At 42.7% G+C, this 288358-nt stretch overlaps 3 protein-coding genes and 1 pseudogene across 6 annotated transcripts; 3 read left to right on the top strand and 1 right to left on the bottom strand.

Moving 5' to 3' along the window:
• Positions 1 to 3345: 3345 nt before the first annotated feature.
• On the top strand, positions 3346 to 19281 carry LOC106578728 (cyclin-dependent kinase 13). The gene is made up of 15 exons (XM_014157856.3): positions 3346 to 3447; positions 3725 to 5319; positions 11996 to 12556; positions 12659 to 12829; positions 12982 to 13121; positions 13840 to 14010; positions 14193 to 14382; positions 14601 to 14657; positions 14824 to 14925; positions 15070 to 15147; positions 15827 to 15943; positions 16063 to 16194; positions 16780 to 16979; positions 17121 to 17564; positions 17735 to 19281. The coding sequence occupies exons 2-15, from the start codon at positions 4181 to 4183 to the stop codon at positions 18418 to 18420; spliced, it is 4188 nt and encodes a 1395-aa protein (XP_014013331.1). The 5' UTR covers positions 3346 to 3447; positions 3725 to 4180; the 3' UTR covers positions 18421 to 19281.
• A 21639-nt stretch (positions 19282 to 40920) lies between these two features.
• Positions 40921 to 62112, top strand: LOC106578727 (uncharacterized). The gene is made up of 15 exons (XM_014157855.3): positions 40921 to 41064; positions 46886 to 48109; positions 48375 to 48533; positions 48867 to 49028; positions 49137 to 49218; positions 49457 to 49664; positions 53959 to 54026; positions 54229 to 54322; positions 54588 to 54735; positions 55088 to 55225; positions 55452 to 55605; positions 57198 to 57312; positions 60528 to 60679; positions 60822 to 60908; positions 61160 to 62112. Exons 1-15 carry the CDS (start codon positions 41003 to 41005, stop codon positions 61361 to 61363), a joined length of 3057 nt encoding a protein of 1018 aa, XP_014013330.3. The 5' UTR covers positions 40921 to 41002; the 3' UTR covers positions 61364 to 62112.
• An 11766-nt stretch (positions 62113 to 73878) lies between these two features.
• On the bottom strand, positions 73879 to 270890 carry LOC106578655 (transcriptional activator GLI3). Of its 4 annotated transcripts, none has more exons than XM_014157694.3 (15): positions 270495 to 270890; positions 234583 to 234756; positions 186165 to 186416; positions 171267 to 171372; positions 132258 to 132463; positions 128465 to 128620; positions 120314 to 120515; positions 91037 to 91310; positions 89835 to 89948; positions 88438 to 88578; positions 82515 to 82664; positions 81442 to 81606; positions 80678 to 80956; positions 78799 to 79213; positions 73879 to 78154 (listed from the first exon to the last, which is right to left on the bottom strand). In XM_014157694.3, the coding sequence occupies exons 2-15, from the start codon at positions 234713 to 234715 to the stop codon at positions 75720 to 75722; spliced, it is 5028 nt and encodes a 1675-aa protein (XP_014013169.3). In that variant the 5' UTR covers positions 234716 to 234756; positions 270495 to 270890; the 3' UTR covers positions 73879 to 75719. The 4 variants fall into 4 exon arrangements, with proteins under 4 accessions (XP_014013169.3, XP_045558177.2, XP_082821832.1 ...); XM_045702221.2 differs by having other exon boundaries at positions 91091 to 91310; XM_082965706.1 differs by having other exon boundaries at positions 128465 to 128608.
• Positions 270891 to 274749: 3859 nt separating this feature from the next.
• Positions 274750 to 274897, top strand: LOC123729074 (uncharacterized; annotated as a pseudogene).
• Positions 274898 to 288358: the final 13461 nt, after the last annotated feature.

Raw genomic sequence — 288358 nt, 5'->3', positions numbered from 1 at the left:
AGAACATAGAAATAGAACACATAGAATAAACCCCCCTGTCACGCCCTGACCTACTCTACCATAGAAAATAACAGCTTACCATGGTCAGGACGTGACACTGTTCTAATGTTTGGTACTGTTAGAAGCAAATCAGAATGGGACCGTAATTTATATTTATTTACTGACCTGACTAAAAAAGAGCAGAGATAAAATGGCATTTTACCCAATATGGCCTTATAAATCAGTGTATACCAGTGTTTAAGCCTACGCAAGATCAATGACGATCAGCCAACAGCACTGTAGAGATCACAATGATGTGTTAGACGTTTCTGATTTGTAATGAACCTGAGTGCTGCATGATACACTGAATCAAGTGGTCTCAGGGTAGTGGCTGAGGCCTGCATATACAAAACATCACTAAAATCTAAAACCATACATACATACATTTAAGTCATTTAGCAGACGCTCTTATCCAGAGCGACTTACAAAATGGTGCATTCACCTTATGATATCCAGTGGAACAACCACTTTACAATAGTGCATCTAAATATTTTAAGGGGGGGGGGGGGGGGTTAGAAGGATTACTTTATCCTATCCTAGGTATTCCTTAAAGAGGTGGGGTTTCAGGTGTCTCCGGAAGGTGGTGATTGACTCCGCTGTCCTGGCGTCGTGAGGGAGCTTGTTCCACCATTGGGGTGCCAGAGCAGCGAACAGTTTTGACTGGGCTGAGCGGGAACTGTGCTTCCTCAGAGGTAGGGGGGCCAGCAGGCCAGTGGTGGATGAACGCAGTGCCCTTGTTTGGGTGTAGGGCCTGATCAGAGCCTGAAGGTATGGAGGTGCCGTTCCCTTCACAGCTCCGTAGGCAATCACCATGGTCTTGTAGCGGATGCGAGCTTCAACTGGAAGCCAGTGGAGAGAGCGGAGGAGCGGGGTGACGTGAGAGAACTTGGGAAGGTTGAACACCAGACGGGCTGCGGCGTTCTGGATGAGTTGTAGGGGTTTAATGGCACAGGCAGGGAGCCCAGCCAACAGCGAGTTGCAGTAATCCAGACGGGAGATGACAAGTGCCTGGATTAGGACCTGCGCCGCTTCCTGTGTGAGGCAGGGTCGTACTCTGCGAATGTTGTAGAGCATGAACCTACAGGATCGGGTCACCGCCTTGATGTTAGTGGAGAACGACAGGGTGTTGTCCAGGATCACGCCAAGGTTCTTAGCACTCTGGGAGGAGGACACAAGGGAGTTGTCAACCGTGATGGCGAGATCATGGAACGGGCAGTCCTTCCCCGGGAGGAAGAGCAGCTCCGTCTTGCCGAGGTTCAGCTTGAGCTGGTGATCCGTCATCCACACTGATATGTCTGACAGACATGCAGAGATGCGATTCGCCGCCTGGTTATCAGAAGGGGGAAAGGAGAAGATTAATTGTGTGTCGTCTGCATAGCAATGATAGGAGAGACCATGTGAGGATATGACAGAGCCAAGTGACTTGGTGTATAGCGAGAATAGGAGAGGGCCTAGAACAGAGCCCTGGGGGACACCAGTGGTGAGAGCGCATGGTGCGGAGACAGATTCTCGCCACGCCACCTGGTAGGAGCGACCTGTCAGGTAGGACGCAATCCAAGCGTGGGCCGCGCCGGAGATGCCCAACTCGGAGAGGGTGGACAGGAGGATCTGATGGTTCACAAAAACCGACAGTAATGTACATCGTACCAGCTCCTTCCTGGCCTCAAAAGAAAAACAAGCCTTATGCCGGTAATAAAATCCTATTTTCAGCTTGAGCTTCCTTATCAAGTTCTCATCATGCACAGTGAAGCTCAGTTTATCATCAACCCACACACCCAAATATTTGTACACTTTAACTTGCTCTATAGAATGTCCAGCCAATTTAGCAATGACATGATTTGTAACATGCCTGTTACATACCATGCATTTTGTTGTACCCGAATTTAGAATCAGCTTTAAATCATACAGATTCTGTTGTATGATGTTAAATGCTCTTTAGGCATTTTCAAAAGCTAAAGATAAACTACTACCACTTGAATAAAGAACAGTATCATCTGCATAAAAATGAACATCCGCTGTTTCAATAAGATCCCCAATGTTGTTGATATACAAAATGAACAACAGTGGGCCCAAAATAGAACCTTGCGGAACACCTGAGCACACCTCTATGGACTCAGATTTACAACCATCCGCCATTACACAATGTGTACGATTTGATAGGTAATTTATAAACCAATATAGAGCATGACCAGTCATTCCACAACATTTCAACCTTTGCACTAACACAGCATGGTCCACGGTGTCAAAAGCCTTCGACAAATCAATAAAAACAGACACACAATGTAACTTCTTATCAAGAGCACAGTGGATGTAATTTAAAACCTTCAATGTTGCTGAAACAGTGCTGTGGTCAGACCTAAAACCTGATTGCGGTCAGAGGCTGAGCTGTTGCCATACCAGGCAGTGATGCAACCCGTCAGGATGCTCTCGATGGTGCCACTGTAAAACCTTTTGAGGATCTGAGGACCCGTAGCAAAAAAAAATTGTCTCCTGAGGGGAAGTGGGTTGTGTTATATTTTATCCTGTACGAGCTTTTGTGCTGAATACGTTACGTTATTACAGGTATCAAGTATGTGGCAGCAGTGTATAGGACGGAGGTTCCTAGGTGTGAGAAGTGTGCAGAGACAAAGGAATGTGTAGCATTGGGGAAGGTAGTGGCATGTGTTAATTGTAGGGCTGCCCATAGGGTTGGGATCAGAAATGTCCTGTGCGAGAGAGGCAGGTTGAGGTTTCCAGGGTTAGAGTAGTGTGGAAGTTGTCATATGCTGAGGCAGTTAAGAAAGTAGAGGAAGATGGGTCAAGTGGGAGGGATCTTAAGAGGAGTGGTGTGAGTATTAGATCTGTACAAGTACAGAGGGTTAAACTAACAAGTGATATATGTTTCATTGAGATTGATAGGATTTTTTTTTGCATTGATAGCAATGGTTATCAACTGTACTTAAGGGATGGAATGTAAGTCGCAGGCAATTGAGGTTGTGGTGGCAGCTGCAGAGAAGTATTTTGGGTGTGCAAGACTTTACGTCAGAATAGTTACAGGGTGTGTTAAGTGGTGGTGTCCCCTCCTTTCAGTCTGTTGGCCTGAGGTAGGACTAAATAGATTTAAATAGTGGAGAAGGGTGGTGTTCTTTTTTATTATTATACATTTTTTTGTGAGTGTAGTGTTAGATGGTAGGGTATTTGTTTATTCATTTTTTCAAGCAAAGTATAGGGAGTTGTACTCCAGTCTTGTAGGTGGGGGTAATGCAACATTCATTGGATGCCAACCACCCTTAAATCTCATCGAAGAAGAAGTAGTAGTAGTAGTCGTAGTAGTAGCAGCAGCAGCCCTTCAATTTGAAAAATGGAGGGCCCGGCAATCTAACGTTATCTAGTTGACGAATTATGTTCCGTGCATATCGGTTATAAAATGTAATTATATAACCAATAAAACTCTAAATATAATATTTGAATTTATCTAAATATATGATAATACGGCTATCCACTAAGATACGTAAACTGTCCGTGGATTTTTAAAATTGTTTTGTTTTATTGAATCTGCAGGAGTTGATTTCAACTCCAAGGAGAAAGAAAGCTAGCATAGTGATGCGTGCTAGCCACTTCCTTGTTCGTCCAAACTGGATTGTTATGGCAAGCGTAAAGAAATGTCATTACTAAAAAGTAAAACGTTTTTATTTCTTATTTTCAGCACTTTGGGAATATATTTTTAAAGCCGACCTGAGCTGCGATTTTCTTCCAAGAAACATTTCCTTTCAAGCAGGAGACATCGGGCCTGCTACACTCAACATGGAATGCAGTTACAAGACACTGCCTAGCTAGCTACAGTTGCTAGCTAGCTCTGGCTAGCTAGATGGTACATCTTTGGAATCTTACAGTCTGGGATTATAATCATTGATTTATTTGACATATTAAATTAATTTCATCGAGGCAAACATTAGATTATGGATTTTTTGGAGATGATGAATGCGATGGATTAGCGTTTGTAATAGCTCACTGCTAGTTACTGTCTGACTAGCTAGTTATATTAACTTGTTAGTGCTAGTTTGCTAGCTAGCCAATTTGTTGCAAATGTTTTGTGTACCAAGGAACATAACACTGAAGACAACCAATGTTACCAAAAGTATATATCACATATTTTTGATAAATGCCTAACTCGGAGGTAATTCGCGAGGGTCGGGGAAGAAGCCCATCCGCACAGAGAAGTGCCAGACCGGAGCGGCGCAGTAGCGTTAGAACTATAAGCGGTGCTACTCAGCAGCGAGAGAAACACCGGGAGAAGAGGCTGTCGTCTAGTAGAAAGAAACACAGTCACGCTAGGGAGAAAGAACCATGGCATACGCCAGATGAACCAGGCAGTGAACGGAGACGCACTCTCGAAAGAGAAGGTGAACCTCGGACTTTGGTGGAATATGACGACGTGAGTTCCCAATCAGAACGCTTTTCTGGGAGCCCTTCACCTAAACCAGAACCGCATGCTCGGATTTCGGCCGATCGATTTAGCAAAATTGAGTTTACAGACATCAACGGACCGACATCCCGAGGGAGATGGTCTCGGAGAGACCGGGATATAGTGCATCTCAGGAAGGATGAACAAACCAGTGGTTCATCCGAGAGGAATAGACAAGAGAAGGAACCGAAAAGAAAGGAACGCCAGAGCAGTGAGAGGGGGACTTCGAAATCTCGTGGCGGGAGTAGCCTTAGTGCCACCAAAAACAACCGAGATGGTGCGAGAAACAGTGACAGTAACGGCAAGAAGACGTCTACAACATTGCCGTCCATGTCTTTGGATAAAAGGGAGTCTAAACGGCACAAAAGTAAGTCACGGTCTGAAAAAGAGGCCTTGTCTGCATACAGGGATGCACCACAATCATACCGAGATGACTGTGAAGAACTCGGAGCCTCCAGAAGAAGTCCTGGTTTCAAGGCAGAAAGTCCACATGGGACAACTTATTCCTATGGATACCAGTCTCCCAGTGGTAGTTATAATAAACAGTTTATATGTAGAAGTCCCAGTTATGAGAACAAAAGGCTGTCCCCTAGTTTGACATACTACAGCCGAGATGCTGAGGTCTATGGCGCCTACAACATTTCAAAGTCGCCCAGTTCATACTCAAGCAACAAAAGAAAGCGGTCACCAATGAGCCCATTCAACAGGCGCAGTTCTCCAAGCTATGGCCGACATAGTCCATTTGAACAGGGAGAACTTGTCTCAAGTCCCTACGGTACCAGTCGGCGATCACGAAGTCCATACCGAAAGTCACTCAGCCCAAGTCCAGTCATAAGGTAAGCAGTCAATCAGATGGTACTGTACCTGTATTAAAGTCAAAGATAACACGCCTGGTATAATTTCAGGTGTCAATTGTCTAACTACCTGCCTGACTGTCTGATTTGGACCATTGTTTTAGCTACTCTTGTGTGATCATGTTCAATATTGTGTTTTATGCCCTTGGATTGCTGAGTTAAGAACGTGCCGTAAGCACACTGCACAGCTAGCTTGAAATGTTGCAAATGGAGCCATCCAATCTGCACCCTTTGGGTGGCTCAACCCATTGGAATGTTGTCAAGGAGGCCGGTTACATGGGTTGTGAAGCAGAGCATCACTGGTTCGAGCCTAGTATGGACAGTGGAGGAAGCTAAGCTGTTAGCAGCACACTGACCCCCATTACACATGCTTCCTCATTATGTAAATATGATTACACAGAAGGCCTTAGTTTGGAAGAGAGGCCATCTCCTTTTCAAAATGCAAGATGGCTTAAGACAACAGAACGCTTACAACAGATGGCCTATGAAGTGTTGAATTAACTTGGCACACGGAAACTGTGACAGTAACAGCATGCACATTTGGCTTATCAATAGTAAGTAAGCCCTTGACTGGTACTCTGTCATGGGGCAGCTAGGTGCTTTAAATGCTGCCTGCCATTGTATCAGTACCCAAATGTACAAGTGTAATGTATCTAGATACCCATATCCATTAACGTATTGTAACATGATAAAAAATGTTAGCTAGCTAGTCACTTTGATGCATTCCATACATTCTGACTGATACATTATTTCTGCTGCTTGTCATGTTGTGTGCAGACTTCATCCACAGGAGCCACTGGAAGACACCAGAGTTTCAAATTCCTTTGCTTTGGTTGACTAACTTATGCAACACTAAATTACATGGGAATGGTTACAAAGTTAATATTTTGAATCATCCATTTTCTTTGTTTTTATTTACTAAAGTTTCAATGTTTGAAATAAGATTTCACATTGGACTACACGTGCCACCTCAAGGCTCCAGACTACAACCATTTTAGTCGCACCCTTTGACTTGGTTGTGCGAGTAAAAATGTTAATTGGTTGCATCAGTGCAAGCTGCACATTCTACATGGTCACCTCACTCAAAACTTCCTATTTTTTAGGAGGCTAAAATCCTCATGATTCCAGTAATGAAAGTGTCTGCCTGTCGCGGTACATGTTTCACTAGGGTCTGCTGCTGTGTTGAGGTAGCCTCTCGCTCCTTTCCCGGGGGAAAAATGGTCTGATTGTATAATATTTTAAAATCCAATTGCTGGCAAAGCACTGCTCTCCTGTTGACAGCTTTCTGTAGGTATACTTTTATTTCTCAGCTCTCAATTTTTAGCTGAGTAGCAATTATTTACAACCACAATATTTTATATTCATGTTTCCATATTAAAGGACCCATGAGCACCAACGTGAAGTAAATAGAAGTATGTCAAATGAAAGCTGAGTCTATTTAAAATAATTATTAAGGCATATATATACTAGGGATCTGACAAATTGATCATTTTAAAGTTTGCATTTCCTTCTCATTTAACTTCTCAAAATATTGCCATACAAGACTCCGCTGCTGTCGTTTGCATTTCTCTTTCATTTTTCCAACTGTTAACGACAATGATGTAGTGGTGGAGTTTTCGCCAAAGTAATTGATTCCTCGACTCCTTGCACGTCGACTCCCGGTATCGAGTAACATTTGTGTGTCAAGATTCAATTTCCACTTCGAATTGACTCCTAAGATTCAGTATTTTTGGAACGGAGTAGACTGATTTAGTTACGGTACTTACGAGAAAACAAACACACATCTTTCATAGTGAGCTAGTGAGGGATGGACAGAGGGGAGGAGCACAACCAGGGTGGGAAATTCACTTTTTGGTCCAAAAGGCAGCTACTGTGGCAGGTAATGTAAAAACACAACAACAAATCTACCAGCTCCAATTTTTTACCAGCCAATAATGTTCTCTCCATATTTACACAAATGTTTTATAAAAAATACAAGGGATGAGCATGCTTTCTAATGTTTCTAAAACAGGTCATGTATTACTAGTAAGAAGTAATGGGGTATATTACTTAATTTCATTTGTCACCTGCGCCTTTTTAACCAATGTATGTTTAAAATCATTTAGATCCAATAATAACTGATAAACAGTTCCACAACTGACCATCAAGAATTAACAAAGTGCCTGCCCTGCCACAAAATGCAGAGTGACATATGTATTATAGACTGGGTGGTTCGAGCCCTAAATGCTGATTGACTGAAAGCTGTGGTATGAGACTGTATACCACAGGTATGACACATTTATTTTTACGGTTCTTATGTTTGTAATCAGTTTATAATAGCAATAAGGCGCTTTGTGGTACATTGCCAATATACCACAGCTACGGGCTGTATCCAGGCATTCCTGGGTCGTACATAAGGGCCTTATTGTTTAACTATAGTTCAGGGCTCTACGCTGACATTTTTTACAAAGAGTACATGATGTGGTCTAAAGTAGAAATGTAGAAGCACACAAATCTACTAAAAGTTCATAAATATAAAAGTGCAATCATTGGGCGAGACATGTTCCGCTGGCCCTTTTTAAGGGACAGATCATTACTGCTCTAACTTGGGCACTCACTTGTCTGTGATTTAAAAAATATATATATATCAGACTTTGATGTCTTCATACCAGACTATGTGAGCGGAATTGAGCGGTCGGAAATCACGCTCCGTGCTCAAGGAGTGATTCCTCGACTCCTTTTCCAACCACTCAGCTAAAAAACACCCCATGCTCACAGGGGAGAAAACGTCTGCTCCAAATTCGCTCCATTCATTAAAATCACAATTTAACCAACACCCATCTATTTTTCGGACTACCTGGATCTATCACTTGGTTTTGAAGTATTGATTGAATTGAATTTATTTTTGGTTACAGACATATACAACAAAATGTACAATGTGGACCCAGAGGACTTCACTTGAAAGTATTAATTACCCACGCTTTCCAAAGTGGTCCTCGATGGTAAAAACAAAACCATATGATTTGAATGAAAAGTATTTTTAATAAACATGAAAAGGTGAATGTAAGAAGCAAACATCATTTCAAGTAGGCTACATGTCATATTAAACAGCATATAGATCAGGAGCCAGACAGGGAGCCGAAAATGAATTATTTAGGCTATATTATTTCAAGGATATAGCCTTCAAAGAAAGACATTGTGAAGCATTTGCAAGTGCGACACAATCGGCTGGTAGGGACGTAAAGCGCTCAGAATTTAAACAACATTTTGTTGTATTAAATCATTATAGTCTATAAATTGAGCATATAGGTAGTGACCCTGTTCACTCATGATTGCACGGCCAGGCACGACTCAAACACCATCATTAAGTTTGCCAATGACACAACAGTGGCCATGCTTCCTGCCATCCAGGACCTCTATACCAGGCGGTGACAGGGGAAGGCCCTAAAAATTGTCAGACTCCAGCCACCCTAGTCATAGACTTCTCTCTGCTACCGCATGGCAAGCGGTACTGGAGTGCCAAGTCTAGGTCCAAGAGGCTTCTAAACAGCTTCTACCCCGAAGCCATAAGACTCCTGAACATCTAGTCAAATGACTACCCGGGCTATTTGCATTGCCCCCCCTCTCCACACCACTGCTACTCTCTGTTGTCATCTATGCATACCGTAATTTCCGGACTATTAAGCGCACCTGAATATAAACCGCACCCACTGAATTTAAAAAATATATATTATTTTGAACATAAATAAGCCGCACATGTCTATAAGCCGCAGGTGCCTACCGGTACATTGAAACAAATTAACTTTACACAGGCTTTAACGAAACACGGCTTGTAACAAAGCAAAACAAAATTAGCAGTAAGCTTAAGTTGTCTTTTTGCACTGAGTCAATTCCTCACGCTGCTGTTTCCAACGTCTTATCATTGACTCATTAAGACCAAGCTCCCGTGCAGCAGCTCTATTTCCTTTTCCAACAGCCAGATAAATCGCCTTCAACTTGAAAGCTGCATCATATGCATTTCTCCGTGTCTTTGCCATGATGAGGGTGACAAAATGACTACCGTAATCAGAATGATGGGAAGTTTGAGAGCGCTCGATTTAATCTAAACAGTAAACCAAAAAGTTGTTTGATCGTAACCCGTTCGGCAATTTCATTGGTCTAATGAAAGCTTCATGCCGCCAAAAAAGTAAGCACGTCACAGAATGTGTTTTTTTTGGAAAGCGGGAAAAATCCATATATTAGCCGCGTCATTGTTTAAGCCGCGAGGTTCAAAGCCTGGGAAAAAGTTGCGGCTTATAGTCCGGAATTTACGGTAGTCACTTTAATCAACTCTACCTACATGTACATACTACCTCAACTAACCGGTGCCCCTGCACATTGACTCTGTACCGGCACCCCCCTGTATATATTTATTTTTTTAACAATTAAACCGCAATAGTACAGTTTGACCATCTTGAGACTCAGGAGCCAGTATACACTTCCCCAAAATAGTCTGAAAATTCTAGAAATCTGGCATGAAATTTGATGTTTTTGTTGATAAAAAAAGTGCTTCTCGTTGAATGACAAACACTTTATTAACCCTTAGCCTACAATTTCTGCTGCCCCGTGGAAATCGATTTAATAACATCACCATCAAAATTCGTCTGTTTTTAAGATTGGGAGATGTTTTTTGTATGGGCTGCCTCTCAATTCATTGTCTGAAGGTCCCCAGTACCAGCAACACAAAAAAATGAATGGAAGTATATATGGAGATAGTTTAATTAGTGAATCTGTTCAATTCGTTTCAATTGGATAATAGCAGTAACGCCAAATTGAGTGTTTCATCAAGGGGCGCAGACTCAATAGCCTTGGTTTCTCAAATGACTGCCTTGCCAGGTTCACCAACTACTTCTCAGATAGAGTTCAGTGTGTCAAATCGGAGGGCCTGTTGTCCGGACCTCTGGCAGTCTCTATGGGGGTGCCACAGGGTTCAATTCTCAGGCCGACTCTTTCTCTGTATATGTCAATGATGTCGCACTTGCTGCTGGTGATTCTCTGATCCACCTCTACGCAGACGACACCATTCTGTATACATCTGGCCATTCCTTGGACACGGTGTTAACAAACCTCCAAACGAGCTTCAATGGCATACAACACTCCTTCCGTGGCCTCCAACTGCTCTTAAATGCTTGTAAAACTAAATGCATGCTCTTCAACCGATTGCTGCCTGCACCTGCCTGCCCATCCAGCATCACTACTCTGGACGGTTCTGACTTAGAATATGTGGACAACTACAAATACCTAGGTGTCTGGTTAGACTGTAAACTCTCCTTCCAGACTCACATTAAGCATCTCCAATCCAAAAATAAATCTAGAATCGGCTTCCTATTTCGCAACAAAGCCTCCTTCACTCATGCTGCCAAACATACCCTCGTAAAACTGACTATCCTACCGATCCTTGACTTCGGCGACGTAATTTACAAAATAGCTTCCAACACTCTACTCAGCGAATTGGATGCAGTCTATCACGGTGCCATCCGTTTTGTCACCAAAGCCCCATATACTACCCACCACTGCGACCTGTATGCTCTCGTTGGCTGGCCCTCGCTACATATTCGTCGCTAAACCCACTGGCTCCAGGTCATCTATAAGTCTTTGCTAGGTAAAGCCCAGCCTTATCTCAGCTAACTGGTCACCATAGCAGCACCCATCCGTAGCATGCACTCCAGCAGGTATATTTCACTGGTCATGCCCAAAGCCAACACCTCCTTTGGCCGCCTTTCCTTCCAGTTCTCTGCTGCCAATGACTGGAACGAATTCCAGCTTACCTGTACACAGCCCATCTGTAAATAACACACCCAACTACCTCATCCCCATATTGTTATTTATTTTTTGCTCTTTTGCACCCCAGTATCTCTACTTGCACATCATCTGCACATCTGTCACTCTAGTGTTAATGCTAAATTGTAATTATTTTGCCACTATGGCCTATTTATTGCCTTACCTCTCTAATCTTACTACATTTGCACACACTGTACATAGACTTCTCTATTGTGTTATTGACTGTACGTTTGCTTATCTCATGTGTAACTCTGTGTTGTTTTTGTCGCACTGCTTTGCTTTATCTTGGCCAGGTCGCAGTTGTAAATGAGAACTTGTTCTCAACTGGCCTAAATAATTAGTTAAATAAAGGTGAAATAAAATAAAAAGGGGTCTTAAAATTCAAAATCAAATAGCTAAATTCTCCTTGGTATGACCATGATAAAACAATTCTATATGTTAGCTTAGAATCTGTCATCACGCCCAGCATTTTATCCACAACAAGTCAATTTGATGGAAACGCATCTCTTGTGGGGAAAAAGTGCATATTGTCTTCATGCTGATTAAAAAATATATATATATTTGCATTTATCTGTCGCCAATTGGATGGAAACCTAGCTACTCAGAGACATTGGTGTAAATATGAGGTCAGGGTGGAATCTGGATCGCCTGAGAGAGCTCTGCTTTGTGAAACGGTACGACTGTTTTACTAGATTGTGATTAAGGTTGTAATGATGCTTGTAATGGCTCTGAATATAAATGTCCATTTCAGTAGTCTGCTAGATTAGGTAGACACTAGGTAGACATTATGCACCTTTTTAATGAGAACTTTTCTCCTGGGATAAAGGTTCATCATACAACCTGTCTCTCCTTTCTCCAGGCGATCTGGCAAGTCTCGAAGCAGGAGCCCGTATTCCTCGAGGCACTCCCGCTCACGCAGCCGCCACCGCCACTCTTGCTCCCATAGTCGACCTTCCAGCCTCTCCCCCAGCACTCTGACCTTCAAGAGCAGCCTAGCGGCCGAGCTCAGCAAGCAGAAGAAGGCAAAAGCTGCCGAGGCAGCCGCCCGGGCCAAGAGCTCCAGCAACGCCTCCAATTCCACCAAGGGCCCCTCTACAGGCTCCCACCAGTCCAGCCCCAAGGCCAACCCCACCATCAAGAAGGGCCGGCCCCCTTCCCTGCCGCCTCCCGATAAGGGTCCCAGGACCCCTGTGTTGAGCCAGCCCCAGTCCCCTGCAGACAGGACCTCCAAGAGGAGCACAGAGCCCCATCAGCCCAGCAGGGACAGAGAGCGGCACCCCTCGGTGCAACGGGACAAGAGGAAAGCACCAGCATCCGGACAGGGCAAAGAGAAGGGGCGAGTAGCTGCCCCGACTGCCTCTACACTGACATCTCTACTCCTGCCCCTTCACGTCCTCGAGCACTTAGATGGAGCAGACAGGTAAAGGGAACGTAATAGAAAAGAGCTTTTATCATTTTCATCACTCCACCTCTCTGTGCAGTTTCATAGCCTAACTTCTCATTCTCTTCTTCCCCTGTGCAGCTTGAAGGAGGTCTTACCTTCGCTCTCAGGGAAGAAGCCAGCAGAGCATCAGAAGGCCTGCCACCTCCTTGCCGACCTGCCCCTTCCTCCTGAGCTCCCCGGAGGCGGCGCCTCCTCCCCCCACAGCCCATACAACGAGAAGAAGACCACCACACTTCACCGCCGGCCCAAGTATGTCTGGGCCCCTTGGCCTTCCGTGTCTGCTCTGTGGAACCATTATACTCACCCTACCTCTTCCATGGCCTATGCTCCTTGAGTCTCAACTGCCTGGTGTTGACCACCACTGCTTGACCTAATCTCTAGTTGGTTTGTTTGTCTCCCAGGATCTGCGGCCCACGTTTTGGGGAGATCAAGGAGACTGAGATAGACTGGGGGAAACGGTGCGTGGACAAGTTTGAGATTATTGGCATCACGGGAGAGGGCACCTACGGCCAGGTGTACAAGGCAAAAGACAAAGACACAGGTGAGGACTACTTAATGCTTTCTTTTCTCAACATTTCATGTAGATCATAGGCTACGCCCTATCTTCCTGGTAGCTCATATTATAATAATTATTTGACTATCAACATTTTAAAGCAAAAACTCACTCTACTCAAAATGGATGTCTTTCTATGCCCTGTGTATCTATTATGTATGAACTTGTTGTAGCAGGATCAAGGGTGTGGGGTTTCCACGTCACCAAGTTCAATAACAAAACAGGCACCAATAGCCCAAATAGAATGCAAAGGGGAAGTTTATTAGGGATTTTGGTACACGGGTGAATTCCCCCTTCTTTCCCCATCACCTCACAGTCCATAAGCCGTTCCGTTTTCCAGGGGTAATCCTCACACTCAGGTTCTCAGCCAATCTGGTCTGGTACATGGGGGGTAGTCCAACAGTCCAGGTCACAACGGGCAATCACACAGATTTTGCTGTCGTTTCTCTCACTCTTCATACCTCTCTTGTCTCACCTCTGCCCCTTTGTGTAGGCTGCTCCCTTCTTTATCCCCAAGCACTCCCTGGCTTAACAATTCAGTCTTGCCTCTTTGGGGCAGGAAGTCCATATAAGGCTTGTGGGTAGAGCCAGCGACCTGCAAGCTATCTTTCCTCAATTACCACTCACTCCCCTCACCTCTCCCTGCCGTCTGCCACAATGTATTTTATAATATACTCTGCCCTTTATCTCTATCCCCATGGTGTAGCTGAGATGGTGGCCTTGAAGAAGGTGCGTCTGGACAACGAGAAGGAGGGCTTCCCTATCACCGCCATCAGGGAGATCAAGATCCTCCGGCAGCTCAACCACAAGAGCATCATCAACATGAAGGAGATAGTCACCGACAAGGAGGATGCCCTGGACTTCAAGAACGACAAAGGTCCATATGACAAACCCTCTGTATTAGCATGTCCGCACTCCATTCCCTAAATAGTGCACCACTTTTGACCAGAGCCCTATGGGACCTGGTCAAATGTAGTGCACTATAGGGAAAAGCAATGTATCTGCATTGTTTGTCTATGCATCTGTTTTCCTTCTATATGATCCATCCTCCTCCAACAGGTGCATTCTACCTGGTGTTTGAGTATATGGACCATGACCTGATGGGCCTCTTGGAGTCAGGCCTGGTCCACTTCAACGAGAGCCACATCAAGTCCTTCATGAGGCAGCTGCTGGAGGGCCTTGACTACTGCCACAAAAAGAACTTTCTGCACAGGGACATCAAGTGCTCCAACATCCTGCTCAATAACAAGTGAGTACTCCTCAGGATAGCTAGCCTGCTGGTCCCATATCTGTCGGTGCTGTCTTGTCAACTCCTATGGTCGTTGTCACGCCAAAGCACAAGCAGCTCTGGGGCCAGGCTAAAGGATAGCCAACGTCAAAGAACCTATTTCTATCCACTACGGTGGCAGTGTCTGACAGAAAGGGTTTGGAAGTCAAGTTAAAGCAGTGTTCTGTTCTCTCCACCAGGGGTCAAATAAAGCTGGCAGATTTTGGACTGGCTCGACTTTATAACTCTGATGAGAGGTACGTGTCCCGATATGGCTTACAGTTGATTACTGCCCATAGTTATTGGATTTTCAGATGTATTACTCTATATATGTTTCATCAAACATATAGGTGTCAACTGTTTTGTTGTGGATGACATTATTGACACTGATGCATTTGTCATTTTTCTGTCCCTGTCTTGTAGCCGCCCGTACACCAACAAGGTGATCACCCTGTGGTACAGACCCCCTGAGCTTTTGCTGGGGGAGGAGAGGTACACACCTGCCATTGACGTGTGGAGCTGCGGGTAAGAGACACATACATTGTGTTGACATTCGGTGTGGTGTTTCACTGGCTTATGAGATTCATGATTCTTGAACCAAGGACAGATGATGGGTCATGGTTCTATAAAGATGATAATGTATTCATTCTGTTTTTGTCTGAAATCCAGGTGCATTCTGGGGGAGCTGTTCACAAAGAAGCCCATTTTCCAAGCCAACCAGGAGCTTGCCCAGTTAGAGCTGATCAGGTACGTTGTGGTCAGAGGAAAAGGGTACTATAAATCTGTCATTGTCGTATTCGTTTAAAGAGTCACTATTAAGAAATTGCTCTGTCATTTCCTGGTTGCTAAAATTCTAATTTCAGTATGTGACAAAACAAGAAAATAGAGTAGAGCAGGGCTCTCCAACCGTGTTCCTGGAGAGCAACGGTCCAGTAGGTTTTTGCGCCAACCCTAATCTAGCGCACCGGACTCTAATAACTAGTTGATTGATAAGCTGACTCAGGTTAGTTACAACTGGGGTTGGAGCGAAAACCTACAGGAACAGAGTTGGAGAGCCCTGGTGTAGAGAATCATTGTACCATCTGAACTGCTGTGAAATATATTTTCCATAACCAAAAATATAATATTTTCAGCTGTTTGAAGCTGGTGTACAAAACTGAAAGTAAAAGACGCAAAAACAAAACTTGAAAACAAGAAGCATAGAAATGGCGCACACACAGAACAGATCTACCACTTCTTAGATTTGCTTTCGATGATTGACCGATCTATAACTCACATTTCTATGTGAATTTTGTCAGGTCTCCCAGAAATGTACCTATTGCAGTTTTAACTGTCTGAAAGGCCTTCAGCTATCTCGTTTGATAGTCTTCCTGATGGGGCACAATATTGAACTCTAGGCCAAACTGATGGCTTCTCTCCCTTCCAGTCGTATCTGTGGCAGCCCCTGCCCTGCCGTGTGGCCAGACGTCATCAAGCTGCCCTACTTCAACACCATGAAACCAAAGAAACAGTACCGGCGGCGGTTACGAGAGGAGTATGCTTTGTGAGTTAATCAGCTTGTTTGAATTCAGTAAATGTGTTCGTCATTGACGTATAAAAAGAATACATAGCATTATCCTTTGGCTGTGTTTGACTAATCACTTGGTCTTTCTCTCTGGTCAGTATTCCACCCTCAGCCCTGGACCTGTTTGACCACATGATGTCCCTGGACCCCAGTAAGCGCTGCACGGCCGAGGCGGCGCTAAGCAGTGAATTCCTCAAAGACGTGGACCCAACCAAGATGCCCCCACCAGAGTATGTTTGGGAAAAGCCATTACACCTCAGTGTCTGTGATCCATCACTGTAGAATCTACACTACTGTTCAAAAGTTTGGGGTCACTTAGAAATGTCCTTGTTTTTTAAAGAAAAGCTAAACATTTTGTCCATTAAAATAACATCAAATTGATCAGAAGTCCAGTGTAGACATTGTTAATGTTGTAAATGAATATTGTAGCTGGAAACGGCAGATTTTTTTTAATGGAATATCTATATAGCCGTACGGAGGCCCATTATCAGCAACTATCATTCCTGTGTTCCAATTGCACGTTGTGTTAGCTAATCCAAGTTTATCATTTTAAAAAGCTAATTGATCATTAGAAAACCTTTTTGTAGTTGTTAGCACAGCTGAAAAATGTTGTTCTGATTTAAAGAAGCAATAAAACTGACCTTTAGACTAGTTGAGTATCTGGAGCATCAGCATTTCTGTGTTCGATTACAGGCTCAAAATGGCCAGAAACAAAGCACTTTCTTCTGAAACATTGTCGTTCTGAGAAATGAAGGCTATTCCATGCGAGAAATTGCCAAGAAACTGAAGATCTCGTCCCCATTGCTCTTTTCCAGTCTCCCCCTGTGGCAGGACTGCCACGAGTTGTGGAGTAAGAAGCGGCGGAAACAGAAGCAAATGCCAGAGGAGCTGTCAGCTCCCAAGGCCCCCCGTAAGGAGCTGGGGCTGGGAGATGACAGTCGTAGCAACACCCCCCAGGGCTTCCCACCACCCGGGGGGCTCAAAGCCCAGCCTGTGGCTGCCTCGGCCCTAATGGGTGAGTGAATGGGTCTGTAGTCTCGTACCGCAAAGTCAACCCACCATACTTGCCTCATGCCTTGTCAGTTACACACTAACAACAACTTGGAGTGACTTAAGTTACTTTTTAGTAAATCATGTTTTCCTTTGTCTCCCGTAGACCCAAAAGGTCCCAACTGCCAGCTGACCCAGGAACAGCTGGCGGTCCTCATCAAGCTGCTTGGCCAGTCCAAGAGCACTGTCAACGCAGCCCAGATCGCAAAGGTCAACTCTGAGACACTGCAGCAGCTCTCCAAGGTCCTGCCACCAGCGCCCTCCGACTCCAACCAGCCCCCAGAGCCACCACCTCCGCCCAAGCACCCTCTGCTGGGTGGAGCACCCCGCACGCCCCCCATGCCCAAGCTCCCATCACCACCTCCCTCGTCGGTTTCGCAGGGGAAGCCTGAAGGTGAAGCATCGTCAGCCACCCAGACGGCGGTCACCATGCTGCTGGCCCAGCTCCTCCAGGCCCAACAGAGGCAAGAGGCCAGGGACGAGGCAGTCGGCAGAAACCCACTAGCAGGACGGCCTCCGCCACCCCCAGAGCCCATCCCTGTCTCACCAGGTAACTACACTCATATATAGACATTTTGCAAGTTGTGACTGTTGTGACCATCCAGTAGGCTTATCTGGCTCTAATTTCTATACACAATGAATTTAATGTTGGATAGAACTCCAACTAGAACTATCCCTTTGCATTGAATTAACATCATGTCTTGTGCTTTTCCCCCTTAGTGTCTGAGAGGAGTGGAGTATCCTCCAGACCCATCCTACCCCCAGACCAGAGACCCCCTGAACCTCCAGAGCCCCCTCCCTGCTGCGAGGACCTGGACTACCGGCAGAAGATGGAGCCCAAGGCTGGCCACCTGCCGCCCATGCTGACCTCAGGTGAGGGAGGAAGGTTCCCGGAGCAAGTTTACTCACCACACCCCGGCGCAGAAGGACCGGACTATGGCGGTGACTACAGCCGCCCACCCCCTCCACCCTTCCCTCCTGCAGGTTTTGGCGACAGCTACATGGGCCACATGCTGGGGGGTGGCTTGCCCCCCCACGCCCTGAGGGAGGTGTTCACCAGCAGTGCTCCGACCCCCGGCTCGTCCTCAGCTGCCGGGTCCCTGGCCCCCTCGCTCCAGGAGCCCTACCCTTCAGGCACAGGGGGAGGTAGAGGTGGCAGTAGCATGGTGTTCAGCGGGGACAAAGACCACCGTTTTGAGTACAATCAAAGCCCCTCCTTGCTTGTGGAAGGGCAGGTCAACCCCACCACCATCCAGCTCTACAACCATGCCACCCCTCCCCCGCCCATCCCACCTCCGGGCCAGTCCTGGGGCTCCCCTTCCCAGGCCGGGGCCCCATCTATGCCCCTTGGCTTCAACACAAATGTGAACTCAACAGCCATCCGAAGGCGAGGCCTCCCCTTCTGATTGGCTGTGGCATAGTGAACAGGGCGGGGTGTGACGATGGAAACACTCCAGACTTGAGGACTCAAAAGAAGCTGAGCCCAAACCCTCTCAGGCTGACCAGAGAGATCTGGAAATGCACACCTGATTTGTAATCATTTAAAAAAAATCTGTGTCAAGCATTGTAGTTCTAATTTATCTGGAATGTGGGGTATGTTGCGGGGGCTTTTCTTGCTCGTACCATTTTGTATATTTTTTTGTAATCTATTCTGCTTCTGTCTTTTAAATTAAACACACCTTTTTCGAGTGTACATTTACCAGGCTAGGTATGCGTTTTAAATATGTACTTTAGCCGTTCTTTAATTACTCCCGAGCAGACTATTATTAATATTTTTTGCACTACTGACTAAAGAAGGCGAGAACAATTTAGGTATGAAATGAATGAAGTGCTATATCTGCACAATTATAAAAAGACCAGTTATGTCGTTTTTTGGGGTTAAGAATATGTTGCAACCAGGAGGTCTCAATTGATAGGGCTTCTTTGGGCTTGTATTTGATGAAAAGTTAGTGTTATTGTCACATCCACAAGTACAGTAAAATGCTTAACTTGCAAGCTCTACCCAACAGTGAAGAGATCATTGGTTCCAGAAAGACTGGTAGCACTTGGGTGAATGCAGTAAAACTGATAGCCACTGAATGACTTGATTGAAGGTTGTGTTCACTTTAAATTCCACAAGCCCTCTGCCAATTGCCATTGTAAAATCATATGTAAAACAAAAAGAGATGTAACCCAAGTTCAAAAAGGAGACAAGAAACTATCCTTTTGTACTAAAATGTGATTTTTTTTCTCCATTTGGCAAATGTTTATTAAAAAAATGCCAACAATGCTTTCGTTGAGTGTACTTTTTTGATGAACGACAGTCATGAGGTATCATCAGTTTCTGTAAACACAGTTGCAACATCGCAGGACTTACGTGAATGTTTGCTAAACAGACCAGGCCGGGGTTTGAGAAGTCAATGTGAAAATTCTTCCTTTTTTATTTAATTTTCTCAGTCTAAAGGCACAACCTAGATTCCAGTCAATGTATTAAATCGTTGAACATGTTATTACTACAACCTTGTGAAAGTGACAAACTAACATTTTAATTTTCATGAACTTTTATATCAAACGAGTGTCTATGATTTGAAAGCCTGCACTTGTGCAGTTTGGCGCGAGACGACCGTTTGACCTGATGACGTGTTTCTATGCATGAGCTTAGCTAGCCGACATCGCCTACATGTGTGATCTGGGATTTCTATTGGAGAAGTAGTTTTGGCCTGTCTTCATACTGTACTGTCTTTGTTATCATACCTGAACATAGTAACCACTGGAGTGCAGTGTAAGTCAACCAACAACTGAGCAAAAATTTGACAGTTGACTGAGAAACAGACAATTTAAATTCATAGCCTAGAAAAGACAAACTGATGAATGACTGATTAGATGCTCGTTGATTTTTCTATACAATACTATTTTGGGTTGGAAGTTTTGCTGCCAAAAGAAGGCATGGATGAATGACGATGAGATGAAGGCAGGAAACACCTGGGATGAAGTCAAGAAAGCCACCCAGGACAGAGTTCACTGGAGATGCACCGTTAAGGCCCTTTGTTCCACTAGGAGTAAGTCAAGACTTTGGTAAAAATGTCTACATATCCAAGGCTGATGGCCTGTGTGAGAAGGAAAGACTCATTAAACACAACTGTGGCTTCGGTTGTGTTTAATGACTAAATGCTAGGTGGCAAGGCGGCAAGCGGTACCGGAGTGCCAAGTCTAGGACCAAAAGGCAACTTAACATTATCTATGCATAGTCACTTTACCCCTACCTACCCCTGCACATTGTCTCGGGACCGGTACCCCCTCTATATAGCCTCGTTATTATTTTGTTACTTTTGATCATTTTTACTTTAGTTTATTTGGTAAATATTTTCTTAACTCTTTCTTGAACTGCGTTGTTGGTTAAGGGCTTGTAAGTAAATATTTCATGGTAAGGTCTACACCTTTGATTTGATTTGCTGCCTCTTGTGCAGGTGCTATAGCAAAAAGGCAGACTATTGTTGTTGCCACCCCCAGGGCAGTTACTATAGCACAAGGGCAGATTATATTGATGTTACTGCCCACGAGGTAAGTACTTTTGATGTTACTGCTCCCGGCGCAGGTACTATAGCATAAGAGCAGATTCTATTGATTTTGCTGCCATTGGGGTAGTAACCATAGTAAGTGCAGAAACTACTCATGTTGCTGCCTCTGGGGCAGGTACTATAGTGTATGGGCAGACACTATTGATGTTTCTGCATCTGGGGCAGTTACTATAGCAGAAGGGCAGATACTGTTGATGAACTCAAACTGTCTTGTATTTTTTTGTATGAACTGTTTGTCATTGTGGCCATCGTTGTGACTACCCAGCATTTTTCCATTTATTGAATGAAAGGTGACATTTTTGAAAATTATTAAAGGAAGCTTAATATAATTTTTTAAAGATACAGCATCTATATTTAATTGCTAGCAAGAGTTATTTTCTTTGTAGGGCAGAATTGCCTAATACTTCTATCACATGTAAAATAAGTACAAGGCTAGGGAAATTACAAGACTTGCCGGCTTTAAAATAGACATGAACAATCAGACATGAACGACCAAAGGAAATTGCAGAAAGACACAAAGTACTGCATCCACTCTTCGAAGACAATAGACTAAAAGGGAGACGTGTAGCTCTCGTAGTCAACAAGCTGTTGATGAACAACTGTTCCGAGACACCAAGACCACTCCATGGCTATTCTAACACCATTAATGGTAGGGATTGTAATAAATAAAAGGAAATGACACAATTCAACAATTAATAAACTATAAATACACTATACTATTCAAGTTTATGTATAGTATTTATAAATAGATAAAAGATAGGACATTTCATGAAATAATAAATCCCCAAATACAAGGAACTGGAACACAAAAGTACCCAAAGCACGAAATTAGGCAGGAATCAACAAGGTAGAAATAAAAACATGACAAACAGATTACATAAAAAGCACAGTATGTGGGTATGTAAGGGTGTATATGTGAGGGGAGTGAACACTCTCGCTTTGTCACAACTCCTCTTCCCACACACACATTCCAGAGCCCATGTGTGTGTGGGAACAGAAGTTGTGACAGAGCGAGTGTTCACTTTTGCGCAGACATGGGATATACATTTTAAAATTAAAATATATAGTTTGTTTGTTTTTGTCCTATCATGATTGTGCCAACCCTATATTCTAGACACCGACCTGAGCGACTCACCCACTAAGGAGAAGTCCAGATCCGTTTTATAGGCCTGCTGAAAGTAGCCTACGCAGCCATGACAGAAAGGTGAACGCAATCAGAGACACACTAAAGCAGCACCGCCCCCTCATGAATCTGAGCCTTGGTCCAAAAGCTAAAGCCCCCGGATGGGTGAGCATCATGTACAAGGATTTTCTCAAAGCTGCTAATGAGAACCTTGACGACCTCATAACTAGCCAGTAGGAATTCCGATGGAGTACCCCACCCAGGTAGTGGCAGTGCTGGTAAAACTGACTGCAGTAACCCATGGGGAGGGAATCACACTCGAACAATCAGAGAGGGGACATATGATTGTGGCCCTGGCGGCACAGAATATTCAAACGGTTTGACTGCACAGAGGTGCTTGGGAAGATGGGTCACAACGGGGGACCAGCTTGTGTGGGTATTGGGGGGAAGGGAGGTATCCGGGCTCCATCAACTAGGACTAGATATTGGTTAATCAAATCTTCCCATTTCTGCTCAATTTGGCATGCCTTCTTAAACAGCCCAACTGTATACGCATTCACTCATCAAGTCTTCTCATAAGTTGTGCTCGGGGATTTGAATTTCTGCTTTTGTGTTGTTGTTGTGTGTGTGTGTGTGTGTGGGGGGGGGCATCCCACAACTGTTGACAGAAATCTAGAATTCCTACTACCGGCTGTTGTTATGGGTAATAATCCTTCGTAGAAGTGCTTATATTAGTAAGCATACTATTCGACAATTGTGGAAATCAATATATCATGTTAATATACAGTACCAGTACCACAATAACATACGCACTATACACACACATAGATTTAGAACTGTAGATATATGGTAGTGGTGGAGTAGGGGCCTGAGGGAACACAGTGTGTTGTGAAATCTGTGATATGTATTGTAATGTTTTTAAAATTGTATAAACTGCTTAAATTTTGCTGGACCCCAGGACCCAATGGGGATCCATAATAAATCCAAATACCAGTCAGAAGTTTGGACAAACCTACTCATTCCAGGGTTTTTATTTATTTTTGCTATTTTCTACATTGTAGAATAATAGTGAGGACATCAAAACTATGAAATAACACATATGTTGAGCACTTGTTGCCTGCTTTTCCTTCACTCTGTGGTCCAACTCATCCCAAACCATCTCAATTGGGTTGAGGTCGGGTGATTGTGACTCAATTATTATGGTGGGAGATTATAATACGGTTTTAAGTACCTCAATGGACTGTAAAGGAAATCACACACGGGCTCCCGAGTGGCGCAGCAGATTAAGGCACTACATCTCAGTGCAAGAGGTGTCACTGCAGGCTCCCATAGGGCGGTGCACAATTGGCCCAGCGTCATCCAGTTTTGGCCAGGGTAGGCCTTCATTGTAAATAAGAATTTGTTCTAAACTGGAGTGCCTAGTTAAATAAAGGTTAAATAAAATGTTTAAATAAATTGTGGAGTCCAGGTCATCTGATGCATCACTCTCCTTCTTAGTCAAATAGCCCTTACACAGCCTGGAGGTGTGTTTTGGGTCATTATCCTGTTGAAAAACAAATGATAGTCCCACAAAGCGCAAACCAGATGGCATGACATATCGCTGCAGAATGCTGTGGTAGCTATGCTGGTTAATTGTGCCTTGAATTCTAAATAAATCACAGACAGTGTTACCAGCAAAGCACCCCCACACCATCACACCTCCTCCATGCTTCACGGTGGGAACCATACACACAGAGATCATTCGTTCACTTACTCTGCATCTCACAAGACACAGTGGTTGGACTCATGAAACCAAAGGACAGATTTACACCAGTCTAATGTCCATTGCTTGTGTTTCTTCACCCAAGCAAGTCTCTTCTTATTATTGGTGTCATATAGTAGTGGTTTCTTTGCAGCAATTCAACCATGAAGGCCTGATTCACGCTGTCTCCTCTGAATAGTTGATGTTGCGATGTGTCTGTTACTTGAACTCTGTGAAGCATTTATTCGGGCTGCAATCCTCTGGGTCTTCCTTTCCTGTGGCGGTCCTCATGAGAGCCAGTTTGATCATAGCGCTTGATGGTTTTTGCGACTGCACTTGAAGAAACTTTCAAAGTCCGGATTGACTGACCTTCATGATGGACAGTCATTTCTCTTAGTTATTTGTGCTGTTCTTGACATAATATGGACTTGGTCTTTTACCAAATAGGGCTATCTTCTGTATACCCCCCCTACCTTGATACAACACAACTGATTGTCTCACATGCATTAAAAAGGAACTTTTAACAAGGCACACCAGTTAATTGAAATACATTCCAGGTGACTACCTCATGAAGTTGGTTGAGAGAATGCCAAGAGTGTGCAAAGCTGTCATCAAGGCAAAGGGTGGCTACTACCAATATTTTTGGTTACTACATGATTCCATATGTGTTATGTCATAGTTTTGATGTCTTCATTTTTATTCTACAATGTCCAAAATAGTAAAAATAAAGAAAAACCCCTGAATGAGTAGATGTGTCCGAACTTTTGACTGGTACTGTATATAATAATTTATCGAGCTTAGAGGCAATACATGATTCAATTATTATGGTGGTAGATAATAAAACAGTTTTAAGTACATCAATGGACTTTAAAGGAAATCACACTACAAGCTATCACCCTCATGCACTTAAGGAAATTACTAATATTATTGATATATTGGAACTAGTGGACATATAGAGGCTTAAATATCCTGACCTAGTGAGATATACATGGCGGAGGCTCAATCAAGCTAGTCGTCTTGGCTATTTTCTTATGTCATTTTTGCTGGCACCAAAAGATAAAATAGTATTGATAAGGGACAGAATGCTGTTGGACCATCAAATAATTGGTATACACATTACTCTTACAGAATTTCGGTGAGGACGAGGATATTGGAAATTTAATCAAAGCCTACTGGATGACAAATAGATTTTAACCAACGCAGAAGAATTCCTAACTGCCTTTTTCCTACATAACGTAGGTACAGCAGATCCCTTTATTTTATGGGACACTTTTAAATGTGTCTTTAGAGGCCATGTAATTCAATACTCATCTTTAAAACAAAAACAATTTAGGTCAAAAGAGTTCATCTTAAAACCTCTCTGGGGTATGTGGGACGCTAGCGCGGGACACCCTAACAGCCAGTGAAATAGCAGGGCGCCAAATTCAAAACAACAAAACTCCTCATAATTCAAATTTCTGAAACATACAACTATTATATCCCATTTTAAAGATACACTTCTCGTTAATCCAACCACATTGTCCGATTTCAAAAAGGCTTTACGGCAAAAGCATAACATTAGATTATGTTAGGACAGCACCTAGACAAGAAAAACCACACAGCCAAACCACAAGCAAGGAGAGGCGTCACAAAAACCAGAAATACAGCTAAAATGAATCACTAACCTTTGATGATCTTCATCAGATGGCACTCATAGGACTTCATGTTACACAATACATGTATGTTTTGCTCGATAAAGTTCATATTTATATCCAAAAAAACCATTTTACATTGGCGTGTAATGTTCAGAAATGTTTTGCCTCCCAAAACTTCCGGTGAATGAGCACATCAATTTACAAAAATACTCATCATAAACGTTGATAAAATATTCAACTGTTATTCAAAGAATTATAGATACACTTCTCCTTAATGCAACCGCTGTGTCAGATTGCAAAAAAGCGTTACAGCGAAAGCACACTTTGCAATAATCTGAGTACGGCGCTCAGTCACAAAACCAAACCCGCCATTTTGTGGAGTCAACAAAACTCAGAAATAGCATTATAAATATTCACTTACCTTTGATGATCTTCATCGGAATGCACTCCCAGGAATCCCAGTTCCACAATAAATGTTCATTTGTTTCGATAAAGTCCATCCTTTATGTCCAAATACCTCCATTATGTTCGCACATTCAGTCGAGTAATCCACTGCTTGCGCAGTGAGTAGAGACGAAAAGTAAAAACAGTTATATTACAGTTCATAGAAACATGTCAAACGATGTACAGAATCAATCTTTAGGATGTTTTTATCATAAATCTTCCATAATATTCCAACCGGATGATTCCTTTGTCTTCAAAAAAGAAAAGGAACACAGCGAACTCTCACATGAGCGCATGCCACTGAGCTCATGTCATTTTCTCAGTCATCTGATTCCAATGGCTCTTATTCTCTCCCCATTCATAGTAGAAGCATGAAACAACGACCCCACAGACACTGTATATTGGATAGGGAATCACTTGAAAAACTACAAACCTCAGATTTCCACACTTTCTGGTTGGATTTTTTTCTCAGGTTTTTGCCTGCCATATGAGTTCTGTTATACTCACAGACATCATTCAAACAGTTTTAGAAACTTCAGAGTGTTTTCTATCCACATCTACTAATAATATGCATATCTTAGCTTCTGGGACTGAGTAGCAGGCAGTTTACTCTGGGCACCTTCTTCATCCGGACGTCAAAATACTGCCCCCTACCCAAGAGAGGTTAAAAAAAGGAAATAGACGAAATAACACTACCGATATAGATAGCAATAAAAACTGTAACATAGAGGCACAGAATAAGTTAGAGGAAAAACAAAAAGAAATGGAGGAACTTATTCAAGAAAGATCACGTGTAATATATTATAAAAAATAATCCGAACTGGATGGAATATGGGGAAACATCGGCCAAATCTTTTTTTTAATCTTTTTAATAATTTACAGAAACTTGTTACAAATGACATCATTTGTAACAAGTCATCCATGATTCACCAAACAATATTTTGAAAGAGGAAGCGAAATACTTTAAGCCAGTGGCGACCCGTCACCTGTTTAGCAAAAAAAAAACATTTTAAATATTTTTGTTGCTTGTTTTGCATGTTATTTTGGCATTAATACGTGTCACATATCAGTTTGCAAACAATGTAAAATGAAAATGTTTTTGAGTTAATAAACATGGTCTCTTTTTTGCTTTCCTGCTCCAAAAGCTCCAAAATGCAGGTGTTTCAGCCTAGCTCAGAGTTTTCTGTGGTGGAGGGGCAGCCAGCAGAAAATAGAGTGTAGGAGTCGGTAATCTTCTCTAGTTGCGCCGGGATTGGCTCAGTGTTCTGTCACTCATGAGGACACGAACTCACCGCAAAATCTACAGGGAGAGCTAAAAAGTTCAAGCCCCCTTGGGTGCTGCCATAGATTTACATTAGAAGAGCCCATCCAAGAAGGCTCAAGGTCATTGGCCACAGATAAAATGATGTCAAAATCCGTTATATCTACCGTAGCTTTGATTGGACTGATCATGTCAACATCATACTTTCAAAATCTTCGCTAGCAAGCTACACAAGAAGTCATCATCATAAATCACATCAACAGTCTACTGTCAAATCCTTTTTAATCCTTGTCACATGAAAATAAATTATAGAAATGATAGAAATATAAGATGGCGTCGAAGAGGATGGGTGACATTTTACATGCTCCTAACCAACTATGCTATTTTGTTCGTTTTTTGCGTTGTTTGTAACTTATTTTTTTACTTATTTTGTACATAATGTTGCTGCTACCATCTCTTATGACCAAAAATAACTTCTGGACATCAGAACAGCGATTAATCACCATGAACTGGAAGAAGTGTTTTCCTTTTACGAGTCCGATGAGAAGGATATACTGCTTTCCCGGGAACAGGCCCAAATGCACTTAATTTTATCGTGAAGAAAAGACGGAGGAAAAGAAGACGCAGATCGGGCTGCCTTCTGAGTAAACTACTTGCAGTCATTGGAAAATAAAATTGATGACTTACAATTATGATTATCCTACCAACGGGACATTAACCTGTTTGGGATAGGGGGCAGTATTTTCACGGCCGGATAAAAAACGTACCCGATTTAATCTGGTTACTACTCCTGCCCAGAAACGAGAATATGCATATAATTAGTAGATTTGGATAGAAAACACTCTAAAGTTTCTAAAACTGTTTGAATGGTGTCTGTGAGTATAACAGAACTCATATGGCAGGCCAAAATCTGAGAAGATTCTATACAGGAAGTGCCCTGTCTGACAATTTGTTCTCCTTCTAGGGCATCTCTATCAAAAATACAGCATCTCTGCTGTAATGTGACATTTTCTAAGGCTTCCATTGGCTCTAGGAAGGCGCCAGTAAGTGCAATGAGAGCTCTCCAGTCTCTGGGCGAAAAACAGCAGGGGTTTTTGTGAGTGGTCCTGCTGAGAACAATGACACTGAGGCGTGCGCACGAGACGACTCCATGTTTTTCTTTCAGTGTTTGAATGAACACAACGTCGCCTGGTTGGAATATTATCGCTATTTTACGAGAAAAATAGCATACAAATTTATTTTAAACAGCGTTTGACATGCTTCGTAGTACAGTAATGGAATATTTTGAATTTTTTTGTCACGAAATGCGCCCGCGCGTCACCCTTCGGATAGTGACCTCAACGCACGAACAAAACGGAGCTATTTGGATATAACTATGGATTATTTCGAACCAAAACAACATTTGTTGTTGAAGTAGAAGTCCTGGAAGTGCATTCTGACAAAGAACAGTAAAGGTAATCCAATTTTTCTTATAGTAAATCTGAGTTTGGTGAGGGCCAAACTTGGTGGGTGTCAAATTAGCTAGCCGTGATGGCCGGGCTATCTACTCAGAATATTGCAAAATGTGCTTTCACCGAAAAGCTATTTTAAAATCTGACACCGCGATTGCATAAAGGAGTTCTGTATCTATAATTCTTAAAATAATTGTTATGTTTTTTGTGAACGTTTATCGTGAGTAATTTAGTAAATTCACCGGAAGCTGGTTTTTGATATAAATATGAACTTGATTGAACAAAACATGCATGTATTGTATAACATAATGTCCTAGGAGTGTCATCTGATGAAGATCATCAAAGGTTAGTGCTGCATTTAGCTGTGGTTTTGGTTTTTGTGACATATATGCTTGCTTTGAAAATGGCTGTGTGATTATTTTTGGGAGGGTACTCTCCTGACATAATCTAATGTTTTGCTTTCGCTGTAAAGTCTTTTTGGTAGCGGAACGTCTGTCCCTAACAGGTTAAAAACTGTAATATCTTATGTTTCACCGAGTCGTGGCTGAACGACGAAATGGATAATATAGAGCTGGCGGGATTTTCCATGCACTGGCAGAACAGAGAAGAAGCTACGTCTGGTAAGACAAGAGGTGGTATGTGTGTCTTTTTGTCTATAACAGCTGGTGCGCGATGTCTAATATTAAAGAAGTCTCGAGGTATTGCTCGCCTGAGGTAGAGTACCTTATGATAAGCTGTAGACCACACTATCTACCAAGAGAGTTCTCATCTATATTATTTGTAGCCGTCTATTTACCACAACAGACCGATGGTGGCACTAAGGCCGCACTCAACCAACTCTATAAGGCCAAAAGCAAACAAGAAAATGCTCATCAAGAAGCAGCGCTCCTACTGGCCGGGGACTTTAATAATGCAGGGAAACTTAAATTAATTTTACCAAATTTTTACCAGCATGTCACATGTGCAACCAGAATAAAGAAACTCTAGACCACCTTTACTCCACACACAGAGATGCATACAAAACTCTCCCCCGCCCTCCATTTCGCAAATCTGACCGTAATTCTATCCTCCTGATTCTTGCTTACAAGAAAAACTAAAGCAGGAAGTACCAGTGACTCGCTCAATACGGAAGTGGTCAGATGACGCGGATACTACGCTACAGTACTGTTTTGCTAGCACAGACTGAAATATGTTCCGGCATTCATCCAATGGCATTGAGGAGTATACCACCTTAGTTATCGGCTTCATCAATAAGTGCATCGACGACGTCGTCCCCACAGTGACCGTACGTACATATCCCAACCAGAAGCCACGGATTACAGGCAACATCTGCATCGAGCTGAAGGATAGAGCTGCCGCATTTAAGGAGAGGGACACTAATCCGGACGCTTACAAGAAGTCCCGCTATGCCCTCAGACGAACCATCAAACAAGCAAAGTGTCAATACAGGATTAAGATTGAGTCCTGCTGCACAACCTCTGACGCTCGTTGGATGTGGCAGGGCTTGAAAAGTATTACGGACTACAAAGGGAAACCCAGACACGAGCTGCCAAGTGACGCAAGCCTACCAGACGAGCTAAATGCCTTTTATGCTTGCTTCGAGTCAAGCAATACTGAAGCATGCACGAGAGCACCAGCTGTTCTGGACGACTGTGTGATAATGCTCTCGGAAGCCGATATGAGCAACACCTTTAAACAGGTCAACATTCACAAAGCCGCTGGACCAGACGGATTACCAGGACGTGTACTCAAAGCATGCACAGATACAACTGGCAAGTGTCTTCATTGACATTTTCAACCTCTCCCTGACTGAGTCTGAAATACATGTTTCAAGCAGACCACCACAGTCCCTGTGCCCAAGGAAGCGAAGGTGACATGCCTAAATGATTACCACCCTGTAGCACACACGTTGGTAGCCATGAAGTGCTTTGAAAGGCTGGTCATTGCTCACATCAAGAGCATCCACAGCAGATCCACAGATGACGCAATCTCAATCTCACTCCACACTGCCCTTTCCTACCTGGACAAAAGGAGCACCGATGTGAGAATGCTGTTCATTGACTACAGCTCAGCGCTCAACACCATTGTGCCCACAAAGCTCTTCACTAAGAACCCTGGGATTAAACACCTCCCTCTGCAACTGGAACCTGAACTTCCTGACAGGCCGCCCCCAGGTGGTAGCAACATTTCTGCCACGCTGATCCTCCACACTGGGGCCCCTCAGGGGTGTGCACTTAATCCCCTCGTGTACTCCGTTCACCCACGACTGCGTGGCTAAACACGACTCCAACACCATTATTAAGTTTGCTGACAACAACAGTGGTAGGCCTGATCATGACAACGATGAGACAGCCTATAGGGAGGTGGTCAGAGAACTGGCAGTGTGGTGCCAGGACAACCTCTCCCTCAATGTGAGCAAGACAAAGGAGCTGATCATGGACTACAAAAGGCGGGCCGAACAGGCCCCCATTAACATTGACGGGTCTGTAGTGGAGCGGGTGGAGAGTTTCAAGTTCTTTGGTGTCCACATCACCAACGAACTATCATGGTCCAAACACACCAAGACAGTCGTGAAGAGAGCTTGACAAAACCTTTTCCCCCTCAGGAGACTGAAAAGATTTGGTATGGGTCCCCAGATCCTCAAAAAGTTCTCCAGCTGCACCATTGAGAGCTTCCTGACCGGTTGAATCACCGACTGGTATGGCAACTGCTCGGCATCTGAGCTTAAGGTGCTACAGAGGGTAGTGCATACGGCCCAGTACATCACTGGGGCCAAGCTTCCTGCCATCCAGGACCTATATAATAGGCGTGTCAGAGGAATGCCCATAACATTGTCAGAGACTCCAGTCACCCAAGTCATAGACTGTTTTCTCTGCTACCGCACAACAAGTGGTACCGGAGCGCCAAGTCTAGGACCAAAAGGCTCCTTAACAGCTTCTACCCCCAAGCCATAAGACTGCTGAACAATCAATAAAATGGCCACCGAACTATTTACATTGACACCACCCCTCCTCCATTTGTTTTGTACACTGCTGCTACTCACTGTTCATTATCTATGCATAGTCACTCACCCCTACCTACATGTACAAATTACTTCAACGAACCTGTACCCCCGCAGACTGTCTCGGTATATAGCCTCGTCATTGTTATGTTATTGTGTTACTTTTTATAATTTTTTCTTTTTTACTTTTGTTTATTTGGTAAATATTTTCTTAACTCTTCCTGAACTGCACTGTTGGTTAAGGGTTTGTAAGTAAGCATTTCACGGTAAGGTCTACACTTGTATTCGGGGCATGTGACAAATAAAGTTTGATTTGATTTGAGAAAAAAACATACCGATGCGCATCGGCCATTGAACATAAACATTACACAACAAGTTGGAAATCGCAACTTGAGTGTCAGGAGGTCTATGTGTAGCTGGTGTATAGGAGTCAGCAGCAGGACAGCAGATAAGAGTAAATAAACATATTTTACTCAACAATTAATAAATCCAATACAAAAACAGAGCCCACAATAATGGATCTACCTACATAGAAACAATTACTCACAAACAAACATGGGGGAACAGAGGGTTAAATAATGAACAGGTAATTGGGGGATTGAAACCAGGTGTGTAAGACAAAGACAAAACAAATGGAAAATGAAAAGTGGATGGCTAGAAGACCGGTGACGTCGACCGCCGAATGCCGCCCGAACAAAGAGAGGGACCGACTTCGGCGGAAGTAGGAACATTGAGGGTATCTTTTCCAAGCTTAAAATGATAAACATTCACACGCAACACCATGGGCCAGAAAAGGATGACTATATTGACCGTGCTGTCAATCCAGCATGACTTCTGCCGCGTTCAAAACAACTGGAAACTCTTAACTGAGAAATCTCAGACTTCAGCGATGTAACGCCCTGGCCATAGAGTGTTTTTTTGTTCTTTATTTTGGTTAGGCCAGGGTGTTACATTGGGTGGGCGTTCTATGTTCTTTTTCTAGGTTTTTGTATTTCTGTGTTTTGGGCCATGTGTGGCTCTCAATCAGGCACAGCTGAAGTTCGTTGTTGTTGATTGGGAGTCACACATAAGGAGCATGTTTTTCCTTTGGGTTTTGTGGGTAATTGTTTCTGTTAGTGTTTTGTACTTGACAGGACTGTTTTGCTGTCGTCTTTTGTTTATTTTTGTAGTGTTCACTTTTTCATAAAAAATTCTAATGATGAACACATCCTCCGCTGCGTATTGGTCCACCTTTTCCGACGATGACTTCTCTATTTCATCTGACGACGAAGACAGCCGTTACAGAATTACCCACCAACAACGGACCAAGCAGCGGAGGAAGGAGAAGCGCCAGGAGAGGAGCGTTCAGGATTCGTGGACTTGGGAGGAAATCCTTGACGGGAAAGGACCATGGGCTCAAGCTGGGGATTATCACCTCCCGCAGTGGGAGATTGAGGCGGCGAGAGCTGAGAGGCGCTGGTATGAGGAAAGGGAGCGCAGCAGACACGAGAGGCAGCCCCCCCCCAAAAATTGGGGGGGAACACGGGGAGATTGGCGGAGTCAGGCGGTAGACCTGAGCCAACTCCCCGTGCTTACCGGAAGCAGCGTGGTACTGGTAAGACACCGTGTTATGCTGTGGAGCGCACGGTGTCCCCAGTGCGCGTGCATAGCCCGGTGCGCTACATACCAGCCCCCCGCAAGTGCCATGCGAGTGCAGGTATCGAGCCAGGGCGGATGGTGCCAGCTCAGCGCGTCTGGTCTCCAGTGCGCCTCCTCGGTCCAGGTTATCCTGCGCCGGCGTTGCGTACTGTGTCTCCAGAGCGCTGGGAGGGTCCAGTTCGCCCAATGCCTGCTCTCCACCCGTGCCGGGCCAAAGTGGGCATTCAGCCTGGAGTAAGCATATCGAGCGTACATACCAGAAGTCCAGTGCTCCCCCACAGCCCGGTTTATCCTGTGCCTCCTCCTCGGTCCAGGCCTCCAGTGGGTCTCCCCATCCTGGTCCGTCCTGTGCCTCCTCCTAGGTCCAGGCCACCAGTGGGTCTCCCCATCCTGGTCCATCCTGTGCCTCCTCCTATGTACAGGCCACCAGTGGGTCTCCCCATCCTGGTCCATCCTGTGCCGCTTCCTAGGTCCAGGCCTCCAGTGGGTCTCCCCATCCTGGTCCGTCCTGTGCCTCCTCCTAGGACCAGGCCACCAGTGGGTCTCCCCATCCTGGTCCGTCCTGTGCCACCTCCCAGGACTAGGCCTCCAGTGGGTCTCGCCAGTCCGGAGCCGCCAAAGCTGCCCGCCAGTCCGGAGCCACCAGAGCTGCCCGCCAGTCCGGAGCCGCCAGAGCTGCCCGCCAGTCCGGAGCCACCAGAGCTGCCCGCCAATCAGGAGCCGCCAGAGCTGCCCGCCAGTCAAGGGCCGCCAGAGCCGCCCGCCTGTCCGGAGCCGCCAGAGCCGCCCGCCTGTCCGGAGCCGCCAGAGCCGCCCGCCAGTCAGGAGCCGCCAGAGCCGCCTGCCAGTCAAGGGCCGCCAGAGCCGCTACCTGTCCAGAGCTGCCCGCTTGTCCGGAGCCGCCAGAGCCGCCCGCCTGTCCGGAGCCGCCAGAGCCGCCCGCCTGTCCAGAGCCGCCAGAGCCGCCCGCCTGTCCAGAGCCGCCAGAGCCGCCCGCCTGTCCAGAGCAGTCAGAGCCGCCCGCCAGCCCGGTGAGTCCTGTGCCTACGCCTAGGGCCAAGCCTCTAACATGTCTCCTCAGCCTGGTGAATCCTGGGTCAGTGCCGCCAGAGCCGCCAGGGCCGCCCGCCACCTGGGCGCAGCCATCGCCGCCCGCCAGCCGGGCGCAACCAGGGTCGCCCGCCAGCCAGGCGCAGTCAGGGTCGCCCACCAGACCTTCGGCGCGGCCAGGTGCGCCACCTAAGAGGGCGACGCCGAGGGTGGAGCAGAGGCCACGTCCCGCACCTGAGCCGCCGCCATAGGAAGGCCCACCCGGACACTCCCCTTCAGTGTCAGGTTTTGCGGCCGGAGTCCGCACCTTGGGGGGGGGGGGGGGGGGGGGGTACTGTAACGCCCTGGCCATAGAGAGGGGTTTTTTGTTCTTTATTTTGGTTAGGCCAGGGTGTTACATTGGGTGGGCGTTCTATGTTCTTTTTCTAGGTTTTTGTATTTCTGTGTTTTGGGCCGTGTGTGGCTCTCAATCAGGCACAGCTGAAGTTTGTTGTTGTTGATTGGGAGTCACACATAAGGAGCATGTTTTTCCTTTGGGTTTTGTGGGTAATTGTTTCTGTTAGTGTTTTGTACCTGACAGGACTGTTTTGCTGTCGTCTTTTGTTTATTTTTGTAGTGTTCTCTTTTTCATAAAAAATTCTAATGATGAACACATCCTCCGCTGCGTATTGGTCCACCTTTTCCGACGATGACTTCTCTGTTTCATCTGATGACGAAGACAGCCGTTACAAGCGAGTACAAGACAACTGGGAAAAATGAGCCCCAACTGGGAAAATACGTTTTGAGCGGTCATCCAACTTGGAATTCCGAGTGGGGAGCTCTGGCCTCTTTCTTGAGATCCGACCTGCAAATAACTGACGACATGATTTAACCTTGTTTTTTCAGAGTTCCCAGTTGTCTTGAAAGCACCATAAATCCAGAGAATGACAGACTTTGATGACAAAGTTTCATTATAAACATGTGCCCAGATGAAGGACTGCCGCACCACATTCCTGTTCAAGTGAGCACAGCACAACGGTGAGTCCAAAAATGTATTGTATGCTGCTGCATAAATGATGCCAGGGAGATATGTATGTATACTATAGCTAAGAAACTAATACTAAGTGTATGTTGTGTAGTAAGCTGTTACTAGCCTATGTGTCTCACCCTAATAATTTGGTATTTTTCCCCCTCATAACTTAGCCTACGGTTCTGACTTGATACTGCACATGTAGACTATAGCCTTTTAGAGAAATGTCATCATCGAATATAATGACAGCAAGAGCTGTCATTGTCTGCTTAGATGTCCCCTTTATTTATCCTACAGTTCTGATTTGGTGTACAGGGAGAATACTCCACATTTCAAAAGTGCTGAACATATACTTACAGTTGAAGTCGGAAGTTTACATACACTTAGGTTGGAGTCATTAAAACTCGTTTCAACCACTACACATTTCTTGTTAACAAACTATAGTTTCGGCAAGTCGGTTAGGACATCTACTTTGTGCATGACACAAGTAATTTTTCCAACAATTGTTTAGACAGATTGTTTCACTTATAATTCACTGTATCACAATTCCAGTGGGTCAGAAGTTTACATACGTTGACTGAGAAGTTGACTGAGAGGTTTACATACGTTGACTGAGAAGTTTACATAAGTTGACTGTGCCTTTAAACAGCTTGGAAAATTCCAGAAAATGATGGCATGGCTTTAGAAGCTTCTGATAGGCTAATTGACATAATTTGAATAAATTGGAGATGTGGATGTATTTCAAGACCTACCTTCAAACTCAGTGACTCTTTGCTTGACATCATGGGAAAATCAAAAGAAATCAGCCAAGACCTCAGAAAGAAATTTGTAGACTTCCACAAGTCTGGTTCATCCTTATGAGCAATTTCCAAACACCTAAAGGTACCACGTTCATCTGTACAAACAACAGTACGCAAGTATAAACACCATGGGACCACACAGCTGTCCTACCACTCAGGAAGGAGACGCGTTCTGTCTCCTAGAGATGAACGTACTTTGGTGCGAAAAGTGCAAATCAATCCCAGAACAACAGATGCTGGAGGAAACAGGTACAAAAGTATCTATATCCACAGTAAAACAAGTCCTATATCGACATAACCTGAAAGGCCGCACAGCAAGGAAGAAGCTACTGCTACAAAACCCTCATAAAAAAGCCAGACGACGGTTTGCAACTGCACTTGGGGACAAAGATCATACTTTTTGGAGAAATGTCCTCTGGTCTGATGAAACAAAAATAGAACTGTTTGGCCATCATGACCATCGTTTGGAGGAACAAGGGGGAGGCTTGCAAGCTGAAGAACACCGTCCCAACCGTGAAGCACGGGGGTGGCAGCATCATGTTGTGGGGGTGCTTTGCTGCAGGAGGGACTGGTGCATTTCACAAAACAGACGGCATCATGAGCGAGGAACATTATGTGGATATATTGAAGCAACATCTCAAGACATCAGTCAGGAAGTTAAAGCTTGGTCGCAAATGGGTCTTCCAAATGGACAATGACCCCAAGCATACTTCCAAAGTTGTGGCAAAATGGCTTAAGGACAACAAAGTCAAGGTATTGGAGTGGCCATCACAAATCCCTGACCTCAATCCTATAGAGAATTTGTGGGCAGAGCTGAAAAAGCGTGTGCGAGCAAGGAGGCCTACAAAACTGACTGTTACACCAGCTCTGTCAGGAGGAATGGGACAAAATTCACCCAACTTATTGTGGGAAGCTTGTGGAAGGCTACCGAAAACGTTAGACCCAAGTTAAACAATTTAAAGGCAATGCTACCAAATACTAATTGAGTGTATGTAAACTTCTGAGCCACTGGGAATGTGATGAAAGAAATAAAAGCTGAAATAAATCATTCTCTCTACTATTATTCTGACATTTCACATTCTTAAAATAAAGTGGTGACCCTAACTGACCTAAGACAGGGAATTTTTACTAGGATTAAATGCCAGGAATTGTGAAAAACTGAGTTTAAATATATTTGGCTAAGGTGTATGTAAACTTCCGACTTCAACTCTACCTAGGGATAGCGTGTTCCTTTTTTCAGTTGGACTTCTGCCTATTTAGACACATTGAATGCACTACATTTATTTAGACTACATGGTGGTCAAATCTCTAAGTGAGAATGTCCCCAAAAAAACTTTGAGAAAGCTAAAGAAGCTTGGGATGGCGGGACTGGAGGGGGTTAGTAGAGACAGGCACTGATTCTCATGTAGCCCAAGCTGGGATGAATACTCTGTGGGTGTTTCTCAAAATGTATACTGCCTTGCTCCGAGCATGCAAATTGGAGAACTGGAGGGTCGGAGTATGAGTCCAAATCAAAGTATGCGAAACGGTGCATGGAGGACACTTCTCGATTGCATACTCTGTTTGTACATATTTTGAAGCATGCATCTACCTTGGATGACATTGGTTTTAGGTCATTTTTGCCTGTTAAATCATCTGATTAGCTACATTATTACAATTCACATATACAGTATCTAGCTGATAATTATGAAGTAAAATGGTTACTTTGTGTATATATTGTTTCGTCTCTATTGTTGCCTTTGTCCTGGCTGGAAGAAGGTTCGGTGAATGGGGAGATGCAGCGTGAGGTAATACAGTAGGGGGAGTGTGAGCGCTTCTCAAATGAAATGTTTTAGTGTTCTCCACACTCTCTTCCTCACAACAATGTACTTAAGAGAACGTCCTCTGAGAATGCACTTGGAGCATGAGCGTGTGGAACACAGTAGTATGCATATTGAGAAACATCCTGTGTCTCCGTCTCCTCTGCCCTGCAAGCATCACCCCAATCCATAGTTCAACTGGATACCATGTATTGTTGAGGATGGATTAAAGCCTATATGAATTGGAGCAGCAGTGTGTTTTTTTTATTGGGTTTTCAATAATGGATATGGAAAGTAAGCATTCGAACCCCATTGGTTCATGGCCATTCAGTGTTATCTTGGGACTTTTTGGGGAACAGCTCTGAGATATTTCTCTTATAGTTAAGAAGTGACCGAGCTTATTTCAAGATTCTATTCTTTTCACTTCCAGTTTTTAGGAAAAGGGAACAAAAATGATTTAGTAGTATAGTGCCCTAATGTACTCACACTTCCACTACGGTATAAAATTTGTTTCATTTGCTACACAGCTTTTTTAGTCAGTCAAACACATCTCATAGAGAATGGGGGTCAGTCTCCCAGAGTTGCAAGTGGGACTGTTAGATTATAGGTCTATTTTAGGTATTGTCTGTTGGCCTATAATCAATCAAATGTATTTTATGAAGCCCTTTTTACATCAGCAGTTGTCACAAAGTGCTATACAAATACACAAGGCCGCAGGGCAAGTCCGTTTTCCAGGACGTGTACTCCGAGAATAAGCTGACCTACTGGCAACTGTCTTCACTGGCATTTTCAACCTGTCCCTGACTGAGTCTGTAATACCAACATGTTTCAAGCAGGCCACCATAGTCCTTGTGCACAAGAACACTAAGGTAACCTGCCTAAATAACTACCGACTGTTGCCATGAACTGCTTTGAAAGGCTAGTTATGGCTCACATCAACACCATTGTCCCAGAAGCCCTAGACCCACTCCAATTTGCATACTGCCCCAATGGATCCACAGATGATGCAATCTATATTGCACTTCACACTGCCCTTTCCCACTTGGATAAAAGGAACACCTATGTGAGAATGCTATTCATTGACTACTGCTCAGCGTTCAACACCATAGTGCCCTCAAAGCTCATCACTAAGCTAAGGACCCTGGGACTAAACACCTCCCTCTGCAACTGGATCCTGGACTTCCTGACGGGCCGCCCCAAGTGGTAAGGGTAGGTAACAACACATCCGCCACGCTGATCCTCAACACGGGGCCCCTCAGGGGTGCGTGCTCAGTCCCCTCCTGTACTCCCTGTTCACTCACGACTGCATGGCCAGGCACGACTCCAACACCATCATTAAGTTTGCCGATGACACAACAGTGGTAGGCCTGATCACCGACAATGATGAGACTTGTGGTACCAGGACAACAACCTCTCCCTTAACGTGATCAAGACAAAGGAGATGATTGTGGACTACAGGAAAAGGATGGCCGAGCACGCACCCATTCTCATTGACGGGGCTGTAGTGGAGCAGGTTGAGAGCTTCAAGTTCCTTGGTGTCCACATCAACAACAAACTATCATGGTCCAAACACACCAAGACAGTCGTGAAGAGGGCACGACAAAGTCTATTCCCCCTCAGGAGACTGAAAATATTTGGCATGGGTCCTCAGGTCCTCAAAAAGTTCTCCAGCTGTACCATCGAGAGCATCCTGACTGGTTGCATCACTGCCTGGTATGGAAACTGCTCGGCCTCCGACCGCAAGGCACCACAGAGGGTAGTGCGCATGACCGAGGCCACGCTTCCTGCCATCCAGGACCTCTATTCCAGGTGGTGTCAGAGGACGGCCCTAAAAATGTTCAAAGCCTCCAGCCACCCTAGTCATATACTGTTCTCTCTGCTACCAAACAGCAAGCGTACCGGAGCGCCAAGTCTAGGTCCAAAATAGTTCTTAACAGCTTCTACCCCCAAGCCATAAGACTCCTGAACAGCTCATCAAATGGCTACCCAGACTATTTGCATTGCCCCCCCCCCCCCTTTTACGCTGCTGCTACTCTGTTTATTATCTATGCATAGTCACTTTAATAACTCTACCTACATGTACATATTACCTCAATTACCTCAACTAACCAGTGCCCCCCCCCACATTGACTCGGTACCGGTACCCCTGTATATAGCCTCGCTATTGTTATTTTACTGCTGCTCTTAAATTATTTGTTACTTTTATCATCATTTTTTTTTCTTAACACTGCATTGTTGGGCTTGTAAGTAAGCATTTCACTGTAAGGTCTACACCTGTTGTATTCGGCGCATGTGACAAATAAAATTTGATTTGATTTCAAATACCCAGCCTAAAATCCAGAAGAGCAACCAATGCAGATATAGAAGCAAAGTGGCTAGGAAAAACTCCCTAGAACAGCAGGAACCTAGAAAAAAAAAACCTTGAACCTACAGATGTAGGATTTTAATTTGATCACCCTGTTGCAGGGGAACTTTCTTGCAATGTAGGAAATTTAAAGTGGCACTCCAGTCTTTCCTGTTTTGTTCTCTATTGCTCCTCTATTGTTCCTCAAGCAAAGGGGAAGCTGATGACATCACTTTTTTTTTGTTACATTTACGCTTTCCTATCAGACCAACTCATTGAATGCCCTACTCCTTGAAGTTTGCAGTTGTCTAAAAAACAATATTTTGCTCAAAACATATACATGTTTTACCTTTTAGTGTGTGTACTTTACTGTATTTATACTTGGGATATTGCTTTTCAACAGTAAAAGTTCAAAAATAGCTGAAGGACTTCTTTAAAACTGGTAGTGTATTTGAGGTTAAAGGCTTCTGACATTTGTAATTTTCACTTTACTTGAGACCTGATTTTTTCTTATGAAAAATGTATCTACCCCTACAAAAATGTCCATTAACTATAATCCACATAATAATTCACATTTACTGTTGCTGCAGGATTATTTTCCTGTTGTAACAACCTGGCTCAAATTAAGATCATATATATGTAACATCAAACTTAGACTATAACTGTCCTGTGAACGGTGCTTAACTTGGGCAGGAGCTCACCAGAACTGAGTACCGACACCTTACTACTTTAGTTCCTGCACATTGTGTCAATTGTGTGTCAATTGTGTTGGGCTTATATTATTAGATCAGAGATGGATTGTGAGTGACAAATCCCAGTGGTGGGAACACCTGAGAGAATACCCTGGTCTTAGGTTTCTACTTTTAAACAATGAAAAACTATAGCTGGGAATAGACCAACACTTGTGTAAAGTCAAAGGCTAAGACTAGTAGAGAATGTACCTCCTTCTCCTTGTCACTGTCAGCATACTCTGATACATCACTGTCCCCTGGTGAACAAAAGTAGAACGTTCGCATTTTCAGTCAACACAGGTACGTCGCCGGTGCTGTAGAGGGCAGATGTACAATTTATTGCAGTTGTGTGTACAGTGTACAATACTTTGAAGGAAGGACCCCCGCCTGCCCCGGCTGAGGAAAATGGCCGACGTAGAGATGGAAATCGAGTCTACAAGAATGAATAATAATGGGAACAAACACGTGTAAGACATTTTAGAAGATTACACAGTCATGCAATATATTTGTAGGACGTTTATCCGGCTCAGTGATTTTTGGCAAGTCGACGTTGTGGTCGTTGTATCTGTTTTCTTCAGCATTAAAACAGTACTAGGCTAGCTAGCTGGCTAACTATATAGAGCTAGCCTGCAATCTCGACTTAGCTAGCACCGAGTGGTCGAACGTGTTTGCCGACATGTTTACATGTTAGATATAAAGATAAACCACAGATAAACTATACCATAAACCAAACCCTAGTGCCATAACATGTGACTTTATATTCTAGCTATTTTGCTCGCTACCTATCTAACTAACAATACCTATTGCATCAGTATGAAGTTAACGTAGCAAGCTAGCCAGTGTTTGCGAGCAAGCTAACACGTTGAGTAATTCTCACAAAACTTGACATTTGACCAAACAATTTTCATTTTTCACGAAATGTTATATTGGATCAGAGAGATTAGGATCTGTACTTATCTATTCATAATTATGCTTATGTTTTTAGTTATTTTTTTACGGTTATGCATTTTACCACAATTTCCACAACTAACGTTACCAATGCAAAAATGCTCATTACTGTAACGTTACACTAACAGTTTTCAGTCAAAAAAAGTAAAACAAATCCATTTCTAATATTTTTTTACATTGATCCCGTAATGAAAAGGCCTGAGTTTAACATAGCACTGAAAATAAAAATATAAAAATACAATTACTTTTATGTATTTTGTAGTTTCTCATTACCATAACATAGCGGTTTTAATATTTTGTCATCACTTGTGTATACATTTTTATTTTTATGTACACATATTTGGATAAAGAACAAAAGTAAAACTTAGATTAAGCCAAAGTTTTATTTTTCCTAATATTTAAATAAAAAAATTGTGCATTATGGTAATGATGAGCAGGTTTCGGAGACTGCATGTTTCGGTAATAAGCGTTGCATAGTTTGCCATTGAAAAACTGTACTGATCTCTCTGAGATTCAGTAATTTGTTAATCGCAAATGATTTGCATAATACTAAAATCACTATTAATGCAATTTACTAAAATACCCCTTAATTACAGTATAAGTACTGTAATTACATGCATGTATTTTCAAAAGTAAAAAAAATAAAAATCTAAGGTCTTTACAGGTAGTATTGCTGTATTTGGACATTTGTGGTTGTAAGGCATTTAAGATGTATTTCTGGATTGAATGGGATGGTAGGGGCAAACGGCATAACACAATGTGTCTATAAAGTATCTAAATACATGAGATATGGACCAAAAACTGTCTTAGCATATTAAAGGTAGACTCAGCGATGTGACGTAGCTGCAGAAAGTAAACAGCATAGGGGGTCAATTTCCACCACAGCTAAGAGCGTTGAAGCGCAAACCCCAACTTCTCCGCTGTTTTGGTGCCCTGACTACCATGCTGTGAACAGCGTGATGCGAACCCATGCACAGATACTGTGTGTGACTGTTTTAGAGCTAAGTCTTGCATCTCGCTCATCTCAATATCTGCGGTACTGCTCGTGGCAATGTCATTTTGCTGAGTCTACCTTTAAACAACAGTATACAGTGGCAAGAAAAAGTATGTGAACCCTTTAGAATTACCTGGACTTCTGCATAAATTGGTCATAAAATTTGATCTGGTCTTCATCTAAGTCACAACAATAGACAAACACAGTCTGCTTAAACCAATAACACACAAACAATTATATGTTTTCATGTCTTTATTGAACACACCGTGTTAACATTCACAGTGCAGGGTGGGAAAAGTAGGTGAACGCTTGGTTTTAATAACTGGTTGACCCTACTTTGGCAGCAATAACCTCAACCAAACATTTTGCGGATCAGGAGGAATTTTGGACCATTCCTCTTTACAAAACTGTTTCAGTTCGGCAATGTTCGTGGGATGTCTGGTGTGAACCACTCTCTTGAGGTCATGCCACAGCATCTCAGTCAGGACTCTGACTGGGCCACTCCAGAAGGTGTATTTTCTTCTGTTGAAGCCATTTTGTTGTTCATTTACTTCTATGTTTTGGGTCGTTGTCCTGTTGCATCATCCAACTTCTTTTGAGCTTCAGCTGGCGGACAGATAGCCTTACATTCTCCTGCAAATTGTCTTGATAAACTTGGGAATTAATTTTTTGGTTGATGATAGCATGCTGTCCAGGCCCTGAGGCAGCAAAGCATCTCCAAACCATGATGCTCCCTTCACTATACTTTACAGTTGGGATGAGGTTTTGATGTTTGTGTGCTGTGCCTTTTTTTCTCCACACATAGTGTTGTGTGTTCCTTACAAACAATTCAACTGTAGTTTAATCTATCCACAGAATATTTTGCCAGTAGCGCTGTGGAACATCCAGATGCTCTTTTGCGAACTTCAGACGCGCAGCAATGTTTTTTTTTGGACAGCAGTGACTTCTTCCGTGGTGTCCTCCCATGAACACCATTCTTGTTTAGTGTTTTACGTATCGTAGACTCGTCAACAGAGATGTTAGCATGTTCCAGAGATTTCTTTAAGTCTTTAGCTGACACTCTTAAGATTCTTCTTAACCCCATTAAGCATTCTGCGCTGTGCTCTTGCAGTCATCTTTGCAGGACGGCTACTCCTAGGGAGAGTAGCAACAGTGCTGAACTTTCTCCATTTATAGACAATTTGTCTTACCGTGGACTGATGAACATGAAGGCTTTTAGAGATACTTTTGTAACCCTTTCCAGCTTTATGCAAGTCAACAATTCTTAATATTGGGTCTTCTGAGATCTCTTTTGTTCGAGGTATGGTTCACATCAGGCAATGCTTCTTGTGAATAGCAAACTCAAATTTAGTTTTTTATAGGGCAGGGCAGTTCTAATCATCATCTCCAATCTCGTCTCAATGATTGTACTCCAGGTTAGCTTTTGGAGAAGTCATTAGCCTAGGGGTTCACATACTTTTTCCAACCTACACTGTGAATGTTTAAATTATGTATTCAATATAGACAAGACAAATACAATAATGTGTGTTATTAGTTTAAGCAGACTGTGTTTGTCTTGTTGTGACTTAGATGAAGATCAGATCTAATTTTATGACCAATTTATGTAGAAATCCAGATACTTCCAAAGGGTTCACATACTTTTTCTTGCCACTGTAGGTAAGTGTGAAAACAAGTACAGATGTAAAAATGGGGGATATCCTACTTTAAGTGTTTGGGTTGCTCTTTGCTGAAACAGGAACTGCCGATTGTGGCTTAAAGTAAGTTAAATGGGGTTTATAGACCCCATATTTCTTGTACGTAATCAAATAAATTTTGTTTTTACAAAGAAAATCAAGGTTTAAGGAATGGGCCTAGTAAATAGATATAGTTTCCAGTACAGCTCACCCATTGACTATAAATGAGACTTAACTTATTATCATTACCGAAATTAAGGTTCTTATTACCTAAACTGACCTAAAAATTATGTTGTAATGAGAAATGTGTGTTTTGGTAATGAGTACCTTAACTCAATATGCAAATAATAGACAGCCATTATGAGTCAGAAAACAATTGACGACATCACTAAAGCCCATTGATGCCTCCATGTTGGTATGGTAATGGTTCTGATTTTTTTTCACAATTTGAGCTTTTTAGCCGTGCTGGTAATGAGAAGTCCAAGTGGGTTAAAGGGGGTGTTTGAGAATAAGAATCTCATTTTGAAGGCATCTAAGTGAATAAATTAACAACCTGTGCTCATCTAAGGACTACCCCTCTAGATTAGTGGTTCAGAAACTGGGGGGATAATATTTTGGGGGGATAGAAATGCCCCCAAAAATGTGGGAAAGTACTGTTTCCTCATGGCTAACTACCAGGAAGTTTGAAAAGACAGACTGAGTGGGCGGGGAGCTTATATTAATGAGGTCGCCTTGCCTGACAGCTCTTTGAAATGCCTATGTCAAGAAACTAGGATCTAGTGAGCAGTGTTGCAGTAAAATCATCAAGCTAATTTGTTGATATACAAAGCAACTCAAACAATTGCATCAATTATGTCCCAATTTCTTTTACATCTCCCGTTTGGCATGTCTCTTGTGATGCAGTTCACAGCAGCACTGACAGATGTGTTGACATGACAACTGCGTCAGAGTTTTGAACTACCCGTCCCCCAATTTTTATTCCATGCTGGCTGAAGACCTAGCTAGCCAGTAACTGTCTAACACCAGACACAGATGAACGGGGAGACATATAACACAGGAGGTTGGTGGCACCTTAGATTTGCCGTATTCATTCATGATATTTGCTGACACCCTACAGTCAAATGTTGGCACCAGTAGAGTAGCTACAGTATCTAGCTATATAAACCACGCCCCTCTGCAAACACGCCTTCTCTGATGTTGGTTACAAGGCTGTACTTATTTAAAATCGATAAGAGAATATCATGTTACCATTGATGTATTAAAATGAGAGTTGGGGTGATGTCACCCATTCCCCTTAATATTCCCTCCTCCTGAATCCAAGTGTTTGACATGGGGGAGAGGACAAGTAACTTTATGATCAAACTTTATCGATGTAGAAGCAACAGTTATTTTTCATACTTTGGTAATTATACTTACTTAATACATTTAAAAAAAAAAAAAATCCTTTATTTAACTAGGCAAGTCAGTTAAGAACAAATTCTTATTTACAATGACGGCCTACCCCGGCCAAACCCTCCCCTAACCCGGCCTTCCCTGTGGCTCAGTTGATAGAGCATGGTGTTTGCAACGCCAGCATGGTGTGTGCAGCGCCAGGGTTGTGGGTTCGATTCCCACGGGGGGCCAGTACAAAAAAAAAAATGCATGAAATGTATGTATTCACTACTGTAAGTCGCTCTGGATAAGAGCGTCTGCTAAATGATTAAAATGTAAATGTAACCCGGATGACACTGGACCAATTGGGACTTTATTCTGGTTTCATCCAAATATCCAATTTCATGAAAAACATGATTTTTACTGTTCATGACCTTTAACAAAATTTCAACTTACTCCTGAAAGTTGTAATAGTAGAATGCACCAAGGTGCAAGTTTTAAATTGGGTAGTGCATCATCAGTTTTCCTCTTGTCATGTCAGTCATTACAGACCTATTTATAACATTTAATAAATGTACAGATCAACTAGCCCATTTCGTTGTAATTGAGTTACTCAAATATCACATGAACACACAAGACGTGTAGAAAATGTGTAGAATTGTAGGAAATTGGCTTTAAAACAGCAACAACAACAAAAATATGCACCCGATGACAAAATGTGTAGAATTGCAGGAAATAAGCTTTAACCTGCAACAAAAATTATCCACCAACAAGAGGGGTGCGGTAATGAGACGTCCACAGTCAGTGTTTTTACGTAATAAATATTATAGTTTAATGTAAACTTCAACGAGTATACCATTTTTATGATTTATGGACAAAATTCGGCAACATATTTAGTGTTTTATTCAAGTAAGTTAGGTTTTTCGAAAGTAACATTTTATAAAATGTTCTGTGAATTTAATCCGAACGCATTTCAGTAATGAGAATTTGGGGTGAAAAATGTGCATATTAATTTATTTAAAATAAGACACTGGCAAAAAAGTTGACATCTTAGTCTTCAGAATGATAGTGGATTTTTGCATATGCATCATAGTTTTGTAACACAATTTTATACAGATATGTTTAATACTGGTTTCATGAGATTCACCCAGCTAGCAGTAGGCTAAGTAACATTAACTATGGCGGTAAAGTCAGGAAGCAAGGATAGTAATGTTTTGGTAGATGAATGTTGTAACTAACCAAGTTACAAAAAAGTTATTGGTTTAAATTATATCTTTGACCAATCTCTTTTTATCTCCACAGGAAAGAAGATTTGGAGAGCAATGAGAAGAGTGGGAGTGAGGAGGAGAGTGCTGAACATTCTGAAGAAGAAGAGGACGATAAAGAGGTCGGAGAGGAGGAAGCTGAAATGAATGGAGAAAAGACAGCAGAGGGGTCCAAACATTACAGCGGTGGCAGCAAACACAAGAAAAAGAAACACAAACACCGCAGCAAGCACAAAAAACACAAACACGCCTCTGAAGAGGACAAGGACCGCAAGCGCAAACATAGACACAAACACAAGAAACACAAACGTAAAGATGGCTCCTCTCCATCCGCCCCTGGCATCAACAGCTCCTCTAGCCACAGAAAAACAGACATATCCCCTGTATCTGATGACAAGGCTTTATTGGAGGAGTTGGAGAAACAGAGGGCCATGATCAAAGCAGAGCTAGACAGCCAGATGATGGAGGGGGGCAAGGTGCAGTCAGGCATGGGCCTCATCCTACAGGGTTATAACTCTGGCTCTGAGGAGGGAGATGGAGATGGAGATGGGGGGGTCCGGAACGGGGAGCAGCGGCAGAGGAGCAGCATGGCAAAGCCCCCCTCCCCCAGGGGTAGGAGTGGTAAATCCAGACGGGACACCACAGAAGCAGGCAAGTCCAGCTCCAAGTGCCACAGTCGGAGCAAGTCCAGGGAGAGGACAGGCAAGGAGTCCAAGTCAGACAAAACGACCAAAGGCACCAAAAACACCGCCGCCAAAGACCGTGGCCGCAGCAAATCAAAAGAGAGGAAACGCTCCCGGAGCAGGTCCAAAGAGAGAAGCAAGAAGTCTCCTTCCCCCTCCAGCAGGAGATCAGAGCAGAGGGGCAGCCGTTTGGACAAACGCTCCTCGCCACAGAACGATGACAGACCAAACGCGGTGCACGGCAGCCGGAGGTCCAGATCACGGGAGCGCCCAGGGCGATCGGAGGTGGAGAAAGAGCCAGACAAGAGGCCGACCAAGTCCCCGTTTAAGGACACCTCGTCAGGGAAAGAGAATCGCTCTCCCCAAAGGCGAGGAGGAAGGGAGCTCAGCAGCCCCCAGAGGAGACGCAGCACCTCCCCACGCTCCACCAGAGACTCCCAACGGGCATCAGCTTCAGCCTCCACCTCCAAACAGGGCTCTCCTTCCAGAGCAGCCAGGTCCCCAACAAGGAGAGGCAGCAGTCGCTCCATAGACGCCAGGAGGAGGGATGCTGACAGACAGGGCTCCTCACCACTAAGGTCTGTTACTATGGAATAACCTGCAGTCCACCCCCTATTTCTCCAACTTTGAGTGCCAATGTTTTTATTTTTTTAAATGAGCCATCATTTATTTAAGCCTATATTATTACGAAATGTTTATGCAGTGCCTGTTTCTTGTCCCGTACTGAACAGCAGTAGAGGTCTGTACATGGCAAGGGCAACTATTACTTTTGTGATTTAGGATTGGGCATTAAGAATGTGCTACTATCCACCACTGATCTTCTAAGCTATCTCTCTCCTACAGGAAGCGAATACGGCCAGAAGCAGGACCAGGGGGTAGAGCGAGGTCACGGGAGACCAGCCCCAGAGGTGCTCCCCAAGGTCGCAGGATGAGCCGCTCTCCCTTCAGAAGAAGGTCTCCCTCGCCCTTCCGGAGACGGAGTAGATCTCCACTGAGACGCAGGTTAGACGAGACAAGCTGAAACTTTGTGTGTGTGGATGAGCTGGGCAAAATGGAATCTGCAAGAGTTCTTCCTCAAGCCTACAGAAATGTATTGAGATGATGCCTGTAAATAATTATAGTAATAGTAGTAATACTGTATTATTATTAGATACTGGACTCGTATAGCTAGTTCCTTTCCGACTGATTCCCTTTCAGATTCTATCTGGCTCTATTGATGAAGCTTTAGTGATGTCAGAGTAGGAGGCTCATAAGCCAAGGTTGTCTAAGGGTTTGTTAAGTGTTTAACAAACCATTCAGAAGAACACAAAGTGTTTCCTTTGTTGTGCGCTGCAGGTCACCAGAGAGGGACAGGTATGGCCGTCTCAGACAGTACGGCAGGCGCTCCAACTCCCGGGACCGGGACAGGAGGAGGAGACATGGCCGGGACGAGGACAAATTCAAGGGCAGTCTCTCTGAGGGCATGAAGGCCGACAAGGAGTCCTCCGAAGAGGAAGTGTGAGTAGAGGGAGAACACACACACACACACACAAATGCTATACTCGGCAATATGGTAATTCTCTGGGTGATTGTGTGTTCTTGTAAGTGGGTTTATTTTGTGCTCAGGTTCGAGGACTTTGACGGTGAGGAGGTGGATGAAGAGGCCCTCATAGAGCAGCGCCGCCAGCAGCGCCTAGCTATCGTCCAGGTCAGTTCCTCTCTCACTCTGCTGTTGGACTGTCCATAGCTGTTTCAGGGATCCCCAAGTCCAGCGTTTCATATATTTAGAGACACATCGCCTATTTTTTCTACTCAGATATGGGAATTTTCATGATTTGATTTTTCATGATACACCGCTGAAATTGTCCCACATCCAAACCAATATCTTATTTTTCCGGATTTCCATTGTTGTGACCTGTATGCCTAACACCTTTCTCCCTGCGCAGAAATATCGTGGTGGCAACGAGGACAGCATGACGTCTATGGCGTCGGATCCCAGTAGCCCCCAGAGCAGCACGCGGAGCCGCTCGCCCTCACCAGACGACATCCTGGAGCGCGTGGCGGCCGACGTGAAGGAGTACGAGCTGGAGAACCTGGACACGTTTGAGGAGAACATCAAGGCCAAGCAAGGCCTCATCACACAGGAGAAGGACGGTGAGTAAAGGGTTAGGCAAGGTGAAAATATATGCGCCCTATTTCCTACAGTAATGGTTGATACAACCATCCCAGCTCTGCAGATTTTGCTGTGAAGAGACAGAATCATTAGATTATTTGTTTTGGTACTGTCCATATGTTGCTTGTTTTTGGTCGCATGTCCAGGGATGGCTGTACAATTGCAACATTTACTTGGAGCTAACTCTGCAGATAGCGCTACTGGGTGATCTGAAATGTCATAGTCAATCGATCAATAATATAATAATACTTTTAGGAAACATTTTTATCTTTATTTACAATCTGTAGGAACTATGAGAATAGAAAGGTTCAGAACTTTTGTGAAACATCACAGCACGAAAAATAATTGGCAAATAGAAATCCAATATGGATGGTGTTAACCTCTGGGGTATGTGGGACGCTAGCGTGTGTTAGGACAGCACCTAGACAAGAAAAACCACACAGCCATTTTCCAAGCAAGGAGAGGCGTCACAAAAACCAGAAATACAGCTAAAAATGAATCACTAACCTTTGATGATCTTCATCAGATGGCACTCATAGGACTTCATGTTACACAATACATGTATGTTTTGCTCGATAAAGTTCATATTTATATCCAAAAACCCCACTTTACATTGGCGTGTAATGTTCAGAAATGTTTTGCCTCCCAAAACTTCCGGTGAATGAGCACATCAATTTACAGAAATACTCATCATAAACGTTGATAAAATATACAACTGTTATTCAAAGAATTATAGATACACTTCTCCTTAATGCAACCGCTGTGGTCAGATTTCAAAAAAGTTTTACGGCAAAAGCACACTTTGCAATAATCTGAATACAGCGCTCAGACACAAGAAAAAGCCATACAGATACCTGCCATTTTGGAGTCAATAGAAGTCACAAATAACATTATAAATATTCACTTACCTTTGATAATCTTCATCGCAATGCACTCCCAGGAATCCCAGTTCCCCAATAAATATTTGTTTTGTTTCGATAAAGTCCATATTTATGTCGAAATACCTCCTTTTTGTTCAGTCCAGCATTCCAAATCCACTGTGCTCGCGCAGTAAGTTCAGACGAAAAGTCAAAAAAGTTATATTACAGTTCGTAGAAACATGTCAAACGATGTATAGCATCAATCTTTAGGATGTTTTTATCATCAATCTTCGATAATATTCCAACCAGACAATTCCATTGTCTTCAGAAATGAAAAGGAACACACCTAACTCTCATGGGCGCGTGCCTGTCTGAGCTCATGTCATTTTCTCAGTCATCTGATTCCAATGGCTCTTATTCTCTCCCCATTCACAGTAGAAGCATGACACAACCTTATAAAGACTGTTGACATCTAGTGGAAGCCTTAGGAAGTGCAAAATGACCCCACAGACACTGTATACTGGATAGGCAATCACTTGAAAAACTACAAACCTCAGATTTCCCACTTCCTGGTTGGATTTTTTTCTCAGGTTTTTGCCAGGCATATGAGTTCTGTTATACACAGACATCATTCAAACAGTTTTAGAAACTTCAGTGTGTTTTCGATCCAAATCTACTTATAATATGCATATCCTACCTTTGGGCCTGAGTAGCAGGCAGTTTACTACGGGCACGCTTTTCATCCGGACGTCAAAATACTGCCACCTAGCCCGATGAAGTTAAACGACAGATGGGAGGGGTTGAATGGAGCTAAAGGGTGGGACTAATAACAAGGTAACTAATGTAAAATATACTGTGTCCGTAAAATGCATATACAGTTGAAGTCGGAAGTTTACATACACCTTAGCCAAATACATTTAAACTCAGTTTTCACAATTCCTTCCATTTAATCCTAGTAAAAATTCCCTGTATTAGGTCAGTTAGGATCACCACTTTATTTTTAGAATGTGAATTGTCAGAATAATAGTAGAGAGAATGACTTATTTCAGCTTTTATTTCTTTCATCACATTCCCAGTGAGTCAGAGGTTTAGTATTTAGTATTTGGTAGCATTGCCTTTAAATTGTTGAACTTGGGTCTAACGTTTCGGGTAGCCTTCCACAAACCTCCCACAATAAGTTGGGTGAATTTTGGCCCATTCCTCATGACAGAGCTGGTGTAACTGAGTCAGGTTTGTAGGCCTCCTTGCTTACACACACTTTTCCAGTTCTGCCCACAAATTCTCTATAGGATTGAGGTCAGGGCTTTGTGATGGCCACTCCAATACCTTGACTTTGTTGTCTTTAAGCCATTTTGCCACAACTTTGGAAGTATGCTTGGGGTCATTGTCCATTTGGAAGACCCATTTGCGACCAAGCTTTAACTTCCTGACTGATGTCTTGAGATGTTGCTTTATTATATCCACATCATTTTCCTGCCTCATGATGCCATCTATTTTGTGAAGTGCACCAGTCCCTCCTGCAGCAAAGCACCCCCACAATATGTTGCTGCCACCCCGTGCGTCACGGTTGGGATGGTGATCTTTGGCTTGCAAGCGTCTCCCTTTTTCCTCCAAACATAATGATGGTCATTATGGCCAAGCAGTTCTATTTTTGTTTCATCAGACCAGAGGACATTTCTCCAAAAAGTGTGATCTTTGTCCCCATGTGCAGTTGCTAACCGTAGTCTGGCTTTTTTATGGCAGTTTTGGAGCAGTGGCTTCTTCCTTGCTGAGCGGCCTTTCAGGTTATGCCGATATAGGACTCGTTTTACTGTGGATATAGATACTTTAGTACCTGTTTCCTCCAGCATAGATGGGAGGGTTGAGGGTAGCGAAAGGATAGGTGTAAAAACAAACAACATATAACTATTGTAAAATAGATTGTGTCCGTAAAATATATATAGTATGTATGAGCTGGAAGTAGAAGCCTAAGTGTTGTTCATTAGTTTAGTCCAATTAGGGGAGGGGTCATAGGGTTAGTGGAAAATAAAGGAAAAATATAAGAAAAATACAACAAATAAAAAAGAACTGTTCCCAACCACTGTCGCGCAATGTTATTTTAGGTGTATGTGACACAGCTCACTTGCCAGCCATGGTCCCAGCAATTTTCCGCCCAATGGGCAATATCAATTGTGCAAAAATACCTTAAGAAATAGGTTGAGATTCTCACGTGGCCCATTATATTAGGCTTTCTGTATTACTGGGGTATAACAGTCATATATGTAGTTTGAAGAGAGCAGACTTACTTTCTTTTGAGCTATTTTTAATAGCCTAACTTTTAGGAGTGAAACATGATGATCAATATTTATTTCCAGGCAATGTAGTGAACTATAGCCTAATCATATTTAGGAAGTACATTTCCTTCAAAAGATAACTGCCCCGTGTTTCTGCGACCATGCATAGGCTATAGCCTACTATACTTAATTCAGACCACACGCGCACCTGATCTCGCAGGTATGGCTACTGAACTGGAAGCAGCAAGAATGATGACAGCCACACTTGCTACGCTTTGCATATAGGATATAGCCTACGTTTTAGGAGGACGATTTGCAGGCAGAGACAAATAAATGGGTAATCAGTACTCATTGAAAATGAAAAGGCGCAACACTCGCTCACCATAGTAGCCTAACCTATGTGCGCGTTGTGCCTTTCTTTTCAATGATGATTCCATTTCTTGATTGCACTTTGACTCACGTTGGTTGAGCGCCCTCCACTTCTTTCCATTATCAGTATTTATTTGCGGACACTAGTAAACTACAGTGTAATCATATTTAAGTTAACTGCCACGTGATTCTCTGCTCGTAAGACAGCCTACTCTATTTCCATGAGACCACACATACTAGGCGTGTTACTAGGGAGGTAGGCTACTGAATTTGAATAATGCGGAAAAATGTGCTTTTAATACAATTCCGTAGGATAACGCATACAAATCAGATAGACGACCGTTTCCAAATAATCTGGTGGACAACAAAAATATTTGCCCGCTCCCGCCCGCAGCAGGAAAATTGCTGATGGTGCCGTAATGATTTTATTGTGTAGTTTCTGTGTTTTCATGTACCGTCTTTTTAAGCACATGACCAAATGAATTTCCCCCTAGTGGGATAATAAAGTTGATCTGAATTTGAATCTGTCTGTTTGGGAGAAAGCTGACAATGCAGTAGTGACGTAACACATACGACTAACATTGACCAATGCAGGGGTTGTAAATTAGTCTTCGGTCTGTAAGTAAGTGTTTGGGTCCCCTATGGTCATTCAGTTGCATTCCTTCAGGTCATATTTTTAGGCCAGAACGTGTGCCAGTCGGAGCATGTTTTCACTAATAACTCACAAATGTAATTTTTTTTTAATCTTGTTTCCTCCTCCCTCTTTCCGTTAGGACCCAAAAAGCCCTCGGCCCCGGATATGTTTACAGAATCGGACGACATGTTTGAAGCAGCCATTGATGTAAGTCTTACAGGAGCCTCATTCCCCTCCACTGATTTCAAACCATGTTTGTATCTCTGATCTTTAGTGCAACTCTGGACTAGACACGCAAGCCCGTCCTTATCTTCTGAATGATCTGTCTTTTGCAGTAGTTCATTATGTGAGTGTGGTTGAATGTTTGGTCATGTTGTGGTTGAACCATTGGTCGTATATATTTCTACAGAGTGCCAGGATGAGAGCAGCAGGTGTGGGGGGGAAGGACTTCAAAGAGAACCCCAACCTCCGGGACAACTGGACCGACGCAGAGGGTTACTACCGTAAGTGCCCTTGACTGTACACTGTACAAATGTTACTGTCATTCACTAATTCATCGATTAAAGGCGGCAGAGCTTTTTTTTCTCTCTCTATAAATCAGCCCTGTTTGGAAACAAGTCTTACAGTATTCAGTGTGGTCCTTTGATTTCACGATCATTCAATATAGTGCTATTTTAGGCCTGGAAACTGGATATCTCATTGAGAAATGTCCAACACTTTATAAACATGCCCCTCATCTCTTCCCTCTGTGTGCCACCTGTATGTTAGGTGTGAACATCGGGGAGACGCTGGACAAGCGCTACGACGTGTATGGCTACACAGGCCAGGGAATGTTTAGCAATGTGATCAGGGGCAGGGACACGGCCCGCGCCGGACAGGATGTGGCTGTCAAGATCATCCGCAACAACGAGCTCATGTAGGTCCTCAGGCAGGCAAGCCTCAGGACTCAAATGGCAACCCATTCCCTATATAGTCTACTACTTTTGACCAGCACTCTTGACCAGGGCCCATAGCTCTCTAGTCAAAAGTAGTGCACTGTATAGGCAATAAGGTGCCATTTGGGTTTGTCTGGTCTCTGTTTCACTTATTGTTATGGGAGCATATTGCCTTTACCACCCATACATTTGAATGTGCACTCTCATAAGTATTCCATCTACATCTATGTGAAGCGTCCAGGGTTTCCTTGGATGAGGGGAATTTATCAGATTTATTTATACAAATAAAAAACAATCAATGCTTACCTTGCTGATTTTGTTTTGGGTCTCCAGGCAGAAGACTGGCCTGAAAGAGCTGGAGTTCCTCAAGAGGCTCAACGACGCCGACCCCGACGACAAGTTCCACTGCCTGCGCCTCTTCAGACACTTCTACCACAAGCAGCACCTGTGTCTGGTGTTTGAGCCCCTCAGGTACTGGCTACAACTACTGCACTGTCACCACACTATGGCTATGTATTAAATGGCGACCTATTATAGGGCACTTCTGGTCAAAATTAATGCAATTTAAAGAGAATAGGGTGCCATTTCAGACACACCGTATGTCCTTAGTGGCATTATACGCTGCAACGCGTTTGTCATCTAGCACACAGCTTCACTGGCTGTAACTCATGTCTTTCTGTGTCATTTCTGTACCCAGTATGAACTTGCGCGAGGTGTTGAAGAAGTATGGTAAGGATGTGGGCCTCCACATCAAGGCTGTCCGCTCCTACACCCAGCAGCTCTTCCTGGCCCTCAAGCTCCTCAAACGGTGCAACATCCTCCACGCTGACATCAAGCCCGACAACATCTTGGTACGAGGCCCATACTATCATTATATTAGGGATGTGACAAATGGAACATTTTGCTTAACTTTTAAACTGCAATTTTTTTTACGGTTTTCAGTAAAAAAGAAAAACAATCATAAAATTCCACATTAATTCACAATGCAGAATAATGGTCCTATTACGCATGTATGGCCGCTAGGGACCAGGCAATAAAGTTATATCTTCCGCTGTCAGATATACCCTTGAAAGCGCATCTGTTACGCTATGTTTGTTTGTAAGGGTACTCTACGGCTTTTTTAAATGCCAACACGAAACCTTCTCTGGAAATAGTTTCGAAACACCACTGAACGGGCATTTTACTTATCTGTAAAGGAATGCTGCTTCTGAAGCGGGACCAATGTCCATCAATACGCGACCAGAAGTTACAAGACCCAGCTCACAGATCACTGCACCTGTACATAGCCCAACCAACTACCTCAACCCATACTGTATTTATTTATTTATCTTGCTCCTTTGCACCCCAGTATCTCTACTTGCACATTCATCTTCTGTACATCTACCATTCCAGTGTTTAATTGCTATATTGTAATTACTTCGCCACCATGGCCTATTTATTGCCTTACCTCCCTTATCCTACCTCATTTGCACACACTGTATATAGACTTTTGTCTACTGTATTATTGACTGTATGTTTTGTTTATTCCATGTGTAACTCTGTGTTGTTGTATGTGTTGAACTGCTTTGCTTTATCTTGGCCAGGTCGCAGTTGTAAATGAGAACTTGTTCTCAACTAGCCTACCTGGTTAAATAAAGGTGAAATAAAAAAATCTTGACCTGTCTGCACGCAGACCACTCTCTCCTAAAAATGTACTTCAAAGTTTGTTAAATACCGTGACTTAACAAGACATTCAGTCTAAAGTAAATTCATCTTCTGTAAGGAACCGACTCCTAAGATTCAGTCATTTTGGAACGGCGGAGACTTATTAATTGCTGTACTTCCAAGAACACAAACAATCGCATGTTTCATAGCGAGGGACGACGAGAGAGGGGAGCTTCACAGTATAGGCAGGTCGGCCACCAGAGTCAGAACCGTGCACTAGGCCTATCTATCGACAATCAAAAGCTGTATCTCGCAATGGAATGCTGTTCTTTGCCATTTCTTGGCATGCAATGTCTCGCAAATTCAGTAAAGCAGGGCCTATCATCAATGAATAGGCTAGGATATTCTACACACAACAGACTCGCATCATTAGCGAAGAGAAAGAGCAGGCTAGCCAACTGCACTGTGATTAAGATTTTCTGGGGGGTAAAATACAAAAATTCAATTAGGGATTTTTCTTAACGTTACGGATCCCTATTTTGTTTATAAACGTTCACACCCCTACATTTATATATATATCATCACATGACTGTTAACCACTGCACTGAGGCTGGGTCGTGTTCATAAGGCACCGAATGAAAGAAAGCGGACTGAAACAGGGAGGGACTGCCTGGATTCGTCCTATAAGAATCACTTGTTTTTTCGATTTCTGTATAGTTTTTTTTTAAGCGTTTTGCTACACTGCCCTAATGAATAAGACCCTGGTTTGATAGTCTGTTTTTCTGTCTCTCCCCACAAGGTCAATGAGTCGAAAACCATCCTGAAACTCTGCGATTTTGGCTCGGCGTCCCACGTGGCGGACAACGACATCACGCCGTACCTCGTCAGCAGATTCTACAGAGCTCCCGAAATCAGTAAGTTGTTGTTTGTTGACTATAAAGATTTTTCTGTAATAATCAGGGATTTAAACTCGTCACTTTAAACCTGCTTTGATCTCAAAATATTTATATTTTTATTTAACCTTTACTTAACTAGGCATGTCAGTTAAGAACAAATTCTTATTTACAATGACGGCCTACCAGAAGGCAAAAGGCCTGCTGGGACCGGGGCTGGGATAATAAAACAAAAAAATTGATATATAGGACAAAACACACGTCACGACAAGAGAGACACCACAACACTACATAAAGAGAGACCTAAGACAACAACTTTGTATGGCAGCAGCACAAAACATAGTACAAATATTATTGGGCAGAGACAACAATGTATCACGCGAAGCAGCCGCAACTGTCAAATCAAATTTTATTGGTCACATACACATGATTAGCAGATGTTATTGCCAGTGCTTCTAGTTCCGACAGTGCAGCAATGTCTAACATGTAATCTAACAATTCCACAACAACTACCTAATACACACAAATAAGTAAAGGAAAGGAATGGAATAAGAATATATACATATAAATACTGTCAGTAAGTATCCATGATTGAGTTTTTGAATGAAGAGATGGAGATAAATCATCCACGTGAATTGTGTAGATCTGTCTGACAAAAAGTTTGTATCACCCATTGAGCTATAAAATAGGCGTGAACAGATCTTCTTGACTTCTTCTCCCTGTGCAGGGCCTGTTCCAGTCATAAGCGGTCGCTTAGTGCCCCAGCCCAACACATGATGGGGGGGCAACCAAATCTTGCTATAGCCAGCCCTGTCCCTGTGTGATCACAAAATAATGTATGTTTCTCATATCAAAATGAATTACTGAGCACAGAATGCATCCCTATACGTCAACTACAAATTGAAAAATAATATACAGTATGTCATATCAGAATGAGTGCTTCATCTAATATCACGTGTGACAGCTGTGAGCCTACTCAACTTTTGGGAGGTGTGTGTGTGTAAAGTTGTCTGATGAGTAGGGTGAAGATGGTTTCAAATAGGCCTAGTGTGTTTTTCCCTTAATGCCACAATGAAAATTAAGATCATTATGCATTTATACTCCTTTCTACATTCCTCCTGCCCAATCACAGGTAGGTCTTTGGATATGAGCAAATCAGCCATTTTCTGCAGTAGCCGATTCTATTATGCACTAAAAAGTGTGAAGTTAAATTCAATGTGTTGTATTGGTGTGAATATCAGGGACAGGTTTGTGAGCAGAACATATAGAACATGGGAACAGGGTGGTAGGGCAAACCCTGTGGTATCACAATACTAGTTAGTAGTGATGCACCGATATTACATTTTTGGCCGATAGCGATAAATTCCTCGCCAAAAGAAACACAACCGATATTAAAAATTTTAGCGGCCTTTTAAGCATTCTAGTACAATTAAATAGTTAACACACACACATGGACGCAGCGGTCTAAGGCACTGCATCTCAGTGCAAGAGGCGTCATTACAGTCCCTGGTTCGAATCCAGGCTGTATCACCTCCGGCCATGATTGGGAGTCCCATATGGCGGCACACAATTGGCCCAGCGTCGTCCGGGCCGTTATTGTAAATAAGAATTTGTTCTTTACTGACTTGCCTAGTTAAATAATGGTTACACACACACCACTCTAACCAAGAAGTTATTTTGTTGGCATTTACGTACGTCCCCATTACCAGTAAAACATAATCAAAACCTATTTCTTTCACTTACTGTGCTGTTTCGTTGTTCATTTGTTCAGTCGTTTCATTCAACCATGATTTCGATGGAACGCCTTTTGAGTCTTTGCATGTCAAAAAAGATACACGTCATAATCTGTTTCAGTAGCTATAGTTAGCTGCCTAACTATATAGCTAGGTGTCATCATCTAAAAGAACCCTAATTTAAAAGACCGTTCTTATTTGATTAATGGTGGTCGGACCCATATGTGAAGCTAGCCACAATAGTGGATTTTGCAGTTAGCCATCAAAATATTTGTATTTATTTGCATCACTGTCAATGATATACTTTTATTTTGAAGGCAAACCGGAAATTCCACTATTGAACCTAATTCTTATTGTGGCTAGCTTCACAACACAGTCATGTCAAGCCTCACTAGCCAGGTGAAGCTAGCTGGCTGCTTATAAAATTAGCTTTGGGCAACAGGGTTAAGTAGCTGGCTAGCTATTTATTTTCATGAACTGAAGTTCAATTTCAAAGGGGAACAAGTGGCATCCCAGCTAATACTTACTCACAAGGATTCCTAAATCATTGCTAAGAATAATGAAAATGACTACAGTTTCTACTGGTCATTGTTTTCAGGCTGGTTGTATTGGTGCTAGCTAGGTACCAAGCTAAAGCTAGCTACCCCAGAAGTTGCGGTAGAACAAATGATGCTTTATTACCCACACAGTATTGTAAACACATCGTTTGTGGCTGGTGTTTGCTTGTTTGCAGACTTTTTTGTACAGCCTTGACAGTGCTACTGTATCTTTTTTTGACACACAAAGACCCAAACAGCATTGCATAGTATGTATGTCGTGACGCTAATAGCAGTGACGCTATTACTGTGTAACTCCAGTAGGGCAACATCTAAAAATAGCGCACTTGGTAATGTGTACCGGTGCTCGACCAGTCGGCCAAAGCCAACATCACCCATGACAGAGAACAGTTGATTGTCAAGGGCAATGAATTCCATTATTTTGGCTTTAATGGATTTCACCTTTGAGTTGTATCGCTGAAAATGTCTTACTCTTTCAAATGACTGCTCAATCCACACAGCAGACATTGTGGGCTAGGTTAGAAATGCTGTGTTGCACGTGTAGCGCAACATTTTACGTGGCGTTATTACGTCATGTACCTACGTTATATAGGTTTGCGCGGTAGCTTTGACATTGGTTTTTAACATTGGCGTTAAACTAGACATCGGGCCGATACCGATGTTGCCATTTTTAGCTAATATCGTCCGATTCCGATATGCTCACTGATATATTGTGCATCCCTTCCAGTTAGTATCGTGATACTTGACCTGGTATCACATCGTTAGTGAAATGTTGGTGTTGTAATAACCCCACTCTGAAAATGGGGACGTTTACACAGATTTTTTTGCGTGTTGCCTTGCAGATTTGTTTTTTCTTCACTTTATTGGGCCCTCACCAGTTTGCATCCCTGAATGATGGTCTCACATATTTAGATCACATTCTTTATGATGTCTCTCTCTGTTACAGTCATTGGGAAGCCATACGACTACAGCATAGACATGTGGTCGGTGGGCTGCACCCTATACGAACTCTACACAGGCAAGATCCTGTTCCCCGGCTCCTCCAACAACCACATGATCAAACTTGCCATGGACCTCAAGGGCAAGATGCCCAACAAGGTAAACTGTCCACATTACTGGACCTGGCTGGTTTCTTAGCCTCAACCTTTTTCTCAAAGTTAGATTTTGAGAGGAAGTCATAACCTGGGGCATTGTATACTGTGCTGTAAGGTACATGTAATGTTTCTTCTTTTCTTCTCAGATGATCCGGAAAGGCCTGTTTAAAGACCAGCACTTTGATCAGAACCTCAACTTCCTCTACATTGAAGTAGATAAAGTGACTGAAAGGGTTTGTATATGTTTTACTTTTCACCTGCTACATTTTCATGAAACAATCTAAGAAAGAGGGCAAAGCGGTTTCCCTGATTCTATCGATCTTCAGTCTGTGGTTCAAGCATAAATAACTTGCTAGGTTTGCCAGGCTAATCATGAAGGCTCATTCAGATGGTTAATGGTTTTTGAATGGTTCCACTGTCTTACAAAAAATCTCACTTCTGCTTCCACCCCCCTCCATTCCACCCCTCACCGTCCCATCCACAGGAGAAGGTGACAGTGATGAGCACTATCAACCCCACCAAGGACCTGTTGTGTGACATGGTGGGGGGCCAGCGGCTGCCCGAGGAGCAGAGGAAGAAGGTCCTGATCCTCAAAGACCTGATCGACGGCACGCTGATGCTGGACCCGGCCAAACGCATCAGTATCAACCAGGCCCTGCAGCACCCCTTCATCCAGGAGAAAATCTGACCTCAGACCAGCTCACACTATACCACTAGCCTGGTTCCAGATCCATTTGTGCTGTCTCGCCAACTATGGTCATTCTGATGTCAATTGCATGACAACAACAGTTGGCAAAACAGCACAAAACAGATCTGGGACCAGGCTACTATACCACCACCACCCAGAGCAGCGATGTCAGGTCGAATACTGCAGTATGGCAGTCAAAAAGACAAGACCAGACTCCCCATTAAGAATGTTATGGATGTATATTTTTCCCTCCCCCTATTTTGATTATGATGGGTACTATAACCTGGTATCTAGTTTTATTGTAAATAGGTCATTGAAAATTGACATTCAAAAAAGTGTTTTAACTGGCAATGAAATGACAGACATTGAAAGAATATAATTACTGTAAATATGTCTATTGCGTTGTTGGAAGAATCAGAGTGTTGATCGGTCTAGAAATTTGGGTCGTGTACTAGTCGCATCAAGAAGATGATACATAATGGCACATCTTCTGCAGTTTCTTTTTTATGATTACAAACATTGTTCATTCTGCTACGTGCATGCTTAAGAATGTGCACTCTTTCGTTGTGCCCTAGACGTGTGTAGCGCAGGCCTGTGTAATGTAAATGCTCTGTGTGTGTAGCAGCATTTATGTCCCATATGTAATGGCAGCACAAGCCCCATTTCACAGGTCCCAGGCCTGTGCTTAAGGAATGGACTCAACAGTAGTACTGTACTCCCCTCAGAACAATAGGAATGTTCCATTTCAAGCACGACCATTGTGTTATTTTACAGACCAGCCACAACTTCTCACTTTTTCTCTCTCTCTGACACAGTCCTGGCTATAGCCTCGTGCATGAGCCTTGTGTGTAAAACACAGAACAATGCCAGCTTGTGGAAGCCACCACTCTCCCTCATTGTTCTCCTATGTTGTGTACACCCATGTAGTACCGGGTCGGATCCCCCTTTGTCTCCAGAACAGCCTGAATTATTCGGGGCGTGGAATCTACAAGTCTGAAACGTTCCGCAGGGATGTTGGTCCTTGCTAACGCAATGGCATCACACCACCGCCACCAGCCTGTACCGTTGACACCAGGCCGGATGGGTCCTGCTGCTTATGCCAAATCCTGACCCTGCCATCCGCTTGACGCAAAAGGATTCGTCAGACCAGGCAATTTTTTCCCACCTCTTTTTATTTATTTTTTTAACCCCTTTTTCTCCCCAATTTCATGGTATCTAATTGGTAGTTAGTCTTGTCTCATCGCTAACCTTGACAACGCTGGGCCAATTGTGCACCGCCCCATGGGTCTCCTGGTTGCGGCCGGCTGTGACAGAGCCTGGACTTGAACCCATAATCTCTTGTGGCATAGCTAGCACTGCGATGCAGTACCTTAGCCCACTGCGCCACTCGGGAGGCCCTATTTTTCCACTTCTCAATTGTCCAGTGTTGGTGATCGCGTGCCCACTGGAGCCTCTTATTCTTTTTAGCTGATAGGAGTGGAACCCTGTGTGCTCATCTGCCGCAATAGCCCAACCGTGACAAGAATCGACGAGTTGTGCGTTCCGAGATGCCCTTCTGCACACCACTTGTACTGTGCCGTTATTTATCTGTTTGTGGCTTGCACGATTATTGCCATTCTCCTTCGGCCCCTCACCAATGAGCTGTTTCCGCACCATTCTCGGGGACACCCTACACACTGTTGTGTGTGAAAAGCCCAGGAGGCAGCTGTTTATGAGATACTGGATCCGGCGTGCCTGGCACCGACGATCATATCACATACAAAGTCGCTTAGGTCACTCTTTTTGCCCGTTCTAACATTCAACCGAACAGTAACTGGATGCCTGTCTGCCTGCCTGCTTTATATACAGTCATGTCCAAAAGTCTTGAGAATGACACAAATATTAGTTATCACAAAGTTTGCTGCTTTTGTGTCTTTAGATATTTTTGTCAGATGTTACTATGGAATACTGAAGTATAATTACAAGCATTTCATAAGTATCAAAGGCTTTTATTGACAATTACATGAAGTTGATGCAAATAATCAATATTTGCAGGGTTGACCCTTCTTTTTCAAGACCTCTGCAATCCGCCCTGGCATTCTGTCAATTAACTTCTGGGCCACATCCTGACTAATGTCAGCCCATTCTTGCATGCTTGGGGTTTGTCAGAATTTGTGGGTTTTTGTTTGTCCACCCGCCTCTTGAGGATTGACCACAAGTTCTCAATGGGATTAAGGTCTAGGGAGTTTCCTGGCCATGGACCCAAAATATCGATGTTTTGTTCCCCGAGCCACTTAGTTATCACTTTTGCCTTATGGCAAGGTGCTCCATCATGCTGGAAAAGGCATTGTTCTTCACCAAGCTGTGCATGGATGGTTGGGAGAAGTTGCTCTCGGGGGATGTGTTGGTACCGTTCTTTATTCATGGCTGTGTTCTTAGGCAAAATTGTGAGTGAGCCCATTCCCTTGGCTGAGAAGCAACCCCACACATGAATGGTCTCGGAATGCTTTACTGTTGGCATGACACAGGACTGATGGTAGCGCTCACCATGTCTTCTTCGGACAAGCTTTTTTCCGGATGCCCCAAACAATTAGAAAGGGGATTCAGAGAAAATGACTTTACCCCAGTCCTCAGCAGTCCAATCCCTGTACCTTTTGCAGAATATCAGTCTGTCCCTGATGTTTTTCCTGGAGAGAGGTGGCTTCTTTGCTGCCCTTCTTGACACCAGGCCATCCTCAAAGTCTTCGCCTCACTGTGCGTGCAGATGCACTCACACCTGCCTGCTGCTATTCCTGAGCAAGCTCTGTACAGGTGGTGCCCCGATCCCGCAGTTGAATCAACTTTAGGAGACGGTCCTGGCGCTTGCTGGACTTTCTTGGGCCCCCTGAAGCCTTCTTCACCACAATTGAACCGCTCTCCTTGAAGTTTACATTTACATTTAAGTCATTTAGCAGACGCTCTTATCCAGAGCGACTTACAAATTGGTGCATTCACCTTATGATATCCAGTGGAACAACCACTTTACAATAGTGCATCTAAATCTTTTAAGGGGGGGGGGGGGGGTTAGAAGGATTACTTTATCCTATCCTAGGTATTCCTTAAAGAGGTGGGGTTTCAGGTGTCTCCGGAAGGTGGTGATTGACTCCGCTGTCCTGGCGTCGTGAGGGAGCTTGTTCCACCATTGGGGTGTCAGAGCAGCGAACAGTTTTGACTGGGCTGAGCGGGAACTGTGCTTCCTCAGAGGTAGGGGGGCCAGCAGGCCAGAGGTGGATGAACGGATGAAGTTCTTGATGATCCGATAAATGGTTGATTTAGGTGCAATCATACTGGCAGCAATATCCTTGCCTGTGAAGCCCTTTTTGTGCAAAGCAATGATGACGGCACGTGTTTCCTTGTAGGTAACCATGATTGACAGAGGAAGAACAATGATTCCAAGCACCACCCTCCTTTTGAAGCTTCTAGTCTGTTATTCGAACTCAATCAGCATGACAGAGTGATCTCCAGCCATGTCCTCGTCAACACTCACACCTGTGTTAACGAGAGAATCACTGACATGATGTCAGCTGGTCCTTTTGTGGCAGGGCTGAAATGCAGTGGAAATGTTTTTGGCCGATTCAGTTCATTTGCATGGCAAAGAGGGATTTTGCAATTAATTGCAATTCATCTGATCGCTCTTCATAACATTCTGGAGTATATGCAAATTGCCATCATACAAACTGAGGCAGCAAACTTTGTGAAAGTTAATATTTGTGTCATTCTCAAAACTTTTGGCCACGACTGTACAGTGCTTTCAGAAAGTATTCAGACCTCTTGACTTTTTCCACATTTTGTTATGTTAGTCTTATTCTAAAATACCCCATAATGACAAAGCAAAAAGTGTTTTCGAAATTGTTGTACATTTATAAAAAATCTAATTTTAAATATCACATTTGTATAAGTATTCAGACCCTTTACTCAGTACTTTGTTGAAGCACCTTTGGCAGCGATTACAGCCTCGATCTTGCCCTCAATTCTGACTAGCCAAAGAGTTCCATCTTGGTTTCATCAGACCAGAGAATCTTGTTTATGGTCTGAGAGTCCTTTAGGTGTCTTTTGGCAAACTCCAAGTGTGCTGTTATGTGCCTTTTACTGAGGAGTGGCTTCCGTTTGGCCACTCTACCATAAATGCCCGATTGGTGGAGTGCTGCAGAGATGGTTGTCCTTCTGGAAGGTTCTCCCATCTCCACAGAGGAATTCAGGAGCTCTGTCAGAGTGACCATTGTGTTTGGTCACCTACCTGACCAAAACCCTTCTCCCCCGATGGCGCAGTTTGGCCTAGTGGCCAGCTCTAGGAAGAGTCTTGGTGGTTCCTCTATGTTCTTGGGGACCTTCAATGCTGCAGACATTTTTGGGTACCTTTCCCCAGATCTGTGTCTCAATCAATTTAATTATAGAAACATCTGAAGGATAATTGATGAAACAGGATGCACCTGAGCTCAATTTCAAGTCTCACAATACTTATGTAAATAAGGTATTTCAATTTTTAATACATTTGCAAAAAAATCTGTTTTCGCTTTGTCAGTATGGGGTATAGTGTGAGGATTTTTTTTTAATTTAATCCGTTTTACAATAAGGCTGTAACGTAACAATGTGGGAAGGGGTCTGAATACTTTCCAAATGCACTGTATCAAGCCACTGCCACACTGTCTATAGGCACGATCCATTTTCCTGAATGGGTGGTGTACCTAATAAACTGGCCGGTGAGTGTATATTCTGTTACCATCGTCTTTCCTCATTTTAAAGATTTTCATGTTTGATTCGTTTGTTTTTTCACGGAGGAAAAAATGTGTGATTTACGCAAAGAATTGAGTTTCAGCTGATGTAAAAAGAGCACCTTCAGTGTACCACAACTTTTAGTAATAAAATATTTCATATTCAATACTGTTTTGTCACTCCTTTGTGCTGTACATTTGTATTGTACTTGAGAAGTGTATTTTCTCCCATATCCATTTCCTGTATTGAGCATTGCGTTGTAAATATTGATGTTAGTGGTGCTGTGGCTAAGGAAAATCGATAACTGGATAGAGGGCTTGTATGCAAGACTAGTTGAGTTTCTCTTAAGGTTTGGATGCTGACTGAGGAGACTTGTGAAAAGATTAACTCAGATTGACAGGTATCCCCATTTCTCTCTCCATTTAGCATTGAAGTTCTTGCCCTGTGAGAGCAGGGCCCTGACAGGCTGGCCCCTGACACACCCCTACCATTTCAGTCAGACAGTCTGAGGAAAACTAGAGCTAGAGTCAAAAGGGGATAGAAATGTCTCTGAAGGGAACTGTTCTTATCTGAAACATTTGCAGCCTGGGAGCTTCAAAGTCAAAGAGCCCATCTCACGTGTCCAGTTGGAACGATTTAGCTCCTCTTTATTTTCTGATGCTACGTAGTAGGTACCCTTTTGAGAGTCCTCCATTTCATCTCGGTGATTGCCGTGTTCAGTCACTGTGGCTTCTAAAAGGCAGAGAGCATTTAGGAAGTCTTACAACAGTCCAGGTGAAATAAAAATGAAGCCTAGCTCTACTTATGTCAAGGGCACCTAAAGGACTTGAAATGGGTGCAAATGGGTTGAGTTGCCATGTTAAAGGATTGGGTAAATTATGGGCATTGTGAAATGGCAGATGGCGAGGAGGTCAATCAGAGAGTCTCACAAGGGGACAGATGATCCATTACCTGTGATCTCTGGAGCCACAGAAAATCTTCAGAGGGAAAACCTTTGGTTAAAATACAAGAATTTCAGTGTATTAGAGAAGATTAGGGATTTTCTACCAAGACTATTCCATATCACAATATGGCTTAAAAATCCTTCTTTAATCTGTCCCCTCCCCTTCATCTACACTGATTGAAGTGACACCAATAAGGGACCATACTGTAGCTTTCACCTGGTCAGTCTATGTCATGGAAAGAGCAGGTGTTTCAAATGTTTTGTACACTCAGTATAGGTCAACCTCACTGACTGGGGCCTACCATATGGGTGTCATCCCAGATTTTAGAAAATAAAATACTTATAATTAATGTGTGTGTTACCCATTATGACAACCTGAACCTCCTTGCCATCCAAGTGAGAGGATAAACCCACAAGTACACCACAGAGTACATGGCATATCTGCATAAGTAAAATTAGATAAAATGAAGTGTAACATCTAGTAATGTAGCTAAATACTGTGTATCTTGAGGGGTATTTACTTGTAATTAATGTGTGCTCCTCAGAGGAAGGAGAGGACCATCCTCAGTGAATTTTATAAAATGTTTAACTATAAAACATTTAAAAATGTATCCATTTTAGATAAAACTACACTAAATATAATTGCGTCAAATAACTGATTAAAACACTTTCGCAAAAGTCTACAGTAGCCTCAACAGCACTCTGTACGGTAGCACCGTGGTGTAGCTGGAGGACAGCTAGCTTCCGTCCTCCTTTGGGTACATTGACTTCAATACAAAACCTGGGAGGCACATGGTTCTCCTCCCCTTCCATAGACTTACATAATAATTATGACAACTTCCCGGAGGACATCCTCCAGCCTATCAGAGCTCTTGCAGCATGAACTGACATGTTGTCCACCCAATCAAAGAAACAGATAATTATTCTAGTACTGAAGGCATAAGCTACAGCTAGCTAGCACTGCAGTGTATAAAATGTGGTGGATAGTTGACTCAAAGAGAAAGACAATAGTTTAACAGTTTGGAACAAATTAATTTCTTCCAAAATGAAGGAGAAGCATTTTTTTTCATTTTCAGTTTCACTTACTTAGCTAGCAAATGCAGCTAGCTAGTTTATCCTACTGGAGCTCAAACAGAGGGTTGCTGTGTTAGCTAGCTGGCTATGACTTTCCAACACAACACTGGTATTCTTCCAAGTCAAGGTAAGCTTTTGGTATTACTAATTTATTGCCACCGGGGCCCGTCGGTGTAACTGCTTACGGACTGTACACTGTAACGTTACTGCATGATTGTAGCGGGTTTACTAACGCGTTAGTTCCATTAGCTATGCTGACGATGACGTTACCTTAGATAATATGGTGACAACGATGTAGGCCCTGTGTAGCGGTTTGGCTTGGAAATGTTTTTTCGCCTGTTCACATACAGCTGATGTGTTGTGCATTGAAGTCCACAAGCGAAGGGAACTGGTTCAGTCTGGTGAGAGAAGGAGAGCGCATGGATGCGAAAAGGAATACAACGTGGCTGCCATGAAAGTGAACTGTGTTTACGCATGATCAGGGGTGTATTAATTTAGCCGATTCTGTTGAAAACGTGTCTTAATACGGAAGCAAACGGAACAAAATCGGTACAAACCCCTAAATTTGTCCAATAGAAACTCTAATTTGCAACTGTTGGACTTATGATTACACCCTTATATCAGATAGATGCCGGCAAGAGTGTGCAAGGCGGTATTGAATGTCACTGTCTGTCCGTCTGTCACCTCAAATTTGTCGCTCGACCTGTGCGCACCTATGTTGTAATCTTTCATTCTTCATTCATAGGCTAGATTATAGCAACCTCATGATGGGTATAGGGAAAATTGGAGTATCATGTAATAGCCTAAACCTATCGCTGTTATATTGAACTGGGTGAATGGAATATGAATGAGAGTCATCTGATATGCTGTAATAGAAATAAGGCCATGCTCATGAAAAACAAAATTGTCCCCCCTCATCTTAAACGGCACTGACCGCCACTGGTACTTATTATTTTAGTACATTACCCATCCTAACAACCTGGCCCTTATGTTAAAGCTTCCGGAAGCAGCATCCAAGTGTGAGGATAAACAAACTAGTACACCACAGAGTACATGTAATATCTGTACAATGCAATTACAAGGTGTTACACAGGACTTAACTAGTTAAAATGAAGTGTATCTTGTGGGGTACTTACTTGTAATTAATATATACTTACCTATCCTGACAACATGGCCCTAACTTTAAATCTTCTAGAAGCACCATCCAAGTGATAAAATAAACATATTAGTACACCACAGAGCACATTCAATATCTGCATAAGTACGTAATTACTAGGCGTTATTAAGGATTTCGCTAGTTAAAAGTCCTGTGTATCTTGAGGTGTACTTACTTGAAATTATTGTGTACCTACAAAGTACATTACCCATTCTGACAATCTAACGTCAGCTTCTGAAAGCGTCATCCAAGTGAGAAAGTGAACACACTAATACACCATAGAGTACATATCAGTAATATCATCATAAGTACAAGGTTGCCGTAAGTTACACAGGATTTAAAGTGTAGTTTTATAGTTAACTATGAGCAATTTCTATATAATTACTTATTATAAACTGGGTGGTTCGAGCCCTGAATGCTGATTGGCTGACCGCCGTGGTACGACAAAACATTTATTTTTACTGCACTAATTACGTTGGTAACTATTTTATAATAGCAATAAGGCACTTCAGGGGTTTGTGGTATATTGGCCATATACCACACCTCCTCAGGCCTTACTGCTTAATTACCAAGTGAAAATACCTACAAACAAAACATGAGCTTCTACCTTAGTCAACTTTAATGCAAAACGTAAATTTCTTAGATTCATAATTAGATTAAACAAAGATATAGGCCTACTAAATACCATAAAAATAACTATTCTAGTGGTGAGTCAAATATGTAGCCTAAATAGTATGGTGAATAACCTAGATCAGTGGTTCTCAATCCTGGTCCTGGGGAACCAAAGGGGTGTACATTTTTGTTTTTTCCTTAGTGCTACACACCTGATTCAAACCGTCAACTTATCAGGCTTTGATTATTTGAATCCAGTGTCTAGTGCTAGGGCAAAAACTAAAACGTGCACCCCTTTGGGTCCCTAGGACCAGGATTAAGAACTTTCAGGTGTAAAAATATGCTTAACAAGTCACATAATAAGTTGCATGGACTCACTCTGTGTGCAATAATAGTGTTTAACATGATTTTTTATGACTACCTCATCTCTGTACCCCACACATACAATTATAAGGTCCCTCAGTCGAGCAGTGAATTTCAAACATATTCAACCACAAAGACCAGGGGAGGTTTTCCAATGCCTCTCAAAGAAGGGCACCGATGGGTAGATGAGTAAATAAAAATAGACATTGAATACCCCTTTGAGCATGGGTAAGTTATTAATTACACTTTGGATGTTGGTATCAATACAGCCAGTCACTGCCAAGATACAGGCGTACTTCTTAACTCAGTTGCCGGAGAGGAAGAAAACCATAGTTTTGGGGGGGAATAAAAAGAAACAGAATAGAGCAAAGTAAAAACAAAATCCTAGAGGAAAACCTGGTTCAGTCTGCTTTCCAACCAACAATGGGGGACAAATTCACTTTTCAGCAGGACAATAACCTAAAACACAAGGCTAAATATACACTGGAGTTGCTTACCAAGACGACAGTGAATATTCCTGAGTGGCCTAGTTACAGTTTTGACTTAAATTGGCTTGAAAGTCTATGGCAAGACTTGAAAATAGCTGTCTAGCAATGGTCAACAACCAAATTGACTGAGCTTGAAGAATTTTTTAAAGAATAATGTGCAAATATTGTGCAATTCAGGTGTGCAAAGCTCTTAGAGACTTACCCAGAAAGGTAATTCTAACATGTATTGACTCAGGGGTAATGAATACTTATGTAAATTAGATATTACTGTATTTCATTTAAATATATTTGCAACATTTTCTTAAAAGATGTTTTCATGTTTTTAGAAAACATCTAATCTGTTGCGCAGATGGACAGATCTTGACACGATGCCTTTATCCTGGGACACTTAAATAATTGCACCAATCCATCCCATCCGAAAGGGAGAATGTTCCTCAACAGTGAAACCCTTGCAAGGTTACATGATGGATTAAGAGATTGTCTTGTGACCATTTTAAGTGCATTTATAAACCATTCTTCAACCAAGCTTAATAGGCTTACAATTTGGCAAGCACAAATGACTAGCTCACAATTTTAATCATAACTGTTTATTAATGTGTCCAAAAAAGTGATGGTTAAAGTAATTGACCTACTATCAAATGCACAAATACATGATTTAACAATTTAAAGTATTTATTTATGTGAACCTGTTTTTGCCATTGGGCCTAGACATCTGACTCCAGATCTTCATTACAGAGTTGTGTCAGTGAGGTGGTCGGTTTTCAATTGGCTAACACTTCGCGTGGTTTGTGCAGGCTGAAATATGTTGCTTTGGGATGCCATCGGAAACTTTAACATTTGTAACAAGCATGATAACAAACATTCGTTGTTACACCCCTGTAAATGCAGACTGCAATGTAACAATAAATTATTACAATAATTACAATACGTGTTAGTGTAATTACATATGTAATTACCAATGACATACACTACCGGTCAAAAGTTTTATAACACCTACTCATTCAAGGGTTTTTCTTTATTTTTACTATTTTCTACAGTGTAGAAAATAGTGAAGACATAAAAACTACGAAATAACACATATGGAATCATGTAGTAACCAAAAAATAAATATATATTTTATGTTTCAGATTCTTCAAATAGCCACCCTTTGCCTTGATGACAGCTTTGCACACTCTTGGCATTCTCTCAACCAGCTTCATGAGGTAGTCACCTGGAATTCATTTCAATTAACAGATGTGTAAATTTGTTGAATTTCTTTCCTTCTTAATGTGTTTGAGCCAATCAGTTGTGTTGTGACAAGGTAGGGGTGGTATACAGAAGATAGCCCTATTTGGTAAAAGACCAAGTCCATATTATGGCAAGAACAGAGAATCGACAGTCCATCATTACTTTAAGACATGAAAGTCAGTCAATACGGAACATTTCAAGAACTTTGAAAGTTTTTTCAAGTGCAGTCGTAAAAACCATCAAGCACTATGATGAAACTGGCTCCCAAGAGGACCGCCACAGGAATGGAAGTTACCTCTGCTGCAGAGGATAAATTCATTAGAGTTACCATCCTCAGAAATTGCAGCCCAAATAAATGCTTCACAGAGTTCAAGTAACAAATACATCTCAACATCAACTGTTCAGAGGAGACTGTGTGAATCAGGCCTTCATGGTCGAATTGCTGCAAAGAAACCATTACTAAAGGACACCAATAAGAAGAAGAGACTTGTTTGGGCCAAGAAACACGAGCAATTGACATTAGACCAGTGGAAATTTGTCCTTTGGTCTGGAGTCCAAATTGGAGATTTTTGGTTCCAACCGAAAAGCAGCCAACAAGTACTCAGCATATGTGGGAACTCTTTCAAGATGGTTGGAAAAGCATTCCAGGTGAAGCTGGTTGAGAGAATGCTAAGAGTGTGCAAAGCTGTCATCAAGGCAAGGGTGGCTATTTGAAGAATCTCAAATATAAAAAAAGTAATCTTTTTTTGGTTATTACATGATTCCATAGTTTTGATTATTCTACAATGTAGAAAATAGTAAAAATAAAGAAAACCCTTGAATGAGTAGGCATTCTAAAACGTTTCACCGGTAGTGTATATACACTAAATAGGGGGCGCTGTGTTGAAGCCACTGTGCCTCCATCTTGGCACTCCCCCGCCATTGTAAAACACATTTTGGAAGCTATAGAAATGAATTTATTAATGACTATATTCATTTTTGACACTTTTTTTTGTATTACAGACACCTTAATGAATACTTAAATTATATTATGTCATGAATACAGTACTTTTACATTTTATTATGTGAGCTAAAAATTTAAAATAATATCTTAAAACATTGTCCATAAAGTCAAATCAAATGTAGATGATTAATGTTACTGTCCCCACTACAAAAATACATACACAATCCAGGGTTTATATACGTCACTGGTAATTACAATGTAAAAAGGACCCCTTAAAATGAAGTGTTACCCACAATATTTCTACATTTTCTTATATATACACATTTAAAAGCCAATTGAGGAGAAGATATGACAATATTTTTGGACAAACCTGAAGGTAATACATCTATTTTTATGTTTGTGAATAGGCACTGGCTTGTGGTCTGAAGTGCATGACTGTTGGTGTAGAATTTAAATGCAATTCTTACTGATGATCAGAAGGGGGCAACAAAAGCACAGACTATTCAATTATCCATAATTCAATGTGTAAGATTTGAGGCTACATGGAGGTTGGTACAGATAATCAGTGAGGTCCAACAGAAGTTGCATTTCCTTTTTAATGTGTGTGTAATTTATCCTCTTTAAAATAAAATAGATTTTGACCCAATATGTTGGAACAAGATTTGATTTGAGAGTACAGAAGCTCTCAATCTGATAGCCTGAGGTTTAGACAGATTGTTTAGTGATTTAATCCCATTACAAGGACAGTGACTTTATTAGTAATGCTTAATAATGCAGTAATTCTTACTAATGTAGTTTGTCTTATGCAGAAATGGCAGTGACGTTCGCAGTCAATGGATCATTCTCTCGTTTACTTGTTTGTCGTGGTGGGTTGATGACTTTAAATCCAACAAACCTATGGAAGATCGGTTCACATCCATCTGAGTCTGTGTTTCATTGTATCCAAACCAGCACACATGCAAGACAGAAGACTTGAAATGTAATTTCCTTTTTTTATTAAAACCATACAAACATTTGTGGTCAGTTATAAAAGAGCAAAGTGGCTCTTCACCACTCAGAGCCAAATCTGCCTGGTCTGGGAATCCCTGCTTTAAGAGTCATTTCTTTATTGACCCCTCTGCCTCATCCTCATATCTGAGCTAAACCTACAGAAAGAGTAATGTATTTACAGGTATAAAAAAAAGGCAATAGTAAAAATAAAAAAAATTAATAAAAAAGATTAACAAAATTACAGTTAATGCATTTCACACATTTCAATCTTTTTGATAATCTGTTTTTAAATATAAATGTTTGTGAATTTTACAAGTCTCACAAGACACTTAACATGTGTATCTTTTCAGAATTAACAATGGAAGATTGGCAGTGATCTTTTTATTTTCCGACAGGCAGGTTTTATTAAGGCACATACCTCATGGGCATTCCCTCTGGTCCTTTCACGAGGGAATGAGTTCTTACCTCTTCCAAAACAAAACATCGATGCACAGCTACAAAAAGACAAAAAGTACCAAAAAACATCAAAACTATTCTGTACCTCATTTTGCCACTGAAGATTAAGGAAACTATTTAAAATACTGTACACTGTCATGTGGGATTGCAAGGTGATACTAACACTGTTGAAAGGGTCACTGCACTCCATAGTGGCAGGACATATTGTACTCTTTTGGAGAATAGAATATGGATGATCCACTATAAATGTCTATCAGACAAAAAAAGGATCACATTTCTAAAATGGTCGAATACAATGGTGGATAAAAAAACAGAAAACAAATGGTACCCTTTTTTTAAATCAGTGAACCATGTGCTACGCTTAGAATTAATGGATGATCTGTTGCATAAAAAAAGTAAAAAGAATGTCCCATACTGTCCGTAAATGCTTGTTTTCTACAGAAAGCACCTCAAAACAAAAATCGGATTTTCACAAAGAAAATATGAAAAAAACACATTGTTATATATACACCTGTGAGTACCATGACAGACATTGTAAATCAAGCCATTGGCGTACGAACTAAAGGGCTACGTTTTGGCGCTTGTGAATTCAAAGACTTTGAAGTGTGGTCCTTTAAACATGGACACAACACAATATTATTGTAATACTCTGTCAAACACACCCACTTGGTAAGACTTGGTAGAAGCACTGAAACACTAACATTTACATATTCGCAAAAGTAACATACTAACAAAATTTGAATCTTTCTATAACAAGTAAATATAGAAAGATAACAACCAGGGGCCTTTTCAGCTAATATTTGACCTTTGACCCTCTTATGACCTGATGACATAAGGATTTATATGAGGCAATTGTTGGACCATAATGGTAAATGGTACATCCAATAGGATTAGATACTTAGCACGTGGGCTAGTCTACGTACTTATGAAGACAGTGTTTATGTTTGACCTTGTATACAACATGCATTTATACCAACAGTGTACAGCAAAAAAAACAGCGACTGTACACAGAATAATGTTTCAAAGGGACAAGACCAGAGATGCCATCAGAGGCCTCACTTGCTCACCATCATATAGTAATACAAAGGGAAGGGCTTCCAAAAATAGCCTTCATTACAGAAATTGAATATACCTATATATAATTTTTGATACATTCCCCGCCTCAGAAGAGAGGGCATGACACTTTTACAAAATAAATCTGTTTGGCAACAAATCTGTTTCGGGAAACACTTTAGGTAAGTATAATAAACTGTGATAATTTGTCGCGTTGCCATCTTTTTTCCTCTTTCAGTTCTTTACATGCATCAGGTTTTTCCTCTATTTCCTTTTAGACAGGGGAGGGAGGGATAGAGTGAAGGAAGGACGGACTTAAGTTACTGCATGATGGCCAGGAACTTGCTCTCCTCGGCGAGGGTGGTGAGGAAGGAGCTCATGTCCCCGATGGCCATGTTACTGAGGTTGGAAGGCACCATGCCCGCGGTGCTGTGGAAGGTGGCGGAGGCCCGGGGAGTGGTGAGGCGGGACGAGGTCCGGGACAGGCCTTGGAAGATGGAGGGGCTGATCACCCCCGATACCAGACTACCCTGGTCGTAGCCCAGCCCCACATTATCCAGCATGGCGCCAAAGTCCAGCACCACCACGTCATCTAGCACGTTGGCTGAGCCTCCCACGCCACTGTCCACCGTACTGGTCACCTGGTCGGCACCCGGAGATAGTAGACAGGCCGGGACCGAGGAGTCTACGCCTAGACCCACCTGCTCGGTCATGGTTTCCAGCAGACACTGCTCCTCCAGGGGAGGGAAGGACGAGGCCTTGGTCTCCACCGGGTCAAAGCACACAACCTGGTTGCTGAAGCCCTGGTCCAGGTAGCCCTGGTCAGGAACCTCCAGCTTCAGCCCGGACACCTGTCGGGCCAGGGAGCAGTGGCTGCCTTGGTTGCTCAGACTCTGCTGCTGCTGGGAAATGTTCTGATGGGTAAGGTTGACATGGCTACCATTGGTGGTGCTCGGTTGGAGATTCGGGTATTGCTGTGGTCTGGCCGGGTGCCTGCTGTTGGCCTGCTGTAGGCGGGGGGCGGCGGCGGCCAGGAGTTGGCCGTGGAGTGCCGGGGAGAGGCTGTCCATGGAGGCCCGGCTGAGGAGCAGGTTTTCTCCGATCTGCCTGGAGGTTCTGTGGTTCTGGGTCTGGTTATGATACTTCTGCTGGCCGTAGCCCTGGGGCAGAGGCCCCAGGGTGATCTGGGAGAAGTCAGGGCGGCCAAAGGTGTGTGTGGGGTTGTGGTCGTTCCCTCTCATTTCCATGCAGGAGTGGGTGGTCTCCTCTAACTTTATCCCGCCATTGACTCTGCATGGAGGCTGACATTGGGACTGGGCTGGCTGGGCACAGCGTTGGTTCTGGAACTCTCTGGCGAATGGTTGTTGCGGCTGCACCACCATGTTCCCAAACCTCCCTAATGGCGAACCGGCAGCCAGACCTTGGTGCTGCTCTGTGGCGGTCCATCGACTACACCTCTGCTGGGACTGGGCCTGGGGCTGTCTCTGTGGAGACCTCTCAGCGCTCCCTGAGCTCACCTCATTCCACTGGATGGGCATGCCGTCTTTACTAGGGCTCTCTCTCTCCAGTCCCTGCCGCTGTTGGTGCTGCTGGGGGCTGTGGAAGCACTGGTTCAGCCCTGGGCCCTGGTCCTGTAACTCCCCCCCAGGGAGATGGCCATTGTCCCCAGCCACATGGTTCTCCAGGTGGTTGTTGTAGGAGCCTGCCTTGTCCTGTGAGCGGAGGTACTGCACCATGTCGTCAGGCAGCATGTCCTCATCCCCCAGCAGCAGGGCTCCCTCTTCCTCCATGGCCAGGGCCTCCAGGGCCGTGTTCTCCATGATGCTGGGGGGGCAGGGCGAGGAGAGCAGGCCCCCTCTCTGTAGGTTCACCTCGGAGCGCGTGTAGTTCTGCAGACTGAAGCTGCGGCCCTTCGCCGTGGGGTGCTGGAGGCCTGAAAGAGGGGGCAGAGGGTGTATGTTGTTGAGGCTGCTGAAGCACTGGACCTGGGGCAGCCCAAAGAACTCCGGTGCTTGCTGAGGGTGGGTCCGCACGGGGTCGCTGGCCCTCCGGTCCGGGCCGTTCCCTGGGCCCTCGCCGGGGTAGAAGCCCCTCCGCCAGTAGTCTCGGTAGCCACCGTGGCCCCCGTACCTGTTGGTGGTGCTGCCGTCGCTGCAGCGGCGCGACCTGACCAGCTGGGGCATCGCATAGTTGCCTCCAGCGCCGTCCTGGACGTCGCCCATCATGGCCATGCGGGTCTTCAGACTCATGCACTCCATGTTGGGCAGCGGTGTTGGGGGTGGGCCGCCCGTGGCAGCAGCGTACTTGGCCTTCAGGTAGTAGTGCTGCGCAGGCGTGAGGTTGAGCATCCCCTTGGTCCCTCCCCCAACACCCGCCCACCCTCCACCCACAAACACCCCTCCTCCTCCACCACCTCCCCCGCACTGGCTGGCCTCGCTGGAGCGGCGTGAGGCGTCGGTAGAGATGGGGTCGTAGGAGTCGGTGGAGCTGAGGTTGTGGTGGCGGTAGTGGTGACTAGGGGTGTTGGCTGCCTCGCTCTGGGACAACTGGCTGGAGCGCCGCGACGAGAAGCACGGCGAGATACCCGAGGAGCGCCGGCTGCTGCTCAGGTATGCCGAGCTGGTGGCGCTGCCACAGCTGTCCCGCCGGTCCCCGCGCTCAATGCTGTGGAGCAAGCTGAGCACCGTAAGTTCTGTGCTGCCCAGCTCGGGACGAGGAGGAGGCTTCGGCTGGGATAACCTGCCCAGGTATGGATCTGATGAGGGCGAGAGAGAGGGAGGGGGAGAGAGGGGAGGAGAAAGATAGGGGAGGGAGAGAGAGAGGGGAGACAGAGAAAGAGAAGAAGGAGGGGTAGTGGAGGTGTATGAGGGGGGAGAAAGAAAAAAAGAGGGCGAGAGGGAGAGCAGGGATAGAGAGAAAGATGAGCACAATATAAGTGAAGAGATCCCTCAGACAGATGCAACCTTCTCACAAATACAACTGGCACCGTTTGGCCATGAAATTCTATTACATGCTTTAATCACTGATATGATATATGGCGTGATACGATATGGGTTTGAAAATGATTTCCAGCGGAACAGAGAATTTAAAGAATTTTTTACGCCCGTGTATTCAAGTCCGATCTGCCAGGGGGAAATTCCAAGTAATCAAACTGAGATCTGCTGAGACATTTGGAGTTATTTTCACAACCCAATACTAGTGTCAATATTATTTTACATATCTAGTCGCCTTTACAGCGTCCAGGGACGTTTAATATCGATATTGAATGCCCATGGAGTACAGCATGTAAAACACACTCCACTCCCTTACTAAGTCCCTGTAATGAAACACTATTATTCTTTGTGTATAGCCTCAGAGGATCCAGATAGGGTGGTGGATATGAGCATGGTGGGTCCTTACCCTTCCCCAGGATGGCGGGCAGCGTGGCAGGTCCCTTGGGTGGCGGTGTGGGTGACAGGGGGACCTGCCTGGGCATGGGGGCTCCTCCTCCATTCACCTGCTTCAGCCTCTCCATCTTCATGTGCTCCATCCATCTCATGGGTCGGCCCACACTTCTCCTCGCCTGCAGCGCCAACGTAGCCGCTGTGGCTGTGGACACAGTGGAGTCCATGATGGGGGCACCACAGCCCCCTTCTAACTCCTCCAACACCTTCTCCTCCTCATCCTCCAGCTCCTCGTACTCTCCCAGTCCCTCGCCCAGTCCTAGTCCCACCCCTCCCCTCACAGCAAGCTGGACTCCACGGCTGGGATAGGCGCTGATGGGGGACTGGTCACTGCTGCATGTAGACTGACCGCCAGGGCTTGGCTGAGACGTCTGCCGGGGGGAGTATCAAGTAAGAGATGAAAACAGGTGGATAGGGAGGTGAAAAGAAAAGACGGGAGGGGAAGAATAGGAGGGCTCAATTATTATGGGACACATTAAAGGGATTTTTATTTCTCTGTTTCCAGTATGAAGGAAGTTAGAGGTAGTTTCGTTAACGCTGCAACTTCCTCCACGCAGAGACATATAAATGGTATCCACGAGTTCTTCTGACTCTGGGAAAGAAGATAAAGGGCCTCCTTGCCAAAATCCCGAAGTATCACTTTAAGGACCATTTTATTTTATTAAAGGTCTGAGCCATGTGATCAAAACGCACAATGACACCATGTGATGCAGCTGCCTGGGACATGCTTTCCACAGGAGTAAACAATAACACAATGATTGATCATATTAACGCATTCCGTCTGATCATGACCAAATACCACCTTCAAATCTACAGGCCACAGAACCATCGGAGGTTTGCATTCAACTGTCATTACAATATGTGTAAACACAGACAATCTTTCCCCCTTAGAGCCGTGGGTTTGTCCAATGTCTTTTCTTCTGTAAACCACGTGGACAAAGGATTATTTTCAGACTGACTAAGTAAGGGCTTACTCTGATTTATCTAAATGGAGTGAAGAGAAAAATTCTCTAGTTTTTGGCATCATACAAAATTGCAAAGCAAGAATTTGTAGTTTGAATGGGCCTAGTCTCATCTCATCTTGGTTCCACCCAATACATCTGGCTGCACAATAGAGCCCTGGGCATTGTTGGGCTTTCTACACATAAACATTATTGGAAAAGGTTGGAAATGCAGTTAGTTCTGCCCCAAGGCATTTAACTTGCTTTGAGCAAATGTTACTCTCCAAAATAAAGAAAATGATTATAATCAAGAGAATTTCTCAATCCCAAGTGGCGACGACCATGGAAAGCTTTGTAAAGATGACTAATGAGCCAAATTCTGATGCCACATGGAAAGAGGAGATAAGGAAAACGGCCAACAGGCTACTGAATGGGTATTACAAGGTGAGTGAGAGACATACGTTTTTTTTTTTTACAAATGCAACATGGCAACATGTAGGGACACCTATCTCACCTGATTACCCACTGTCCATAGAGAGAGAGAGGGAAGAGTAATGCATGGAAAATTGGACAGAAGAAAACATTAATTCGTTATAGGGTTATTTGTAAGTGGTTTGATTACACACAAAACACACGTAGTGTACACAGGTTTAAGTGAGCATCACAGTACATTACACAGTTAGAGTTAAAGTTAAAATAGATGAAGCGTTGTTAGAAGCTACTGTATTAGGGTGACATTTCAGATAGAGCTGGGCTGTTACCCCCATAGAAATATAATTACTAGAATGGGCATCCACATTCAATTCTACGATCCGTGTTTGGTGGACCAGCGGGAGTAATTCTATTTCTATGGTTATCCCATTATGCATTGTTAGACCTCAGAGAGGGGCTCACCATGGGTTTCTCTGTCTTGATGGACTTGACCTGCAGACATTCGTCCTGTTTCGAGGTAGAGTGGTTGTACTCCCTTTGGTCTGCGTACCCTCCCAGCTGCCCTGGTGTTAGGCCCTGTCCATTCCCCCCCTCCTGGGGCGGGGGTCGTGGGTACGTGTCGCCGCGCTGCTTCTTGGTAACGTGCGCCTCGGGCCCGTGCACAGTCTTGACGTGCTTGCGTAGGGAGCTGGGGTCTGTGTAGCGCTTGGTACAGCCCGGGATCTTACACACGTAGGGTTTCTGGAACATAAAAATACATTATATTGTATTCTTTTGTTAGTATAGAACATTATATTAGTACACTGTTCTATTTAATTCAATGTTCTGGAAGGAGAGTAGATGGGGATGCTTCTGTTTCTAAATTTGTGCATTTGAGTCATTTAGCAGACGCTTTAATCCAGAGCGATTTACAGCAGTAATTAGGGTTAAGTGCCTTGCTCATGGGCACATTGACGGATTTTTCACCTAGTCAGCTCAGGGATTCTAACGAGACACCTTTCGGTTACTGTCCCAAAGTTCTTAATCACTAGGCTACCTGCCACTAAAGGCCTCCAGCATTGGACAGCATGCTGACATACATTCAGTGATGTAGGTAAATTACCTGTCGCTGAGCTGTGTGTGTGTGTGTGTGTGTGTTTGTGTGCACGCGTATGTTTCCCTGCATTTGCGTGAGTGCATACATGTACTGTATGTGTGTGCGCGCGAGTGAACATGTGTGTTTGTACCTCGTTGGAGTGTGTGCGGTTCTGGTGCTTGGCTCTGTCTGAGGCGTTGGAGAAGGCCTTGTTGCAGCCCTCGTGTTCACAGACGTACGGCTTTTCTCCAGTGTGGGAGCGCAGGTGGGTCTTCAGGTTCTCCAGGCGAGAGTAGGCCTTGGGACAGCCCTCAAACTGCACAGAAGAAGAAGAAGAATATACACACACATCAAACACAGCTCTGCGTCATTCTGGCAGACAACAATTACCACCAAAATATTACTGACCTATGCAGAAATGTGACAGATTGTTGATTAAATGTAACCGTTTAACAATGACTCTCTCTTTATGTGTTGTATGTGTCGAACTGCTTTGCTTTATCTTGGCCAGGTCGCAGTTGCAAATGAGAACTTGTTCTCAACTAGCCTACCTGGTTAAATAAAGGTGAAATACATTTTAAAAATGTATTCCTATATCTAAGGCCATGTATGTAAAGTCAACTTTGTGGGAATGTAGAGCTCTACTACCCGACCCGAGCCGGACAGGCCCCAACATTACACATCGGGTTAGGGCCCGGGTAGGGCCTGTTTTTTCATCATTTTCAATAACTAGGGTATGGGCAGGGCTCGGATATCACTAAATTGATCACTAACATTTTGAAGCTGAGCCATTTGCGCGTGCTCTGCTGTGCAGTACAGTAAAATCTGAGTATGATCATAACATGGCTTCAACCTCATCACAATAAGACAGGAGAGATTATTTCATAGAATATAATAATGTTCCTTGAGTTTTGTCGGAGTCTAGAGTGAAAAGTAACTGTCTCGTCATTGAGCAGAGTAGCCCAAGTCGAGCCATTTCTATGGATACTCAGAGACTCAGAGCATCATGAGCAGAGCGCATGCAGAGCAAGCTGCGAGCAGGGAGCGAGTGACAGAGAGGAGCAGCTAATGGATTTACTAAAGGAGGAAGTTATTTCTGATTTCAGGGAGGGCCGGCCTTAAATTAGGCCTGGGGAGGGTACGGCCTGAACGCCGCGGGCTTGGGTAGGGCTCGGGCTAAAAAGTCAGGCCCATGCAGGACTCGTGTTGTGGGAGTGTGCTTACGGTGCATCGGTGTGGTTTCTCCCCGGTGTGCCTGCGCATGTGGACCACCAGCATGTACTGGGCCTTGAAGGGTTTCTTCTCCCGTGAACACTCGTCCCAGCGACACACGAACTCCTTCTTCTCTCCGTGGATGTGGTCATTGTTAATGTGCTGAGAGAGGAAACGAGCAGAGGTCAATCACAGGTCAATCTGGATTTTGATTCAATTGATTCATCCATCATTGTTTTACCACTCATTTTCCCTCTCTCTCTCTACCGTTCCCATTGTTTCATATTCTCTCTCTCCATTTCCCTTTCTTCCATTTGTATTTAGTACTCCGAGGAATAAATGGGAGACTTGTGAGTCTCAGTGTCCGATCTGAACAGGCTTTTCAAATAAAACCCGTCACTTCAAATCACATGGGGCTCCTGCTGACAGATGTGCTGCCGTGGCAACTTCCAATCTGAGGCTTAGGGGGGTGGGAGGAGGGGAGGGGAGAGGGAGGTGAGGGGATGGGGCATTTCAAAGCCTTTCAAATGCCATGGCTTTACAACTCCAGCAAAGCATTATTCAGTATCGAGTGAGCATGCATTCTTCCCTGATTTCTCTCTGTCACTCTCACTCCCTCTCTCTCTGCCTTGCACACTGACCAGAAAAAGGGGTACAAGTGGTGGCAGTGGACGGTTGAAGGGGGATGAGAGAGGGGTAAACAAAAAGAGAAGAAAAAAAGGCAGACATGGAATCCTTGGGGAAGAAGTCAACATCTGGCCCTCTCACAAAGACAACAGTGTTAGTGTGGTGGCCTCTGAAGGGCCTTTCCGAGAACAATTTAAACCCAGGGAGACAGACACAATATCCTGAACAAAAGGAACCCGTCTTATTACATTCCTGAACAGAGATGGGGGAGAGAGACATTTGCCTTACGGGGAAAACAGAGAGAGAGAGAGAGAGGGGGAGGAACGGGAAAGTAAGACAGGGATAAATAGAGACATGACTTTGAGAGCTCTTAAATGTCTAGGAGAAACAAACGGTTGTTAGAGTATCTCTATATTTTAAAACCTCATTAGTGGAGGGAAATAGCAGAAGAGGAATTGAGAGGGTAATAGAATAATAATCATTTGGGGGGGCGGTTTATATTTGTCCTGTTACACACAAGTGTGTCGTGGAAATGTGTTTCTTGCATATCCCCTTGAGACACCCACAGGGAGTGGGGTCACAGCCAGGGTCACCATTGCACAGCACCCCTGGAGCAATTAGGGCACAGCGACTGATTTTTTACCCTAACTGTTCCGGTATTCAAACCAGCAACCTTTCGGTTACTGGCCCAACTCTCTAACCTCGAGGCTACCTGCCGCCCCAAGAAAAGTGTGTGTGTGTGTGTATCTGTGTGCCTGCATGCCTGTTTGAACTGCTAGTGCGCCACTGGCCGTGCACCTCCAGACATGACGGTCCCCAGACAACGGCAGAATTATCCCCAGCCAGGAGCCCCTCCCCCTGGCCAGTTAGTAACCCAACCCATTAGTCCAGTTTGGCCCTGACCAGGGCACCGTCACAGCCCTTTGTTCCCATCAGAAGAGGGGATGTACCCCCAAACAGACAGTATCCTATGAAGTCTGACCTTACTTCAAGAGAAAGACCCCCATGGGCCCTCAAGTCTCAGAACAATTGCACTTAACTAACCCTCTATGCAGTGGGAGCCAGGGGTGTCATACACCGCCCCTATGACAAAAGAAGTGCACTAAAACCGGCATCTCTTCGCCAGCCAAGTGCACTTTCCTGCCCTGCTCTGCTCTCACAACTACATCAATACGTTAGCCAATGCAATCGTTAATTTCTGTCTCCAATTGACTTTATGTATCAACAAAGGCCCTCCATTCAATTCAACCTGACACGTTTTAATTTTGGTGATAAAAATAAAATTCAGAGAGGAAACGATTGGGAAGGTAAGATCGAGGGCATTGGATGTTCGTTTCCCTCAGATTGATCTTCCCTTCCCCATCACAACACGGAAAACTGCTCCTAGCTCCTCTCTTCCTTTTTTCCCTTCCGCCTCTGTGAGGGAATTCCTGTGGCAAGCCATCAGTCTGCGCCTCGCCGTTCGATATCCCCTGAGTGATAGGAGTGCCCCGGTGTTGCTGTGCTATGCTGTTGGCACACGCTCCCCTGTCCCCCCTCGTCCCTCCCACCAGCCCGTACAAATGACCAGGGGCCGCTGACGGTCGTGATACATGGGCCCCGTGCTGACAGAGAGGGGCCCAAGCTAGAGATGACTCTAATGGTCATGATCTAATGGCAATTTGTAATGCATCAATATTCTCCATGCTGAGCGTAGGCAGGGTAGGCAGTGTTGGCCCCGGCGTAATGGACAAACAGGTTGTAATAGCAGTGTTGGCCCCGGCGTAATGGACAAACAGGTGGTGATAGCAGTGTTGGTGCCGCGTTAGCAGGTTATTCATTTTCACCCTGCCAGCTTATCGGCCAACATACTGTAAAAACGCTACCCAAATGGATTTAGGAGGGAGATGGGCAGAGGGAGACATGCGCTGGATGGGGACACAGAGGCTGGCTGGGATGAGCACAGAGTGCATACACACATGCACACCCTACAGTACACATGCGCTTACAGGTATAGACTGACATTCCAATAATACAGTGTATAACACAGTGATATAACACAGTGATATACAAACACACACAATTTGATGTGAACTATTTGTATAGGACATGTAGCTACTACATACTAAAGGAAATGTTTTTTAGATTACTCTACACTTTTATGGATTTACACCCACATATAATAGCTACACATGCACATAAATACACTTACACCAGATACACAGAATCTCATCAATACTTAGCTACTTTCCTCAATTTTGCCCGACTTCAAAATCCCTCTACAGTGTCCCCTTATCAAGCACTTTCTGGTATATACACCTCATACATTAGAATGCAGGCGTGCATGAGAAGAAGGCCTGTTTACAAGGCAATTTCACTAAGCTGTGGGACCCGCAACACCGTTTAGCTTTATCAAACAGAGCCTAATAAATCATATGCTCTTTTGTGATGTCAATTGCTGAAGCGCTTTGTGTAAAGAAAAAAAAAAGAGGGAAAAAGAGGCAAGGGAGGGAGGAAGATGAGGGGAAGGGGGGAGGGAGAGAGTGAGGGAGTGGAGAGTGGGGCTAGAATTTGTATGTGTAATTCAGCAGAGCCTTTTCATCTTTGAGTAAGATACTCCAGACAGATAAGGTGCCTAATCCTTCTCCTGATCAAAAAAATAATCTGCATTTTACCAATTAAAGGGCTGTGCCAGCAGGCAGGAGAGGGGGCCGCGTTCTGACTGAGCCCAACTTTATCTCCCCTCAACACCGAGGAGGCACCCAGGCCGCAAACACCGCCGTACAGCATGCTTGAATACTGGGGGAGCTAACGCTAACATCACGTAATCTCCATCTCCTTAGAACAAGGACATTACAGCTCCACCTGAGGAGATGACCCAGAATAGCACAGTGTCAAGGTGGGAGGGAGTGGAAGTTGACTGTGTGGATTGTGTGCACGTGCACACATATGTACACACACAAACACCCCGTCTCAGGGTCACCCCATTTGAGATCCTTTCTGTACTCCCCCATCTTAGTCTTTATAACATCTCTCCAAAGCCAGCCCAGTTCCAAACCCCCCCAAACATCTCAGACAGAGACATGAAATAATCCAGCACCAACGCCTTATCTTTAAAAGTGCTCCCTCGGAGAGGAGAGAAAATTAAAGAGATAGGGAGAGAGTGATGCCAAAAAAAGGTATTGGAGGTTGAGGGGGTGGAGGGAGGGAGGGTGATGTAGAGAGGCAGAGTTAAAATAAGTGATGGAGAGAGAGGGAAAAATTAATGAAATAAATACAGCAACCGAAAATTGACACCCGCCTCGCTTTTGCTGACTGGGAAGGCCAGATAAGTGAGCTAAAATGCGTAGATGCGATGTTTATCTTATCGGCGGCACCAAGAGCGCTTAAACGCGTATGATAAAGGAACGGCGCAGCATGTCATGGTGCGAGCGCGTTTGTAGAGTGTAAAAATATGCATCAGGAGCGAGGCAGGAGACGCTTTTGAACAAGGTAGAAAGCAATGAGGGTGGTGCACAGCGGCTTTTATTTCTAGAATTAGGCCATGCGAAAAACAAAAAAAGGGATTTCTTTGTCTTCAGCTACGTAACCATCACTTTTTTTAACACTTCAAATAGTTAATCATTTACCTCACTTGTTTCAAACAGCAGTTTCATTTAAAGTTTTTACCTCACTAATATCAAAGACTATCGACAATGAACAATCGATAGAAAACAACCCATAAATGTATCAGAACTGAAAACGATGTTGCATGAACACTACCAATCAAAACCAGACTGGAAGTACATTATAGTATTATATATTTTCTCAATTCAAGATGACAAGTTGAAAACAGGGGGGAGGGGATATCCCCGGCGTTGGAGAGGAGACAATGTGGTCCAAATACTGTACTTATCCTATTACTGAGGGGGGTGGGGGTTGAGGAAGGGGTGGGGAGATAACAGGGTTTTCTCTCCGCTCACTGAATTAGAGGCGAACAGATTTATTAGCATGTCTCTCCCCCTATCTGCATGCGTATGTAGAGGCGAACAGTTTTATTAGCATGTCCCTCCCCCTATCTGCATGGGCATATAAAATGAGTAATTAAAATACAACATTAAAAAAAGTAAGGGGAAAAGACAATGAGGATGTGTTGATTCTTTTCTTCATGGAGAATATCTTGTGTGAACAAGCTCTTTCCCAGTATGATGCCCCTCCCCATCTCCCAGCCAAACTCCCCCTGCCCCTGGAAACAGGGGCAAGAAGTTGTCAAGATCCTCAACCTTTGAGCAGAGCCCTTCAAACGCGGGAGGCAGCCCATTCCGCGCCGAGGATATCAATTATAGATACGGGTTACTGCTGCGGCTGCGGATTGCAATGTCAGACGCCGGGATAGACAGCCGTGGAGAGCTGGGGATCTTTCTGATGTGTCCTGATCAGAATCAGAATCAGAATCACGTTTATTGTCCTACAAGAGGAAAATCTTGGCACAGCTCACACATGAAATGGTGAGCTGTGTGAGCTCAGCTCCAGCTGTCATGTATTAAACATGAGGGTGAAGTAAAATCTCACCTCACAGTGGGCCAAGTGGTAAGTAGCACACAGCAGTCACAGGGGAGACCAGTCCAACGACAGCAGCAGAAGCCGTAGTAATAGTATCAGTGTAAGTGGCGTCCGTAGTTCTTATGATACAGTATTACTGTAATATCATTAATAGTTGGGTTAAGAATAGGCCCTCAGGCTCTACCAGATGAGAGTCATCCATCTCCTGGGTAGTGTGAGGAGTTGTATGACAGAAGGGGGGGGGAGTATATTACAGCCAGTACGGTACAGACTTGTATACAGTATGGAAGAGTGTAAGGCTTAAGGCCTGATTGTGCAGGGCTCGTAGGTCGAGTCGGTGCCGGCCAAATCAGCCCAACAGCGACGTGCTCGGCAGCCTTTGAGCCCATTAACCATCGTCCCTGAAACCAATCTGGAATCCGGCAGGGGCATTACTCAACGCCTGTAGGCTGCAGCACACTCTGTACTGAACGCTGAACATGGTGATATACAGAAGAGACTGCTGTACCAAAGTGTTAGGACTGTACCAGAGAGAGGGTGTTAGGGCAGGAGCCAGGCGTCCAGGAGAACTATAGGAGCCCCTAACTACTTGTTGGGGGCTCCTAAAATAGACTCCTAAAGCTTGTTTCCTATTTATTGTGCTGTTATCTGCATTCTAAATGGACCATAAAGCTTTTGAACTTGAACTTGGTAGAGGGAGTTTAGCGAAGCCAGACACAATAGTCATATTGTTTCTGCCTCCTGCAAATCGAGGCTACTTCCCCATAGTGTCCTGGTAGGTACTCACATGCACTAGCTGTTCCTGCGTGTCAAACTCCCGGTGGCAGCTCTCCCAGTGGCAGTTGGTCTCGTACACCACCTCTGGCTCCTGCTTGCTCTCGTCCTTGTCACCTTCCTCCTTCACCAGTGTCATCCCATCCGGATGGTCCTACAGTACGGAAACCACAACACAATTACAGCAAGGAGCCAACTCTGACAGTGTTACAGCAATGGCCCAGCAGAGATCTGCAGAATATTAAATATTGTACAGTATATACAGTAAGTAAGCCCATATCAATTCAAAACGTATGGGTCCGATTTTTTTTTTTTAAATACTATGGTTAGGCAAAAGACAGTTAACATATTATGTTCACAACACACTTGACAGGTAACAAAGTCATATCCCAACCAAAACGTTCTCTCCCCCTACTCTATCCTCCCCTAACCCAACAGACTGATTTAGTTACACTTTTCCACCGGTGTAATCGAGTGAATCTGGCCATTGTGGCCCTGTTCAGCACACAGGGAGTAGAACATCTGGGAGTCTGGGAGCGGAAATGTAGCGCTGAAAGCTCTGCTCTGGGTTGGCAGTTGATCTACGACAGGTCTGGGTCAGAGTATTTCAGGAATCTAACCCCTCCTCCTGCTCTAGCTTGCTCCATTAGTCTAGACATATTTTACTGTCACTGTTAGCATTACATGGCTGGGTAGCCTGGAGAGTACTGGAGACTGTAACAGGGGAGACCAGGGGTGTACAGGTGTTTCTCTCTAGGCAAAGTTGTGGTTTGTAAAAACCACCTCTGTCTACTGCTAGTACCTGCCTGCCACGGTGTTAGGAGAGTGTGTGAAGGAGGGGAACAAGAGAGAAGAGGAGTTTCATTCACAGAATGTGGATCTCTCTACAGGCTTGCCTCCATTGTATGAGCACAGAGCCACTTTTAGAAGCATCATTCCAGACACAAGCACACAGAGAGGCCTTTAGAAAACCTGCAATCTAATTTAAAAAAATGTTTCCATTCACTTAAGCATCTGATTAAAAGGAAAACAATTTCCTTCTGGTGCCTCCAAGATCAATGGGGCTTATCGTTTCAGAGACGGCAGCCTGAACAAGCAGCCGAATGAAACAGGCAAATAAATAAATAGTTTTACAATACATCACATAATTGGCCCCAAAGCTCTGCGTCTGAGAGAGTGACTGTGTGTGGTTATGCGTGTGCGTGCGTGCTCACGTGTGTATGTGTTTTCTATGTGTGAACAGAATTGAACAGTACAAGCACCACATCCTATTCTATTGCTGCTGACGCAGTAAACCATCTCATCTTCTGATCTCATCTTTGAATACCATAAACATACCCCTTTTCTAATACTAGATAAGAATGTCTGTTCATTGGACTATACGATAAATGCTGGCAAAGTTACATTTACCTGGCAACTTACGGCCCCTGAGTTGGGTAGCTCCTCATCCGGTTTGATCTTGGAGCGTTTGTGGTGCATGGGTTCCCCCGTGCTGCTCACCGCTGACTCACTGGTGGGTTTGGTCTGTGGGAACAACCACAATAAAATCACTTAGTTCAAAATGTATTCAACATACTACATGATAGAATGACCATAAAAGTTGAGCAGAAAATAAGATTTACATGCAGTTGTATGACGACATCCTGTATGATACTGTTCAAGGGATCTAGTTAATCCTACTACAAGGTAGCATAGCACAGCCTGTTATCTATTCATTCGAGGCCATTGAAAAAGCCAATGATTCTATACAGCAGTTCCCCATCTGACCTCACCTTTGATAGACCTGACTCTGGCCTGACTGGTCCTGGCCTGAGAGCCAAAGGGGAGTTCCCTGTTACAAGGCAGGCGAGCCAGGAAAATAAATTAACTAGGAAAGCTGAACTGGCCTGGAAACACAGGAGAGATTCCTTGGCTCAGATCTGTGCTACTGGCCTTCTCAGAATGTTTACTCAGGGGAATCTGGAATGTAATTCCCCCTTTAACAGTGGGGCACCTTGACACTCGAGCCACTGAGATCCTGCTTATAGACACAGTGAAACTGTATTTGTCCTATTTGGACTAGAAATATGAAATCGGTACGGTAGTATATGATTCTGGTTGTTTCCTCAGAGCTGAAAAGAATTCTGAAATAGATTGAGAAGATACATTTACATAGTCAGTTCTCTACCTTGAATGAGAGATCTCATCCACCAACTACCTCATAGCTAGAAACAGCAGTGAGTGTGGATCTGTGTCATTAACATGCCACAAAGTAGCAAACTAAAATGTGGGCTTTAAATGCGAGCCCCCACATACAGTCGGAATGGAGAGACACTGTGGATTTCATCCATTCCATCTATTCCCATTTTAATCCCTGTTTCCTCCTGTGTGATTAATGGTGTCAGTGGTGGGATCCTATGCTAACAAGTCCCTTGTTGTTTCTCATGTGAAAAAAACGATGTTAAAAAACTACGTTCCCAGTCGAAAATAACACATCCAGGGGACCGTAACTCCCATGAGGCCAGAGCGCAGAGGGGAGCCTGCTTCTACCTGTCTGAGCCTTGTATCTGTTTAGACTACCACGGAAGCAGCTAGCACGTGGCTAGCACATGGTAATGCTATCTATCTATTACCTGTGATGATGAACCGCAGAGGCTTCTGACGTGGAGGAGGGAGGAGTCTCTTACGTGTGAGGTGTCGTTAGAGATGACAGAGCGCTCTCTGGGTGTGAGGACAGGAGGAGGAATGACAGGGATGGGCCGCTGGGTGGTGAAGACCGGGGAGGGGTGGATGAGCGGCGGACTGTGGCCGAACGCAGAACCCACCATCCCTGTTTGCCGACCAAGCAGCTGCTGGTGCATCTGAAGTGCCACGGGGTTCGGAGGGTAGGCAAAACTCAATGCCGGACTGGAGGGAAACAATATCACAATCAGTGTGAGGTAGACGAGAAAGGGTGAAACATAAAACATACAACAAGGTTTTGTGCAACAAGGCTTTGTGCAGACCCCCCCCCCCTTTCCATTATCAATATTTATAAAGTTAACAATTAATGTACCACTATCAAACTACATTCTGATGTATTTGAGCGGCAAATGCAATGGCAACGAGGCAAAATAAATTGTTCTGGCTAGCTCCTCATCTGACAGGAGATGTGATGCTCTGGAAACACTGATTTTTATTTTATTTTATCTTTATTTAACTAGACAAGTCAGTTAAGAACAAATTATTATTTACAATGACGGCCTACCCCAGCCAAACCCTAACAACGCTGGGCCAATTGTGCACTGGCCTATGGGACTCCCAATCACGGCCAGTTGTGATACAGCCTGGAATTGAACCAGGGTCTGTAGTGATGCCTCTAGCACTGAGATGCCTTAGACCACTGCACCACTCGGGAGCCCACGGGGCCCAAGGCGAATCCCTGGCAAAGAATGTTCAGATTGTTAGCACTGTGCATTCATGCTTTGTCCCTTGACAGGCCGTCTTTGTAAATAAGAAATTGTTCTTAATTGACCTGCCTGGTAAAAGAAAAGTAAAAGAAAAATGTAAGGTTATACTTGGTTGCAAAATTCTGGTAACTTTCCAAAAGTTCCCAGGATTTCCAGAAATCCCTGTTGGCGGATTCTCGGAATCAGAAGGGAATAAGCAGTAAATCTGGGAAAATTTGGGGGAACCTTTTGCAACCCTAGTTATATTAACTCATCGCTCCACTGTAAAAACTCTATGACCCTGACAATGACAGAAAGACTGGGTTCTGTCAGAAATAAAGCACAATTATAACAAGCCTTTATTTTAGCAACAGTATAATCATGCCTATGTAACTACAACAGTCACTTCACATTGCATTGTCTGCTTGCTAGCTCTCCCCCACTGTGAAAGAACTAGATCATGGATACCCTTCCTTTCTCATAGACCTACATTGAGGTGAGAGTGTTTACATCAAATCACATTTTATTTGTCACATGCGCTGAATACAACTGGTGTAGACTTTACCGTGAAATGCTTTCTTTCTTACAATCCCTTCCCAACAATGCAAAGTTTAAAAATAAAAATAGTAACACAATGTGCCAGATCAATGTGCAAAGGTCGAAGGTATCATAAGGTGAATGCACCAATTTGTAAGTCGCTCTGAATAAGAGCGTCTGCTAAATGACGTAAATGTAAATGTAATTGAGGTAGATATGTACATGACAGCAGGGTAAAGTGACTAAGCATCAGGATTATAATAAGACTAAAAAAAAGAACAGAGTAGCAGCAGCAAATGATGAGTGTAAATGTGTGTGTGTGAGAGTGTGTGTGTGTAATGTGTATGTAGGTATGTGTGTTTGTGTTGTGTTGGTCTGCGTGTGTGTCTTGTGTGTGGGTTTTGTGCGGAAGAGTCAGTGTAGTGTGTGTGAGTGTGTATATGGTGTGTATATATAGTCTAGTGAGTGTGTATGGTTTGTATATATAGTCTAGTTAGTGTGTATATGTTGTGTATATATAGTCTAGTGAGTGAGTATATGTTGTGTATATATAGTCTAGTTAGTGTGTATATGGTGTGTATATATAGTCTAGTGAGTGAGTATATGGTTTGTATATATAGTCTAGTGAGTGAGTATATGGTTTGTATATATAGTCTAGTTAGTGTGTATATGTTGTGTATATATAGTCTAGTGAGTGTGTATATGGTTTGTATATATAGTCTAGTTAGTGTGTATATGGTTTGTATATATAGTCTAGTGAGTGAGTATGGTTTGTATATATAGTCTAGTTAGTGTGTATATGTTGTGTATATATAGTCTAGTGAGTGAGTATATGGTTTGTATATATAGTCTAGTTAGTGTGTAAATGGTTTGTATATATAGTCTAGTGAGTGTGTATGGTTTGTATATATAGTCTAGTTAGTGTGTAAATGGTTTGTATATATAGTCTAGTGAGTGTGTATGGTTTGTATATATAGTCTAGTTAGTGTGTATATGTTGTGTATATATAGTCTAGTGAGGTGTGTATATATAGTGTCTAGTGAGTGAGTATATGTTGTGTATATATAGTCTAGTTAGTGTGTATATGGTGTGTATATATAGTCTAGTGAGTGAGTATATGGTTTGTATATATAGTCTAGTTAGTGTGTATATGTTGTGTATATATAGTCTAGTTAGTGTGTATATGGTGTGTATATATAGTCTAGTGAGTGAGTATATGGTTTGTATATATAGTCTAGTTAGTGTGTAAATGGATTGTATATATAGTCTAGTGAGTGTGTATGGTTTGTATATATAGTCTAGTTAGTGTGTATATGTTGTGTATATATAGTCTAGTGAGTGTGTATATATAGTCTAGTGAGTGAGTATATGTTGTGTATATATAGTCTAGTTAGTGTGTATATGGTGTGTATATATAGTCTAGTGAGTGAGTATATGGTTTGTATATATAGTCTAGTTAGTGTGTATATGTTGTGTATATATAGTCTAGTGAGTGTGTATATGGTTTGTATATATAGTCTAGTTAGTGTGTATATGGTTTGTATATATATAGTCTAGTGAGTGAGTATATGGTGTGTATATATAGTCTAGTGAGTGAGTATATGGTGTGTATATATAGGCTAGTGAGTGTGTATATGGTGTGTATATATAGTCTAGTGAGTGTGTATATGGTGTGTATATATAGTCTAGTGAGTGTGTATATGGTGTGTATATATAGGCTAGTGAGTGTGTATATGGTGTGTATATATAGTCTAGGGAGTGTGTATATGGTGTGTATATATAGTCTAGTGAGTGAGTATATGGTTTGTATATATAGTCTAGTGAGTGAGTATATGGTTTGTATATATAGTCTAGTGAGTGAGTATATGGTTTGTATATATAGTCTAGTGAGTGTGTATATGGTGTGTATATATAGGCTAGTGAGTGAGTATATGGTGTGTACATATAGTCTAGTGAGTGTGTATATGGTTTGTATATATAGTCTAGTGAGTGTGTATATGGTTTGTATATATAGTCTAGTTAGTGTGTATATGTTGTGTATATATAGTGTAGTGAGTGTGTATATATAGTCTAGTGAGTGAGTATATGTTGTGTATATATAGTCTAGTTAGTGTGTATATGGTGTGTATATATAGTCTAGTGAGTGAGTATATGGTTTGTATATATAGTCTAGTTAGTGTGTATATGTTGTGTATATATAGTCTAGTTAGTGTGTATGTGGTTTGTATATATAGTCTAGTGAGTGTGTATATGGTTTGTATATATAGTCTAGTGAGTGTGTATATGGTTTGTATATATAGTCTAGTGAGTGAATATATGGTGTGTATATATAGTCTAGTTAGTGTGTATATGGTTTGTATATATAGTCTAGTGAGTGTGTAAATGGTTTGTATATATAGTCTAGTGAGTGTGTATGGTTTGTATATATAGTCTAGTTAGTGTGTATATGTTGTGTATATATAGTCTGGTGAGTGTGTATATATAGTGTAGTGAGTGAGTATATGTTGTGTATATATAGTCTAGTTAGTGTGTATATGGTGTGTATATATAGTCTAGTGAGTGAGTATATGGTTTGTATATATAGTCTAGTGAGTGTGTATATGGTGTGTATATATAGTCTAGTGAGTGTGTATATGGTGTGTATATATAGTCTAGGTAGTGTGTATATGGTGTGTATATATAGTCTAGTTAGTGTGTATATGGTGTGTATATATAGTCTAGTTAGTGTGTATATGGTTTGTATATATAGGCTAGTTAGTGAGTATATGGTTTGTATATATAGTCTAGGTAGTGTGTATATGGTGTGTATATATAGTCTAGTGAGTGTGTATATGGTGTGTATATATAGTCTAGGGAGTGTGTATATGGTGTGTATATATAGTCTAGTGAGTGAGTATATGGTTTGTATATATAGTCTAGTTAGTGTGTATATGGTTTGTATATATAGGCTAGTGAGTGAGTATATGGTTTGTATATATAGTCTAGTGAGTGTGTATATGGTGTGTATATATAGGCTAGTGAGTGAGTATATGGTGTGTACATATAGTCTAGTGAGTGTGTATATGGTTTGTATATATAGTCTAGTGAGTGTGTATATGGTTTGTATATATAGTCTAGTTAGTGTGTATATGTTGTGTATATATAGTCTAGTGAGTGTGTATATATAGTCTAGTGAGTGAGTATATGTTGTGTATATATAGTCTAGTGAGTGTGTATATATAGTGTAGTGAGTGAGTATATGTTGTGTATATATAGTCTAGTTAGTGTGTATATGGTGTGTATATATAGTCTAGTGAGTGAGTATATGGTTTGTATATATAGTCTAGTTAGTGTGTATATGGTTTGTATATATAGTCTAGTGAGTGTGTATATGGTTTGTATATATAGTCTAGTTAGTGTGTATATGGTGTGTATATATAGTCTAGTTAGTGTGTATATGGTGTGTATATATATAGTCTAGTTAGTGTGTATATGGTGTGTATATATAGTCTAGGTAGTGTGTATATGGTTTGTATATATAGTCTAGTGAGTGAGTATATGGTTTGTATATATAGTCTAGTGAGTGAGTATATGGTTTGTATATATAGTCTAGTTAGTGTGTATATGGTTTGTATATATAGGCTAGTGAGTGAGTATATGGTTTGTATATATAGTCTAGTGAGTGTGTATATGGTGTGTATATATAGGCTAGTGAGTGAGTATATGGTGTGTATATATAGTCTAGTGAGTGTGTATGGTTTGTATATATAGTCTAGTTAGTGTGTATATGGTGTGTATATATATAGTCTAGTGAGTGTGTATATGGTGTGTATATATAGTCTAGTGAGTGTGTATATGGTGTGTATATATAGGCTAGTGAGTGTGTATATGGTGTGTATATATAGTCTAGGGAGTGTGTATATGGTGTGTATATATAGTCTAGTGAGTGAGTATATGGTTTGTATATATAGTCTAGTGAGTGAGTATATGGTTTGTATATATAGTCTAGTGAGTGAGTATATGGTTTGTATATATAGTCTAGTGAGTGTGTATATGGTGTGTATATATAGGCTAGTGAGTGAGTATATGGTGTGTACATATAGTCTAGTGAGTGTGTATATGGTTTGTATATATAGTCTAGTGAGTGTGTATATGGTTTGTATATATAGTCTAGTTAGTGTGTATATGTTGTGTATATATAGTGTAGTGAGTGTGTATATATAGTCTAGTGAGTGAGTATATGTTGTGTATATATAGTCTAGTTAGTGTGTATATGGTGTGTATATATAGTCTAGTGAGTGAGTATATGGTTTGTATATATAGTCTAGTTAGTGTGTATATGTTGTGTATATATAGTCTAGTTAGTGTGTATGTGGTTTGTATATATAGTCTAGTGAGTGTGTATATGGTTTGTATATATAGTCTAGTGAGTGTGTATATGGTTTGTATATATAGTCTAGTGAGTGAATATATGGTGTGTATATATAGTCTAGTTAGTGTGTATATGGTTTGTATATATAGTCTAGTGAGTGTGTAAATGGTTTGTATATATAGTCTAGTGAGTGTGTAAATGGTTTGTATATATAGTCTAGTGAGTGTGTATGGTTTGTATATATAGTCTAGTTAGTGTGTATATGTTGTGTATATATAGTCTGGTGAGTGTGTATATATAGTGTAGTGAGTGAGTATATGTTGTGTATATATAGTCTAGTTAGTGTGTATATGGTGTGTATATATAGTCTAGTGAGTGAGTATATGGTTTGTATATATAGTCTAGTGAGTGTGTATCTGGTGTGTATATATAGTCTAGTGAGTGTGTATATGGTGTGTATATATAGTCTAGGTAGTGTGTATATGGTGTGTATATATAGTCTAGTTAGTGTGTATATGGTGTGTATATATAGTCTAGTTAGTGTGTATATGGTTTGTATATATAGGCTAGTTAGTGAGTATATGGTTTGTATATATAGTCTAGGTAGTGTGTATATGGTGTGTATATATAGTCTAGTGAGTGTGTATATGGTGTGTATATATAGTCTAGGGAGTGTGTATATGGTGTGTATATATAGTCTAGTGAGTGAGTATATGGTTTGTATATATAGTCTAGTTAGTGTGTATATGGTTTGTATATATAGGCTAGTGAGTGAGTATATGGTTTGTATATATAGTCTAGTGAGTGTGTATATGGTGTGTATATATAGGCTAGTGAGTGAGTATATGGTGTGTACATATAGTCTAGTGAGTGTGTATATGGTTTGTATATATAGTCTAGTGAGTGTGTATATGGTTTGTATATATAGTCTAGTTAGTGTGTATATGTTGTGTATATATAGTCTAGTGAGTGTGTATATATAGTCTAGTGAGTGAGTATATGTTGTGTATATATAGTCTAGTTAGTGTGTATATGGTGTGTATATATAGTCTAGTGAGTGAGTATATGGTTTGTATATATAGTCTAGTTAGTGTGTATATGTTGTGTATATATAGTCTAGTTAGTGTGTATGTGGTTTGTATATATAGTCTAGTGAGTGTGTATATGGTTTGTATATATAGTCTAGTGAGTGTGTATATGGTTTGTATATATAGTCTAGTGAGTGAATATATGGTGTGTATATATAGTCTAGTTAGTGTGTATATGGTGTGTATATATAGGCTAGTGAGTGAGTATATGGTGTGTACATATAGTCTAGTGAGTGTGTATATGGTTTGTATATATAGTCTAGTGAGTGTGTATATGGTTTGTATATATAGTCTAGTTAGTGTGTATATGTTGTGTATATATAGTGTAGTGAGTGTGTATATATAGTCTAGTGAGTGAGTATATGTTGTGTATATATAGTCTAGTTAGTGTGTATATGGTGTGTATATATAGTCTAGTGAGTGAGTATATGGTTTGTATATATAGTCTAGTTAGTGTGTATATGTTGTGTATATATAGTCTAGTTAGTGTGTATGTGGTTTGTATATATAGTCTAGTGAGTGTGTATATGGTTTGTATATATAGTCTAGTGAGTGTGTATATGGTTTGTATATATAGTCTAGTGAGTGAATATATGGTGTGTATATATAGTCTAGTTAGTGTGTATATGGTTTGTATATATAGTCTAGTGAGTGTGTAAATGGTTTGTATATATAGTCTAGTGAGTGTGTAAATGGTTTGTATATATAGTCTAGTGAGTGTGTATGGTTTGTATATATAGTCTAGTTAGTGTGTATATGTTGTGTATATATAGTCTGGTGAGTGTGTATATATAGTGTAGTGAGTGAGTATATGTTGTGTATATATAGTCTAGTTAGTGTGTATATGGTGTGTATATATAGTCTAGTGAGTGAGTATATGGTTTGTATATATAGTCTAGTGAGTGTGTATATGGTGTGTATATATAGTCTAGTGAGTGTGTATATGGTGTGTATATATAGTCTAGGGAGTGTGTATATGGTGTGTATATATAGTCTAGTGAGTGAGTATATGGTTTGTATATATAGTCTAGTTAGTGTGTATATGGTTTGTATATATAGGCTAGTGAGTGAGTATATGGTTTGTATATATAGTCTAGTGAGTGTGTATATGGTGTGTATATATAGGGCTAGTGAGTGAGTATATGGTGTGTACATATAGTCTAGTGAGTGTGTATATGGTTTGTATATATAGTCTAGTGAGTGTGTATATGGTTTGTATATATAGTCTAGTTAGTGTGTATATGTTGTGTATATATAGTCTAGTGAGTGTGTATATATAGTCTAGTGAGTGAGTATATGTTGTGTATATATAGTCTAGTGAGTGTGTATATATAGTGTAGTGAGTGAGTATATGTTGTGTATATATAGTCTAGTTAGTGTGTATATGGTGTGTATATATAGTCTAGTGAGTGAGTATATGTTTGTATATATAGTCTAGTTAGTGTGTATATGGTTTGTATATATAGTCTAGTGAGTGTGTATATGGTTTGTATATATAGTCTAGTTAGTGTGTATATGGTGTGTATATATAGTCTAGTTAGTGTGTATATGGTGTGTATATATATAGTCTAGTTAGTGTGTATATGGTGTGTATATATAGTCTAGGTAGTGTGTATATGGTTTGTATATATAGTCTAGTGAGTGAGTATATGGTTTGTATATATAGTCTAGTGAGTGAGTATATGGTTTGTATATATAGTCTAGTTAGTGTGTATATGGTTTGTATATATAGGCTAGTGAGTGAGTATATGGTTTGTATATATAGTCTAGTGAGTGTGTATATGGTGTGTATATATAGGCTAGTGAGTGAGTATATGGTGTGTATATATAGTCTAGTGAGTGTGTATGGTTTGTATATATAGTCTAGTTAGTGTGTATATGGTGTGTATATATATAGTCTAGTGAGTGTGTATATGGTTTGTATATATAGTCTAGTGAGTGTGTATATATAGTCTAGTGAGTGAGTATATGTTGTGTATATATAGTCTAGTGAGTGTGTATATATAGTGTAGTGAGTGAGTATATGTTGTGTATATATAGTCTAGTTAGTGTGTATATGGTGTGTATATATAGTCTAGTGAGTGAGTATATGGTTTCTATATATAGTCTAGTTAGTGTGTATATGGTTTGTATATATAGTCTAGTGAGTGTGTATATGGTTTGTATATATAGTCTAGTTAGTGTGTATATGGTGTGTATATATAGTCTAGTTAGTGTGTATATGGTGTGTATATATATAGTCTAGTTAGTGTGTATATGGTGTGTATATATAGTCTAGGTAGTGTGTATATGGTTTGTATATATAGTCTAGTGAGTGAGTATATGGTTTGTATATATAGTCTAGTGAGTGAGTATATGGTTTGTATATATAGTCTAGTTAGTGTGTATATGGTTTGTATATATAGGCTAGTGAGTGAGTATATGGTTTGTATATATAGTCTAGTGAGTGTGTATATGGTGTGTATATATAGGCTAGTGAGTGAGTATATGGTGTGTATATATAGTCTAGTGAGTGTGTATGGTTTGTATATATAGTCTAGTTAGTGTGTATATGGTGTGTATATATATAGTCTAGTGAGTGTGTATATGGTTTGTATATATAGTCTAGTGAGTGTGTATATGGTTTGTATATATAGTCTAGTGAGTGTGTATATGGTTTGTATATATAGTCTAGTGAGTGTGTATATGGTGTGTATATATAGTCTAGTGAGTGTGTGTATGGTGTGTATATATAGTCTAGTGAGTGTGTATATGGTGTGTATATATAGTCTAGTTAGTGTGTATATGGTGTGTATATATAGTCTAGTGAGTGTGTATGGTTTGTATATATAGTCTAGTTAGTGTGTATATGGTTGTATATATAGTCTAGTGAGTGTGTATATGGCGTGTATATATAGTCTAGTGAGTGAGTATATGGTTTGTATATATAGTCTAGTTAGTGTGTATATGGTTTGTATATATAGGCTAGTGAGTGAGTATATGGTTTGTATATATAGTCTAGTGAGTGTGTATATGGTGTGTATATATAGGCTAGTGAGTGAGTATATGGTGTGTATATATAGTCTAGTGAGTGTGTATATGGTTTGTATATATAGTCTAGTTAGTGTGTATATGGTGTGTATATATAGTCTAGTTAGTGTGTATATGGTGTGTATATATAGTCTAGTGAGTGTGTATGGTTTGTATATATAGTCTAGTTAGTGTGTATATGGTTGTATATATAGTCTAGTGAGTGTGTATATGGTGTGTATATATAGTCTAGTGAGTGAGTATATGGTTTGTATATATAGTCTAGTTAGTGTGTATATGGTTTGTATATATAGGCTAGTGAGTGAGTATATGGTTTGTATATATAGTCTAGTGAGTGTGTATATGGTGTGTATATATAGGCTAGTGAGTGAGTATATGGTGTGTATATATAGTCTAGTGAGTGTGTATATGTTGTGTATTTATAGTCTAGTTAGTGTGTATATGGTGTGTATATATAGTCTAGTTAGTGTGTATATGGTGTGTATATATAGTCTAGTGAGTGTGTATATGGTGTGTATATATAGTCTAGTGAGTGTGTATATGGTTTGTATATATAGTCTAGTGAGTGTGTATGGTTTGTATATATAGTCTAGTGAGTGTGTATATGGTTTGTATATATAGTCTAGTTAGTGTGTATATGGTGTGTATATATAGTCTAGTGAGTGTGTATATGTTGTGTATATATAGTCTAGTTAGTGTGTATATGGTGTGTATATATAGTCTAGTGAGTGTGTATGGTTTGTATATATAGTCTAGTTAGTGTGTATATGGTGTGTATATATATAGTCTAGTGAGTGTGTATATGGTTTGTATATATAGTCTAGTGAGTGTGTATATGGTGTGTATATATAGTCTAGTGAGTGTGTGTATGGTGTGTATATATAGTCTAGTGAGTGTGTATATGGTGTGTATATATAGTCTAGTTAGTGTGTATATGGTGTGTATATATAGTCTAGTGAGTGTGTATGGTTTGTATATATAGTCTAGTTAGTGTGTATATGGTTGTATATATAGTCTAGTGAGTGTGTATATGGCGTGTATATATAGTCTAGTGAGTGAGTATATGGTTTGTATATATAGTCTAGTTAGTGTGTATATGGTTTGTATATATAGGCTAGTGAGTGAGTATATGGTTTGTATATATAGTCTAGTGAGTGTGTATATGGTGTGTATATATAGGCTAGTGAGTGAGTATATGGTGTGTATATATAGTCTAGTGAGTGTGTATATGGTTTGTATATATAGTCTAGTTAGTGTGTATATGGTGTGTATATATAGTCTAGTTAGTGTGTATATGGTGTGTATATATAGTCTAGTGAGTGTGTATGGGTTGTATATATAGTCTAGTTAGTGTGTATATGGTTGTATATATAGTCTAGTGAGTGTGTATATGGCGTGTATATATAGTCTAGTGACTGAGTATATGGTTTGTATATATAGTCTAGTTAGTGTGTATATGGTTTGTATATATAGGCTAGTGAGTGAGTATATGGTTTGTATATATAGTCTAGTGAGTGTGTATATGGTGTGTATATATAGGCTAGTGAGTGAGTATATGGTGTGTATATATAGTCTAGTGAGTGTGTATATGGTGTGTATATATAGTCTAGTTAGTGTGTATATGGTGTGTATATATAGTCTAGTTAGTGTGTATATGGTGTGTATATATAGTCTAGTGAGTGTGTATGGTTTGTATATATAGTCTAGTTAGTGTGTATATGGTTGTATATATAGTCTAGTGAGTGTGTATATGGTGTGTATATATAGTCTAGTGAGTGAGTATATGGTTTGTATATATAGTCTAGTTAGTGTGTATATGGTTTGTATATATAGGCTAGTGAGTGAGTATATGGTTTGTATATATAGTCTAGTGAGTGTGTATATGGTGTGTATATATAGGCTAGTGAGTGAGTATATGGTGTGTATATATAGTCTAGTGAGTGTGTATATGTTGTGTATATATAGTCTAGTTAGTGTGTATATGGTGTGTATATATAGTCTAGTTAGTGTGTATATGGTGTGTATATATAGTCTAGTGAGTGTGTATATGGTGTGTATATATAGTCTAGTGAGTGTGTATATGGTTTGTATATATAGTCTAGTGAGTGTGTATGGTTTGTATATATAGTCTAGTGAGTGTGTATATGGTTTGTATATATAGTCTAGTTAGTGTGTATATGGTGTGTATATATAGTCTAGTGAGTGTGTATATGTTGTGTATATATAGTCTAGTTAGTGTGTATATGGTGTGTATATATAGTCTAGTGAGTGTGTATGGTTTGTATATATAGTCTAGTTAGTGTGTATATGGTGTGTATATATATAGTCTAGTGAGTGTGTATATGGTTTGTATATATAGTCTAGTGAGTGTGTATATGGTTTGTATATATAGTCTAGTGAGTGTGTATATGGTTTGTATATATAGTCTAGTGAGTGTGTATATGGTGTGTATATATAGTCTAGTGAGTGTGTGTATGGTGTGTATATATAGTCTAGTGAGTGTGTGTATGGTGTGTATATATAGTCTAGTTAGTGTGTATATGGTGTGTATATATAGTCTAGTGAGGGTGTATGGTTTGTATATATAGTCTAGTTAGTGTGTATATGGTTGTATATATAGTCTAGTGAGTGTGTATATGGCGTGTATATATAGTCTAGTGAGTGAGTATATGGTTTGTATATATAGTCTAGTTAGTGTGTATATGGTTTGTATATATAGGCTAGTGAGTGAGTATATGGTTTGTATATATAGTCTAGTGAGTGTGTATATGGTGTGTATATATAGGCTAGTGAGTGAGTATATGGTGTGTATATATAGTCTAGTGAGTGTGTATATGGTTTGTATATATAGTCTAGTTAGTGTGTATATGGTGTGTATATATAGTCTAGTTAGTGTGTATATGGTGTGTATATATAGTCTAGTGAGTGTGTATGGTTTGTATATATAGTCTAGTTAGTGTGTATATGGTTGTATATATAGTCTAGTGAGTGTGTATATGGTGTGTATATATAGTCTAGTGACTGAGTATATGGTTTGTATATATAGTCTAGTTAGTGTGTATATGGTTTGTATATATAGGCTAGTGAGTGAGTATATGGTTTGTATATATAGTCTAGTGAGTGTGTATATGGTGTGTATATATAGGCTAGTGAGTGAGTATATGGTGTGTATATATAGTCTAGTGAGTGTGTATATGGTGTGTATATATAGTCTAGTTAGTGTGTATATGGTGTGTATATATAGTCTAGTTAGTGTGTATATGGTTTGTATATATAGTCTAGTTAGTGTGTATATGGTTTGTATATATAGGCTAGTTAGTGAGTATATGGTTTGTATATATAGTCTAGTGAGTGAGTATATGGTGTGTATATATAGTCTAGTGAGTGTGTATATGTTGTGTATATATAGTCTAGTTAGTGTGTATATGGTGTGTATATATAGTCTAGTTAGTGTGTATATGGTGTGTATATATAGTCTAGTGAGTGTGTATATGGTGTGTATATATAGTCTAGTGAGTGTGTATATGGTTTGTATATATAGTCTAGTGAGTGTGTATGGTTTGTATATATAGTCTAGTGAGTGTGTATATGGTTTGTATATATAGTCTAGTTAGTGTGTATATGGTGTGTATATATAGTCTAGTGAGTGTGTATATGTTGTGTATATATAGTCTAGTTAGTGTGTATATGGTGTGTATATATAGTCTAGTGAGTGTGTATGGTTTGTATATATAGTCTAGTTAGTGTGTATATGGTGTGTATATATATAGTCTAGTGAGTGTGTATATGGTTTGTATATATAGTCTAGTGAGTGTGTATATGGTTTGTATATATAGTCTAGTGAGTGTGTATATGGTTTGTATATATAGTCTAGTGAGTGTGTATATGGTGTGTATATATAGTCTAGTGAGTGTGTGTATGGTGTGTATATATAGTCTAGTGAGTGTGTATATGGTGTGTATATATAGTCTAGTTAGTGTGTATATGGTGTGTATATATAGTCTAGTGAGTGTGTATGGTTTGTATATATAGTCTAGTTAGTGTGTATATGGTTGTATATATAGTCTAGTGAGTGTGTATATGGCGTGTATATATAGTCTAGTGAGTGAGTATATGGTTTGTATATATAGTCTAGTTAGTGTGTATATGGTTTGTATATATAGGCTAGTGAGTGAGTATATGGTTTGTATATATAGTCTAGTGAGTGTGTATATGGTGTGTATATATAGGCTAGTGAGTGAGTATATGGTGTGTATATATAGTCTAGTGAGTGTGTATATGGTTTGTATATATAGTCTAGTTAGTGTGTATATGGTGTGTATATATAGTCTAGTTAGTGTGTATATGGTGTGTATATATAGTCTAGTGAGTGTGTATGGTTTGTATATATAGTCTAGTTAGTGTGTATATGGTTGTATATATAGTCTAGTGAGTGTGTATATGGTGTGTATATATAGTCTAGTGAGTGAGTATATGGTTTGTATATATAGTCTAGTTAGTGTGTATATGGTTTGTATATATAGGCTAGTGAGTGAGTATATGGTTTGTATATATAGTCTAGTGAGTGTGTATATGGTGTGTATATATAGGCTAGTGAGTGAGTATATGGTGTGTATATATAGTCTAGTGAGTGTGTATATGTTGTGTATATATAGTCTAGTTAGTGTGTATATGGTGTGTATATATAGTCTAGTTAGTGTGTATATGGTGTGTATATATAGTCTAGTGAGTGTGTATATGGTGTGTATATATAGTCTAGTGAGTGTGTATATGGTTTGTATATATAGTCTAGTGAGTGTGTATGGTTTGTATATATAGTCTAGTGAGTGTGTATATGGTTTGTATATATAGTCTAGTTAGTGTGTATATGGTGTGTATATATAGTCTAGTGAGTGTGTATATGTTGTGTATATATAGTCTAGTTAGTGTGTATATGGTGTGTATATATAGTCTAGTGAGTGTGTATGGTTTGTATATATAGTCTAGTTAGTGTGTATATGGTGTGTATATATATAGTCTAGTGAGTGTGTATATGGTTTGTATATATAGTCTAGTGAGTGTGTATATGGTTTGTATATATAGTCTAGTGAGTGTGTATATGGTTTGTATATATAGTCTAGTGAGTGTGTATATGGTGTGTATATATAGTCTAGTGAGTGTGTGTATGGTGTGTATATATAGTCTAGTGAGTGTGTATATGGTGTGTATATATAGTCTAGTTAGTGTGTATATGGTGTGTATATATAGTCTAGTGAGGGTGTATGGTTTGTATATATAGTCTAGTTAGTGTGTATATGGTTGTATATATAGTCTAGTGAGTGTGTATATGGCGTGTATATATAGTCTAGTGAGTGAGTATATGGTTTGTATATATAGTCTAGTTAGTGTGTATATGGTTTGTATATATAGGCTAGTGAGTGAGTATATGGTTTGTATATATAGTCTAGTGAGTGTGTATATGGTGTGTATATATAGGCTAGTGAGTGAGTATATGGTGTGTATATATAGTCTAGTGAGTGTGTATATGGTTTGTATATATAGTCTAGTTAGTGTGTATATGGTGTGTATATATAGTCTAGTTAGTGTGTATATGGTGTGTATATATAGTCTAGTGAGTGTGTATGGTTTGTATATATAGTCTAGTTAGTGTGTATATGGTTGTATATATAGTCTAGTGAGTGTGTATATGGTGTGTATATATAGTCTAGTGACTGAGTATATGGTTTGTATATATAGTCTAGTTAGTGTGTATATGGTTTGTATATATAGGCTAGTGAGTGAGTATATGGTTTGTATATATAGTCTAGTGAGTGTGTATATGGTGTGTATATATAGGCTAGTGAGTGAGTATATGGTGTGTATATATAGTCTAGTGAGTGTGTATATGGTGTGTATATATAGTCTAGTTAGTGTGTATATGGTGTGTATATATAGTCTAGTTAGTGTGTATATGGTTTGTATATATAGTCTAGTTAGTGTGTATATGGTTTGTATATATAGGCTAGTTAGTGAGTATATGGTTTGTATATATAGTCTAGTGAGTGAGTATATGGTGTGTATATATAGTCTAGTTAGTGTGTATATGGTTTGTATATATAGTCTAGTGAGTGTGTATATGGTTTGTATATATAGGCTAGTGAGTGTGTGTATGGTGTGTATATATAGTCTAGTGAGTGTGTGTATGGTGTGTATATATAGTCTAGTGAGTGTGTGTATGGTGTGTATATAGAGTCTAGTGAGTGTGTATGGTTTGTATATATAGTCTAGTTAGTGTGTATATGGTTGTATATATAGTCTAGTGAGTGTGTATATGGTGTGTATATATAGTCTAGTTAGTGTGTATATGGTTTGTATATATAGTCTCGTGAGTGTGTATATGGTTGTATATATAGTCTAGTGAGTGTGTATATGGTTTGTATATATAGTCTAGTTAGTGTGTATATGGTGTGTATATATAGTCTAGTGAGTGTTTTTATGGTTTGTATATATAGTCTAGTTAGTGTGTATATGGTGTGTATATATAGTCTAGTGAGTGTGTATATGGTTTGTATATATAGTCTAGTTAGTGGGTATATATAGTCTAGTGAGTGAGTATATGGTGTGTATATATAGTCCAGTGAGTGTGTATATGGTGTGTATATATGGTCTAGTGAGTGTGTATATGGTTTGTATATATAGTCTAGTGAGTGTGTATATGGTGTGTATATATAGTCTAGTGAGTGTGTATATGGTGTGTATATATAGTCTAGTGAGTGTGTATATGGTGTGTATATATAGTCTAGTGAGTGTGTATATGGTGTGTATATATAGTCTAGTGAGTGTGTATATGGTGTGTATATATAGTCTAGTGAGTGAGTATATGGTGTGTATATATAGTCTAGTGAGTGTGTATACGGTGTGTATATATAGTCTAGTGAGTGTGTATACGGTGTGTATATATAGTCTAGTGAGTGTGTATACGGTGTGTATATATAGTCTAGTGAGTGTGTATACGGTGTGTATATATAGTCTAGTGAGTGTGTATACGGTGTGTATATATAGTCCAGTGAGTGTGTATACGGTGTGTATATATAGTCTAGTTAGTGTGTATACGGTGTGTATATATAGTCTAGTTAGTGTGTATATGGTGTGTATATATAGACTAGTGAGTGTGTATATGGTGTGTATATATAGTCTAGTGAGTGTGTATGGTGTGTATATATAGTCTAGTGAGTGTGTATATGGTGTGTATATATAGTCTAGTTAGTGTGTATATGGTGTGTATATATAGTCTAGTGAGTGTGTATGGTTTGTATATATAGTCTAGTGAGTGTGTATATGGTTTGTATATATAGTCTAGTTAGTGTGTATACGGTGTGTATATATAGTCTAGTGAGTGTGTATACGGTGTGTATATATAGTCTAGTGAGTGTGTATACGGTGTGTATATATAGTCCAGTGAGTGTGTATACGGTGTGTATATATAGTCCAGTGAGTGTGTATACGGTGTGTATATATAGTCTAGTTAGTGTGTATACGGTGTGTATATATAGTCTAGTTAGTGTGTATATGGTGTGTATATATAGACTAGTGAGTGTGTATATGGTGTGTATATATAGTCTAGTGAGTGTGTATGGTGTGTATATATAGTCTAGTGAGTGTGTATATGGTGTGTATATATAGTCTAGTTAGTGTGTATATGGTGTGTATATATAGTCTAGTGAGTGTGTATGGTTTGTATATATAGTCTAGTGAGTGTGTATATGGTGTGTATATATAGTCTAGTGAGTGTGTGTATGGTGTGTATATATAGTCTAGTGAGTGTGTGTATGGTGTGTATATATAGTCTAGTGAGTGTGTATATGGTGTGTATATATAGTCTAGTTAGTGTGTATATGGTGTGTTTATATAGTCTAGTGAGTGTGTATGGTTTGTATATATAGTCTAGTTAGTGTGTATATGGTTGTATATATAGTCTAGTGAGTGTGTATATGGTTTGTATATATAGTCTAGTGAGTGTGTATATGGTTGTATATATAGTCTAGTGAGTGTGTATATGGTTTGTATATATAGTCTAGTTAGTGTGTATATGGTGTGTATATATAGTCTAGTGAGTGTGTATATGGTTTGTATATATAGTCTAGTGAGTGAGTATATGGTGTGTATATATAGTCTAGTGAGTGTGTATGGTGTGTATATATAGTCTAGTGAGTGTGTATATGGTGTGTATATATAGTCTAGTGAGTGTGTATATGGTGTGTATATATAGTCTAGTGAGTGTGTATATGGTGTGTATATATAGTCTAGTTAGTGTGTATATGGTGTGTATATATAGTCTAGTGAGTGTGTATATGGTTTGTATATATAGTCTAGTGAGTGAGTATATGGTGTGTATATATAGTCTAGTGAGTGTGTATGGTGTGTATATATAGTCTAGTGAGTGTGTATATGGTGTGTATATATAGTCTAGTGAGTGTGTATATGGTGTGTATATATAGTCTAGTGAGTGTGTATATGGTGTGTATATATAGTCTAGTGAGTGTGTATGGTGTGTATATATAGTCTAGTGAGTGTGTATATGGTGTGTATATATAGTCTAGTGAGTGTGTATATGGTGTGTATATATAGTCTAGTTAGTGTGTATATGGTGTGTATATATAGTCTAGTGAGTGAGTATATGGTGTGTATATATAGTCTAGTGAGTGTGTATATGGTGTGTATATATAGTCTAGTGAGTGTGTATATGGTTTGTATATATAGTCTAGTGAGTGTGTATGGTTTGTATATATAGTCTAGTGAGTGTGTATATGGTTTGTATATACAGTCTAGTTAGTGTGTATATGGTGTGTATATATAGTCTAGTGAGTGTGTATATGTTGTGTATATATAGTCTAGTTAGTGTGTATATGGTGTGTATATATAGTCTAGTGAGTGTGTATGGTTTGTATATATAGTCTAGTTAGTGTGTATATGGTGTGTATATATATAGTCTAGTGAGTGTGTATATGGTTTGTATATATAGTCTAGTGAGTGTGTATATGGTTTGTATATATAGTCTAGTGAGTGTGTATATGGTTTGTATATATAGTCTAGTGAGTGTGTATATGGTTTGTATATATAGTCTAGTGAGTGTGTATATGGTGTGTATATATAGTCTAGTGAGTGTGTGTATGGTGTGTATATATAGTCTAGTGAGTGTGTATATGGTGTGTATATATAGTCTAGTTAGTGTGTATATGGTGTGTATATATAGTCTAGTGAGTGTGTATGGTTTGTATATATAGTCTAGTTACTGTGTATATGGTTGTATATATAGTCTAGTGAGTGTGTATATGGTGTGTATATATAGTCTAGTGAGTGAGTATATGGTTTGTATATATAGTCTAGTTAGTGTGTATATGGTTTGTATATATAGGCTAGTGAGTGAGTATATGGTTTGTATATATAGTCTAGTGAGTGTGTATATGGTGTGTATATATAGGCTAGTGAGTGAGTATATGGTGTGTATATATAGTCTAGTGAGTGTGTATATGGTTTGTATATATAGTCTAGTGAGTGTGTATGGTTTGTATATATAGTCTAGTGAGTGTGTATATGGTGTGTATATATAGTCTAGTGAGTGTGTATGGTTTGTATATATAGTCTAGTGAGTGTGTATGGTTTGTATATATAGTCTAGTGAGTGTGTATGGTTTGTATATATAGTCTAGTGAGTGTGTATATGGTTTGTATATATAGTCTAGTTAGTGTGTATATGGTGTGTATATATAGTCTAGTGAGTGTGTATATGGTGTGTATATATAGTCTAGTGAGTGTGTATATGGTTTGTATATATAGTCTAGTTAGTGGGTATATATAGTCTAGTGAGTGTGTATATGGTGTGTATATATAGTCTAGTTAGTGTGTATATGGTGTGTATATATAGTCTAGTGAGTGTGTATATGGTGTGTATATATAGTCTAGTGAGTGTGTATATGGTGTGTATATATAGTCTAGTGAGTGTGTATACGGTGTGTATATATAGTCCAGTGAGTGTGTATACGGTGTGTATATATAGTCTAGTTAGTGTGTATACGGTGTGTATATATAGTCTAGTTAGTGTGTATATGGTGTGTATATATAGTCTAGTGAGTGTGTATATGGTGTGTATATATAGTCTAGTGAGTGTGTATATGGTGTGTATATATAGTCTAGTTAGTGTGTATATGGTTTGTATATATAGGCTAGTGAGTGAGTATACGGTGTGTATATATAGTCTAGTGAGTGTGTATACGGTGTGTATATATAGTCTAGTGAGTGTGTATACGGTGTGTATATATAGTCGAGTGAGTGTGTATACGGTGTGTATATATAGTCTAGTTAGTGTGTATATGGTGTGTATATATAGTCTAGTGAGTGTGTATATGGTGTGTATATATAGTCTAGTTAGTGTGTATATGGTTTGTATATATAGGCTAGTGAGTGAGTATATGGTGTGTATATATAGTCTAGTGAGTGTGTATATGGTTTGTATATATAGTCTAGTGAGTGAGTATATGGTGTGTATATATAGTCTAGTGAGTGTGTATGGTGTGTATATATAGTCTTGTGAGTGTGTATATGGTGTGTATATATAGTCTAGTGAGTGTGTATATGGTGTGTATATATAGTCTAGTGAGTGTGTATGGTGTGTATATATAGTCTAGTGAGTGTGTATATGGTGTGTATATATAGTCTAGTGAGTGTGTATATGGTGTGTATATATAGTCTAGTGAGTGTGTATGGTGTGTATATATAGTCTAGTTAGTGTGTATATGGTTTGTATATATAGGCTAGTGAGTGAGTATATGGTTTGTATATATAGGCTAGTGAGTGAGTATATGGTTTGTATATATAGTCTAGTGAGTGAGTATATGGTGTGTATATATAGTCTAGTTAGTGTGTATATGGTTTGTATATATAGTCTAGTGAGTGTGTATATGGTTTGTATATATAGGCTAGTGAGTGTGTGTATGGTGTGTATATATAGTCTAGTGAGTGTGTGTATGGTGTGTATATATAGTCTAGTTAGTGTGTGTATGGTGTGTATATATAGTCTAGTGAGTGTGTATGGTTTGTATATATAGTCTAGTTAGTGTGTATATGGTTGTATATATAGTCTAGTTAGTGTGTATATGGTTTGTATATATAGTCTCGTGAGTGTGTATATGGTGTGTATATATAGTCTAGTGAGTGTGTATATGGTGTGTATATATAGTCTAGTGAGTGTGTATATGGTTTGTATATATAGTCTAGTTAGTGTGTATATGGTGTGCATATATAGTCTAGTGAGTGTGTATATGGTTTGTATATATAGTCTAGTTAGTGGCTATATATAGTCTAGTGAGTGAGTATATGTGTGTATATATAGTCTAGTGAGTGTGTATATGGTGTGTATATATAGTCTAGTGAGTGTGTATATGGTTTGTATATATAGGCTAGTGAGTGTGTATATGGTTTGTATATATAGGCTAGTGAGTGTGTATATGGTGTGTATATATAGTCTAGTGAGGGTGTATATGTGTGTATATATAGTCTAGTGAGTGAGTATATGGTGTGTATATATAGTCTAGTGAGTGTGTATATGGTGTGTATAGTCTAGTTAGTGTGTATATGGTGTGTATATATAGTCTAGTGAGTGTGTATATGGTGTGTATATATAGTCTAGTGAGTGTGTATATATAGTCTAGTGAGTGTGTATACGGTGTGTATATATAGTCCAGTGAGTGTGTATACGGTGTGTATATATAGTCCAGTGAGTGTGTATACGGTGTGTATATATAGTCCAGTTAGTGTGTATACGGTGTGTATATATAGTCTAGTTAGTGTGTATACGGTGTGTATATATAGTCTAGTGAGTGTGTATATGGTGTGTATATATAGTCTAGTTAGTGTGTATATGGTTTGTATATATAGGCTAGTGAGTGTGTATACGGTGTGTATATATAGTCGAGTGAGTGTATATATGGTTTGTATATATAGGCTAGTGAGTGAGTATACGGTGTGTATATATAGTCTAGTGAGTGTGTATATGTGTGTATATATAGTCTAGTGAGTGTATATGGTGTGTATATATAGTCTAGTGAGTGTGTATATGGTGTGTATATATAGTCTAGTGAGTGTGTATACGGTGTGTATATATAGTCGAGTGAGTGTGTATATGGTTTGTATATATAGGCTAGTGAGTGAGTATACGGTGTGTATATATAGTCTAGTGAGTGTGTATATGTGTGTATATATAGTCTAGTGAGTGTGTATATGGTGTGTATATATAGTCTAGTGAGTGTGTATATGGTGTGTATATATAGTCTAGTTAGTGTGTATATGGTTTGTATATATAGGCTAGTGAGTGAGTATACGGTGTGTATATATAGTCTAGTGAGTGTGTATACGGTGTGTATATATAGTCTAGTGAGTGTGTATACGGTGTGTATATATAGTCGAGTGAGTGTGTATACGGTGTGTATATATAGTCTAGTTAGTGTGTATATGGTGTGTATATATAGTCTAGTGAGTGTGTATATGGTGTGTATATATAGTCTAGTTAGTGTGTATATGGTTTGTATATATAGGCTAGTGAGTGAGTATATGGTGTGTATATATAGTCTAGTGAGTGTGTATATGGTTTGTATATATAGTCTAGTGAGTGATTATATGGTGTGTATATATAGTCTAGTGAGTGTGTATATATAGTCTAGTGAGTGTATATGGTGTGTATATATAGTCTAGTGAGTGTGTATATGGTGTGTATATATAGTCTAGTTAGTGTGTATATGGTTTGTATATATAGGCTAGTGAGTGAGTATATGGTGTGTATATATAGTCTAGTGAGTGTGTATATGGTGTGTATATATAGTCTAGTTAGTGTGTATATGGTTTGTATATATAGGCTAGTGAGTGAGTATACGGTGTGTATATATAGTCTAGTGAGTGTGTATACGGTGTGTATATATAGTCTAGTGAGTGTGTATACGGTGTGTATATATAGTCGAGTGAGTGTGTATACGGTGTGTATATATAGTCGAGTGAGTGTGTATACGGTGTGTATATATAGTCTAGTTAGTGTGTATACGGTGTGTATATATAGTCTAGTGAGTGTGTATATGGTGTGTATATATAGTCTAGTTAGTGTGTATATGGTTTGTATATATAGGCTAGTGAGTGAGTATATGGTGTGTATATATAGTCTAGTGAGTGTGTATATGGTTTGTATATATAGTCTAGTGAGTGATTATATGGTGTGTATATATAGTCTAGTGAGTGTGTATATGTGTGTATATATAGTCTAGTGAGTGTATATGGTGTGTATATATAGTCTAGTGAGTGTGTATATGGTGTGTATATATAGTCTAGTTAGTGTGTATATGGTTTGTATATATAGGCTAGTGAGTGAGTATATGGTGTGTATATATAGTCTAGTGAGTGTGTATATGTGTGTATATATAGTCTAGTGAGTGTGTATACGGTGTGTATATATAGTCGAGTGAGTGTGTATACGGTGTGTATATATAGTCTAGTTAGTGTGTATATGGTGTGTATATATAGTCTAGTGAGTGTGTATATGGTGTGTATATATAGTCTAGTTAGTGTGTATATGGTTTGTATATATAGGCTAGTGAGTGAGTATATGGTGTGTATATATAGTCTAGTGAGTGTGTATATGGTTTGTATATATAGTCTAGTGAGTGATTATATGGTGTGTATATATAGTCTAGTGAGTGTGTATATGTGTGTATATATAGTCTAGTGAGTGTATATGGTGTGTATATATAGTCTAGTGAGTGTGTATATGGTGTGTATATATAGTCTAGTGAGTGTGTATATGGTGTGTATATATAGTCTAGTTAGTGTGTATATGGTTTGTATATATAGGCTAGTGAGTGAGTATATGGTGTGTATATATAGTCTAGTGAGTGTGTATATGGTTTGTATATATAGTCTAGTGAGTGAGTATATGGTGTGTATATATAGTCTAGTGAGTGTGTATGGTGTGTATATATAGTCTAGTGAGTGTGTATATGGTGTGTATATATAGTCTAGTGAGTGTGTATATGGTGTGTATATATAGTCTAGTGAGTGTGTATGGTGTGTATATATAGTCTAGTGAGTGTGTATATGGTGTGTATATATAGTCTAGTTAGTGTGTATATGGTGTGTATATATATAGTCTAGTGAGTGTGTATGGTTTGTATATATAGTCTAGTGAGTGTGTATGGTTTGTATATATAGTCTAGTGAGTGTGTATGGTTTGTATATATAGTCTAGTGAGTGTGTATGGTTTGTATATATAGTCTAGTGAGTGTGTATATGGTTTGTATATATAGTCTAGTGAGTGTGTATATGGTGAGTATATATAGTCTAGTGAGTGTGTATATGTTGTGTATATATAGTCTAGTTAGTGTGTATATGGTGTGTATATATAGTCTAGTTAGTGTGTATATGGTGTGTATATATAGTCTAGTGAGTGTGTATATGGTGTGTATATATAGTCTAGTGAGTGTGTATATGGTTTGTATATATAGTCTAGTGAGTGTGTATGGTTTGTATATATAGTCTAGTTAGTGTGTATATGGTGTGTATATATAGTCTAGTGAGTGTGTATATGTTGTGTATATATAGTCTAGTTAGTGTATATATGGTGTGTATATATAGTCTAGTGAGTGTGTATGGTTTGTATATATAGTCTAGTTAGTGTGTATATGGTGTGTATATATAGTCTAGTGAGTGTGTATATGGTGTGTATATATAGTCTAGTTAGTGTGTATATGGTTTGTATATATAGGCTAGTGAGTGAGTATATGGTGTGTATATATAGTCTAGTGAGTGAGTATATGGTGTGTATATATAGTCTAGTGAGTGTGTATATGGTTTGTATATATAGTCTAGTGAGTGATTATATGGTGTGTATATATAGTCTAGTGAGTGTGTATATGTGTGTATATATAGTCTAGTGAGTGTATATGGTGTGTATATATAGTCTAGTGAGTGTGTATATGGTGTGTATATATAGTCTAGTTAGTGTGTATATGGTTTGTATATATAGGCTAGTGAGTGAGTATATGGTGTGTATATATAGTCTAGTGAGTGTGTATATGGTGTGTATATATAGTCTAGTGAGTGTGTATATGGTGTGTATATATAGTCTAGTGAGTGTGTATATGGTTTGTATATATAGTCTAGTGAGTGTGTATGGTTTGTATATATAGTCTAGTTAGTGTGTATATGGTGTGTATATATAGTCTAGTGAGTGTGTATATGTTGTGTATATATAGTCTAGTTAGTGTATATATGGTGTGTATATATAGTCTAGTGAGTGTGTATGGTTTGTATATATAGTCTAGTTAGTGTGTATATGGTGTGTATATATATAGTCTAGTGAGTGTGTATATGGTTTGTATATATAGTCTAGTGAGTGTGTATATGGTTTGTATATATAGTCTAGTGAGTGTGTATATGGTTTGTATATATAGTCTAGTGAGTGTGTATATGGTGTGTATATATAGTCTAGTGAGTGTGTATATGGTGTGTATATATAGTCTAGTGAGTGTGTGTATGGTGTGTATATATAGTCTAGTGAGTGTGTATATGGTGTGTATATATAGTCTAGTTAGTGTGTATATGGTGTGTATATATAGTCTAGTGAGTGTGTATGGTTTGTATATATAGTCTAGTTAGTGTGTATATGGTTGTATATATAGTCTAGTGAGTGTGTATATGGTGTGTATATATAGTCTAGTTAGTGTGTATATGGTTTGTATATATAGTCTAGTGAGTGTGTATATGGTTGTATATATAGTCTAGTGAGTGTGTATATGGTTTGTATATATAGTCTAGTTAGTGTGTATATGGTGTGTATATATAGTCTAGTGAGTGTGTATATGGTTTGTATATATAGTCTAGTGAGTGAGTATATGGTGTGTATATATAGTCTAGTGAGTGTGTATGGTGTGTATATATAGTCTAGTGAGTGTGTATATGGTGTGTATATATAGTCTAGTGAGTGTGTATATGGTGTGTATATATAGTCTAGTGAGTGTGTATATGGTGTGTATATATAGTCTAGTGAGTGTGTATGGTGTGTATATATAGTCTAGTGAGTGTGTATATGGTGTGTATATATAGTCTAGTTAGTGTGTATATGGTGTGTATATATAGTCTAGTGAGTGTGTATGGTTTGTATATATAGTCTAGTGAGTGTGTATGGTTTGTATATATAGTCTAGTGAGTGTGTATATGGTTTGTATATATAGTCTAGTTAGTGTGTATATGGTGTGTATATATAGTCTAGTGAGTGTGTATATGTTGTGTATATATAGTCTAGTTAGTGTGTATATGGTGTGTATATATAGTCTAGTTACTGTGTATATGGTGTGTATATATAGTCTAGTGAGTGAGTATATGGTGTGTATATATAGTCTAGTTAGTGTGTATATGGTGTGTATATATAGTCTAGTGAGTGTGTATATGGTGTGTATATATAGTCTAGTGAGTGTGTATATGGTTTGTATATATAGTCTAGTGAGTGTGTATGGTTTGTATATATAGTCTAGTGAGTGTGTATATGGTTTGTATATATAGTCTAGTTAGTGTGTATATGGTGTGTATATATAGTCTAGTGAGTGTGTATATGTTGTGTATATATAGTCTAGTTAGTGTGTATATGGTGTGTATATATAGTCTAGTGAGTGTGTATGGTTTGTATATATAGTCTAGTTAGTGTGTATATGGTGTGTATATATATAGTCTAGTGAGTGTGTATATGGTTTGTATATATAGTCTAGTGAGTGTGTATATGGTTTGTATATATAGTCTAGTGAGTGTGTATATGGTGTGTATATATAGTCTAGTGAGTGTGTATGGTTTGTATATATAGTCTAGTTAGTGTGTATATGGTTGTATATATAGTCTAGTGAGTGTGTATATGGTGTGTATATATAGTCTAGTTAGTGTGTATATGGTTTGTATATATAGTCTAGTGAGTGTGTATATGGTTGTATATATAGTCTAGTGAGTGTGTATATGATTTGTATATATAGTCTAGTTAGTGTGTATATGGTGTGTATATATAGTCTAGTGAGTGTGTATATGGTGTGTATATATAGTCTAGTTAGTGTGTATATGGTGTGTATATATAGTCTAGTGAGTGTGTATGGTTTGTATATATAGTCTAGTTAGTGTGTATATGGTGTGTATATATATAGTCTAGTGAGTGTGTATATGGTTTGTATATATAGTCTAGTGAGTGTGCATATGGTTTGTATATATAGTCTAGTGAGTGTGCATATGGTTTGTATATATAGTCTAGTGAGTGTGTATATGGTTTGTATATATAGTCTAGTGAGTGTGTATATGGTGTGTATATATAGTCTAGTGAGTGTGTGTATGGTGTGTATATATAGTCTAGTGAGTGTGTATATGGTGTGTATATATAGTCTAGTTAGTGTGTATATGGTGTGTATATATAGTCTAGTGAGTGTGTATGGTTTGTATATATAGTCTAGTTAGTGTGTATATGGTTGTATATATAGTCTAGTGAGTGTGTATATGGTTTGTATATATAGTCTAGTTAGTGTGTATATGGTGTGTATATATAGTCTAGTGAGTGTGTATATATAGTCTAGTGAGTGTGTATATATAGTCTAGTGAGTGTGTATATGGTTTGTATATATAGTCTAGTGAGTGTGTATATGGTTTGTATATATAGTCTAGTGAGTGTGTATATGGTGTGTATATATAGTCTAGTGAGTGTGTGTATGGTTTGTATATATATAGTCTAGTGAGTGAGTATATGGTGTGTATATATAGTCTAGTGAGTGTGTATATGGTTTGTATATATAGTCTAGTGAGTGTGTATATGGTGTGTATATATAGTCTAGTGAGTGTGTGTATGGTGTGTATATATAGTCTAGTGAGTGTGTATATGGTGTGTATATATAGTCTAGTTAGTGTGTATATGGTGTGTATATATAGTCTAGTGAGTGTGTATGGTTTGTATATATAGTCTAGTTAGTGTGTATATGGTTGTATATATAGTCTAGTGAGTGTGTATATGGTTTGTATATATAGTCTAGTTAGTGTGTATATGGTGTGTATATATAGTCTAGTGAGTGTGTATATATAGTCTAGTGAGTGTGTATATATAGTCTAGTGAGTGTGTATATGGTTTGTATATATAGTCTAGTGAGTGTGTATATGGTTTGTATATATAGTCTAGTGAGTGTGTATATGGTGTGTATATATAGTCTAGTGAGTGTGTGTATGGTTTGTATATATATAGTCTAGTGAGTGAGTATATGGTGTGTATATATAGTCTAGTGAGTGTGTATATGGTTTGTATATATAGTCTAGTGAGTGTGTATATGGTGTGTATATATAGTCTAGTGAGTGTGTATATGGTTTGTATATATAGTCTAGTGAGTGTGTATATGGTTTGTATATATAGTCTAGTGAGTGTATATATGGTTTGTATATATAGTCTAGTGAGTGTATATATGGTGTGTATATAAAGTTTAGTGAGTGTATATATGGTGTGTATATAAAGTTTAGTGAGTGTGCGTAGGGTCAGTGCAAGATAGTCAGTGCAGATAGTTTGGGTACCATTAATTGACTATTTCACTTACATCATCGATGAAATCAACATCCAAAGCTCCCATTGCTCACCTTCACATAGGCTCTCTCTATAAACATAGGTAGCTCCAGGTAAACACAGGTCCTATGGTTCAATAGCAGTCACGCGTGGTGGGGCTCCATTCATCCTGCCTCCTTGATGCCTGCTCTCAGCCTGGCTCCATACGTCTGCTGATCTTATTACCGGCCACGAGTGGAAATCAATTGGCCAAGTCGCATTTGGGGGCCCATCTGCTTGTCATATCACTCATCACTCTGGAGGCCCTATCATTGGCCCTGTCACTGAGGCCACAGAGGCATGTGATTGATCAGGTTCTCCTTCCAGATCGCTGATCAATGGCTACGAGTAGGGCTATGGATCTACCTCTCTCTCTTTGTCTTTCTCTGTCGTTTCGGTGTGTATTAGGGGGGGTGGTGTTCGGGAGGGTGTGTGGATGACTGACACATGCCGCCGGGGATGCTGGGTAAATGGGGGGGACAAGGCCCACCAGGAGTTTTGAAGCAGAGGAGAAACACGTACGCACGCCCATAATAACCTCACTGGTCCACCACATCCTAATACACCCCCCCCACCTTCAGTAGACCAACGTCCCACAAAAAACATAGCCTATGCCCCAGGCCCTCCGTCCCACTCCATCCCCATACCCACATCGCTCTTCAACGTTAAGCGTGATGGAGGCATACGTTTGTGTGGAATGTTGGTTGTCTTTATCATCCCATACATTACTTTTTCCAGAAATCCCCCTTGGAAATTATTCCTGCAATCAGGAAGGTTTAAACAGGAAATCCTGGAATCCTCCAACCAAAATGTATTGAAAAAAGGTACTGGAATTATGCAACCATGATCGCATACCTGATGGCCCCGGCCGAGAGGTGTCCGTAGGAGCCGCTGGTGGAGGAGCTGGAGCGGGAGTTGTTGAGGATGGTGACAAGGGAGTTGGGCGAGTTGCGGATCATGGTCTGCAGGTCAAAGCTGTGCTCCGACAGGGGAGAGATGGGCAGGGCCCGCTTCCTACTTGGTCTTGCCGTCAGCCTGGGGCTGGGGAACCTGGAGCCTGGAAGAAAGGAAGGCAGTAGAGTTGACAGTAGAGACAGACGCAAGAAGTTGTAGTCTACAGAACCTCTCTGGATAGAAACCTAGTAGGTGAAAGAGATAGTGATTTATCTATTGTGTGTAATCAGATACAATTTTTTGTATGTTCATTTGCGGCTTGACTTATTTTTCATCGATTTGAGTGCTTTTATAGCATTGTAGCCTACTTCTAATTTAACCATAGACAAACAGAGGGGCCATAGAGTGAGCTTCACTGCCTCAGAAAAACCTAATTCAATCCAATCAACAAACAAAATGTCTTCTAACAAAAGGCAAATTTGAATGAAAAAGTGCAACTGTCAATGGATGAACTTCATACAAGACAACATAGGAGTGCCTAGAATGTCAGAGCACTTTACTGACTGGGTTATGGCAATCAAGTATCTAATCAAATCTGATGTGCCTCCTCATTCAAAAGCAGTCAATGTTGAATGGAAAAGTGGCTTTGAAAAAATACCAAGCAGCCAACAACACAAGCTCTTTTCTCTCTCTCTCTCTCTCTCTCTAAACACACAATGAGACGCATGTACAGATTAAGAAATTACTTTTGTTGCCTTTTTACTCGGAGATGTCACAAGACGGGGAAAAACAGAAGGAAAAGTAAAGAAGCGAAGGGAGGAGAAAAAGGATAGAAAAGACGCTGAGGGGATGTTACGCTTTGTGAGTGAACTGACACAATGACTTTGTGACAGAGTAGGTCGGGAAAAAAATGTCAGCTGTTTTTTCTTTTTCCGTGGGCAAACAAAACCAGCTTACGCAGCCCCTGTACTCCCTCCCTTTTCCCTCCCTTTCTCCCTCCATCCTTTCTCCCTCCCTTAAATTCAAACACTCACTCTTGCCTGACACATCCAGCGATTACAGAGGCTTCCATTCACATGGAAATCAGTTGTATGATTGTGTGTGTGTGTGTGTGTGTGTGTGTGTGTGTGTGTGTGTGTGTGTGTGTGTGTGTGTAGTGGAGTTCCTGGCATACGTACGCCTGTGTTTGGAGCATGGAGCTCCAGGGGGAGAGGAGGGAGGAGGAACACCCCTCTACATTGTCTCTGCTCTGGCCTCTTTAGAAAACCTGCCTCTCTCTCTTTAATGTCTCAGAGAGGGGAGTTGGGGGGCAAACACACACTCACACATACAAACACACAAATCCCCCGACGCACATACATACATGCAATCTCTCACACAATATACATCTCTGGAAATATGTTTGCCATTTGAGGAATTTGTTCCTTGAAATCTGACACAGTTCTATCATCCAGTTGTACTCACACAAACACTGCATCTCACACACCTGCGATAACCACACTCCTCAATCAAACTTCTACCCCCTGGTTGACCTAAGACACGCCCTCCCAAACCACGCCCCCATACCTCTCTATGACAAACCTCCTAAAAACCACGCCCCCATACCTCTCTATGACAAACCTCCTAAAAACCACACCCCCATACCTCTCTATGACAAACCTCCTAAAAAACATGCCCCCCATACCTCTCTATGACAAACCTCCTAAAAACCATGCCCCCATACCTCTCTATGACAAACCTCCTAAAAACCACACCCCCATACCTCTCTATGACAAATCTCCTAAAAAACATGCCCCCCATACCTCTCTATGACAAACCTCCTAAAAACCATGCCCCCATACCTCTCTATGACAAACCTCCTAAAAACCATGCCCCCATACCTCTCTATGACAAACCTCCTAAAAACCACACCCCCATACCTCTCTATGACAAACCTCCTAAAAACCACGCCCCCATACCTCTCTATGACAAACCTCCTAAAAACCACGCCCCCATACCTCTCTATGACAAACCTCCTAAAAACCACACCCCCATACCTCTCTATGACAAACCTCCTAAAAAACATGCCCCCCATACCTCTCTATGACAAACCTCCTAAAAACCATGCCCCCATACCTCTCTATGACAAACCTCCTAAAAACCACACCCCCATACCTCTCTATGACAAACCTCCTGGCAGTAATATGAAAACTAAATAGGTGACACAGCTCTACTGTCCAACCACTAATCCACTCCCTCAGCAGGACTGAATTAAATAAAATACTGTTGTTCATAGGGTTCAAGTGATAGTGGGAAGGACAGGATGTGATTTTTGGATCAGAAAGCTTATATTTTCCTCAGATAAAAAAAACATTCTCATGGAAAAATAGCCAAATAGCTAATTATATAGCCTAAATACAGATATTAGCATAGCGCTACCTAAAAATAGCTAGCTAATAAGAAAACATTAGACAATAGGCCATTAAAGCCCCAAACAGCCAGAGCAGCGCTATTGTTTCATTAGTCTCTTTCCTAAGCTAATTACATTGATGTGAAGTAGACTGACTGAAACTATGCTAGCTACAATGCAACTAGACCCCATTAACGACACACTCCTTATGCCTTTTTTCTCCTCTAAAATCTATATATCACAAAGGAAGAGCTTTAAAGTGTTAATTTTCCTGGCCTGCGTGTGGAACACACATTGCTGAATCGCAATGAGTTAGTGCCTTCCAAAATTATTCATCCCCCTTGGAGTTTTTCCTATTTGCTGCATTACAACCTGTAATTTCAATTGATTTTTATTTGGATTTCATGTAATGGACATACACAAAATAGTCAAAATTGGTGAAGTGAAAAAAACTTGTTTCAAACAATTCTAAAAAAAAGAAATCTGAAAAGTGGTGCGTGCAAATGGATTCACACTTTGCTAAGAAGCCCCTAAAAAGGATCTTGTGCCACCAATTACCTTCAGAAGTCACATAATTAGTTAAATAAAGTAAACCAGTGTGCAATCTATGTGTCACATGATCTGTCACATGATCTCAGTATAAACTCAGCAAAAAAAAGAAACGTCCTCTCACCGTCAACTGCGTTTATTTTCAGCAAACTTAACGTGTGTAAATATTTGTATGAACATAACAATATTCAACAATTGTAACAAACTGCACAAGTTCCACAGACATGTGACTAACAGAAATGGAATAATGTGTCCCTGAACAAAGGGGGGTCAAAATCAAAAGTAACAGTCCGTATCTAGTGTGGCCACCAGCTGCATTAAGTACTGCAGTGCATCTCCACATGGACTGCACCAGATTTGCCAGTTCTTGCTGTGAGATGTTACCCCACTCTTCCACCAAGGCACCTGCAAGTTCCCGGACTTTTTTTTTTATTTCTTGGGGGAATGGCCCTAGCCCTCACCCTCTGATCCAACAGGTCCCAGACGTGCTCAATGGGATTGAGATCCGGGCTCTTCGCTGGCCATGGCAGAACACTGACATTCCTGTCTTGCAGGAAATCACGCACTGAACGAGCAGTATGGATGGTGACATTGTCATGCTGGAGGGTCATGTCAGGATGAGTCTGCAGGAAGGGTACCACATGAAGGAGGAAGATGTCTTCCCTGTAACGCACAGCGCTGAGATTGCCTGCCATGACAACAAGCTCAGTCCGATGATGCTGTGACACACTGTCCCAGACCATGATGGACCCTGCACCTCCAAATCGATTCCGCTCCAGAGTACAGGCCTCGGTGTAACGCTCATTCCTTCGACGATAAACGCAAATCCAACCATCACCCCTGGTGAGACAAAACTGCGACTCGTCAGTGAAGAGCACTTTTTGCCAGTCCTGTCTGGTCCAGCGACGGTGGGTTTGTGCCCATAGGCGACGTGGTTGCCAATGATGTCTGGTGAGGACCTGCCTTACAACAGGCCTACAAGCCCTCAGTCCAGCCTCTCTCAGACTATTGCGGACAGTCTGAGCACTGATGGAGGGATTGTGCGGTCCTGGGGTAACTCGGGCAGTTGTTGTTGCCATCCTGTACCTGTCCCGCAGGTGTGATGTTCGAATGTACCAATCCTGTGCAGGTGTTGTTACACGTGGTCTGCCACTGCGAGGATGATCAGCTGTCCATCCTGTCTCCCTGTAGCGCTGTCTTAGGCGTCTCACAGTACGGACATTGCAATTTATTGCCCTGGCCACATCTGCAGTCCTCATGCCTCCTTGCAGCATGCCTAAGGCACATTCATGCAGGGACCCTGGCATCTTTCTTTTGGTGTTTTTCAGAGTCAGTAGAAAGGCCTCTTTAGTGTCCTACGTTTTCAGAACTGTGACCTTAATTGCCTACCGTCTGTAAGCTGTTAGTGTCTTAACGATCGTTCCACAGGTGAAAGTTCATTAATTGTTTATGGTTCATTGAACAAGCATGGGAAACAGTGTTTAAACCATTTACAATGAATATCTGTTAAGATATTTACAAATTATCTTTCAAAGGGTCCTGAAAAAGGGACGATTATTTTTTTGCTGAGCTGTTCTGAAAGGCCCCAGAGTCTGCAACACCACTAAGCAAGGGGCACCACCAAGCAAGAGGCACCATGAAGACCAAAGAGCTCTCCAAACAGGTCAGGGACAAAGTTGTGGAGAGGTAAAGATCTGGGTTGGGTTATAAAAAAATATCCAAAACTTTGTACATCCCACGGAGCACCATTAAATCCATTATTAAAAAATTCAAAGAATATGGCACCACAACAAACCTGCCAAGAGAGGGCCGCCCACCAAAACTCACAGACCAGGCAAGGAGGGCATTAATCAGAGGGGCAACAAAGAGACCAAAGATAACCCTGAAGGAGCTGCAAAGCTCCACAGCAGAGATTGGAGTATCTGTCAATAGGACCACTTTAAAACGTACACTCCACAGAGCTGGGCTTTACAGAAAAGAGTGGCCAGAAAAAAAGCCATTGCTTAACCTGTTGTGGTATAGGGGGCAGTATTTTCACGGCCGGATAAAAAACGTACCCAATTTAATCTGGTTACTACTCCTGCCCAGAAAGTAGAATATGCATATAATTAGTAGATTTGGATAGAAAACACTCTAAAGTTTCTAAAACTGTTTGAATGGTGTCTGAGTATAACAGAACTCATATGGCAGGCCAAAACCTGAGAAGATTCCATACAGGAAGTGCCCTGTCTGACAATTTGTTGTCCTTCTGTTGCATCTCTATCGAAAATACAGCATCTGTGCTGTAACGTGACACTTTCTAAGGCTTCCATTGGCTCTCTAAAGCCGCCAGAAAGTGGAATGGGGTGTCTGCTGTCTCTGGGCAAAGTACAACAGCTCTGTTTGTAAGTGGTCAGCCTGGGGACAGTGAGACTGAGATGCGCGTTCACGAGACTTCTCAATTTTTTTTCTTTCAGCCTTTGAATGAACACAACTTTGCCCGGTTGGAATATTATCGCTATTTTACGAGAAAAGTAGCATAAACATGGATTTTAAACAGCGTTTGACATGCTTCTAAGTACGGTAATGGAATATTTTTGTCACGAAATGTGCTTGTGCGTCACCGTTTGGATAGTTACCTGAACGCATGAACAAAACGGCGGTATTTGGATATAACTATGGATTATTTGGAACCAAAACAACATTTGTTGTTGAAATAGAAGTCCTGGGAGTGCATTCTGACGAAGAACTGCAAAGGTAATCCAATTTTTCTAATAGTAATTGTGAGTTTAGTGAGCCCCAAACTTGGTGGGTGTCAAATTAGCTAGCCGTGATGGCTGAGCTATGTACACTGAATATTGCAAAATGTGCTTTCGCCGATAAGCTATTTTAAAATCGGACATAGCGATTGCATAAAGGAGTTCTGTATCTATAATTCTTAAAATAATTGTTATGTATTTTGTCAACGTTTATCATGAGTAATTTAGTAAATTCACCGGAAGTTTTCGGTGGGTATGCTAGTTCTGAACATCACATGCTAATGTAAAAAGCTGTTTTTTGATATAAATATGAAGTTGATTGAACAAAACATGCATGTATTGTATAACATAATGTCCTAGGAGTGTCATCTGATGAAGATCATCAAAGGTTAGTGCTGCATTTAGCTGTGTTTTGTGATGCATGCTAGTTGCTTGGAAATGGCTGTGTGGTTTTTTGTGTCTATGTACTCTCCTAACATAATCTAATGTTTTGCTTTCGCTGTAAAGCCTTTTGGAAATCGGATAACGCGGTTCGATTCAGGAGAAGTGTATCTATAAAATGGTGTAAAATAGTCCTATGTTTGAGAACTTTGACATTTTGTGGTTTTAAATTTGGCGCTCTGATTTGTCACTGGCTGTTGAATAGTGTGGGACGATTTCGTCCCACCTCCCCTAGAGAGGTTAAAGAAAAAAATAAACAAACACGTTTGGTGTTCGCCAAAAGCCATGTGGGAGACTCCCCAAAAACATATAGAAGAATGTACTCTGGTCAGATGAGACAAACATTTTGCTATTTGACCATCAAGGAAAACAATATGTCTGGCGCAAACCCAACACCTCCATCACCCCGAGAGCACCATCCCCACAGTGAAGCATGGTGGTGGCAGCATCATGCTGTGGGGATGTTTTTCATCGGCAGGGACTGGAAACTGGTTAGAATTGAAGGAATGATGGATGCGCTAAATACAAGGAAATTCTTAAGGGAAACCTGTTTCAGTCTTCCAGAGATTTGAGACTGGGATGGAGGTTCACCTTCCAGCAGGACAATGGCCCTAAGCATACTGCTAAAGCAACACTCGAGTGGTTTAAGGGGAAACATTTTAAATGTCTTGGAATGGCCTAGTCAAAGCCCAGACCTCAATCCAATTGAGAATCTGTGGTATGACTTAAAGATTGCTGTACACCAGCGGAACCCATCCAACTTGAAGGAGCTGGAGCAGTTTTGCCTTGAAGAATGGGCAACAATCCCAGTGGCTTGATGTGCCAAGCTTATAGAGACATATCCCAAGAGACTTGCAGCTGTAATTGCTGCAATAGGTGGCTCTACAAAGTATTGACTTTGGGGGGGTAAATAGTTACACACGTTCAAGTTCTGTTTTTTTCTCTTAATTCTTGTTTCACAATAAAAAAATATTTAGCATCTTCAAAGTGGTAGGCATGTTGTGTAAATCAAATGATACAAACCCCCCCAAAATAAATGTTCATTCCAGATTGTAAGGCAACAAAATAGGAAAAATGCCAAGGGGGTGAATACTCTCGCAAGCCACTGCATTACCAGCAATGATCACAGCCGATTGTGAAGTAGTGAAGAGGTAGCATAGCCATGGCATCATCTTCCATTTGAAACTGTGGCCCTAATTGTTTTGTTTCACTCTATTAATCTTAAGTGTTGATACAGAAGAAAGAATTTCTTCCTGTGATGATGAATGGTGGGACATTCCAATTCCCACTTAATAGCAATTAATTTTCAAATAGGCGTGCAAGTTTGGCTAGTTTTAATTAGTTTGTTCAGAGGAATGGGGGGAAGGATGAGGGGGGACTTCACCCCGGATTTCCATGAAAGCGGCGGCTGGCTGACTAAATACCTTCTCATCAAAGAGAGAGGGGTGAGGCTGTCCGACCTTCCCTAAGATTCAGTGTGCATTTAATTTCCTATTTACACTTTAAAATAACTCATTAGCATAAGTCCTCTGCACAGGCAGGCCTGAGCCTGGCACATTAAGACAATGGCTCATTTAAATCATGTCAATTTTTGATTGGCTAGCTAGTCCCTCCTCATTTGGTAGGATTGTTGATTTGCTCCATGTAAAACAGATTGTTGTATAATGCAGGGAAGTAATGTTGTAATCTATCTAGAATACTCAGTTTGTAAAACACAAATACAGACACCCCCACCCCCACATACAAACAAAGTCATGAAATAGTTGTTTACAGTGTATCCCCAATATTAATTTAGCATATGATTAAAAAAAGAAGATATATTGTATACGTCAGCAGAGACACAGTCGTTGGCTCAATGACTGGACGTCTATGGGAACCGCTAGAATGTCATTGCACTAATGCTGGTAGCAACCCCCCCACCACCACTGCTGAAAAAATCATAGGGGAAACACTGAGTTTGCATCAGTGTCTTAAACCCAGTGCAGTCAGACTTACTCTCCATGGCCTGTAGATACTCCATGTGCAGGGTGCTGCTGGTGGCTCCGGCTGTGGAGGCCACAGAGGGTAGGAGGTCCGTGTAGGGGCTACGGTGGCCTGCCAGGAGAGCCATCTGGTGGTAGTACTCTGCTGTGGTCAGGGCTGTGTGAGGGGCTAAGGAAGGGGTGAGGAGGGAGGAGGGGGGTGAGAGAAAGAGAGAGAGACAGGAGAGAAACAGACAGGAGAGAAACAGAGAGAGAAAGAGACAGAAACCGAGAGAGAAAGAGACAGAAACAGAGAGAGAGAGACACAGAGAGCGAGACAGAAAGAGAAAGAGGGAGAGAGACAAAGAGCGAGAGAGAGAGAGAGAGAGAAAGAGCGAGAGAGAGAGAGGCAGAAAGAGCGAGAGAGAGAAAGAGCGAGAGAGAGGCAGAAAGAGCAAGAGAGAGAAAGAGCAAGCGAGAGAGAGAGAGACACAGACAAAGAAGGGGCAGACATGCATGTTAGGTGAGATAATGACTTGTAAAACACAGCAGGAGAGGTCTGCAACACCTACAACAGCTAAAAAATATCTGTAATGTAGTGAGCACATTAGCAACACTATCACATAGTGGAAGAGAACAGCTGTATGGGGAGCATGACTCTGAGGTAGTGTAATGTACTACAGGTCTCAAATGTAATTTCAAGCTGCTTACTCAGAATTTACACTATTGTATGTCTTGGTTTTAAATGTATTGTTCATTCATGCAGGTATACATATCATATTTCATCCTATGTTGTTTGCCAATGGGTAAGTGTGTGTGTGTGTAGAAGGGGTGTTAGGGGGGGTGTGTGTATGTGTGTCCCTGTCCCTCTCCCCCCTTCCAATATGCCTCTCCTTACAACCTCTTCCCTTAGTTATAGAGAGCTATAAGTCCTTCAACCGTATCCTAAAAAATAAACATCTGGCATCGTGCTTCCATCTGCATATATCCCAACCAAGAAAAAGAGTGGGAGAGAAGAGAGAGAATAAAAGACTGACACTGTGGTTTTGGATGCAAATATGAAATCAGTTCAGCCCCACAAAGTGTTTTCTTCCCATTTTAAAGAAAGGAGAGAAGAAATAAATAAATAAAACGCGGGATGAAAAGATCTCCTCAGAAGGCCGGCCTGTACGCCTGGCAATATGCATCGCTGATTGGTTCAGTGAATGAAAGAAGAAATTTCCAAATTAATTTGATTTGGGTATTATGTCTTAAGTGGAGGGGGGAGTTTCTTAATTGTCTTTGTTGTTCCGCTTTAGCTTTGCTTCTGCATTCAACCGTAATGTGCCTCATTCTCTATTTGTGCGAAGAAAGGGCTTTGCGGAATTTCTAAATCAGAAATCCTGGCATGGGTAGCGCCATCCTGGGGGCAAGGGGGTGGGGGGGCTTTCAGTGTGGCACTTGACATGGAAGAGAAGCAGCTCAATGTGCCTCAGGAGTTGGTGGTTGGTGGGGCCACAGGGCCCTCCTTCAGAGCAACAATGGTATAAGAGAGGCAAGTAGTATATGACTGAACCACTCCAGAGAAGAAGAGGAATGAGAGGGTGAGAGAGAGAGTGATGGGGGGCAGAGAAAGCAATTGGTAGAGCCAGAGAGAGTGAGAATACAAGGGAGGTATACTGTAGATGAAAAAGAACGAGAGATAGGTGGTACTAAATCTCACCCGCTTCAAGTCTCCATACAATTCTGCTAATTAATTCATCATTATTGAAATGTATTCCAGTAAAAAAAAATCTGTGCAGACTGAAAAAGGAAAAAACCTATAAGCACAATGATATACTAACAACATAAAGGCTGATAGGTTAATGAACTATTTGATTGATTAAAATAGTAATTACTTGCCTCATTTCATAATTTAGCACATACTGTAATAGGTTGATGTAGCACAGAAAGCATTTTGATGTAAACCAACGCAAGTAGAGAATTTCCTTTGTAAAAGAGAACCTAGGACTAAAAACATAGGTCTAATTCAAGTGCTCAATTCCTAAGGCACAGAGAGCAATGCATGTTGGGAGGAGCGGGAGACGAGGACGAGAAGTTCCTGCATAGAGGAAGTGGCCCCTTCTATCCACCTCTTCACAAAGGCACTTGAGGACAAGGTACAGTACAGCTCTAATAGGACCTCTAGCTGAGAGGTGAACTGAGGGACTTAGTTGGAGACCCTGTCTATGTCTCAAATGGCAACATTTTCCATATATAGTGCATTACTTTTGACCCGGGTCTTACTGGTCAAAAGTATCACACTATATAGGGAATAGGGTGCCATTTGGGACACAAGCTATCATGGCTACAGCAACAAAGTAGTTACAGGGCTGTTCCCATGACAGTACCAAACCACCTGAACTGAACACCACAAAATATTTTTGTTTAGTTTAGTATTATAACAACGGCATAACAATGCGGTCGTATAATTCTGTTAAACTACCTCAAATGCAATCACCTCAACTTTTCCTTGAGCAGAATGGAAACCAGCCAACCAAAGCTCAGTCCAGCTGTGATTACAAATAGCCCCTGGGAGGGGTGGGGAAGGCTGGCCTTATTCAGTAATTGAGCTCTAGGCTTCAATTAAAGGTCCAGGCCAGGAGGCCGGAGCAGAGCAGCACTGCTGAGGCTCTTTAAAAGCAGCACACACACACACAAGACTGTATCTCCAGACCCATTGTAATTGATTAACCAGTCTGTCTCCATCACAGGAACCAAAACGCTCCCTGCAGGACAACGTGGATGCGTCCCAAACGGCACCCTTTTCCCTTTATAGTCCACTACTTTTGACCAGAGTAGAGCACTACTTAAGGAATAGGGTGCCATTTGGGACATAACCCATATGCCCCCCCTTTAACCCTCCCCTCCCTGGTCCTCCACCCTCCACTCCTCCGCCACCGACCCTGGCCTTGAACCTGAGCCTCCCTCTACGTCCGTCTGTCTGTCTGTACTGTACGTGACCGCCGCTCTATGATGGGTCCTCCAGAGGTCCACTGACATGATCCACAGAGCAAAGAATAACCTCCCTCAAACAAGCCACTCAGACATATACATGCACAGTCACACATAAACACAGAAAGAGTCACACACTGCACATGCTGCACACAGACTAAAAGAAAGTCACATGTGCACGTTCCAGACAGACACATGCACGCACAGACGCACACAGTTCAAATAAATGAATGAGGTCATCCCTGTCATGACCTTTGTTTGACATGAAGCACTTCGTATTAGGGATCAAACCTAAAGAGATCATAACTGAACACTCTTATTGCACTAGCTGAACATATTGGTCAACAAGAAAGCACATTATTATTCTTCAAAACGGGGACTGAGGGGCCTTAAGAGACTCTGGGAGCCCATATCTGTGTGGTACAGCACAACTGCATTGTATTTACTACAGCTAACTACCTCTGGGATTTATGGTCAAGTGAAAGATGTACTACATACTCTTCTGTAATCTGTTTATCTTATTCAACTCCATATTATGGGACTCTGTGTGCCTTAAGATAATACTTGACTGTATGGGGACTCATGAGAGGGCGAGTGCTTGTTCTGGGTCCCAAATAATAACCTATTCCCTATATAGTGCGCTACTTTTGACCAGTAGTGCACTATATAGGAAATCGACAGACCCTGGTCAAAAGTCGTGCACTATATAGGGAATAGACAGGCCCTGGTCAAAAGTATTGCACTATATAGGAAATCGAGAGGCCCTGGTCAAAAGTATTGCACTATATAGGGAATCGAGAGGCCCTGGTCAAAAGTAGTGCACTATATAGGTAATAGGGTTTGTGGGGACTTACCGTCTGCAGGGCTGAGGCCCCTGGCTGCAGAGATCATAGAAAGTGAGGGACTGGAGTGAAGTGACCGGATGTAGTCCATGTAGGGGTTGATGTAGGGGTGTGGTGGGTTAAAGGGTGACTCGGCCCCCACGGAGGGGTTCCGGTGGGGCGAGATCCGGATGAGGGAGATGTCGGAGAACGCCGGACTGCCGGCTAGCGAAGGAGGCCTACACAGACAAATGGGGAGAAAAAAATAGAAGAAATAAGTACATACTGTATGTACAGTTGATCTAAGATCAGGTTCATTTCATGACAGAACCATTACATTTTAAAAGTGTTACCTTCAAACTCAAGGTATTGTAACAGCTTTATTGTAAGTAAAGAATATGGTTGTATTTGACCAGCCAACATATCAGAATATGTCTTACGAGACTTGAAAACGATATGTTTTATGCGACCTTGAATTGAAAGAGGCTACAACAGTAGAATCATTCTCATTGAGTGTACTGGCAGGGCCAGCAAATGAATGGTGACAATATCACCCTCCCTCCATCTGCACTCTACAGGGAACAGCAGAGAGAGAGAGCGAGGGGGAGAGGAAGAGAGAGAGATGCATTCTTCTTGCTCCTTCCACAGACATTTCCTCAGATCAAAAGCTGCTTTCACCACTGTGTCTTAATCAGACCGAAACGTCAGGCCAACTTCACCACTAGATTAGCCACCATGCCTCGATTTAGTAGTAAGCACTTCTCATAACTTTGCCTTCCTGGAAAAAATAAATGTAACAATTAGAAATAAACCCATTAGATTTAATGATAATAATGTATTATCATTATAGTATTTAGGTTGATTTTTGGGTTTATCCAAGTGTCCAAAAAGCTTTCCATGGTGAGGTCAGCTCAGTCATTACCAATGAGTAGCATCCATAAGCAATATCTGTCTATCCCACAACAAGAATGGTGAACCATACCAACACACAGTACCAGTCAAAAGTTTGGACACACCTACTCATTCAAGGGTTTTTCTTTATTTGTACTATTTTCTACATTGTAGAACAATAATGAAGACATCGAAACTATGAAATAACACATATGGCATCATGTATTAACCAAAAAAGTGTTAAACAAAATATATTCAAAATAGCCACCTTTTGCCTTGATGACAGCTTCACAAGGTTTAACACTTTTTTGGTCACTACATGATTCCATATGTGTCATTTCATAGTGTTGATGTCTTCACTATTATTCTACAATGTAGAAAATAGCAAAAATAAAGAAAAATCCTTGAATGAGAAGGTGTGTCCAAACTTTTGACTTGTACTATCCAAAATCCCTGTTCTCGACACAGCAAATGTGTACATTAGAACCTCAACATCTAGCTCAGGACACTGAAGTGAAGAATCAACTAATACCGTTTCCCTTTTTATAATTGGCTAAGAGGGCTTGAAAACTTCATAATGATGGCCTTGAAGAGAAAGCCCCTCCCTGGAGGATGAGGAGAAATCCACATCAGCTTAGACATTAAGAGGCTGGGAGATTAGAGTGAATTAGACCCTCCACTCATCCACTGTGGCTCCTCATAGGACTGGCCTGTCACTATCGTCCCCAGGCGAGATGAGGGAAGAGTGTGGGAAGGGAGTGAGAGAGAAAGAGAGAAAGAGAGAAAGAGAAAGAGAGAGAGAGAGAGAGAGCAATCCATGTAAAGTGAAGGAGGAGCCTGGCCCAGAGTTTGGCTCGGAGTGACCTTGAGCAAGGCCAGGGGACCGGAACAGCCCAATTACACCCTTGGAACCTGTCCCCGAGTCCCCTACCGGCCCCCACCAGCCCCTCTCGTCCTTCCCCATCACAACCCCCTAATGAAAGAGCTCAAGCCAATAATGAACGCTGAGGAGCGGAAATACTGGAGCACACACACACACACACACACACACAGTTACACACACACACACACACACCCTCTACCTCTTATTTTTCAACAAGCTTGCTCCAATTAACCCACAAGGACTACTATGAGGTGAATTTTAAGCACTCTTTTTCCTTCTGTTTGAGTGCATGACGACAGTCTCTGTGATGCTGTAGCAGGTATGTATGGAGTGCTCTTGTCTTCTCAAGAGGAGTCATCTCTATTAAGGAAACAATAAAAAGGAAGATGATTGAAGTAAAGGTTGGAGGTTGGGAAAGAGGATTTGGGGGGGGGGGGGGCATAAAGTGTTTAGTTAGTACAACCTAAGATGTTTCTGGACAAGCTGGACGCTTTTGGGATTTTCTCTTTTGGGAGTCCCAAAATGTGGCACCTTAAGGGCTCTGGTCAAAAGAAGTGCACTATATGGGGAATAGGGTGCCATTTGGGACACAGCCAGAGTAGCCTTGAGAACCAATGATTAGAGAGTGAATTAAGGTAAATGAAACTGATGACTGATACCAGTGTTATCATGTTGACTATGACACTACCTCCATCCTCTAGGAGTGGTTCTGCACGTCTCCTATCCTCTGAGTCATGTGACACCTCCTCTGAGTAAACAGGGCACCCTTGTCCCTGTTCCCCTTCGGTGCACGTGTGTGTGTGTGTGTGTGTGTGTGTGTGTGTGTGTGTGTGTGTGTGTGTGTGTGTGTGTGTACAAGGGCAGAAGATAAGGCACCCACAGGCCACCATAGTACGCCTCATTTACACAGATCAACACAGCTGCTGAGTGAAACTGACTTTGATGTCACTGCCACATGGTGACCATTATACAAACACACCTGAGGAGAACAACTATCAGATTAAAAACAACAACAACATTTTAAGTGAGAAGTAGGGATCGGTCTGAAGCTGAAAAAGAAAGGAAATTCACGAGCACCACTATGCCTACTCCACCCATGCTCTGCCAAGGTTGTCCAGCACACAGCTTTGACCTACTACAGTAGCTTTGTTGGTATTGTACTTCAAACTATGTGTAGGCAGTGGCGGTTCTAGACCATTTCAACTGGGGGGCCAAGCTGGGGCCAGTTGTACTGTTAGAGGGGCCAGTTACATTAGACGTTATTGTGTCATATCGTTTTCTTCACTGCATTGCAGGCGTTAGCAGGCAAAAGACCATGTTCATAATCACCATCATTGCCACTGTCTAATAACGGATGTAAAAAAAGAAGGATAGCAAAAATTAGTTTCATAAAAATTATTTCATACTCCACATTTAGGGGGGCCACAAGGGGGTCCAAAATTGTTGTCATAGGGGCACTGGCCCCCCCTAAATGGTATACACTTCAATCAGTACAGATGAAGGGGAGGAGACAGGTTAAAGAAGGATTTTCAAGCCTTGAGACAATTGAAACATGGATTGTGTATGTGTACCCAGCTCACGAACTAACAAGTACACCAGGGAGAATGAAACAAACACGCAGATGCAATAAGTGAAAACACATTATTTAACTGGGGACTGGGGATAGCTAGTTAACATTGTGTCACAAAGCATGATGCGCTAGCCAGTTAAAGTTCATTCCGAAATAACTTCATATTTCCGAGTTAGTAAGATATGAGTTTAGAAAGACTTGAAATTGGCATGGGAGATAACTATCTAGCAAGCTACCAGCTACCTATAGCTAGCTGCTTATCAAAAGGTAGATAAGTGGTTAATTTGACATTGATCAAACTATTTCTCACAATTTCTTAAAATAACTGTAGCTGGCTAATTAATTTGACCATGCTTTGTGATACACCCGGTTTTATGCTGTTTTAGTCCTCACAACATGTCACTCTGTCACCTACAGTAGAACCTGCTAAACAACCTCAGGGAGAAACAATAGAATTAGCCATGCTTTTTTGTCCTATCAGAGCCGCGATGAGAAAGTTCTAGCTAGTGTATCCCTCTGTCCCTTCGACTCTCGTTGGATGTAGTTTATCAGGTCCCAGGCTGCTATGACTGTTATGATTATTTATTTACAAGTTCCTTACAATTTGCTTTAGCTCCATCTGTAACTGATAGAGCAAATATAGTAATATGCGGTAGTAAGCTGTCTGGAGCGAGAAACTCATTGGGAGGAGGAGGAGGATAGAGCAAACACAGAAGTTCTAACTGAACACACATTTGAGCGCCCCAGGACGATCAATTTACTTTTTGCTGTTATACTGTAATTGACGCTATGAAAACCTGTTGACGCTCTTCCCCCTCATGGCAAATAGCCAGTGCTTGACTTGAGCAGAAGCTCACCTTAGCTGAGTACTGGTACCTCAAATTTATACTACTTGAGCTCCAGTTCCTCTTATAGAATATTCCCTCAAAAGTATTGTGGAGCTCCTGCATCTAAATATAAACAGTGCTGGCACCCTAAATTAGTACCGGAACCTATTTCAGTTAAGCCAAGCACTGCAAATAGCTGGCAAACAACTCAAGCAATGTTCGCATAGCCTGCACAGAGGCAGAGTTGCCGCTGCTGGCAGTCACTGAGGGCCAGAGTAGTAAGTAACTGAACAGCTTGTTTTTAACAATATATTTTTTAACGGCAGATTCAACTTCACCATTTCCTACCGCCCAGGGTCCAAAAATGTGAAGCCTGACGCTCTCTCCCGCCTATACAGTTCCTCTGCCACACCCTCGGTCTCCGAAACCATTCTCTCTACCTCATGCCTTGCAGCCACAGTGGGTTGGGGTATTGAGACCCTGGTTCGCAAGGCACAACGCTCCCAGCCTGGACCTGAAGGGGGCCTGGCTAACCGGCTGTTTGTCCCTAACTCAGTCTGGTCCCAGGTCCTGGAATGGGCTCATTTCTCCAAGCTAACCAGTCATCCAGGTTCCCGCCGTACCCTAGCATTGCTCCGACAATGTTTCTGGTGGCCCACAATGGTTCCTGACGTCTCTGCCTTCGTTGCCGTATGCACGGTGTGCGCCCAGAACAAGACTCCGCGGCAAGCTCTTTCTGGCCTTCTTCAGCCACTACCGGTCCCTCATCGTCCCTGCTCCCATATCTCTCTGGACTTTGTCACTGGGCTTCCCCCGTCTGATGGCAACACCGTCATTCTGACAGTAGTGGATCGGTTCTCTAAGGCCGCTCCTTTCATCCCTCTCCCCAAACTTCCATCTGCCAAGGAAACGGCCCAGCTCATGGTGTAGCATGTCTTCCAGACCCATGGACTCGCAGTGGATATGGTTTCCGACCGGGGTCCTCAATTCTCATCTTAGTTTTGGAAGGCGTTCTGGACCCTTATTGGGGCGTCGGCCAGCCTATCCTCTGGATTCCATCCCCAATCGAACGGCCAGTCAGAGTGCGCTAACCAGGACCTGGAGACCACCCTAAGAAGCCTGGTCTCAACCAATCCCACTACCTGGAGCCGTCAACTAGTCTGGGTGGAGTATGCCCGGAACACCCTTCCCTGTTCTGCCACGGGACTCTCCCCTTTTGAGTACTCCATGGGGTATCAGCCTCCTCTCTTCCCAGAACAAGAACCGGAAGTCAACGTACCCTTGGCCCAGATGTTTGTCCGCCGCTGTCGACGTACCAGGAGAAGAGCTCGGGTAGCACTTCTCAAGACCAACTCCAGGTATCGTCAACAAGCGGACCGCCGCCGGACTCCAGCTCCCCACTATTGCATTGGGCAGAGGGTATGGCTGTCTACACGGGACCTGCCCCTTCGGGTAGTCTCGCAAACTGTCCCCCCGTTTCATTGTTCTGTTTCCCATCTCTAGAGTCCTTAGTTCCACTGCTGTCTGTCTCTTGTTACCCCGTGCCCTCCGTATTCACCCTACTTTCCATGTGTCTAAGATTAAGCCTGTGTCTCACTGTTCTTTGTCTTCTGTTCCCAGATCCCCCCACCCTCCCTGTGTCATTGATGGCCATCCGGCATACACAGTAAAATGCCACCTGAGTGTTCGACCACGGGGCAGGGGTTTCCAGTACCTGGATGACTGGGAGGGTTACGGCCCGGAGGAGACATTCTGGATCCAGCCCTCATCGCCGACTTCCACCGCCGACACCCCAGTCAACTAGGTATGCGCCCAGGTAGGACGCCAGGTGGCGCCCCTAGAGGGGGGGGGGGGGTACTGTCACACCCTGATCTGTTTCACCTTGTGATTGTCTCCACCCCCTCCAGGTGTCACTTATTTTCTCTGGTGTATTTATCTCTGTGTTTCCTTTCTCTCTGTGCCAGTTCATCTTGAATGTTCAAGTCAACCAGCATGTTTTTTCCCATGCTCCTGCTTTACTATTCTCTTCTACTAGTCCTCCTGGTTTTGACCTTTGCCTGTTTTCTGGACTCCATTCCTGCCTGCCTGACCATTCTGCCTGCCCTGACCTCGAGCCTGCCTGCCATTTTGTACCTCTGTAACTCTGAACTGGTTTTGACCTTTTGCCTGTCCACAACCATTCTCTTGCCTACCCCTTTTGGATTGTTAATTACCATCTTGGATTCTAACCAGCTGCCTCCTGTGTCTGCATCTGGGTCTCGCCTTGTGCCCTTAGAGATCCTGGATTTCTTGACAGGTCGCCCCTAAGGGGTGAGAGTAGGCAACAACACATCCGCCACGCTGACCCTCAACACAGAGGTCCCTCAGGAGCGTGTGCCTAGTTTCCTCCTGTTTCCCTGTTCACCCATGACTGAATGGTCACGCACAACTTCAACGCCATCAATAACGACGTTGGTAGGCCTGATCACCGACGATGATGAGAAGCCTATAGGGACGAGGTCAGTGGCCTGGCAGCGTGGTGCCAGGATAACAACATTTCCCTCAATATCAGCAAGAGAAAGGAGCTTACTGTGGACAACAGGAAACGGAGGGCCGAGCACGCCCCATCCACATCGACGGGGCTGTAGTGGAGTGGGTCGAGAGGTTCAAGATCCTCACTAAGGAATTCATATGGTCCACACACACCAACACAGCCATGAAGAAGGCGCGACAATACCTCTTCCCCCTCAGGAGGCTGGAAAGATTTGGCATGGGCCCTCAGAAGTTCTACCGTTGCACCATTGAGAGCATCTTGACTGGCTGCATCACCGCTTGGTATGGCAACTGCTTGGCATCTACCTGTAAGGCGCTACAGAGGGTAGTGCGTAAGGCCCAGTATATCCCTGGGGCCGAGCTCCCTGCCATCCAGGATCTCTATACCAGACGGTGTCAGAGGAAGGCCCTAAAAATGATCAAAGACTAGCCACCCAAGTCATTGACTGTTCTCTCTGCTACCACATGGCAAGCAATACCGATGCACCAAGTCTGGAACCAACAGGACCCTGAACAGCTTCTACCCCCAAACAATAAGAGTGCTAGTTAGCCAAATAGCTACCCGGACTATCTGCATTGACCCCCCCCCTTTGGACTAACACTTTTGACTCATCACATACATTGTGGCTAATGCTTATTACACTGAACAAAAATATAAACGCAACATGCAACAATTTCAAATATTTTACGGAGTAACAGTTCCTATAAGGAAATCGGTCAATTGAAATAAATAAATTAGGCCCTAATCTATAGATTTCACATGACTGGGAATACAGACATTCATCTGTTGATACCTTACAAATAAGGTAGCGCTGAGGATCAGAACACCAGTCAGTATCTGGTGCGACCACCATTTGAAGAGCACACTTCTCCAGCGTGCCAGTGGCCATCGGTGGTGAGCAGTTGCCCACTGAAGTTGGTTACAACGCCGAACTGCAGTCAGGTCAACACCCTGGTGAGGACGATAAGCACGGAGATGAGCTTCCCTGAGACAGTTTGACAGTTTGTGCAGAAATTCTTTGGTTGTGCAAGCCCACAGTCTCGTCAGTTCTCAGGGTCGCTGGTTTCAGACAATCCCGCAGGTGAAGAAGCCGGATGTGGAGGTCCTGGGCTGGCGTGGTTACATGGTCTGTGGTTGTGAGGCCGGTTGGATGTACTGCTAAATTCTCTAAAACAATGTTGGAAGCGGCTTATTGTAGAGGAATTAACATTACATTTCTGGCAACAGCTCTGGTGGACATTCCTACAGTCAGCATGCCAATTGCACGCTCCTTCAAAACTTGCGACACCTGCACATTTTAGAGTGGCTCTTTAAGGTGCACCTGTGTAATGATCATGCTATTTAATCAGCTTCTTGATATGCCATACCTGTCAGCTGGATGGATTATCTTGGCAAAGAAGAAGTGCTTACTAACAGGAATGTAAACACATTTGTTCAAAATTAGAGAAAATTAACATTTTTGTGACCTTTTATTTCAGCTCATGAAACATGGGACCAACACTTTACATGTTGCATTTATATTTTTGTTCTATCCTGTTGCCTAGTCACTTTACCCCTACTTATATGTATCTACCTCAAATAACTCATACCCCTGCTGTAATGAATGTGAGGGGAGACAGAGAGCTGGTTTCAAGCGCAGGGTGCAGCAGGTGTTTATTGCAAAGGACCACATGAGGAGGCAGGTAGCTGGGTCCAGGGGCAGGCAGAAGGTCATACACAGGGGGTCCCAAAGGGCAACGGTACAGGCAGGGAAAAGGCTAGTAACGTAATCCGGGAGATCAGGCAGTAGGTAGATAACAGGAAATCCCATAGGCTAAAGTACAGTCAGGGAATAGGAAAAAGGCATCGTTAGTGAGGCAGGGAAAAAAAACTATAATTTACGGGAGGAGTAAATCACGGGAATCCCAGCGCTCCGAAAGCCGTGTGTCACAAAACAAACAATACCTCACAGTGATGGGGTGCAAAGAACTGAACTAAATAGTGTGTGACAATGACATACACGTGTTTGAACAGATGATCAAAATTCAGGTGATTGGGATCTGGACAGTGAGCTGTGTTCAGAGGATCTATGTGTTTGAGAGTGTGAGCTGGAAAGTGGGCTGGAAAGTGAGCTGCGTTCAGGGGATCTACGTGTTTGAGGGTGTGAGTTGGAACCAGACATTACACCTGCACATCGACTCGGTACTGGTACCCAGTGTATATAGCCAAGTTATCGTTATTCATTATTTATTTATTCCTCTTATTATCATCTTTCTATTATAATTCTCTCTGCATTGGAAGGAAAGGCCCGTCAGTAAGCATTTCATTGTTATTCGACACCTGTTGTTTATGACGCATTTGATTTGATTTACAGCTAAAGCCAAGATCAATTCACTACCCCTAGTACGCAAGATATGCTGATTTCAAAACTGATTGCCACCAAAACTTTATTAATTAACATAATCTTTGGGAGAGACCGATTTATCTAATGCCTCAGCGAACTGATTCTGTCGGTGAATCTCAAACCACCCCCTCGCCCCTACCAAATCACCCCCTCGCCCCTACCAAATCGCTCTGAGGGCCCTCCGTTGTCACAGTTTGCTGACGAAACTCCAAGGGTGACTTCGAGAGTGGCGAGGGGAACAATAAACCCATCAGCATCAGGACACACTTTTAAATAATAAAACAAGTATAAAATTCAAATGAACAAATTCCCCTGTCATTTTACAAGATATAAACCTCAATAACAGTTTAAACATTTAATTTCTGAGGTATTTCATCTGTTACATGTGTCAAGTATCAAAATCAGACACAAACAAATGCATGTGACATAATTAGGCACGTCTCTCTATTCTTTTGTATGAAATTGCACAAGTCCAAACATATCACAGTGTATGTTGGGATAGCACTTTGCTCTGAAGCCTGCAGCCTTGCTGGGTCGGTCGACGTGGCTATCTGAGGGTCTAATTAGCCCCTAACCCTCGATCATTTTCACTCCCTCAGCTTTGGGACACTTGTGCAAATGGCGGAGGCGTTCGTGAACACACAAATCAGGGGCCGAGTAGTGACAGGAAGGGGGTGATTTGTGATTCAGCCAGAGTGTGAATAGGGCTCCAATGGGCTTCCCCCCTCTTGCCTCATGAATGATGTGTCATTACTGGTTAGAGAGACAGTGCACCCTTTTATAAAATAAGCTACTTCTATGCAAATGTTGTTTATCAGTACAATAAAATCTGTCCCAAATGGAAGGGAAACAGATTGTGATCTGTAGCCCCATGAAATGAGCCAAAACAAGCTCAATAACTCAATGCTTGCACATACTCCAATTGAATATGAATTCACCTGTACTGTGAATGAACCTAGGCTATATCTTGATTTAGCCAGTTTATCAAGAGATTTATCATTGAAATAAATGGTTACCATTATGTTGTTATGTAGTTATATTGGTAAATACAAAGTCAAATTGATTGTATGATTGTATAATTAATGAATTAATGCATACATGGCTGTCTGTGAAACATGTTGACGTAAGAACATTCAAATGTAATGATACTGAACTCAAAAGATGCCCAATGTTTGAACAGAGCAGTAGCTGAGTTTATCTGTCTGGATCAAGTGCCATTCTGTGACTCAAGGTAATATGCCTTCTTTTTTTGCCGTGGTATCGTTTTGGTATTTGAGTATAATGATAATCATGATAAGTTTTGTGATAATAAACCTGGTATCGGTTTCAAAGTCAATATTCTGGTATCGTGACAACACTATATTCCATTTAAGACTCTGGTCAAAAGTAGTGGCCTATTTAGGGAATAAGGTACCATTTGGAATGTATACAGAGAGTCCAGAGGCTAGCTAACTAACATTACAAAGACACAGTACAGAACCAGGTCACTTTAGCTCCCAACACTTCCTACACCCTCCATCCATCCATCCACCAGAAGAAATGTGAAGAGAGAGAGAGAGGTGGGTTAGCTTCTTGTGCTCCCAGACCAGATGAGAGAGGAGAGGAGCAGAGATCAGTCAGGTGTCAGAGGCCTCTCCTGGCCCGGGTTGACAGCGTTTCCCCTCCCCTGATTCTTCCATTCCTCCCTCCCTGCCATCCCTCCCTGCCACCTCTCTGAAAGTCTAAACCAGAGGGGAAGAGAGGGGCTCCTGACAGCGGAAATAGCAGAAGCTTTAAAGCTCCAACCCTTTCACTGTGATCAAAGAGGCCATGGCTACACAGAGCCTGAGCCAGCCCAGACACTGAGCAGAGAGTGAGAAAGAGTGAGAAGGAGAACCGAGAAGGGAGAGGGAGAGAGGCAAGGAGGGAGAGGGAGAGAGGCAAGGAGGGAGAGGGAGAGAGGCAAGGAGGGAGAGAGGCAAGGAGGGAGAGAGACAAGGAGGGAGAGAGACAAGGAGGGAGAGAGACAAGGAGGGAGAGAGAGACAAGGAGAGAGAGAGACAAGGAGGGAGAGGGAGAGACAGGGGGAGTGATGGTGAGAGAGAGAGCGGGGGGGGGGGTTAGAGACATGCGAGGGAGATACAGGGGAAAGGGAGTGAGAGAGACAAGACACCCACAAGGAATGAGAGAGAGCAGGACTCCATGAGCCTTCACTACTGAGAGAAAGTGTGTGTTTGTGGTCTGAATATAAAAGAGAAATCGCCAGAGAGTGCCTGTGTGCACACATATGGAAAGCAAAGGGAAACAGTGTGCTACAGTATATGGTAACTTCTGGAAGGTCCTTTGGGAGCTACTGACAACAAGAAATCATAATCAGCAGTCAAGCCAGTAATAACATTGTTCTGTGTGGCTGCATGGTTTAAATAAAGTTCAATTGATGAGTAGCAGCAGTAGGTATTAGGAATTGCTCACATTTGCAGTAAGAGTAACATTTACAGTAAGAGTAACATTTACATTAAGAGTAAAAGTAAAACCTGGTTTGAAATGTATGCATTGGTTTATTGGCTTATGTAATGAAGGGTTAAAGTGTGGTTTCGACAATCCAATGATTTGAAAGACAATTTGAGTGTACTCATACCTCTAAGGGCCATCTATAAACCCTAAACCCTTATCCTACCATTAACCTTCATGTTGTGTTTGTCTCCTGCCACCACAGTGAAAAACCATCTGTCACACCCTGATCTGTTTCACCTGTCGTTGTGATTGTCTCCACCCCCCCTCCAGGTGTCGCCCATCTTCCCCATTATCTCCTGTGTATTTATACCTGTGTTCTCTGTTTGTCTATTGCCAGTTTGTCAAGTCAACCAGCGTTTTTGTGTCTCAGCTCCTGCTTTTCCAGTCTCTCTTTTTCTTGCCCTCCTGGTTTTGACCCTTGCCTGTTCTGACTCTGAGCCCACCTGTCTGACCACTCTGCCTGCCCCTGAGCCTGCCTGCCGTCCGGTACCGTTGTCCCACCTCTGGTTTACTGACCCCTGCCTGCCTTGACCTGTCTATTGCCTGCCCCTGTTGGATAATTAAACCCTGATAGTACGAACTGGCCATGACTAACCCAGCAGACCCGGGGCCAGCTGCACAACGCCATCTCCTCCTAAGGAGCCTCCATTGGTAAGCACGAGGAATTGCTTCGTGGTCTTATGGAGGGGGTCCAAACGTTGGCTGAGTGCCATGACCGAGCGTTGGACATGCTGCTGGAGCAATTCCGCGGGTTGTCTGGGGGGCAGCCTGCCACGGTGGTAACCCCACCGCCCCTCAGTAACTCGGCGGTTAGCAGCGCCGCCCCACCGGCCACTCCACCTTCCCAGGAGCGCTGTTTCCCTCCTTCGGAACGCTTTAATGGAGAGCCAAGCACCTGTCGGCATTTTTAGCTCAGTGTGCCCTCATTTTCGAGCTTCAGCCCTCCTTCTTCCCCTCAGATCGCTCCAAGATAGCCTACCTCATCACGCTGAAGTCTGGGAGGGCTCTCACCTGGGCTACCGCCGTATTTAATTGGTTCCCAGGGGGAAGGCACCTAGGGAGTGCTTAGGCAAGAGGCCCGCGGGCATACATAACCCGTAGTATTCACTGTCTATGCACACTAGGTAAGACCTGGGCGGACCACCCCCTGTATTTTGGTTAGTGCACCAGGTGGTGCTAGTTAGGTAGGTAGTAGGTAGGCAGGTAAGTCAGGAGAGGGGGCTTTGATATTTACTTTGCTTTGGTTCCGTCCAGCCCCTTTTCCCCAAAATTACCGTGTAACAGAATAAATTCTTGTAAATGGTAATTCTTTGCCTTTTGTCATCCATGCTCACACCTACGGTCCATACCTCTTTCACACCACGGAGGGCTGAGTTGTAGCAGGGTGTTGCGTTCCCTCTTCCTGATCTCTCTTTTGAAGAACATATCAAGACTGTTTCAAGGACAGCTTTTTTCCATCTACGTAACATTGCAAAAATCAGAAACTTTCTGTCCAAAAATGATGCAGAAAAATGTATCCATGCTTTTGTTACTTCTAGGCTGGACTACTGCAATGCTCTACTTTCCGGCTACCCGGATAAAGCACTAAACAAACTTCAGTTAGTGCTAAATACGGCTGCTAGAATCCTGACTAGAACAAAAAAATTTGATCATATTACTCCAGTGCTAGCCTCCCTACACTGGCTTCCTGTTAAGGCAAGGGCTGATTTCAAGGTTTTACTGCTAACCTACAATTTTTACATGGGCTTGCTCCTACCTATCTTTCCGATTTGGTCCTGCCGTACATACCTACAAGTACGCTACGGTCACAAGACGCAGGCCTCCTAATTGTCCCTAGAATTTCTAAGCAAACGGCTGGAGGTAGGGCTTTCTCCTATAGAGCTCCATTTTTATGGAATGGTCTGCCTACCCATGTGAGAGACGCAGACTCTTTACTGAAGACTTAATCACAGGACCTACTGAAGAGATAAGTATAGTCTGGCCCAGGAGTGTGAAGGTGAACGGAAAGGCTGGAGCAACGAATCGCCCTTGCTGTCTCTGCCTTGCCGGTTCCCCTCTCTCCACTGGGATTCTCTGCCTCTAACCCTATTACAGGGGCTGAGTCACTGGCGTACTGGTGTTCTTCCATGCCGTCCATGGGAGGGGTGCGTCACTTGAGTGGGCTGAGTCACTGACGTGGTCTTTCTGTCTGGGTTGGCGCCCCCCCCCCCCTTGGGTTGTGCCGTGGCGGAGATCTTTGTGGGCTATACTCGGCCTTGTCTTAGGACGGTAAGTTGGTGGTTGGAGACATCCCTCTAGTGGTGTGGGGGCTGTGCTTTGGCAAAGTGGGTGGGGTTATATCCTGCCTGTTTGGCCCTGTCCGGGGGTTTCATCGGATGGGGCCACAGTGTCTCCTGATCCCTCCTGTCTCAGCCTCCAGTATTTATGCTGCAGTAGTTTGTGTCAGGGGGCTAGGGTCAGTCTGTTACATCTGGAGTATTTCTCTTGTCTTATCCGGTGTCCTGTGTGAATTTAAATATGCTCTCTCTAATTCTCTCTTTCTCTCTTTCTCTCGGAGGACCTGAGCCCTAGGACCATGCCTCAGGACTACCTGGCATGATGACTCCTTGCTGTCCCCAGTCCACCTGGCTGTGCTGCTGCTCCAGTTTCAACTGTTCTGCCTGCGGCTATGGAACCCTGACCTGTTCACCGGACGTGCTTGTTGCACCCTCGACAACTACTATGATTATTATTATTTGACCATGCTGGTCATTTATGAACATTTTAACATCTTGACCATGTTCTGTTATAATATCCACCCGGCACAGCCAGAAGAGGACTGGCCACCCCTCATAGCCTGGTTCCTCTCTAGGTTTCTTCCTAGGTTTTTGGCCTTTCTAGGGAGTTTTTCCTAGGGAGTTTTTCCTAGCCACCGTGCTTCTTTCACATGCATTGCTTGCTGTTTGGGGTTTTAGGCTGGGTTTCTGTACAGCACTTTGAGATATCAGCTGATGTACGAAGGGCTATTTAAATAAATTTGATTTGATTCCTAGAGGCATTCATAACAGGGAACAACAGCTGGCCATGTGCGTGAGTCTGGAGGGGTTCGTGGGAGAGGTGAGGGAGATTGTTGATGCCCCGTTCTCCGGGAGAGAAGCTGCCCGGAAGCTAATCCAGCTCCGGCAGGACGCCCACAATGTGGCCGACTATGCGGTGGATTTCCGCATGTTGGCAGCAAAGAGTATGGAACCAGGAAGCACTTTGACATGTTCCTGCACAGCGTCTCGGTGGTTAAGGACGAGCTTGCTGCTCGGGAGTTACCCACGGATCTTGACTCCTTCATTGATTTGACCATCTGCATCGATGGGCGATTGCGGGAACGATGGATGGAGAGGAAATGTAATTTCGCTCACACGTCCAGGGATTCCACCTCGCCTCTGAGTCATCCCGGAAGTCACTTTTGGTCATTTTGTGTCTTCTAGCCGGGTAAAAGACCAGGCTCACCAGTAGGAGCGAGTACTATGGTGGGCCATATGGAGAAATGTTCCGCTTCCCTTACTCACACCCATTTTCATCTCATTCTGTTGTGGGGAAACCAGTCCAAATCTCACCGGGTGCTTATTGACTCTGGGGCCGATGAGAGCTTTTTGGATGCCACACTGGCTTCTGAGCTGAACATCCCCACTCAGCCCCTCTATATTCCCATGGATGTTAGAGCGCTGGACGGGCGCTCTATAGGTCGGGTCACCCATAACACTCCCATCAACCGACGTGTGTCAGGGAATCACAGCGAGACCATTCAATTCCTGCTCATCAAGTCCCCCCAGATTCCCATGGTTTTGGGATTCTCCTGGCTATAGCAACAATCCCCTCATCTACTGGTCTACGGGTGCCATCATGGGCTGGAGTCCGTTCTGCCACGCCCAATGTCTGAAGTCGGCGCAACCTGCCCTGGGACGTGTTACTGGGGGCTTGGAAGTTGTTCCGGACCTCTCTGCCATTTCCATGGAGTACCAGGACCTCCTGGAGGTGTTCAGCAAGTCCCGGGCCACTTCCCTTCTGCAGCACCGCCCCTATGACTGCGGGATTGACCTTCTCCCTAGCACCACGATGCCCTGGGGATGTCTGTACTTTCTGTTGGGACCAGAGACCAAGGCTATGGAGCCCTACATTGTGGACTCCCTAGCTATAGGATTTATCCGTCCCTCTTCTTCTCCTGCTGATGCAGGTTTCTTCTTCTTTGAGAAAAAGGACAAGACCCTGCGCCTGTGCATTGACTACCAGGGACTCAATGACATTACTGTGAAGAACCGTTATCCGCTACCACTCATTTCCACGGCCTTTGAGCCGCTCCAGGGGGCCACTGTTTTCTCCAAGCTGGATCTACGAAATGCCTACTACTTGGTGCGGATACGAGAGGGGGACGAGTGGAAGACCGCGTTCAACGCGGCCACTACGAATATCTGGTCATGCCCTTTGGCTTCACCAACGCCCCTGCCGTGTTCCAGGCTCTGGTGAATGATGTTTTCTGCAACATGCTGAACCAGTTCATCTTCATCTACATTGATGACATCCTCCTCTTCCCCTAAGAACACGTGCTCCGCGTCTGACAGGTACTCCAGCACCTTCTGGAGAACCAGTTGTTAAGGCGGAAAAGTGCGAGTTCCATCGCTCCACCATTCCCTTTCTGGGCTACATCATCTCTGCTGGGAGTGTACAGATGGATCCCGAGAAGGTGAGAGCGGTGGTGGATTGGCCTCAGCCTACGTCCAGGATGCAGCTGCAATGCTTCCTGGGGTTCGCCAACTTTTATCGCCACTTTATCCGGGGTTACAGCACGCTGGCCTCCCCCTGTCTGCCCCCACCTCTACCAAGGTTCTGTTCACGTGGTCCTCTGCCATGACCGGGCGTTCAGGAACCTTAAACACTGCTTCACCACTGCTCCTATCCTGGTTCATCCTGACCCTTCCCATCAGTTCATGGTGGAGGCCGATTGTTACATTCCCCAGTTTCTGTGTTGTGGGTTTGTGTGTGTATTTCAGGAAATGGCTTCCTGAATTCCTAAGCAGCTGATTGGTCAGCCCCTTCGATGATTGGAGCTCTAAACCCTCCCTCTCGTCAGGGGAAACAGCTGTTTTCAATTACCAACTCCTTCAACAGCTGGATAAAAGCCAGTATTTCTTTGTCAGGAAGAGAGAGCTTCTTTGATGTCCTGTTTTGGTTAGGTATATGTATGCCAATAGGAATCAGTGTTTTTGATTATTGAAATTGTTCACTTTACGTTAGTAATTCTGTTTTTGTTCCCGGGGAGGAAGAGGAACGCGCCTAGGGAATGTTTAAGCAAGATTCCTGCAGGCATACATAAACCCGTAGTATGTACTCTGTCTATAGACACTAGGTAAGACCTGGGCGGACCACCCCCTTGTATTTTGATTAGCGTGCCAGGTGCCGTTAAGAATAAGTAAGTAGTGGGTAGGTAGGTAAGGTAGGAGAGGGGACTCTAACTTTTACTTTCTTTGCTTTGGTTCCATCCAGCCCCTTTTCCCCACATTTACCGTGTTAAGGAAATAAATTCCCTGTAAACGGTAATATTCTCTGCCTCTATCATCCTTACCTGTACCTAGAATCCCATACCTCTTTCACTCCAGGGGGAGTTGAGTTGTAGCAGGGTGTTGCGTTCCCTTCTCCAAGAGGCGTACGTTACATAATGGGGGCTCATCCGGGATAATTAAACCCACCGCACCCCGCTGCTCTGAGTTCTCTGTGATTGGTGATTGAGGTGTGGTGGTAGGTTGTGAGTTTGGATGACTTGTTTAGTTTGCGTGTGTTCAGTAGTCTGCAGTGTACAAAACGGCTGCCTCAGCCGTCTCCAATTTTATTGAAGCGCCCTCTGTTGATCGGTTGGTGGGGTTGCGTAAAGTAGACCTTTGCGCCATAGCTGACCATCATGGACTCTTCATTCCTGAGAAAGCCCTAAAGGCTGAGCTTTTGGTGCTAGTCAGGGAGGGTTTGGTGAGAAAGCAAATTTTCTTGTTGAAAGATGAGGGAGGCTTCAGGAGAGGAGACGGGTAGATGTCGGAGTGGGGGCTGTTCTTTCCCAATGTTCTGCCCTGGACCTTAAGCTGCATCCCTGCGCCTTCTTCTCCCACCGCCTCAACGCCACGGAGAGGAACTACGATGTGGATAATTGGGAGCTTCTCGCAGTGAAGATGGTGTTGGAGGAATGGAGGCACTGGCTAGAAGGGGCAGAACATCCGTTCATTGTGTGGACCGACCACAAAAACCTGGAGTATCTCTGCACTGCCAAGCGCCTCAACTAAACTCAGTAAAAATAGAAACGTTCCTTTTTCAGGACCCTATCTTTCAAAGATAATTCATAAAAATCCAAATAACTTCACAGATTTTCATTGTAAAGGGTTTAACCTGTTAGGGCTAGGGGGCAGTATTGACACGGCTGGATAAAAAACATACCCGATTTAACCTCTATGGGCTAGGTGGGACGCTAGCGTGCCACCGGTGGTGCACTCCATCAACAGCAGGTGCATTTCAAGAGCGGCAAATTTGAATCCAAATAAATGTCAAAATTCAAATTTTTCAAACATACAACTATTTTACACCCTTTGAAAGATAAACATCTCCTTAATCTAACCACGTTTTACGATTTCAAAAAGGTTTTACGGCGAAAGCATAAATTTAGAGTATGTTAGGACAGTACATTTACAAGAGTTGTGTGTAATGTTTTGTCAAGTCAAAGACAGGGTCACCAAAACCATAAAACCAGCTAAAATGATGCACTAACCTTTTACAATCTCCATCAGATGACACTCCTAGGACATTATGTTAGACAATGCATGCATTTTTAGTTCTATCAAGTTCATATTTATATCCAAAAACAGCGTTTTACTATGGCATTGATGTTGAGGAAATCGTTTCCCTCCAATAACCGGCAGTCAAGTCAGCGTCACAAATTAAATAATTAAAATTAGAAAACATTGGTAAAATATTATATTGTCATTTAAAGAATTATAGATTTACATCTCTTGAATGCAATCAACTTGCCAGATTTAAAAATAACCTTACTGGGAAATCACACTTTGCAATAATCTGAGCACTGCGCCCAGAAAAATACGCGTTGCGATACAGACTAGACGTCATGTTGGGGAGATCTAAAATCGAAAATACTATGTAAATAATCCATTACCTTTGATTCTCTTCATCAGATGTCACTTCCAGGTATCACAGGTCCATAACGAATGTAGTTTTGTTCAAAAAAGCTCATCATTTATGTCCAAAAATCTCCGTCTTGTTAGCACATGATCTAAGCCAGCCGGACTTCTCGTCATGAACGAGGGGAAAAAATATATTTACGTTCGTTCAAACATGTCAAACGTTGTATAGCATAAATCATTAGGGCCTTTTTTAACCAGAACATGAATAATATTCAAGGTGGACGAATGCATACTCTTTTATAACGTATTGGAACGAGGGTACCCAACATGAACTCGCGCGCCAGGTGTCTAATGGGACATCATCGTTCCATGGATCTTGTTCGGTCAGATCTCCCTCCAGAACACTCAAAACACTTTGTAAAGGCTGGTGACATCTAGTGGAAGCAATAGGAAGTGCCAAAATATTCCTCAGCCCCTGTGTTTTTCAATGGGATAGGTTTAAAGGTAATACAACACATCAGGTATCCACTTCCTGTCAGAAAATGTCTCAGGGTTTTGCCTGCCAAATGAGTTCTGTTATACTCACAGACACCATTCAAACAGTTTTAGAAACTTTAGAGTGTTTTCTATCCATATATAATAAGTATATGCATATTCTAGTTACTGGGTAGGATTAGTAACCAGATTAAATCGGGTACATTTTTTTTATCCAGACGTGCAAATGCTGCCCCCTAGCCCTAACAGGTTAATCTGGTTACCACTCCTACCCAGTAACTAGAATATGCATATACTTATTACATATGGATAGAAAACACCCTAAAGTTTCTAAAACTGTTTGAATGGTGTCTGTGAGTATAACAGAACTCAAATGGCAGGTCAAAACCTGAGAGATTCCTTTACAGGAAGTGGCCTGTCTGACCATTTCTTGAACTTCTTTTCCATCTCTATCTTTTACTAAGGATCTCTGCACTAACGTGACACTTCCCACGTCGTCCATAGGCGCTCAGAGCCCGGGAAAAAACAGAATGTCGTCATTCCAGTCCCAGGCTGAAACACATTATCGCCTTTCTCAAGTGGCCGATCAAGGGACTCTGGGCTTATGCGCGTGACCCGACCGCCCCCGCCTTTGTGATTTTTTCCTCTGTTTGCCGAAAAGGAGATTCCCTGTCGGAATATTATCGCTTTTCTACGAGAAAAATGGCGTAAAAATTGATTTTAAACAGCGGTTGACATGCTTCGAAGTACGGTAATGGAATATTTAGAATTTTATTGTCACGAATTGCGCCATGCGCGCGACACTTCTTTACCATTTCGGATAGTGTCTGGAACGCACGAACAAAACGCCGCTATTCGGATATAACGATGGATTATTTTGGACCAAACCAACATTTGTTATTGAAGTAGCAGTCCTGGGTGTGCATTCTGACAAAGACAACAAAAGGTAATCAAACTTTTATAATAGTAAATATGATTATGGTGAGTGCTAAACTTGCCGGGTGTCTAAATAGCGAGCCCGTGATGCCTGGGCTATGTACTTAGAATATTGCAAAATGTGCTTTCACCAAAAAGCTATTTTAAAATCGGACATATCGAGTGCATAGAGGTCTGTATCTATAATTCTTAAAATAATTGTTATGCTTTTTGTGAACGTTTATCGTGAGTAATTTAGTAAAATGTTAGCGAATTCCCCGGAAGTTTGCGGGGGGTATGCTAGTTCTGAACGTCACATGCTAATGTAAAAAGCTAGTTTTTGATATAAATATGAACTTGATTGAACAAAACATGCATGTATTGTATAACATAATGTCCTAGGGTTGTCATCTGATGAAGATCATCAAAGGTGAGTGCTGCATTTAGCTGTCTTCTGGGTTTTGGTGACATTATATGCTGGCTTGAAAAATGGTGTCTGATTATTTCTGGCTTGGTACTCTGCTGACATAATCTAATGTTTTGCTTTCGTTGTAAAGCCTTTTTGAAATCGGACAGTGTGGTTAGATTAACGAGAGTCTTGTCTTTAAATAGCTGTAAAATAGTCATATGTTTGAGAAATTGAAGTAATAGGATTTTTAAGGTTTTGAAAATCGCGCCACAGGCTGCAAGTGGCTGTTACGTAGGTGGGACGAATTCGTCCCGCCTAGCCCAGAGAGGTTTTAAACACTGTTTCCCGTGCTTGTTCAATGAACCATAAACAATTAATGAACATGCACCTGTGGAACAGTCGTTAAGACACTAACAGCTTACAGACGGTAGGCAATTAAGGTCACAGTTATGAAAACTTAGGACACTAAAGAGGCCTTTCTACTGACTCTGAAAAACACCAAATGAAAGATGCCCAGGGTCGCTGCTCATTTGCGTGAATGTGCCTTAGGCATGCTGCAAGTAGGCATGAGGACTGCAGATGTAGCCAGGGCAATAAATTGCAATGTCCGTTCTGTGAGACGCCTAAGACAGCGCTACAGGTAGACAGGACGAACAGCTGATCGTCCTTGCAGTGGCATACCACATGTAACAACACCTGCACAGGATCGGTACATCCGAACATCACACCTGCGGGACAGCTACAGGATGGCTACAACAACTGCCGGAGTTACACCAGGCTGAGAGAAGCTGGACTGAGGGCTTGTAGGCCTGTTGTAAGGCAGGTTCTCACCAGACATCACCGGCAACAACGTCGCCTATGGGCACAAACCCACCGTCGCTGAACCAGACAGGACTGGCAAAAAGTGCTCTCACTGAGTCACGGTTTTGTCTCACCAGGGGTGATGGTCGGATTAGCGTTTTTCGTCGAAGGAATGAGCGTTACATTTACATTTACATAATTTAGCAGACGCTCTTATCCAAAGCGACTTACAAATTGGCCGTTACACCGAGGCCTGTACTCTGGAGCGGGATCGATTTGGAGGTGGAGGGTCCGTTATGGTCTGGGGCGGTGTGTCACAGCATCATCAGACTGAGCTTGTTGTCATTGCAGGCAATTTCAACGCTGTGCGTTACAGGGAAGACATCTTCCTCCCTCATGTGGTACCCTTCCTTCAGGCTTATCCTGACATGACACTCCAGCACGACAATGCCACCAGCCATACTGCTTGTTCTGTGCATGATTTTCTGCAAGACAGTAATGTCAGTGTTCTGCCATGGCCAGCGAAGAGCCTGGATTGAAAATCCCATTGAGCACGCTGGGAGCTGTTGGATCGTAGGGTGAAGGCTAGGGCCATTCCCCCCAGAAATGTCCGGGAACTTGTAGGTGCCTTGGTGGAAGAGTGGGGTAACATCTCACAGCAAGAACTGGCAAATCTGGTGCAGTCCATGAGGAGGAGATGCACTGCAGTACTTAATGCAGCTGGTGGCCACACCAGATACTGACTGTTACTTTTGATTTTGACCCCCCCTTTGTTCAGGGACACATTATTCCATAGAACTTGTTCAGTTTATGTCTCAGTTGTTGAATATTGTTATGTTTACACAAATATTTACACATGATAATCCTGTTATGGCTAGGGGTTCCAGCTAGCCGAACCTCTCGACAATATCCGGTGAAAATGGCAGAGCGCGAAAAAAAAGAAATATTTAACTTTCATACATTCACAAGTGCAATACACCAAATTAAAGCTCAACTTCTTGCCATTTTCCAGCCAAAGAGAGGAGTCACAAAAAGCAGAAATAGAGATACAATTAATCACTAACCTTTGATGATCTTCATCAGATGGAACTCATAGTACTTCATGTTACACAATACATATGTTTTGTTCGATAAAGTTCATATTTATATCCAAAAAAATCTCAGTTTACATTGGCGCGTTATGTTCAGTAATGTAATGTTGTAATGTTGTGCCTCAAACATCCGGCGAATTTGCAGAGAGCCACATCAATTTACAGAAATACTCATTATAAACTTTGATGAAAAATACACGTGTTATGCATAGTATTAAAGATAAACTTCTCCTTAACCTCTTCACTATAGGGGGCAGTATTTTCACGGCTGGATGAAAAAACGTACCCAAATTAAACTGCCTCCTACTCAGACTCAGAAGGTAGGATAGGCATATTAGTAGATTTGGTTTTTTCTCAGGTTTTCGCCTGCCATATGAGTTCTGTTATACTCAAAGACATCATTCAAACAGTTTTAGAAACTTCAGAGTGTTTTCTATCCAAATCTACTAATACTATGCATATCCTAGCTTCTGGGCCTGAGTAGCAGGCAGTTTACTCTGGGCACGCTTTTCATCCGAACTTGAAAATAGTGCCCCCTAGCCCAAAAGGTTAAGTTTGCTGAAAATAAACGCAGTTGACAGTGAGAGGACGTTTATTTTTTTGCTGAGTTTACATGCAAGCGAGATGGGCCCTGCTCTTTACCCGGTTCAACTTTTCCCTCTCCTACCGGCAGGGGTCCAGGAATGTCAAGCCTGATGCCCTGTCTCGCCGATATAACCCCACGGTTACCAGCCCGGAGCCCATCCTTCCCACCTCGTGCCTGGTGACGGCACTCACCTGGGGTATAGGGAAATAGGCACGGGAAACAATCCCTCTGCCCAGATGTTAATCCGTCACTGTACTTGGAAGAGAGCCCAGGCCACTCTGTTGAAGACCACTTCCAGGTATAGGCGACAAGCGGATCACCACCGGACCCCTGCTCCACACTATTGGCTAAGGGCAGAGGGTATGGCTCTCCATACCCTCTCTCCATAAACATTCCCCCCATTTCATCGGCCCGTTCCCCATCTCTAGAGTCATTAGCCCTGCTGCTGTTCGTCTTTTGTTACCCTGTACCCTCTGTATTCACCCTAATTTCCATGTGTCTAGGATTAAGCCGGTGTCTCACAGCCCTTTGTCTTCTGTTTCCAGGCCCACCCCTCCTCCCGCGTGTTATCGATGGCCATCCGGCGTACACGGTCAGACGCCTCCTGAGTGTTCTACCACGGGGCAAGGGTTTCCAGTACCTGGTTGACTGGAGGGTTATGGCCCGGAGGAGAGGTGCTGGGTCCCCGCTAGAGACATCCTGGACCCAACCCTCATCGCCGGCTTCCACCGCCGGCACCCCGATCAACCAGGTATGCGCCCAGGTAGGACGCCAGGTGGGCGGGGGGGGGTACTGTTACACCCTGATCTGTTTCACCTGTCGTTGTGATTGTCTCCACCCCCTCCAGGTGTCGCCCATCTTCCCCATTATCTCCTGTGTATTTATACCTGTGTTCTCTGTTTGTCTATTGCCAGTTTGTCAAGTCAACCAGCGTTTTTGTGTCTCAGCTCCTGCTGTTTCCAGTCTCTCTTTTTCTCACCCTCCTGGTTTTGACCCTTGCCTGTTCTGACTCTGAGCCCACCTGCCTGACCACTCTGCCTGCCCCTGACCCTGAGCCTGCCTGCCGTCCGGTACCATTGCCCCACCTCTGGTTTACTGATCCCTGCCTGCCTTGACCTGTCTATTGCCTGCCCCTGTTGGATTATTAAACCATTGTTAATTTGACGTTGTCTGCATCTGGGTCTTAACTTCATACCTGATACCATCATCCTTTAGAACAGGGTTTTTTGGGGGGATTTTCAGTCCAAAAAGATCACCAGGAATTCAGCTAAAAATGGAAACGCATTTCCAATAATAAAAAAAATGGTGATCATGTCTCAATATAATCAAGGTATGACATTATTGATATTATCCAATTTAATCTCTTTTTGGGTTTAGTTGTGGTCAATTTGCACTGTACAAATTATTATATTTATGTTCCAGCCCCCCGACCATCCGCTACGACATAAATTGGGCCACGGCTGAATCTAGTTGCCTACCCCTGCTTTAGAATGTCTCTCAGACACCCCTACTGAACTTCCTCATTCCTGATCGGTTGGACCGTCTCCTCTCCACCCTGCCTGAACAATAACCCTGCCTGTGTGTACTTGTGTTTAGGGGCACCTATGGGGTTGCCAGTCGTGCCGGGGTGTAACTATGCCCACCTGGCGCTAAGAAGGGGGCTGGGAGTTCTGTGACCCCTGACATCAAAGGGTTGGGTGGGGGGGTTCTATTCATGGTCACATCGACAAGGAGGAATCCCTTTCTATGGTATAGATAGTTCTGGGTGTGTGCAAGGTTGTTCTATATATTTTACACGCTACTGTTGTCTATCGCTGGACACTGGAAGCTGTGTGGAAATGAGAGGGAGCGCTCGATCTCTCTCTCACAAGCAGACACACACACACACATCGTTGTCTTGCCAGGAGGATGCACATCTCAGCAGGCACGTACGATACTCCATGCTATGACGAAGATAACAGGTGTTGTTCAACAGGAGGCAATGAGTGTGACAGGCTCAAGTCATAACAACCGGGCCCAGGTGTCAGACATACACACACGCACATACACTCAAAGAAAAAAGCACGTACGCACACACACACAAACACACTCCTGTGAACTCGGCGCTCGGACAATGTGAACCAGTGTGAAGTCACAAACCTGTGAGAGCCGTGTCAGTGAGATGAACAACCCATGGGTCATACTCAGTGTTTCACATCTCACTGGATATACACTGAGTGTACAAAGCATTAAGAACACGTAATCATTAGGGAGGAGATGCAAACCCAACCTTAGATCAGTGTCTACATACTTACTGTACTGTGTGACCTTGGAAATTACCATGGAGTAAAATGGCAGGCAAGGTCAACTTGTAGTACCACACACTTTTCAGTTGTATATAAAAGCCCCTATAGCACTGTTCCAAATTATGGCAAAACACTATTACCATGAATGAGTGTTTGAGCCTTTTTAAAGAAACATTTATGTTTCAGCTTGCTTCTCTGCAGGCTTTTCACAGGCTGTTTGGAAAACCATTTCCACACCGTAATTAAACTTAATTTCAGCCATCGAGATAAGGATACCTACCGAAGTAAATCAACAAAGTGTTCACAAAAAAAAAAAAATGAAACATGAAAGTGAAATCATACAAAATGAGCCTGCCTTTTTTCATGTAATTTCAAGTGGGCTTGGAAGTTCAGGCAACAAACATGAGACCAATGTCCATTTTTATGCTCATCTTTCGTACTTCACGGTTCATTGCGGTTCGATAAATGTGCCCCAAGTAACACCGAAGAATCCACTGTAACCACTCTTTCATTTCACTTTTCCAAAAAGTCACACTAGGTTGCTCTCGTTCAAAGTGAGAGTCAACAGTAAATACAGGTGGACTCAACCTTTTTCACAGGGTTTGTTTGAGTTCCTCTGGCATGCCCCAGGCTACAGAGAGGAAAATAGGGGACTCCTGGGTGTTGAAAGAGAACAGCTTCAGAAAGAGGAGAGCAAGTACATCTATCGCCAGCACATCCTCTCAGAGAATGTCTCCATAGCCCCTGTGTGTTACAAACGGACGTACGCAGCACGCACACACTCACACACACAGTGCCTTACACAGTGACAGAGACTGACGCCTGCAGACAAATAGGGTCAGGTATCCTCTACGCCCCATAGCCTCACTAACCTGTAATGAGTTGTGGTGTTGGGGTTGGAGCCAGTCGGTCGGGGAGTGTGTGTGTGTGTGTGTGTGTGTGTGTGTGTGTGTGTGTGTGTGTGTGTGTGTGTGTGTGTGTGTGTGTGTGTGTGTGTGTGTGTGTGTGTGTGTATCCCATCCTAAGTGAGAGAGGAGAGGGGATCCAGAGGTGAACGTAGCCCAGGGCTGATAGGGCAGCGGTGTATCAGTGTACTGGCTAGAGAGAGAGCCCCGTGAACCACCTCAATTCACTCTGTCACAGTGGGCCTCAGAAATGAACCACTACACAGACGGACTCAAGCAAATCACAAACAAAACACACAGTGACCAATAAGGAGAGTCCCGCTGCTGTAGAGGGCTAATCCTTCAGACAGAAAGCGAGAGAAAGAGAGGACAGGGAGATGGAGAGAAGAGGAAAAGAAAGAGAAAGAGGATTTCTCAGGTTAAAGGTTCAGTGCAGTCAAAAATGAACAAAATAATTATGTAACAAGACACATAATAAGTTGAATGGACTCACTCTGTGTGCAATAATTGTGTTTAACATGATTTTTGAATAACTACCTCATCTCTGTACCCCACACATACAATTATCTGTAAGGTCCCTCAGTCGAGCAATGAATTTCAAACACCGATTCAACCACAAAGACCAGGGAGAATTTCCAATGCCTCACAAAGAAGGGCACCTATTGGTAGTTGGGTAAAAATAAAAAAGCAGATCTTGAATATCCCTTTGAGCATGGTGAAGTTATTACTTACACTTTTGACGGTGGATCAATGCACCCACTCACTACAAAGATACAGGCGTCCTTCCTAACTCAGTTGCCGACGAGGAAGGAAACCGCTCAGGGATTTCACCACGAGGCCAATGGTGACTTTAAAACAGTTACATAGTTTAATGGCTGATAAGAGAAAACTGAGGATGGAGCAACAACATTGTAGTTACTCCACAATACTAACCTAATTGAGTGAAAATAAAGGAGACATGTACAGAATAAAAATATTCAAAAACATTAACTTTTTGTCCTGAATGCAAAGTGTTATGTTTGGGGCAAATCCAATACAACACATTACTGAGTACCACTTTCCATATTTTCAAGCATAGTGGTGGCTGCATGTTTATGGGTACACTTGAAATCAATTGTTAAGGACTGAAAAGTTTTCCAGCAGGACAATAATCTAAAACACAAGACCAAATCTACACTAGAGTTGGTTACCAAGAAGACAGTGAATGATCCTGAGTGACCGAGTTACAGTTTTGAATTAAATCTGCTTGAAAATCTATAGCAAGACTTGAAAATGTTTGTCTAGCAATGATCAACAACCAATATGACAGAGCTTGAAGAATTTTGAAAATCCAGGTGTGTAACGCTCTTAGAGACTTACCCAGAAAGACTCGCTGCCAAAGATGATTCTACAGTGTATTGACTCAGGGGTGTGATTACTTATGTAAATGAGATCTTTCTGTACTTAAATTTCAATACATTTTAAACATTTTCACTTTGTCATTATGGGGTATTATTGTGTGTAGATGGGTGAGAAAAAATATATTTAATCTATTTTGAATTCAGGCTGTAACACAACAAAATGTGAAATAAGTCAAGGGGTATGAATACTTTTTGAAGGCACTGTATATTTCCACACTACGAGGTTGGAATAATACTGTGAAATTGTGAAAATTATGATGCCCTTTATGTGTAAGAGCTGTTTGAAAAGACCGCCTGAAATTTCTGAACATTTTGGTGGGATGAATTTTGGCCTGCCTGGTGACATCACCAGGCAGTACATTAGTTAATAGACCAATAAGAAAGAGAGTTCCAAACCTCTCTGCTAATAACAGCTAGATTTCAGTTTTCCCTTCCCCACTCAGACCACTCCCAGACAGTCCTAGCAAATTTCTTGCTTGAGAAATTGCTCTTTGCTAAGAAGCTATTTTTGTTACTTTTTGACTATATTCATTGAAATCAATCACAGTAAGGTACTTAATTGTTACCCATAAATGATTTGATATTGATATTTAAAAAAAATGTCTGCATTGGACCTTTAGAAAAACATAATTGTCCTCTTCAAGCACTGAAAAAAAAAATCCATCAAATGTTTTCTAATATATACTCCTGTTAGAGGAGAAAGAGAGAGGGGGAAGGAAAAGAAAGCAAAGACTGGTTAGAGGAGGCAGGCAGGCGGCAGGGGCAGGTGGGAAAGTCAACACACACAGCCTACTTTATTCTTACCATTTCATCCATCTTGCTGGAGTTGTACTAATAAAATGTCAAGTGGAGTTGCCTGATATTTAATCATGAACGGGCTGAGCTGCATAGTGGTACCCAGCCCCAACACCACCGCTCCTGCAGCTCTGGCCCCAGCCCCGGCCCTTGACCTTATCAGGGTCTATGTTGGTTAAGTACAGGGGCGGCGGAGGATTCTTGAGCCTCATCAGGAAGAAAGACGTTTCACACACATACACAGTCTCACCCACTACAGTAAGACACACACATAGCACATATCACCAACATCAAAAGGTTCTCTATAAATGATATATTGTCTTCAGAGTAGTTTGGTGCATTAAATAGAGTTATTAGAGTATGACATAGATAGAGATAAGAGAAAGTGTTCACCGGGATGCTGGCCCATGACTCCAATGCTTCCCACAGTTGTGTCAAGTTTGTTGGATGTCCTTTGGGTAGTGGACCATTGTTGATACACACAGGAAACTTTTAAGAGTGAAAAACCCAGCAGCGTTGCAGTTCTTGACACAAACCGGTGCGCCTGGCACCTACTACCATACCCCGTTCAAAGGCACCCCATTTAAATATTTTGTCTTGCCCATTCACCCTCTGAATGGCACACATACACAATCCATGTCTCAATTGTCTCAAAGCTTAAAAATCCTTCTATAACCTGTCTCCTCCCCTTCATCTACACTGTGATATCAATAAGGGATCATAGCTTTCCCCTGGATTCATCTGATCAGTCTGTCATGGAAAGAGCAGGTGGTTCTTAATGTTTTGTATACTCACTGTATATCCAAATTTGTCTGAACTTTCCAGTCTTCCAGTCCAATTTAATTCAACTTCCATCTCTCATTTATTAAAAAGCGATCTCTTTTGGACACACAAAATGCAACCTACTGACAAATACACACAGACAGAGCAGCACCAAATGCTAGTTACATTCCTTTTAACAGTTCCGACACCCCGCAGCTGTGTGCATGACTGTGCATATTTGTGCCGCTCCCGCTGGATGATGCGTGCAGAGAGATACTTCACACGCTGACCCCTCTCTGAGAGAGTGAGGTATCATGGAAGATGAAGACAGCAGAGATGGGCTCTGTCTGTTGCTCATTCCAAACAGTTAAGATCCAAACAACAGTGTGAGAGATGAAAACATTCTTCTCACACATGAATAATGGACTTCAGATTTGATTGGATAAGAGATAACACGGTGCTCAAAGAATAGAGTAGCCGTATGTGAGTGTGATTAATATCCTTAGTGAAGGAAGTGAAGGACGAAGAATAATTACAAAATGCCACGATAGCTCATAAGAGAGAATGAGAACGTATAAAGGGCAAAACAAGGAGGAGTGAAAAGGAGAGAAGGAGAGGTAGTCAGTGGAGGAGAGGAGGTAATGAACTCATTTCCTTCACCGTTAAAGCTGTCAATGGCCTTCAGAACAGTTTAACAAATGTTAAACAAATGTTTTTTTAAATCGACAACATGTGGTAATATTATACATTGTTACCTTTATGTTTCCCCCCATTTACTTAAAGCTTGACGAGGGGAGAGATGGAGGGAGTGGACAGAGGGGGAAAAGAAAGGCTTTCTAGCAAAAAGCAGGCAGAATTTACGACCCTGTTCCCTAGATCTCGTTACTTGCTGTAACTGGCCCCCAGAGTGAATTCCTAGGGCCCCAAGCCCAAGCCGGAATAATGGAAAGTCAACATTTTCTACACTTTCTTCTGACGGCCCACCGGGATGGTTCTACCTGCCTCCACAAAGCAAGGGTCTGAGTCCCAACACTGACTACACTGACTCTTCAATCACATTATTTTGACTCACTTTAAAGGGGCAATCTGTACATATGTTTTTGTACTTTTAAATGAATTAAATATGGTCCTATAGCCATTCATTTTGATTAGAATCCCAGACTGCCCCTTTAACCTAACAACAATTATTAACTAATAGTAGGTTAGTATGCCGACAGACATGATATAATTATATTTGTTGTGTTTTCTCAAATGTAAAACTCTGTATAGCAATATCTATTTTCCAGTTTTCTTTTTACAAATCCATGTTACTATATATATATATTTTTTGTTGTTGTTGTTGTTGATGAAAATAATATTCTAAGATGAAATAAACATCAAGAAACAAACACACATGTGCGCCCTCCTTCTGAACCTCTAGGCCAGTAGAAAGGTGGGAGGGGCCTTTATAAAGCCAATTAAGAGAAGGCACTGATGTGACAGCTGGCCCCTCCCACAAACCCATTGCCCCCTTCAATCAACAGACAGGCCTCTGGGAATGTATTCATAAAGCGTCTCAAAGTAGAAGTGCAGTTTAGGATCAGGTCCTCCCTGTCCATATAACCATATTCCTTATGATCTAAAAGGCAGAACTGATCCCAGATCAGCACACCTACTCTGAGAGGTTTAATGAATACGGGCCCTGGAATTCTGAGATATACTGAGGTCTTCCTTATCAACAGCATTACCATAATCAATATTTAATATCAAAGTCAATTAGCCAACATTTGTAATGTCAATAATGTTGGTAAATGCAATTTAAAATGTTAAAACAGAGGGCCTGTAAAAGGTTTAGAGCATTTGTATAAAACACTGTGATAATGGTGACTTGGGAGTATTTTAAATGTCAATTGAAATCATAATAATGAATCACTTTCATCGTTGACATTTATTTTATAGCATATAAACGGTTCATACACTTAGGTTATACAGTTCCAATTGTATCTGCATTTTATTTTCTGAATCTTTATTTGGAAGAAAAATCTAAAGATGAAAAGCATTACTCAACAAACCCTACTTAATATTTGAACTGGTGAGTGATGTAATGGCATGGCTGTCGAATCTTCCCATTATGGAATTGACAGTTGAGCACAAGGCTTTGTTAACCTTAGGCAGATTGAACACACACACACAGGCCCGCATGCACACGTGCACATACACACAGTGACAGGCTGACTGACACACACAACTAGCTGTTAGCACCTGTCTGTTATCTCCTCTCCTCCAGACTTTCTCTTCCATTGTGCAACATGGGCGAGCTACAAATTGAGATCTCAAATATAAACAGGAGGGCAATAGATTTCTGTACAGAAAATCAAGTGTACTAATGTGTTACATGTCGAATTTCAAAAAGGCCACTAGTAGATAGATAGATATTATTCTTGTAGTCAAATAAATAATTTGCTGTGGTCTTAAATTAATGAAACCTACAAAGATCAAAGGAAATGTAAGGCGAAATGACTGACTGGGTTATTCATTTTACCCATATTGTTACTACTCAATAAAAATGTGAATCACCAGTGCCACATTCTCATTTATTTTGGTACATTTACAAATTAATGAAAGGGGCATTTCAATAGCTGTTGAGTTGGGTTGAAACAAACATATATGACATCAAATAAAATCTAACAACAATGTAGTACAACCTACTATTAAAATTAAAATGGTTATGTAGCTGTGAGTTTAGTATAAATAAATACTCTTTATCAATACCCTTGATTCTTAAACACAATTTCAGCCACAACATACATGTAATAACCAGCAGAAATTTAAAAAAGATGTATTCCATATGCCCTAAAAAAACTAATGCAAAATTGTCCACAACTGTGTACGTGTAACAACCATAGTAATAGAATCACTAAAATATATTTATATGGTAGTAACAGCAGCTCTTAAGTAGAATTTAGCAACATGTCTAAACAGGTTTACCTGGGTAATGACTCAACTGTAAACCAGAGCAGGGCTTGTCACATGTCTAATCTACCAAAGACTTGATTTTTTTCGAAACCTGCAGTATCCATCAACCACAAAATGTACAGGTGCCTTCAAAATATCACACTTCATCAAACCAGACACCATCCATTTAGGTTTTCAAAACTGGTGTATTACAACAAAAATTATGTAACTTCAAACTGCCCACAATTATGCTTATAGGCATTTATCTCATTTTCTCTCTAGATCCTGAAATTGCTTGAGAAAAAAAAGAGAGGGAGAGATACTTTACCCCCGCCTCTCCCGCCCATTTCACAGAGTGGCACGCAACTTTCTTTTACTTCCCTTTTTTTTCTCCAGTGAAAATTGAAGGGGCTTTATGTCAAATAAGGCTAAAGCCAGCCACTCCATATCAAGCCACGCAGCGCGAAAATTACTGTGGCCATGATAAGACTGCCAGATAGAGTGGGAGAGGAGAGAGAGGAGAGGAGAGAGGAAAGTGAGAGGAGGGGGAAAAACGAAAAGGTGACTCTACTCAATTATACTGCAAAATTGGTATGACTGAAAATGTTTCATTCAGGTGACTGATAGTATCGGTGAAACGGCAATGCAGATAAATAAAGGGGACTTTTGTCAAGAATAAACACCATTAATCATGAAGCCAGTTACCGCGTGACTGCCTGTCCAACGAATACAGCCTGACGCCACAGAGAAGGTATTTTAAAAAGAAGGGAGGAGGAGGAGGGGAGGAGTGGATGGGGGGAACCTGGTGACTTCACCAGAAGGAGGGTGCCCTACGATTTCGCAGAGAACGGGGGATAAGGGGGAAAAAGGGAGGGAGATGAGAAAAGTGGCTTGCTCTCCTCCTTCTCATTACTGACAGAAGCCACATAGAGATCATCTAGAGATGATAAAGAAATCATCATTGGAATTTATAGTCCCATTTTATATTTATTACAATTTATCAAGGTTTAATATTACCATGATTTATTTAGGGTAAAGGAATAAATATAGGCTTATACTAAACAGGTTCATTTATAGGGAATTTACAAATGGTTTACAGACACTTATGAACACATTAATAAACGTATACGCCAACAGAAAATGAAAACTGCTAATGTTTGCCAACGTTGAATGAATGAATACAAAATGATAAAACTGCTTCACATACAGTAAGAAAGGGTGAAACATCAGTCCAAAATAACTAAAACCCTCAACACATGAAAAGGAAAATCCAAAGGAAAGCTTAAACATGTCTCCATACATTTACAGTATTTTCCTCTAGCTCTTTATGAAAGCTGCTACACTATGCCTTTTGTCATTCAGCGTGCCTTTTGTCATTCAGCGTGCCTTTTGTCATGAAGTAAGTGTGTGTGTGCGCGCGTGTGTATGTGCGCGTGTGTATGTGCGCGTGTGTATGTGCGCGTGCAATGCCAGGCATCTCACCATCTGGAGTAGATGAGAAATCTGGAGGGAGGTGTGGAGATAAGACTATGGTCTTTATGCTAAGCAGCACGCCGCTCCTCAATGTCCACATTTGGCTTTCTGACAACAGTTTATGTAAATAACCAAGCAAAAATGGCGTACACCTAAAAAACACACTCTTCTCTCAGCCAAAAGGACACAGAGCGAGAGAGAGAGCGAGAGCACCAAAATGCAGATATGGAGGTGGGAAAATTACAATTCAGGTAACATTTTATAGATAATGGGGGGAAAAACAGCTCATGGTCCGTTGGTTGTAGTTCCGAATTTATGTGCCGCTTCATAAATAAATGTTTCATATGTTCAACAAGGTTTCAGTATGTTGTTACTAAGATGGAATGATCATTCTCATAATTGCATGAAAATCAATTACACCCTTTTTTGGGCAGTTAACTATGGTTTCACTGTAGCCGACTACAGAGTGCTGATGTTGTATTGAAATGAATGGGGCCTGCTGCTTTTCCCCTGGTAGCCTCACAGAATACCTTACAGTCCGTTTGTGGACCACAGCTGTACAAATACACTTCTGAATGCAATAACACCACAGACAGGACGCAGCATACCTTTACAGGCCCAACACACACACACACACACACACACACACACACACGCACAGGCGCACATACGCACACAGACACACCTCCACCCCCTTCCAGAGTCAGAATCCACGTGTATATTCACCACTTACACAGAACATTGTGCCAAATCAGTATGTGTTCCTTTTCCCAAAAGGTTTTCCATTATCATCTTTATATTGTGACTGACATCATTACTATGACACAAACAATGTCATAGAGAATCCTCATGAGACATTACAAACAAGTGGCAGAACTAACGATATCATGACAAATCGCACACATTATCTGAGTGGATACGAATCTGTGGAGATACAGTACCTACGTTTAAACATTCCATTGTGTATTGTAGTCAGGAGTAGATCATTCAAGCTAATTCTTAAGCAAATGCCTGCAGTGTCTTCTGAAAGTATTCAGGCTTGAATGATCTTGACTTTTTGCACATTTTGTTAGGTTTCAGCCTTATTCCAAAATTGCTGAACAGCTATTTTCAGGTCTCTTTAGAGATGTTCGATCGGGTTCAAGCCCGGGCTCTGGCTGGGCCACTCAAGGACATTCAGAGACTTCTTGCGTTGTCTTGGCTGTGTGCTTATAGTCGTTGTCCTGTTGGAAGGTGAACCTTCTCCCCAGTCTAATGTCCTGAGCTCTCTGGAGTAGGTTTTCATCAAGGATCTCTCTGTACTTTGCTCCGTTCACCGTAGGGATGGTGCAATGTTTCCGTGACGCTTGGCATTCAGGCCAAAGAGTTCAATCTTAGTTTCATCAGACCATATAATCTTGTTTCTCATGGTCTGAGAGTCCTTTAGGTGCCTTTTGGCAAACACCAAGCGGGCTGTCATGCGCCTTTTACTGAAGAGTGGCCTCCGCTTGGTCACTCTACCATAAATGCCCGATTGGTGGAGTGCTGCAGAGATGGTTGTCCTTCTGGAAGGTTCTCCCATCTCCACAGAGGAGCTCTAGAGCTCTGTCAGAGTGACCATCGGGTTCTTGGTCACCTCCCTGACCAAGGCCCTTCTCCCCCGATTGCTCAGTTTGGCCGGGCGGCCAGCTCTTGGGAGAGTCTTGGAGGTTCCAAACTTGGGGACCTTCAGTGCTGCAGACATTTTTTGGTACTCTTCCCCATATCTGTGCCTCGACACAATCCTGTCTCAGAGCTCTAAGGTTTTTGCTCTGACATGCACTGTCAACTATGGGACCTAATATAGACAGGTGTGTGCCTTTCCAAATCATGTCCAATCAATTGAATGTACCACAGGTGGACTCCAATCAAGTTGTGGAAACATCTCAAGGATAATCAATGGAAACAGGATGCACCTGAGCTCAATTTCGAGTCTCATAGCAAAGGGTCTGAATGCTTATGTAAATAAGGTATCTGTTTTAAATTTTTAATTAAAAACAAATTAAAAACGTAAAACTTGTTTTCGCTTTGTCATTATGAGGTATTGTGTGTAGACTGCTGAGGATTTTTATTTATTTAATACATTTTAGAATAAGGCTGTAATGTAACAAAATATGGAAAAAGTCTGAATACTTTCCGAAGGCAACGACCGTGACAACGCAAACAGTTGCGAGTCAATTACTTATCCCCTAAGAGTGTTTTGTTGTTTCAGTGGCCACATTCAAGCGCAAGGGCCTCTAACCCACGACTAAACTCCCATGCAGATAATTGACTTGTAGTCAAATACCTCTGTTTGTTCTCGGCCCGTCTCCGGGTGACCGAGACCAGGCACTGTGCCACAAGAGAGGGCCTTTTGTTTCCGCCGGTAGTCCTCAGTCGGGCCAATAATGTCCCCTATGAAAGGCCCCAGCATCCCCCACAAAGCCCCCCAGCCCCCCCAGAACCCCATTAATATAGGCCAACACAATGAGAGTGACGGTGGGGACCAGAGTTTCCATGGAGTCTGCTCTTCACTGGTCCATGTGTTTATTTAAGCAGGAAGTGAGGAAGCATCCTCTCTAGAGGAGGAAAAGGTCAGCTGTTTCTTGGTCAGAGACACTGAGGTAGTGGGGAAGAGGCCTGCTGATCCTAGATCAGCTGCACTGAGGTCCTATTCTATAGTCATTAAGAAGTGGTTGGACAGAGCTCTATATGCTGAGGGTTTTGATTAAAGACTCCACAGTTTCCCATTTTAGACGTGTAGGACTACAATCCTCTATTATGTGGAAATGGATAACTTTCTTGAACAGTACATCATCAATGCACCCACACAAGGAAGGCAACCCCTGACCCTATCTTTAATATTGAATGGCACACGGGTGCCTTCCCATGCAATAATTCATAAACTAAACGATTATCCTAGCTCCTGCCTGTAATTGCACTCTTCCCTGCCTAATAGGGGTGGTGTGTAGCAGGAGTGAGAGAGAGAGAGAGGGAGTGGAAAAACAAAGGAGAGTTAATTTGTGATTTCCTCCGCTCATTTGAAGGCAAATTAAGTGTCAAGCAGCTAATACAGAGTATATTTCATTTTATGAGCTTTTAATTTAATTCCGTCGGTCTCATATCGCCGGGTGCCTTTAGCGTAGCGCCTTCGCTAACGCTCCGTCCTTCCTCCCTCGTCTGCAGCGCTGGGACGTAAACAAACATGTTTCAATTAGACCTGTCACAATAATAGGACAGGATTCTGTTCATTTGCGACGTCGGTTGGACGGCAGAATGTATCATGAGAATATGAGGCGGCTGCGTGTTTTTCTACCGGACAAAGTCCTAGCATTAGCGATGTTAGCGTTAGCGTGACAGCTAGCATTTCGAAGCTGGATTGATTGTACCGCCGCGGGGCCAGACCCACTGTAATTACCCGCTGTAATGAAACCTCTGTATGGGGAAGTAATGCCAATAATACTCTACTGTGTACTTAGCCATATCTTTAAGAGGGCTAACAACGATTAATTCTGCTCACTAAGGAGAGTTTGTCTTAAAACAATTCTATATTTCTGTCTGAACCCCCCCCCACCTGTCCCCTGCAGGGCCATGCATGTTCTCTCTGTGTGCAGGGCCATGATGGCATTGTTGGGGGTGACTGGATCAAAATGCTCCTTCGTAAGGAATTCCAAAACACTATCCAATGAGACCAAATTGCCAGATGTATTGTTCCAAAGCAATACTGAGTTTATGTTACAGTCCAAATCTGAACCAAGGAACTACAGTAGCCTACATAACTCGGTAATCTGTCAACTGGACTGTACAAACCCTAAACATAACTTCAGTAACACAATGTAACACTATTTCCTACTCTAAAAAGCAGCAAGAGTAATGACATTGAGAGCAGAGGGGTTAGAGCTTGTAAGTAAGCATTTCACTGTAAGGTCTACACCTGTTGTATTCGGCGCACGTGACAAATAAACTTTGATTTGATTTGAGATCTGAAAGGAACACGTGTAACTCGATAATGTGTGTACTAGTACCCAAGTCAATTTGAATAAGATCATGCACTAAACTGCCTTGAAATAATGAAAAATGGGGCCTTTCAGCGTGGCGTGTCATATTAAGCAGCAATACAAGTGGATAAACAGCCCATAAGTACGGCAACGGTTGCCACGTCTCACGACCATGCCTCCACTGACAGGTTGAGCAAACGAAGCGCGCCAGCCAGATAACTCTTATCCGGACAGAGATCGAGTGACTGAACACATTCGTTCTGTGCTGCGCAACTTCTCTTACCCCTTAATTTAATTCAGCGGGTTCCATGTCTCCCCCTTCCCCCTAACCTGTGCTCCAGATCTCTCCAAAGCGCCTCTGACTGATAACAAACACGGCTGTTTGTTTGAGCCGTATTGGCGACGCATGTTCTCTGCAGAAGCTAAATGCTCAATTATATTTGCCATTTTGTTTGCGTTGACACGGGGCATCAATCACTAACCCTTTTTTATTTCCTTGCCTCTCCCTCTCTCCTCTGAGACGAGGGGGGGTGGGAGTGTGAGGGTGGGGGGAGACATAAAAAATGCATTATGCTTAGTGGCACATCAGCAAGGGAGAGATATGACTCCTGAGGATGGGGGGGTTGATAATGAAGAAGAATTTCAAACATAATGTGGCCCAAGTAGCTGCCCCATCCAATTTGTCCCAGTCGCGCACTGATCGCTTCCTTGCTGTCTCTGGGTGAGAAATTAGTGCTGCAAGGGCGACAGAGCATCCACTACCAGCACTCACTTTTCAGGCAGAACAGAGAGCGAAAGCGGTGGAGTGAAAAAGAGACAAAGAAGGGAGAGAGTGAAAGACAAATTCCCTCTCATTCTAACTAATATGTGTGTTATTTGTGTGTGTGGGTGGGGGGGGGGGGGGGGGGGGTGCATACATGGTACAGTGCGTATGTCAGAAGAGATGTGTGTGTGTGTCAGTGAAGGTGTGTGTGTCAGTTGAGATGTGTGTGTCAGTTGAGATGTGTGTGTCAGTGAAGGTATGTCAGGTTGGGAGTTGACAAGACTTGATCACTGTGCTTATGAGAATAACATGCTCAGAGGCCCTAGTTTCCATTTTTCTGACACATGTTAATTTGCGTGTCTCTGACATGTGGATCATGTTACTCCCAGATAGGGCTGTGGCCTTTGATCTGGAGAGCAGGGGAGCACAGAGCACCTCTGAGGAGGATGCAACATGCCTTGGGGTGTTGGAAACAGGAGCATCTTATTAATATTGCCATTAACACTACTGGGGGTTCTTGCTGATACCAATGATATGATACTGATATCCAAATCACTTCCCATTAGGCCTGACTGGTAGAATTGTACAAATTCCTTTGCATTATTTTATTTAAAGAAGAAGTGGATGTGTACGGGGATGGGGGGGTTGTGTGTGTGTGTGTGTGTGTGTGTGTGTGTGTGTGTGTGTACAGTCTGGGACACTCACACGTGTAGAGGGGGAACAGGGGACGGCTCGTAGATGTAGCGTCCCTGGGCATGTCTGTCGTCGATGGGCACCGGTGGATGGAAAGCAGGGAAAAACTGTGGCGGTGCTGCATGGGGATAAAGAGAAAGAGAAAAGAGAGAGAAAAATGTTAGAGATGACACTGCTACAGACAATCAGCCTTAAAGCCAATAACATTTATTTTATAAAGCCCTTTTTACACCAGAAGTTGTGACAAAGCACATATCTCTTTGCGTGCCATTGAATCATGGTTGCATGTATTGCCTCAATGTGTTTTTGAGGGAATTACTAAGTAATGTTCCTCTTCAGCCAGTCTTAGGACAGAGTAATGAAAAGCAGTGGTTGATGGCCATCTTTCAGGAGGCCCTGTCCAAATGAGACCTCATTAAAAATAACAACTAAAAAGCCTCACTGCCTTGGAATGTTCACTAAGAAGTACACTTAAAACATCTCAAAATAAACCCAGACACAAATTAACTGCAAGACTTTTGCCTTTTGTCTTGCTGTAAGTCTGATCAGGCATAAATACACTTTTTACACAAAGACTAACACTGAGGAACAGCCATTGAAACAGAGGGAATAGGGAGAAAAATTGAGGATGCGTTTGGAAATCATTTCAGGCAGGGAAATGATTCGTCACAACTGTCAGAGAGAAGTATCTAATTCCCCAGATAAAACATTTAAACATTTGCATAATATCAGCACTTTGCTATTTTTACCTTCTGAAAGAGAAGCTGCTGAAATGTTGCATGAGCTGGAAACATACAACTACATAAGTTCAAGCATCCTCACCTCAACTGCAACATCTATCCTATGGTATACAATCCCTCAAGCAAGTGCTGGAATGCTGTGTTTCGAATACTTCATATATCCATTGTAGGACAAGTTCAGTATGAGCTTGTCTATTTAAGTGCATCTTGCCCACACTTCCCGAGGGGCTACTTGAACCCTTGTGAAAATGGAAAGGGTTAAAACACACACACACACACAAACAGGGAGGGGAGGAGGGCGCTTTGTGATAGGAAGTGTTTTTAGCGTGTAAACATCTGGCGACTGTGTGCTAGCAGTAGTGGGATGGGCAGGCTGCCAGGCAGCCAGGGGGAGTGGTGCCCAACAGCTGGATCTAGTTGTGCACCCTGGTCAATGCCAAACATAGGGCCCACTGCTGGGCAGCAACACAGAGAGGTTTATCCCCCTGGCTCACTCAGGCTTGCTGCTCTACCTCAACTACCTCATCACTCACTAGCTCATCACTCACTAGCTCAACACTCACTAGCTCAACACTCACTAGCTCAACACTCACTAGCTCAACACTCACTAGCTCAACACTCACTAGCTCAACACTCACTAGCTCAACACTCACTAGCTCAACACTCACTAGCTCAACACTCACTAGCTCAACACTCACTAGCTCAACACTCATTATTAACAGGTTGGCTGATCACCACCTACCCTGCCCAAGCTCGACCAACAGGACAACTCGGACAGGCCTTGAACTGCAGCGCATGCAGGTCTTAAAAGGGAAAGGTGTTGTATCACGAGTCATGTAAGCAGATGGATATAAATCAGATGCATCCTGGTGAATAGATTAGGAATGTTTTCTATGATTGCATACCAGTTGTGTAATCCTTTCTAAATAGCGGCTTGCATTGTTTATCAAAATAGAGTATACAGCACAAATCAACATGGAAAATGAACATGGAAAATGAAACGTAGATCATGAGGCTCAAAAACATACTGTGGAACAAATCTGTACTATTACATTTCTTTCCATTGTCTTACACAAATGTGAAAATGTATTTGAAGTGAACTTGTTTTTGTAAGAAAGATAGGACCTCAAAGAGACGTGATAGCTAAATGCCTACTGCAGCAGCCCTCTGGCACTGTGTTTGACTATCTGTCTCTTTGATAGCTTCCTTCTGATGAATCATGTTTGGCCTAGCTCTCCTTCTCCATGTCTTCTCTGAAGGAGATGAATCTGCTATTAGTTATGTTTATCTAACACAGTCTTAAAGTTATTGGATCCAATGCACTAAGAGCAGTATTGGTTTGCTAGTGTCTCTAAGCCGTGTCCTTGACTACTCATGTGAAACCCTGGGCTGAAACTTCAACCTGTGAGGCAGGGCAGAGGTCTATGGAGGGACTATACAGATTTCAAATTGCAGAACCTCTCCTGCTCCAGTCTGAATGACACTACTTCTCCTCCTCCATCTCCTCTACCACACCCGCCTCTCCACTCTGGATTACCCAGATCCCAACTCTGTTTATCCCTCTGGAGCTGCTCACTCAACACACCCCTGTGCCTTCCCCCTCCTTCCTTCTTTCCTCCTTGAGTTTCCTATCCTCCCTCCTGGTCTTAGCCAACACTCCTCCCTCGCCTCAGCTTACAGCAGTCAGTTAAGGGAGCTGCTTTATTTGAATCCCTGTCCGAAGTTTACTTTAGCAGGGCACCTATCTAAATAGGCTCTGCCACACTACCTCCATTAGGAAGGCAAACAGCCCTCTGTGCCACTTGAACGAATGTATATAGTTCAGAGAACAAGGGAAAGGAAGGGAGAGGGAGAGAGGGAGCGAGGGAGAGAGGGAGAGAGAAAGTGTGTGGGGGAGAGAGAGAGAGGGTGGGAGAGAGAGCAACACAGCTGGAGGTTATATAGAGTTAATGCGCGTGTCACAGCTTTTACCCTCCCCACCGCTGATATAGTAAACCATTACAGGGTAAAGCGTAACTTGTACCCTAAATGGCACCCTATTCCATATTTAGTGCACTTGTTTTTACTGGTTAAGCAAGAGAGAGGGAGATGACTCCATCCCACAATCCATCTCCACTGTCTCCTGTGGGGACTACTTGGTTGACTGGGAGTAAATTGCCCCTGCGTGTATTCAGGGGCCTCTTTAGAATACAGACACAGCTGGAGGTTATATAGAGTTAATGCGCGTGTCACAGCTTTTACCCTCCCCACCGCTGATATAGTAAACCATTACAGGGTAAAGCGTAACTTGTACCCTAAATGGCACCCTATTCCATATTTAGTGCACTTGTTTTTACTGGTTAAAGTTATGCGTTACACTGAGTGTACAAACATTAGGAACACCTTCCTAATATTGAGTTGCACCCCCTTTTGCCCTCAGAACAGCCATAATTTGTCGGGGCATGGACTTTACAAGGTGTCAAAAGCGTTCCACAGGGATGCTGGCCCATGTTGACTTAAATGCTTCCCACAGTTGTGTCAAGTTGGCTGGATGTCCTTTGGCGTGTGGACCATTCTTGATACACACGGGAAACTGTTGAGCATGAAAAACCTAGCAGCTTTGCAGTTCTTGACACACTAAAATCAGTGTGCCTGGCATCTACTACCATACCCAGTTCAAAGGCACTTCAATCTTCTGTCTTGCCCATTGACCCTCAATGGCACACATACACAATCCATGTCTCAGTTGTCTCATGGTTTAAAAATCCTTCTTTAACCTGTCTCCTGCCCTTCACCTTTTGATGAGTGGATCATTAGAATCAGCTGTGTAGTGCTAGGGCAAAAACAAAAATGGTCACCCCTTTGGGTCCTCAGGACCAGGACTGAAAACCAGTGATTACACTGATTGAAATGGATTTAACAAGTGACATCAATAACGGATCATAGCTTTCACCTGGTTTCCCCTGGTCAGTCTGTTATAGAAAGAGCATGTTTTGTACACTCAGTGTAGATGGGGAATAGGGTGCCATTTGGGACGCATCCATACTGTATTGTACCAACCAAATACAGTATGTCACTAACAGCCCAAAACCCTCAAAAATAATGGGGCACAGTGAGGGAACTTTTTGCTTTGGAGGGGGGTTGTATCAAAATGTGTCAATTTGAGTACATTTCCAAAACAGCAACTCATCAACAATTCATCACTATCCAGTACCAAATAAGTTTACAATTATTTTGAAATATTTTAATGACCCTGCATAACTTTGCATGGGAGCAGTATGCATTTTTGTTTCATATTTTTTTAGAGATGGAACTCATTAAGACATGATTACAAATGGGTCTGTAATGAAAGGGCAATTAGTGGGCAACTTTGACCAGACTCATTAGTTGTAATTCAACACAAAACACACCGTTACTGAGCACCAAAAGCCTGCTGCTTCCCCTTCATTATGAAGAGGATGATAATTACTTTTTATTTTATAGGACACTTAAAGGATTTTAAAGAGGGGGGGTAGAGAGAATAAAGCCTGAAGCATATCATTCTAGTTGGTTGTTATTAGATCATTTCCTTCCGTTATGTGAGAAATGTAAGGTCTAATACAAAGCGTATCATTATTTTTTATTTAACTAGGTAACGGCCATAGACAAACTATGGCCGTTACCTAGTTAAATAAAAAATAATGATACGCTTTGTATCACTTGAAAATAATCTGAATAGTCAACTATAATCGAATCTGAACCGTAACTTGACATAAACAATATCTCTGTTACATAATCAGAAGAGTTGATGACTTGTCATAACTGAGATTCTTCCTGTCCCGTACTGAGTGCTCCCTGACACTCCTCTGGCACTGTCTTTGTCCCAAATGCCGCCCCCCCCCCCCAAAGGGTGCCCTATTACATATAGTGCACTACTTTTGACCAGTGCACTAAATAGGGGATAGGGTGCCATTTGGGATGCATACGCTGTGTCATCTGCAGCTTGACACTGAGGAAGAACAGTCATCCAGAACCCACTGAGCTTCTCCTCTGCGCCTCAAAGTTCTGGTGCAATAGCACAAAGACGCAGTGACAGATTGTCATAACCGACTAAAGCGGAGTGAGAAAAGGGCTGCTGCCGGGGCCTGCTCTGCTCCAGAGGTTTGTGAATGGGTAATGTGGAACATATGACGGCGGTGCTGGGCCTGCCAAGTTTCATTACGCCACTTCTCTCCTCGCTCATGATCTCAGCACTCAGGCACGCTCGCCTGCACCGCTGCCCCTAGCCAGACGATGGCTGAGGAGCGAGTAGAGGGGCGCTTGCTTAGTTGAATGTGTGAGAGATGCTCGTTGAGTGTGTCTGGGAGGAGGTGTGTGTGCGTGTGTAAATTACTGTGAGTAACAGCTTATGTGCATGAATGACTGAGTGTGTGCATACACATGTGTATGTACCGCTAAGCAAGACCTAACATAACCCCCCTGCAATCCCCTCCTTGTCTCTCCCCTCCACAAACTGTGTGACATGTCCACCACAAACACCTCCGCATGATCACCAATCACACCAGCACACCTGTGTCTGTGTTTGGCTACAACTGTTCACATGAAAGGAACTCCATGCGAGTGTGTGATGTTGGAGGTCATTTTGGGGGATCAGCCCCTGCTCTGCTTGCTTGTGTTTGCTCACACCGAGACCTCAAGCTGAACATGTAAACAACACGTTCCGGGACTGTTTAGCTAAGCTCAGTGGGAGTTGCTGTTGACTTTTGGAGTGGTTTGCTTAATTACGGTCCCAGACTGTTGTACGTCTAATAGGCTAATTACCACTGAATAAATTAGCCTAATGCTCCAGCTGTGCTGAGGCTCTCTGCAGTACGGTACGAGGTGTGTGTGAGTGGCCTAGACTCAGGAAAACATCTAGTGTGTGTGTGACTGAGGAACAAACAAATCCTTTACTCAGCAAAGACTAACTGTGAGAGAGAAGACAAGGCGAGAGAGGTAGAGGTTAAATAAAATAAGAGTGTTTTAATTCTCTCTGCCATTCATCAACGAGAGAAACATTGGCAGATCGCACTTTCTCCTTCACCATTAAATCAATACAGTTCTCCTCTCTGTCTCTGTCTCCCTCTCTACTGCAGAAGTCACTCTACGCAAGGTCTTTTGGTCTGTGCCTAGGCATTGCTGACCGTTTAAACAAATAAGGCCACATACTGTAGTTGTTTAAACCAATCAGGAAGCAGGCTAGAGATCAGGGTTGAGATTAGGCAGACAAATATTTTTGGTCAAAGTAATTTACCCTCCCTTATTCCCCCTACCGTACCCCTCTTACCCCACCTCAAACAGCTCAATGGAAGTCCCGCATCTGCAAGAGATTTACCAAGTGGAGTCAATATTAACAAATTGCGCACCCGGCAAGGGCCCTCCCTCCTCCTTCCCTCCTCCTCCCTCCCTCCTCCCTCCCTCCTCCCTCTATCCCAGTACAGAGCAGCAGAGAAGAAGTGAAGGTTATTTCATGGGGTCCTCTGTGGAGCGCCAATCTATCTCCTGCATTTGGTGAATTCCTCCAGATTGCCTAAGCTGGGGAGCAGAACAAAGCGCCGTGCGTCGGATCACCCTCCTCTTCCTCCCTCTCCTTCCCCTCCCCCTTTCCCAGCTGGGTAGAGATTTACACAGCGATTTAGCAGCAGAAACACTGCACTAAAACTCTCTAGTCTCCACTCTGTCTCCCACTCTCTCCCTCTCTCTCAATTCAATTCAAAGGGCTTTATTGGCATGGGAAACACATGTTTCAATTGCCAAAGCAAGTTAACAAACATTACACTCACAAAAGTTTCAAAGGAATAGAGACGTTTAAAATGTAATATTACGGTTATTGTAACGATGTGCAAATAGTTAAAGTACAAAAGGGAAAATAAATAAACAAATATGGGTTGTATTTACAATGGTGTTTGTTCTTTACTGGTTGCTCTTTTCATGTGGCAACAGGTCACAAACATTGCTTCTGTGATGGTATTTCACCCAATAGATATGGGAGTTTATCAAAATTGGATTTGTTTTTTTATTCTTAGTGAGTCTATGTAATCTGAGGGAAGTATATGTCTCTAATATGGTCATAAATTTGGCAGGAGGTTAGGAAGTGCAGCTCAATTTCCAGCTCATTTTGTGAGCAGTGTGCACATAGCCTGTCTTCTCTTGAGAGCCAGGTCTGCCTACGGCGGCCTCTCTAAATAGCAAGGCTATGCTCACTGAGTCTGTACATAGTCAAAGCTTTCCTTAATTTTGGGACAGTCATAGTGGTCTCGCTCTCCCTCCCTCACTCTCCCTCACTCACTCTCCCTCACTCAGCAGCCAGTCCAAGCAATGATACATCTTGCGGTAGAAAGGAAATTATTTAAACCTCAGCTTAACTCAACAGGACCAAGCTACACGCTTATCTGGGTTATATTCCCATGTGATTGATATTGGTCCGACCAAGACTATACTATTTTCAGATCTGTGTTTTTTAAAAGTCTAATTCCAATTAATAAATAGGAACATTTTGTGCCAGACCGTCCACGAAACATATTTTAAGCATGTCTAATGCATAGTGTATTTATATTATAGTACTATAACTATATGATAAGATGCATTTTATTGGCAATTAACTTGAATGGAAATGTGTATTTTATGCTCAAATCCCAACTGTCTAGGCTGGTGTGAGTCTGAGTCAATGGGAAAGTGCGCTATCCTTTCATTCTCTCACAGCCTAATGATACAGGTCCACTCTGGATTGACCCTCCATAGCCTCGATATCCCCACGGTGCAGCTCCCCCCTGGGCCCCACGGCAGGTAATATTGGGGCTGACCCAGCATGACAGCGTGTAGGAGAGTAACTCTGCTGTGTGAGAGTCAATGACTGAGGCTAATACAGCTGTCCTGGCTGTAAGGCTAATAATACACAGGCCTGGCCCGGCAGGGGAAAGAGGCACTCGGACCCAGCTCAGTTCTAACCCCCACACACACACACAGAGACAGAGAGACACACACAGAGACAGAGAGACACACACAGAGACACAGAGACAGAGACAGACAGACAGACAGAGAGACAGACAGAGAGACAGAGACAGACAGACAGACAGAGACAGACAGACAGAGACAGACAGACAGAGAGAGAGAGACAGAGAGAGAGACAGAGAGAGAGACAGAGAGAGACAGAGAGAGAGACAGAGAGAGAGACAGAGAGAGAGACAGAGAGAGAGACAGAGAGAGAGACAGAGAGAGAGACAGAGAGAAGCTAGCGAGCAGGGTTGGGATTCAACAAGGCATTGGTCAGCATGACTGTGGCCATGGGCATCCAAGTTGATGTCCACGTGTGTTATGGGGACAGTTTAGGATAAAACTAGGAACTTAGTAGAAATGGTTTATTTACTATTATCCATTTCCCTCATTAGTTATGTACATTTTACATTGTGTTGATTTATTCTTCAGTCTGATAGATTTCTTTATTTTTTAAACGTGATTTTTAAGATTCAAGAATTGTCCTTTATTCACATAAAAAACTAAGTTGTTAGGAATTTGCATGTGTAGTGCACGTGCTTGTTTACAGACACTCTCTAAGTAGACTATATCTATTGTCCATTATGGGTGTCTAATGGAGGAAACGGTGGGTCACACCATGCAGTGTAAAGCAAAAGGGAAACCCAGAGCTGTGTCCCAAAAGGCACCCTATTCCCTACTTATGGATTCTGGCCAAAAGTAGTGCATTTTAGTGAATAGAGTGTCATTTGGGATGCAGTGTCACAGCAAGCAGACAAATGACTGCTGGATCTTAGGAGTAGACAGGGGTCGTCACCTCTGGGCCAATTACAGCCCTGGCTCTTCCCCTCCGCAACACTCTCTGTAGCTCTCTCTCTCTCTCTCTCTCACACTCTTCCAAGTCTTTCTCTGTCTCTCTCCACATGGGCCTATATTTCTGTTTCTTCCTCACTTCACCCTCTTTCTCTCTCTCCCTTTCTCTCCCCCTTCTCTCTTTGTCCCTTACTCAAAGCCGAGCCTGATCTCTCCCTCCTCCCAAAAACAAGGACAACTTGTAATCCATTTACTCCACCCTTGTCAACAAATTCCCCCCCCAAAATAATCCTGAACGACTTACAACCAGAGCTAGGTACTATCAAGGGAATGGAGGGAGAGATAGAAGGGAGAACACACAATGAGAAGGAGCAATTGCACCCAAAGAGAGAAGAGAAAAGAAAAGGAGAGTAGAACATACAATACTGTACACAGGGGAGCGAGGGAGTGTAGAAGAGAAGAGAAAAGAGCGGAACTTGGTGTCACAGTGATATTTTAGCATTTTGTCACGCAGGCGGCGCCGTGTAAAAACTTAGAGGATTAACGCTGCCGGAGTGCTTTAATGAGACCTGAAAGTTGCGGGCACCGGAGAGCAATGCTGATTGAGCCGGGCCAGAGAGGCTGGCTCCCGGAGGCCCCTGCAGCAGCCCAGCGGTCCAACAAGCCCCAGCCATGAGCCTAAGCTCAACCTGCTCACACCGAGCCACATCAAAGCAGCCCCGGCTGGGGGAGCCGAGCCGAGGAGAGAGAGGAGAGGAGGAGATGGAGGAGAGGAGGAGGAGAGGGGAGGAGGAGGAGAGGGGAGGGCTGGATGGAGGAATCCCTTATCTCCTCCTGAGAGGATGCTGCTCTGTGGAGCGAGATTGTCTGGAACTGTCACCTGTCCCAGCCATCTTTGAAGGAAACACTAAGCCTATGATGGGCCTGACCTCCTCGAGCTCCCATTCCTTTATGTCTCTCTTCATTTTCTGCTTTGTTTACATCCCCCCTCCTACTCTTCTCTCCTTTACTATCCTTCTCCAGTCTCACTCTCTCATTGGCGCTTCTCTCCTTTTTTGCCCTTCCATCTCTTTCTTCCTCCCTTTCTCCAGTCCTCTTTCTCTCTCTAATTTCTCTCACTTTCTGTCTCTCTGTCTCTTTTTCTCTCCCTCTCTCTCTTTTGTAAGTCTCTACCCTGTGGTATGGCCAAGAGGATGTACTCTAGTCTCCTTATTTGCTCCAGCCCGTAAAGGAGCTGAGAGGAAACATGTTAATTACCCAGCATGTCTCAGCCCCCTCCTCCTATAGAATAATAGGTACAGTCCATCCTTAGGAGAGAAGAAGAGAGGAGAGGGGGGAGGGAGGCGTTGGGGGTTGGTCGAAGGGATAAGGGTGCTAACTCTATGAGAAGAGGGACACAAATCGCTGCGCTACAGGGCTGGGCGGTGAGATTTGCTTACAGTGAACAAACATATAGGCGGGCATGAAATGAGTGTGACTGTCCCACTCCACACCCGGTGATCATCCTGCTTCTTATTCCCACTGAATACTTCAGGAGGGAGAGAAGACCCATGAGCCTCGTGTTATTCCTGCCTGCACTCACGTCTTTATGGACATTATGTTGAACGACATTATTGTTGTGTTTGGTAGCGTGTTTGTTGGTGTTAGTTGTGGTGGTGGCGTATCCTTACGGACAGTCAGAGAAACATGCTGCAAGTCTTTTTTTAAGCCTTCGCCGCTTCAAAGCACGTCTATTGTTTTAGGCATGTGATGCCTCTGTGCGTTTTCTGACCGATTAGCCATTCTTAATTTGACAAGGGGGTCCAAAACACAGACAGATGTTGCAAGAATGATATGAAGAAATGCTGAGTACTCATTTGTTAAGAAATTTCTCATTCTTTTTGAGCCACTCCAAATGAATATTGTTATTGTAACAATATTATTAACAACATTGTTAAAAATGCAATTCACGCACATTCTCGGGCTCTGTGGTACTAAGAGTAAATGCAAGAAAGCCTGACCTTCACTTAGAGCGAAAGTGTCTTTCTTTGACCACTTCAAACTTTATCCGCATTGTACTGTGAGATTCCTGTAATAAGCTGTATAAAAGGGGATCACAGCGATTGTCCATGGTGCGCTGGACTGCGGAGCTAATTCAAGAGCTGCCCAGCTATGTTTCTCTTTCATAATCAAAGGAGGTGGATGGAAGAGATTCCTTTCCGTGGCCTGTACTGTAGGGTGGCCCCCGTGTTCCCCACAGGTTTCTCTCCCCCTCAATCGTCCTTGAAATGAGTACATGTCTCCCAGCACATGCCTGCCACCACCCCCGCTCCTCTGTATTATCATTTCTGTGGGGAGAAGTGCTTGAAACTGTTTTGCCAAAACTTGTGACAAGGAACCAATGTGGAACCCAGAAAGCTGGCCTCTGAGTGAAAAATTGCATTATAAATTACTTTTCCAGTGTGGGTTATTTTCGCGACTTTTTTCTGTGGCAGGAAAGCTTTCCTATAGTTCCTGTATGGCCTATACTTGTGACTCTGAATCAGGGAGAGCAGTAATGCAGTCATTAACTGTACAGAGCCTGGTCCATTGTGGTACAAATCACATGGACATTTTGTGACAGCCAGCTCATTCAGTTCACTGATCAGCTGCTGTAGTTTGATAAAGAGGCAGACAGATTGACGTGGACCCAGTACTTGCCATGCTACGGACCAGTAGACCTGAGATCTCCTCTACAATGCAGCCTTGGAGGTTAACTTAACCCCTGTCTGGAGCTGGAGATCACCATCCCACCCCATACGCCCTGGGTCTGGTTGAGCGCTGGCTGGCTCCCCACAATCCCAGGTAATGGCCACTTCTGTCAGAGCTTTGGCCAAAAAGAGCAAGGTTTTAAGGGATATAGCCTGATGGTATCCAAACCATCCACTAGACCAGCCATCAATTTGTACTGTACTTCCACCTTGCTATGGCTTAGCAGCCCTGGTCTAAGAGGTGAGACGACCAAGGTTTTGGTCTGAGGATTACCAGCTGGTGGTGCTTGGCCTAGGATCTTGATCTTGATTCCATCAGTCTGCAGACGACAGACTGTATAAGGCTGATATAGGCCCACTTATACTTCAGCTATAAAAGTCTGTCTCGGTCCACATAGTGACCTACTACTGTGTCATCACAGACAGACACAACCGCCAAGCAGCCTTGGTCGTTGAGGAACCAACCAACATACTTAGTGCTGGGGAGGGTGAGAGGGTAGGAAAAGCTTAGTGATTTTCCCACCCTCCCCAGTCGCCTTCCTTTGACAAAACATGTTCTGATGTTTCAATACTGCAAGGATTGGAAAGAAACATAAGAAAGCTGTCCATTGAAGAGAATGTGCTTACAATCCCGTAACGGGACATGTTTTGACTGGCTGGGGAAGGAAGAAAAAGTGTTTAAGAAAAAGACTAACACTTGAAGGAAGAAGAGGGATCCCGGAGGAGAGAGTAAGCGGAGACAACAAACGGAACTCCAGCAAGTGTTCCACTGTTGCTGAGGACCACTGACCCGCTAATAAGCCGACAATGTAAACAGATGTCGCTAGTGCCGCCGTGGTAACGCCTTCACAATACACATCTCCTCGCAATACACAAATCTTTAAAAACCCAAGTTTCTCATTAATCCTCCTCCCCAATGCTTCCTCCTCCTTATCCAGGCGAAAGCCCCACGTATTAGTGTTGTGGTAAGCGGGATATGGACTCTTATCCAGTGTTTGCCCAAGAAAAGAGTCTTAGACTCTATGCATCACCGCGATTTAGCTAATGCACATAATAGGGGCTATTTTTTCTTAATGCCTCCTCCTTGATGTGGACGTAGAGGTGAGAATAAACACAGAGTCCTTAGGGGAGTGGGATGGAGCCCAGAAGGGGCTGTCCCCCACCCTTCTCCCCCCATCGCCACCACAGCGACAACCATGACAACCCAGCAGTCCAAGTGCGCTTGAGGCTGCAGGTGCCGGCGTGTTTAGCTGCATTAAGCACTGACAACACACCAGCGGGAAGAGTAATCACATTTACCTGGCTGTCAGCCGTAGCCAGGTCGTGCAGCGCCCCACACTCTGCAAGCAAAGCACAAAGACCCAGGACTCCCTCTCCATCACCCTCACATGCACAACACACACCTGGGATACATTTAGGAAGGTGACAGTCAGTCAGAGACCCCAGGGAGAGGGGAGTATTGGTGGAGTGGACCATGGAAGGATGTGCGGGAAGGGGGTGTTCAACCAAGCACAGGGATCAATGTTCTTCACACTTCCCAGCCTCTGGGGGTAGCAGTTGTGGAGTGGTGGAGCCATGGGGCTCCGTGTTCAAAGGGGCCGTCGGCAGATTAGGAGCCTAGGGGCCTGGAGCATGGGCCAATCAGACAGAATGGGACCGGCCGACCGGCAGGCGCCTTCAGGGACACCTCGTGTTCCCCACACCTGGTACCAGAGGAAGCCATTTTACACAGCCCCCGGCCTGCTCTTTTCTCTCACCTCTGGTCGTAACTCTTTCTAAACTGAGTCAGGGTACGTCCCAACGACATCCATTTACAGGACACTCCACCCTCAGAGGAAAAACAACTGCCTTCGCATTTCAGCATGTGCTCCATTAGTCATCTAAATTCTGTTAAATACAGCCTCTGGTAAAACATTGGAATGGAATTAATATTTCATCATTATCTGAGTCAGAGTCAGAGAGAGAGAGTCAGAGAGAGAGAGAGTCAGAGAGAGAGAGAGAGAGTCAGAGAGAGAGAGAGAGAGAAACGGAAGACAGTGCGCCAAAATAGCAGTATGACTCTCTCCATCCACTGCCTGTTCTGCAGAAAGAATGGAGCCCTTTCAGGCTCTATGGCCCCTTTGACTTTTCCTACTGCTTCTGAACTCTCCATTTGACTGTGACTTTTAAGCACTACCCCGAAGGCACTGCCACCCCATACTGTGACCCCCTAACCATCACCCCAACCACAAGCCACCCCAACCACGGCCCCTAGCTCCCCTTGACTTCAATGGTCTGGAACCCTCTACCACTAGTGCTCACGCACACTTTCTCTCTCTCACACACACACACACACACACACACACACACAAAATCAACAGTGGCAGTCATGCTGAGCTAAGACCGGGCTGTAATCGACAGTAATGTTCTGCTTGCGAGGATCCTGTCGACTACAGACCCTGGGCCTGACTTTAAGTAACCTTTCACATTAGTACTGTAGCTTTGTGGTGGATGTACGCACCAGCGCACAAAGGAGATGCCGGCTAATGAACTAAATAAAATACAGTTACAGTAAAGGACCAAAGCCGGAGCCAGGGAGAGAGAGACCTTTTCATTACAGCCTGCAGATTAAAACTACTCGGTCAGGCTCAATTCGCAGGCAATTTAGCGAAACTAAACAGGCCATCGCATCAAATCCTTGTCCGGAGGCCACGCAGATGCACAAAATTGACCTCCTAAACGCCCCCCCCTCCCCCCTCCCTCGCTCTCCACTCATCTGTCTCTCATTCTATAACTGCATCTTTCTCTTATTCCTTTGTTCTATTTCCCTCTCTCACGCTCTCTCTAACCACGGCTCCTTCACTCCTCTCTCTCTCTCTAATATTTTATTTTTCTATCATACTCTCCCTCTCCCTCAAACCTCATGTCCCTCCCTTCTCTCTTCATATCAACAGTATCTTTCTACCTCACTCTATCACCCTCACTCCTCTATTCCTCCCCCTTCCTCTTACCCACACTCTCTCTGTCCCAGTGAGAGAGAAGGGAGACGAGGGGGTAGTGAGAGTGGTTTGACTGTGCAGTGTAGTGTTGGGGCTTTGATGTGTGTGTTGATGAGTGAAAGTGGAGTACTGTGCTCAGACATGCCCCTAATGAGAGAATTAAGAAGCTACGCTGAACGCTCCCCTTACTAACTTCCCAGAGAGCGAACGAAAGAGAGAGACAGAATTAGGGAGAGAGAAAAGGAGAGGGAGGAAGGGAGAGAGGTAGAGAAAGCAGCTGATCCGTCAGGCCTAATCAAGCGTCTAGCAGCCCTGCCTTTTACCTATTACTGTACAGAGAGAACCTTGGTGCCATTGTTGGGGGGGGGGGGGGGGGTCTACAGGCAAGTCCTTGAGCCTGCCGCCTCACTCAAATCACAGTATATTGTTCATAAATATACATAGAACAAGGCCAAATGTTCTATCTTAACCCACAAAAATATTGTATGTTAGGTTTTATGTAATTATCCATCTATTTACTAAATCACTGAGGCAATTCAAGTTGTCTGATGACCGAAAGCCCTGCCGACACAAACTAGCCATGTACCCACTACTTTTGACTTCATAAACACTCTAACAATCATATAAGAACAACCTATCCAACCCCTCCTCTTTAAACTGAGTTCTGTCTTCTGTACTCACCGTAGTGGGAATCCAGGTATCCGTTGCGGGGATCCATGGCAAACAGCGTTCCGCGATAGGGCAGGCTGTGGTCCGCCAGGTGGGGCAGCGAGCTGTGCAGCTCTTTCTTTACCAGTGGGGGGCGCTCTTCTGTGGACGTGGAGGGCTCCTCACCCAGCTTGCTGCCAGGGGTGCCAGGCGTGGAGGCCTGGGTGCTGATGGCATTGCGCCTCTCGCGGTTGTGGTGGTACTGCGTGCCCAATCTCTCATCTTCTTGAAGGGGACAGGGGGGAGAGAGAGGGTGAGATTATATATTTGGCTAAAAATATGAGTCCATATTTACTGACGATACAGCATAGATCTCGGTCCATTGAAATATACTGTAAGATACTGAGTCGAAAGTCTGCTTAATTCTTCACAACCTGAAATCCATTTGGTTATGAGAGTGGTTTCACTGTCAGTAGAATCATAACAGTGACTTACAGCTGCTGCCGTCAAGGGGAATTTCTTTACCTCTCAGAGTATACGCACACGCACACACACGCACACACACGGGAAAGAAGTAAAATCATGTAGCATACTCCTGTGAGGGGGAGTAGATTTATTTTGTACACCCGCAACCAACCAAGTACACAAATCCACCCAGGTTTAGCCTCCATAGGAGCCAGCTGAACTTGTGAGTTCTCAAGCAGCAGTCAGATAAATCCAATAGGACTCATCTCTGATGCTCTCACCAACTAAACGAACCCAACCCCCTGCATCGTGGCCACAGTCGGAGGGGGAGCGATTCCCACAAGCCAGATCTTAAAGGCAGCTCTGTCTGTTCTTTTCATAAAATAAATGGATTCCCATGGAGAAAGCAACCGGGTCTTCTCGCCTGCATTCCAAACTGCCCATTAACCAGCCTCATGGGTAGTATCAACCCCCCCCTTCTCCCTCCTCCTCAACCCCCTCTCATCCAGAGTAATCTCTCGCTCTCTTTCTCTCTCAGGGTGAAGGAGAGAAATTAAGAGGAGAGATGGGGAGACGGAAAGGAGAGTTCCCCTGAGAAGCTATCCCTGGTGTGCTGGGCAGAGTTAGTAGGGATAAAAGTGAAGAGAGTTCAAGGGCTGATCTGCTTTGGAAAGACTTGACCTTTGACCTAAACACTGACCCTGGCCTTCATGGGGTCGCCTGGCACCTGACCTGGTGGGTGATACTGTACAGATTTATTAGGAGTAGTCCCTAAATAGAAGATACTCTGGACCCAAAAATTCTGGTCTGAGATTATTCCTATCATCAGTACCTATCGTATGATTATGATAAATTATTAGAGTTGAATATTTTTAGGTAAATTCTTTGTACGATTGAAAGTTTTACACTGGCAGCTCTAGCCTTGTGCAATTCAGCGCTATTGCAGAGGCAGTTTGATTCAGTTACATACGATTCTATCAATCTTTCTCAATGCCTCAAATCCAACCTATTCCTTCTGGGAAATCTCCCCTGGTCCAGGTTCCTGGTTGATTCTAATTTCACTGTGATTGTTGCTGATCAGCACGGTCCAGTGCTCACTACTCACAGCCTCTCTCTCGCTCTCTCTCTCTCTCTCTCTCTCTTTTAATGTCTCACTGAGGGCCCTGGCAGAGTGCCGCGGTGCCGGCGCCAAAGGTTCTGTAGCGCTTACCAGCCTAGCACTGCAAGGCCCCCCTATGAACTGCAGGCAGCGGAAAACTGCAGCCCTCCAAAAGCCAATTAAGAGAAGAGAGGGCTAGATTAAAGAGCGCTACCCCGAGCACCCCGAGTTGCCCGCTACAGTAGCGAGAGAGTGGCACGAAAGGAGAGAAAGAGAGGAGAGAGAAAGACCCACGGGTCTGTCATTTATTCCTCTCACTCTCCCACATCCATTACCTGCGTTAGGGCCCAGCCACGCCACGGCGCTCGGAGCAGCAAATTCCACCAGTCTTAACGCGGAACTGACAAGCCAGTGAGAGAGCAGAGGCTCACGCTCTCATCCGCAGGAAATGACAGTGTCAGTTATGATATAAGTATTTAATCCTATACTGCACAGCCCCTGATCTTATTAAGGGAATAATGGCATTTATGCTGTTAAAGCTGGATTAATAGGTTCTGCTCTTGCAAAGCGCAATATTAACATAAAGGGATTTCAGACTCTGGGTTCATGTTCTCGCACGAATTGGATTTAAGGAAGGAAGTCGCGACTGTAAACTGTGCTGGGAGCCAATATAGCAAACGATAGTGCTGCTGAGAGGAGTGTAGGTATATATGTACTGAATACTCATCCAGCAAACACAGTGCAGAGGCCGGAAATAAGGCCTTGAATCTATCGTAGACCTGGATAAGTTTCTGGTTCTTGGTCTAGTTGATTTATGTATGAGTTTCATAGACTTGACATACACAATGTAGCAATAATCTTTGGACTTTTGCAAGTGAAGCCAAACTCCCACAAGCCCAGCTAAACAGTGTATATGAACTCTTTCTAGAGACAAAATACTGTGGTCATTATTCCCAAAGATATTATTACACTACATTCCTATCTTTCTCGTTGGCTTCTTCCCCCACTCCCCAGTTGGGTGTCTCTCTTTCTCTCCCTCTCTATTTCTCTCTCAGTGAAATCCAGCCCTATTCACTGATGTCTCTGAGATGTCAAGCAGATAATAGTTAAATCAAACCAGTGACTCCATTCCCCTCCTCCCTCTACTTCGCCATGGTTAACTGAGTCAGGGGGGTTCATCATTCTTCCGTATACCACCTTAAGGGTGTCCATTTTTTCAGTCTATACCGTCACACCCTGATCTGTCTCGCCAGTCTTTGTGCTGGTCTCCACCCCCCTCCAGGTGTCACCCATCTTCCCCTGTGTATTTATACCTGTGTTCTCTGTCTGTTGCCACTTCGTTTTGTTTGTGAAACCTACCAGCGTTTGTTCCATGCTCCTGTTTTCTAGCCCTTCCCGTTTTTTAATCGCTCTGCCTACCCTGACCCTGAGATTGCCTGGCATTCTGTACCTTGCCCCACCTTACTGGATTATTGACCCCTGCCTGCCCTGACCCTGAGACTGCCTGACGTTCTGGACCCTTTGCACCCTCTCTGGATTATTGACCCTGCCTGCCTTTGACCTGTTGTTTGCCTGCCTCAGTATTAGAAATTAACGTTTGGTTCTTCGACACTGTCTACATCTGGGTAATACCTGAAACGTGATATGGGTTCTTTATTTCAGCGTATACCACCTAAAATGGGTTAATTATTTCAGCATATACAGTTGTGAGTCGGAAGTTTACATACACCTCAGCCAAATACATTTAAACTCAGTTTTTCACAATACCTGACTTTTTATCCTAGTAAACATTCCCTGTCTTAGGTCAGTTGGGATAACCACTTTATTTTAAGAAATGTCAGAATAATAGTAGAGAGAATTATTTATTCCAACTTTTATTTCTTTCATCATATTCCCAGTGGGTCAGAAGTTTACATACACTCAATTAGTATTTGGTAGCATTGCCTATAAATTGTTAAACTTGGGTCAAACGTTTCGGGCAGCCTTCCACAAGCTTCCCACAATAAGTTGGGTGAATTTTGTCCCATTCTTCCTGACAGAGCTGGTGTAACTGAGGTCAGGTTTGTAGGCCTCCTTGCTCGCACACGCTTTTTCTGTTCTGCCTACAAATTTTCTATAAGATTGAGGTTAGGGCTTTGTGATGGCCACTCCAATAACTTGACTTTGTTGTCCTGAAGCCATTTTGCCACAACTTTGGAAGTATGCTTGGGGTCATTGTTCATTTGGGAGACCCATTTGTGACCAAGTTTTAACTGATGTCTTGATGTTGCTTCAATATATCCACATCATTTTCCTACTTCATGATGCCATCTATTTTGTGAAGTGCACCAGTCGCTCCTGCAGCAAAGCGCCACCACAACATGATGCTGCCACCCCCATGCTTCACGGTTGGGATGATGTTCTTCGGCTTGCAAGCCTCCCCCTTTTTCCTCTAAACATAACGGTGGTCATTAAGGCCAAACAGTTCTATTTTTGTTTCATCAGACCAGAGGACATTTCTCCAAAAAGTACGATCTTTGTCCCAATGTGGAGTTGCAAACCATAGTGTGGATTTTTATGGCGGTTTTGGAGCAGTGGCTTCTTCCTTGCTGAGCGGCCTTTCAGGTTATGTCAATATAGGACTTGTTTTACTGTGGATATGGATACTTTTGCACCTGTTTCCTCCAGCATCTTCACAAGGTCCTTTGCTGTTGTTCTGGGATTGATTTGCACTTTTCGCACCAAAGTACGTTCATCTCTAGGAGACAGAACATGTCTCCTTCCTGAGCGGTATGGTGGCTGCGTGGTCCCATGGTGTTTATACTTGCGTACTATTGTTTGTACAGATGAACGGGGTACCTTCAGGCATTTGAAAATTGTTCACAAGGATGAACCAGACTTGTGGAGGTTAACAATTGTTTTTCTGAGGTCTTGGCTGATTTCTTTTGATTTTCCCATGATGTCAAGCAAAGAGGGACTGAGTTTGAAGGTAGGCCTTGAAACACATCCACAGGTACACCTCCAATTGACTCAAATGATGTCAATTAGCCTATCAGAAGCTTGTAAAGCCATGTCATAATTTTCTGTAATTTTCCAAGCTGTTTAAAGGCACAGTCAACTTAGTGTATGTAAACTTCTGACCCACTGGAATTGTGACAAAGTTAATTATAAGTGAAATAATCTGCCTGTAAACAATTGTTAGAAAAATTACTTGAGTCATGCACAAAGTAGATGTCCTAACCGACATGCCTAAACTATAGTTTGTTAACAAGAAATTGTGGAGTGGTTGAAAAACGAGTTTCAATGTCTCCAACTTAAGTGTATGTAAACTTCTGACTTCAACTGTACCACCTTAAATGGTTTAACAAACACTGGGCAGCAGAAGGTCAACAACTAACACTTGAATGGTGATGCTGAAAGAGGAGGAATACCCCAAGGCTAATTTGTTATATCCCGTTCTAATGTCATCCAACCAAAATGGCTGGAAAACGTTATATTTTATTTGACTTTATTTTAACCTTTCTGAGCTTCATAGGTCCAGTTTACTGATAATGATTCTTACAATCAGGTCCAAAACGACTGCCACACTTGATAAAAATGAGCAATAGACTGTATAAAATAAAGAACATGTAATACCCTTGTTTGAACCAGGTATTGAGTTATTTGTTATAATTAATTGGTTATATATTTAAAAGATGATTGAATTGCTCCTAAACTGTAATGTTGTTAATGCATTATGCTTTTGAAGAAATCTTTATTTAATGTATAAGTGAATAGTTTGTTTAACTTTGAAGTGTTAAGTTTTGACCAATAAGGTCGCTTGTTAAGTTGTACCCAATGGGAGTTGACCTGGTTAACGGGAGGCCTGGGAAAAAGAGGGGGAAAGACGTTGATGAAAGGATGGACGTTTTACCTTAGGACGGTTGGTGAAGAAAAGTTATAAAAGACGACAGAACTAGAACAAAACCCATACTTACTAAGACATGTTTTATTTTATAAAAGAGTTATAATTTTGTTAAAAGGTGGAGGTATTTGCCAGCATTGAGGTTAGCCTAGCATCGTGTGACACCGGGAGATAATTGCTTGGGAAGCTTAACGAGTTCGTGTTCCCATGGGATATCGGTTACGGCTAAGGAGTACTGTCTGCATGGGTAGTAGTGCTTGCCTTGGACTTTGTGAGGAAACCTGCATGGAACTGCCATACTTCGCTGAGGGAATATCTACCAAGGAGTGAGTAACCACAACGTGAGGTGCTTCAGGATATTTTTGGGTGACGTCATTTTTTTGAGCTCCAACGCGCGCCAACGGTTTATTTAACCTGTTTAGGATAGGGGGCAGTATTTTCACGGCCGGAAAAAAAATGTACCCGATTTAATCTGGTTATTACTCTTGCCCAGAAACTAGAATATGCATATAATTGTTTGATTTGGATAGAAAACACCCTCAAGTTTCTAAAACTGTTTGAATGGTGTCTGTGAGTATAACAGAACTCATATGGCAGGCCAAAACCTGAGAAGATTCTAAACAGGAAGTGCCCTCTCTGACCATTTCTTGGCCTTCTATAGCCTCTTTATCGAAAACAGAGGATCTCTGCTGTAACGTGACATTTTCTAAGACTCCCATAGGCTGAAAAATAGTAGCGCATTTGGATAGTGGTCGATCTGAGAACAATGAAATGGGCGAGCGCGTGCACGTGAAGAGTCCATTTTACATTTTCAGTCTGAACGAAAACAACGTCGCCCGGTCGGAATATTGTCGCTATTTTACGAGAAAAATCGCATAAAAATTGATTTTAAACAGCGTTTGACATGCTTCGAAGTACGGTAATGGAATATTTTGAAATTCTTTGTCACGATACGCGCCGGCGCGTCACCCTTCGGATAGTGTCTTGAACGCAAGAACAAACGCAGCTATTTGGATATAACTATGGATTATTTGGAACCAAACCAACATTTGTTGTTGAAGTAGAAGTCCTGGGAGTGCATTCTGACGAAGAACAGCCAAGGTAATCCAATTTTTCTTATATTAAATCTGAGTTTGGTGAGTGTCAAAATAGCTAGCCATGATGGCCGGGCTATCTACTCAGAATATTGCAAAATGTGCTTTCACCGAAAGCTATTTTAAAATCGGACATAGCAATTGCATAAAGGAGTTCTGTATCTATAATTCTTAAAATAATTATGTTTTTTGTGAACATTTATCGTATTTATCGTTTATGTAAAAAGCTGTTTTTTGATATAAATATGAACTTGATTGAACAAAACATGCATAACATAATGTCCTAGGAGTGTCATCTGATGAAGATCAAAGGTTAGTGCTGCATTTAGCTGTGGTTTTGGTTTTTGTGACATTATATGCTAGCTTGAAAAATGGGTGTCTGATTATTTCTGGCTGGGTACTCTCCTGACAATCTAAATGTTTTGCTTTCATTGTAAAGCCTTTTTGAAATCGGACAATGTGGTTAGATAAAGGAGAGTCTTATCTTTAAAATGGTGTAAAATTGTCATATGTTTGAAAAATGGAAGTTTTTGGATTTGAGGAGTTTGTAATTCGCGCCACGCCTATCATTGGATATTGGAGCGGTGTTCCGCTAGCGGAACATCTAGATGTAAGAGGTTAAGCAAACTTGAAATAATTTGGACTCATTGGGGTTTATTATTTTTTATTTATTTTGATGTGTCTGAAAATGTATTTGTGTTTGAAAATGTTTTAATACACATATGGAACGTTATGTATATTGCCTTGGTGGAGTCATTGATTGTTTCAATTTCATTTAATGCATGGGATGGTATATCCTGATTCAATAACAGAAAGCTATAATCATTTAATCTGAAGTTAATACCCTATTGCCATAATCCTAGATAGTTTACAATAGGAATTCTTATTGGAGATGTCCTTCTCACCTAACATCCCATGCTGCTGAGATACTCTGCATAAGTTAATATTGTGAGAGTCATATTCGAGCCTGGCGAGAGGGTTACAAATACAAATACCTAACTATATTGAATGCTCAAAAAAATGAGGAAATTACATTTGCTCAGAGAAAGAGATTTTGTTAAACAAGTAATATTCTTGTCTTCTCAAAAAGATATGGGTTAAAAATGATTGGCACCCTGTTTTCAATACCTCACTTTGCGAGGATAACGGCACTGAGCATTTTTCTTAAATGTTTTATGAGATTGGAGAACACATTGGGAGAGATCTTAGACCATTAGTCCATACAGCATCTTTTCAGATCCTTGAAATTCTTTGTCTGCGCTTATGGACTGACCTCTTCAATTCAAACCATAGGTTTTCAACGGAGTTCAAACCCAGAGACTGAGACGGCCATTGCAAAATGTTGATTTTGTGGTCAGTGAACAATTTCTTTGTGAATTTTCATGTGTGCTTGAGGTTATTGTCTTGCTGGAAGCTCCACTTGCGGTCAAGATTCAGCCTCCTGGCAGAGGCAACCAGATTTTGGGCTAAAATGTCCTGGTACTCTGTAAAGTTAATGTAAAGCAAAAAAAAGATCGGAGCATACAATATAGCTCAGAGGCTTTCCAGTCAGTGTTCTCATCCATTGCGGTGGCACTGAGTGCTCTTGCTCTGATGTGGAGGACACAGGTGTCTGCAAACACTTTGAAAAGGCTGAACTTCAGGAGCACCTCTCCAACCCTGACCATCATCAGCCTCAAACAGACCCTTTTGGCTTTCCCTTTCTTCCTTCCCTCATTTTTAATTCCTCTTTCATTCCCCCCCCCCCCCCCCCTTTTCCCATCGTTGCCCCCATCCCGTCCTCTTCTCCTCCACCGATTCACAGGTCTATTCACCAACAACACAAAGCAGCAAGCCGGTCCTCAGTGGACCAAGGGGAAGCATGCCTCACACACAAAAAAAAAGAAAAAAAGAGAACTGTCCTGGTCTCTCTATGGTGATTGAATTTCTTAACATCTTTTCAAAAAGCGCTTAAATGCCTGGAGGCGAGAGGAAGAAACAAGCTAATGGTGGATGGGGAGCACTGAACAAATTTCAGAGCCCTTTCCTGCTCGCGTTTGAGGTTGAAAGTGAGCGCCTACCTTTCAAGTTTCAAAGTCCTCCTTCCTCCCGCAGTGTCACTGAAGGATTTGAAAAGAAGGTAATTGTGCTCACTGCCGTCCTGATCAGAGCGCACGCTAGTATTTCAGGGGCTTTCTCTGCCACTATAATGGAGCCTAGTGCTCTCTCCATCCTCTTACCCTGGCATTCTTGTTCTCTACCCACCTTCTCACTCACTTTTTCCTCTTCCTCTCTCATTCTCCGTTTTCACATGCTCTCACTTTCTCGATCTCTCTTTCTCGCCCAGCCAGCCGCTCATTAAATCCTAATGCCCAGGTTTCTCCCCTTTTTATTCTGGGGCCGTTCAATGTAAAGGCTGCTCTGGATACCTTTAGAGAAGCCCCATGTCTGAGCAGGGGAGGAGGGCCTTTAATGGCAGGGAATAAAGGAGGAGGGAACTCATGCAACAAATGATAAAATTAAATTATAATGAGGTATGGAGTGGAGAGGATTCCTTCGAGGAGGGGAAAGAGAGCGAGAGATAGAGTTGAGCCCTGGGACAAGGGGGCTGAAGTTAAGGGTGCCTGGCTAATTCAAAGTAATGAGAGGGAGAGAAGACAAAAAGCCTGGCTGCTTCGGAGGGAGTTAGTGTTTCTCAAAGGCTAGCAGCCGTTGTGTATAACAAGGGTCGGAGTGCCAATCTGCTCCAGCCTCTCAGACATTTGACTTGGTACCCTACAGACAAGATGATTTAGTAGTCTCTGCCGCCTTACGCTACTACATATGTTTCAGTCAGAGGATCACGAAGGGGCAAATACACATTGTTGCACATTCTACACACTGAACCGGCTTTGTTGGACGGGACCTTTATCATCAAGGAGGTGTCATTCGTTGTGCCTCTGAACAAGTGCCAGCAGCAACACAACCATTCTCCTCCACCTACACATTTTTGCAAGTCATGTTGTCTGTGGCGTGGTGATGATGGGGTTTGGCTGGAGAGCCCGATGGAAGAAGGGGGGAGAGGAGGAGTGGAGGATGCAGACAGAAAACACAAAACGCTTCTTCAAAGCTCCTCTCCTCCTGTGCAATAATCTCTCTCTCTCCTTTTTTCTTTCTCTTGTAAATCAACTCCCCGCAAAAAGACTCAAGACTACCCAATTAACAATGAGAGAAGGAGGCGAAATTACAGCAGCTGGCTAGGGTTTAATAAGAGCGCAGCAGCTACCTCTCCAAGCGGCTTAGGGAGAGCTTGCTGTACCTGGCACCTGCGCTATCTATAGACGGAGGGAATACGATTAGCATCACAGGCTGAAAGGAGAAAGAGAACCTTCAAACTCCACAAGAGGAGGAATCGCAAACACAACAAGAGGAGATCAGCATGGATAAGTGCAATTGTCTGTGTTTTTCTGATCAACTTCTTGGCTAGCTGTCCTATAGGATGCAGGTTTTTGCAAGAATGTTTCCTTTTAACTCCTGCTGAGGGAGCTTCAGTGGCATCTCCCACAACAGAGTTCAGTTGTGTATTGTGTTGAAGGTAGACAGTTACCAATCAATAAAATCAATGTGGAAACCACACAAAAGTGTGCAATTGCGCAATACGCCAGAGTTCCCTCTGTAACTTTTAGTCCTTGTCTTATTTCTTCTCTCTGCAGAGTGGTCCCATAGTGCCGCATTATTTAAATACGTGCGCTGTGAGTGATGCTTGGAGTAATTACAGTGAGATGCAGTGGGGAAGTCGGGAGTATTCCTGCTCCACACTGGCAACCCGTTGTCAGCCTCTGATTTCCCCCACAGCCCCGACTGCTGCCCTCCTCGATATTCATCTAGGGTAATTTTTGACGGCTCCCACGTCTCAATTTGACACTGTGGCGCACCGCCCCAATCCCCCCCCCCCCCCCCCGGAGTCCCACACTCTGGCGCTGGGGCTTTTCTGGGGCCCTACCAGGGGCCCCTGGCTCTCAGTCCCAGCCCATAGCCTAGAGCAGGGTTTCCGCAAACTCAGTCCTGCCCCCCCCCCTCCAAAAATGGGGGGACCCAAGAGTCCAGAGTTTGGGAAACCCTGGCCTAGAAGGCAGAGGGAAGAGAGGGGAGGAATCAAAAGAAAGCTAGGCTTCTTCCACCTTCCCTTGTCTCTCTGTGCTCAAATCAGCCTCACAGCAGGGCTGTGCTTAACCCCACTCCAATCCCCACTGACTACCTTTCATACATCAGGGGCCTGACGCAGGTCCACCGTTGGGGCACGGAGCACTCTCTACAGCCCCTCAACCCATTTCATCAGGAGCACATTGTGAAGGAGCAGTGATGTTCTAGTGAAAGAGCTACAAGCACTGACTAAAATGCACAGTGATGGGTTTGGGCCATGCCTTTTAGAATGTTTAAGAATTTCAGTCAAAGGGCACCTTGGCTCATATTCCTTTAAGGATCAAACCCAGGAGATGCATTTGATCAGTGCTCAAAACCACAAAGGCAATAACAAAGGCAATTTCCACTATATTCATTTAAACTGAAAAAAATATAAGGTTTTGATTCCATGTTTCATGAGCTGAAATAAAAGATCCCAGAAATGTTCAATATACACAAAAAGCTTATTTCTCTCAAATTTTGTTTACATCCCTGTTATTAAGCAGTATCTGTGACCAACAGATGCTATGAAATCCATAGATTAGGGTCTAATGAATTCATTTCAATTTACTGATTTCCTTATATGAACTGTAACTCAGTAAATCTTAGAAATTGTTGCATGTTGCATTTATATTTTTGTTCAGTGTAGTAGCAGTGGGTCATGGCACTCAGATTAGGAGGCCCTCGCCAAGAGAATCTGGACACCCAGCCAAAGCAAGAGGTGGGGAAGTGCCAACCAACAGTTAAAGCAAAATAAAGAATTGTTAGTGAATTATGTCCAAATGCCACTGTGGTATTGAGAACAATACAGAATTATACATTTACTTCACTCAAGTTTCTGCAAACTCTATGAAGAGTCTCAAGGCTGCCTCTGAGTGCTGCTTTGCTAACACATTGTGATGGATAGATGATGGAAAGCTAAGGCTAGCTTTATCAAACAGAAATTTGCATCCTGCAGCACTAACTCCAAAAAGTTTTGGAACACTAAAGTCCATGAGAACAAGAGCACCTCCTCCCAGCTGCCCACTGCACCGAGGCTAGGTAACACCGTCACCACCGATAAATCCACGATTATCGAGAATTTCAAAAAGCATTTCTCTACAGCTGGCCATGCTTTCCAATTGGCTACCCCAACCCCGGCCAACAGCTCCCCAACCCCGCAACTACTTGCCCAAGCCTCTCCAGCTTCTCCTTCACCCGAATCCAAACAGCAGATGTTCTGAAAGAGCTGCAAAACCTGGACCTGTACAAATCAGCTGGGCTAGACAATCTGGACCCTCTCTTTCTAAAATTATCTGCCGCCATTGTTGCTTTTCAACCATTCACTGCCCGCACCCGCCCGCCCAACTAGCATCACTACTCTGGACGGTTCTGACTATGTGGACTATGTGGACAACTACAAATACCTAGGTGTCTGGCTAGACTGTAAACTCTCCTTCCGGACTCATATTAAACATCTCCAATCCAAAATTAAATCGAGAATCGGCTTCCTATTTCGCAACAAAGCCTCCTTCACTCACGCCGCCAAACATACTGACGTAAAACTGGACTATCCAACCGATCCTCGACTTCGGCGATGTCATTTACAAAATAGCTTCCAACACTCTACTCAGCAAACTGGATGCAGTCTATCACAGTGCCATCCGTTTGGTCACCAAAGCCCCTTATACCACCCACCACTGCGACCTGTATGCTCTAGTCGGCTGGCTCTCGCTACATATTCATCGCCAGACCCGCTGGCTCCAGGTCATCTATAAGTCTATGCTAGGTAAAGCTCCACCTTATCTCAGCTCACTGGTCACGATAACAACACCCACCCGTAGCACACGCTCCAGCAGGTATATCTCACTGGTCATCCCCAAAGCCAACACCTCCTTTGGCCGCCTTTCCTTCCAGTTCTCTGCTGCCAATGACTGGAACGAATTGCAAAAATCGCTGAAGCTGGAGACTTATATTTCCCTCACTAACTTTAAACATCAGCTAACTGAGCAGCTAACCGATCGCTGCAGCTATACATAGCCCACCCAATCTACCTACCTCATCCCCATATTGTTTTTATTTACTTTTCTGCTCTTTTGCACACCAGTATTTCTACTTGCACATCACCATCTGCTCCTCTATCACTCCAGTGTTAATTTGCTAAATTGTAATAGACTCTTTTTTTTCTATTGTGTTATTGACTGCACGCTTGTTTATTCCATGTGTAACTCTGTGTTGTTGTTTGTGTTGCACTGCTTTGCTTTTTTTTAAATGTGTGTGTGCATGTGTGTGAGAATATTAAGAGTTAGCCAGTGCTTACTAGTCAGAGGGATAAGTAGACACTTCAAAAGGCACCTGCACGCCAGCTGTCCCAGCACCTTGCCCACCCCCTCACCCCGTTTAAATGCATATTAACTCGTATCTGAGGCTAGCAGGCTAATTTAACTTTTGACATTTGATATCCGAGGAATGAGAGGGATCAGACGTTTAGCTGGAACCGGATTACACCCCCCCCTGCCCGGGTTCACTACTGCCCGCCTCCTTCCCCCTTCGTCCAAAAATCACACACTCTCTCTCGATTCATTAATTTGCCTGCTATCAATGACTGGTAAATATCTCAGACTCGGAGTGGAACATCCATCGCTCGGTTCCTTTCCTTGACCCCCTCTCCCCAGCTCAGTGGCCATAGTTATTATGGTTCTTCTGATGTTACACTCAATGTATGGATCAGTTCACTGCCCTGGCTGCTACTCCCTTAGTTGTTGATCTATTCTGGCTGTAACTACCTACTTAACAGCTCAACAAAAAGTTGATTCAACCTTTTCATTCTACTGAGACATGGCAGCTTTTTGATGCTTTCAGGCACAATTTTGCCAAATGAAAATAAATTCTAGAAGCACATGACGTCACCCCCAGTATCCATTCCAGGAACCAATCAGGGGCAAGCCTAGCTGACCTCTGACCTGTCATACAGAGGTGAGGTGTTATGGGTTAATTAAAGTCCGTAATTTCTCATTGGTTGTGGTCTGACGCTTTCTGTTCAATGTCTACATTACAGGTTGAATCAGGGGCTGTGAGCGAGCATGACGGATTTGGGTTAAATGCATAACACGCCCGGGGGCCTTTGATGCAGCAGCTGTTAATGCTTACCGTTTCTCAGCCGCCACATTCAGACATACAGCCTCTTTTTACAGGGAAAGCATGACAATCAGATTTCCAAACTACAAGCCAAACGTCATAAAAATAAACAGGACCAAACAGATTTCCTGCACAACTTGCCCAAAGCCATAAAACAACCCAACCTGGTAATCAGGACTTTCTAAACACTCAACACATACAGGCACCTAAAGTCAGAAGGAAAAAGAAAAACCGCTTCAAGGTAAATCGAATCAACATTCTCTACCTTGACACGACAATCATTTGAAAGCCATCAGTTGATTTACCATGCCGTTTTTCTCACTTTTCCTCCCAGCTCGAGACATGCTTCTTTCAGTCGAAGTCCCTCCGTCAAATCACATTCAAAAATCCACAAAGAATCCCTTATTACAAAGGTACCAAACTTCCTATACCCCACACAACCCCCATTATAAACAGTGCTCTTTCCATGACAGACTGACCAGGTGAATCCGGGTGAAAATTACGATACCTTGATGTCACCTGTTAAGTCCACTTCAATCAATGTAGATGAGGAGGAGACAGGTTAAAGAGGATGTTTAAGCCTGGAGACAATTGAGACATGGATTGTGTATGTGTGCCATTCCGAGGGTGAATGGGCAAGACAAATTATTTAAGTGCCTTTAAATGGGGTATGGTAGTAAGTGCCAGGGGCACCAGTTTGAGTGTGTCAAGAACTGCAACGCTGCTGGGTTTTTCACGCTCAACAGTTTCCCGTATGTATCAAGAATGGTCCACCACGAGTTCCTGGTTGGCGAGCGACAGAATGGCCATGTAGAAAACAAGCTCCCGGGCAGTTGTAAATAATTCACCTCCAAATTCAACTTTTCAAAATTCGAATATATAAAAGCTTCAGTTTTAATGAGTGGGGTAGGTAGTACGAGAAGTCAGAATAAGTTTAAAACATGAGTTAAAGAGTCAGATAAAGCTGAAATGGGTGAAGATATGCACGGCCCTCAACAAGCAAGGCAAGATGACAACAACAAAAGTGAGATGGAGAGGAACCCGGCGAAGGAAATGCTGATAAGTGTTAGCAAAGAAAACCGCAAACTTAGAACCGAAATGAGAGGGAACCTGACTAGATCCAAGGATGAAGAAGGAGTTAGCAGAATTAAAACACAAATTTACAGCGAGGCTCCAGGAAACTAAAGGGGAAATTCACACCCCAAGTACAGCGTTGAAAGGGGCAGAGACACAGATGAGACAGCTGGAAGAACAAAACATGGAAATTGGCGAAGCTCTACTCCTGTTATGGAAACAACAACGACAAATACCGGAGAAGCTGATGGATCTTGAGTGAAGGTCCAGGCGCAACAATATCCGTATTTACGGCATTTACGAGATATGCCCCAATTCATAGAAGGTCTACTCAAAAACAAACATTCTCTACCGACATACACAGATCTTCAGATCCAGAGATCTATCCCCTAGATACGTTGTTGTCAATACAATACAAAGGAATACGCTTTCAATCCCCCATGGGCAAGATGAGAATCCACTGGGATTTGGGGGCCTACAGCAGTGTGGTCGAGGAAGCGCAGGACAATTATTTATTTTATTTCACCTTTATTTAACCAGGTAGGCCAGTTGAGAACAAGTTCTCATTTACAACTGCGAACTGGCCAAGATAAAGCAAAGCAGTGCGACAAAAACAACAACACAGAGTTACACATAGGATAAACAAACGTACAGTCAATAACGCAATAGAAAATAATCTATGTACAGTGTGTGCAAATGTACTAAGGTTAGGGAGGTGAGGCAACAAAAAGGCCATAGTGGCGAAATAATTACAATTTAGCATTAACACTGTAGTGATAGATGTGCAGATGATGATGTGTAAGTAGAGATACTGGGGTGCAAAAGAGCAAATAAATAAATAACAATATGGGGATGAAGGTAGTTGGGTGTACTATTTACAGATTGGCTGTGTACAGGTACAGTGATCGGTTAGCTGCTCAGATAGCTGATGCTTAAAGTTAGTGAGGGAGATATGAGTCTCCAGCTTCAGTGATTTTTGCAATTCGTTCCAGTCATTGGCAGCAGAGAACTGAAAGGAAAGGTGGCCAAAGGAGGTGTAAGCTTTGGGAATGACCAGTGAAATATACCTGCTGGGGTATGTGCTACGGATGGGTGTTGCTATAGTGACCAGTGAGCTGAGATAAGGCGGGGCTTTACCTAGCATAGACTTATAGATGACCTGGAGCCAGTGGGTCTGGCTACGAATATGTAGCGAGGGCCAGCCAACAAGAGCATACAGGCCGCAGTGGTGGGTAGCATATGGGGCTTTGGTGACAAAACGGATGGCATTGTGATAGACTACATCCAATTTGCTGAGTAGAGTGTTGGAAGTTATTTTGTAAATTACATCGCCAAAGTCAAGGGTGGGTAGGATAGTCCAGTTTTATGAGGGTATGTTTGGCAGCATGAATGAAGGAGGCTTTGTTGCAAAATAGGAAGCCGACTCTAGATTTAATTTTGGATTGGAGACACTTAATGTGAGTATGGAAGGAGAGTTTACAGTCTAACCAGACACCTAGGTATTTGTAGTTGTCCACATATTCTAAGTCAGAACCGTCCAGAGTAGTGATGCTAGTCGGGCGGGCACGTGCGTGCAGCAATCGGTTGAAGAGCATGTATTTTGTTTTACTAGCATTTAAGTGCAGTTGGAGGCCACAGAAGGAGTGTTGTATGGCATTGAAGCTCGTTTGGAGGTTTGTTAACAGTGTCCCAGGAAGGGCCAGATGTGTACAGAATGGTGTCGTCTGCGTAAAGGTGGATCAGAGAATCCCCAGCAGCAAGAGCGACATCATTGATATATACAGAGAAAAGAGTCAGCTGAGAATTGAACCCTGTGGCACCCTCATAGAGACTGCCAGAGGTCCGGACAACAGGCCCTCTGATTTGACACACTGAACTCTATCTGAGAAGTAGTTGGTGAACCAGGTGAGGCAGTCATTTGAGAAACCAAGGCTATTGAGTCTGCCGATAAGAATGTGGTGATTGACAGAGTTGAAAGCCTTGGCCAGGTCGATGAAGACGGCTGCACAGTACTGTCTTTTATCTATGGCGGTTATGATATCGTTTTAGGACCTTGAGCATGGCTGAGGTGCACCCACGACCAGCTCGGAAACCAGATTGCATTGTTGAGAAGGTACGGTGGGATTCGAAATGGTCGGTGATCTGTTTATTAACTTGGCTTTCGAAGACTTTAGAAAGGCAAGGCAGGATGGATATAGGTCTATAACAATTTGGGCCTAGAGTGTCTCCCCCTTTGAAGAGGGTGATGACCGCGGCAGCTTTCCAATCTTTAGGGATCTCGGACGATACGAAAGAGGTTGAACAGGCTAATAATAGCGGATGCAACAATTTCGGCGGATAATTTTAGAAAGACAGGGTCCAGATTGTCTAGCACAGCTGATTTGTAGGGATCCAGATTTTGCAGCTCTTTTAGAACATCACCTGTCTGGATTTGGGTTAAGGAGAAGCAGGGGGGGCTTGGGCAAGTTGCTGCGGGGGCTGCAGAGCTGTTAGCCGGGGTAGGGGTAGCCAGGTGGAAAGCATGGCCGTAGAAAAATGCTTATTGAAATTCTCAATTATTGTGGATTTATTGGTGGTGACAGTGTTTCCTAGCCTCAGTGCAGTGGGCAGCTGGGAGGAGGTGCTCTTATTCTCCATGGACTTTACGGTGTCCCAAAGCTTTTTGGAATTAGTGCTACAGGATGCTAATTTTTGTTTGAAAAAGCTAGCCTTAGCTTTCCTAACTGACTGTGTATATTGGTTCCTGACTTCCCTGAAAAGTTGAATATCGCGGGGGCTATTCGATGCTAATACAGTTCGCCACAGGATGTTTTTGTGCTGGTCAAGGGCAGTCAAGTGAAATAAAACATTAACTAACCGAAACAGAAGACAAGGCATATTGACATTAGAGAGAGGCATGTGTAGCCGAGTGATCATAGGGTCCAATGAGCAGCAATAGGTGAGTCCGGGAGCCGTTCGGTAGTCGCTACTATGCTAGGCAAGCTGAAGACACGGCGATTCAGAAAGCTAGCGGGCCGGCGACATCGCAACGGAAAAGCATGTTGAAACCACATCGGACGATTACGTCGGCAGACCAGTCGTGATGGATCGGCGGGGCTCCGTGTCGTCAATAAAGGGTCCAGGCCAATTGGCAAAAGAGGTATTGAAGCCCACGAATTAGCGGGTATACCTCTTCGGCAAGCCTGGAGATGGGCTAAGCTCGAGGCTAGCTCAAGGGTAAGAGGCGTTAGCCACTTGGTTGCAGCTAGCTAGCTGTGATTATCCGGTGTAATGGCCCAGAGCTTGTGGCAGGAATCCAGTGATGTGGTGGAGAAAAGCAGTCCGATATGCTCTGGGTTGATATTGCGCTGTGCAGACTGGCAGGTATTGACCGAGCTAAAGCTTGCTGGTGTCCGAGCTAAAGGTGAAGACCGCTAGCCGTGGCTAACAGTGACTACTAGCTAGTTAGCTGACTAGCTTCTGATGGGGGTTCCAGTTATAACGGATAAAAATAGCAGATCCGTACCACATTGGGTGAGGCGGGTTGCAGGAAAGTATATTTAGATCGTAGGTGGAAAGTGAGACGGGAAAAAATGATGAAACCAACTATTTACATGGGACAAGACGGGACAAGACAACCACACTTCTGACTGCTACGACATCTTGGATGCTCGTGAGGAAGAGGTACCGGCCGGAGGAGAGGACGGGCTCAACAGTATCACTAGTGAGGGACAACTACAACGAGTGTTGACGTGAAGGCGTGTGGGAGGGGGCGGAATACAGCTGGAGCCGGAGGAGAGGAGACGGTACAATGAGCAAGGGACAGATTGCAGGAATTCAAGCGGAGACCTAATTCTAAGGCTACATAAGTGATTTGTAATAATGGGTGTGAGGAATTTCCTAGGGCTGAAATATGAGGTAGGTGGATAACATCTATAGATGGCAGTTTAGCTAGCTAGGGTAGATGAATAGCAACTATGGCTGGCTGGTTGGCTATCATATTGCTGGGCCGGTTTGACCAATTTATAGCTAGCCAAACAGCCTGTAACATCAGCCCGGCTAATTTCTTTTGGGGCTAAAACTGTCATTGTTTATAGGCTATAACCCAGCCTTGGATAGGGTAATTTGAGGATTAAGGCCAATCGACTAACATACTGACACAATATTATTTCCAGAAAATGATCGCTCAAAAGGCTGACTGTAAGGCCGACTGTTTACTTTAACCGCAATAACGTTTTATTTGGAAACTCACAAACGAAGGGAATCTTTCAAATGGAACACTGACTCTTTTGAATAGTAACCAAGACTGGTGGGTGTGAGTCAGAAACTGGTCATAGCTAGAGTGTGCAGAGGGAGAATTTTCAGCCATCTCCGCACTGCTAGAGAGGGGCCTCCACAGTGCGTTTTTCTCGTTGAACAACACAGGGGGTGTGTTGGGAGGGCTGCAATGGGCAACCCATTTTTTGGAGGTCTATTTTATTGAGATTTTGTATCCAGATGTTCAAGGTTTAAATGGTTTTATTACCTGGGATCCAATACAGTCTTGATGTACAAAAATAATACAACATATGACGAATGACATTAGGTTGGTGTCCTTAAATGTGAATGGTTTGAACAATCCTATTAAGAGAAGTATGGTTATTGCAAGAATAAAAAAGGGAGAAAGCACAGGCCATATACCTCCAAGAAACATATATCACAATTGGAACATGAAAAACTGAAAAGTTGGTTTTAAAAACCGATTCTGCAGCTCTTTTAAACAGAAACACAAAAGGAGGGTGGCGATGCTTATTCAAAACTCAGTTCATTTTGAAAGTATTAAGGAAATTAATGACAAATAGAGGAGATTCACGGTGATAAAGGTGAAATATGCAAACAACAGATAGTAAATACAATATATAAGAAAAGAGATCCACAAACAAGACAAATTAAACACGGACCCACAGACAGAGAATATACTACCGGCAAAAGTTTTAGAACACCTACTCATTCAAAGGTTTTCCTTTATTTTTACTATTTTCTACATTGTAGAATAATAGTGAAGACATCAAAACTATGAAATAACACATATGGAATCATGTAGTAACCAAAAAAGTGTTATACAAATCAAAATATATTTTATATTTGAGATTCTTCAAATAGCCACCCTTTGCCTTGATGACAGCTTTGCACACTCTTGGCATTCGCTCAACCAGCTTCATGAGCCAATCAGATGTTGTGACAGGGTAGGAGGTAAAAGACTAAGTCTATATTATGGCAAGAACAACTCAAATAAGCAAAGAACAATTACAGTCCATCCGTACTTTAAGCCATGAAGGTCAGTCAATCTGGAAAATTTCAAGAACTTTGAAAGTTTCTTCAATTGCAGTCGCAAAAACAATCAAGCGCTATGATGAAACTGGCTCTCATGAAGACCACCACAGGAAAGGAAGACCCAGAGTTACCTCTGCTGCAGAGGATAAGTTCATTAGAGAGTTACAAGTCTCAGAAATTGCACCCCAAATAAATGCTTCAGAGTTCAAGTAACAGACACATCTCAACATAAACTGTTCAGAGAAGACTGGGTGAAATCAGGCCTTCGTGGTTGAATTGCTGCAAAGAAACTACTACTAAAGGACACCAACAAGAAGAAGAGACTTGCTTGGGTCAAGAAACACAAGCAATGAACATTAGACAGGTGGAAATCTGTCCTTTGGTCTGGAGCCGAAATTGGAGATTTTTGGTTCCAACTGCCGTGTCTTTGTGAGGCGCGGTGTGGGTGAACGGATGATCTCCGCATGTGTATTTCCCCCCGTAAAGCATGGAGGAGGAGGTGTTATGGTGTGGGGGTGCTTTGCTGGTGACACTGTCTGTGATGTATTTAGAATTCAAGGCACACTTAACCAGCATGGCTACCACAGGATTCTGCAGCGATACGCCATCCCATCTGGTTTGTGCTTAGTGGGACTATCATTTTTTTAACAGAACAATGACCCAACACACCTCCAGGCTGTGTAAGGGCTATTTGACCAAGGAGAGTGATGGAGTGCTGCATCAGATGACCTGGCCTCCACAATCCCCTGACCTCAACCAAATTGAGATGGTTTGGGATGAGTCGGACTGCAGAGTGAAGGAAAAGCAGCCAATAAGTGCTCAGCATATGTGGGAACTCCTTCAAGACTGTTGGAAAAGCAATCCAGGTGAAGCTGGTTGAGAGAATGGCATGAGTGTGCAAAGCTGTCATCAAGGCAGAGGGTGGCTATTTGAAGAATCGCCAATATAAAATGTATTTTGATTTGTTTAACACTTTTTTGGTTACTACATGAATCCATATGTGTTATGTCATAGTGTTGATGTCTTCACTTTTATTCTACAATCTAGAAAAGAGTAAAAATAAAGAAAACCCTTGAATGAGTAGGTGTTCTAAAACTTTTGACCGGTAGTGTATATTTGAGGACTATTACAAAAACCTGTATACTCAACCACCTCCCAGCAGTTCAGGATATAATGAAGGAGTTAATCAATTCTCAATTTGCCATCTTTTGGGAAAACAGAATGACGCCCTCATGGCACCCATTACAGAGGAGAGGTAGTTAGTGCAGTTACTAGACTTAAGAACAACAAATCTCCAGGGAGCGACGGCTTCCCACCAGAGTGGTTCAAAACCTTTAAAGAGGAATTGACCCCTTTGCGTATATCATCATTCAATTGGACCTTGAAGGAGGGCCTCAATTGGACCCCATCGTTCAAGGAAGCTATTATTTCAATAATACCCAAAGATAAAGAATTATGTTATAGTTACCGCCCTGTGTCAATTTTAAATGTAGATTATAAAGTGTATACCTCAATTATATCTAAGAGATTTGAGAAGTTCATGCCAGACTTGATTGATGAAGACCAAACCGGATTCATTAAGGGTTGTCAAACACAAGACAATATCAGAAGGACTTTACATATTATCAATGCTTTTCAAAAAAGGGGGACAAGTGAAGCTTTGGTTAGCCTAGATGCCAAGAAGGCTTTTGATTGTGTGAATTGGACATTTCTATATCAAGTTCTGGAACGGTTTGGATTTAAGAAAGAGTCAATCAAATATATCAGAGCCATTTATCAAAATCAGACAGCTAGAATAAAGGTGAATGGGAATTTGACAAACAAGATTAACATCAAAAGGGGCACACAACGGGGTTGTTGCCCATCCTTTCCGCCCTGTACTGTACATACGGTGCCTTCGGTAAGTATTCAGACCCCTTGACGTTTTGTTAGGTTACAGCCTTATTGTAAAATGTGTTTCTCATCAATCTACATTCAATACCCCATAATGACAAATCAAAAACTGGATTTTTTTGTGTGCCAATATATAATTTAAAAAAAACTGAAATATTACATTTACATAAGTATTCAGACCCTTTACTCAGTACTTTGTTGAAGCACCTTCGGCAGCAATTGCAGCCTCAAGTCTTCTTGGGTATGACGCCACAAGCTTGGCACACCTGTATTTGCTGAGTTTCTCCCATTCCTCTCTGCAGATCCTCTCAAGCTCTGTCAGGTTGGATAGGGAGTGTTGCTGCACAGCTATATTTTCAGGTCTCTCCAGAGATGTCCGGGCTCTGGCTGTGCCACTCGAGAATATTCAGATACTTGTCCCAAAGCCAGTCCTGAGTTTTCTTGGCTGTGTGCTTAGGGTGATTGTCCTGTTGGAATGTGAGCCTTCGCCCCAGTCTGAGGTCCTGAGCAGGTTTTCATCAAGGATCTCTCTATACATTGCTCCGTTCATCTTTGCCTCGATCCTGACTAATTCCCTGTCCCTGCCACTGAAAAACATCCCCACAGCATGATGCTGCCATCACCATGCTTCACCGTAGGAACGGTGCCATGTTTCCTCCAGATGCTTAGCATTCAGGCCAAAGAGTTCAATCTTGGTTTCATCAGACCAGAGAATCTTGTTTCTCATGGTCGGAGTCTTTTAGGTGCATTTTGGCAAACTCCAAGCGGGCTGTCATGTGCCTTTAACTGGGAAGTTGCTTCTGTCAGGCCACTATACCATAAAGACCCGATTGGTGGAGTCCTGCAGAGATGGTTGTCCTTCTGGAAGGTTCTCCCATCTCCACAGAGGAACTCTGGAGCTCTGTCAGAGTGACCATCGGGTTCTTGGTCACCTCCCTCACCAAGGCCCTTCTCCCCCAATTGCTCAGTCGGGCCAGGCGGCCAGTTCTAGGAAGAGTCTTGGTGGTTCCAAACTTCTTCCATTTAAGAATGATGGAGGCCACTGTGATCTTGGGGACCTTCAATGCTGCAGAAATGTTTTGGTACCCTTCCCCAGATCTGTGCCTTGACACAATCTTGGAACATATGATTGGACTATTTGCAGACGATGTCATAGTGTATTTGAATAAGCCCGAGGCAAGTTTCCCTAAGCTTATGAATCTATTAGAGGAATATGGTCATTATTCTGGATATAAATGGAACGTGCCTAAAATGCAGATCCTGGCATTTAACTATTCCCTTTCTCTAAAAATTAAGCACAAATTTGGTTTGAACTGGAATTCAAAATAAATTAAATACTTGGGTGTGAATTTAACCAAAAATACCTCAAAGATACCTCAAAGATACCTCAAAAAAATACCTCAAAGATATATAAAGCTAACTACGACCATATACATTTAGATATCAAGAGATGCTGAGAGATGGTCCATCCTCCCAGTGGATTTCAGCTCCAGAATAGAAGTAGTGAAGATGAATACTGTACCCAGACTGTTGTACTTATTCCAATTATAATACATCAAAGTCAATTTAGAGTATGGGACAAACTGATATTGAGATTTATTTGGGATGGTAAGAAACCTAGGATTAGATATTGCACATTCCCAAGAATAAAGGAAGGGGGGCATTACCCAACCTGAGATAATATTTATATGTAGCACAACTCAGATCCATAGTTTACTGGTGTGATAAAAATCACTGTGCAAGATGGAAGGATATAGAGAGAAGCATAACAGGAAAGCCAATCCAAACTTTGGTGGGAGATAAGGAACTATTTAAGACCATGGAGGACATTTTGGACCCAATAACAACATTCATGTTAGATATTTGGTTTGATATGGTCTGGAAACACAAGTTGGAGAGAGGAATTAGGATGATGAGATGGTGTGCATATGATGATTAAACCTGGAACGTATGATCAAAGATTTAAAAAGTGGGTTAATCAGGGTATAACGGCATTGTGTACTATTGTTGAGAATGGGGAAATTATGAGTTTTCAGGATCTAAAGGCAACATACAATTTGGAATAACAGGATTTTTTAGATACTTACAATTAAAGGATTACTATATAAAGGAGGTAAAGCAGCCAAACTCCCCCATGGACAAAAATGGGAGTTTTGAGAGCTATTAGTAAAGTATATGTAAGGGAAGTACATTTAGGGTAATCTCAGTATCGTACCACAGCTTGATGTAAAGTAAAGAAAACTCAACCTTGTACATCAAGGGAAATGGGGGGAAAAAATACAAACTGTAACCTCTTCTTCAGAGTGGAAGAACATGTGTAAAACACAACAGGCCACCACTAATTCAAGAATATGGAAAGAGTTCTGTTGGAAGAACCTGACTCAATTTTAGGTGTAATAAAGAATCAAGAGTAAACAACTTCGTATGCAACAAATCATATCTTTTGGTAATGCAAAAAAATGTGATGTGTTTTGGGATAACGTGTGTTCTACTATTAAAAACATCCTGGGCTATGGTGTCCCTAGGACTTTCTCTGTTGTCTAAATGAACAGGATGAAATAAGGGCATGTGATTGGTATATGATTAGGATCCTTCTTGCAACTTGTAAAAACGCTATATCAAGAAAATTGTATAACTGAGATCCTCTGAAACTAGATGATTGGTTAGACATTATACAAGAAAAATATTACTTATTTGTTAAGAATTAGGGAAAACGAGTTTGAGGACAGATGTGAGAAATGGATATGGTTTGAGGCTCAGTAATGGGACATTAACTACTAAATGTGCTTATGACAACTGCATGTATGTTGTGATGTGAGTATTGTACGTAATGAATCCCTGAACCTCGGGCATTTTGCATTTGTTTTTCTATGGTAAATTTCTGTACATTAGTGGAAAAATCTATAAAAATCCAAAGCATACATTTTTTTTTTTAAAGAATGGTCCACCACCCAACGGACATCCAGCCAACTTGACAACTGTGGGAAGCATTGGAGTCAACGTGGGCAAGCATCCCTGTGGAATGCTTTCGACACCTTGAAGAGTCCCTGCCCAAACAAATTGAGGCTGTTCTGAGGGCAAAATGGGGAGAAACTCAATATTAGTATGGTGTTTCTAATGTTTTGTACACTCAGCAGATATTTGGACAACTTAAACCACCATCTCCAGTTCATTTTCACCTCCTGTGATCTGGGAGGGAGTGACCACTGTAAACAGAGTGTAATTCAGTCCCCAAAACACCTAGGTGAGGTGCAGACCCCGTCATTACACTGTCTCAGGCAGACAGAGAAAGCATTAGAGATTAAAGGATCTGTCATGTTGGCCATACAGACTTAACCACAGTCTGGGCCTGAGGAGAGGTGGGAGGTGGGTAGAGAACAAGGCTCCCTATGATTACATAGCCAACTTAGCCAAAGCCAGGTCAACATGCAAGGGACAGAAAATAACAGGGGGGATTAAAAAAGAGGAGGGAAAGAGTTGGAGGAGTGCAGTGAGAAGATAGAAGGTTAAGTTCAAGTCGGAGCTGAGCAGGGACCACAATAGTGCATTGTGGGAAAGGAAGTGCTTGTTTACTAGATGTGCTCTCACCATCCTTATTCCTCTCCTACATCAACCTCAATGATTATCCATCCTTTCTCACACTACTTCTACTTCTCTGTCGCTTACATAATATTTCATTTTCTATCACTCTCTCCCCTTCTCCCTAATACTCCTTCCTCTCTCTCTCTGTCATAATCATTCTCAACCTTGTCCCTCTGCCCTTTTTCTCTCTCTCTCCCTCCCTCCCTCTCTTTTTGGGGGTATTGCTTCCTGTTGCTGTCCCCTCTCAGTAATGAGATTTACTCCTCTGTGACCTATCCTGTCACCACGGCCTGTGAAATTCTCCTCTCCTCCTTGTCCTCTCCGTTGCTCTAGAGATGTGTCTGCCACCAAACTCCCCTACTCTTTAATCAGCCCATTAAATTCCCATTAATCCCAACATTCCACACACACACACACACACAGATGGGATGACCAACCGACACATTGCACTTCTCAAATTGTTTCCCTAAGGACAACAGCTTTGTCTTACAGCTCTGTTATGGTTTACTTGATCATGAATTGAAAATGGTGGATAAGGACTATGTTGACGTGTAGACTGTATTGAACATCATGTACCAACATAATCATGATAGGAGCTAATCTAAATGCTAAATGTAACTAATTTCAGGAAACTAGTCCTATGTTGCACGTCACTTCTTCACAGGACGGGCATTTGAAAGTAAACATGTTTTTTTAATCAAAATGTGTTTATTGGCAGAAATAACTTCTGGAACATGTGAACTTTCACGTGCCTTAATAACAAACTTGTATTCCATCTGTAAATACAAATAAAATTGTTAAATTACGAGCCTAGTTGGTTTAGCCACGGAAAAAGGCAGGAACCTTCCCGCTAGCCATGACTAGCTGAGATAATGGATGGGCTGGACATGACGGGAGATGAGTTTGGATTGGTCTGCCATGTAGCATACTTCTGTCTATAACGTGAGATAATAACTATGAGTTGATAGTCCTTTCTACCGTGCCGTTTTTGAAAGATAACATTAGCCATTGAGAACTACAAAAGTTTTGCTACTTTTGTCAACAACATTTAGCAGCTGAATTTAGCAGGTGCTATCGACAGATCAGTTGGAAAAAGTGATGAGCTACTTTCTACACGGTCAGTGTGAACTAGTTCATCCATGTATACGGGTAAGAGTCTAGCTACATTTTTAGATATAGGTTTCTAATTTTGTCCGAAAGTTGTTTTCATTGCAAGTTAAAGCGTACTGTTAGTTAGCTAGCAAACATTACCTTGCTGGCTCGCTAGCTAACGTTACGTGTATGATATGTGTAGTAATATTAATCTAATCAGAAATCCATTTGCATTGCTAGTTATAGCCTAATGTTAGCTAGCTAACATTGAACCTAGTTTGTTAGCTTTAGCTTCCTGCAGATTCATACTACAGCCATGAAAATGTTTGTTTTGGTAGTAGCTAGTATGAGTTGGGATTATGCTGGTTCATTGTTTAGCTTGACCCATCAAGTTAGCCTGGTGTGTCTGGGGGTATTTAAGGCCATCTATTGTATTTCATGAACATGTGTACATTTCTAGACTATAGTGACCAATCCACTTAGCTAGATGTGGCTGGGGGATGGTTATAGCATGTCGGGTAAGTGTGTCAGGTAAGTGTCATCTAATAACTATAAAATATTTATCTGGACACTTTATTTTTACATTTAAGTCATTTAGCAGACGCTCTTATCCAGAGCGACTTACAAATTGGTGCATTCACCTTATAATATCCAGTGGAACAACCACTTTACAATAGTGCATCTAAATCTTTTAAGGGGGGGTTAGAAGGATTACTTTATCCTATCCCAGGTATTCCTTAAAGAGGTGGGGTTTCAGGTGTCTCCGGAAGGTGGTGATTGACTCCGCTGTCCTGGCGTCGTGAGGGAGCTTGTTCCACCATTGGGGTGCCAGAGCAGCGAACAGTTTTGACTGGGCTGAGTGGGAACTGTCCTTCCTCAGAGGTAGGGAGGCGAGCAGGCCAGAGGTGGTAAACATTTCACTGTAGCGTTTACACCTTCTGTATCCTGTGCATGTGACAAATAAATGTAGATTTTATTTGATATAGTGTGTGTTTACCACATGGCCTCACATGGGTGGGGCTGCTACACCCATTCAGTGAACGATGCTGAATGGGTGTAGACAAAGAAGAGCTCTCCAGTACAGTAGCTGTACCAAAACATTCAATGGCCATTTTCTCAAAAGTTGGGTTACAAGTTTATCAACTTTCAAAGCAGAATTACTTTCCCATTGTTCCTCAACTGCAGTGTATGATATACCATTTTCTAGCTCTGAGTCTCTACTTTTATCCAATGTAAAATACACAATTTATAATTTTGCTACATAAGACCGAATCGAGAAGGTCGGCAACCAATGGTTATGAAACTTTAGCAAACTAAACATACTGTACTATAAACCCCTAGATATTATATCACCCCTCTTTCCCCCCAATCTCTACCTCTCACCTCCCTCTCCCCCTCCTTCCTTCCCCTCCTTCCCTGTCCTCCCTCCCTCCCTGGGACTGTATGGTTGAGACAGCTCTATGCTGTAGCCGCATGCCAGACCAGAACAAAGAACCTATTGAGTAAGCGGTGCTGCCAGGTCTGAGGAAACATAATGTGGTCCGCCTATCCTCTCCTCCGTTCTGAAAGCACCACAGATGAAGTCATGAGGTCGTCAAACAGTTAGTAAGCAGAGCAGGCCCATCCTGCTTCAGCTCCCAGGGAGTGTTTGTGTAGAGAGGAGATTGTGGGGGGGTGGGTGGAGTGTGTGTGTGTGTGTGTGTGTGTGTGTGTGTGTGTGTGTGTGTGTGTGTGTGTGTGTGTGTGTGTGTGTGTGTGTGTGTGTGTGTGTGTGTGTGTGTGTGATTACTTGCATGATCATGTGTAAAGGTCATGGATAAAACACAATACGATTTAGTGATAGTTGCTCCAGTAGTTTTCTGCTTGGGTCCAGTGATAGGGGAGTATGCCCCCCTTTCTCCCTCTGACAGAGTCTGTCTGGCGCACAGTCTGATCTCCCCTGGACTGGAGCTGTGCTGCGAGGCTGAAACTTCAACATCATTAGGCTCACAGCTTCAAGTGAGACCCAAAGTAAGAGACTAAGAGAGAGATACAATGCGGCTGTGTGTGTGTGTGTGTGTGTGTGTCCCAGAAGTCCCCACAAGAATAGTAAACAAACAAACAAACATTTGACCAACTGGGGACATTTTGTTAGTCCCCACAAGGGCAAATGCAATTTCTAGGGGTTTTAGGGTTAAGGTTAGAATTAGTGTTAGGGTAAGAATTACGTTAAGGGTTAGGGTTAGGAGCTAGGGTTAGAGTTAGGAGCTAGAGTTAGGTTTAGGGTTAGAATTTTGGCTTAAGGTTAGGGTTAAGGTTGGGTAAGAGTACAGGTTAGGTTTAGGGTTGGGGTTAGAGAAAATAGGATTTTGATGGGACTGAATTGTGTGTCCCCACAAGATTGGCTGTACAAGACTGTGTGTATATGCATGTATATCACTGGAGGCTCCTCAGAGGAGGAAGGGGAGGGCCATACTCCTCAGTGAATACAGTGCATTCGGAAAGTATTCAGACCCCTTGACTTTTTCCACATTTGATTACTTTACAACCTGGATGAAATTGTTTTTTTCCCCCTCATCAATCTATGACAAAGGGAAAACAAGTTTTTAGAAATATTTGCTAATGTATTAAAAATACACATCTGGAATATCACATTTGCATAAGTATTCAGAACCGTTACTCAGTACTTTGTTATAGCACCTTTGAAAGCAGTTACAGCCTTGTGTCTTCTTGGGTATGACGCTACAAGCTTGGCACACCTGTATTTGGAGAGTTTCTCCCATTCTTCTCTGCAGATCCTCAAGTTCTATCAGGTTGGATGGGGAACGTCGCTGAACAGCTATTTTCAGGTCTCTCCAGAGATGTTCGATCAGGTTCGAGTCCGGGCTCTGGCTGGGCCACTCAAGGACATTCAGATACTCCTGCGTTGTCTTGGCTGTGTGCTTAGGGTCGTTGTCCTGTCGGAAGGTGAACCTTCGCCCCAGTCTGAGGTCCTGAGCGCTCTGGAGCAGGTTTTAATCAAGGATCTCTCTGTACGTTGCTCCATTCATCCTTCCCTCAATCCTGACTAGTCTTCCAGTCCCTGCTGCTGAAAAACATCCCCACAACATGATGCTGCCACATCCATGCTTCACCGTAGGAATGGTGCCAGGTTTACTCCAGATGTGACGCTTGCCATTCAGGCCAAAGAGTTCAATCTTGGTTTCATCAGACCAGGGAATCTTGTATATCATTGTCTGAGTCCTTTAGGAGTCTTTCAGAAAACTCCAAGCAGGCTGTCATGTGCCTTTTACTGAGGAGTGGCTTGCTTCTGGCCACTACCATAAAAGGCCTGATTGGTGGAGTGTTGCAGAGATGGTTGTCCTTCTGGAAGATTGTCACGTCTACAGAGGAACTCTGGAGGTCTGTCAGAGTGACCATCGGGTTCTTGGTCACCTCCCTAACCAAGGCCCTTCTCCCCCGATTGTTCAGTTTGGCCGAGCGGCCAGCTCTAGGAAGAGTATTGGTGGTTCCAAACTGCTTCCATTTAAGAATGATGGAGGCCACTGTGTTCTTGGGGACATTCAATGTTGCAGAAATGTTTAGGTGCCCTTCCCCAGATCGTGCCTCGACACAATCCTGTCTCAAAGCTCTACGGACAATTCCTTCAACCTCATGGCTTTTGCTTTGACATGCACTGTCAACTGTGGGACCTTATATAGACAGGTGTGTGCCTTTCCAAATCACGTCCAATCAATTGAATTTAACACAGGTGGACTCCACTCAAGTTGTAGAAACATCTCAAGGATGATCAATAGAAACAGGATGTAACAGAGCTCAATTTCGAGTCTCATAGCAAAAGGTCTGAATAGTTATGTAAATAAGGTATTTCTGTTTATTCTTTTTGTAGTGCGATGCTACTGGCGGCAGAGAAGTCAGGCGCAGGAGAGCAGAAACTGATTTACAACGGTTGTGTTTAATAACCATAAACCACCGTCAACAGAACAATAAAATAAATGGGTCAAACAAAACCCACAAGCACTACAACAAACAATTACGGACAAGGACATGGGGGGGAACAGAGTGTTAAATACACAACATGTAATTGATGGAATTGGAACAAGGTGTGATGGAAGACAAGACAAAACCAATGGAAAATGAAAAGTGGATCGGCGACGGCTAGAAGGTCGGTGACGTCGACCGCCGAACGCCGCCCGAACAAGGAGAGGGACCAACTTCGGCGGAAGTTGTGACAATTTTTTTATAAATTTGCCCCCAAAACAATTCTAACTATTTTTGCTTTGTCATTATGGGGTATTATGTGTAAAAAACAAACAATTTAATACATTTTAGAACAAGGCTGTAATGTAACAAAATGTGGAAAGTCAAGGGGTCTGAATACTTTCCGAATGCACTGTAGGTTGCAGTAACCTCATGATGGGTATCGGGAAAATTTGAGTATGTAGTAGCCTAAACCTATCGCTTTGACATTGGAGTGGGTGAATGGCATATGAATGACAGTCATCCAATATGCTGTAATAGAAATAAAGCCATGCTTATTAAAAAAATAATCATCTTCCCTCATCTTAAACGTCACCGACCGTCACTGATGTACATGTCTGCATGTATTCCTGGGTGTGCATTCCTGGGTGTGCATGCTTGCATTTTTGCTCCCATTACAGCATATTTATCTCAATAAAATTGAATAAGCATGGCACTTTAATATGCCTTTAGGGGGCCCTTTAGTTGTCAGGGGACCATGGCCTTGGATTGGCTTGTGTTAGGAAGGAGGGAAGGGGAGATGATGAGCAACAGCTATGGCATTGATTAACATAAGAAGGGCCTTGCTCATATTAAAACTGCATGCCCATCTGCTGTAAGCAAAAGACAGGAGTTCAGTTTCCCCATCAGTCTGACATTTATTGTATTATTTTCAAACCCGTCTCCACTACACATCTGAGTTCAAATATCTGCATGCCCGCCTTTTCTGAAAATCAATTCCTCTCCTCCATTCCTCTCCTCCCTCGGTTTACAACAGATTGTACCAGGGCTAAGGGATTATTAGACAGTAGGAAGAGAACAAATGGATCTTATCAACCGACCCTCCCCTGCCTTCCAACACGCAAATCCAAAACCTAAAACAGCCTGAGCTCGGAGCTCGTTCCAATATGGATGTTGTTACTTGGTATTTCTTGGTACTGGCTACTAATTAGCACTGGCTTGAAAACCTGAGCTACTTATGAGGACCCTGGGAGGGTGCGCACGCCGCCGACAAGAGGGTGGGAAGAAAAGACGGCGAGGAAAGCGCCGCTGCTGCTTACTAATTTATGACCAGAAATCCCTGCCAGGGTTTTACACTCTTTGATCCTGGCTCCTCTTTCACACTAGTGAGGGAGAGAGTAGCGAAGGGACAGGAGGAGAGAGGAGAAGGGGGGAGCCAGGGGGTGGTGAGGTCAGAGGGGAGAGATTAAGGGGTGTAGGGTGCAAACTAGCACATGGTACAGTGGTTGCTCAACAAAAAGTTTTGCGATTATGCTGCGGGATTTAGAGGTAATTTGTGGTTTAGTACGGTACCCTGCGTCACTACTTCATTGCTCCAGACCAACGCAAGGGGGAGTTAGAGCACTGATTATGCTTTTGGTCCCAAGGCGCTACCGTGTCTCACTGACAATGAATTGGTGACATAAACCAAATAGAAACTGATAATTGTGCACGACTTCAAAATTGAATTTCAAATAACTGAATGATGAGGTTGAAGAAGGTGATTGAATTTAGAACAATAGTGTAAGAATTACTATTCCTCTGTCCTGCAGCTCACACCCAGAAAAATACACTTTTTGTTACTAAAACTGCTGCTACACTAAGGTTTTTATTCTAAGAGAAACTTGGACGATAATTAGGGTGTGGAAATGTTAGGATTATTTTGCTCTTACTGTTGGACTGTAGCCTACTCCCGACCAGTCATGTTGTATAGTGCCCTGACAGCGGTCTAAGACACTGCATCGCAGTGCAAACTGCGTTGCTACAGATGTTGGTTCAATACCCGTGTTGGCTGTGACTGGGAGACTCATGAGGTGATGGTAGGCTTTTGATTTCTCTCCCTCTAAAAACAGAAATAAATCATTCTAAATTACAAACTGGCTATATTTACAAATTAGTAACAATGTCTCACCCCATGTTAAAGAATGGCCTGCTCTCGCTCACTTTACATTATTTGAAACAAAATAATCTCCAAAATATAGTTGTTTTTAAAACAAAATGATTATTATTATTAATTTTGAATTATATAAAAGCCCCTTAAATATTCTCACAGATATACAGTATTATTAACCCTGTTTTTCACAAGCGTAGCAGGCTGTGAATTCTAAAAACAACATTTCTAGCAGGACAAAATATATTGGTCCAGAAGGCGAGGTCACTATATGTGCATCAAAGCTGGGACCGAGAGACTGAAAAACAGCTTCTATCTCAAGGCCATCAGACTGCTAAACAGCAATCACTAACTCAGAGAGGCTGCTGCCTACATTGAGACATTGAGGGTAATTGACATTATTTTAGTCAATTGGAGGTGTACCTGTGGATGCATTTCAAGGCCAACCTTCAAACTCAGTGCCTCTTTGCATGACATCATGGGAAAATCAAAAGAAATCAGCCAAGACCTCAGAAAAACAATTGTAGACCTCCATAAATCTGGTTCATCCTTGGGAGTAATTTTCTAACGCCTGAAGGTACAATGTTCATCTGTACAAACAATAGTACGCAAGTATAAACACCATGGGACCACGCAGCCGTCATACTGCTCAGGAAGGAGACGCGTTCTGACTTCTAGAGATGAACGTACTTTGGTGCGAAAAGTGCAAATCAATCCCAGAACAACAGCAAAGGACCTTGTGAAGATGCTGGAGGAAACAGGTACAAAAGTATCCATATCCACAGTAAAAGAAGTCCTATATCGACATAACCTGAAAGGCCGCTCAGCAAGGAAGAAGCCACTGCTCCAAAACCACCATAAAAAAAGCCAGACTACGGTTTGCAACTGCACATGAGGACAACGATCATATTTTTTGGAGAAATGTCCTCTGGTCTGATGAAACAAAAATAGAACTGTTTGGCCATAATCACCATTGATATGTTTGGAGGAAAAAGGGAGAGGATTGCAAGCCGAAGAACACCATCCCAACCGTGGAGCACGGGGATGGCAGCATCATGTTGTGGGGTGCTTTGCTGCAGGAGGGCCTGGTGCACTTCACAAAATAGATGGCATCATGAGGAAGCAAAATGATGTGGATATATTGAAACAACATCTCAAGACATCAATCATGAAGTTAAAACTTGGTCGCAAATGGGTCTTCCAAATGGACAATGACCCCAAGCATACTTCCAAAGTTGTGGCAAAATGGCTTAAGGACAACAAAGTCAAGGTATTGGAGTGGCCATCACAAAGCCCTGACCTCAATCTTATAGAAAAGTTGTAGGCAGAACAGAAAAAGCGTGTGCGAGCAAGGAGGCCTACAAACCTGACTCAGTTACACCAGCTCTGTCAGGAGGAATGGGCCAAAATTCACCCAACTTATTGCGGGAAGCTTGTGGAAGGCTACCAAAAACATCTGACCCAAGTTAAACAATTTAAAGGCAATGCTACCAAATACTAATTGAGTGTATGCCAACTTCTGACCCACTAGGAATGTGATGAAAGAAATAAAAGCTGAAATAAATAATTCTCTCTACTATTATTCTGACATTTCACATCCTTAAAATAAAGTTGTGATCCTAATTGACCTAAGACAGGGAATTTTTAAGAGGATTAAATGTCAGGAATTGTGAAAAACTGAGTTTAAATGTATTTGACTAAGGTGTATGTAAACTTCCGACTTCAACTGTATATACTGTATTTTATACCATCTATTGCACCTTGTCTATGCCGCACGGCCAACGGTCACCCATATACTTACATATACATATTATCATTCACCCCTTTAGATTTGTGTGTATTAGGTAGTTGTTGGGGTATTGTTAGATTACTTGCTAGATATTACAGCACTGTCGGAATTAGAAGCACAAGCATTTCGCTACACTCACATTAACATCTGCTAACCATGTGTATGTGACAAATAAAATTTGCTTTGGTCCTATTGGTCATGGCTCCCGAGTGGCGCACAATGGGATTGCCCTGCAGTTCTCCAGCTTTATCCACTGAGATAGCGGTAGGCGCACAAGGTTCAAGTCACGAGGGCAGGAAGCACGGGACGGGCCGCAGAGCATCGCACACAAGGCGGACCTAGCCCATGGGGAAGGGAGGAGGAGGGGGACCCTGCCCCACTGGGTAGCACAGAGCAACACTTAAGGGGCATTGCATTAATAATGGCAGTGACTAGGGAATCGTTCCCGCTGTTCTTAGTGCCTGTCTGCACGTTCAAACTAAAACAACGTAACTAATAATGGCGCAAAAAATTCCCCTTAGATATGAATTCGGAGGGCAGAAATGATTAAATAATAGAGCATTAGTCCTCTCACTAAAGGTGTCAGTCAAAAGTTATACTTAAATCTGAACTGGATTTAACGAAAAATTACATGAAAAGCGCACATTTGTAAATCCTAAAAGTAATTGGAAAGGTAGATACAAATTATTTGTGACATTGTGGTTACAATAAATAATGTAAACAGGATGTAAACAAGATGCTGTGTTTTTATTTACAGTAGTGATGGACAGCTGGAGGCATATAGAAAACAGGTGCTCAAATACTTGTTTTTCACAAGTGTACTGTATTACTGCAGGTGTAGCCCTATCAGCAGGACAATAGACTCTTTATAGCCTGGCTACTGTAGGTGTGAACATCCCCCAACTTGCGACCAAAGAGAACAGACGAAATGGACATTGTTTTCATCAAGCCAGCTTCTTTCTATGGTGCTACCCGTTCCAGGGCTAGGATTTTCAAGAGGATTTGAAAATGAGCCGGAGCTGAGACGATCACCAAAACTAAAAGGTATTTTGGTTTCAGTGCATTTTCTTAAAAAAAAATGTATATAGCCTATCAATGTGTAGTAGGCATACTGTGTAATAAAATCGATAATTAAATAAAGGTTAAATAAAAATAATTGTGTTCTAAAAACGTGAATGTGTTTTTGCAGAACATACAACTATGTCGACAACCATCCGTAGAGATCAGTGGACAAAGGGCTTGACAACGGGCCGCACTGGAAAAACGCATGGTTATACTCCCTGTTCACCCACGACTGCATGGCCAGGCACGACTCCAACACCATCATGAAGTTTGCTGACGACACAACAGTGGTAGGCCTGATCACCGACAACGACGAGACAGCCTATAGGGAGGAGGTCAGAGGCCTGGCCGGGTGGTGCCAGAATAACAACCCATCCCTCAATGTAACCAAGTCTAAAGAGATGATTGTGGACTACAGGAAAAGGAGCACAGAGCACGTCCCCATTCTCATTGACGGGGCTGTAGTGGAGCAGGTTGAGACCTTCAAATTCCTTGGTGTCCACATCAACAACAAATTAGAATGGTGAGATCCTCAAAAGGTTCTACAGCTGCAACATCGAGAGCATCTTGACCAGTTGCATCACTGCCTGGTACGGCAATTGCTCGGCCTCCGACTGCAAGGCACTTCAGAGGGTAGTGTGTACGGCCCAGTATATCACTGGGGAAAAGCTGCCTGCCATCCAGGACCTCTACACCAGGCGGTGTCAGAGGAAGGCCCTGAAAATTGTCAAAGACACCAGCCACCCCAGTCATTGTATTCAGCGCACGTGACAAATAAACTTTGATTTGATTTGAAAGTGGTTTGTTTTGCTAGATTCTTATAATGTGTACGCAGCATTTGTGTGTTGGAGTCACTTTTAATTCTTAATTGATCTATCGTTTCTATCATAGGCCACTGTAATCGATGGGGGCTCAGGGCGGTACCATTCTGCTCTTCTGATGAATGTGCACATGGATCAGATTCTAACTTTGAAGACCGAGATCGAGACATTGAAGGCAGACCAGCAGAAAGATAAACATTATCTGAGGGCAGAGATACGGGAAACAGCTGATGCATTGGTCCACAGCCAGGCGGTATTGCAAGAGGCATCACTACAGTCCTTGGTTCGAATCTAGGCTGTATCACATCCGGTCGTGATTGGAAGTTCCGTAGGGTGGCGCACAATTGGCCCAGCGTCATCCGGGTTTGGCTGGCCAGGATGTCCTTGGTTTCTCTCCCTCTAAAATCATAAATAAATAGTTTGGCCATTATAAATATTATTTTGGCCTTTATTCACATTACAAAATCGGTCACTTTCGTTTTTTTTAAAACAAAATAATCTCAAAAATATTGTTATATATAGCCTGCCCACTGTAGTAAACTATTTCAGCACTGTTCCGTGCTGCTCTGAGACAAGCATGGAGAAACAAAACGTTAATTTATATTCCATGATATTCTTAAGATATATGTGTTGACTGAATATAAGCAAGTGATGTCTGCTAAATAATCAAGTTGATGGCACAGTCATACAGCCTGAGTGACTCACTCATTCATGGCTTTGGATCAAAATAAATAAAGTACCAACATTCTTTCTGATAGTCTTTAAAAAATACATGTTTTGGTTATCCTGACCTGGACACCATGTACAGTATTATACTAGCCCATCATGGGCTATTAGCAGGACAATATACGCTTACCAACACCTCTCTGTATTTTGATACTTTGTGCAAGGCAATTGATCAGCATTAAAAACTTTGTAGATGGGGCCTCCTGAGTGGCGCAGGGGTCTAAGAAACTGCATCGCAGTGCAAACTGCATGGCTACAGACAGTACAGTTTGATACCGTGCCGGCCGCATCACCCCATGTTCAAGAGTGACTTTTTTCTCGCGGTTAAATGAAAATAAATCTCCAAAATATCGTTAATTTTTAAACAAAGTGATTATTATTATTAATTCATTTAGAATTATATAAAAGCCCGTTAGATATTCTCACAGATCAGATTTGCCCTAATGAAAAATGCCCCTTAGATATTAATTTAGAGTCTTCCAATCCTCTAAATGTAATTATTGGCGGAGAGTCACGTCATTGAATTTTTTTTTTGTAGATATACTGTAGGCCTACCGTAGGCTAAATGAGTCTCACTAGTGTTGAGTAATGTGCTGTTAAAAGTGGTGTAGGTCTTAATTATGTAAAAAGCATATTGAAGTTAGAAGCGATAGGATTTGAAGCAATAACTATTTTAGCACTGTTTTGCGCTGCTCTGAGACAAGCATGGGGACTGGTCTTGATAAATCAATGAGATTTTTATTTTCACTGAATATCCGATTGGGTATTGTTTACACTACAATTAGGGTGTGGAAATATTATGCTCTTAGTACTGTAGCCTACTCCTGACCAGTCACTTTGTACAGCGCCATATTTTCCTAACAGAGCGGCGCAGCGGTCTAAGACACTGCATCGCAGTGCAAACTGCGTTGCTACAGATGCAGGTTCGATACCCGTGCCAGCCGCCACCGGGAGACCGATGAGGCGGCTTTTGGTTTCTCTCCCTTTAAAAACAGAAATAAATCATTCTAAATAACAAACTGGCTTTATTTACAAATTAGTGAGAATGTCAAGAATGGCCTTTTTCTCGCTCACTCTAGGTTAAATGAAAATGAAATCATCTCCAAAATATTGTTATTTTTTAAACAAAGCGATTATTATTATTAATTCATTTAGAAATATATAAAAGCCCCTTAGATATTCTAACAGATCAGATTTGCCCTAATGAAAAATGCCCCTTATATCAGTTTGGAATCCTCCAATTTCCTTATGCTCTTAGTACTGTAGCCTACTCCCAAACATCACATTGTACAGCCCCATATTTTCCGTTCCATCCTAACGGGAACCCTGAGGGTTTCGTTTTTAATTTTTTTGGAATAGAAACACCATAATATTAATAAAATTAATTAAGCTACATTCCTTAAAATCAATCCCATATACTATATTCTTACAAAAAAGGTTTTACATTCTCTAATAATGCCAATATTGAAGACTATCAAATGCTTCTCAAAGATGCCCTCTGGTGGTCAAACTAGCACTAAATAGAATTAATAGTAAAAATGGCTGACAATTAAATAACGTGTCATAGAATTCTGCAGGAGCCCATAAGGTGTGCTGCAGTATGATGCAACTTTTAAAGGAGGAACCACTGTACACACACTCACACACACCCTGCACCCAGAAACCTAAGATCACGTCTTCCGCACAGATGTATTAGAAAACAAATACAAATTTATACACAATTAAACACTCAATCATTCATATACCTACACACACTCTGGACAACATACAGTACATCTTATTCACTGACAAACACAAAAACACTGTCTCACCAAAGCTCACATACGGCACAACACACCCTCTCCCTGAAGCACATTTACACACACACACACAGTTCTGATAGCTGTACTTCTGTTAGGCTGGACACATGACATTTTAAACAATGCTTTTTTTCCTGATAAAAACTAGTTCATTGCATCCACCGTGGAGCCCAGTTTCATAATATTACCATATGTCCCAGCTGCTTGCCGTATTTTTGAAGTAATCACGTAAAAACAGGCCTTATTTTAGGGCATTTTTCACCCTGCCAGCTCCTATTAGTTCTATTGAGCACCGTGGCACCAACTCACCTTCTGAAAGTTCTATTCCCAGCCTTTTGTTCTACGTCACAATGCCTGCTTTGCTATTGTTGGCAATGAGACCTGCCCACGTTGCTGGTAGTTAAAATGTAAACAACCAGAGAGAGAGCAAGATTATGGCGATTCAGATTCTGCATGCTACAGTTGAATACTGCTGAAGGTGGCCCCTGCTGCCCAGTAGGTGAAAGCACTGGAGTCTTTTTTCCAGTCTTCCCAATAGGTGAAAGCAGTCCAGAGGTGGTGGATGCTGAATGGATCAGTGTGGTTCCTCCATGCAGCCAGACAGGTAGAAGGAGGCCAGGCTGGGTTTAGGTTGTTGGGCTGGGAATAGCTGAGGGCCCCTCCGCCTGAGTAGTCAGCGGACCACCCTAATCCTGTGCCTAAAGCCGCTGTGAGGCGTCCCTCCCAAGGCCTGTCGCCCCACTGCTGCAGGAAATTGCCTCCAGTACAGAGGGCCATGAGATGGCTGGCTCACTGATGGAGTCCACAGCTTACTGCACGATTGTGTGTGTGCCTGCATGTGTGCATGTGTACAGGGCCACATTGACTTTCTGTTCATATCTCTGTATCTAACAACAGCTGCCACTCTACCCATCTTACTGTAACATTATGCTGTGTGCCCAAAACCCAGTGAGAGTGAAAAATAATAATAGAAGGTGGTCACTCCTTTTATGTGTGTGCTTCTCTGTTCACATATCTGTGCATGTGTGTTTGTGTGTGCATGCGTGGGCACGTGTATGCATCCTGCCCCCTCCATTGTGCTGTTTGACCCATGGTGTGCAGCCAGCACTCCCCCTGAGGTCCGTTATCCCCCCATCAGACCCCTCTCTCATTAACCCCTGGCTGTCAGAGAAGAGAACTCACCTCCCTGCTTTCTACCACAGGAGCTACACCTTTACATCTATATAGCCCCCGCTAGCACACTCACAGTCAAAACTACTATTACACCAAGGAGACTACAAGTCTACAAATATTGTGCAAGTCTACAAGCATATTCAATTGTAGCCCCAACCATAGACATAAATCAACAAGATCTAGCAGATCTATAAACTTCTCACAAGAAATGGCGACACCACTACCATACTAGAGCTACCAGCCAGAAAGAGATGTACAAGCAGCCACTAAATTATGAAATAAATTATGATTACACAGGCATATTTTCATATCACCAACAGATCTCCTCACTGTTCCATCCCTCAGCAATAAAGTGTCTGGGTGTTCCATCCTTTCAAATCAAATCAAATTGTATTTGGCACATGCGCCAAATACAACAGGTGTAGACCACACTGTGAAAATGCACAGGAGGAGGAGTTAAGAAGGAGTTAAGAAAATACGTTTTAGAAAAAGTAAAACAAAACAACAATATAGTGCATTCGGAAAGTATTCAGATCCCTTCCCTTTCTCCACATTTTGTTACGTTACAGCCATAATCAAATAAAAAAATGTTTTTTATTCTAATCAATCTACAAACAATGCCCCATAAAGACAAAGTGAAAACAATTTTTTTTGACATTTTAGCAAGTATATATATTTTTTAACAGAAATAACTTATTTACATAAGTATTCAGACCCTTTGCTGTGAGACTCGAAATTGAGCTCAGGTGCATCCTGTTTCTATTGATTATGCTTGAAATGTTCCTACAACTTGATTTTAGTCCACGTGGTAAAATAAATTGATTGGACATGATTTGGAAAGGCACAAACCTGTCTATATAAGGTCCCACAGTGCATGCCAGAACAAAAACCAAGCCATGAGGTCGAAGGAATTGTCCGTAGAGCTCCGAGACAGGATTGTGTTGAGGCACAGATTTGGGGAAGGGTACCAAAAAAATTCTGCAGCATTGAAGGTCTCCAATAACACAGTGGCCTCCATCATTCTTAAATGGAAGAAGTTTGGAACCACCAAGACTCTTCCTAGAGCTGGCCGCCCGGCCAATCTGAGCAATCGGGAGAGAAGGGCCTTGGTCAGGTAGGGGACCAAGAACCCAATGGTCACTCTGACAGGGCTCCAGAGTTCCTCTGTGGAGATGGGAGAACCTTCCAGAAGGACAACCATCTCTGCAGCACTCCACCAATCGGGCATTTATGGTAGAGTGGCCAAACGGAAGCCACTCCTCAGTAAAAGGCACATAACAGCACACTTGGAGTTTGCCAAAAGACACCTAAAGGACTCTCAGACCATAAACAAGATTCTCTGGTCTGATGAAACCAAGATGGAACTCTTTGGCTAGTCAGAATTGAGGGCAAGAAGAACGGAGCAAAGTACAGAGAGATCCTTGATGAAAACCTGCTCCAGAGTGCTCAGGACTTCAGACTGGGGTGAAGGTTCACCTTCCAACAGGACAACGACCCTAAGCAGACAGCTAAAACAACGCAGGACTGGCTTCGAGACAAGTCTCAATGTCCTTGAGTGGCCCAGCCAGAGCCCGGACTTGAACCTGATCTAACATCTCTGGAGAGACCTGAAAATAGCTGTGCAGTGACGCTCCCCATCCAACCTGACAGAGCTTGAGAGGATCTGCAGAAAAGAATGGGAGAAACTCCACAAATGTACAGTACCAGTCAAAAGTTTGGACACACCTACTCATTCAAGGGTTTTTCTGTGTCCAAACCTTTGACTGGTAAACTTTAGGCTGTAATCACTGCCAAATGTGCTTCAACAAAGTACTGAATAAAGGGTCTGAATAATTATGTGAATGTGATATTTCCATTATTATTTTATAAATTAGCAAAAAATTCTAAAAACCTGTTTTACTTTGGTATTATGGAGTATTGTATGTAGATGGTTGAAATATTTTTTTCGTCATCAATTTTAGAATAAGGCTGTAGCATAACAACATTTGGAAAAAGTGAAAGGGTCTGAATACTTTCCGAATGCACTGTATATACAGGGGGTACCAGTACCGAGTCAAACTCTAGGATCCAGTTGCAGAGGGAGGTGTTTAGTCCCAGATTCCTTAGCTTAGTGATGAGCTTTGAGGGCATTATGGTGTTGAATGTGGGCCTGTAGTCAATTAACAGCATTCTCACAAATAGGTGTTCCTTTTGTCCGGGGGGGGGCAAACGGCATTGTGGAGTGCAATAGAGATTGCGTCATCTGTGGATCTGTTGGGGCGGTTTATGAATTGGAGTGGATCTAGGGTTTCTGTAATGGTGGTGTTGATGTGAGCCATGACCAGCCTTTCAAAGCACTTCAAGGCTACAGACACGAGTGCTACGTCATTTAGGCAGGTTACCTTGTTATTTTTTGGCACAGAGAATATGGTGGTCTGCTTGAAACATGTAGGTATTACAGACTCGGTCAGGGACAGGTTGAAAATGACAGTGAACACACTGCTGATCAGCGCATGCTGTGAGTACACATCCTGGTAATCCGTCTGGCCCTGCGGCCTTGTGAATGTTGACCTGTTTAAAGGTCTTACTCACATTGGCTACGGAGAGCATGATCACAGTTGTCTGGAACAGCTGGTGCTCTCATGCATGCTTCAGTGTTGCTTGCCTCAAAGCGTGCATTGAAGTCATTTAGCTCGTCTGGTACGCTCGCGTCACTGGGCAGCTCTCGGCTGGGCTTCCCTTTGTAGTCTGAAATAGTTTGCAAGCCCTGCCACATCCGACCAGCATCAGAGCTGGTGTAGTAGGATTCAATCTTAGTACTGTATTGACCCTATACTTGTTTGATGGTTCGTTAGACGGCATAGCATAATTTCTTATAAGCGTCCGCTCCTTGAAAGCGGCAGCTCTATCCTTTAGCTCAGTGCGTATGTTGCCTGTAATCCATGGCTTCTGGTTGGGGTATGTACGTACGGTCATTGTGGGTACGACTTCGTCGATGCACATATTGATGAAACCGGTGACTGATGTGGTATACTCATCAATACCATCAGATTAATCCCGGAACATATTCCAGTCTTGGCTAGCAAAACAGTCCTGTAGCTTAGGATCTGCGTCATCTGATCATTTCCTTATTGAGTGAGTCACTGGTACTCCCTGCTTTAGTTTTTGCTTGTAAGCAGGAATCAGGAGGATGGAATTATGGTCAGATTTGCCAAATGGAGGGCGAAGGAGAGCTTTGTACACATATCTGTGTGTGGCGTAAAGGTGGTCTAGAGTTTTTTTTTTTTTTTACTCTGGTTGCACGTGTGAAATGCTGGTCAAAATTAGATCAAATGGATTTAAGTTTTCCTGCATTAAAGTCCCTGGCCACTAGGAGCGCCACCTCATTTCTTTCATTTATATAATGATCAAGCCACTCATAAAATTTCATTTTTTTTGTTAACAAAAAAATCAGACAGGTAGAGTAGTAAATCTAAAGAGAAAAAGTGAGAGATGAAATGTGGAGAGCAGTGATGGTGGCAGTTAGTGTTAGGGATTAGGGAAAATAGGATTTTGAATAGGAATCAATTGTTTGGTCCCCACAAGGATAGTAAAACAAACGTGTGTGTGTGTGTGTGTGGTGTGTGTGTGTGTGTGTGTGTGTGTGTGTGTGTGTGTGTGTGTGTGTGTGTGTGTGTGTGCGTGCGGAGGGGGGCAGGAGGACACTTTCGAGAAAGTTGATTATGAGTCCCATCAAGTGATCAATGATTTCATTAATAAGACGGATCGCAAGGCTGTCATACCACTGACAGGGTGCTGAGGGATAATCCGCTCCCTACGCTCCATTTTCCCCAACGCCCGGAAAACCGGCCTCTCTCCTCCCCTCCTCCCTGGCCCTCCATTCCTCCAATATTTCCAGACACACGGAACACCACGGAAAAGGGATGGGAGCAGAGGTGGGGGGGTTTGTCTTGATGGGGGTGAGAAGGTGGGGGAGAGGGGGGCAATGAGTAAGGAACGGGGTGAGGGAGGGAGGAGAAGAAATGTGAAAATCCATTTTGAAACCCATTTTCAATTAGGGTCCACAAGCTGTTATCACAGGTGTCGCAGAATAGGGGCCCCGTAAGTGAAAATGTCTCCTATCCGTTTCTGAAATGAAACCTTATCTGAGTGGCACAAAGATGGCCGGGGACAGCGTATCTGTAAATTACTTTCCATCCCGGCTGTTAAGCGGAAACTTTATTTCTGATAGATGACATCCCCCTTCTATTTACAATTGATCATTTAAATGGCTACCTAAAAAGGTGGCCCCTCACTTTTTCTTCTTTATCTCTCCCCTCCTCTCTCTGCATCTCCCCTTCTCTCCTCTCTCTCTCTCTGAGATGTTATATGTTTTTAAAGCAGTCAACAGCTCTTTTTCTCTCCTAAACACTTGCCACGCTCTCCGTTTGGGTTAGCGATTTCGCTGGTAACCTTCTACATGTAAGCAGAAAATTCCTTCCTCTTCAAGGCTCAACTTTTGGGCCTCTGAGACTCCTGCTCCTGCCCTTCCAAGCGTGACCGTTAAAGGGATACTTCAGGATTTTGACAATGAAGCCCTTTATCTACTTCCCCAGAGTCAGATAAACTTACGTATACTATATTTATGTCTCTGCGTGCAGTTTGAAGGAAGTTGCTAAATAGTGTTAACCCAATTGCTAACTAGCGCTAGCGCAATGACTGGAAGTCTATGGTAACTGCTAGAATGCTATAAGATATTATAGACTTCCAGTTATTGCGCTAACAATAGTTAGCGTTGGCTCGCAAAATTACCTCTAATTCCTTCATACTGGATGCAGAGACTTAAAAATGGTATCCATGTTCATCTGACTCTGGGGAAGTAGATAAAGGGCTTCATTGCCAAAATCCCAAAGCACCTCTTTAAAAAGGTTCTGAGTCCTTCCTTCATAAACTATTAGGTTCACAGCAGAGGAGGCTGGTGGGAGGAGCTATATGAGGGCGGGCTCATTGTAATGGTGGCTGGAATGGAATCAATGAAACGGAGTCAAACACTTTGTTTCAATGTGTTTGGTACCATTCCATTGATTTACATTCCTTGCCTTTACAATGATCCCGTACTCTTATAGCTCCTCCCACTAACATCCTCTGGTCTACAGAAAACCCTGCTACTTTAGGGCATGCATTCCACTACAATTTCCTAAACTAGCTCACTAACTCAAACCCTCACTTCCTCTCTCTCGCTCACTCTTTCCCTCTCTTCTAGCCCTCCCTCTCTCTCTCTCACTCCTCTTTGTCCCGCTCTTCCCTCACTTTCCTATTTCAGCAGCATCCATATAAAAAAAATCCAATGAACCATCCAACCAGAAACTTCTTTTTTTCACCCTCTCTCTCCTTAACCAATAAGCGGGGGCCTTTCCCCTCCCTTCTTTTCTAGTTTTTTTTTTATTTGCAAATTATCGCATGACGACAGGATTTATTCAGCCAAAGAGCATGGACATCTTTTTTTGGAAGGCCCGGGGAAACAACAAAAGAATCAGGAGACTTTGTGGTCCACCTGCCTGGAGAATGATGAGGGTGGGGGGAGGTCTCCCCCTTGCCCCTCCTAAAGAACACCAATCACAGCATTGTTGTGGCTCAGTCGGCCCTTTTGAGCTGTCAGGCCAGGGGAGCGGGCGAAAAGATGAATAGTACACGGGATGAAGCCACCATTTAGCCAACCATGTGGGAACGCTAGCTAGCTAGCTCCCCCTCCAAGACTCCACATTACAAAGCCAAGCAAGCTCTCTCAACTCCGACAAAACTTACATAGAAGAATAAGAGAGGAAGAGAGAGTGGGGAGAGAGAGGAGTGCACGTTGGCAGAAAAGAGGGTAGTAGGATATAGAAGTGAGAGAAAAGAGAGGGTGAGAGATGAGAAAATAACAAAGGAGCAAAGAAAGGACAGAAAGGAAGAAACAAAAGTGTTCCACTGTTCTGATTTTTATTGAGTTTGGGAACTGCTCAGGACATATGTACACACACTGTTACATAGTGTATGTGTAAACTAGACCAAGGTCTAGGGTTTTAACTGAATATAAGTAGTGTTTTTAATCATGATTACAAACCACAACTAATTTACTTGTGTTATCTATACACAATATAAAGAACCAAAACATTCTAATCTTTAGAAAGAAAAAGTTATATTTATGTGTTTGTTCTTTGTGTTCTGGAATTAGATTTGGGAGAGTGGTTAGTAACGTCATGATTCAATTTCGTCACAAAAAACATTGCCTCCATTTCATATGAAAATTGGAGTCATTTAATCAAATTATAACCTCTAGGACTTGCCAACATTTGAATCAATTAAGTCCCCCAAAAACTTGGACTTAGACACAAAGCCTATCAGGTGAGGTTTTCCAGAAAATTATTTCCATATGCTTTAATCACAAACAAAACCAAAACACGCAATCGTGTAGTAATTGTATTGCAACAGAAAACACTTCAGCGAGCTAAAGCTAAACAGCCCATAAGTCCACCAATAACTGCTCCTAGCTTTTACTTCTTCAGTTCTAATCGTAGCATGCTGTGGTGGAGTGGTGTCCTACAGAGTTTCCCCTGTGTGGGTTCAGGGGCCACTCCTCTGCTGCATGATGGGGGAAATATTCACCTGGGCCTTCCTGAGAAGAGCCAGTCACTGGGGTTCCTCAGCTGCTCACAATTACCTTTTGTTTGTATGGGGAAGGAGCGGGGACAGGGGCTACAGGGGTTAAAGTTGACAGGGGTGTAAGGTTACACCTGATAAGATGTTATGAGTTCTGGGGCAACTTAGAGAATGTGCTGTCATTAGAACCTGCACAAAAAATGTGTAAGCCATCTCTTTCTCTGTGGATAAGTATCGTCCCTCATTCCTCCTATCTTTCTCTCTCTCTCTCGTGATCTTGGATAAGAATAGTATTGTTTGTTTCCCTACTCTTTAACCCCAGGTATTACCCCTTGTGTAGGTTCAGATCATTGCGGGAGTACGTTTCCAAGACAAACGTTACGTTGTTAGTAGGAGTAATTACCAGAGCATTAAAGAAAAATGCACAATCTCCAGAGCCAAATTACATCCATGCATTTTCCACACCGCAAAACTTATTTTTCACTTCTCTCATTTAATTAATAAAATAGTGTTGCCATATGGGAATGCGGACCTGGAATGATAACATTTGACATGCTACAAATCAGATGGAAGCCCAGGGCAACAGAGTGCTTCCCTACCTCTCTCTCTCTGCTGACACCCCTAAGTCTACTACCCCCCCCCCCCCCCCAAAAAAAAACATAACTCTTCCAGCTGCAGCTAATGACCACAGCTGCAACTTAAGTCATGGTCATTTGTCCTCTAGGTTTGTTATGACTTTTGTCTGGCAGTCCCAGTCACTCCTGGAGAAAAAAATATTTTGTTATCTAATATTCTTCATTGCTGCAGCTGTGTTGTGAGGGCCAAAAGACTGAACAATGAAAATCTTTTGTTGTGTATTCAAGATGTTGCATATATGATTGTTGTATCAAATCAAATGTATTTATATAGCCCTTCTTACATCAGCTGATATCACAAAGTGCTGTACAGAAACCCAGCCTAAAACCCCAAACAATGCAGGTGTAGAAGCACGGTGGCTAGGAAAAACTCCCTAGAAAGGCCAAAACCTAGGAAGAAACCTAGAGAGAAACCAGGCTATGAGGGGTGGCCAGTCCTCTTCTGGCTGTGCCGGGTGGAGATTATAACAGCACATGGCCTAGATGTTCAAATGTTCATAAATGACCAGCATTGTCAAATAATAATAATCATAGTCGTTGTCGAGGGTGCAACAAGTCAGTAACACAAGGGTAAGTGTCAGTTGGCTTTTTCATAGCCGATCTTTGAGAGTATCTCTACCGCTCCTGCTGTCTCTAGAGAGTTGAAAACAGCAGGTCTGGGACAGGTAGCACGTCCGGTGAATAGTATTGTTTGAACTCTCTAGAACTCCACTTTCTCCAAAAGGGCCTGACCTCGTTTTAAACATAACACGTGATTGAGTTTGTCAGAATATGATCCATTCACATCTTGCATTCCACTACAAACAGCATGCTAAATGAATAAACACCAATATCTTAAGTTTATGACCAAACCATTCAACTCCTTGCAACTTCCTGTTCGGAGTGAGACAAGACAAGAAAGCGACAGGAGAGTGATGGAAGGGACCAGTGAGGAAGAGAACAAGAGAGGACCAGAGAGGGTAAGGAAGGAAGGAAGGAAGAGGAGGTAAAAGCTGGAAACAATCCTTACCATTGGATGTAGTGCTGGAGGCCACAGCCTTCTCGCTGATGTCGGCGGACGTGGACAAGCCCTTGGTTGCCACAATGGTCTCCACCTTCTTCTTCTTCTCAGCTGCAGAACTGGCCTGGGACTGGGTTTCCATGGCGACTGCTCATTCCTCAGCACCTCATGGAGACAGGACACCTGGGGGGTAGGGAACAGGTGTACAAGAAGATGTCAACAAGAGCAGTACAGTATCGTCCCATTGCAGAGCTTTATTAGAGCAAACTGTCATGCTACAGACTTTCCTAACATTCTCTCCAGATGCATTGGTCTTCCAGTGATGATTGTCCAAGGAGTGTCTATCATAGTAAATCTCTTAACACTTTTGTTTTGTTTAAAGCTTCAAGAAATTGTTAAATTGACCAATTCTTTAACAAGACAAAGTGTAATTAAGTGTAAAGACATCGTTGTTGAATTGCTCGAAAGGTTAATATCACACTCTCTCAACAATAGAGATGCAACAGTATCCCACTGGGCAAAAACAGGTTGAATCAACGTTGTTGCCACGTCACCTCAACCCCCAAAATCTATGTGATGACATTGAGTCAATATGGAAAACTAACTGGATTTGCAAAAAGTCAACTTAAGGGCATTTCGTATTTTTTTCACCAAATATTTCACCAAAATCCAATGACATGGTGACAACCAAATGTCAATAAAAACTAGACGTTGAACTGACATCTGTGCCCAGTGGGATGTCTCCACATCTTGAGAAACAAACTGTATGAATGCATGAAATCTGAAAGCCTTCAAGAAAACAATCCCATGGAACTGGCGCTTCATGTTTTCTGACCTCTAACCTCTATACCATAAGGAAGTCCTTCCAGTCAATTCCCTTTTATCCCTGGCCACAGAGAGGGCCATGGGTCAATCCACCAGCTCCACTCTGTTTATTTTCACTCATAATTGTTATGTTTGATCTTCCCACTGCCCTCTCAATGCACCCAATGGGCCTTACAGCATGAATCTTCCAACCGAGATTTCGGTAAAAACCTGGGAATTTTGATAAAGTTAAGATCATTTTGCAACCTTACAAATGGGAGAGCTAGCTAACTTCTCATCTCACCCAATTTTGAACTATGACATAGTAAACTTCTGGTAATGTGGGGGAATTAAGTTCTATACATTTTATTTCAAAGTATATTAGTTAAAGAAGTTGCTGTTCAGTAAGTTCAGGTTATACTGCATCTTAGAGTACATGGAAGTGAAGGTTGTGGGTACGGATAATTCCTCCTCTTCCAGAGAGAAAGAAAAAATCTTCAGGGGATACTACAGCGAGAGAAACATTCACAACCTCAAAAAATTAAGGCTCGTCTGTGGTGCTTTTGGGAATATCATGGTGCCTGGCAATTTTTCCTTCTCTCAAAGAACAAACGTTGTTTCGGTTAATGCTGTCTCTCCATTTTGAAGGGCAAATCTGGGTTTGGTACATAGATTTTCGGACTAGAATCTCAGATTGCCTCTTTCAGAAATTCAGCCAACAGTCTATAGTAGCAAACCGTCTCAGTTCAGTTCAGAACCTCCATTTGGGTCAAATCATCCCTGAACCCTAGCCATGGAGACAGCAACCAAACATGCTAAACCACAACATAAAACATGGGATAATTTAAATCCACTGCAAGCCCATCACTTAGACCCCGAAACACACCATTGTTCAAGGATAATTGCTGGAAATATTTAGTCTGTGCAACATTTCTTTGAAAATAGAGTCCTAATTGCCTAACGATACTATTTAATTGCCTTCCATCCCATAAACACTAGCAGATTAGAAAGAGGGGAGTTGGTGAATAGGGCTGAAATACACAGGGCTGATGTTGAATTTACAGGAGAATGGGATGGTGTTACCAAAACTCTCCTGGGAGGGCGGTGTGTGGGGGGGGGGGGGGCAACTTCAGACAAACAAGGTGCGCTTTGTTAGTTTTTTTCCAAACCTCCTGCCGTCCATTCTAAGCCGACAACAACATCTGTAAGCAATCGTAGATTGCCCCCCCCCCCCCCCCCACCCCCCCCAAAAGAAACAAAGCACAATTACTCCCCGACCAATCAAGACAGAATTAAACAAACTCTTCCTCTAATCAGTCCCACATGAATACATGTGTACCATGTCACTCCAGACCTAATTTCTATCTTTCGACAACAGATCTCATCTCAAATCATTGGTATGCGTTTGATGAGTGTTTTAGTTTTGGGGTTAGTTTCAGAACTTTTTTCCATTTTTGTAGAACAACAAGAGTGAGTGTGTATGTGTGAGTTCCTGAGCACTCGATCGATGCAGGTCCTGGGTTGAGAGAGACATCAAGCCACTCACCCACTTTCATTGGCCTGCAACCATAGAAACTCAAATGTGAGGCACTCCTCGACTGACATTCTGTCTCTGGCAGAGGGGAGATCAGACAAAGGTTTTTTCTGCCCTCTTTTAAATTGCACCATTCTGACGATTGAACTCCTTGCAAAAGAGAAGACGAAGGTGCTTTTGCCGGTGTTTGCGTGTGTCCCTGCGTGGGTGCGAGGTGCGTGCCAGCGTAAGTATGCGTGCTTGGGCTCCCTTCCTTGTTTGAACTTCTAAACCTCTCTACCTCCCTCCCCCCAGGTGAGTTAGAAAATGTTGGAAGGAAGGAGGGATATTCAGAAGATAAATATATTGGGGGAGGAGTGCGGGGTGAGGAGAAAAGCAGGGGCATACACATTCCATTGGTAGAACAAATATTCACAGCTCCTGGCCACTCAAGCGTGGCTGAACACCCTTTTGTGTTGCGAAGCATTCAGAGCAGTCCACCGCTACACCCAATCACCCCATCCTGCAAGTGTCTGTCTGTCTGTCTGTCTGTCTGTCTTTCTTTTAACCTTCTCTTTACACTTCTTGGTTACTTTTATCAGTCTTCACACTCAAGCAACGCGAAGTTGAAAGATGGCGCCGAAGAACATGGCTGACGTTTTGCATTCTCCCAACCAATTGTGCTATTAGCTTTTATTTTTTAGCATTTTGTGTAACTTATTTTTGAAGTTATTGTGTACATAATGTTGCTGCTACCGTCTCTTATGACCGAAAATAACTTCTGGAAATCAGAAAAGCGATTACTCACCGCGGACTGGAAGAAACTTTTTCCTTTAACGAGTCCGACGAGAAGGATATCCTACTTTCACTGGAACAAGCCCAGATCCACGCCTTTTGCGTGAAGATGCCGGAAAATAGGCCGCAGATCGGGCATCCATCTGAAAATACTGAGGCAAGCGAGTAAACTCCCACTGCCTTCCATTCTTCGCGCTAATGTGCAATCATTGGACAATAAAATGGATGAACTACGATTCAGATTATCCTACCAACGGGACATTAAAAACTGTAACATCTTATGTTTCACCGAGACATGGCTGAACGAAGATATGGACAATATAGAGCTAGCAGGATTTTCCATGCACCGGCAGAACAGAGACACTACCTCTGGTAAGACGAGGGGTGTCTTATTTTTGTCAATAAACAGCTGGTGCGTGATGTCTAATATTAAAGAAGTCTCGAGGTATTGCTCACCTGAGGTAGAGTACCTTATAATAAACTGTAGACCGCACTATCTAACAAGAGAGTTCTCATCTGTATTATTCATAGCCGTCTATTTACCACCACAAACCGAAGCTGGCACTAAGACCGCTCTCAACCAACTATAAAGCCATAAGCAAAGAAGAAAATGCTCATCCAGAAGTAGCGCTCCTAGTGCCCGGGGACTTTAAATCCACTTCAATCAGTGTAGATGAAAGGGCAGAGACTGGTTCAAGGAGTATTTTTAATCTTTGAGACAATTGAGACATGGATTGTGTATGTGTGCCATTTAAAGGTTGAATGGGCAAGACAAAATATTGAAGTACCTTTGAACGAGGTATGGTAGTAGGTGCCAAGCGCACCGGTATGTGTCAAGAACTGCAACACTGCTGGGTTTTTCATGCTCAACAGTTTCCTGTGTGTTTCAAGAATGGTCCACCACCCAAAGGACATCCAGCCAACTTGACACAATTGTGTAAAGCATTGGAGTCAACATGGGCCAGCATCTCTGTGGAACGCTTTCGGCACCTTGTAGAGTCCATGCCCCAACTAATTGAGGCTGTTCTGAGGGCAATTTAATATTAGGAAGGTGTCCTTAATGTTTTGTACACTCAGTGTATGCGCCTCCCTGAGATAAATCCTCCGATAGAAAAATAGCATTAGCATTTCCTGGCCTAGATTGGAATTTCCAGAAATGGCACATCCTGTAGGTATTTACAATATGACATACTTATAACTTATTATATAATGATAATGGTTATAACAAGGCTAGGTTATGACTAGTGCCCAGAGTTTATCCTGGTCAGGTGGTCAAAAAGTCAGGAAAAACTCTGGGCCCCACTGATAATCCAGGTACTGTATTAGCCCTGAGGGGCCCCAGTGTTAAGGATCAGTGTGGCAGACGTGTTGTTGCCTACTCTTACCACCTGGGGGGGCGGCCCGTCAGGAATTCCAGGATCCAGTTGCAGAGGGAGGTGTTTAGTCCCAGATTCCTTAGCTTAGTGATGAGCTTCGTGGGCACTATGGTGTTGAATGCTGAGCTGTAGTCAATGAACAGCATTCTCACATAGGTGTTCCTTTTGTCCAGGTGAGAAAGGGCAGTGTGGAGTGCGATTGAGATTCCGTCATCTGTGGATCTGTTGGGGCGGTAAGCGAATTGGAGTGGGTCTAGGGTGTCCGGGAGGATGCTGTTGATGTGAGCCATGATCAACCTTTCAAAGCACTTCATGGCTACTGACGTGAGTGCCACGGGGGCGGTAATCATTTAGGCAGATTACCTTCGCTTCCTTGGGCACAGGGACTATGGTGGTCTGGTTGAAACATGTAGGTATTACAGACTCAGTCAGGGAGAGGTTGAAAATGGCAGTGAAGACACTTGACAGTTGGTCTGCGCATGCTTTGAGTACACGTCCTGGTAATCCGTCTGGCCCAGTGGCTTTGTGAATGTTCACCTGTTTAAAGGTTTTGTTCATATCGGCTACCGAGAGCGTAATCACACAGTCATCCAGAACAGCTGGTGCTCTCGTGCATGCTTCAGTGTTGCTTGCCTCGAAGCGAGCATAAAAGGCATTTAGCTCGTCTGGTAAGCTCGCGTCACTGGGGAGCTCGCGTCTGGATTTCCCTTTGTAGTCCGTAATAGTTTTCAAGCCCTGTCACATCCGATGAGCGTCAGAGCCGGTGTAGTAGGATTCAATCTTAATCCTGTATTGACGCTTTGCTGATTCGTCTCTGTGCATAGCAGGATTTTTTATAAGCGTCTGGATTATTTTCCTGCTCCTTGAAAGCGGAAGCTCCAGCCTTTAGCTCGATGCAGATGTTGCCTGTAATCCATGGCTTCTGGTTGGGATATGTACGTACAGTCACTGTGGACGACGTCAATCGATGCACTTATTTATGAAGCCAATGACTGAGGTGGTGTATTCATCAATGTCATTGGATGAATCCCGGAACATATTCCAGTCTGTGCTAGCAAAACAGTCCTGTAGTATAACATCCGCGTCATCTGACCACTTCCGTATTGAGCGAGTCACTGGTACTTCCTGCTTTAGTTTTTGCTTGTAAGCAGGAATCAGGAGGATATAATTATGGTCAGATTTGCCAAATGGAAGGCGGGGGAGAGCTTTGTATGCATTTCTGTGTGTGGTGTAAAGGTGGTCTAGGATTTTTTTCCCCTTGTTGCACATGTGACATGCTGGTAAAAAGTTGGTAAAGCTGATTTAATATTGCCTGCTTTAACCTGCCTGGGATAGGGGGCAGTATTTTCACGGCCGGATAAAAAACGTACCCGATTTAAAACTGGTTACTACTCTTGCCCAGAAACGAGAATATGCATATTTGGATAGAAAACACTAAAGTTTCTAAAACCGTTTGAATGGTGTCTGAGTATAACAGAACTCATATGGCAGGCAAAAACCTGAGAAGATTCCAAGCAGGAAGTGGCCTTTCTGCAAATTTGTAGTCCTTCTGTTGCTTGTCTATCGAAACTACAGTATCTGAGCTATTACATGACACTTTCTAAGGCTTCCATTGGCTCTCTAAAGCCTTCAGAAACCGGATTGAAGCGTCTCCTGTCTCCGGGCAGATAACAGCAGCACAGTTTGTCAGTGGACTGCCTGGTGACAGAGAGACTGGAGATGCGCCTTCACGAGACCTCGCCAATTTCTCTCTTCCTTTTTGACTGAATACAGCATTGTCCGGTTGGAATACTATTGCTATTTTACGAGTAAAATACCATAAAAATTGATTTTAAACAGCGTTTGACATGCTTCTAAGTACGGTAAAAGAACATTTTGAAATGTTTTGTCTCGAAATGCGCTCGCGCGTTACCCTTTGGATAGTGACCTGAACGCACGAACAAAACGGGGGTATTTGGACATAACTATGGATTATTTGGAACAAAAACAACATTTGTTGTGGAAGTAGAAGTCCTGGGAGTGCATTCTGACAAAGAACAGCAAAGGTAATCCAATTTTTCTAATAGCAATTCTGAGTTTAGGTTTCCCTGAACTTGGCGGGTGTCAAATTAGCTAGCCGTGATGGCTGAGCTATGAACTCAGAATATTGCAAAATGTGCTTTCGCCGAAAAGCTATTTTAAAATCTGACATCACGATTGCATAAAGGAGTTCTGTATCTATAATTCTTAAAATAATTATGTATTTTGTCAACGTTTATCATGAGTAATTTTGTAAATTCACTGGAAGTTTTGGGTGGGAATGCTAGTTCTGAACATCACATGCAAATGTAAAAAGCTGTTTTTTTATATAAATATGAACTTGATTGAACAAAACATGCACGTATTGTATAACATAATGTCCTAGGAGTGTCATCTGATGAAGATCATCAAAAGGTTAGTGCTGCATTTAGCTGTGTTTTGGGTTTTTGTGACATATATGCTTGCTTTGAAAATGGCTGTGATTATTTTTGGCTGTGTACTCTCCTAACATAATCTAATGTTTTGCTTTCGCTGTAAAGCCTTTTTGAGTCTTATCTTTCAAATGGTGTAAAATAGTCGCATAGTTGAAAAATTTAAAATATTGAATTTGAGGTATTTGTATTTCGCGCCACGTTCTTCCATTGGATATTTGGTGGAACGTCTAGATGCAAGAGGTTTTAACCTGTCTGGGCTAGGGGGCAGTATTTTCACGGCCGGATGAAAAACGTACCCAATTTAAAACAGGTTACTACTCTGGCACAGAAACTAGAATATGCATATTATTAGTAGATTTGGATAGAAAACACTCTGAAGTTTCTAAAACTGTTTGAATGGTGTCTGTGAGTACAACAGAACTCATATGGCAGGCAAAAACCTGAGAAAAATCCAAGCAGGAAGTGAAAAGTCTGAGAATTGTAGTTCTTTTGATTCTCTATCGAAGCTCCAGTGTCTGTGGGGTGACGTTGCACTTCCTAAGGCTTCCATTGGTTGTCTAAAGCCTTCAGAAAGTGGTTTGAGCATTTTCCTGTCACTGGGCAGATAATAGGAGCTCAGTTACTGAGTGGTCTGCCTGGCAACAAAGGGATTGGATATGCTCGGTCCCGCGAGCGTGCCCCTCCTTTTTGTTCTTGAATGAATATGCTATTGTCCGGTTGGAATATTGTCTCAATTTTACATTAAAAATACCATAAAGATTGATTTTAAACAGCATTTGACATGCTTCTAAGTACGGTAATGGAACATTTTGACTTTGTGTCTCGTTCCGCGCTCGCGCGTTATGCCTTTGGATAAGTGATCTGTACGCACGAACAAAACGGAGGTATTTGTACATAAATATGGATTATTTCGAACAAAAACAACATTTATTGTGGAAGTAGCAGTCCTGGGAGTGCATTCTGACGAAGATCAGCAAAGGTAAGAGCATATTTCTAATACTAATTCTGAGTTTAGGTTGCCCCGAACTTGGCGAGTGTCTGAATAGCTCACCGTGATGGCTGAGCTATGTACTCAGAATATTGAAAAATGTGCTTTCTCCGCAAAGCTATTTTAAAATCTGACACAGCGGTTACATCCAGGGGTAGTCCATCTATAATTCTTAAAATAATTGTTATATATTTTGTCAACGTTTATGATGAGTATTTTTGTAAATTGATGTGCACATTCACCGGACATTTTGGTGGGAATACATTTTCTGAACATCACGCGCCAATGTAAAATGCTGTTTTTTTGTTGTTGATATAAATATGAGCTTTATCTTACAAAACATACATGTATTGTGTAACATAATGTCCTAGGAGTGTCATCTGATGAAGATTGTCAAAGGTTAGTGCTTCATTTAGCTGTGTTTTGGGTTTTATTGACACGTCCTTGCTTGGAAAATTGTCTGTGTGATTATTTTTGTCTATGTACTCTCCTAACATAATCTAATGTTATACTTTCGCTGTAAAGCCTTTTTGAAATCGGACAATGTGGTTAGATTAACGAGAAGTTTCTTTAAAATGGTGTAAAATAGTTGTATGTTTGAGAAAGTTGAATTATGACATTTTGTTGTTTTTGAATTTTCTGCCCTGATATTTCACTGGCTGTGTCCCGCAGGTAGCGTCCCACCTAGCCCATAGAAGTTAACAAGTGACATCAATAAAGGATCATTGCTTTCACCTGGTTTCACCTGGTCAGTCTATGTCATTGAAAGAGCAGGTGTCCTTAATGTTTTGTATACTCAGTGTAAACATTATGCAGTTCTTTTGAAAGTCATGATACTGTATGTTGTCATGTACTGTAGGGAATCTACCCTAAACCTTAGCTGCAGAGAATACATACTAATCTACTTACATGTCATTAGAAAATCAAATAATTCACCATGTTCGCATGAGATATCACAAAAATAACCAACATTTTATGGAGGCTGTATAATGTTCATTCTCACTGTATAACAGAAGGGCTGGTCTTTGCATACTCAGTAAGCACCTTACAAAAGAAGGCATTATGAACCACGCATCGGTTGAAGTCGTTACCCAAAATAAATCCAAATTTCATTTTTATGTTTATTCCTTGAAATGACTGTCCCACACTCAATTAGTGTATGGAGAATGAAAGGGTGTATCTTTATTTGTGTGCCACCATAATCCTTTCCCACAGAAAGGGAGGCGATTAAACAGGTTAAAAATACCACTATTCAGACTGTTGGTAAGAAAAATAAACATTCTTATTTTATAAGCACATTAAGCAAATCAATTTAACATAAATTATACACTTTGATGACAAAGGCTCAGAGTTGAAAGTCATTTGCAAATGGTGTACGTCAAACACCGAAATAAAGAGAAAAGTTTGAGGGTCTTCACACTTACTAAACTTTTTGCAAAAAATACCCTGGACAACACATATACTGGAATGTAAACTTGCGAACTTGTCACGTCTGGACGACACTCGCCCAACAGTTGCCCCCCTCTAAGCAGGGCAGTGTAAACAGAATTGTCTCATTGAGTCAACACTCTTAGTTTTTTTTTATAGTATAGCAATGTTTTTGAAACAGCTGAAATGTAGAGACATTCTCCTTAGTTTTAGACTTGTTTTATTGAGTTTTTACCTGAAATTGTAGTAACAACCTGTTACATGCTGAAATGGTCACCGTAGCTTTAAATCTCAACAGTACATTTTTTTTACTTGCCTACACTGTATGGAGGACCAAAGCTGCCATAATTAGAATTAAATTAATAAATAAATGCACACATAAATAATTTTAATTCATGTTATTCATTTAAATAATTTCTTTATTTCTGTATTACTTCCTCCAATATGATAATGAGGACGTGTCAAGCAAATGTATGTATGTGTGTGGTATCTAACACACCATTGGTTGATCAATGTCACGGTGCGTTGATTGATTGCATTTGCCTGGGCTGCGTTCAGTATGACATAACATGTTAAAAGTTTAACCTGTTATGGCTAGGGGGCAGTATTTTCGCGGACGGATAAAAAACGTACCTGATTTAATCTGATTAGTACTCCTGCCCAGAAACTAGAATATGCATATAATTATTAGCTTTGGATAGAAAACACTCCAACGTTTCTAAAACTGTTTGAATGGTGTCTGTGAGTATAACAGAACTCATTTGGCAGGCCAAAACCTGAGAAGATTCTGTACAGGAAGTACCCTGTCTGACCATTTCTTGGCCTTGTTGATTATCTCTATCTATTACAGGGGATCTCTGCTCTTACGTGACACTTTCTACGGCTCACATGGACTCTCAGAAGGCGGCAAAATGCTGAATCGTGGCTTTGCAGGCTCTGGCTGAAACAAAGTAGCGCGTTTGGATAGTGGCTGGTTACAGTACTGTGAGACTCAGGCTCGTGCCCGCGTCGACCGAAAGCTTTGTTTTCTTTCCTCTATTTAGCTAAACGGAGATTCCCGGTCGGAATATTATCGCTTTTTTACGAGAAAAATGGCATAAAAATGGATTTTAAACAGCGGTTGACATGCTTCGAAGTACGGTAATGGAATATTTAGAAATCTTTTGTCACGAATTGCGCCATGCTCGCGACCCTGATTTACAATTTCGGATAGTGTCTTGGAACGCACGAACAAAACGCCGCAATTTGGATATAACGATGGATTATTTTGGACCAAACCAACATTTGTTATTGAAGTAGCAGTCCTGGGAGTGCATTCTGACGAAGACAACAAAGGTAATGAAACTTTTGTAATAGTAAATCGGAGTTTGATCAGGGCTAAACTTGGCTAGCCGTGATGGCTGGGCTATCTACTGAGAATATTGCAAAATGTGCTTCCACCGAAAAGCTATTTTAAAATCGGACATATCGAGTGCATAGAGGAGGTCTGTATCTATAATTCTTAAAATAATTATGTTTTTTGTGAACGTTTATCGTGAGTAATTTAGTAAATTCACCGGATGTTTGCGGGGGGTATGCTAGTTCTGAACGTCACATGCTAATGTAAAAAAGTTGGTTTTCGATATAAATATGAACTTGATTGAACAAAACATGCATGCATTGTATAACATAATGTCCTCTGGTTGTCATCTGATGAAGATCAAAGGTTAGTGCTGCATTTAGCTGTGGTTTTGTTTTTTGTGACATTATATGCTAGCTTGAAAAATGGGTGTCTGATTATTTCTGGCTGGGTACTCTGCTGACATAATCTAATGTTTTGCTTTCGTTGTAAAGCCTTTTTGAAATCGGACAGTGTGGTTAGATTAACGAGAGTCTTGTCTTTAAAATGGCTGTAAAATAGTCATATGTTTGAAAAATTGAAGTTTTCGGATTTTAGAGGAATTTGTATTTCGCGCCACGCCCATCATTGGATATTGGAGCAGGTGTTCTGCTAGCGGAACGTCTAGATGTAAGAGGTTAAAGGCTGTGTTTCCCATTAGAACCCCCCAAACAATAATGTGTCGCACATATAGCTACTGTATGTATTAATATGTCACTTTATGGGGCAAATTGGAAATAAAATCTATTATATGCTGCTGTGCACCATAAAAACATAAAAATAACAAATGGAACACTGTCATTGCTTGACATAGAAACTGGTGAACAGTTTTGGAACACTGAGCCATTGACTGCCTGCCTGCACCATGTGTCTGTGGGCTCCCGTGTGGCGCAGTGGTCTAAGGCACTGCATCTCAGTGCTTAAGGAGTCACTACAGACACCCTGGTTTGAATCCAAGCCGTATCACAACCGGCCGTGATTGGGAGTCCCATAGGGCGACGGACAATTTGCCCAGCGTCGTCTGGGTTTGGCCGGTGTAGGCTGACATTGTAAATAAGAATTTGTTCTTAATGGACTTGCCTAGTTAAATAAATGTACTAGTGGGTTGCATTTGATAATAAGGCACCAGACTACAGCCATATAGTTTTGAACCTAGAAGAAGACCAAGAGACGGTAGTAGGCAAGGAGTTGTCGACCGGGATGGGCAAGAGGAATGTCCAGAAAAGCATGGTAAGCTAATGTTACTGAGGATCAAGCTAGCTTGGGTACAACTGATAAAGTCCAGTTGGCTAGCTAGCTGCATTTTACAGCGAGACTCTCAGTTTTACACTTAGCTAGCTAGCTAATTAACTAAACTGAAATTTTCATTAACCATTATAATCTAGCTTGCTACGGTCGTCAAATATCTGTCAGATGTAAAGCAAGCAGGATCAACGCTTGTTTCCTAGCTCATGCTAACTACATCAGTTATTAAGCAATAGAGTAAACAATTAATAAACTAGCAGCTAGCTAACTACAGTCAAATAAGGAGGAGCATGTTGTCATGACAGAACAAGTCACCTATGTGAAGCTAGCCACAATACAGATTAGCCACAGTACTGGAATTTGCTGTTCGCCTAAGCAATTGTTAGTGAGATGAGAATATAAATAATATATTTTCTAGCTATAAATTCACATGTATGCCATGTAATTTGTCATAGCCTTTATCCAAAAATGGCATGCATACTTTTAAATCAGATCTATACATTAACGTGAAATAGGCAAACTGATACATGAATCTTAAATACAGGTACAATTTGCTTTTGTTAATCTCTGCAGGTTTGTCATCTGATTTCTTGGAGTCTGGTGGATATGGATGCAACCATACAAGGCAGATTGAGGTTTGCTACCAGCAGGAACATGGAACACTATGTCATGATACTAGGCAGGAGGCCCTGGGCCAGTAGGAGGTCAGAGGTGAGGGCTCTCTTTCTAGCACTCACTACCTCTATCCATCTCTCTCCAGGTACTACAGAGACAGAATGGGTCAAGGACCTCCACAGCCTTCTGACCAACTACCTGCGATCTCTCCAGAGCACAGAGAAGTAAACTACACTCATAATAGTATACTTGATGCACTATGTAATTTTTTTTATTTACCTTTATTTAACTAGGCAAGTCAGTTAAGAACAAATTCTTATTTTCAATGACAGCCTAGGAACAGTGGGTTAACTGCCTGTTCATGGGCAGAACGACAGATTTGTACCTTGTCAGCTCAGGGATTTGAACTTGCAACCTTTCGGTTATTAGTCCAACACTCTAACTGCCCCAAATCTCCTTCATTGTAACAGTTTGCCTGTGTGATGACATAGCATATTATCCACAGCCACTGGTTGGATTGGCTTCACTGTACTCAAGCCAAAACTCATGCTCTCTCTCCTCCCTGTAAAAGTCTCCCAGACTCTAGAGCAGTACATCAAACACCTGCCACCCTGTTGTCAGCTACAGTTGAAGTCGGAAGTTTACATACACTTAGGTTGGAGTCAATAAAACTCGTTTAACCATACCACAAATTTCTTGTTAACAAACTGTAGTTTTGTAAAGTCGGTTAGGACATCTACTTTGTGCATGACAAGTAATCTTTCCAACAATTGTTTACAGACAGATTATTTCACTGACAATTCACTGTGTCACAATTCCAGTGGGTCAGAAGGTTACATACACTAAGTTGACTGTGCCTTTAAACAGCTTGGAACATTCCAGAAAATGATGTCATGGCTTTAGAAGCTTCTAATAGGCTAATTGACATCATTTGAGTCAATTGGAGGTGTACCTGTGGATGTATTTCAAGGCCTACCATCAAACTCATTCCCTCTCTGCTTGATATCATGGGAAAATCAAAAGAAATCAGCCAAGACCTCAGAAAAGAAATTGGAGACCTCCACAAGCCTGGTTCATCCTTGGGAGCAATTTCCAAATGCCTGAAGGTACCACATTCATCTGTACAAACAATAGTACGCAAGTATAAACACCATGGGACCACGCAGCCGTCATACCGCTCAGGAAGGAGACGCGTTCTGTCTCCTAGAGACGAACGTACTTTGGTGCGAAAAGTGCAAATCAATCCCAGAACAACAGCAAAGGACCTTGTGAAGATGCTGGAGGAAACAGGTACAAAAGTATCTATATCCACAGTAAAATGAGTCCTATAATCGACATAACCTGAAAGGCCGCTCAGCAAGGAAGAAGCCACTGCTCCAAAACCGCCATAAAAAAAAACAGACTACGGTTTGCAACTGCACATGGGGACAAAGATCGTACTTTTTTGGAGAAATGTCCTCTGGTCTGATGAAACAAAAATAGAACTGTTTGGCCATAATGACCACCGTTATGTTTGGAGGAAAAAGGGTGAGGCTTGCAAGCCGAAGAACACCATCCCAACCGTGAAGCACGGGGGTGGCAGCATCATGTTGTAGGGGTGCTTTGCTGCAGGAAGGACTGGTGCACTTCACAAAATAGATGCCATCATGAGGCAGGAAAAAGATGGATATATTAAAGCAACATCTCAACACATCAGTCAGGAAGTTAAAGCTTGGTCGCAAATGGGTCTTCCAAATGGACAATGACCCCAAGCATACTTCCAAAGTTGTGGCAAAATGGCTTAAGGACAACAAAGTCAAGGTATTGGAGTGGCCATCACAAAGCCCTGACCTCAATCCTATAGAAAAGTTGTGGGCAGAACTGAAAAAGCGTGTGCGAGCAAGGAGGCCTACAAACCTGACTCTCTTACACCAGCTTTGTCAGGAGGAATGGGCCAAAATTCACCCAACTTATTGTGGGAAGCTTGTGGAAGGCTACCCGAAATGTCTGACCAAAGTTAAACCATTTAAAGGCAATGCTACCAAATACTAATTGAGTGCATGTAAACTTCTGACACACTGGGAATGTGATGAAAAAAATAAAAGCTGAAATAAATCACTACTATTATTCTGACATTTCACATTCTTAAAATAAAATGGTTATCCTAACTGACCTAAGACAGGGAATGTTTACTAGGATTAAATGTCAAGAATTGTGAAAAACTAAGTATAAATGTATTTGGCTAAGGTGTATGTAAACTTCTGACTTCAACTGTATATGCAAACAATTCCCTGAGAAAGGATGCAACTACCAAGGCTTTCAAAGGCCACATTTTGGGGATGACCAAATGCAAGTTTTGTAGAAACTCATTTTAATTTTGTTAGATTACAAAACAATAACTTCTTCATAGCATGTTTGTCACTAACTTTTACTAACTTCTGTGATAAGTTAAACACAGACAACACTTGAAGCGTATGATTCGTATGAAGGTCTAAAGTAAATGTCCAGGGTGAAAACATTTGTATTCATGTATACCAGACATCACACAGGCATGTCAAATAAAATATACAGTACCAGTCAAAAGTTTGGACACACCTACTCATTCAAAGGTTTTCCTTTGTTTTTACTATTTTCTACAGTGTAGAATAATGGTGAAGACATAAAAACTATGAAATAACACATATGGAATCATGTGGGAACCAAAAACGTGTTTTAAAAAATATCAAAATATATTTAATATCACAGATTCTTCAAAGTAGCCACCCTTTGCCTTGATGCCAGCTTTGCACACTCTTGGCATTCTCTCAATCATCTTCATGAGGTAGTCACCTGGAATACATTTAAATTAACAGGTGTGGCTTGTTAAAAGTTCATTTGTGGAATTAATGCATTTGAGACAATCAGTTGTATTGTGACAAGGTAGGGGTGGTATACAGATGATAGCCCTATTTGGTAAAAGACCTAGTCCATATTATGGCAATAACAGCTCAAATAAGCAAAGAGAAACAACAGTTCATCATTACTTTAAGACATGAAGGTCAGTCAATCCGGTTTCTTCAAGTGCAGTCGCAAAAACCATCAAGCGCTATGATGAAATTGGCTCTCATGAGGACCGCCACAGGAAAGGAAGACCCAGAGTTACCTCTGCTCCAGAGGATAAGTTCATTAGAGTTACTAGCCTGAGAAATTGTAGTCCAAATAAATGTGTCACACAGTTCAAGTAACAGAGACATCTCAACATCAACTGTTCATAGGAGACTGCGTGAATCAGGTCTTCATGGTCGAATTGCTGCAAAAAAAACACTACTAAAAGGACACCAATAAGAATAAGAGACTTGCTTGGGCCAAGAAACACAAGCAATTGACATTAGACGGTTTCAGTCACAATTTGCTTTTACCATAGTGTTCTATAGTAGCTTTAATATGGTAGCTAGTGTTAGCCTAACACAGAGGCGAAATTCCCACAGGGTATGGGGGACTTGCTAGCTAACTTTACCTAGCTGAGTAGCCTAAATTATAATATGAATGACACTGTACGATAACGTTACTGTACTTTTATAATCTTATGGGAGGGGTAAACATTCTTTATTGATATGCTAACGTTACTTGCTCATGAAGCATGTTGTTAATTTTAGTTAGCTAGGAGTTAGCTGTGTATTCTCAGCAAATTGAATGTGTACGGATGAGAAAATAAGCCTTTTAATTGTCTGCACATGCTTGTGGATTGTTTAATTATTCAAGAGTGTAATATGGTTTGGTTGCATTATTCAATATTGTAGTTGGTTTAAGAAGAAAAGTTGCTAGGATTGTTAAATAGTTGGTGCTTGATAAGTTTGCCCAATCAAATGATTTGTTTCAGAGAGTTCTGTGATGTGGAAGAGACTAAGTACTAGCGGCTACTGTGATATTTACGGTCAATTTGAGCTGCGGACCAAGAATGTTGCATTGCCAGCCACCATAAACGGTAAAGCAAGGATGTAATGTGAATTGAAAAGTAGAAATCTCTTTCGCCACTTTGCCACTCAGACTCTCCATCTCTCATAGTGGGAATAGGGACATGGATTTTATTTTTTTAAAGCAGTGTTTTTTTCTTTACACCGGGTTAAACAACAAGCTAAAAAAACATTGCCTTTGAAAAATAATTTTCTTTCTGCAACTGCTTAAAGAGACCATTATCGAAGGTATCGAAATAGTCAATCTATTGTTGTCGTTACACACTAAACACAGTATGGAAACTTATATAAACAACAGCCTGAATTTAAAATTGATTACATTTAGATTGTGTGTCACTGGCCTACACACAATTCCCAATAATGTCAAAGTGGAATAATGTTTTTACAATCTTTTACAAATTCATTAAAAATAAAAAGCTGACATGTCTAGAGTCAATAAGTATTCAAGTCCTTTGTTATGGCACGCTTAAAATCAGTTCTGGAGTAAAAATTTGCTTAACAAGTCACATAAGTTGCATGGACTCCCTCTGTGCGCAATAATAGTGTTTAACATGATTTTTTAATGACTACCTCATCTCTGTACCCCACACATACAATTATCTGTAAGGTCCCTCAGTTGAGCAGTGAATTTAAAACACAGATTCAACCACAAAAACAGAGAGGTTTTCCAATGCCTCACAAAGAAGGGAACCTATTGGTAGATGGGTCAACAACAACAAAAAAGCAGACATTGAATGTCCCTTTGAGCATGGTGAAGTTATTAACTACACTTTGGATGGTTGCCGGAGAGGATGGAAACCGCTCAGGGATTTCACCATGAGGCCAATAGTGACTTTAAAACAGTTAAGAGTTTGTTTAATGGCTGTGATAGGAGAAAACTGAGAATGGATCAACAACATTGTAGTTACTCCACAAAACTAACCTAAATGACAGAGTGAAAAGAAAGAAGCCTATACAGAATAAAATATTCCAAAACATGTATTCTGTTTGCAATATGGCACTAAAGTAAAACTGCAAACAATGTGGCAAAAAAATGTACTTCATGTCCTGAATACAAAGTGTTATGTTTGGGGCTAATCCAACACAACACATCACTGAGTACCACTCTTGATATTTTAAAGCATGGTGGGGGCTGCATCATGTTATGGGTATGCTTGTGTAAGAGTACTGCTTCCGACGCTCTCCTTGCACCAACCTGGGCTTGAACCAGGAACCCTCTGCACACGTCGACAACAGTCACCCTTGAAGCATTGTTACCCATCGCTCCACAAAAGCCGCAGCCCTTGGAAAGCAAGGAAACATCTCTTCAGGATTCAGAACGAGTGAAATCACTGATTTAAATGCCACTAGCGCGCAACACTAACTAGCTAGACATTTCACACCGGTTACACTTGTCATCGCCAAGGATAAAAAGAAACGGAATAGAGCGAAGCACAGGCAAAATCCTAGAGGAAAACCTGGTTCAGTCTGCTTTCCACCAGACACTGAGAGACAAATTCACCTTTCAGTAGGACAATAACCTTAAACGCAAGGACAAATACACACTGGAGTTGCTTACCAAGACGACATTGAAAATTGAATGTTCCTGATTTCTAAAAACATCTTTTCATTTTGTCATTATGGGGTATTGTGTGTAGCTGGGTGAATGTGAAATAAGTCAAGGGTATGAATACTTTATGAAGGCAAGTTATCATTACTCATTTCGTATTTATTGTTTGGTTATTATTTTTCTATTATTTTGAAATGTGTCTCTGCATTGTTGGAAAGGGCCCATAAGTAAGCATTTCATTGTTACTCTACACCTGTTGTTGACAAAACATGTGACAAATACAATTTGATTTGTGTTTGCTTTTGAGATGGAGGTTGGTGGTTAAAGGAAAGTGCCCTATAAAAGGAGCACATATAAACCAAGTATGCATCCCAAATGGCACCCGACTCCCTATTTAGTGCACTACTTTTGACCAGGATCCATATGGTGCAATTTGGGATGCAGACCAAGAGAAACTGCTGCAAGGTGGAAGGTTAAGCGAACCTCAAGTGTGACCAAATGGTCGAAGGTTGTTCCCTGGTTCAAGCCCTTTATTGAAGAGACTAAAGAGACGTTCACAATCACAAGCTCAATGGTCAATGACTGAATAGCACAAACTTAGGTTGCCATACTGTGTGCTACACTGCACTGGTGGGAATATGGGGTTGCCCTTGGCCCTATGGGAGGGGAAGGGGAGTGGGATTCTCTGCTGGATGGAGGATTTGGGTAGTGGGTTCCATTCAAGAAGGTTGAGACTTAACATTGTGCCCAGATGGCACTAAGTCTGGTCTACAGCTGATGGGGGATCGTCCCCTGAAGTAAGTGACATTTAGTAGCAATTAGTCACGCCTCATCACACACACACACGCGCGTACAAACAAACCATTCAACTGGTTCAGTTCTAGACCTCCTCACCCTTTGGTGTTCAGTGACATGGTCAGCCTATTCAAACTATGTCATTGTGGGGCAATGAGTTCTAGATAAGCGTCTAATGAAAAAGGCCTTCAGTGTAGAGAAATAGCTAAGTTTTATGTCTAACAGGTAGATGTTGACAGACTTCTTTGAAGGCTATCTCACACAGATACATTCAAGAGGAATCATTTCAACAAAACTGGGGCTTTCTGTCCTAAGTATCAACATTGTGCATTTAGTTGGGAGTGGGGAGGTGCGACTGCAAAGTGAACGAGTGAGAGGCTTGGTTTACATTTTGTTTTCAAGGACAAACAGTGCAACAACGCGGCCCATTGGTGGCTTTCGGCGGAGCTAATGCGATTATCCTCGTCGCGCGCCTCCATCTCCCAGACCTCTCCACTTAAGATGCTTTGGAGGACTGGCGAGGGACTACGTGTCGTTTCACACAGCAACGAGTGGAGTAGATCTTACATTCCTGGGTAACAAAACCACACTATGTAATCTTAATGCTTACACAACGCCTCTTTTGCGCTTGCTACCCAATAGATAAGGGGCAAATAAAGAGGCGGGCCACAATGGAAACCTCCGGCGTTCCTCCAGCGTTCCCCACTCACCCAGCCCTCTGCTTTTTAGCTTATTTATTTATTTCCCTCTGTTTTAGTAGAACTTGTGTACTATGCTAGAGCAACTGAGAACCAAAAAGTCCCCAAGACCTAAACAATAGAAAAAGCAGTCAGTCCTTTTCCCATGGTGGAGTGGTTATGTGGTACTTGGTTGCTCTCTCTCGCGCTTCTACTCTTGACTCGATTCATTTCCCCCCACGATGCCACAGAGTCTTTGTTTGTTCTATACACTTTCTGCACTCCTTGAAAACGGCATGAAAGAGGGAAAAGATGCTCGTTCAGCTATTTCATTTCCAAGCAGAACCCAACAATTGCAAACTGATATCCAGCTACAATACACTGCAGCAGCCAAAGAAATACAATACATTTTCCAAAACTTGAGCCATCATTTGTTCGTAATTCCTCAACAAGTATGTGAGCCCTTAAAATGTTTGCCCATCTTGATTTGAATGCCACAATGCTTATTATACAATGTATTATAAATCTGTCTCCCTTTCTAACTCCTAGCCATTCAGTTCAAAATTCACCACTTTGAATCTTTGAGCCTCTGTTAAATTGGGTTAAGTGACCGCATGGAACTCAAAGTGGAGGAAAGAGTGAGGGTCGTATTGTCAATGGGCCTCTCTTCTTTAGCAAACGCAGCCCCAACCTATTAAGACACAATTCACACAACACTTTGGAAGACACCACAAAAACTAAAACCACAGTACCTACTGTACACATCCCTCCTGTGCTTTGCTTTGTATATATGTATGAGTGTGTTTTTCACTATAGGTTTCTCAGCCTGTGTCAAAGAGAGAGTGAGAGATGCTCTGTACTGTATTTGAGAGTGTGTGTGCCTTTCCATCTACAAGTGTGTGTGCTCAGCATCAAGAAGAGAGGGGACCCCCAGGGATTGCATGAGGGGAAGCAGAGGAATTCCTTTGTGAAAAACTCAGAAACACTAATACATACACACAAACTTCGAGGTGAGTAGGATAAAGCAGAGGGATGGTAGGGGGGGCTGTAGAGGGACCAAGTAAGGCTTTGAGAGAGAGTCTCCTTGCATGGCCCCGGGGACCAGATTCCCTCCTCCTTTACATGAGGCCTTTTCTCCATGTCTCTACATACAACTAGTCACATTCATAAAGATCTTGAGATGTCTAATAAAGTAAACTCATCAAAAAAGAACGGCCCTTTTTCAGGACCCTGTCTTTCAAAGACAACTCATAAAATCCAAATAACTTCAGATGTTCATTGCAAAGGGTTTAAACACTGTTTCCCATGCTTGATCAATGAACCATAAACAATTAACATGCACCTTTGGAATGGTCATTAAGACACTAACAGCTTACAGACAGTAGGCAATTAAGGTCACAGTTATGAAAACTTAGGACACTAAAGAGGCCTTTCTACTGACTCTGAAAAACACCAAAAGAAAGATGCCCAGGGTCCCTGCTCATCTGCATGAACGTGCCTTAGGCATCCTGCAAGGAGGCATGAGGACTGCAATGTCCGTACTGTGAGACGCCTAAGACAGTGCTACAGGGAGACAGGATAGACAGCTGATCGTCCTCGCAGTGGCAGACCACGTTTAACGACACCTGCACAGGATCGGTACATCCGAACATCACACCTGCAGGACAGGTACAGGATGGCAACAACAACCAGCAACGCACAATCCCTCCATCAGTGCTCAGACTGTCCGCAATAGGCTGAGAGAAGAGAGAGGTTGGACTGAGGGCTTGTAGGCCTGTTGTAAGGCAGGTCCTCACCAGACATCACCGGCAACAACGTCGCCTATGGGCACAAACCCACCGTCGCTGGACCAGACAGGACTGGCAAAAAGTGCTCTTCACTGACAAGTCGCGGCTTTGTCTCACCAGGGGTGATTGTCGGATTCGCGTTTATCCTCGAAGGAATGAGCGTTACACCAAGGCCTGTACTCTGGAGCGGGATCGATTTGGAGGTGAGGGTCCGTCATGGTCTGGGGCGGTGTGTCACAGCATCATCGGACTGAGCTTGTTGTCATTGCAGGCAATCTCAACGCTGTGCGTTACAGGGAAGACATCCTCCTCCCTCATGTGGTACTCTTCCTGCAGGCTCATCCTGACATGACCCTCCAGCATGACAATGCCACCAGCCATACTGCTCGTTCTGTGCGTGATTTCCTGCAAGACAGGAATGTCAGTGTTCTGCCATGGCCAGTGAAGAGCCTGGATCTCAATCCCATTGAGTACGTCTGGGACCTGTTGGATCGGAGGGTGAGGGCTAGAGCCATTCCCCCCAGAAAATGGTGGAAGAGTGGGTTAACATGTCACAGCAAGAACTGGCAAATCTGGTGCAGTCCATGAAGAGATGATGCACTGCTGTACTTAATGCAGCTGGTGGCCACACCAGATACTGACTGTTACTTTTGACCCCCCCCCCCCCTTTATTCAGGGACACATTATTCAATTTCTGTTAGTCACATGTCTGTGGAACTTGTTCAGTTTATAACTCAGTTGTTGAATCTTATGTTCATACAAATATTTAAATATTTGCTGAAAATAAACGCAGTTGACAGTGAGAGGACGTTTACTTTTTTGCTGAGTTTATGTCCACATACAGTACAACTCCCATTCATATCTTTATACTGTATTATTCTTTAATGCAATGTCTGCATACAACCTCTGTTGATATCATTAATATTGTATCATTGCATTGAGCAGGCAATGGCATTCTTCCCAAGATAATGCACTGTACTTACATAGTGGACATACTGTACAGTCAAATCATACAGCTGGACACACTGGCTGTATCCCAAATGGCATCCTATTCCCTGAAACAGGCTGCCTCCCACATGGTACTCTATTCCCTTTGCAGTACACTACTTTTGACCAGGGCCCTGGTCAAAAGTGGTGCACTACAAACGGAATAGGATACCATTTGGGATGCAGATTAAGTCAGTTCCAGTGGAGTGATGGAGGTGTTAGACACTGTCTGGGGGACATTGGACCGTCTGTCTGTTACGAGGCTGAGCCACAAGTTACTGTGGCCCCTCTCTCATTTCTACACTCTAAATCCCATGTTCCCTCTGGGCTCTCCTACTCTCCCTCCGTCTGTCTATTTTCCCTCCATCACTCTCTATCTCTTGTATTTTTCTTTCCCTCCCTCTCTCTCTCTGTCCTTTCTTTCTCATTTCCCTCTCTCTTGCTCTCACCCATCTCTCTCGCTGCCTTTCTCTCCTCCACCCCCGCTCTTTCCTTCCTCTGTGTCAGTGGTATAAACAGTACAACACAGACCAGAGTGAGTGGAGGAGAGGAGGGTAGTGAATGAAGTGATTAATGACAGAGCGGGGCCATTGCTGGGCACGTGGTGGAACAACAGCCAGGGGGCAGCGTGATAATACAGCACAATAATCAACCCATGAAGCAGACAATCAGCAAGCCAAAGCAGGCAGTAAAGGGCCCTATTAGGTAGGCCCCATCAGGACGGCTAAGTGAGAAATTAGTCCTCGCTGAGCTACGCAACGATTCATCAAGTCGCAACAACCCCCGATGCCCCCCTCAAGAAGTCATAATGTTTACTTAGACTCACCGACATGCCCCGTCAGCGCGCTTTATTGGCTCTTATTAATTCTCCGTCCGGGCCCTCGCGGCCGCGCCATTTAAAGTGTATTAGAGGGAGGATGATTGGGCAAGATGAAGTCACACTAGTGTTTGGCTCTCTGGCGATAAAGGGAGGATGAAAGGGAGGGAAAATAAAGGACTGCCATCACATTGCAAAATGCAGTTGTCCTGGAATTAGACCCTTGCACAACGGAATGTGAGGGAGGGATGGAGGAAGATGGAGAGGATGAACAGATGGAGGAAGTGAAAAAGTAGTAAAGGCATGGCTTTAATACCTCTTTTCCTGTCTGAGGGGTGGGCTCACATCCAAAGAGCTATTGAGTCATACATTCCACACTACAGACAACACCCGATTCTGATAAAACAGAATTATCAGTTGGACCCCCTGAGACTGAGTCCCAAATGGCACCCTATTCCCTTTTTAGTGCTCTACTTTTGACCAGGGCCCCTATGCCTAAGAAATACCTTCAAACAGCCTCAGCCAAGAACACCTGGTGAGTGCTCATGCTATCCGCATGTTATGAGAGCACTAATAGTATTTTAACATGGCAGTGATGGACAACAGAAATATAGGAGGTAGTGGCGTATATTCATGGATGCCATGGGAAGCCAGGCTTCCCCAAAAAATGTACCAAGAATAATTGTATTTTTTTAAATTACTAAACTGTTTATTTTGTCTCTCTATGCTTCATAAATGTCCTTCAATTCGCAAGAGCCTGCTGAATGTATCTCACAGGAGAAAGCATCCGAGCGAACAAAACAGCTCCCTTCTGTCTCAGTTTGTGCAGGGTATCTGATACAGTCTGATCAGAAAGAGTATGAATGCCAGGGAAGCCAGCGAGCATTTGTCCTCCCTTGATAAAAAAAAACAAAAAAAAAAAACATTATAATAGCCAATCAGCGTTGAGCTAAACTGAGTGAACACAGCTATGAATGGTTCTGGCACACCAAACAAAAGTGTCAAGGGAAGCCAGTTCGGATTTTGCTACTGACCAATCACATCACAAGCCAAACGTCATTATTGACAGAAAAAAAACTTGAATTGTTGCAACTCGTTGTGTTGTTGTTCTCTGGTGGCTAGTTAGCTAGCTAAAAATCACCCTTTCCTAATTTAGCCATGGATGGAGGTAGGTATTTGGACTTAATACGCCATTACTGGCCAATGATTATAACGGTGATTCTGATCCAACCATAAATGAATACATCATGCCCCTGGCCGGAGAGGATGGAAGTTCAACATGTAGCTAGATGTGGTATGCTAATGTTAACTAGCTGGCCTGGCGATGCACCCATGAAAGGAAGTTAGGCTGGTGAGCAAGTATTTTAGCCAGGTAGCCTTGGACAACAAAAACTAAAAGCGTGTACTGTATGACAGAGTCACAGACAGTTTAGGCAACATGAAAGAGGATGGCATTGGCGTTTCTCTACAAGTAGGGTGATTCAGCATGTTTTTTCTCCTTGCACACACAGAAATCAGTACCATGGACAGCCACATCATATTTAGCTTACGTTGACTAGACTAAATTGTTTTTAGTATCTTTTAGTTGTCACTGTATTAGACTAAGAATAGGTGATTAGATGATGTTGAAATTTTGAAGTTGAAATGGTGTGTAACGAGTGCGCTGAGAGTCGGGAAGCAAGTTCAGGGAGTGAGTGTTTTAATAAATAAACATAACATAATACAAAACAAGAAAACACGAACAACGCACAGACATGACAGGAACAGAAACAAAAACACCTGGGGAAGGAACCAAAGAGAGTGACATATATAGGGAAGGTAATCAGGGAGGTGATGAGTCCAGGTGACGTGCAGGTGTGCATAACGATGGTGACAGGTGTGCACCATAACGAGCAGCCTGGTGACCTAGAGGCCGGAGAGGGAGCACACGAGACAGTACCCCCTCCCCGACGTGGCTCCAGCCGCAGGACGTCGACCAAAATGACGATCCCGGGGAACAGGAGCGGACCGGTCACCTCTGCTGAGGCGCGGGAAACCTGTCAGTCCGGCTGAGACGCGGGAGCATGGCAACCTAGTGCCCTGGCGAGAGAGCATACGTGACGGTACCCCCTCCCCTCCCCATTCGGCTCAAGTCTCTGTGGTTCTAAATCAATAGTTGCTTAATCGGAAAATGTCTGAAAAATTACCTTGCTTGACCATGCTGCAGGTCATGTAACTGTTACATGCAATATGTTTTGTGAACTTCACCGGACAGATGTTGCTCTCCGGTTTTGTAATGAAACAAATGTGTGGTTGAATTTATTCTGCCACTGTCTTCTTATCGTCTCAGACTAGGCAAGTCAGTTAAGAACAAATTCTTATTTACAATGACGGCCTACCCCGGATGATGCTGGGCCAATTGTGCACCGCCCTATGGGACTCCCAATCACAGCCGGATGTGATTCAGCCTGGATTCAAACCAAAGGCTGTAGTGATGCCTCTTGCACTGAGATGCAGTGCCTTAGACTGCTGCGCCATTCGGGTGCCCCCAATCACATGTATAAAACAAACGCCATTACCACATGACATTCCATTCGTAATTACTTGCCCTTGTTTGCTTGTTCCCGTTACCCATAATGCTGAGCAAGTTAAAAGCGAACACTTTCTTTATTCTGTTTGACGTTTCTGTTTGCGCTCAACAAAGTTCCATTCAGTAGATACTGTAGATACACAGCCCAGACCATCGGCGACATCGACCACTGACTTCAGCTAGAGGTGAAGACACTTCAATGAAGCCAGGGGGGTGAGACTCTACTGTACTATATAAGTAGTATGGTTGAGGAAGTGTTAGATCAAAGAAAGTAGAGACACAGAGGGAGTCCCAGTCAGACTCCCATGCAGCTCCAATCAGCCAGCTCCCCCACGGCTGACATGTCTCCCAACAGCACAGCTAGGTTGGTAAGGAGACAACAATTCACTCTCACTTTCATGAAAGCCCCCCCCCCCCCCCCCAATCAGGGCCTGCTCGCTCATACTGTACACACACACACAGGGATTGGCGCTCCCTAACGTGCCCGCATCCATCCCACAGCGTCAGTAAGCAGCACCTACACTCACACAGTCACACGCACATGTCCCAGAGCTCGGCATATAGGTCTACTAAGGTTGTACTTTAGGTTTTAAAACACACACAAGTGAATATCTTTGGAGTGAATACTGAATTTGAAATGCGACAGTCTTTTACTGCAAGTCCGGTGAAAAAAATATACATCCTCTTCAAAGCCATACTCCTATGACATATGCAATAACATCCACATGACTCATCATAAAACTCACAGCATTTCCAAGTGTGAAACAAAAACTTCCCCCTAAACTCAAAGGGGACATACAGACTGCTCCAAAATGGCTTCCAAAAGAAAAGACCACAAATAAACATGGGGAAGAAGACTTACAATGGCAGCCCTCTCTGGCCCTGGAGCAGTCGTCAGTCAGGAAGCTAACTAACATCTGCCTGTGTTTAAGCCTTTCAGCTGTTTGCGTCGCCGCCTCAAATAAATTCTGGGGGCTGTAAAGCCATTGCTTAGGACACCTCCTAAACATACACTCTTACTACTTGGTTAACACTCACTCACCTCCACCTCTCCACTGCATTCCTCCACACCAGGGTCGTATTCATTAGGGCACACACACACACACGTTTTAAAACATTTTGCAACGGGATACAAAATGTGTGTTTCTTCTGTCTATTGGACAGGTACAGGTTGTCCCTCCCTGTTTTATTCTATTTAGTGCACAATGAACACAACCCAGGGCTCCAGTGAACATGCTAACACACAAATAAAAGCGCTGAGGAAGAGGCCTTAATTGGCGAGTTAGATGGGTGCCGGGGGTTAATTGGGAAACATGGTGAGTAGCTGGCACCGTGCTGGAGGTTGAGGCAGGGATAATAAATTCACCCTTTGCATGAGAGACAGTTAGTGATGAATCAGATCAGAGGAACAGTGTACTGTAATCATCCCCCTCTCTTTGCTCTTGTTCTTTTCTCATTCTCTCTCTTTTACATTTACGTCATTTAGCAGACGCTCTTATCCAGAGCGACTTATAACTTTTCTGACAGGCAGAGACAGTCTGGCTCGCAGCTATACAATCTGGCACCTATCACACACAGGACTGGTTGGCAGTCACGCGAGAGGTTTCTCCCACGTTCACACACACTCAAGCTAATCACTCACAAGCACAATAACTCTTACCTCTAGGACATGGACCTACTTTATCAGTTTAATTTTCAATATATGTAAATGTTTTCCACAATGTACGTGTAAATGGCGTATTAGGCTGTGTTAGCTGGTTTGCATTGATCTCTATGCCAGAGGGAGAAATAGGAAACTAGATCAGCGCTCTGCTCATATATACTGAGCTGAACCATAATCACATCCCTGCTTGTATCAATAAAGGCAACATTAACATATACCATCTCAAACACACTAAACCTTCCACCCGGACTCAGGAGAAATACACACAAAACTCTACTGGATTACAGTGTAATCAAGCCCATATGTAATGGTCGGTATAACTTTGTGATTTTCTCTGAAGTCTCAAAATTGTGCTTGTCACTACAACTACAATTCCACTAAATAATAAAACCCATAGAGGAACTATTGGACCAACAGTTTATTCTCCTACTTGTGAATCCATGAAAAAAACTCTGAATATAAAAAACATAAGCCCATATAAACTGTGTAAGAGTAGAAAGAGTGCTGATCTAGGATCAGTTACCCCTGATCTTATTCACTATGAGCTAAATGGGTAAACTGATCCTCGGTCAGCATTCCTACTTTGAGACTCAGTACAGTGGCAGAGGGACTATTTGGAGTTGAAGGTGGCACAGGTAGAGTCATAGGCAGTAACGGAAGGAGACAGTGAACTATAAAGCCACACAAAAGCCAAGCTTTATAAATAATTCCAAAAGCTAACAGGATCCCTTGTATGTGTGACTGCTGACTCCCCTCAACATACATACACCAAAGATACCACCGACCACCTCGCATGCCTCCTTCATCAGGTAGAATAAATCATCTCATGCCATCCCTTGGTTCTGGTTAGGACAGACCAGTTAGGAACCACTCATTTAGGAAAACCTAAGATAATGTAAAAAACATCTTCTAGCGGTGCACATTTAACCCAGTTTGGAGAAATACACTCTCTCTCACACACACGATGCAGGCGGGCAAAGCAGCACACCGGAGACCTGTCTTGTAAATCTCTTTGTGAAAGCAGCTTTGGGGGGAAAACAGGGGCTTACATACTGAGCCCTGAGGTAGAGCTATAGACTCCACACCTCTAACGTTCTCTCTCCTTCTTCCACACTCTCTTTCTCAAACACATACACCCATACAAAAAAGCGCACTCTCACACACACACACACTCACTCTACCTCACTCATTCTCTCTCTGTCCGACTAGCAGTCCCTGCTCCAAAGCAGCGTTGGTTGGTCCCACTGCCCTGCAGGCTCCACTAGCACCGCAGTGACTAATGTCCTGCCTTAGCTCAGACAATGAGTTTGGGACAGAGCTGGGAAAGTGTTGGGAGAGGGGAAAAAACAGCCGTGCACCTTTGACTAATGGAACCCTTCGCACTCCCCTGCTCGCTAAGGGAGGCTTTACAATGTCGCGCGACACTCTCAACGTCCTCCGAGGCCCGGCTGGGACCTGCGGAGCAGCAAGGCTTATGGGAAAGGGGAACATAATGAATTCTTTGGGAAGTCCAGCCCTGGCTTTTTTTCTTCATGAATAAGATATATTTCCAAAGCATGTCGACCTCTCTTAATAAAAACACCAGTCAGGCCTGAAATAGCCAAAGACGGTTTAGGGGCCCATATACACGTTCATATTTTTGTTGCTCGATACATTTTTGAGGCCCACTTTTATTCCGCAGGCCAAGCCTGTCGGAGTCAGGGTAGTGCAAATAAAATAAAATGTTATTGGTCGCATACACATAGTTTGCAGATATTATCACAGGTGCAGTGAAAGGCTTTTGTTTCCAGCTACAACAGTGCAGAAACACTGAACAATAAGATAAGTGTCTGGATAAGAGTGTCTGCTAAATGAAAAAAATGCAAATGTAAACAATACAAAACAATTTGCACAAATAAAAGAAAAAGAAAAGAAAGAAATATCCAAAGGAGCAATGTCCGAGTCCAGAATATAAATATATATATGTGTATAAACAGTATGGACAGTATGGATATTTATATATGAATAGAAAGATGTGTACACCAGTACTTAAATAGGATGAGCCTTGACTAGAATACATTATATACATATGAAGTGGGTAAAACAGTATGTAAACATTATTAAAGTGACCAGTGTTCAATGACCATGTACATAGGGCAATAGTCTACGTTGCAGGGTAGGGGACCGCCCTGAGGTTTCCTCTGTCAGGTACGGCAGCCCCGATGACAGACCATCATTACAAATGGCTGGAGCCCCCCCCCTCTCCTTCCCCCTCTCTGTCGCTATCGCTGATTAGCCTTCAAATGACGTCCTGACAAAAGAGGCCTTCTTTCAAGTCAGGCAAGACATTTGCTCCGATAATAGTGTTCCCCTTTTGAGAAGAGGGGAATGGGGTTCACAATCCCTGCAACAGAGGACAGAAGTGAAGGAGTAGGGGAGAAGAGGGGATGAGGCACGCATTTAAACATGTTTGCAGAAGGGAGGGAGAAAGTCGGCCTGAACTTCATGCATGTATTAACCTTGGGATTTGCATTTGACATTGAAACAATGTCCCCCTCCTCAACCCCCAGGTTTCACTAAGACCCACTGGGCTTACGCACTAATACAGATAACCAGGCCAGCATGGGGCACTGCACCTACATATATATTAAAACAACTTTACCGTTGTTATGTGTATCAGAACAGTATGAGGTATGCAACTAAAGAATTCCAATCAGATATTTATGAAATAGATATTAGTAATTTATTTATTTTCCCCAGTGAATTTTATTGTATTTTCCTTATTGTAAATCATTTTTCATACACTTTTGGGGTGTACATTTTTTTTTACTCTATTCAGTCTCAATCACAATAATCAGAGACTCTTCAATCAACCTTTCTGGCAGTACTTCTGTGTGTGTGTGTGCGTGCGCGTGTGTGTGTGCCTGTCTGAGCCTGTGCAAGTGTGTGTGTGTCTTAGTGCAGCAGCCTGACACGTGGCTTTCCACATACACAAAGAAACCAGGATGAGGAGGTGGAGGTGACAGATCATTGTTCACAGTGATCTGGACGCCTCATCTGTCCCCTGGCCATCACCACACTCCCTGGACAAGGAGGGAGAGCAGGCCCCCTTACGGATGCCACAACTAGCTCTCATCAAGCCCATGACACAATGGCACATAACAAAAACAGACCCAAACCCTGGGAATTCGGGAACTACATCACCACTGTCCCAGCTCAGCATCTCAACTTTATACAGCCCCGCCACAAGCAAATGGGCCTGCAGCTTACTTCACCCCTTGCTGCGATACTCACACCGCAGCCGTAAAGACGCTTTTACGGCAGCTCATGGCAAACAGAGGAGACGAACGACGTCAAGCGACGTCGTCACCCAGGTGCGACCTGCCTCCGTTTGTACTCGAGTGTGTGGGAAAAGAAAACGCAGGCAATCACTGACACGCTCTGGGGTTCACAGTCCTGTCATCCAGGACTACTAGCTCTCCTTCACTCCTGTATTTGTCTTCATTTTTTTTTTTTTCAGACTAAATTCTCTCTCTGGGAGGTTGACCAGGCTAATTGGTAGGTCCAGTCTGAGTGAGACCAAAGCCCTGGAAAACAAAGCATCACTCTGACTCTCGGCCTCCGGTAAGGCAGCTTGAGCTCTGGCTTCTTTTCTCATATCTTATTTCCTGAAGAAAGAATACTGGCTACTCTGCTTGCACGCTCCTCTCTCTGTCTGTCTCTGTGTGTGTGTGTGTGTGTGTGCTGTCTCTGTGTGTGTGTGTGTGTGTGTGTGTGTGTGTGTGTGTGTGTGTGTGTGTGTGTGTGTGTGTGTGTGTGTGTGTGTGTGTGTGTAAAATATGTCTATGATGGGGATATTTTATGCAGAGGAGTGTTTGCATTTTTAAAACATTTAAAAAAAACATGCATATGGAGTAAGAATACATTTGTGAGCCTCTGTGTATGGTGTGGAGCTGACTATGCATTTCATTACACTATGCGTCTCTCTCGCACCCCCCTGTAAGCGGCAGGTAGCCTAGTGGTTAGAGTGCTGGGCCAGTAACCTAAAGGCCGCAAGTTGGAATCCCCGAGCCAACAAGGTGAACAATTTGTCGATGTGCCCTTGAGCAAGGCACATAACCGCAATTTCTCCAGGGTCCCCATTGATAATGTCAGACCCTGGCCGTGACCCCACTCTCCGAGGGTGTCTCAGGGGCAGATGGGATACGCAAAATACACATTTCCAATTCACAGATGCTTATTAATACACACTTGTACATGTGTGAAATGTGACAAATATAAGCACCCACCAAATTATTATGATCAGATCACCCACCCCACCCCCTCACTGTGCAAAGACGTGCCCAGTGAAAAGTGCCTTAAGTGGGACTCCTTGAATCAGGGAATGGGGGTGAATGGGGTCCCGCTCTAGGACGCTGCTGGTGAAGGTGGAGGGGAGCAGGAACACATAGCATATTAAATCGGCCGGCAGAGGCTGGGTACGTCCATGCAGAGAGCTAGGAGAGCCAGATCTGAGGCATGCCCTGAAGGGATGGCTGGGCCTGGGGATTAGGAGGGCCAAGGAGAAGCCCCTCATGCTGAGCCGTGCCTCGCGCCCGCCTGCCTGCCTCCTTCTCGCCGCTCACACGCAAATGCATCCAGACACTTTGATGTAGACTACACTCAGCGGCATACTGCCACGGCCAACTTTTTACAAGGAGGTGAAGGAGTCACTCACACGTCACACACACACACACACACATCTGTCTCTTGTCTTGCTGCCTTTTTTCTCTCAATCTCTCTCTTCTCTCTCTCTCTCTCCGTTCTCTTTCTTTTCCCCACTGTAACTTTTCCATTTGATGTCAATATATCCAAGTTCAGAATCCTCAAAGTGAAGGATTCCTATTGGGGGCCATCTATTCATGTAGCGTCTATATTCACAGGGCAGCGTTGGCAAATCAAATCACTTAGGGGAAAGATTCCAAACTTTGATTGGGTAACCATTGTGATAGTGTGTTTATTTATTTCTGCCCAACATGCTCTAAATAGCTGAGGTAACGGCGCCTCTCCTCACCTGCTAATGTAAACTGTGGTTTGTGGGATAGAAGTACTTAGCGCTCTGCTAAAGAGTTGAGCCTCCATTGAAAGACACAGATAAACCTTTCATCATATTAACATCTGTGACTGACTATAACAACCTTTGAGTACTACAACAGAAATCACACACTATATCTGCCACACACCGACGTATCCACAACACAACAAACCAAAAATGTGAATAAACACACAAAAAAAAAGCATTGGTACATGTTACCTTAGATTAAATCAATTTCCCCTAGATTACCCTCATAGAACAACACACTTGGTCCCTCTGAGTGTGTCTTTATTGAGTCCTATTACCACAACAACAGATGTCATTAGGGCCTCATGCATACACACCTTTTAACAGGTATTCTTCCTCTAGGATGTAAAAGAGCCTAAAGACAGAGGCCTGCCTAGAATAGTGGATTTGAGAGGCCCTTAATTTAACGGTAATAGTGTGTCATCTTTGTGCATTAACATCTGCTTGTGTAACAGGCCCCATTTTGGGCAAGTTAGAAAGGTCAGGAGTGCACTGCCTGGTGTTTTGCAGCTATGCATAATCGAATGTAAAGGTATGCTAATATAGAGATAAAGGGCTGCTCTGCTATCAGAAGGGCTGAGGAGGAATAGGGAGGGAGGGATACGGGTTATCCGTGACTTTCTTTCCCCATCTGTGGTACTGTGAGTTACAGATTGTTCCCTTCATCAGACGGGCATTGATTCATCTTGGCCGGTGGAAAAAAAAAAAGGCTTCTTCATTGAGCCTATTTTAAACATTGTGTGTATTTCTTACTGTTACTGAATCATTTGACATGCAGTCCTTGTTTTGTAAAATTGCACCTGTTCAAGTGAAGCTACAGCCCCTAGCTGAGCTCCGTTCTGTTTTGAAGATATAAATATGTATGGCGTTACTGTTTTACATTGCTGAGTGTGTTCATCAGATATCATTCATATTTAATATAATTAAATCCTAAAATATATCCAGCTCCATACACATATAGGCATGTACTTAGAGCCAATCTGGGGTTATTTCTGAACACTGTTTTCTCGTGGAAAATATCAGCCATCCATTAAGGCTAAATAGAGCTCAAATTAATATAATTAAGTTTAATGTTGCTTTGGTGATCATTAAATCTGGGGGTAAGCAATCACACATTCATCATGAAAAATGCACTCTATCATAGAGCTTTCTGTCGACCATCAATCACTACAAAAATAAAACTTAATAGCAAAATACCAGAAACATATCAATTGAAGTATGTTCATTAAGTCCATTGCATAAATAGAATAACAGATGATAGTTTTAAAATGCAGGTAGGCCTTATCAAATTGAGGTATAACATTTGGATTTTTGCAAGCCAAAAACTCTCTTGATTAAAATACATATCTGAAAGGCAAAAATGCATTAATGATAAAATTACATTTAGATTTCGTTTAATGGATAGATAAGGATAACAATGAACCATATTACTGTAGCAAACACTAGTTTTGATTAGGAACAATAATCTATTGAGATATTGAGAATTAAGCTACATTTTACATTTTTTTACATTTTAGTCATTTAGCAGACGCTCTTATCCAGAGCGACTTACAGTAGTGAACGCATACATTTCATACAATTTCATACATTTTTTTCTGTGCTGGCCCCCCGTGGGAATTGAACCCACAACCCTGGTGTTGCAAACACCATGCTCTACCAACTGAGCTACAGGGAAGGCCTGTAGCTAAAATATAGGTTTATGGCTTCCTTGATGTTCATACTCTAACCAAATATTATTTCATAAAACATAGTTGGGTGGGGGGTTAAATTATCAATTAAATGATTAAAGACTGAGCATATGGTTTCAAAATAGTGCATAAAGATTTGGGCTCATGCAAACAAAATTATGCGTAAAAACGATCACTAAATTTAGTGGGTTATAGGCCTATGTTCTTGTCATTTTTCTTTCCTTCTTAAAAGCAGCACAAGAGATCTCATAGGGGCCTAAAACTGGCCAGTCCAGATGATCATGTTCTCAACCCGAGGTAAAAAAAAAAAATAAACTTTATTCTGCACAAACTATTAACATTTTGTTGTTTTGCATTCAAACCTTTGCTGCCAGTTACTGTAGATCTCCGTTAATAATTTGCCAAGTGTCAAAGAAGGTTTGTCTGAGCCGTCACCGCACGGCTAAACGCCTCGAACCCTTGTCGTTTGTATGGCGGCGTGAAACCCGAGACACAAACGGTCCACCAGTCACTCACACCGAATCTGACAAGCAGATAAAATGTGGAACAGCTGGCTGGGAGCAGAAGGAAAAGTTTTAAACAAATATCTCCACATGTGAAGAAACGCTGCCATGATACATAGCCTAACTGACCGAAAATTACATACGAAAAAAAAAACGAAATGGATAAAAGACAAAAAAACGATAAGCTTAATAAGTAGGTCTAATTATAATCAGGTCAATAAAATAGTAAGGGAAAGTACTCCAAATGTGGACGTGCGAATATAAGGGCTTTCCAAATGTAGCCTCTATTGTAGGCTATTTAAACAGAGAAATGACATTTTCTATTTAGAGCTGTTCTACTTCATTTGATAAAACCTAGTTGATTTTCTATTGTCAAACACGATGGGCCTACAATGCTCATTATATTGGTCTGCATAACTGTATAATAGTTCAACTGTGCCTATGGCAATGTAAAATAAACGTGGGATTACTTTTTATATTTTGATTGTAGAAATAGGGACTTCAGTGGTTGCATTAGATTTTTTGTGAATAGGCTATGTGATTCTGAACAATAGTCTATAAAGTATAGTACATCAATCCAGGCATAACTCATATTAGGCCTAATGGATAAGAGACCGAATCGATAACATGGTCAAATCCTGCTGAAATGTGATCACATGTAAATATGCATGCCTCCCATGCGTGTCTTTGGGCAAAAGTCCAGTAGTGGACGTTGTTTGTGTTAGTATTGGAAGTTCCAAAAGAAGTTTCAGCCCATATCACAATTCTCAGCAATGCAATTACTTTTGCATTCAAGTGTATCCAATACACAAACTTAAAATGTATAAACCTTCCATTAAATAACCTTAACACACCTTTAAATCAGATTTACGGGAATAAGAACCAAGTTTCTATCACCTTGTAAGAAAATGCATAAGCAAAGTTTCGAAAATGTGCAATGGGTCAACTTGTAACTTTAAAGAAAGTAGACGACATCCAGCAAAATATGTAGTGTTAGTATACATGTCACGCTGTGTCTAAAGTAGTCTATGTTGCGCAAGTGAGTATATTAGTGAATAGGTTGGGTTGTCATACTATTTTCTGCTTATATAGCATCACCCCCCCCCCCCCCCCCCCCCTCCTTCGAATAAGTGGACTTCTATGATTTATTTTAAACGTGATACCGCTCGACAGTTTTTGAAATAAACTTGTTTTCTCTTTAACATGTTCAAAGCCAGCAAATCACAAAATGTTCAAAGGAAACAGTTCATTATGACTCGTCGTGTTTTTCTGCACTTACGTGTTCGAATGATGTTTCCCCTCCTATAATTCTTGAACTTTTTTGTCTTCTCGTAAGTGAAGTCTTTTCTCGCTTGTTGCAGATGTGCTTCTCGCGCTCTGGAGTTGACTATGTGACTTTACGTTGCAACTCCAACTCTGTTCAGCCAGACTTTTCCTTCTCCGCGTCTTTCTTCTTTTCAGTTTGCTGAATAGAGCGAAAACTGAGCTAATACCGTGAACCTCCCTACATACCTGCCGATATCAGACCTGTATGAATAAGAAAACATGTGTTTTCAAAAACTCGTGGACTGTTGGTATTACGTTAAGTATGCTTTTCGAAGAGAATAGGGCGAAATGTGGAAATCCAGCTCCTCTTTCCCTTGCCTGACTCCTCCCTTGTATTCTCCCTTCAGATCGGGCTCCCTCGCTCTCTACCTCCCTCCCTTTCTATTCTCTCCCCCCCCCCCCCCTCCCCTCCCCCTCCCTGCCTTTCGCCTCTCTGCTCCGGGCCGCAATTTACTGAGACGGTGCAGACACGGTTGGAACGAATGAACTGTTGTACAGTACCAGTCCCACAAAATTGCAAAGGATTGGCAAATACTTCAATAGTTCACTTAGCTGCCTCTACTTTAGGATGAAGTTTGTGATCTTTAGTGCCAGTATTGTCTTGTTATTCATAATAGTTTCATCAACACCAGTGGCCCAGAATCCAGTGGCTATAACAAAACTGTATTCCACTGCGTTTAGGCTTACTTATTCTTCACCCAAACAATAATGCAGCATTATAAATAAGCAGGATAATGTAAGTATGGTTTTATTTAGCATGAGTTCATTTCATTAATCATACAAACATCCTATGAATATTGTTCAATCATAAAGTATCTGTTATGAATAATTAATGTTATTTAAGCATGAGCAGTGGTGGGAAAAGTTCTCATACTTGAGTAAAAGTAAAGATACCTTCATAGAAAATGACGAAGTAATAGTGAAAGTCACCCAGTAAAATACTAATTGAGTAGAAGTCTAAAAGTATTTGTTTGTACATACACTTAAGTATCAAACGTAAATGTAGTTGTGGTCCCGTGTGGCTCAGTTGGTAGAGCATGGTGTTTGCAACGCCAGGGTTGTGGGTTCAATTCCCGCGGGGGACCAGTACGGAGAAAAAATGTATGCATTCACTACTGTAAGTCGCTCTGGATAGGAGCGTCTGCTAAATGACGTAAATAAATGTAGTTGCTAAAATATACTTAAGTAGTAAAAGTAGAAATAATTTAAAATTCCTTATATTAAGTAAACCAGATGGTACAATTTTCTTCTTTTTATTTATTTACGGATAGCCAGGGTCACACTCAGACATCATTTAAAAGCAAAGCATTTGTGTTTAGTAAGTCCATCAGATCAGAGGCAGTAGGGATGACCAGGGATGTTCTCTTGATAAGTGTGTGAATTTGACCATTTTCTGTCCTGCTAAGCATTCAAAATGTAACAAGTACTTTTGGGTGTCACGGAAAATGTATGGAATAAAAAGTAAATAATTTTCTTTAGAAATGTAGTGAAGTAAAAGTTGTCAAAATATAAATAATAAAGTAAAGTACAAATACCCCAAAAAACTACTTAAGTAGTACTTTAAAATATTGCTACTTAAGTACTTCACACCACTGAGCATAAATTATCTGTTTGCATTTAGTTGTGGGTTGAATGCTATTCCAATAAGTACATAAGTGTCCTTCTTTCTTCTTCTCTCTCCCAAACCTGGAGTGTGGGTCACTGTGGCTCAGCTCTCTCCCAAACCTGGAATGTGGGTCGCTGTGGCTCAGCTCTCTAAACCTGGAGTGTGGGTCACTGTGGCTCAGCTCTCTAAACCTGGAGTGTGGTCACTGTGGCTCAGCTCTCTAAACCTGGAGTGTGGGTCACTGTGGCTCAGCTCTCTAAACCTGGAGTGTGGTCACTGTGGCTCAGCTCTCTAAACCTGGAGTGTGGGTCACTGTGGCTCAGCTCTCTAAACCTGGAGTGTGATCACTGTGGCTCAGCTCTCTAAACCTGGAGTGTGGGTCGCTGTGGCTCAGCTCTCTAAACCTGGAGTGTGGGTCACTGTGGCTCAGCTCTCTAAACCTGGAGTGTGGGTCGCTGTGGCTCAGCTCTCTAAACCTGGAGTGTGGGTCACTGTGGCTCAGCTCTCTAAACCTGGAGTGTGGGTCGCTGTGGCTCAGCTCTCTCCCAAACCTGGAATGTGGGTCGCTGTGGCTCAGCTCTCTAAACCTGGAGTGTGGTCACTGTGGCTCAGCTCTCTAAACCTGGAGTGTGGGTCACTGTGGCTCAGCTCTCTAAACCTGGAGTGTGGGTCGCTGTGGCTCAGCTCTCTCCCAAACCTGGAATGTGGGTCGCTGTGGCTCAGCTCTCTAAACCTGGAGTGTGGGTCACTGTGGCTCAGCTCTCTAAACCTGGAGTGTGGGTCACTGTGGCTCAGCTCTCTAAACCTGGAGTGTGGGTCGCTGTGGCTCAGCTCTCTCCCAAACCTGGAATGTGGGTCGCTGTGGCTCAGCTCTCTAAACCTGGAGTGTGGGTGACTGTGGCTCAGCTCTCTAAACCTGAAGTGTGGGTCGCTGTGGCTCAGCTCTCTAAACCTGGAGTGTGGGTCGCTGTGGCTCAGCTCTCTAAACCTGGAGTGTGGGTCGCTGTGGCTCAGCTCTCTAAACCTGGAGTGTGGTCACTGTGGCTCAGCTCTCTAAACCTGGAGTGTGGGTCACTGTGGCTCAGCTCTCTAAACCTGGAGTGTGGGTCGCTGTGGCTCAGCTCTCTAAACCTGGAGTGTGGGTCCCAGTGGCTCAGCTCTCTAAACCTGGAGTGTGGGTCCCAGTGGCTCAGCTCTCTAAACCTGGAGTGTGGGTCGCTGTGGCTCAGCTCTCTAAACCTGGAGTGTGGGTCGCTGTGGCTCAGCTCTCTAAACCTGGAGTGTGGGTCGGTGTGGCTCAGCTCTCTAAACCTGGAGTGTGGTCACTGTGGCTCAGCTCTCTAAACCTGGAGTGTGGGTCGGTGTGGCTCAGCTCTCTAAACCTGGAGTGTGGGTCGGTGTGGCTCAGCTCTCTAAACCTGTCACGCCTGCTCCCGCTCTCCCTCTCTGGCGGTCAAGGGCGCCAGGCTGCCCTTTATTACGCACACCTGTCACCATCATTACGTGCAGCACTGCTCATTGGACTCACCTGGACTCCTTCCCTTTGTTGATTGCCCCGTTTATTTCTGTTTGTTCCTCCGTTGGTTCCTTGTGTCAGCATTCATGCCGTTGTGTTCATGTCCAGACGCTGTCCTGTCCTATTTCATGTCCGTATTTCATTAAATGTTCACTCCCTGTACTTGCTTCTCGTCTCCACCGTTGATCTTCACAGAATGCTGACACCACTAAAAGAAGCATCAGGGAGTTTGGTTTTTGTTTTGTTTGGTGACGCCGGGTCCGGGTACCATCGCCAATGGAACCGGGGGTGCCTCAGCTAGCTCGTCGGGCTTCCGTCTTCAGATAAGCCTAAAGTAGGCTTATGTTTAACCTGGTCCCTCTTTACATTAGGTAAGTAGAGAGTAATTGCAGAGAGTAAGTACACATGGTTACGTAGAAGCCTACTACAACAGTTTTACCTGTCTGCAATTATACATTCAACCTGAAAAACAGACAATTGACATAGGTCACTTGCTCTGGGTTTTCCCAATATAAACTCCCATTCACGAATGAAGGGGAATTATGTGATGTGTCTAGCTTCTTATGATAGGTAAAAAATAATAATAAATAAAACAATTGGGAAACTGACGATTTATGAGGAGGAAAGTCATGCTGCAGAAAGTGGGCGTGTGGTCCCCTGGGCCAGCCTTCTGAATGAGACCTAATGTTACGGTAAGGAGGGGGAAAAGCTTTCCTGTAGTGTTAGGTATGATCAATATACAATCAATATACAGGGAAATTATGTAGTAAGAGAAGTCTACAGGGTTCTGTATCAATCAATGAAGATGTGCAAAATCCCCAGTTAATCATTTAAGCAGGATTTGACGGTGTGTGTGTGGTCAAGAGGTCATTTTATTCCAAATAGTACCATATTCCCTATGGGTCCTGGTCAAAAGTAATGCCCTATAAAGGGAATAGGGTGCCATTTGGGACGCATCTGTAGACCACTGGACAACGTGATCTAGATCTAGACCTACAGTAGATCATTCTATTTAGGTATCACAACAACAGAGCATGTCACCGTCATTGCTATATGTTGTAGAGACACCACAGAAATGCAGTTGTTATATTTACCTGGCAGGGGAGACATCTTGGTTATGAAAGAGGTTCACCTAGGACGAAGCTCGGCCGTGCTGACCCCATGCGAATTCCCCAAATGTGGGAATCTTGACTCCATAAGTTATGGTAGTGGGAAATTGCATCATGGTCTCCACTAAGAAGAAGGGGGAAAATACAAATGAAATGCAGTTGCGTCAAGCAGGATAATGGTCAAATCAATGTTCCCTGTACATTTTTTTTACAATTGTTGTGATTTTTAAAGCATTTTTATCCAGTGAATCGCATAGAGAGAGTATTTACCTATATAGATCATTATGACTTACATACAGTTGAAGTCGGAAGTTTACATACACTTAGGTTGGAGTCATTAAAACTCGTTTTTCAACCACTCCACAAATTTCTTGTTAACAAACTATAGTTTTGGCAAGTCGGTTAGGACATCTACTTTGTGCATGACACAAGTAATTTTTCCAACAATTGTTTACAGACAGATTATTTCACTTATAATTCACTGTATCACAATTCCAGTGGGTCAGAAGTTTACATACACTAAGTTGACTGTGCCTTTAAACAGCTTGGAAAATTCCAGAAAATGATGTCATGGCTTTAGAAGCTTCTGATAGGCTAACTGACATCATTTGAGTCAATTGGAGGTGTACCTATGGATGTATTTCAAGGCCTATCTTCAAACTCAGTGTCTCTTTGCTTGACATCATGGGAAAATCAAAAGAAATCAGCCAAGACCTCAGAAAAAAAAAGCCTAGTTCACAAGCCTAGTTCATCCTTGGGAGCAATTTCCAAATGCCTGAAGGTACCACGTTCATCTGTACAAACAATAGTATGCGAGTATAAACACCATGGGACCACGCAGCCATCATACCGCTCAGGAAGGAGACGCGTTCTGTCTCCTAGAGATGAACGTATTTGTGCAAAAAGTGCAAATCAATCCCAGAACAACAGCAAAGGACTTTATGAAGATGCTGGAGGAAACAGGTACAAAAGTATCTATATCCACAGTAAAACGAGTCTTATATCGACATAACCTGAAAGGCCGTTCAGCAAGGAAGAAGTCACTGCTCCAAAACCACCATAAAAAAGACAGACTACAGTTTGCAACTGCACATGGGGACAAAGAACAAAAATAGAACTGTTTGGCCATAATGACCATCGATATGTTTGGAAGAAAAAGGGGGATGCTTGCAAGCCGATGAACACCATCACAACCGTGAAGCACGGGGATGGCAGCATCATGTTGTGGGGGTGCTTTGCTGCAGGAGGGACTGGTGCACTTCACAAAATAGATAGCATCATGAGGGAGGAAAATTATATGGAAGCAGCATCTCAAGACATCAGTCAGGAAGTTAAAGCTTGGTGGCAAATGGGTCTTCCAAATGGACAATGACCCCAAGCATACTTCCAAAGTTGTGGCAAAATGGCTTAAGGACAACAAAGTCAAGGTATTGGACTGGCCATCACAAAGCCCTGATCTCTTATGGAACATTTGTGGGCAGAACTCAAAAAGCGTGTGCGAGCAAGGAGGCCTACAAACCTGACTCAGTTACACCAGCTCAGTCAGGAGGAATGGGCCAAAATTCACCCAACTTATTGTGGGAAGCTTGTGGAAGGCTACCCAAAACATTTCACCCAAGTTAAACAATTTAAAGGCAATGCTACCAAATACTAATTGAGTGTATGCAAACTTCTGACCCACTGGGAAAGTGATGAAAGAAATCAAAGCTGAAATAAATCATTCTCTCTAATATTATTCTGACATTTCACATTCTTAAAAAAAGTGGTGACCCTAACTGACCTAAGACAGGGGATTTTTACTAGGATTTAATGTCAGCAATTGTGAAAACTGAGTTTAAATGTATTTGGCTAAGGTGTATGTAAACTTCCGACTTCAACTGTAGGTAATATTGACAAATTACTCTCTTGATCAACAATCAGTGTGTCATATTGGAACAAGCTCCCTCACGATGCCAGGACAGCGAAGTCAATCACCACCTTCCGGAGACACCTGAAACCCCACCTCTTTAAGGAACACCTGGGATAGGATAAAGTAATCCTTCTAACCCTAATCCCTTCCCCCCCCGTATAGATGTACTATTGTAAAGTGGTTGTTCCACTGGATATCATAACGTGAATGCACCAATTTGTAAGTCGCTCTGGATAAGAGCGTCTGCTAAATGACGTAAATGTAAATATGTTCTGATCTATACTGTATGTATGCTGTCATGGATAGCCTGTGCCTCCACAACATTTTCCTTGGAATCAAATAGAGCAATAATTCTGTCTTCATCAACATTTGACCTAGATATTCAGTTTAATGAAAGTTTGATGGAGGGAGGTACACATGTAGTAAATGTAAACATATATTGTACAGACTGAACTTTCCTCTAGGAAAAATTCTGTGAGATCTCTATTCAATCCGCATCATGGAAATTCAGCTTTGCAGCGTGATTGAAATTTAAAGGTAAATGCTGCTTAAGTTGGCTCAATCGGAAATTACCTGTACATTTCTATCGCGGAATCTGTACAGCTTCAGCTTTACAGATAGAATATCCCTTCTTCTATTATATTATACAGAATTATAAGCAGAAAGCATGAAGTGGCCAATCAGTGACAGCAAGCCAAGCAACAGAGTGCCTAGTCAAAGGTCCCCTGTAAAACATGGCTAATCCTCCTGTGTCATTTGTGAAGGCTTGTGCTCAGCTGGACTAGACTACACCAAGAGAAAGTCCTTGTTGTATGAGTCTCTCAAAGAGAATGATCTGAGGAGCAGGGGAGGGCAGGGGAGATAGTAGGAGGGGGGTGAGGGGAAGGAGGGATGAAGAGAGGAAGGTAGGGGTGCACATTGGCATCAGTGGGGTTAGCAACTCCCGAAAGTATTTCATCAAAGAGGGCTAGGATCCTAGGGATTGAGATTCTGCCTGGAGGCAAGTAACCAATGGTCTCCCAAGAACATATTCCAAAGTAGAACTCAGAGAGCCAAAACACACATCAAAAGCACCTCTGGAGCCAAAGCGATTCTGGAGGAGAAAGAAAGGGGTGCGTGGTCCCTTCTTGGCCCCGTCTAAGCCCCTGATCTCACCCCAATTAAGGAGGAACTACTGTTTGTTCCAGACCTGAGATCTACTGCAGTCAGGGAGGTGCACACCAAGGCAGGCACACAGAGAGAAAGAGAGATAGACACACACACACATACCAAGAGAGAGAAAGAGAGAGAGAGTGACACACACACACTAATATTACATGGTTTAACGCGACATACAGACAAACAAACAGTATATTCTCAGTACATATATTGTGATTCATTTCGGAGGCTTTTTGGAATTGTGTTTGAATAAAACAGAATGGTTATAAACTGTAAAATACACATTAATTTGTTTGTCTTCATCTACACACTGATTGATACATTACAACAAATATGCATTTAATACTACATCAGTCTTCTTCCCAAAAGTAATTTCATGATCTCATTGAAATATCATGCAATGTCCTATGTCTAAGTTACACAAGTAACATATAACTACTACTTGGCAATACAGTGTTTAATGTTTCTCTCCCATTGGACAGATGTCACAGTGAAAGGGATATGTTAGCAGAGAAGCATATGATATCCATCCAGGTTTGACCTCTAGCATTGCATTGGACATACCAATGTTAAGTCCCAAATGGCACCCTATTCCCTAAATAGCGCACTACTTTTGACCAGAGCCCCATGGTCCCTAGTCAGGAGTAGTGCATTACATAAGGAATAGGGCTCTATTTGGGGTTCTTACCAAGAGAATGGCAGGCTTGTTCAGTGAGTTGTGCAGTTGAGAACTACATGCAGTCTCCTCTCAAGTTAATACCAAGGGTCCCAATACAAGGAACAGTTTTCCACTCCTTCTGGACCAATAGAGTATATTTTAAACCTTTCATTTTATGAATAAGACAATACATTCCCATATTGTAATGCTTTTTTAATTACAACTTTATTAACTCAGGACTTGACTAAAATGTCCCACTGACATTCTATGCTGTGACTCGTTTAGCCTTGTTTTTTTCACTGTTTTCAATTGACAGAGTGCCCTTCACTATTTACTTGATCCCCACTTGTTTGCTACTCCATTATAAGGCCTGACAAGGCAGCAAACAAACTAGGGTTACCAGTGGTCCCTGCTTCCCAATGTGTCAGGGAACAGAGGAGCCAGAGTTACTGGGGCCAAATGAACACACCACAAGGACTGCTTTACTGACCACTAATCTACTCCTGAAGAGAGCATTAGGCCCCATCCATCCTAGAGCTGTGTACACAGGGTTCAAGTGCTCCTTCACACACAGACCCCCCCCCCCCCCCCCACCACCCCACACACTCACACACACTGAGGCCTCGCAGCCATCTGCCAAAACGAAAGAGCAAACAATGAAGACAAGACTGAGATAAAGTCTCTCTGCTCTCTCTCTCTTTCCGTTACTCTGCTCTCTCTCCTGTCTCTCTGTGCCTGCTGGAGGTATATCAGGTGTCTATGAGTGGCCCATTAGCGTGCATGACTGATAACAGGCGCTCAGTGCCCCTCCCCTCCCCCTTATAATCGCAGAGAGGGATATTTGCAGGGTTATTTTGAATCTGTCAGAAATAATAAACGCAAAACTATATCCACTTCGGCTATTTAAGCAATTTCCCTGTGATAACATCCCAAGGGTTCTCGTGCAGCTTCCAAATGACGACATAATGAAACGACGACGCCTGCACCACCTTATCAGGGCGGATTAAAAAGGAATAATAAAAGTGAGGGGGTTTGGAGCCTTGTGTGGCATGAATATGATTATCTAATGGACTCCAATGGAAAAGCATGTTAATTCCACTTAAACGCGAGACCTTTCCCAGCCCTATCTCCTGCCCCTGGCTCCTCTGAAGTAGTCCGTCTTCCTTTCTCCCCCCTTCCCCTCTCCTCTCCTTTAAGTTTAAATAATCGCAGCTCTCCTCAGCAGAAGTCATTATGTGTGCTGGGTATCTCTGTATGTGTACGAACGTGAGCGTGTGAGAGCCAGCGTTTAATCTCACTAGTTTTTTACCCTCTCTTCTTTCTTTGGGCCTGTTGGAGCGTGTGTTGCTCTCTCAGCTTTCAGACAAAAGCTCTCAAGGCGATTATCAATATTCATAATTATTCTCCATGCGTGGACATCCTCTTTGTTGCTGGAAGAATGTGGGTCACTTTCCTACAAACTCAAATCAAACTTTTGGAGCCACTATTGGAAATCGTGTTACACGCTCCCTGATATTAGGCTAAGTAAGTAAGTAAGTAAGGATTTGAATATTGGGTCAGAAAAGTATTATTTCACTTTGCTGAGGAGAGTTTCTTCAACTCTGACATTTTTATTTATTTTATCTTTATTTAACTAGGCATGTCAGTTAAGAACAAATTGTTATTTACAATGACGGCCTAGAAACAGTGGATTAACTGCGTTGTTCAGGGGCAGAACGACATATTTTTACCTTGTCAGCTCGGGGATTCGATCTAGCAACCTTTCAGTTACTGGCCCAACGCTCTAACCACTAGTGTATTCATACACACTACATAAGGATTCACACCCTTCTGGCTGAATGTTGACAGGAAATTGACAATACAGCATTTATCCCAGCCATTTTAAGTCTTTTGTTGTCAGACCCACAAACTGTAAATCTACTGGCTAAGATTAATTGGAGAAGAACAGCAAAAAGACCTCTCTCCTTTTGATCCCGACCAACCTTTGCACCTCGTCAAGGGGGCCTTCCATCCACATTAAGGACCATTAGGACCAATAAGACTCCTTCAACTGATAGCCCAGTCCATTCTCCTCCAGTAACAGCAGCAGCAATGTGGACCAGACCACTACACACACTTCACACATCATGAAAGCAAACAGAGATCCCACAGGACACAGTTAAAAAAAAGAGAAACATCAATATTTCATCAAACACTCTCTTTCTGGCCCACATCAAAGCTATCCGCTCCCATTATAATACTACAGGTACAGCTCTTTTGTTTTGCTCCTCTGGTACGGCTGTAGAGACAACAGCGATTCCCCCGCTCTCCTTTAAAAAAAACTCTCGGTTACAGTGTTAGTCTGTCTCACGTTTAACTGTCTCACGTTTTGGAAGACGAGGCACAAAGGGGAGGGCTGGGATTAGAAAGGAGAAGACATACTTACTCTGAGGATGTCCAGGGAATGGTGGAATCACAAATGCAGGGGGAAATGATTGTACAATTAATTGGAGTTAAATAAGGCCTTGGTGTTTCTTCTCAGTTTCTCAACTACACTACACACTTTCTCATGAAATCTTCAGTGTACCTTGAGGACATCAACATGTCCTCACTCATCAAAATGAGCGAGAGAGAAAGACCTCTGAGTTATGGGTCGGGATGGGTTGACCCATTGACCATAAAGAGGAACCTTCTGACATGCCAAACCTGCCGGGAACACGTCAAACTCCCTGGAGAGCTCTCTAGCTGGGGGAGGAGGAAGAGCATTGATAATTAGTTGTTGGGGGATACTTTGATGTAGTGTTGCGGTTGAAGGAATTTAGTTCCTTTTCAAAGATGATTTTGTGCTTTGAGTTGTTCTTCTTTCATAACACAAGAATGATGTAAGGACCCTAAGCAACAAAAAAAAACGGAATACCCAGTTTTACAAATGGAAAAGCACTAACAATTTAACACAAAACTATTTTTGAATGAAATCAAAAGGATCACTTTAATATCGCTACGGTGTTGCCTACTGTATGTGCAATATGCTGCACTGTCACCAGATTTGTACACTAAACACATTTTCATAAAATGACATGCTCTGAAATGTGACGTGTGTGATTGTGTCTGTGTGTATGCGTGTTTGTGTCCATGCGTGTGTGCATACCTGTGTATTTCCCCCTTAGCCCTACTGCTGTGTGTTGTGGTTAGGTGTTTGGAGTGTGGTGGCGCCTGTGCCTGAACACAGAGGGCTCTTCCCATCATCACCGTCGTCAATCTGTGGCTGTCCCTCAGAGGTGGACAGTGACAAATGACACTCCTAGTCAGTCATACGCTTATCACCATACAAGTAGCACACAGGCCTGGAAATGACGGACGTGAAATGGAAACATCTCTCATTCTGTGGGCCTGGGAGGCTGAAGTGAAAATATTAACTGATAGAGAGATGGAGTAGTATAACAGGATCCATGTTTAGGGTGCGATTGCAGAGGAGGTCCACGTGCTGTTACGGTTTCTAAAAAGAGAGTGTTATGGAGATCCTTTAAGCTATTATTTGCCTTTAATAAAATTGTTATATTACATTCTAGATAGCTTGAACTCACAGATAAACTTTTGCAACACAGTGCATTTGTCATAATGTAAAGTGTGTCGCAGGCCATTGTGTCAATGTTGATACATAAGCCATCCATGGTCCCTCAGTCTCACAGTACAAAATACTCTCGGGTGCCCGAATGCAGCCAGGTCAATGGGTCAACCCATCCCGACCCATAACTCAGAGGCCTTTCTCTCTCGCTCTCTTGTAAACATTTGCACATGTGCGCACAGGCACTCATTCACATACACACCCACTGTTGTTCTTATACAATCTATGACACACACACACACACACACACACACACACACACACACACACACACACACACACACACACACACACACACACACACACACACACACACACACACACACACACACACACACACACACACACACCTAAATCCCTGGGAGAGGAAAGATGGATGGGATGTCTTGGGTCACAGGTGCTGTTCCAGTTGTGAGTTCTCCCACACATTCCTTCTGGCTCAGTTTTATACACTCTTCTCCCCTGTGTTAATTGTCATAACATTATACAGAGTAAAGAGAGCTGAATATAATGTTAGATCAATCAACCTGTCTTTTGGCAAAGTTTGTTCGTCGCTGACTGTCTTGCACTGAATGTAAGATAAGCATTTCTCAAGTCAGCTTGACCAAAGGGTCTCAGGCAGTTATTTTCATTACCATTAGATGGCGCGAATTCACCAATAATATTCACACCACAGACTGAAGTCAGAGGTATCCTTAGCAACGCTAGTGATTCCAGCTTGTGTCAGATCATAGAGCTAGATAGAGGGCTCATATTTCTGTGCCATTATAGCGTCTGTGACAGCATTTTGAAGTAGTCCATTTTCTTCTTCACGATTGGCTGATCCCTCCCGATGACCCGGTTGGACATGACTCCTACAGGGTCACCAGAAGGGATCAGCCAATAAAGTTGAAAGTCCCGCCCTCAATAGTGCTGCCCACAGCCTTTTGTCCACTAGAGGCATCTATCATTCTCTATGTGGCAGATGCAGTCCCTTCCTTTTCACACAGAATGAAAGTTCTCAAATGTTTGTAAAGAAGAGGCCCTCATGTTCTCCTAAAGTTGTGACGTTCTCCTCAAAGTTCTGACGTGAATAATTGAAGTGAACAGTAAGTAGTAGTACAACATTAGTTAAGCAGATTACTTGTGAACTTTAATTATTACCAGAAAAATATTGAAAGGGACGTCGGTGTGGTTGTGACAGCTTTGCAGTTGAGTGTCTTGTCTATCAGAAAACTAGGACCATCTTTCTCACTTGACCATTATTGAAGCTGAAACAAGGCATGAAAAACACAAAAGCACGAATAACTAAACACATCAAGGTCTATAGAAAGGATAAATGAACATAATATTTCAAACATGGCTAGGAAAGCACGTCATTAACAAACACAGGAATATTATCTACCAAACAAAGAAAGTCCTCAAATTAAATAGATTTAAATGAATGAGAACATACTTTACCCACCCTGTAACTCTTCTGACGTCAAATATTGTACACCCAAATGTTTCTCTGCAGCTGTCACAACAACGTTCATTTTGTGCGACTTACATTCCATCCATGCGGTACAGTTGATAACCATTGCTATGAACATTAAAAAGCCAATTTTACTGAAGCATACAGTACCAGTCAAAAGTTTGGACAATACTACTCATTCAAGGGTTTTTCTTTATTTTTACTATTATTGCAGAATAATAGGGAATACATCAAAACTATGAAATAACACATATGGAATCATCTAGTAACCAAACAAGTGTTAAACAAATCAAAATCTATTTTATATTTGAGATTCTTCAAAGTATCCACCTTTGCCTTTGACAGCTTTGCACACCCTTGGCATGGAATGCTTTTCCAACAGTCTTGAAGTAGTTCCCACATATGCTGAGCACTTGTTAGCTGCTTTTTGTTCACTCTGCAGAAGTATTATTCTACAATATAGAAAATAGTAAAAATAAAGAAAAACCCTTGAATGAGTAGGTGTGTCCAAACTGTATCCCTGGTATGCTCAACTTGCCTCTCTCGCACCGGACATTTCTGATCCCCAGCCCCATGGACACCCCTACAATTAACACATGCCGCTTCTTTCCCCAATACTATACATTCCTTTGTCTCACACCTAGCAACCTCCCTTCTACACACTGCTGCCACGAGCTTGACATCTGTAACAACGTAATATATTTGGCACAAAAGCTTGTATGGGATAACTGAAATATTCTAACATCACTTTGACGTGCAAAGACTCAACATCAAAACTCAAAAGAACAGACAATGGCTTCTGTTTCACCAATCGCGCCACCCAATCAACGAGCATCCCAAACACCGGGAATCTTTCTTTTCAGTTGGTTCACTTTCACATTAACCGCTAACCAAGTAATCACTCCTTTCAATGGCGCCCCTTTCTTGAGAGCAAAACAAGTCACAGCTCTTGTCCCCATTTGTTTGGCATGGAACACCTGCTCCCTCTGATGAGCAGAAACACAAACAACTATCACAAGACAACTTTGGGTTACCTTCACCGATTCCACAGTAACCAACTCCATTTTCACCCACCCTGAAAACACAAATGGATCAGCAGGGGTCTACTTTCTCCAAAAATGTCACCCCTTCCATCACATCTTTATCTTGACCATCAGTGCAAGCCTCAGGCTCCGAGAACTTCACCACACCTGCCACCTCTGATAATTCGCCCTCAGTCACTTCCATTTCTCCTCCTGTCTTCAATCCGGCGAAAGACTCACTCTGCTTACACTTTCTACTTTCTATTTTTGCTAACCGGATGCTGGAGTGAGTAGTCGTGCTGTACTTCGCTCCGCGGGTAATATTACATTTCATTACAACGGAACGATTTGATTAGTGTAATGTTAGCTAGCTAGCTACATAGTTGTCTTTGCATCAAGGATAAAGGTATAGCTAAAGGTGTAGGTGTAGCTTTGAGAAACTAACAAGGTCAGCTAGCCAGCTGTATTCGTTCGTTCGCGCCGTTTTCCAAACGGCATCAACACCACAACACCACAGCCACTGCTAGCTAGCCAACTTTACCAACTAGCAGTACTGTAGAAACTAAATACATTACAATGAAACGTTTTGATTAGTGTAATGTTAGCTAGCTACATAGCTACATAGTTGTCTCTGTATCAAAGATAAAAGACAAAGGTAAACGCAGCCACTGCTAGCTAGCCAACTCTACCAGCTAACAGTACTGTGTCATTTTTAGTCATAAGATTTTAGTAACGTAAGCTTAACTTTCTGAACTTTCGAGTTGTGTAGTCCACTTGTGTAGCTAGCAGGACTGACTTTGTGTTAGCTAGCCAACGTTTAATTACTTCTGCGTTATGAAAGGAACTAGACACGGACACAAATGATCCATTGGTCGTTTGTTGTAACCAAGCATTGGTGCTAACCGTGTGTTATTGGATGCTAGCATGCTAGTTAGCTACGGCGTCATAGGACACGGTGCACTGGGTGGGTTTCACGGAAGAATACTGTACCAAGTTATCTATCTGAATAAACTAAGTTTGAGCCTATTCCTGGAAACATTGAACCACTGTAGTTTACATCAATTATAATTTCTAAAGTGGAAGTTGGAAAAGTTATATTTGAGTGTTTCAGTGAATGGTTAGTGAGGGAGGCCCTGCTCTCTTGCTCCCCAGTTGTTTAGTTAATTTGCATTAGCGTAGCCTCTACTGTAGCCTGTCAACTATGTGTCTGTCTATCCCTGTTCTATCCTCTCTGCACAGGCCACACAAACGCTTCACACCGCATGGCCGATGCCACACTAACCTGGTGGTCCGGCAGCCTCTGGAACTGCCGGTCTGCGGCCAACAAGGCAGAGTTCATCTCAGCCTATGCTACCCTCCAGTCCCTCGACTTCTTGGCGCAGACGGAAACATGGATTACCACAGAAAACACTGCTACTCCTACTGCTCTCTCCTCGTCTGACCACGTGTTCTCGCATACCTCAAGAGCATCTGGTCAGCGGGGTGGTGGCACTGGAATCCTCATCTCTCCCAAGTGGACATTCTCTCTTTCTCCCCTGACCCATCTGCCTATCTCCTCCTTTGAATTCCATGCTGTCACAGTCACTAGCCCATTCAAGCCTCTAGGGGCTAGGGGGCAGTATTTTCACGGCCGGATTAAAAACGTACCCAACTTAAACAGGTTACTACTGCGGCCCAGAAAATAGAATATGCATATTATTAGTATTTGGATAGAAAACACTCTGAAGTTTCTAAAACTGTTTGAATGGTGTCTCTAAGTATAACAGAACTCATATGGCAGGCAAAAACCTGAGAAAAAATACAAGCAGGAAATGAACATTTTGTGGCTGTACTATTTGCAAGTCATTGGCAATAAAACACACAGTGACAAAGGATTCATTTTGCACTTCCTGTGGCTTCCACTAGATGTCAACGATCTTTATAAAGTTGTTTGAAGCATCTATGATGAACAGAGACCGAATGAGAATGAAAGGAAGTTGACGTCCCTGGGAGGTCGTCACTTCATTATTGCGCGCACATGCGCGTTCATGTGAGGAGAGACATTTTTCAAAACGTGTTTCAAGACACAGGAGAGGTCGGGTTGAAATATTACTGATGTTTCACATTAAAAATGGACCAAAAGATTGATGCTAAACAACGTTTGATATGTTTGAACGAACGTAAATAGATTTTTTTTAAACTTTTCGTCGTGACTTTTCCCTCCCATTTTGAGTAGCCTACCGAACGCGCTAACAACACGGAACAGCATGGAGTTATTTGGACATAAATTATGAACTTCATCAAAAAAACAACATTTGTTGTGGACCTGAGATCCCTGGAAGTGCCTTCTGATAAAGATTATTAAAGGTAAGGGAATATTGCTAATGTTATTTATGGTTTTAGATGATTCCAACATAGCGGCTAGCTGTATAGCCTAGTGTATTTTTCTGACCAGAGTACTCAGATTATTACAAAGTATGCTTTCCCAGTGAAGTTATTTTGAAATCTGTCAATGCGGTTGCATTCAGAATGCAACCGTTATTCTTTGAATAACAGTTTAATACTTGAACCACGTTTTATAACGAGTATTTTTTGTAAATTCACTGGCAGTTTTGTGGGAGACACATTTTCTCAACGACACGCGCCGATGTAAAATGCTGTTTTTGGATATAAATATGAACTTGATAGAACAAAAATGCATGTATTGTCTAACATAATGTCCTAGGAGTGTCATCGGATGAAGATTGTCAAAGGTTAGTGCATAATTTTAGCTGGTTTTCTGCTTTTGGTGACGCCTGTCCTTGAATTGAAAATGGCTGTGTGTACTTTTTTGGCTATGTACTCTCCTAACATAATCTAACTTTATGCTTTCGCCGTAAAGCCTCTTTGAAAATCGGACAATGTGGTTCGATTAAGGAGATGTTTATCATTTAAATGGTGTAAAATAGTTGATTGTTTGAGAAATTGAAATTATTAGATTTTTGATGTTTTGAATTTCCCGCCTTGCTAGCAATCCCGTCAGTGGGATTAGGTTACCCTCGATCCCCAAGAGGTTTTAACATCCTTATCATTAATCGCCCTCCAGGTTCCCTTGGAGAGTTCATCAATGAGCTTGACGCCTTGATAAGTTCCTTTCCTGAGGATGGCTCACCCCTCACAATTCTGGGTGACTTTAACCTCCCTACATCTACCTTTGACTCATTTCTCTCTGCCTCCTCCTTTCCACTCCTCTCCTCTTTTGACCTCACCCTCTCACCGTCCCCCCCCTACTCACAAGGCAGGCAATACGCTTGATCTCATCTTTACTAGATGCTGTTCTTCTACTAATCTCATTGCAACTCCCCTCCCAGTCTCCGACCACTACCTTGTATCCTTTTCCCTCTCGCTCTCCTCCAACACTACTCACTCTGCCCCTACTCAGATGGTATTGCGCCGTCACAACTGTCGCTCTCTCTCTCCTCATCCATCCTATCATCTCTTCCCTCTGCTCAATCCTTCTCCTGATTCTGCCTCCTCAACCCTCCTCTCCTCCCTTTCTGCATCTTTTGACTCTCTATGTCCCCTATCCTCCCGGCCGGCTCGGTCCTCCCCTCCTGCTCCGTGGCTTGACGACTCATTGTGAGCTCACAGAACAGGGCTCCGGGCAGCCGAGCGGAAATGGAGGAAAACTAGCCTCACTGCAGACCTGGCATCTTTTCACTCCCTCCTCTCCACATTTTCTTCCTCTGTTTCTGCTGCTAAAGCCACTTTCTACCACTCTAAATTTCAAGCATCTGCCTCTAACCCTAGGAAGCTCTTTGCCA

Source organism: Salmo salar, chromosome 19 (assembly GCF_965601325.2).
Source record: "Salmo salar chromosome 19, fSalSal1, whole genome shotgun sequence".
Taxonomy (NCBI): domain Eukaryota; kingdom Metazoa; phylum Chordata; class Actinopteri; order Salmoniformes; family Salmonidae; genus Salmo; species Salmo salar.
Note: the sequence above shows the minus strand (reverse complement) of the source record. Positions and strands in the feature narration are given on the sequence as shown.

What these genes read in the sequence shown, in the direction of transcription:
- LOC106578728 (XM_014157856.3), top strand. Translation starts at nt 4,181, where the DNA reads ATGCCTAACTCGGAGGTAATTCGCGAGGGTCGGGGAAGAAGCCCATCC. An exon ending in GGACTTCAAGAACGACAAAG is followed by an intron (nt 14,011 to 14,192) that starts GTCCATATGACA and finishes CTCCTCCAACAG; the next exon opens with GTGCATTCTACCTGGTGTTT. An exon ending in GCCCAGTTAGAGCTGATCAG is followed by an intron (nt 15,148 to 15,826) that starts GTACGTTGTGGT and finishes TCTCCCTTCCAG; the next exon opens with TCGTATCTGTGGCAGCCCCT.
- LOC106578727 (XM_014157855.3), top strand. Translation starts at nt 41,003, where the DNA reads ATGGCCGACGTAGAGATGGAAATCGAGTCTACAAGAATGAATAATAAT. An exon ending in AGATCTCCACTGAGACGCAG is followed by an intron (nt 48,534 to 48,866) that starts GTTAGACGAGAC and finishes TGTGCGCTGCAG; the next exon opens with GTCACCAGAGAGGGACAGGT. An exon ending in AGCGCCTAGCTATCGTCCAG is followed by an intron (nt 49,219 to 49,456) that starts GTCAGTTCCTCT and finishes CTCCCTGCGCAG; the next exon opens with AAATATCGTGGTGGCAACGA.
- LOC106578655 (XM_014157694.3), bottom strand. Translation starts at nt 234,715, where the DNA reads ATGGAAACCCAGTCCCAGGCCAGTTCTGCAGCTGAGAAGAAGAAGAAG. An exon ending in GGGCCTCAGCCCTGCAGACG is followed by an intron (nt 128,621 to 132,257) that starts GTAAGTCCCCAC and finishes CCCCTTCCTTAG; the next exon opens with CCCCTCACACAGCCCTGACC. An exon ending in CGCAGGAACAGCTAGTGCAT is followed by an intron (nt 82,665 to 88,437) that starts GTGAGTACCTAC and finishes TTCCTCTCTCAG; the next exon opens with CACATTAACAATGACCACAT.